The sequence below is a fragment of the Pseudoliparis swirei genome, chromosome 4 (genome assembly GCF_029220125.1).
Source record: "Pseudoliparis swirei isolate HS2019 ecotype Mariana Trench chromosome 4, NWPU_hadal_v1, whole genome shotgun sequence".
NCBI lineage: Eukaryota > Metazoa > Chordata > Actinopteri > Perciformes > Liparidae > Pseudoliparis > Pseudoliparis swirei.
The window spans coordinates 17,468,871-17,757,228 of record NC_079391.1 but is presented as its reverse complement, the minus strand read 5'-3'; the positions used below and the strand labels follow the sequence as shown (position 1 = coordinate 17,757,228).

The following is a 288,358-nucleotide window of genomic DNA, read 5'->3' as shown; positions in this document are numbered from 1 at the left end:
AGAGAAAAATAATGATTGGAGAGAGCTGTTGGAAAATGAATGTAGGAGAGCTGTTAACTGTTTGCAAAAAAAAAAAAAAAAACTAGGTAAAAAAAAAAAAAAAAAAAGGGCAAGGGCAAAAAGACAACAGGTAGATTTCTCCTTAGTAGAGTTGGTTTTTGTTTTAGTTTGTGTCATGTTTATAAACTACTTTGTGTGTTATTAAACTGGTGATATTTTTTTTTTTTGTATTTGAAATATTTATGTTTAATTTGATGTTTATGTTTTGTTTTAAGAATTTTAATTTTATCCCAAAAATAAAAGTTATACATGGTTCAGGGGTATGGGGGTAGGGGTTACAGTCAGCCTATCCAGTGCCAAATAGTCACAAGTGCATTATTAATGTTTTTATGTTAATTGTGGAGAAAATGGATGTCTGTAATTTTTTCTAGATTGATTGTAGAGATTAATCTAGATTAAGTCTGTTGTCATGGTGAATCTGTTAAGTTTTTTTCATTTTTTCATTCTTTTTTTTTTTCTTTTCCGCTTTTTTTTCTGGATTTTTACAGATGCAGTTTTTCTCCGGGTGCTTTTTTATTAGAAATTAATTAAAGGTATGGGTATCTATATATCTAAATCTTTCTAAATGAATCAATTATCTAGAAAACCAAACAGAGGTTGAGGTGAGGTGGTGAGAGAGAGATAGTTAGAGATAGTGACAAGTATATTCATATGATATATCGTTTTTTTTCGATTTATCTACTATGAATGTCAGGAAAAAAATGGACATTTAAAGAAGAGAAAGAGATCGGACAAAGCAACATCATAGCAGTAAGAAATGATGACACAATAAACCCTTGTGAAATAAGTCATAGTGTGCCCCCATTGTTGTGTGGGTGGGAGACATGTTGATACAGTCCAAAGGTGTCAAGTAAGTGATAAGTTCTTTTGGTTTGTTGTCAGAGTTATCCATATGATGATTAAAAAATCTCCTGATATAGACAGACAGTCATATTCCATGGATACTATGGACAGTAGTTCAGCAAAATCAAAGAAACTTCCAGGGGTCTTTGGGGTCTGTAAATAATAAGTAGTAAACACATAGGGGAACATTCAGAACAGCAGCAATGAAAAAAAATGAAAAAAAATATATCTGCCTACATTGAAACAACATGAATCTGAAAAAAAAAAAAATATAATCTCCCCCTCCCTTCTTTTCTCGGGGCATCTGGGAAGTAAAATTTGGGGGGGTTGATTTCAAGAGAACAGTCAAGCCAGGTTCATATCAAGCCAGGTCTCAGTAAAAAGGAAATTCAAATCAGGTCATTGAAATCAGGATTAGAAAATTAAAAGACTTATTCGACAGTACGATTTTTTTTTGCAGCAGCTTTTTTGGTTTTAGTTATACAGAGAGAGAATATTGTTGGGGAACAGCAGCTAGGTTAGCTGCTGTGTCAGCTGTATTTCTTTATGATTGATTTTTTCTAGCGGTAATCCTGACTGACACCAGGATGGCGCTGGGGTGGGTTGAGGGGACAGAGAGAGGGGGGGAGGGGGGTGAGGGGGGGTGAGGGGGTGGGGGGGTGGGGGTGGGGGTTTTAGGGGTGGTCTGGGGAGGGATGGATGAGGTGGGGGGGGGGGATGGGGGGTGATAGCCAAGGGCTGGCTAGGATGGAATGGGGGAAGGATCGGGGGGTCAGTTTGAGGCCAGCATTCACCAGTTGTTCTTTTTTTCTGCCTGCACATCTCACCAGTCAAGATTTGATGGCCTATTGCAGCAAGGTGATCAACTTCACACTCATATAAGAGCAACATTTAGCATCTTCCAAAATAACTGCAATTTAAAAAAATGCTTTGAATAAAGTGGTATAGAATTAGTCAAACTTGTATAGCTTGCGAGATTGTGTGCGGTGATTGCAGGAGCTATTATTTCTTTATGTCAGTGGGGACAGAGCCATCAGAGGAACAGTGAGAAGAAAGGCATTAAGATAGGTTGTCTAGGAAACAAGACTGTCAAATTCAAAAGTCATGGGGATGTCATGGCAATCCGTCCAGTAGTTGCTCAGACATTTCAGTCTGTGATGCTGCGATCCACAGATCTGTCTCTGGAAAGTTTTCTTTGTTACAAAGTAGTTACTATAAAACATTGTTCTAGCAGATACATATTACTGCTGTTGATGAATGTCTCAAACCTGGGGGTACAAATAAAGAGGTAAATAAGAAAATGTGCTTTTGTAAATTGGATGAACAAAGATTTTCCCCCTGTATTACTTGTAGTATTTCCAAATATCAGTGTAACTGATCTAAAAACAATCTATAGGACAGGCAAGTCTTTAAAAGAGTAAAAATAAGAAGTTTTGAGCGATCCAGCCTTGGTCTAAGGGACTCCAGTTACATTTAAGCATCCAAATCAAAGCATAATCATTTGTAAAAGAGATCAAGTATATCTCTGCATTACAATTTAATTCAAACTTAGTACAGGAAATGATGGGACCCTTTTTTATTCTAAAGGTTTGTTTAATCTTCACACACATGCTAACATACATTTCTATGATCCCCTTCTCGCCTTTAATCAGGGAACATGCTCTCCTCCCTCCCTCCCATTTCCTCTGTCTCTTATTCAGACTTGTTCCTCCTCAAAACTTCTGGCTCCTTGTTCTGGTTTCATTTCTGTTGACAAAGCATTATAGAGCTCCCTTGTCTTGTCTTGCCTAATTGGTCCTTGTGGACTAATTTAGCACCTAATTACCAAGCTAGTTTTCAAGCTTCTGAATTTTCAGGGTCTTGTTTTGCCTTTCGTTAACTTTCCTACCACTCAAGGCTATAGTTGCTCACATTTCAATCAACCATATGAATAATTATGTGGCCTATTGTAATGGTTTTAAATAATAGCTATACACAACAATGACCATGATTTGGAAGCAAGACCTAAATACACCCAAAAGTAGCAACATGGGGAGAGCTTGGGCTTCGATAAAAATCTTTAAAAGTGTGTGAGGATGTCAAAAATGATAGATGGTGATTGAGTTGTGGCCATTAATGTGACCACATGTCGGTTGACAACAAAAACGGCCCAGAGCTTAGACAGATTTATAGCTGACTTAGTGACAGCAGTAATGTACATATAGAACAAAATATATAGTATGGTTGACATGGTTGGAATGAGAAATAAAAAACAGACCAACAAATTGTAATTTCTCCCATCAACACTGTGGTTGAAATGAATTATCTTAGCATTAAGATTTTCCACAGACCTGAAAGCTGTAAGCTGAAGCTTCCATATAGTCGTACTCTGTTTCCATCCTGCTTTACTTTGGTTGTTTAGTTTCTGTATATTGCCTACTGATCACATCTTTGTGTCATCTTGGAATAAAAATGTACAGCAGTGCTCAATTCTATTTCCAGCCTATTAATGATGGCCATTATTATAAAGGCTTATATTTTAAGTGGGTTTTAAAATGTTCCGCACAGTAGTTACTTCACAATTACCTTAATTACGCCTACAGTCGATTGGTCCGAGAGGGCGAACACATCAAGACTTCCGGGGAGATGTGAGTGCTGGTGGCAGTGCTGTAGTGTTTTTTTTTTTGAGAAGTGGGAGTTTCTCAGAGGGTCTGACAACACCAGCATTTTCAGAAGTATCCACTCTGGGGAGCATTCTTGAAAAAGTAACAGCAATGTGTGAGTAAAACACTGGCCCTGTGTGGACGTGGCCCGAGGCTGGAGTGTTTATTGCTAACTACAGCTAGATCAAGAAAAGCAATATCTACTGTTGTTATTGGTTCTTGTCCTCATTACTCGTGCTCATGTTTTTCTGTGAAGAAAAGCCAAATGTCTTCCCAGAAAATGATGCAATAGTAGACCAACGCTGCGATGATCGCAGTCTTTGGCCTGTGTACTCTATTTTTCGTGGAGCTTAGAGTTCTATGTAAAGCCCCATGGGATGTGATATTTGGAAAGATGCAGAAGTTCAGTAAGTGGGCGGTGGAAGCAAAAAGCAAAGGTGTTTTTGTGGTGAAGTTTGAACTATCAAAAGCCGTCTTAAAATTACATTTTTTTCCTCAAAAGATAGCAGTGTATATGATCTGCAATGGCTTGAAGTATGCAGTAGCATTTCTCTAATGTTTCCCAACATTTTGTATGATTATTTATTTATTTATTTAAATTGAATTTACCTTGGCAAATCCTCTCTAGACAGATTGGACAGAGTGGGATCTTTCCTGTAAGAATCTGCAGATATAAAATTCAACGAAACCCATCTGTGTTTGTACAAGCTTGAAGTATGTTAATGGTACACAGAAATACATTACATCCAGTGTCTTGATAAATGGCTGGAAATACTAAATGTGTATATGTGTTGCTTTGGTAACTGTAGAGTACCAACATGTTGGAGGAACTTCTGTACTGTTCTGAACTCACCAGTTACACTGTGGGAATGTTAGCTGCTGAGTAAGTTGACAGATTGAGATAAGAAAGGTGCACTCTGTAGACTGCAGATCTCGGGCCAGGTGCGTCTGCAACGACGATGTGCTATATTGTGTGATCAAAGAAATACAACGTACAACATGGTTAACCCACCGTCTGGACACCAATGAGCTGTGCGGCGTCGTAAAACACACTTCATTCACACTTCATTCATACTGAAAAATCAAGCGGCAATGAATGCAGGATAACAGCCAGAAAGAAGTCTTTGTGTAGGATATTACATACAATCTTTCCAAACGCACTATTAAGCGCACACAGCTGTCTCCCTGTGTAGAAGCACTCAGCTGTGTGTGCACTGGTTGGTCCATTGGTTGTTACATGTTGGCTTGCGAAACACACCGTCTAAAACACTAAAAGTGAGCAACCTGTTATCCCCCACTGTATTTTGCAACAGAGTAGCTGCTGGGGATTAAGCGATCCACTTAGCTTTGACATCTCTTGTGGCCCCTACCAGCTGGGGGCCAGTTAAGTGTGAGTGAGGGTTAGCAGGCAATGGCAGTACAAAGCAGGTAAAAAAAAGTTTTGGGAGAAAGTGTAAGTCACCGCCACCAAGAGAGGTCCTTGAGCATGCAGCCATGACTCGGCACCCAGACTTTTGTGCAATTTCTTGAAGCAGGATAAAATTCTGGGTGTGGAAAGAGACAGAGGTGGACACTCACTTACAGGCGAATGCCAGCGATATGACCAGAAAGTACACCGTTTTTCCTGAGTGTACCAGACAGCATATGCAGTTTCTAAGATTATAAAAATGTAATAGCAAGGTTCACACTCACCTGAAGTTGCATACTGGACGACGATTGAGTTCCATATAGGTTGTGATGTCACAAATTCCTACTAAAAGGCATTTGTCCTGAACTCATATTTGAGGCATCGATACATTTTCCCCTTTCCAGCAGGTGAAGCGAGGATATTTTTTCACAAGGCAATTCAAAGTGCTTTACATAAGACATAAAAAAGCATAATGAAAAGTTACAAAGAAATAATAGGCAATATAAAAAAGACTTTAAAAAAACGCATCGGCTACATGTGATATTATAGAGCAAAATATAATAGAAGATAAAGAATAAGCTAAAATTTAATAAACATTACAGTGCAACTACATTACAGGATAATACTCTCTAGTTTAACTTAATAATTTTTTTTAGCGCCTGTCTCTTTAAGCCAGGCCACCCCTCTCTGTGTCAAGTTGAAGACGATCTAAGGCAGGGGTCCCCAGCGGGGGGGGTGCTAGTGAGAGTGTGCAGACTGCATTTAACGGAGCGGAACGGTGCGCTCTGATCGCTCTTTTAATGAAGTATCGATACTAAAAATATGCTAAATCACATCTGAACGCTGATTGGCCGAGACGCGACACGTCCCATCAAAGATGTTTTATTGCGAAGAGCACCACTTCACATTTTCTCCGCGTCTCACTGCAATCTCAACGGCAGCGGGCCGGGTGAAAAAAATAATAAATCGGAACGCGTCTCTGGTATTGTTCAGGGGGCCGGTCCAAATGTGGAGGCGGGCCGGATGCGGCCCGCGGGCCGTAGTTTGGGGACCACTGATCTAAGGGGTTTCTGTGGTTCATAACAGTGCAGAAGATAAGAAATGTATTTTGGTCCTAAATTACTCAAAACAATCTATGTGAACCCCCCACGTCCTCAACACCTATATAGACTTGCACTTCATATCACTGTCCTATTTTCAGCCTCACTGCGCTTGAAAAAACAATTCCCCCTCATCTCCTCTCATGCTCCAATGATAAGGTCCTTTCAGTAGTTAACAATTTTCTTTTTCCGGTTAAAACGTAGATGGGCAGGCTACTGTTGTGCTTCTGTAGAAAATAGCCTGATTGAGCTCAAAGCTTAAGTTTAGGTGTAGTATATTCTCGATCCCGGTCGTGATACCAAATATGTAGTATCTTCTTGTCGACCGTGGAAGATTGAAGAAATGATGATGGAGAAGGAAAGTTCGAGCGACTCAGCACTTGAGAGGAACACAAAGTTTATTCTACAAGATACAGGTCAATAACAGACGCCTAGAACGACTGGGGACTTTCAGGAGCCAGATTGCGAAAGTCCAAAGATGTGACATCCTGCTACACGTTATATAGGGAGAAGGCAGGCCGTTTAAGGTCACAATCTATAGCCGGCCAAGTCAGTTGGGGCTAAAAGTGTGCTTCTGACCCCCACCCTACATGATCATCTTCTGCACCAAGGCCTTCACCCCAGTGGGCTTCTATTCTCAGATCTTCCCCCGACCTACAGCATTGATACTTGATACTGTTGTACACCACAAATTCCCCACATATTCCCCCCTTCGAGATTTAACAAACTCTCGAAAATAAACAAACATCTAATGCAAACATACAGGTGTATAATCATGACAAAAATACCACCCCGTTCTACAGTAGAGTTCAACAATACTGGGCCTGTATGAAGTGTAACAATGGTATCAAAAATTGAGTAGTTATATGTGAAATTGAAAAACCTGTCTGGCAGTTATCTTTTCTTGAAATTTCAATTAAACAATGTAGACAGGAAAATTCTTTCACGGTCCCTCTGCCAAGGCGACCCTGTATCGAACTCCATACCACTGAAATGAGGAATGTTTAGCAAATTGGATAGGGAAATGATTCAATTGAATACATCTGGAATTTCTCAGCAAATAATAACAAAATAATAATGTCGAGAGTCAAGTTGGTCAACCCATCGCCTTACCTCTCGACCTCCTCCTGCCTAAATCACCTCTGTCCCTAAACGTCACGAAAAGAAAACATCTGAGATTCCATTATATTCACCAAACAACAGAAAATATCGTTTCCCCAACAATTAATACCTAAACAAGAAAATTCATTTTTAATATTACTAATGTAGAATATTCGAGAAGACATAGCACTGCAGTTCTTCAGCAGCCTTGACACTCGGTGTAGTGTCGATGACGTCTTGTTCTCGTTCAAAGTTTTTCAGGCCACTCGTCATGTCACCCGAATGCTCTAGAATGACAGAAGACAACCAGTATCTTCTTGCATACAGAACAGATGCAAATCAAAACATCAAACATGAATTATCACTTCTATGAGTAAATGTGAAATTATAAAATTTTTGTCCCTTTAATATATTGTCCTTTATTTCACCTCCCCCTCGGGACTCTTCAGAGTTCCGAAAGAGCAAAAAATCAAATCAAAAATGTTTTAGGATTCTAAGAATCATAAGATATCAAAAATGTGTATTCTTTTCGCACCAAGATGCTGTTTAACTCCTAGTTTTTCTAAATCATTTTCATCGTCTTATCCACAAACTTTTTGAGCATTTTACTTGGCAACTGTTGAGCACTGTTTTATTTTCAGCTAGACACGCTTCGGGCCATCGTGGGAATCTGTCTACACCTGTTTAATAATTACAGGAACAGCTTTCTTCATTACAGTCACATCCTTGAGTGTAATATTGACCTTCAAGTTCACTCCCTCTCCAATATTGTTCATAATCAAAGACTGGCTGTTGGTAGAAGGCAACTGGAGCCACTGGAGGTGGCTCGAACGACTGGAACTCAGGTGGTGTTACAGGTTGATTTGGTGGGGCCTGATTCTGCATCAGGGCCTGCTTCTTCTCCACCTTATCACTCACCAGTTGTATTTGATTGAGTTTCCTGAGGGTCTCTCGATCTTGTTCTTTCAAATCGTCTTCCTTCTTCCGATACAGCTCTACCTGGTGGGCTATATGATCGGTGTACACACTCTTTTTCATGTTTCCCATGCCGATTACTTCTGATAATTTGTTTCTAACTGCAATGGGCAACCCCATCAGAATTTTGTTCCTCAAAATCGACTGGTCCATAAGATGCAAATCTGGATCGTTTCCTGTGATATTCATCCACACTTGATGAGACCTCGAAACAAAAGCTCTTGGATTTTCATTCGATCCTAGTGGCTCAATCAAGATACTGTCGGGATGGACATTTGTGGGAAATGTTTCCCTTAACGCTTTGCAGAAGCGACCTCTGAGAGCTCTCTCTCTCTTGAAATCAGAAGGATTTTCTGCTTCGAATTACGAAAAAGGATCGCTGCGGGTAAAGCGGTAGTAGGGTTGGGTGGCGTGGGAAGCTGACCACGGGGAACGGACTGCGGTGGCTGAGCCAAGCTCTTGCTGAGCTACAGGACATGATGAGTATCCAGTGATGAGCAGTGATCCAGTGGAGTTCAGTAAGCTAGAGCATAGCGACCGCGGACACCACGGTAAGCGGACACAAGTTAGGGTCTTTCCTAATCAAAGATAGATCCATCTGAAGATCTTCCTAGCAGAAGCTGCTGTTGACTGGAACATCCGTGAAACGCTTGTATCGTACCAGGCAACGGTACAAGTTGTGGACGATCTATGGACTGAAAAGGCAAAGGAAGGCAGTGAAGAGAGAGAGGACAGAGAGGAGCAGAGTGGGGCAGGGCGACACCAATCGCCTATGCATGGCAGGGGACAGGGCTCTGCGGGCAAGCTGATGGAGCTGGGGGCTCAACACCCCTGTGCTGGGGATCCTCCCCCCTCCTGACCGACTGGCCACAGGTGGTGCCAGGTCACAACACCACCAAATCCACCCCCACAACAGATCCCAATCCCCCTGCCTCAGCCCCCCCTCCCCCTGCGTCCCACCTGTGACTGTGACTGTGGGTTCTTCAACTCAATATCATCATCAAGTTTATTTGGGTGTGGTGGGGTGGATGGTGGGACTGATCTCGGACCGAGAAGAAGGCCTACCTGGAGACCTGGATCTGTGGTCTGGTGCCAGGACAATCAGCCTCTCTGGTGCCAGGACAAAAAAAGGAAATGTGGAGTGGACTTTAAGGAGCTGAAGGAAACAGAGGGCGTACACACCACTGGGACGTTACTGTGGAGAGGAGAGGAGAGGGGGTATAAATGGGTGACTGGGAGTCCACATCACCATCTGTCCTGACATGGCACACAGACACACAAAGGCAGTGGCTCAGGCAGCCAGGCAGGCCACCTACCACAGCTGAGAGCAGCTGAGGAAATCCTTCAGTTTCTCTCCTCTCCTTCTCCTCTGCTGGAGAGAAGGCGTCATGACAGCCCTGACAGGGCCTGGTTTGGCCTGGCTCAGGAAGGGGAGCAGGAGGCAGAGAGTAGTGGCAGAGTTAGTGGCATTCGCACCCACCAACACCACTCCCCCACCACCCAGGACTTGTGCACCCAGAGCAGCAGCAGCAGGGCAGGATCCTCACCACCCTCACCACAACAACAACCAGCTGCAGCTGCTGCGGTCTGCGGCAGGCGCCTCCGTAGTCACGCTGCAGACAGAGAGAGAGAGAGTTTTTTTCAGGCCATCAGCCATCAGGATTGAACCCTCACCAGGACCCCCCCCCACCACACCCCACACAACCCTGCCCACACACACAACACACACACACACACACACACACACACAACTGTAAATGTTTTGTTGTTTTTATTTGTAAATAGTGTGTTGTTGTTGCTTTCTGCACATTCCTGCTGAGCATTGCCACTTTCATTTCACTGCACACCCTGTGTGTGTATGTGACAAATAAAACATCTTGAATCTTGAATCTTGAATCTTGAATCGCAGCAAACAAGTCTGAATCATTCACACTAGTTCCTACGTATTGATTAAGTCCAGCTTTCTGTAAAATCTCTTCCAAAACGTAAATGCCTACGATATTAGCCAAGAGTTTCTTAATATCCCCCATCGCAGGATGCTCTCCGACAAAAATCTGTTCCAGTTTTGCAATCCAAGGATGCGCTCTGTCTTGGATAATGGGAAGCTTTTCAAGTATGGCTGACATATCGGTGCTCTGCAATGGTCTATATTCGAAACCTTGTTCTCTGATGACCACTGGGAACATGCTTCCTGGTGCTGGCACTTTATTAGATTGCAGTAACTCTCTCTTCCTTATCTGCAACTGTCTGACCTCACTCAAAGTCATCTGGGAGTCTTCTTCATCGCTGTCTTCCTTCTCGCTGTCGTCTGCCTCTTTTGCTCTGCTCCACTTGGCTTTGGGGTCGCAACCCCCCTTGACCTCTTCCTGATCACTCTCGTCACTGATCTGAGGTCGCCCCTTTTGACTGGATACTGGGACCTGAGGACAGACTAACTTGGGATGCATTACCGACGCAGCTGCAATCCGTTTCTGTCCCTCATCTGCAAATAGCTGGAGAACTCCAAGCTTGACTCGTCTTTTTTCTTTGCGTTTCTCTCCCTTGTTTCCCTTCTTTTGTTCTGCCTTGTATGTAGATACAAGTACATGCATTATTTTAATTACATCTGGATTAAGCGTCCCCTCCATGGGCCATGGTCGGTCAATTTGCGGCCATCGCTTGCACCATTTCTCGGAGATCTTTGCAACGTTTGTGATGGTGCTGACTAAAGGATTATTCCTCTGCACTACATCAACAGGAGTAATCATTTTGGATTGTTAGTGCCCTTTTTTTTCCCATTATCCTGTTTTTATTTGTATTTATTCTGTATTTTTTATTAATTAACCAATTAAATTAATTAACCAATTAACCAATGATCAAACGATAAATCAGCTGCCAAGCCTTCTATTTATTTATTCTTCTTTTAAAACTGACTTCAGCATTTATTCTTCATGTGTATGCAAACAGATCGATATTCTCATACGCTTATAAATGAAAGCAGGTTCAAATGTATACCATCAATAATCACTATTACTAAGAACACACAAAAGTATGGAAAATTCAGGCTTTTTGTTAAAGTGACTGTGGATGGATCGTACAGGCCTTTTTCGTCACAGCAGGTGATGCCGAACGTCAGTCAGGACGTCAGTCAGTCAGCGGCCACGTTCTGGACTTGGCACCGAGTCAACTGCCTTCTTGTGTTCATCTCATTCATCGTGCATGAATAAAAGGAAAGAAATATGCAATGATTATTCTCTTTTATCACATCGTAAATTTCATTCTCCAAATAAAAAACCCCTCATTTTGGATTTTACTAAGAGTAGTCTTCCACAGAAAGTTCACTCTCAACATAAGGGTGTATGCTTTCCCCCCAGAATGCATGGAGATGCGTAACAGAAATAGCCCTCTGTGTAACGGGCACCTAACCTCTATCTCTCCCAGACATGTTTACATGCATACCAGCACAGAAGGTCACGGCCTGTCTGCTACTCTTTACTATTTACGTTCAACCTAGACGCATAAATCCGTGTGGATGTTATCCGTCACTTCTAAGCTTTCGTGCTTATTTACCCCATCTAGCAATGGTCAGTTCCATATTAGTCCGACTCTCCCCCAAAATAGCCCACGACTATGCGCGCTCCCACGGAAGCCACTCGCACCTTCTTTTTTTTCCCTTTCTCTCTTCTCTTGTGATCAGGCCCCTGCCTACACATCGCACAAATGTCTGTTTTCTTCCTAAAATCAGTCATTTATACCATCCATACGTATTAGCATGCTCTTTGCCGCTGTTTTTCCTCTTCTTAAGGTTTAATTTCTGCTACCGTCTGAGATTTCATTTCCGATGAGAGGCTGCTTCATGCATTTATTCGTCAATACCTGCCGAGTGGAAGCATTCAATCGTACTTTATTTCTTAATCTCTTAAGCCCTTATTTATAATTTCTTTTTGACTATGTTCTATCCGATTGAGCGACTTCCTATGATCATTTTCCTTTAAGCTTCTCTTATCTGTTTTACTTCTTTATTCTGTTCCTTTTATTTATTTCAAATAACCTAGGCCTAGGTTTCCCCAATTTGTCTTTGTTACCTTAATTCCTGACTATTTCTAGCGAAATGTTAGTTAGCAGCTAATTTTCACGTGTCTTAATGTTAAAACAAATCAAAGGCCTTATTTTTGGATAATCTGCACCTACTAATTAACACACTTATTCTAACATTTGCTATTCTACACCTCTTCCTTTTGAGTCACACTATTCCCCTTGTCTGCGCATTCATTGCGCAGATCAACTTAAAATTTAACCCGAAATGACCTTTCACCATCAAATCTCAACAATATCACTTCCCACACTAAAAAGTTATTTCACGGTGAACGAATTTACAGCCACACCCTCCACAGCACGCAACAGCTCCAATTAACGCGTTTAAATGAAGCCAAGATGCTCACCGTAAGAGAGAATGTCGTTGATGCTGCAGGTCTGCACATCCGTGTCTGTTCTTGACGCCAAATATGTAGTATATTCTTGTCGACCGTGGAAGATTGAAGAAATGATGATGGAGAAGGAAAGTTCGAGCGACTCAGCACTTGAGAGGAACACAAAGTTTATTCTACAAGATACAGGTCAATAACAGACGCCTAGAACGACTGGGGACTTTCAGGAGCCAGATTGCGAAAGTCCAAAGATGTGACATCCTGCTACACGTTATATAGGGAGAAGGCAGGCCGTTTAAGGTCACAATCTATAGCCGGCCAAGTCAGTTGGGGCTAAAAGTGTGCTTCTGACCCCCACCCTACATGGTCATCTTCTGCACCAAGGCCTTCACCCCAGTGGGCTTCTATTCTCAGATCTTCCCCCAACCTACAGCATTGATACTTGATACTGTTGTACACCACAAATTCCCCACGTAGGCTAAATGTAGTTAGAAAATCACTGGAATATGGTAGCCTATACCAACTGTGATGGTTGAGCTGCTCGGAAGTTTTTCAAGTTTTTAATCAAAAGGAGAAAACTACAATAGGCAATTTTAGCCAGGGCTTTCTTTTATCTGTCGATTGTTGAGGGGGGGAAAAACCCAAGGACATGGTATTTCCTGCACTGTATGTGGTCTTCTGTTGATGCGCTACAGCTCTTCCTCTTGGTGCTCAGGGTGTCACATGACACTTGCCTTTTCTTTTTATTTTTTATTAATGTGACATTTCTTTCTTACCAGGTCCTACCTTTACTGTCGTGGGGGCAAGGACATCAATAACGTTCGTAATGTTTGAACTGAAATTATCTAAAGGATCATTGAGAGCGAGTTTGGGTGTGGAATAGGGAGCCTGAATAAATAATTCACTGATGTTTTCAGTGAAACACCGTTATCTGCTTAGCTCTTATGTGAACATTTGTGTGAAGAGTGATAAGACATCTACAAAATAAATAAATAACGTAATGAAAGAGTATCATCAGTCACCACAACCTGAGAAATGTTAAGATCCTTGGAGTACATAGTGTACGCCTAATTGTGTGAGAGCTCCGTCACATGCTGAATATCCATATTATTAATACAACATCATTTGCTTGCCAAATACCTGATAAGTTAAGTTTGTTAAAAAATAGTCTAGGCCAATTAAAAGAAGTTTTTCTGTGGCTGACAAGGATCACATTTGCTAAATTATTTGAGAACATCTCATTCAAGCTACTACTTATTTTAAGAGGAAAGGAAACGTGAAGTCCAGAAAAAGACTCTTCAAAGAGCATTTGATTAATTTTGAGGTGTTTACTTTTCTCTTCATTTTCTCTGCAAGATTTGGGAAGCAATATATTTTAATTGGGCAGTTAAACCCTGATCCGAACAAATACAGGCAGATTTATATGCCGGCTGACTAAGATGCTGAATTCAATATTCAATGCGGTAATGTAGTCGCAAACTCATATTTTCTATGTAAAGATATAGTGGAGTTATGTCTACCTGGAGAATGACGCCGCTTCCGGTTAATGTGCCCCACTGGGCGCTCGCGGCTGGCGCTCATACCACTTTTGCCGTGGTTCACACTGAAATAAATAAATAACTAATAGGATAAAATCATATTTGTCAGAATTAATTAAACTGCAACTCTACTGGGGGGGGGGGGGGGGGGGGGTTATAACACCACAAGTCAGTAATTATATAGTTACAGCTGTAGGTTGTTACAGGCCCTCTCTGTTGTCGTTGTCATCATTGGAACTTTTTATTTTATGTTTATGTTGTATCTTTACTTGAGTACAAATAGATTGTTTTCGATAGAGACCCTAATTGGTACTTGGTAACTCAAGTCCGATCATTAAAAAAAACCTTTGTGTCCGACTGCTTATCAGATTGTGAATAGTACCACTCGGCCTAATATTTATCATGATTTTCTGAAATTATAGATAGACATGCACCTCTGGGTAATACGTATAGATGGAAGGGCTGAGTAATTCAGATTTGTATTTTATTTTGAAATCTACCTTAATACATAAGAAAAGACAGGCCTGTGTTGTGTAATTTAGTTAAATAATAATAAGCCAATCTCTAAGTCTAAGTTGTCAGTTCAGGCTATGATCATTAAACAGCTAGAAAGTGAACAGTTGAGTATTTATGTAAAATGCCATTCTATCCAAACATCAGTCTGGTTTCAGAAAGCAACATAGCACTATTAGCGTGGCCATGAATAGGATGAACGATGGCATTTGCATATTGTATAGGAATCAGAGCTGTGTAATTCTTTTTATTGAACTGTTAAAATCATTTGATACGAAGGCCAATAGAAGAGGGGTCTCTGCTACATTTCTTCCTGGTTTCTGTTGTACATTGTCTAGATAAAGTAAGAACGAATTAATTATACTATTAAAAAAGATGTGACAATAAAAACTTGAAACTTGAAACTTGAAAAGTAAAAACTAGATTTGTAACAATTGTAAAGCCCTCAACTCATCGTTGTTTTATTTACCCAAGGGATAGTTGGTCATCTCTGACCATTTGTAAACTCATTCATTGATTCATTTGTAAAGCCCTTCTGGATAAACTCCCATCATAGATTTGCACTTTGATTGTATATAAATCAGACTGCTGTCATAGTCTGAGATCACAAGATATGGTCTAGTTTTCTCTCTTGTGTACAGATTGAGCCTTCAAAAGAGTAAAGGGAAGAGGAATTGACCCTTTGCTAAATTGCACAACTCATACACCGACTGGTCAACCGCTGTGACCAGGGTCATCTGTGCCCCATAGGAACATCCAATTGTTCCTGATTTTCAGGCTGCAGTAGTAATACTTGAGCACTTCTGTGAAAGTAAGTTTATAAATTGTAACAGTGCATAAAGTAGGGATGCACCCATCCACCCTGAAATAGACATTTATTTCCAGTAGATTTTAGCTTTCAATGGAGTTGATCCCTTTTCCAACCAGAGGTTTTGTTGAGCCAAGTGTTGAGTCCTAAGAGGTCTGCTGGACATGTTGATCCCTCTGTTGACTGCTGCCACTGATGCACTATAAACAAAGTGAGGCTTCCACTTTATCCAGACAATTAAACAGTTCAATGAAATCCTGCTTGAGCACTTCTGATTGTTGTCTGCACACATCATTGGTGCCCACATGTAGAATAATTGGATTTAGTTTGAGGTATTTATCCGTCACTTCATTTCCTCTTACATCACGGACCATAGCATCCGGGAAGCAGTGCGTTTGAATCGTCTTACTGCATATGCTTCTGATAATGGTGTCTCCCTCAGTAGTAAGAGGTCGAATTTCTCTGTTGAGCTATTTCCATCTCCCTTGTCTCGCAATACTATTGACTTTTTTTGTCTTTTTTCTTTCGGTTGGCATATTTAGATTAATTAATTGTTTAAACATGTTTTGAAGTTGTGTTGTCTTTATGTTTAAGGCAGTTAAAAGTAGATAATTGGAACAAAGAATTGTCAGAAATGATCGTCCCAATGATTTTGTTGTAATAGTATACCTCCTTTAAATGTGTTGTAGTTGTAGACAAGTAGCAGGGAGCGAAAAGTGAGTGTAGCGGGCGCAATATGTAGAGCTGATACTTAGCTATGACTGCTGTTTTCTGAATATATATGCTGAGTATCGAGTAATTAGCATATCAAAATGTTTAAAAAAACCCCACATATACACACAAATGAATAGCATGGCTCTAAGACTAACCCCTCTCTGCACCCCCTGCCTGGCACAGAGTCAATAGCTCCACTAATAGTCGTGACTCGTAGCACTTCACAGCCAACAGGACCCTTGTATCAGATGTGTGTATGAACAATATATTCACATCGTTGAAACTTCATTTTTGCTGTAATAAATACAAAATAAAGTCGAATAATTCAAATTTCTTCTTAGCTTCTAAAAAATGGCCAAAAGAAATCTCAAACCATACTGAATAAACCAGCATTGGGAGATGTGTATATCTCTCAATACATCATTAGAAGGAATCTGAGGTACCTTTTTTAAAGACTAAAATGTCATAGCATAATGACCTTTTATTAAGTTCCATTGATTAGAGCGGCTTTCAATTTCACTCTTTTGGCAAAAATGGAATAAGAATATTCAATCCCCAGTAAAATGTTAATACAGTCTGAAGGTACACAGGCATGATTATGCTTTCTAACATAATTAATGTGTACACTCTCCTTCCGCATGGACTTGGGGAACAATAGCGGTGGGTAAATGTAAAATTGGAAGTTTGCTGCACACACTTTCTGATATGGCTTCAGCCAGTGTCTGCTGCAATATTAGTTTAACTGTTCTCCACATACAATTAGTTAATAAGAGTATTAAATGCAACCATGGGTGCGCTCAGTCAATATGGTAATCTACTCAACTTTCTTTTCTCATATGGATTCAGGAGGGAGGAGGAAGAAAGGATTGTCTGTTTATCTGAAGCCAACCTAAAAATTTACACCCTAGAGTTAAATTATATAAAGTGTCCGTAACACACTGTTTGAATACAACTGTGGTGCACTGATGCCTATGCACAGAATGAAGTAGTGTTGGGGACACTGACAATATGCTACAGTAGTTGTGCTTTTATCAAATGAAATATCCTTCCCACTATTAAATAACACACAAAATAAACAAAATATTACTTCACTTTCAAATGTCATTCCTTATTATTATTTTGTTACTACGCACCTATACACAGGTGTATACATTGATCACAAGATCAGAATGTGTTTGTTATTTGTCCTCTCCACCAAAGATTAATTTAACATTATTAGACAACAGAAAACAAGATGTGTGAGCAGATCTTAATAAAGTTAATGTTAAAGCTAATGCAAATGAAATAAAGAATGGAACTGCAAACCTGCCTTTGAATGAGGAAATATACTGTATAGCTAGCTACACATGAAAATACAATCTTGTACAGAACAGCAGTGCATTTCATAAAAATCTAATTACAATCCTAGAATACTTACTCAAATATCCCTCTGCATAATGGCGTGAGATTAGATCAGGCACTAAACAAACATATTCACAGCTTCCCAAGGGCACTCCAGGATCTGCACCAGATCTATACAGTAATGATGAGGTGGTTGGTGGAACGCACAGAATAAAACATGATTTAAAATACTGATGAATTCAATAACCTCTCAGTGCTTGTATGGGTGGACACGGGCAGTGTGGAAAAGGAGAATGGGCAGGGGCAGTTGTGCTGCAGACCGTAATCTGTGTTTACCAGTGCAGCTCTCTGTGGCGGGGAGCAAATAAATCTGCCAAGCAGCAGCAGATTCATAAAATCCCTCAGGTGGCTGTGTTCATTTATCTACATTTGCCAGGGATTCCAGCTGCCAAAAGCAGGTGGCACACTTTGGCTTGGAAATTGGCTCTTTTTAAGATGCAGAGCTCTTTAAAGGGGCACGACAGCAGACAGGGAGCGGCTGGTGGGGCTCTAAAGGGTAGCAGTGGGGTATAGGTGACAAGGTTGTAAGGTAAAGGGTATCAACTGAGTGAGAGTCCCACATTGTAGCCTTGAAAGGACCTACATCAAAACTGTCTCATTGGAAAGATGAATTGAAATGATAATGCCCTCATTTCTAATTTCCTCTCCTTAAATTCAATTTCTAGATTGGGTTGAGGGGGAGGCAGAAGGAACCAGATAAGAAATTATAGATGGAAATAATCTGGGGATCTATTTCCTCTCCTCCCCTCCCCGGCCTGCTGTAAATATGATATGGTGAAGAGGGAAATTAAAAGTCACCATAATACACCTCATTGCACCTAGCACTTGATGGTGACCAAGGTGCTTCTTGGGATTGCACTCAGGGCCTCAAACAGCTGCTGGCCAGCGCGCACTGACTGCTTGATTCATATTAACAAACTACTAACCTGAGACGGCTTCCACAATTTACACTGTTCATTCCTGCACCCAACCACATAATTGGAATTTGTAGACAGTGTGAAGTAACACATGCATTAAGAACTCTTTCATGTAATAATCCACTATATTTGAATGCAAATATTCTATTATTTTGTGCACATAGTGGTTAACTTGTGGGGCAAATATTTTATATTTGCTCTTCTATTAAAGGTAATGGTCTTCAGCTAGGATGGCCAAACTATGGCCCTCGGGCGGACTGCGGGCTGCAGCCTGTTAGTAAAGGGCCTGTGCTGAATAAAATAAAAAACTACAATATGGCTTGAGTGTGCACAATGTGTTACATTAGACTTATAGATTTAAATCTTACATTTGCATCATAATCTTTTAAGTTGGCCTTTAGGCCATGAACTGAAACCAGTATTTGGAAACTTTTTTTGTTTTACAAATTAACATCCTAACAACCACATTTTTGAAGTGGACACTTAAGCCACGTACAGAATTGGAGTTATAAAGTAGTGAATGCATTTTAACTGTATTTAATAGCAGCAGACACAGAATATTATAATATTTTTTAGAATATGTGGGAACACCAATAACACCTGTAGTGTCAAACTATTTAGGAGTGTTAAGAAGTAATTTTTATAGAATATACATTTTTTATAACACATGGTGGTCACTGGTCTAGAAACACAGATTTCCATGTAGTGAATGCCATGCCTCCGCGGATTGGGCCATGATTCATTAATATTTTTTCTGTACCAACTTACAGATCAAATATTGAAACAACCGTCACTTAGCATGTCTTCAAAAGTCTTTGCAATGACACAGGGAAGTCTCTAATGCATACACATCCCCATGGCAATATTCTCCCTCAGTCTTTTTTGCATTTAATTGCATCTCCATCTGAATTCAACGGTGGCATTACTCTGCTTTCAGTTGCTTTCAGTACACTGCGGAATGAAATCAGCATAAGCAAACATTGATAGGAGTTTTCAAACAACGTTTCCCTAAAGAGCTTAAAGATCGACAAGAATAACTTTGTTTCCTCTCACTGCTCTCAGGAAAATGATGGAACACATGAGGAGAATCATCAATCAAAGCCATTCATGATTTTCAACATACACTATGAAATCATTAAAAAATTAGGCAAATTCATGGTCTTCTTTTTAAAATCTGAATGTACTCAATGGTCTATTTATTGAGGTGTGAAAATAAGTCTTCTCCGGCTTTCTCTGTGAAGTGAAGTAGAGTATTCTGCAAAAGGTGTCCCTGGATATCAGTGGTGCTTGATGGTCTCTCCCAACATTGAAGGCATTATGCAGGAAACCACTGTGATTACACATCATTAGAGGCGGTGCAATGCCGCTGACTGTATCTTTTTTTAGAGCAGGTCAGGGGTAAGTAAAAAGGAGAAAAGTGCATGAGTGGCAGATTTCTTCCATTCCATGTGGTCAAGTCTTGCAGCATCACATCATGCCCACTTTGACACTGCTGCATGTTTTTTTTACAGAAAAATGCTTTCAAAGCATGTATCATCACTTCAGAGGCTTTTAGGCTGGATAAAGTTTCATAAAACATCAGTTACAAATAGATGTAGCATCTGCTGTAACACATTAAAGATAGCTCATAACGGCAGTATTTTAAAAAAATGTTAATTTCTCAATAATTAGTTAACATTGCAGCACTATAACTTATACATTCAGTGTTTCTTTGGGCTCATTAGAAAGTGAGCCACTGCTCTGATTGGCTGTCTGTACATGGGGTCACTCCTTGTCTTTAGCCCCAATTAGTTGTTTTTCATATGTAGAATGCCATTGTTAATGATACAGCATGAAAGATATACTGCCATTTATAAGGGGCCCAGAGCTGGAGCATCGGATGTAATATTTTTTTAATTGTTGTTCAAATTCAGAAGTTATGATCCAGTAGAAAGTCATAGCAGGGTGTGTGTCTTTTCTGAGTGTTGCTTATACAGTCTTAAAAAAATAGAGGGAGAAAGATGTGCTCTCTTGCAGAGAGTGAGATGGGAGGAGCGATACCACTCACAAAGTTGTGTTGCCTTTTCAATGAATGACATCTGACCCTTATCGGTTGGTAAAATGCATTTGCTGCAGATTAGTGTGGACTTGAGGATGATATTGATCTCCTCATCTATTTTTTTGCAAAGAAAGCTAATTAATAAATAGTTCTGAATTTCAAACTATTCCTGTAATGGTTTTCTTGACAAAATAGTTTGGATTTTTGTTTTTGTTTTTAGAAGGTTTTGTTTCATTGGCCGTGTTACAGGAGTTATTATAACTTCTGCTACACTGACGGGAGCAGCCACCTAAATTAATAAGAATGAAAAATGTTTAAATGTTCGCTCAAATATTTTCATTGCTTGACCTTGCTCTGAGATTTGTTGCGGAACTGAAATCATTACTGCTCTCTGCAAAACTAAAAGACTCCATTGACAAAAAACTTAATTTCACCTCGTAGAACATTGGACTTGCTGGTCATATGATGCCGTCATCGTTTTTGTTATTGTGTTGATTTGGTGTTTTTAAAGGGTTCGAAATGTAAGTTTAGAAAACCAACAAACTCACTGATTAAGGCATTGGTAGACCAGCAACCCCAAAGTTCTGCAAAGTGAAGTCACTGCTTTGAAAACAGCACAGATGGATGTAACTGTCTTTCTTTTCATCGAATTCGAAGACTCGTAATAATTCAGTTTTTGACATGGCTGATCCACTCGGGGCCTCTCGAATAACTACCTGATTTTGTGTAAAACATTTTTGATATGATCTGTTTGTGTCCATGTTGTGTGGCAGACTCAGATCATCACTTTCATATTTGCCCTGGGCATCAATTTCTGTGTCTTGGGTGGGTTGCTGTTGGCAGGGCCTATCAATTAACCCTAAAACCCAGGAGTAAAGCAGCTAGCTGAGACGCCGTTTGTTGAGCTGCTGTTGGACTTGGGGAGAGCCTGCACCACTCGGCCCACTGGTCTTTTGTTAAGAACTGCTGAGCCCACAACCTCGAGTTCTGATAGTTTTCTTTTGGATAAAGCCACTCCAGAAACTAATAAAGAGTAATTCTCATAACAGTCTAATCATGTGTTGAAGTCACAGATTGACACTGACAAATATCCCTAAAAGCCAATACTTTTTTAGTTGTTTATATGATGCACAGTGTCGGCTGATTACATTCTATATAAAGGTTTCCTGCAAAACTTATGTCTTCATATTTCATACCTCTCAGCCTTGCAAACTACATGCTGAGTTATTGTTCTGCATAATGTACAAAGCACACTCGGCTCCTTTTGTCACCATGACTACATCCAGATCTTTCATTTTTTCTTCTTCAGTTAATAATTGTGGACACACAGTGAGTGAGACTGGTCAGTAGCCTTGCAGGATACGTCAAGTTTGTATTAAATCTTAGGCTCAAAGTTTAGACTTTGACTACAGCGTAGCTGTAGCAGCTCTACTGCCGCTACCCGTGGGTTTCCCCCAAAAGCTCCAAGGATCAGCCAGGCACCAAGAGGTTTCGTTGAACGACATTTTATTCACACACACAGCAGACCGCAAAACCTGCGCCTCTGCTCACTTCTCCCTCCCCCACCCTCAACTGGGAGCTTTTATGAGGGCGGCCTCGGCTGCTGACTGATTGCCAATCACCAGCAGCCGAGGCCAAATTAGAGACAGCTGCCACAGTAGCATATGATACCAGTCCTTTTGTCAACATTTGTTTTACATGTTGGCTTCATGAACTAGAAAATAACTTCATGAAGTCTCACACAATTGCATTTGTAATATCTTCTCCAAACTGTTTAACTGCTGGGCTTTTGACTGCTGACCCGTCAAAAGCCCTTTTAGTTCTCTACATGCTGCCTCCTGTTGCTGCAAACGACTTTGATCCTGACCTTCTGCCAGACACAGGGAAGGCTTGCTTTGGGCATTAAGGTCCAACCAAGACACTAAACCATGTGTTGCAAATTGGGAATAACAAATTATCTTAAAATCAAGCCATGTCTATGTTAATGACCCTGCGGCTGCACGGCTCAAAAGAGAAATGATTCACTCAAGTCTATTTTTAGACTCCTGTCTTCAAGTCCTTTTTGTCTATAAGACATTTTTTATTATTTGTGGAAACGATCAGAGATCGATCCCTGAATTTGAGCAATCTTATTCTGACAAGATTGGTCTGATTAGTCAAGTTTATTATTTGTTTTAATCTCCAAAATACTGTATTTATCTATTAGTTTGGGGTTAACCCTCTGCAGTGGCGAGTAGCATTATGATTACAAGGTGTCTATCCGTCCCTCATGTATGTCAGGGCCATCCGGTACATTCTTGTGAACGCCGGTGGGGAATTTATTTATTTGTGTTGCTAAAATGTCCACTTTTGGTGTTCAAGCTCAAGGTCGCTTTGACGTCATGTCGGCCCCATTTCCATTGTTTCTAAGAACTTCAGCTCATTTCCTTATTAAATTATGCACAAACTACTAGTTTGAACTAATTAAAATTTGGTGGTCAAACTTTGACCTCACAATACATGTTTTGGCCATAACTCAATAATGAATTAATAACTAATTATGACAATTGCAAAAAGCAATATTGATTGGCTAAAATAATTTATTGTCACATTTTGGCCAGACATGGATGTAAACTGCGTTACAGTAACTGTAGTTTACAATTTATTTGAATATGTTTACAATATGTACAGTATGAATAATCATCACCATAATTGTTATTAAGAGAAGCACAATTAAAAAAAAAGAAATTCTCCGTCCCCGCCCCCTCGCTCCCTGGAGAGCCAGCAGAGAAGAAAAACGGCTTCATGCAGAGTGTCAGAATTTCCACGGGAAACCGCTTAATGACTGCCTGGATGTCCAATTATAATTGTTTTCAAGTCCAAAATCTCAAGGAGAAATGTGCAATATCATGCCTAGCTGGTACAATATCTTGAAGTTAGTTTGAATTTATGAAAATGTGATCTGACCTGAAGATTATTGCATCGCTTCCTGTGAGAAAATTAAATTGCTGCCATGGAAGTAATCTGTTGAACACTCAATCTGCATATTTAAAAATGCCTCCCTTGATATGTGAGGATGTGATTACAGTGTTCACTTCACTGATCTTTCCTTTTCCATAGGACAGTGTTATCTTTTTTATGGAAAAATAAATCTGCATGTCAGATTCAAACAAAAGGATCAGTTTTCCCCTCAAAAGAGAAATGTTCTTTTAAAATAGATACATGCATGATGTTTGTTGGCGACAAAATATTTGACCACGGTTACTAATTTTCTAATTAATTCTCCCCAAATGTTCCGATCCATCATCATCAATCATAATGAGTTTTATAGTGTCTCCCATTGACCCAGTCATCTGGTCTACCTGCTGCCGCCCTTTCATATTCTTTTCATCTCATTAATTTAACAAATTTCACTTGTGTACACTTTTGACAGGTTTCATTTTCTGTCTGCCATTTTAAATGTTTTTATCACTGTGGAATTAAGGACTGCCAACTCATGCAACAATGTAAGGCTCAGTAAATAATAAAGGTTAATAACACTCACTCAGACCTCTCCCTCATTCGCTCGCTCACAGATGTGCCCGCACACGTTCACACACATCAGGAAAGGCGAGGGTATTTAAAGAGGAATTAAGAGAAGAATAATGGAATCAAAAGGAAGGTGACATAAAATGGCGTTCACAAAGCAAACAAGTCAGAGCTACCGAGGTTTTGAACTATGCAAAGACGGATTAATCACCTGAGAATGAGCAATACAATATGCCAGCAATCAATCAAGCCATGAAATTACCAACTGTGACAGCAATCTATTCTCCTATTTAGCCCCCTCTGTATATATTAAATCTTGCGGTCAAACCACCTCCACTTCAATCTGCCCCACCACAGGAATCCATTTGAGCATTAAAATGGCCTCTGGCAGATATTCTTTTACTGAAATGCCTTTTGAATTCCATCTGATTATTACTTAGCTTTACATAGAACAGACATACAGGCTGTCATCGCTGAATGCTCTGCAGAATACAATTTAAAATGTCCAACCCATTCTCTAAACATAATGCCAATACACATTGTTTATTACCTTGCAAAACTACTTTAGTAGTAGATTTAGTTATAGAAAAGCTGCAACATTTGGGTGGATGGATGGGTCAAGAAAATGTGAGAGAATGTCTTAGAACATGTTGAGTGAAAAACAGGCTCCTGAGTCCTGAGTGATTTAAGATTGCCCCCTTTAGAAATATTGCTGTGGTAAAAGAAAACTAAAATTAAACAATTACTGGTGACATTTGTTACTATGGCAAAACAAAGGGAAACTCATCTCAGTCATGCCTTTTGAATTAGTTTTTGGGGAAATAGTCTATAGCTTCAACAAAAGTATATAAATATTCTACATAAACTATGAATAGATTATATCTTATATATTATAAGGATGCATATATTATTTTCTGTGCCATTTTGTCATACACAGATATGCCACGATGCTTGCTGGGTAAAATGTATGTTCCTATTGTCCAATATGACATCTCTATTAAATCAATGTGATGGGCCAATCTAATTGTATGTGTGTGCTTATAGACAGCATATAAGTGAACGTAGTCATTGGGACGTCACCCATCGGTTTGTGGGATGACATTTTAAAGCCTCAAGTTTGGCGATTTTTGCATCCCACACACGGAAGTTACTGTGATTGGAAAGCAGAGGAGTGACGCAGACGCTGAATACAGCTTTGGTAGCGCAGTGACCTGTAACTTACAAGCCCACCCTAAAGCATATTCCACTTTTTGGTCCATTTTACTCTTAATGGGACCATCATTTACTAAATGAACATCATGTTGTATTAAGGAAGACTTGAGACGAACGATTGCGAGCATAAACTCATGTTCTCACTTGATTTATTACCACAGGAAACACTGTGAAGTCATTTTCTCATACAAACTACAGTGCGCCGCTGCATGTAGAAGCTAAGACTCAGGCTACTTGTGTCTTGCAAAACAACCACGTTGTGGCCTAGAGACAGACACAAATATCTTCTCCTTTACATAATAAAACATAACACTTGTCTAACATTACTGCAAATATTACTCAGTCTCAATTGGATTAGGTGCACGTCAACTTGAGCCGAAGCAGCCCTGACACACAAGAGAGTCATGGTTTAGTGCAGGTCAGTGTCATAGGGATATGTTTCACGACAGAACTCACAAAGATCATCTTGTTATTTCAGAACTCATTTGACACAATCTGAGGATTGATATTAAGAATATACAGTATCGCAACATGGTATGAAATGTTGTAGTTTAAATAATGTATGACTCTTTTCTCCTGTATATCTCAGATGGGAAACAAATCAAATAGAGAATTTCTGACTGACGCAAATAGCAGATTTCTTATATTCATCAGTAAACAAGTTGAACGCATTGATTTTCAAAGCAAGTTACTTAATTATGATTTCAGTTTTTAAGCATGGTTGATTTTTAAATGAGGTAAGGGAATTTGAAATACAACAGGGAGTCTTAGGTTTGTCAAGGTTGCTTGCATGTACATATATTTGCAGGCTGCGCTTAATGTGGCAAATGGCTTTTGATGCACATTTTGATTTACATAGCGTCGGAGGAGGGATGCGGTAAAGGATTCCCTCAGCACCAAAGGACATGGAAGATACTGCGGTGTATTAATGACTGACTCTTCTCCCCAGCGAAGAATCAAACAGAAATTTCAAGCAGGATAGTGAGGCCGGGCAGGGAGATCTGACAGATTCCTGCATCACACACAGTCTGCCGTATTCTATTACTGATTGAGGATGTGTAATTCCATGACCTTCTTTTCTTCGGCTATGTGCTCCGGTTCCCCTCACACACATTCCAAAACCTCCAACTACTGTATGTGGACACACACACACACACACACAGACAAACACGCACACAAACACACACACATACACACACCACAGCTAGTTTTTTGTCAAAGAACATGTCTGTCGTATTTGAGCAACGGCTTCTTGAGAAAAGCCTGAACATACATCGTGTCTATCAGGGTTTGACTGGGACCGCTTCTGTCATCGCACGGTCGCCTCGGAACCACTCTGTGGATCAATAAGAGATGTTTGCGTATTCACTCTACCAGGTTCTAGCCACACAAAGCCCCATCATTTACCTAGACTGCATTTGCAGCCTGATAAAGGGGCTGTGTGTTGTCTTGCTTAGCCTTTTAAACACAGGGGGAATGTATTTATATTGCCTCCATTAATATCAAACATAACTAATGAGGTGTGATTATCCTGTGTGCTTATTGTGATAATGATGCGAATCACACACTAATGGAGAGCCAGCTCTCTGAGCGAGGAGGGCTTGGCTTGCTGCTCGGCTATCGTGGAATTCGAGCTTGATTCTATTTCAATACCTGTGAGCATGTGTTACTACCATGAAGCAGTAAATCAACTGTAGCACAGAGGAACATCGAACAACAAAATAGCTCCCACTGGAGAAAGTGCAGCACAGGCTTTGCAATGCTTTATGAAAATGATGAGGCTTATCAATACACCTAACATAAATATGACACAATGCACTATTATCAGTCATAATGATCATGCAGTACAAACGGTTGCATGTAAGTGTGATTAATGACTAATCATTTAGACAACACCTCTCCACAAGCAATTGTATATCATTACATTACATTACATGTCATTTAGCAGACGCTTTTATCCAAAGCGACTTACAATAAGTGCATTTCAACCTAGAGTACAAACTAAGAACAACAAGAATACAGGAAGTAACATTTCCTCAACATAGTCGAACTACAAAAGTACCATAAGTAAGTGCTATCTAAGTGCCACTGAAGTGCTAATCTGTGTTTTAATCCAGATATAGTCGGAAAAGGTGTGTTTTCAGTCTCCGACGGAAGATGTAGAGACTTTCTGCTGTCCTGATGTCAGTGGGGAGCTCGTTCCACCACTGAGGAGCCAGGACAGCAAACAGTCTGGATTTCGAGTGATTAGCTCGAGGTGCAGTAGTCACAAGTCGATTGGCTGTTGCCGAGCGGAGCGAACGTGCGGGTGTACGGTGTGACCATATCCCGGATGTAGACGGGGCCCGATCCGTTCAGAGCACGGTACGCCAGAACCAGTGTTTTGAAGCGGATGCGAGCAGCCACCGTAACCAGTGGAGAGGCGGAGGAGCGGAGTGGTGTGGGTGAATTTCGGGAGGCTGAAGACCAGTCGAGCTGCTGCATTCTGGATGAGCTGCAGGGGTCGGATGGCCTTAGCAGGTAGACCAGCCAGGAGGGAGTTGCAGTAGTCAAGGCGTGAAATGACCAGAGCCTGGATCAGAACCTGCGCCGCCTTCTGAGTAAGAAGAGGACGTATTCTCCTGATGTTGTGCAGCATGTACCTACAGGAACGCGTTGTCGCAGTGATGTTGGCTGTCAGGGAGAGTTGACTGTCGAGTGTCACCCCGAGGTTCCTGGCAGTCAGGGTAGGGGCCAACACAGAGCTGTTGAAGGTGATAGTCAGGTCGTGGTTGGGGGAGCCTTTCCCTGGAAGGAATAGTAGCTCAGTCTTGTCAGGGTTGATCTTCAGGTGGTGAGCAGACATCCACTGAGAGATGTCAGTCAGACAGGCAGAGATTCGTGCCGCCACTTGTGTTTCGGACGGTGGAAACGAGAAGATCAGTTGGGTGTCGTCAGCATAGCTATGGTAGGAGAAGCCATGCGAACGAATGACAGAGCCGAGAGAATTTGTGTACAGAGAGAAGAGGAGCGGACCCAGGACGGAGCCTTGAGGAACCCCAGTAGTGAGAGGACAAGGATCAGACACAGATCCTCTCCACGTTACCCGGTAGGTGCGGTCTTATCAAACATCCTTTTTGTTTCTCTGTCTCTATCGCTACCTTTGTCACTATATATTATCAGGTATTTGGACTCTTTTCTTCCTGTCATAGCTGGGAACCACATTTAATGTGAATGGGTCACCATGGGTTTTTCTGACCTCGCTTAGCAAGATAATTATAGGACCCCCACAGGGGAACCAGAAGAAAACCCTGCTGGAAGACATGCTCAGATGTTTTATTTAAATAATTTTACCAACATATCAATGTAGAAATGGCGTGCTTTCTAATTTAAAATGTAAATTGTAAAACTAAACTTAAAAAGTTAAAAATCGGAGATTTAGCAGGTAAATTAGGTACCGTACTTGATCGAGAAAAGAAGAAATATGATACTGTTGTAATTTTAACCTCTAAATACATATAATGTTATAGTTTAGTCCTGTTGTGGCCAATTTAGAATTTGGCCCCCCTCCAAATAGATAAATCTAAGGCTCATGAGATGATTAATTGTAAAAGAAAGAAAAAGCTACATTCTTCCACACACATTTCTATGATTGGTTTCTTTTACATTTTTGTAATTTTCTATTTTATGGGGAATACAATAGTATTGGATACTTTCACTTCTTTCTGCCTCAAATGAGAGGAAATCACCATAATTCCTAAGTATCTCAAACTTGGCAGAGGGCCTCATACACAGTGTTTTAGGTAGGAAGTGACAAGCCAAAAAGGTTGTGTGCCTCTGGCTAGATAACTTAGAAATGTATTTCATTTTATAAAGTAATCACAGAATGTGGTTTTTTTCATCATGGTCAGACACATTAATATAAGTACCTTCTATATGTTTCACAACCTGAGCCGTTGCATTACAGTAACTTAGGGATGATGGTTCTACGTCTGTGAACCTAGGTCATGGAAAAAAGAGTATTTACCAAGCAATTAAGATGGATACTGCAGTTTCTCCAAAGGCCCCTTGAGGCTGGCTCCAAAAGCGAGTCAATCTCCCTAGACCCCAATGTTAAATCCTCTAGCTTAACAGCAGAATCATGTTTACAGCCCAAGACACGGTTTTGGTCCCTGTTGCTAATTTCTCCATTCATGACAGATGTACCTGGGGTGACGTTTATACAACGCCCTAGTATTAATTATATTATCCCCTAATGTTATGCCTAATTGAGGGCAAGGCCATGTTGAGTGACAGGCGGGTACCATCTCAGGTCGTTAGTTGCTAACTGTTTCCTTTGCTGTGTCACCCTGTCCCGCCTCAGCTCCCCCGGCGATCATCTTTTGGCCCATTTTTGTATTAGCCATGAGTTAGGCTGCGTGGTCACCGCCAAGATGGCGACAGGAAGGAAGAGCCGCCCACTTTGACCTTTACAACGACTCCTCAGAAACCTACGGATGACATCACAGGGACACATATTTCATACAGTCTAAAGCAGTGTTACCCATAACCAACAGTCTGGTATGACAATTCAAACATGGTTTGAACATGTTAACAACTCATTGAAAAATTACAAAATAACAGAATTAGTCATTTGTTCAAATGCTTAAGACACCTATGTTTCCTTTTGTGTAGTTGTTCACAATCCCAGACATATACTTTATTATACCTCAAACTTTCTAAGGCAGGAGGTCAGGATGGATTGGACAAGGTACCGAAAGTTACCTTCAATGTGAACGATCCAATCTCCTACCAAGAGTGCAACGCTTTCTTTTGGGTCATTGTATAATGTGTGTTCTCTGGCGGTGAAACAGCTTTTGTTAGACCTGTCTTAGTTACTGTACTTGTCCACTTCAATGGCCATTCTATGCTCCTCTCTACCAGTCAAGTGGTTCGATGCTTTATTCTGCTTTTTGGCCTGCCATTCTTTTTGCGACTGATGAGGCCTTGACACCGGTCACAGCTCTGGAGTCGGCCTCTCTGCACTCCGCTGTCAAATTCAAGTATTTCAATCTTTTGTTTGCCTCACTCTCCCAGCTTCTGTGGCAGGGCTAATTTGACGGTGCTCCTTTTCTCTTCATAATATTTGCTAATGGTGAGATGTCTTTGTTAGCCTTTTATTTGATGAACCATTAACAATGTCTTTCATTGTTTTTGCAATGATAGTATGAGACAGACTAATTGCTGTGCAGTCACACTGGGTTGCTTCACATTTATCATCATTTTTATTGTGACCTTAATAATATATCTCTGATTGTGTGGCGTGTAATGCACGTGGTGATTAATAGTGTGTGATTATCCGCTTTTCCTCGTCACAGTGCTGAAGAGATTTGTTTAGATAGGGGTTGACTCATTCTAGATATTTCAACACAATCCGTTCACCAGGTTATTTCCGAGGCAGGACTTGATACAACGGGAAGCTTGTAGGGCTGCTGTAGTGGCCTGTTGTTTATCCACCCCCCACACACCCACCCCCCACCCCACAAACCATATTGGCTTCACATTATTGCTTCACATTATTCCTTTAACTCAAGCATTTCTTTGGTCTGTTATGGCCAATTGTCCTCTGGCACGGTTTGAAATTCTCTTTGAATATTAAATAATCAATGTCGAATTTTTTAAAGGATGTGAATTACTTCGATTGATGAAGTATCTAACACAATCAACCACTTTCTTTCCTTATCTTGTCAATCAATAGAAGTCTGTGGTGCTTTTCAGCGCCTTCTTTCCTCAGGATGCCATTTCATTGACTTGTTTTTTGTCTGTGTACTTCTGTCAGCTAAATGGTATTGTGGCATGAGCAATCGCTCACGAGGAGGCTTACCAAACAGCAGGCACCAAACGCATGCTGGAAAAAAAAAAGTTTCTATTAATTAATGGTGTAATTAAGGTTTTGTCATTGACATGCCACCAGCTGACAGGGATGGATTGGGTACTTGGTCCTGCACCAGGCAGTCGCACATTCGATAATGAATGGCAGCTATTACCAGCACGTTTCGGTAGTGATGGGGCCACCTGCAAAGGCTTGTCTTTCCCACCTCCCTTTACTCCCTTTCCTTCCCAAGATCTGTATCTGTTCCCAACCCTTTGGTTTCCCATTTCTGACCTTATCCTTTATTTAGCTTCCTCCTAATTCAACACAGTCTTGTTTCCTGTTGCGGTCACACAGAGCTTACTAGACCTGCTGCTCAAACTGCCGGAAATGAATGTGAGGTAAATTCCACATTTATTTTTGTTGGCAATTATTTCTCACCTTTGCCGAATTTTTACTGAATTCAAGCTGGGAAAAATATTCATGTTGTGTTAATGTGCAGTCCATCTGGGTAGTCGCTGTTTGTCACTGAAATGTCCCCCTACGAAACGTAATTCCATTTTAGTTTTAGTTTAAACGTCTACACTTAGTCCAGCTGCACCTGCTGAGGAATATTACCATTACCCTCGATCGTTGTATGATACATTATTGGAATTCAGGTTCCTATTGTACAAAGAACACATGCTTTACAAAGTTACCATGGCTACCAAAAGCAACATTATAGCAAATCACAGAGTTTTAAGCTGTCAGTCTGTAGCCCAGAAGACCAGGACAACTTATTTCCACCCTCTTTGAAAGTGTACATGAATAGCTTGCTTCAGTACACTCTGGTAACTCAAAAGGATGCTCAGTGCTGAAGTGCATTACAAATATGTCTTAGATTAAATCCCATTTAAAGTCATGAAAAAGTGGTGCTTTTTACATGCAGCTGTTTTCCCTTTAAAACCAACTGAAAGCTTCTAATCAACATCAATGTCTTTAATTATTAAAACCAAAAGGATGGCATATAATATTAAAACATCTTCAGGCACTCCACAATTCGAAGGGTGATGGTGATGAGGTAGTGAATCTAATTCTGAGATAAGGTGTTATTTTCATTTCCTATCTTGGGTAAGATTGGACAGGTTTTGGAGCTATATGTTTGAGGTCATGTCTCAAAAATTTGCTGTTTTCGTGATTTATGAGAAGGCTAATTTTCATATTTCAAGAGTGAAGTTCTAAAGAGCACACAGTTTGAATGCTCATCATCCAAAAAGGGTTATATTAGTCAACACAGATGTTCACATTCACTCGCCCAGTCACAGTTGTGGGATCTTTTTTTACTTAACTAGAGCATCATGTTTGTGTAACGGGAAAACCAGAGCACTTGAAGGAAGCCCGTTCAAACATGGGGCGGGTATGCAAACGCCACACTATAAGAACACGGGCTGAAATCTAAACCTATATTGTCAAGTGTCTTCATGCTAGATGTAAAAAACAGAGCCGCCAAGCTGCCAAATATGGCATCAAGTGCAAAAAAGAACATTATAAAAGAAAAGGAAGGCAGCTTTGTCTTAGAAAAAGGGTGTGTGGTAGAGTCAGTGCATCCTGATGAAGGCTGCTATGCTTCAACACCCTGCTGCAATAACCTTGCAAGATTCAATAACCAAATAAAAAAACGATTTCAAAGGCATCTTGGGTAGTTTTGACTTGATTTTTGTAGATGAAGTACATATTTCATTAGAGATATGCACACACAACAGTTTTAGTCTTCTTTTTTTTCTGGCAAAAACTTCTGATCTGAAAAATGGGAAGTAAATGCTTGGACATATTGCATTAATTACTAGACTGTGGCGGCTCTCCAAAGTCTATGTTGCTCCATAATGAAGTGAAAATATGTCTACACTTGTCAACTGGTGGGCTGACTGGCTCTCTCGATGTGCATTTCCTCTCCAGCGGTGTTCAGCAACTGGCGCTTTAGTGGGAAGTGAAAGGTTCTGCTTTTGTCAGCTTTGCAGCACCCCTCGGCCCGGAATGTGCCGCTTCCCCGGGGCACAAACTTATTGCTTGCTGTGCCCTCTTTCCTTGCGGGGAATGACTGAGCCCCCTGCAAGTGACTTTAATCTGTGGCGGACTGTGCTCAGTGTGCGGTCTGCAGTGATATCTGCAACCAACCTGTCCCGTCTTGAAACACAAAACCAGTCTTGTTTAACAACCTTTCTTTTACTTTGTGAGTGTCACTTTTTTGCCATTTCACCATTCATATTCACACAACACAGTGGCTTTATGATTGAATTATTTACAAGAGCACGGTGCAAAAAATACTCTGTGATAAGTTAAAGTCATGCATTCAAAATGTTATTTCAGTAACAGTACCAAAAATAAAATCATTCTCATTCCATTCGTCTGCCTTCATCCTGATGCAACCATGTCCATGGTATTAAATTACCTGAAAACCTGTTTTTTTGGAGCAATAATGAAAAAAAATTCCTTCAAGAGAGTCAGAGAGACACTTTAGTATAATAATTTAAGTTCTTGTTGCATGGCCTTGGTGATGGTTTATCAGTTATAAAAATGAATAATTTCATGTCTGTGCCATCAGCAGTGTAGCGGTTATTCAGCTGATTAGATCAATCACATACATGGCACGGTGATGTTTATCCCCCCCTTGATCAGGCAGGGTTTTGTATCAACATATATCCTAATGTTTTATGATCATTCAGTCAAGGTTACCCCCTGCTTTGGATTCTTGGCAAGTTAACCCGCCGTATGACCTTTCCCTGCATCTTATTCTCCTCAAGTTCCCAAATTCTCTTCGATGTAATATCAACTCCTTTGAAGAAATCAATCATCCTCATTTAAATTCCTTTCTCAAGTTGACCTGTTTCCAGATTAAATATTATAGTGAAGTGATGGGATTTTTGATTCAAGGGCATCAAGGGCTTCTCTTTCCCTTTGTTTTAAGGTTGAACACATTTGGAAATATTTAGTTGGTTAGTTTGTTCAACATTCACATGTTGTGTTGAATTGGATTTTGTTGGAGATGGCGGATCATCATAACATCATAAACATGCATTAATATAGAGGGAATTTAATCCTCCGAAAAGTAAGACCACAGTTTTATTAAATGTATTTGCTTGCTGTGAGTGGCTTTACCAAGCGAGGTAGACATGCATGCACACAATATGGAGGTACCATCTTAAAATGAGTCAAACATAGGGTTAAAGGTTTTCAAATTTCAATTACCCTTTAGGAGGTAAGAAAAGGAGAGGAAAGAAGGATGAAGAGGAATGAGAAAATAGAAGGAGGGTGGGGGTTGTCACTGAAATGCGAGAGAAGCTATATCCGTCTGATCAGTCAACCGTCCTCCTCCAATCTCCTGATAACGCAGGTACTGCAGGAGGTGAAACGATGTGTATCAAAAACCTCATGAAGATCGATGGCATCCTTCTCTCTTTGAGAGAGACAAAAGAGAATGAGCGCAAGAAATCAAAAAGAGCGGAAGGCTATCTAAATTGGTCCACACAAAAGCGACAACAACCGGGAGACAGAGGAGATTGTGGGGCTATTAAAAAAAAGTAGCAGGGAGAACATTTTATTTCACGGCGGTCTGTTAACACAATGTCATGAGATGCGGCAAATAAGTCCCCGAGAAATGATAGAAGGCTGCATTCGGAATCCAGTGGGATCTTGAGCCCCGACGTGTTTATGTACACGGTGCAAACAGGCAAACAGTGCGGCGACATGTGATATCAGCCGCGAGAGCTTAACAGGCCTTCAGACATAGAGGTCATGTCTTGGTTTCACAAACACAGGTGGGCATTTAGAGAGCCACAATCAGCTTCTCAATAGAATAAACATGAGAGAAAGGTTTGTCAAGCTACTGTGAATGCATGCTCGGTTTCTTTATTAGAGATGTTGAGGACATCTTTATTAAAATCAGATATAGTTATTTTAAAGCCAGCAGAGGATTAATTACGTTTCAAAATGCGATGATAAAAAACACGAAAGAACAGCATGCAAATCATGTGCCTGGAAATATATTTTTAAAAATGCTAATTTGTTTATCAGCCATGAGAGCATAACATGCCTACAGACATAGAGGTCATGTCTTGGTTTCACAAAGACACGTGGGCATTTAGAGAGCCACGGTTTCCCATTTCTGTCCATACATGCATTAGCTTCTCGATAGAATAAACATCAGAGGAAGGTGTGTCGGGCTACTGTAAATGCATGCTTGATTTCTTTATTAGAGATGTTGAGGACATCTCTATTAAAATCAGATATAGTTCTTTTATAGCCAGCAGAGGATTAATTACATTACGAAATGCGATGATGAAAATCACGAAAGAACAGCATGCAAATCGTGTCCCTGGAAATATTTCTCAAAAAATGCTAATTTATTTACAGCGACTCGTATCCCACAATACTGTAATCACAAGAACAAAGAAGACATGTAAAAACCAGCATGTTATATGGTATATTATGTTTCACATGTGTTATGCTATTCATCACAACTGTCTATTTCTACCATCATATCATTTACATTGTATATGAACACACAGAGATTATTTATTTTCCCTTAGGAGCTAAAGAATCCTTAATTATTCCACAGGGAAAAACATATCGCACGCGGTGTCCAAACAAATGCCGTTCTCTTCAACACACAGACTGATATCTGGCAAACTGAGACTATGCAAGTTAACTGAGAAACCAAAACACAAGAACATCCTTACCTTCTGTAAGATGCTAAATACTTGCAGATATAAATTCAGCTTTCTTTTACTGGGACATTTGAATGGAAAAGAGGCGTCGTTAATGGTATTACTGACACCAAGTCAAAATGTCCGATGTGAAAAAGGTCAAGTGTTAATATGAGTTCTCTCATTTGAACAGAAAAACTATCAGTAGCTGTAAGTGGACCATCATTTTTACACAAAATGGGTCTGCACACTACGCCTCAGAGTCTGTGGCCAGCTTTACCAGTGCTCAGTCCAAAACTATTGCTGGGCAAAGATGAACTATTTTTTATCGATTAATCGCATGGTTTTTCTGTGATTAATCGCGATTAATTGCATTATTCGCACCATTTTATAATGAATTAAAAACTAGTCTATTGTACATATTTATTTTAAAGTAATATTATTGGAACAATATAGCAGGCTCTCTCAGAGCAACAGCATGTTAACACACAGTATATACATCAGTTTTCTTTTCTGAACTGTCTTCTTTTTTCATGACAGTGAAAGCATGTGAATGCAGGACCCACAGTTCATCCATATAAGGAACTGTAACCCCGAGATAACTGTGGGTATCCAGCGATGTCCTCTATAGTCTCCAGTGAGAGCAACAGTTAGTGCACGTTGTAACGCAGCCATTTTTGTAGTCCGCTCTGTTTCATACGACGTCTGTATTCTTCTTACTATCATGTGTCTTGAGGGCGGATCATACGCACCGTCATTGGTCGCGATTCTCAGGACGCTCTTCAGACATCTTCCACCACAGTGGTCGGACTGCAGTCCGTCGTAGTATCCACTTGGCCAAGGTGTTAATTTGACTTCCGTTGATTTGTCGACAGTTCTTTCCGCACGCCGCATCCAAAGTAGTCGACAAAGGTTTCGCTCCACTGGTAGTTTTGGGAGCTAGGCTGAATCAATGTGGTGCACCGCCTTCAGTGATAAGCTCATTCCAGTTTGCAGTGGTTAGAAATTACTTTAATTTGATCAACTATGCCGTCTGGTAGAGATTTTAAATTAAAATCTCCATTTAAAAGTGAAACGTTACCTTTCTCCATTTTCTCGGTTAATGTGTGCATCAGTGATAAGCCCCTCCAAATGCAAAAACAAAAAGGCGTTAACGCAATATAAAATCATTAACGGCGTGAAAGGATGCTGCGTTAACGCATTTATAACGCGTTAACGTGCTCACCCCTATCCAAAACATTTTGAAACAGGTCAGACTGTTATGATGTGCAAGTTTGCTGTGTGAATACTCACAAATGGCACAAGGATGGTTGGAGAACTCTTTGGCGAATAATTCTTGGCAGGAAATAACTAAACATTGGCAATATAAATACACAAATATGTATGTAACATACTGTATATGCAACATTGTACTTCTGTTTATTTGTCTCATTCATAAAAAGAACTGAAAGCAGTAGCCGTATAGTAAGAGCCTCTCAATTCTAAGGCAACAAGCGATGCTTTGTCACAATTAAGTTTGACCTTGATGCCCAGTAAACTTCGGAAGCGTTTCATTAAATATATTTTTCCATTACTTGCAGTGACAATGGATACCACAGGGACTCAGACAATCATACTTTCTTTTGTCGAAAGAAATCACTTCTTACTTTTTTTTGTGAGCTGTTGGATTCAAAGCCTTAAGAATAGTCCTGTAAGATATTTAATATAATATGCATGCAGTGAACACACATAAGAATAGTCAAATATTAAGACTCAGTCAACATTACATTCACTTTTTCCAGTTCAATGCTGTGGCATGTGTCACGCACCTGCTCTCCGGAGGTGGGAGGGACAACAGCTGGAGGGGAGGGGCCTGTTAACACTCCATGAATTACACACTGAGCTGGATACAAAGGGACAGAAAACCGAAACGAGGACAAAGAGACTGCACAGTTACAACAAACATTTTAAGATTTTATGCTGTAAGTTGATGCACACAGTGTGTACCACGGTCTGCAAACTTGTTAATATTGTTCTGCTGTTTAGAAGTACATTCTAAATGTGTCACACCTATTTTGCCAACCTGTGAAAATATTTGCGAACAAACGCATTTAAAGGGAGCAGTAACAGTTGTTAATTATTTCGCTATATTACTGAAAACGCTGCTGTCATTTTGGCAGAATCCTCCCACAGAATAAGGTTGGAACATTGAATGTGTGTGTGTTTTAAGTAAAAGAGACCTTTGTTGGCCGATTGACGACTGGAGGACTGCCAAAACATGGGGCCTGCCCACTCTTCACGTAGCCAGCCACAAATGACGTGCACATTTCTCTCAAGCTTCAATACAACTACTTTAATAGTTGCTGAATTTTTTTTCATGGTGAATTAGGTGATCCAATAAACTGAAGTACAGCCTAAATGTCTTTTCTCAAACTCTCCAGGCATGACTGACTGCAGACAATGAAAGTAGACACAGAGATGATGGTCGTCCACAGCACGAGCTCCACATTAGAGGTTTATAATGGTGAATTACCAGTTGCCCTGTCCAATATCCAATAGTAATTATATGTGTGTGTGTGTGTGTGTTTGTGTGTGACTTCAAGTACTTCTCTGGTGATGTGGAGTGAACAAATGTACGACTGAGAGAACAACAATCAGTTGAAAACATCACAAGCAATTTTAAGTGATTGTATGGCTCAAACAACATCACACAATCCAATTAAACAGGGAAACAATTATGTTTTTTTATCTTGATGCACGTTTGAGAAATTACCTTCTAAAATGTAAACGTCTAAAAAATCTCATGGTGTCCTTGGAAGATTCCGCACACAAGCATTGATGATGGTTCATGAGGCCAGCTACATGTGCAGTGATTTCTGTCGACATGTCAGAAGCAGTAACTGTAAAGCAAGGAATCTTTCTATTTGTGTGTGTGGCCCTTTCCATATTTATAGAGAACCGTTAATCCGGTCACACTTGGTGGGGGTGTTGCTATAGGTAGCCTATCCAAGGAAGGTATAGGAAGTGCAGTGTCGAAGTTGGTGCAATTTGACCACCCGGCAGTCATTATTAATACACTTCAAATCAACAAGCGATAGCACTCTGTGCAGCAGAGGGGAGCGAGTTGTCCGCAGGGGATAATTGACTGCAGTTCCCTTTTACTTCTGGATGCTGCTGGAGTCCGGGGGACCAATCGGCCTGCACCACATGCTCCGGACGACCATGCGCTCCAAATGGGCATGCCAACCTAGCAACGTCGCAGGCAGCGCTCCCGGGAGTAAAGCAATCGGTCTGTTCCCAAAGGGCAGGTGCTCCAAGCGGCCATGCCCTGAGTGTGCACCCCACTAGTGCAAGTAAAGATGGCATGTTTCCCAGTTATGACTTGAAAGGAGCTGGGAGTTAAACAACTCTGATATACGGTAGAGATAAAGGCCACAAGTATGTAGTAATGATTTAATGGATAAGACTTTAATATATCATGCCCTCTCATGAATTTTGAAGTAATTACTTGCCCTTGGCTAAGTGATTGGAGTCCAGTTGTGAACTGAGACAATATGCACTCTATGGGTGCTTTTCATTACCCTTAAGGCTCTCCTTGCTTCCTTCACTTGCGTCTGTTTCTCGCCTCTTAGATACTCACAGTGAGGATGTGAGAAAGACACACAGGGATGGGAGAACCCAAGCTGCCACATGCGAGTGCCCATAGTGTCGGTCTGAAGCATCCGTTACCCATGAGGTGCTGTTCAGCTGTATCAACGGTCAAACCGTCTCGTACGAATGTCCACAGAACCCCTTACATAAGAACTATTTCAAAACCTTACAGATGAACGGATAGATGAGTAACGATTCTACAGTGTAGAAGGGTATCCACAAGTAAAAGCCAGGCATTCAAAATTTTGAACTAAGTGAAAATATACGTAGGCAGCAAAATCAACCCTTAAAGTTCCAAAAGTAAACATAGTTTTCTTTTCAGAATAATGTTTATTAAAATGTTGAATTAATCAAGTAAATAGTACAATATCTGATAGGAGTGGAAATATAAAGTAGCAGAACATGGAAATACTCCAGTAAGTGTATGAATCCCATAAATGTGCTGTGCTTGAGTAAACATACTTAGTTACTATCCACCACTACTATTATGAGATGTCAATTAGAATTTTAATTGAAAAGTCTCTTCCGGGGTACGGACAAGTTTGCCTTGGCTGGTTGCCCAGGTAAGGCCTATGTATCGGAAACACTGATCTGGCATACACAAGCAGTTTGGACAGTTTCCAAGGCACCTCTCAAAACTCACTCTTCACGCCTTCCCTCTGCTGCTGCGAAAGCCTCATCCAAAATGTTCTCCAAACACAACAAGAGAGTCGGGGCCGTGATGTTAGTCGTGTAGAACGACTGATTAGGCTTTGTTGGTCTTTTGTTGCTGTTTCAACATATAGAGCCACATTTTCGAGTTGTACTGCTCTTCTCCTATTAATGTCACTGCAACAGCAAAAAGGGAGCATTTTTAAATTTCAAGTGAGATATATGTAATCAACCAGGTCTCATAAAAGTGTTTTTATATATTACAGCAAGTTTGTATTGAAAGACATTTATGCTAACAGAATTATACGTGCAACGTTTTTTGAGAGCACACACAATGCAAGTCCATCAAAATAGTACGCCATGATTTTATTTTCAACCCCTTCATCAGGGGTTGATTCGGTTGTTTCCATTGTAACTAAAGAATGAGGATACATGTATAAACATATGTATGTATTGCCATTTAGATCATCTTGCACATGTCTGTATTTACTCATGTAAATATGGTGGATTCTAAAATGTATAGTGTTTTAGAAAAACGTTGACAACATTGTTTTGTACACTTGCTGTCTATAGGTCACATGACTGATCAATGGACTGTCTCTAACGGAACCAGACCACTAACCTGATGAAGCTAAGAGAGGAAAACATTTGGTGAATAAAACATGCTATCCTGGGAAATATGCATATCTGCAAAGCATCCACTCATAGTGTATTTCATTTGTTTCTGCTCTCAGCAACTAAAGCTATTCATGTTTTTATGTTTTATGTTAATGCTAAAACCACTCTAACCACTTGGTTATGGTGAGGAAGAGATGCATGCCTCGGTCATCTACCAAGGCTGCAGGTTAACATAACATTCATAAATGATGTTTACTGTAAAACGTATAAGACTAAACCGTTTAGAACTAAAATATATTAAATTTTTTAGGGGACGGGATTGGTTTGAATAATTTATTTTCCTCATTTGAAATGGAAATCTCACTCTTAAAAGTGCCATTATGGTTGAAAGTCAAACGGTCATTGGTATGTTTGTGATGAGCATTAAATCAAACACATCACATGGCAACATTCCCTTCTCAACACAAATAAACCTAAATCTACCAATGTAAGGCTGGATATCACTGCAGTATTAAACCTGCTGTGTACCAAGGAGATGAGGGGAGAGCTGTGGGGGGCTGACGGGGGGGATGGGATGTTTGTGTGCTCAATTTTGCAGCAGTCCAGCCAGCCACAACACGGATCTGTGTGTGCAAACACTTCAGTGATAAGAAATCTGTATCTAAGTATACCTCTGCCTTTTCCAACAACAGTCTAATTTCATGGTGTGTCGTGTTTATTCTCTCAAGATGTTTGACTCCTTATGGAACAATTCAGATTTAATTTGTGGCAGAAAGATGCAAAATACCGCAGACACAGAGTCATAGAGTTAAGCTTTCCCTACTTGGGAAATTGCTGTGGGGGCACAGGGGTGTGATTTAGTCGAAAAGTAGTTTATTTATAAGGGGATTTGTGCTGATCTGCCGTAAACACAAACAATGGAAAGGCTATTATCCTATCACAAACCATAGTCCAATAATATGTTTTTAATTACAGTATTTGGTCCCTCAGTTGTACACTATTTAATGGGAATTCAGAAGAATCATTTGGCTTTTACAGCAGCGGAACATTTGTTGTATTTTATACTAATCTTCCTATATTTCTACTCAGACCAGGTCTCGGTGGTATTATACACCATGCTGGTTTACAGTGGTTTAGTATCATGTATTTCATTATTTTAGTGCACAATAAAACACACCGAAAGTGTACAAAATATCCTATTCTTACAATCACACATTTTTATCTTCGTTTGACTGCCACAAATAAACCAAACACAGTTCACGTGTCTCTGCAGTCTGTTGGAAGATCTTGGGGATGCTTGCCTCCTCAATGTTGTCAGCGATCAGGGTTATCTCTCTGACCTCTTTATGTTGTATAGCTACTGTCATTAACATGTCCTCAGTGATTACATTGTGATTGGAAAGTGCAAACGCATAAAAGCCTGAAGGAAACGCTTGCAGAAGGCTTTAAGACCTGATCACCTCAGCAAATTCTGGTGGTTCGTTATAATACAATCTTATATAGGAAACAGCATGAAGAGTGGGCAGAGAACTAAATCAACACTCGACCCGCAAGCACAACAATTAAGATCGTTAGCTTCACAAAGGTTGAGGGAAACAATAAGAGTGTCATTTGACTCAAGTGTCCAGAAAAGCATTTATTTCATCACATGTTCGCCATATTGTAGGGGAATAAGTTCCTGTCTATTTTGATATTTGATTAATTTGGGGTGGGGTTTGCAGATCATTCGCTGGTTTCTGCTTCCTAAATATGCTGCTTTTCTTTGTCATATATGTTATTCACGACAGAGTATGTTTGGGTTTTGGAATGACAAATCAAGGAATTTAAGGAAACCCCCTTGTGTTTGGGAAATGATAGATATATATTGCCACATTTTATTTAACTTTATAGACAAAAACAATGAAAAAATTAACTTCACACATTAATTGAAAATATAAATAATTGACAGTTGCCAAAGAAGTGAATTGTTACCTTCTACTGTGACTGCATCTCCTCCCGGTATTGCACGTCCTGCATGGCAGGCATCATATGTATTAAATATTCAACAGCTATGGTCTATGTTCCATGTGTAGAGGAATATGTGGGATTAGGCTTGAGTAAACGACAACTGAGCTCTGAGGAGAACACACTGAGGTGGAAGGCATTGTCATCTGTCACGTTTTACGCACACCCGCTGAGCACCAGAAATTCCGCATAATTAAAGGGATCTACTGAACTCCCATTCTTCTTTCTTCAGAGGAAGAGGCCCCGTGCTGTCTTGACACTCAGTGCGTTTACATGCAATCGAATTATTGGCTTAGTCGGACTGAAATCGAATTATCCGTTTCATGTAAACACCTTAGTCGGACTATGTGCGGTCCGACTTCGGTCCGATTAACACCCCTGGATAGCTCGGTCCGATCCAGTTGATAATTCGACTCGCGGCATGTAACTCTGAATTCGATTCGGAACTGGACTTTGCGTCTTTGCGCATGCTCGAGATCCCGCCGCCCGCCCTCCTCCTCCCTCCCTCCCATGTCGTGACCCGGAAGTCGAAAGAGACGATAAATTGTTTCTGCCGGCCAGGTTGCAACAAATAACCAGTCCCGCTGCTAACCATGTTGGTGCCCTAAGCATAACTCCTCATGATGCCCCCCTGAGATCGGGTCTGTGTGCGCGGATGTGTCGGCGCGCATCACGGCAGAGCGATGCGACCCGAGAAGTGTTAACGGGGGGGGGGGGGAGTTGCTGTGAGCGATTAAACATCTCTCTTGTTCTGCCTGTTTTGTGATATACATGCCTAAAAGGCGCCTAATATTTCTAGACTGAAATAATATCGGCATTATAATTATTATAACTATGAGGATTTTATTAGTTGCCTATTTTGTGGAGCCCCCTCAGGACTTGGTGCCCTACGCGCAGCGCGTCGTGCAGCGTTATGGGAGCGGCGCTGCAAACAACGCTATGGAGAACACAAGAGCCACCACACATTTCTGGACCGAAGAGCAGACAGAATTTATGCTTAATGTATTGAAGGAGTTGAACATATTAAAGTTCATGGTTCTTTCTCGAAATGTTGATGTTGTTGTTGGTGGTGGTGAAGAGGTCAAGCGGAAATGGCTGTATCACCACGAGTTGTAATGAAAACAGCGCCACCTATCGTATCAGATATGACATGCTTTCGGCCAATGATTCGAATTACTCACTGCCACACACTAGTATCGGTTTTAAAGCTCATGCCCCGAAAATAAAGGGTCCCTGGAACCACATGCATCATTGAGAATATCTTCAGCTGTCACATCTGCCTTCTGATCTCAAGTCGTGAATGGCTGATTATACTTTGGGTGAATGGGACTGACAAAAAAAAAGTAAATTATATCCACCAATTACCCATTATTTCAACCAAGGACATTGTTGCATTTCTATTCCAACTATATTCTAGCTTTGAATGTGATACATAGGGCTCAGGGCATCACAGTTGGTTTCCAGTCGATAATCAGAAACTTTTCTTCAAATTAAAAAAGTACCTACCCAGAGCTAATTGAGGATGCATGGATTACCAACAATAATTGACTATCCGACGAGTGACAATGCAAGACGGCTGAACAGGCCACAGTTCTGTCAGAAACACTTGTGTCATTTTCTATTTTTCTTTTGCTGATCATTTAGCCGTGACAAAGTTGGCACCGGAGACACAAACAGGAAGTGAGCCATATCGATGCTGCGATGCTCCAATCATAATCACAATTGCTCAGTAGACAAGCAGACAGGTTCTCATTGTACCTGTTTGCAATGCACTCTGCTTGATTGGCTTCTGCCCGGCCCTGCTATTGCTGCTTGCACCAGTAGCTCCTGTTTATTAGGCTACTCCGTAAAACAAAAGGAACAGAGTCAAGTGTTTCAAGGCTGTAATATCACTTGTTTTAGAGGAGCAGCTGGAATATGTTCCAGATGAGTTCTAAAACCATTCCTTGCCTGATGGAATGGCATCATACATACAGATGAGGGACACATGTTGGATTATGCACAGAGTGGCTGAAACAACCACTTATCCTTACTTAGTGTGGTTAAGTCCTTATGTGCTGTCGAAATCAGTGCAAACTGAGATAGCTACTGATTAAACCTACAGAACACAATAATTACCAATACAATTATGCAGAGCATCTTAAGTGGAGTGGGATGGAAACGAACACCCTGTGAGACACATTTATCCACAATAAGTGCTACACACTACAGCAGGGAAAGGGAAAACGTGCACATCCAACAGCTCCTTCTTTCATCTCTGCTTCACTTTATCACTTTAAATTGACCGTGTATTTTTATTTCATCATGGTGTTACTATTATAGCATGATTACATTAACTGCAACACTCATTTGTACTTCGCTAAGAATACTCCCCTTTATCTCTTTGCGCCAATTGAAATGGGAATGTATTGTTTTCCTCTGCCGCAATGTTTCGGGCACATGCTGTACATCTTCATTGACCTTATATTAGCTGTGTTCTTGTGTGTGACAGGACTGAGCTTTCTAAAGCCATCTGACTTCTTTCAACTATCAGCATTGAACATGACAAGTGGTCATGTATAGTCCGGATACTTGACTCTGTGAACCATGCAATGAAGAATGTCATGGCACAGATATGACATCCTCACTGCTCGCCTGATGGCTACATTGTTCTCGCATACATTGCTCCAAACTGTTTTTATTGTAATTTGAAGTGCACACTTGGCAAAGAGAATACTTTGCACATTACAGTAGACAAGAACAGTAATTCCCCAGCTTTGCAAATTGAAACAAACACATTTTTAAAAAAAGGGAGCGGAGAAAGGAGATAATACAATGGTTCATATAACCGAAGCCAAATCAATTACGTACGTGTCAGAGGGAGGGGAGAGACACACGTGTGGTTTGAAACTTGTATTTATCCCATGATCACTTGTTCAGGTTGTAGTGTTATAACATTTTTATGATAACAGAATGTGGCTTTATTGTACACATTGTTACAAAATGTATAAATCAACAAGTGAAAAATATATTTAAAAACAAAAGGTTAAGATAAAGACATTTGATCCAGTAAAATCAAGATTATTTTTGACGATTCTGAATCGATTCACAACTTTCAAAAAAACAACTTTAGTGACTGCTAATGATGGAAAGTAATCCCACCAACCATATCTAGCATTTTTTGTGATTTGTTAAAAATCAAACAAGAAGCCAGTTTTTCAATGTTGAATTTTTGTAATTGACACATTTGTTTTGTGTAGCTTGTTGTTCTTGAAAACACTTAGAATTGAGAAACACTAACACTTTCTTGTAAAATGTATTTATTTTGTGCCAGTTAAGCATCAATACATGTAACCAGTTGTCTTTTTTTGTCTTTACAGTATTGAAAAAAGTATTGGCTTTTACCAATATACAAACTCTATAATCTTATACTCTGCTTTTATGCCATAGTTTGCCACACCGCCTTGATGCACCTGTAGGCAACGAGATCGAGGCGACTGCAGTTTATTGATCTTGGAGCCACAGTTCCACCAACTGCAAGACTCTGCATGATGGGAAACGCCGGGCTGTCGCCTGATCGAAAAGCTGCGTTGTTTTTAGTTTTGAGAACAAAAAACACGTTTTGTAGAAAATATACATTTTCTGGAAATTGTCAAATCTAATGCCAGATTGTGGATTATGGGATGCAGGAATGAGTCACAAAACCCATAAATGACTTGCGCTTAAGGTTTGGTTAGATGCTTGAAATTAGGTCTGCGGTTAACACGATTAATAAAATTGAATATGATGCTTTTTAGTTCTGGCAAACAGTTGTGTACATTTGTGAAGATCATCTTGCTGAACAAACTAGTAAGTATCATTAAATTGTGTTTGCAGCAGAGTTTATATTCTGCAATAATAAAAAATCCAATGTAAAAAAAAACTTAGACTTTTTCTTGAGTAAACCAGTGCCATTGACTTGAGGGGTTGGCTGGGGTATTTTAAACAGCACTTATGAAAACGAGCAGCAATTACAAAGTGCTTTACAAGGCAGACATGAAAAGAATAAAGGATATAATACAATGCCAGAACATTACATGTCATTTAGCTGACGCTTTTATCCAAAGCGACTTACAATCCTGTTACATTCATACACCATAGACACGGCTACAGGAGCAATTCAGGTTAAGTGTCTTTTTCAAGGACACGTCGACTAGGGCGGGGATTGAACCTCCAACCCCCTGAATGAAAGACGGACCTGCTACCCACTGACCTATAGTCGCTCAGAACCACACAAATTTACATAATTAAAGACAATATAAATGTATCTGCAACTCAATCACATATTTTTGTCAAGTCGAGATCTATTGTTAACTAGAGGTTTATGGAAATATTGGACACGGTGTTTTTTTTAATGAATTGAGTAAGTTATTTTATTTTTATAGTGGTTGTTTGCACTTGCTTACCTAGAAATAGACATACCTTATACCTCATCTGCCACAGACTTGCAGAAAACAGCAGACTGACATCCAATTGAAGGAATGGGTCATGTAATTATCTGCTTATAAGTTTATCATGCATGTTTTATGGGAAGAACACAATTCATTAGTCAACAGTTGTGGTTACATTTTGCTGAGACTGGTATGTGTGTACCATAGATCGGAATAAGCAATGTGATCCTCAATTAGCGAGGAGAAGAAACTCATTAGGAAACAATTACAGTCACATATTCCTGTGAATCCCCACAGAGTACTCTCACTGGCTGTCCCGGGCTGCAGAATAAAAACCTGGAAGCAAAGAAAGTGGAATGCATCCTCTCTGCACCTGCGATTCCTCTTCCAGAAGTCTCCACCAGCTGCAGCCCCTTAAAGGCCGGAGGTAGCAGTTAAATTTAAGTATTATGGATAAAATAGCAAATGGTTTTCAGTGAAAGGTACCCTGTTTAGCCAGTTGCCACCGCAACCCCGACATGGATGAGAGGCGGAAAATGGATGGATGGATGGACGGATGGTTGGGCTATCCAGTTGTCTTTGTTTGTGTGGTGGAATAAATGTTCCGATGCCTTGTGAGAAAATCAAGAGTATTCTAAGCACGATGGTCTTATCACACTTTATTATATAGTAACAAGTTCACAAATGATCAGAATGTGAGCCAGGTACAAACAAGTGGACAAGTGATTCAACTGGACAAATAAGTCATGGAACAAATAAGTATATCACATCAAACAAGTCATGGAAACACCCAGCTGAGCGGAGCAAAGTCTGTCACTCTCCTTTGTAGGAGACTCGGACTTAATGCTGCCCTTCTCATCGGCTCGTCTCGTTCTTATACACATCGCCGAGACGTACACATTCCAGAGTCCATCTGTTGCCACTAAAGAGGAAGTGGAGATCCCTGACGGCTCTGTTTATTCTGCAACCCCCCAACATTTGAGTGACCTTTCCGGTTGGTCCATCACCTCAAGTCATCGGTTTGTGACCTTTTCACATGACCCCACACAGGATTAGATTATCCCCCATAGACAGATGGGAGAGACAACTGTTGACACATTTTCTCCTCCAACAATCCTCTCTTTTTGTCATTTTTGACAATTTAACAACTGAAAAATAGTAACAAAATGTTAAACATTCTTCGAGCATACATCCGTGGTGTAGATTCACAAAGATTTCAAAACATCACATCATCAACCTCAAAGAAGTACATACAAAATTGAATATAGTTTGCTAAATCTACTGTGTAAATACATTGCTTGCTTAAACCTTGTCCTCAAGCTCATTATCACTATCAGAGCTGTCAAGATACTGTGGAATTCTTTTTCGGACTGGGAGTTCTACCGGTGTGGTCATGTGCTGACCTGATGCGTGAGTTGTAACTATCTTCCGAACACAAATCTTAGAAGCGGTTGTGATTAGGGTGATAGTAATTATAACAAGAATGATGACTGCTATTATCCATACCAATCCCTTGAGAAGAGAAGCTCCCCATGATCCTAACCATGCCTGCATCCCCCCAAAGGGATTCCAGCCATGGTCTTTATGCAACTCCTCAATTCCTCGTTCCGTGTCTGTTATCACATCGTGAACCGCAGAACTTGCATCTGAAATGTAAGTGCAACATTCAGTATTAATGACTTTACATACTCCTCCCTGTGCGTCAGAACAAGATCTAGAGCCATTCTATTTTGGAGTGCCATGTGTTTGATCTCGTCTATTTCTTTTTGCATGGCAGTGAGTGCTATTGACGTTTTGTTCATGTGCCTCTCTAATATTGTTGAGAGTGTTGCAATCTCCTCTTGACTCCTATAGGTGCCATATGCTGGTAATATCACGCTTAATATCCTTGAACCTAAGGAAATTGCTCGTTTCTGACGTACGTGAGAAGGAGCGAGTTCCTTGGAGTCAGCTCGTCTAATCAAAGGTATAAGATAGGCTAAGTAGCATTTCCCCTCCAGCGACCTCTTATGGACGTCTCCTATTACTGGGACACAGCTATAGGCGATGTTTCCACACACTAGATAAGCTTGTTCAGGTAATGACAACTCTTTATTCTCACTAACGTATCTAACCGAATCGTTAGTGCAGTCACTTGCTCCCAAGAAATAGCCCCCAAATGCATAGAAATTAATGCAGCGGTTGACCTTGGTCAGGGGATGTACTGGAATGGGTGGTTGTAGGTTAGTGCAATTTCTATTCCTAGGTCTAATCGGAATTAGAGGTTGAGTACAATTATGTCTTGTCCAAGACATATGTGTGACTTTTAGTGTATTAGCCCAAGGTATGCTCTGTACACCTATTTCTAATCGAATAGATGCTGTGTTTGGCTGAAGAGTACACATTGAACTTATCTCCTTACTCCCTACTGTGCAATTAGTTTCAGCAAGAGTCATTTGCATTTGATATCTTAGCCCTTGTTGGGCGTATCTTTTGTAATAGCTTAGTCTAAACAATGCTACTTGATTGGTACCTTCAGTTCTATTTTTATCATTAAATGTTTTCACTGCAAATTGTATAACTTTTCCTTTTTCACCATTATTTCTAACAATGTTCTCTGTGTTGGTGGAAGTGTCTATTGTCGGAGTGTAACAGTGTTCATCATTGCTCACGAATTGACGAGCTATATCAGGCCATCCCATCCTCGTCGCCAATTTGTGGTGGAATAAATGTTCCGATGCCTTGTGAGAAAATCAAGAGTATTCTAAGCACGATGGTCTTATCACACTTTATTATATAGTAACAAGTTCACAAATGATCAGAATGTGAGCCAGGTACAAACAAGTGGACAAGTGATTCAACTGGACAAATAAGTCATGGAACAAATAAGTATATCACATCAAACAAGTCATGGAAACACCCAGCTGAGCGGAGCAAAGTCTGTCACTCTCCTTTGTAGGAGACTCGGACTTAATGCTGCCCTTCTCATCGGCTCGTCTCGTTCTTATACACATCGCCGAGACGTACACATTCCAGAGTCCATCTGTTGCCACTAAAGAGGAAGTGGAGATCCCTGACGGCTCTGTTTATTCTGCAACCCCCCAACATTTGAGTGACCTTTCCGGTTGGTCCATCACCTCAAGTCATCGGTTTGTGACCTTTTCACATGACCCCACACAGGATTAGATTATCCCCCATAGACAGATGGGAGAGACAACTGTTGACACATTTTCTCCTCCAACAGTTTGTCTTTACAGTATTGAAAAAAGTATTGGCTTTTACCAATATACAAACTCTATAATCTTATACTCTGCTTTTATGCCATAGTTTGCCACACCGCCTTGATGCACCTGTAGGCAACGAGATCGAGGCGACTGCAGTTTATTGATCTTGGAGCCACAGTTCCACCAACTGCAAAACTCGGCATGATGGGAAACGCCGGGCTGTCGCCTGATCGAAAAGCTGCGTTGTTTTTAGTTTTGAGAACAAAAAACACGTTTTGTAGAAAATATACATTTTCTGGAAATTGTCAAATCTAATGCCAGATTGTGGATTATGGGATGCAGGAATGAGTCACAAAACCCATAAATGACTTGCGCTTAAGGTTTGGTTAGATGCTTGAAATAAGGTCTGCGGTTAACACGATTAATAAAATAGAATATGATGCTTTTTAGTTCTGGCAAATAGTTGTGTACATTTGTGAAGATCATCTTGCTGAACAAACTAGTAAGTATCATTAAATTGTGTTTGCAGCAGAGTTTATATTCTGCAATAATAAAAAATCCAATGTAAAAAAAAACTTAGACTTTTTCTTGAGTAAACCAGTGCCATTGACTTGAGGGGTTGGCTGGGGTATTTTAAACAGCACTTATGAAAACGAGCAGCAATTACAAAGTGCTTTACAAGGCAGACATGAAAAGAATAAAGGATATAATACAATGCCAGAACATTACATGTCATTTAGCTGACGCTTTTATCCAAAGCGACTTACAATCCTGTTACATTCATACACCATAGACACGGCTACAGGGAGCAATTCAGGGTTAAGTGTCTTTTTCAAGGACACGTCGACTAGGGCGGGGATTGAACCTCCAACCCCCTGAATGAAAGACGGACCTGCTACCCACTGACCTATAGTCGCTCAGAACCACACAAATTTACATAATTAAAGACAATATAAATGTATCTGCAACTCAATCACATATTTTTGTCAAGTCGAGATCTATTGTTAACTAGAGGTTTATGGAAATATTGGACACGGTGTTTTTTTTAATGAATTGAGTAAGTTATTTTATTTTTATAGTGGTTGTTTGCACTTGCTTACCTAGAAATAGACATACCTTATACCTCATCTGCCACAGACTTGCAGAAAACAGCAGACTGACATCCAATTGAAGGAACGGGTCATGTAATTATCTGCTTATAAGTTTATCATGCATGTTTTATGGGAAGAACACAATTCATTAGTCAACAGTTGTGGTTACATTTTGCTGAGACTGGTATGTGTGTACCATAGATCGGAATAAGCAATGTGATCCTCAATTAGCGAGGAGAAGAAACTCATTAGGAAACAATTACAGTCACATATTCCTGTGAATCCCCACAGAGTACTCTCACTGGCTGTCCCGGGCTGCAGAATAAAAACCTGGAAGCAATGAAAGTGGAATGCATCCTCTCTGCACCTGCGATTCCTCTTCCAGAAGTCTCCACCAGCTGCAGCCCCTTAAAGGCCGGAGGTAGCAGTTAAATTTAAGTATTATGGATAAAATAGCAAATGGTTTTCAGTGAAAGGTACCCTGTTTAGCCAGTTGCCACCGCAACCCCGACATGGATGAGAGGCGGAAAATGGATGGATGGATGGACGGATGGTTGGGCTATCCAAGTGCTCTTTTCTGGAAACAGGGAAGAGCCGTGCTCAGACCTAATAGGGTGACCAAGACTGAAAATATGATCCTTGTTGCTGCTCACCTCCAAACGTGGTTTTCAGCTGTTGGAGACACAACAGAGTATGGTGCACAGTGCATGTCGAAGGTAGATTATTTAATACAATACACATAATCAACCTAAAAGACTGCCTGCTAAGGTATGGCCACACCCTATTCTCAATATAACTCAAACAACTTAATTTTAGCGCTGCTTATAAAAATCTACCATGTGCTTTTCTTGCAGATTGTGGGTCCTTAAAACAGCCTAATATTAACGGCTAAAAGGGGTGTGTGCATGTGCGCCTGTGTAAAAAGATCATGAATTAGCCTTTCCGTGCCCTTGAAGTGCTCCATCCTGTGGCATTGTTTGCTGTGTTCACCATGCACACAAGGTGATTGGCAATCCATGCATCAGACATCACACCCGACAAAATGGATGACAACAACACATCACACTATTTTCTCAGCTGAATCTGTGCTTTTGGAAACGTGGCCACTGGGAGAGTGACATTTTCTATTCAGCGGCTCATTTACCAAACATAAATTGTATGTTGTCATCTGATAAAACCTTCTGACTTTGGACAGTGATTTGATTGCACTGTACAGTCCATTTGCTATTATATTAGGTCATAGTTGTTGCGCACATGTTGTTTTAGCACCAACATCGGATGTTTCAAAATAGTCTGCTTTAATTACCACTTTAAGAGTATTTACCAGAAACTGGCAAATAACTATAACAAGATGTGAATGCAGTATTAAGGAAACAAGGACACTCATGTACTTTAGTTAAAGAAACACTCTCTTTTTCTCGTCCTCGTCCTCGTCCCCCAACCCCCACCAGCGCACGTATCCAGCATCAGAATTACTTTTTGTAATTACAGGACACATCTATGGCACCTCATTTCGAGGGAGTGAGTCGCTGCTGTAGACCAAATGATTACAACTGATAAGTGGGTGTATTTTTATGTAAAAGGGTAAGCTGCGACAAAGATTGCACACCTACAGGGTGATCTTAGTATTTTGACAGTGTAGATCAATTTCATTCAGCAGAGCGGGGCTTTGTTTTCTTTCTCTGTGTCTGTGTTGGATGCAATGAAAGACATTTGGTAGGAGACTCGGTTCATTCCACTCTGTTGATGTTACCCAGACTGCACAAGAGGCTTGAGCTCTTTACTGTAGCGCCCATCTTTTCCGATAACAGCTTTATTAGCAGAATGTGTTGATGTATCTGGTAGACAATTTGTGATTTGTGTGATGTAGAATTTCTCTCAATACTTTATCACCAATTATTAAGCCACAATTGAGATGAAGGATGGGCGGAACAATATTGAAAACATTTTTAATTCCTCAATCAATTTAATCAAAATGTAATATAAAAATGTTCCATTGCTACTCTGCCATTGTTGAACCGACATAATATAAAAGCTGGTAGCATTTTGATTGTCTCTCGGCTCTCGACATGACGAGACCTCAGCTGGCGGCCTGCAGCTAACGATGCTAAGAGCGGCAACAGCGCAAAAGTGCTGACAGAACTTACCGGAAGTAGGGTGCTATGCTTCTGCAACAACGCTGTCGTGGTTATCACCTGGAACCGCCACATTAGAGCGGTTCAGAGTGGCAATAGCATTGCGCAAGGATCTTTTGTCATATCGTCAGCCTCCCAGTCAAAGTAGTATTTGAACACATTTTCCACAAGCTACTTTAACTTAACTCATTTTGTACCGTGCGCTGATTTAATCAGCTCTTGTGCAAAAAAGTATATGATCTGTGAAAACTAGTAAGACGGGTAGTTCGATCTGCATTATACCTGAATGACAAATTAGCCACATCCTCTAAGTAAATGTGACTCCGCTTGGCTAATGCATGAAAAAAACTCCCATGTAACAGTTTGACCTTTTAGGATGTCACATTAGAGTCTCAGTGTACATGCAGCCGATTCCTTGACACATCTCCCCTCTTGTCGTGAGCTATCTTCACTGTGACAGTCATAATTACTACTAGAAATAAACGAGTTAAATATGCATTGCGTTCACAGGTTCATGCAGACATTAAGACAGATATTGTCACCATACGTCTGTAGTAACACATCCAGCACTGTATGGAGTCGTTACACATTTCGCACTTGACTGGACCTCGTTTTAGAAATATTAGAGACTGATAAAGTACGTGTTGTGGAACACCTCTGAGGAAATGGTGTCTTGTTACTTGTCAGTTAAAATGTCAATCTTATGCACAGTAGCCTACAACACTCTTCAAAGCTGTGACTTGTGGGGTCTTGCATTAATATAAGTCAACCTTGGAACAGAAGACAGAAGAGGCAACGAGGAGAGAGATGCCCGAAAAAGGACTAAAGATTAAATCAATCTAGAGACATATATGCATTTAACAAGTTTGTGTGGAGCTGTTATAGAGACAACTTTTTAACAACCCTGTGTGCGTATGAGAGTGTGTGTCTGTGTGTGTGAGTATGTGTGTGTCTCTGCCTGCGTGTGTGTACGTATATGAGTGTCTATGTGTTTCTGTCAGTGTGTGTGTGTGTGTGTGTGTGTGTGTGTGTGTGTGTGTGTGTGTGTGTGTGAAACGATGTCTTAGTTTGCATGCATATCAGTGGAAGTTGAAGGGTAAATCATGTTTTATTAACAATTCCCAAATTATTTCCCAGATTTTTCCGGGTCCCTGCTCTTTTTGTTTGATGAGAAGTAAAAACGCCTGTAAATAACGCCATGAAGGGTTTATTGTTTTGAGTTGTTTGACTGTTTAGCATTTTCCTTATTGATTTTGATGTGTATGCCTTTTATATTGCATTGTTTGAATAAATATAGACGTTTTATACTACTTCCGCTGAACAGATAAATCGGACTTTTATTTTGAAAGGTTAAAAGGAAGCGCACTTTTTTTTAGGTTAAAATGCGAACTTTATGGTCTAGATTACGGACAGATGCGCATTTTATAACAAGTTTAATAGTTGATTTTACCCGTATGGGACTAACTCTGTTAAGGTGGTGATGAGGTGGTGATAGTGTACGAGTTTTAATTAATGTATTGTCACCTAAAAAAAGAAAATAAAGGAGAGTCACCAGCAGTAAATCTTCACGCCAATTATGATCCGTTACAACGCCTATTGCTGTCAGAATACGCAGGCGAAACAACAGATACAATAATAATAAATAAGACTAGAGGACTCTTTTTACAATTCATAACAGCATTGTAGAAAAGAGAGATAGGCCTAACAAACGGCAAAGATACGTTGATCAGAGACGTATTTGTAATTATAATACGTCAAATGCAAACGTAATCTGGAGAGAAATACGTTTCAGTCAAACGTAACTGCAAATTGCATTTTAGGTCTGGGGGAACGTAATTTTTGTGATACAGGGTTGCTTTTTAAATACATGTCATCCCTTTCAAAATTAGACAGCTCAGTTTGACGGGATCTGAACAAAAAAAAGAGTGTTGGTGTTGGAGTGCATGTCAAGTACCTCAGAACTTGCTTGCTCTTCATTCATTCTGCACAAGGTCAAATCAGCCTATACACTGGGCAGAGAAGGATCTTGCTCAACTTTCTTTCCCTGGTTCGCAGCGGTCTTTGACCAGGATCCATTTCAGAGACAGGCAGGCTTCTGGCTTTCACATCAGTGAGAAAAGAAAATGGGAGAGTGTTTGACCTTTTTGGGTGCACAGTGTGGAAAGGGATATGTGACTCAAATGTGTGAGGGAGCATAAAAAAATGAGGAGAGACGGAATGCAAAGCAAGAGAGCAAATTATAGTGAGACTCAGTGGGGAGGTATGAAGACAGAAGAAGCATATCTTATGAGAGATATCTAAACTCTAATCCTCCCAGGATCTCTCCTTTGATCAAACAGTGCGTCAATCAATGTTCAAGGGATTATTATGAATGGCATTATACCTCTCAAATGCCAACTATCAGGCAGAAAAGGATGTGCTGGGTGCACAAAAATATCTTTGAAAAAGATTCTACAATAATTAAGGAGGCTCAGCAGCCACCATGTGATGTCTATGCGGTTGCCATATAACGAATAAAAACATAACCTTGAGCAAACATTTCCATTTGAGCTCCTAACCCCGCTGCTGTATAATATCACAGTATCGTATAACTATCTTGTTAAGTAACACCACTACCTCAAAGGAATTCAAAGTTTTGATTTTACCCGAATCCCTCGGAGAGAAAATGTGAAAAACATTTCCTATCTCAACTTTTTCAGTTGGAGATGTCTGATTAGAAGCTCCGATTAGTATTCAGCGTCCACAGCATGTGTGATGCCAATTATCCACTGGGTCATTACCACTCTTGAGAGAAGTAGCTCTGCCAAAATGGTTTTAAGGGAAAGGGTCTAAACTTTCATCTGCAGTGGAGTTGACGAGGAACAAATGAAACCAGTGCATTCATGGGATTAAATAAAGAGGACGCTAAACCATTGGAATATAACCTGTTAACTTTCTATTTAGACATTGGAAAACATTAAAGGTATAGGTGATGGAAAAAAGAGTCTCTCTGTTCGTATCTTACACATCTCACTGGAAATGTAACTTTAACTCTAACTTTATAAAAGCAGCAGATTTGCGCACAAATAAAACAACTCATTATAGTTTATTAACAACCAATAACAATAATTGGCGGGTGGTGGTACAGTATCGAGAGCAGCAGGATTCAGTTCATGTGATTATAGCCCCACTGATGTTTTTTCTCTGCGAGTCAGCTGATTACAGGAGCCGAGGTGGGAAGGAGATAGTAAAAATAACTGTTTATTACACTATGAGGATGTACAGTGTGTTGTTAAATTACTTTATTTTGACGTTTCTAATAGATTTGGATCATTTGGGATCTTCTGGCTGAATTACATTGCGTTATTTTGAACACCGACAGGTGTTTTATTATCTTGTTATCTCACACACTCATCACTGGCTTCAGCTCACTGCTCCTTCTTCACTTTTCCTGGCACCGGTTCCTCAGAGCTTATTTAAGTTAGAAAATGCATGAATTACTAGTATGACCTTGTACTTCATCCGACACTGAAAATAAACATATCTGTTACTTGTTTTATTCATGAGGCCAATTCAACAAGTCAATAAGTCCGAGTGAGAATCAAGGTGAAAAGAGTGATTGATTGCATCTGTATTTGGGGAATCAGAAGGCCTTAGGTTTGGACCCTTCCCTTAGGCTCTCTCTTCAGTCGGAGGAACACCAGAATACCCAGAGCATATTTTAGCGTACTACATTATTTATCACTTGTCAGGAACTTGACTGGCAGAAACATTAGCTGCAGCCAGTTCAAAACACACAAAGTATAAACTTGAGAGACCGGGCAAATTTAGAATTGGGAGTTGTGCAGTTGCTGCGTTTGCTGCTTTTTGGCCCCCTCGAGTCAACGTCATGTGACACATAATCAGTGGGAACCAATAAAAATAAAAGTGTGTTTACAGTTTTAATATTATTGGTTTGCACAGTGATTATGATCACGTGACCTTGACCCCAGACTTATCTTTTGATTAGATTTTAACACAAAATGACCATAATACGTCTGTTTTATTGGTAGATTTAGCGATTAAATACCAGTGTCTTCAACAATTACTTCACACGATGTTTGGGGGGTTTGTGGCTTTTCAAAGTGTACCATCTGTCCAGTAAAAATCCCAGTTACTGTGTAATGGGGCCCAGTGCTCACACACTGAACTTTTCATGCTAGCGATGGGTTCCTAATGACTCCAGCGTGCCAGCCGAGCAAGACAGCGTTCCACCACTGTAGACGGTCAGGTTGTCATTTTTCCCTCTGCGTCAGGGTGGCAAACTTTAAACTGAAGTGACAGATCACTCCTTTAGCTGCTCTCTCCCAGCAAGGAACACTGACGGCTGCATCCAGAGGCAGAAAGGTCAGGTTGGTCGTGCTAATGGACTGCTGACCAGGCAGTAAGCCAGCCTCTCAGGAGACACTGGTAGCCTAGTTCTCACCTCAACAGTGTGGCTCCTGTGTCCTTTTGCTTCACTCTCATTGCCGTTCGCCACCACCGGGCAGAATTCTCACTCCTTCCGCTGACTCTTCATTCACACGTTTGCTTCCTGACCCAGTCATTCACTGCGCCCTTTATTCTGTTGTCACGTTTTTTCGAAGAAGAGCATGTGCGCTAAGTGTTGGTGCATCGATGTTTATTTAGTCGGTTGATTTCTGAAGCCTCAAAGCTCACAGGACAGTTCAGGCATGTGTGTCAGAGCACCTCTAGATGGCAGTGTTCACCATGGCAGGCTAAGCAGCCTTTTGGGCTCAACAGCTCGTCTTTCTCAGCAGCAGCACAGGCACAGAGCCGTGGATGAAATTGAGGGTTATCTGCTGCATTGAAATTAAAGAATGATTGGATGGCAGTGTGCATTAAATGATGGTTGAATGTGGACGGCTGACTCTGATTTCCATGTTATTAAATCTGCTGTTTTCCAGTCCTACAGTGACACTTCTGACATGTGTTTTGTTGGTGAGCGCGGGTGTTAGTCGGCTCTGTCACACAGTTCAGCCACCTCTTGTTGCTCTGCAACTTGCCGAGTAAGATCGTCTGCGGTGACGTGCAATTCCAAATTCTCATCGCAGATTACTCAGATCATCCTGGCAAGAGGCAGCAAACTTTAAAAAATGGGACCAAAAAAATAAAAGAGATGCGATTCACTTGTTTGCGCGAAGAGCTCGCACCACCCGCCGCGGTGTGGCTGTGATGAATGGGCAACAGTCAAGGTTATTATGTTTTTTTCCGGTAACAGACTAATGCTGACGTGAATACGCACCTTGCGCAAACACAAGAGCGTCTTTGTCTGGAGTGCAATTATCAGTCTCACACAAGGCTTGAATTGTATCCCATGTGCCTGTGTTTGTTCTTAGCAAGTTACCGTTGCAGTTCATCCGTGTTCTTTGTCATGTGGCTTTTCTGTTTGTTTGTGTGTGCGTGTGTGTGCGCGCGTGTGTGTGTCCACCCCAATTAGTGCAGCCTACCAGACATCAGCCTCACAGGTCGGCTTAGTCTTCTGCTGCGTCCCTTAAGAGCCAATGACTGTTATATGCCTTTTATATAAACATCAAAAGCGTCAAAGCTAGAGGAAAATCACTCTTTTTTTAAACTACATTATCATCAGCAGCACAAGCAGCTTCATCATCCTGAACAGCGTCATCATCCTCGCCCCCAATCCCCCCCACCCATGATTTTTATTTGTATTTATTAATTTGTTTGGATTAAGCGTCTCTGCAGCCTGCAGCATCTCCACGGAGCATCTCACCGCGGACAACACTCCGGTCCGCACATTGAGTGACGTGACTCCGGGCCAATCCCGTGGCCGCTCGGTTTGTCGACGCCACATAAAGAGAGAGGCGGTGTCCAATGACCAGAGTCGGCGGGGTGGAGGCGTCGTTGTGGTGTACTTCACCACCCTTCCTATGGGTTTACACAGAGTTAGTGCAAGATATCCTGCTCCGGGAGTGAGAGTGCACGGATAAACGGCACATACATGCTGCGTATCGGTGTCACACTGAACAGCCTTTATATTGAGGCTGGCACTTCCAAGTGGGATCGACTCTGATATTTATCTCTCTCTCTTTTTCCCTTCTTTTTTTCCTTTCTACTGCTCGCACGCCTTCGCGATCTCTTTTTAACCTTGTGTCTTTGCCGACTGATGAACTTGAAACATGACCGGACACCGGTGTCTCCTCTTGCATTCACCTGGTCGGCGCCTTCACCTTAACAGGTAGCTGAGAGGGTAACACACAACAACAAAAAAGAAAAGAAAAGAGAAGACACCCACCGGTTTTCCTTGGGATGTGATCGGGAGATGAGAACTGATTTTTTTTTCCTCCGGGGGGAGGGAGGTGGTGCACCGGTTCTAATGGAAGGCACCACGAGCCACTGATCACCTGGCTGTGACTGCTGGAGAGCGACGCAATCACTGCAGGTCGTACAAGTAGATCCTGTCCGTTCCTGAAGTTAAATGGGGGAAACGGAACTGCGACATTTGCAGCTTCTTATTTATCCCAGTTTGTGCGACCAGCTGCTTTTACCCCAAACCTGCTCTCGAGTCTGATTACTCCTGCGGGCCGAATATATATCTATATATTTTTTTCTCTCCTCTTTCCTGGACCCCCAGCCTGAGCTGACAGAGGAGGATATCTTTACCTGAATATAAGCTTGCAGCCACACTGGAGGAGAAGAACATATGAGCTGATTCACTCCAGCTTTTATCCCGCGCTGTAACGGATTTGGGTATGTACTAAGAGAATAAGGTCTCAGTTGCCAACTAAGTATTCACATTCTGTCTGAGCTCATTTTGTCGGCTTCATTCATGCGCATTCATACGAGTAGGAGCCCCCACGCACAGCTACAGCGCTTTAATTTCGTCAATCAAAGTGTAACATTAATACCAGAGTGTAATGTGTTGTGAAGTTTTAAAAAATCATATTTTTTGGGCTATGTGGGTTTGAGATGCTGAAGATTCTTAGCGACTATAACATGTGGAGGATTTATTAAGGGAGCAACAGACATGAATGGCTGCCTAAATGGGTGCTGCAGTATTATTATTGTTTTTTTTCCTCTTTCTTCTCTCTTATAAATTGTTTATAAAGGCCTATCGGCATATCTAAAAGAGAGTCATGTAACTAAAATCAAAGCTAAAGTGGACAATAACAGCTGACTGTGAGATGTGTGGGCTGTTGGGTAATTAAATGTAACTGCACGGCAAAGTTATTTTACTGAAATTCTGTCATGTATTTATTTGTAGGTTTGTCCGTGGAAGATTCCTGCCATCACATTCAAGGAGTCGCTGCCTGTAACGACGTTGCATAGAAAGACACCTTTTGAGTTGTAAAGACTGGAAAGACATTTACGTTGTCATGGATCTAAAAGACTATTACCTGTTGGGCACCCTATTTGCCTGCTTATGGCTGGATCCTTCAATAGCCCAAGAGCTGATCTACCCCATCAGAGAGGAGTTGCAAGAAAATGTCCTGATTGGAAATATACCAAAGGACCTAAACATTTCCCACATGAATGCTGCCACTGGAGCAAGTGCTAATCTTGTGTACCGGCTCGTCTCCAAAGCGGGAGATAACCCACTGGTGCGCGTTCTGAGCAGTACGGGCGAGATATTCACAACATCAAACCGGATGGACAGGGAGAAGTTGTGCCCCGGCCCCTCGTTTGAGGACAGCGAGTGCTCCTTTGAAATCGAAGTGGTCATCCTCCCTAATGACTATTTCAGGCTGATTAAGATCAAAATAATTGTGAAAGACACAAACGATAATGCCCCCATGTTCCCGTCCCCTGTGATCAACATCTCCATCCCCGAGAACACGCTCATTACCAGCCGATTTGCTATTCCTTCTGCCACTGACCCAGACACTGGCCCCAACAGTGTCCACAAATACGAGCTGATCAACGGGCAAAGTGCCTTCGGCTTAGACATAGTCGAAACGCCTGAGGGGGAGAAGTGGCCCCAGCTCATTGTGCAGCAGAATCTGGACAGAGAGCAGAGGGATACATATGTGATGAAGATCAAAGTGGAGGATGGGGGCAGTCCACAGAAATCCAGCACCGCCATTCTGCAAGTTACGGTGACGGATGTCAATGATAACAGGCCGGTGTTTAAAGAGGTTCAGATAGATGTGCATATACCAGAGAACTCCCAGATTGGCACGTCTGTTGTGCAGCTTCTGGCCACAGATGCAGACATAGGGGGGAATGCAGAGATACGTTATGTGTTTGGGACTCAGGTGTCTCCTGCTACGAAAAGACTCTTTGCATTAAACACAACATCTGGCCTAATTTCCGTGCAGAGGCTCCTGGACAGAGAGGAGACTGCCATTCATAAGCTCTCTGTTTTAGCCAGTGATGGCAGCTCCACTCCTGCCAGAGCTACTGTTACCATAAATGTGACTGATGTTAATGACAATCCGCCTAATATAGACCTGCGATACATAATCAGCCCCATTAATGGCACTGTTTTCCTCTCGGAGAAGGATCCCATCAATACTAAGATAGCTCTCATCACGGTGTCGGATAAAGACACAGACATCAACGGCAAGGTCATATGCTTCATAGAGAAGGATGTGCCCTTCCATCTCAAGGCCGTGTACGACAACCAATATCTGCTGGAGACCTCTGCTCTGCTCGACTACGAAGGGACAAAGGAATACAACTTTAAAATTGTGGCTTCTGACTCCGGGAAACCAAGCTTGAATCAGACTGCTTTGGTAAGAGTGAGGCTGGAGGATGAGAATGACAACCCGCCCATTTTCACTCAGCCAGTCATTGAGCTGGCCATCATGGAAAACAACAAACGTGACCTGTTCCTCACTACCCTGAGCGCCACAGACGAGGACAGCGGGAAAAACGCAGAGATAGTTTATCAGCTGGGCCCGAATGCGTCCTTCTTCGATCTCGACCGTAAAACGGGGGTCCTGACTGCATCCAGGGTTTTTGACCGGGAGGATCAGGACCGGTTTCTCTTCACTATCACGGCGAGAGACAACGGGACGCCCCCTCTGCAAACGCAGGCGGCCATCATTGTAACCGTGCTGGATGAAAATGATAACAACCCAAAGTTCACACACAACCACTTTCAGTTCTTTGTGTCTGAGAATCTTCCTAAATACAGCACAGTGGGCGTGATAACTGTGACAGATTCAGATGCCGGAGAAAATGCTGCTGTTTCTCTATCCATACTGAATGACAACGAGAACTTTATACTGGATCCCTACTCTGGAGTGATAAAATCCAACGTGTCATTTGACAGGGAGCAGCAGAGCTCCTACACTTTCGATGTCAGGGCCGTGGACAGTGGCAGGCCCCCTTGTTCCTCGGCCGCCAAGGTGACCATCAATGTCATTGACGTTAACGACAACACCCCCATAGTCATCTATCCCCCCTCCAACACGTCATTCAAGCTCGTCCCTCTCTCCTCCATCCCGGGATCCGTAGTCGCAGAGGTGTTTGCCGTAGACGGTGACACAGGCATGAATGCTGAACTCAAATACACGATTGTGAGTGGAAACAACAAAGGTTTGTTCAGAATTGACCCTGTCACTGGCAATATTACTCTGGAGGAAAAACCAGCTGTGACTGATATAGGCTTGCACAGATTAGTGGTCAATATTAGTGACCTGGGATATCCCAGATCCCTCCATACTCTGGTGCTGGTATTCCTGTATGTCAATGACACCGTGGGCAACTCAACGCTCATCTACGACCTCATCCGTCGCACTATGGAGACCCCGATTGACCGAAACATTGGTGAAAGCAGCGAAACCTATCAAAGCGGCGACTATTTAACCATAATGATAGCCTTTGTTACAGGCGCCTTGGTGGTGATTATTGTCATATTTGTCACTGTGCTGCTGCGCTGCCGCCACGCCTCCAGGTTCAAGGCTGCACAGAGGAAAAAGCAGGGGGCTGAGTGGATGTCACCCAACACCGAGAACAAGCAGAACAAGAAGAAGAAGCGCAAGAAAAGGAAGTCCCCAAAAAGCTCCCTGCTCAACTTTGTCACCATCGAGGGGAACAAACCCGACGACCCTGCGCACGAGCCGATCAACGGAACCATTAGCCTGCCCACCGAGCTGGAGGAGCAAGGGATTGGACGCTTCGATTGGAATGCCACGCCTACCACGACCTTCAAACCCAGCAGCCCTGACCTGGCCCGGCACTACAAGTCCGCCTCGCCGCAGTCGGCCTTCCACCTCAAGGCCGACACGCCGGTCTCCGTGAAGAAGCATCACGTGATTCAGGAGCTCCCATTGGATAACACATTTGTCGGAGGCTGTGACACCCTTTCCAAGAGGTCCTCCACGAGCTCCGACCACTTCAGTGCCTCAGAATGCAGCTCCCAAGGAGGGTTCAAGACAAAGGGGCCAATGCACACCAGACAGCAGGTAAAAGAGCACTTTTACTGGTCTATAAGTACTGCCTATAACTGCCCTGTTCCACAGTGCTAAAGTGCCAGTCTAGATTAGAGTCACTCTAAGTTACTGTGAAGCAACAGAAAAGAGTGAAGGAGACATACAGTTTCAGCAAGTTCCACTATTTATCAAAAAATAAATAAAAAGAGAAAATAAAAAGAGAAAAAGTAAGTCAAACTGCTATTTAATGAAGTTGATTATGGACTCAACAATCACATGCAGAATTTTGGGGGAATCATTATAGACTGATGTTTTGTTATTCATACATATTTAATTCATATTTAACAAAAATGCAAGTGGGTGAGGAATTGCTTTGCCTTATTACGCCTATTCAGAACCCAGGTTAGATCACTGGTAAAATGTACCAAAATAACATTAATTGTGACTCAATGTTCTTTGTGAAAGAAACATTTTTTTCTTGCCTATATCTACTCAGATTCCTGTTTTCATCAGAGATAACTGCTGCACACACTCTTCCAAAAACGTAGCTGACTTTTCACCTCCTCATACAACTCTGAGTGTATTCATGTTTGTTTATTATTAATTTATTATTATTTTCTTATTTGTTTTGATATGTATTATTATTATACCACAAGAGACTGTGTAACCTTTTCCACACCTGCAACAATAATAACAGTCAATAATTAGACTGGTGCGGTGCTATTGTGAATGTCACTGAAGGCTTTGCCACATCATCTAAACTCAAATTAAATGCCTGCTCTCAAAGCACACTAGCGGACTGACTGAAGCTTGTCTGGAACTTGATGCACATCCAATTCAAAAAGGATTCGCCAATAATGAGCCTCAAATTTCGACGTAATCCATGCTGCTTTTTTTATAAAAGACGTATTAATTTTTTCCGATAATAAAACACTACTTCACACAACACACAGTTGGAACACATGTGCACAAATACAGAGAAGAGGGGGGGAGAAATAGAGAGAGAAAAGGGAGGCAGAGTGAGAGTGTTTGTCAGTGGGTTATATTTGACGGGTGGTGGTACTGAACCTTTAGGTGGCAGTGTTGAGCTGCATGGCTCAGCCTGGCAACCCGCCAAACTGCAGTGGATTTATAAATGCAAGGGAGGAGAAGAAAGGAGTGAAACCTATGTTGGTGTTCTTGGTGAAATACTCTCACTTAATGATGCAGAAGGGTGAAGAGGGAAGATTGATAATGGCAGTTAGAGATGTGAGGGATAAGATGTATCCAGAATGAGAGAGAGAAATTACAGGGTCGACACTGTGCGGCTGCCATCGCTGCATTCCTCCGGGTCACTGCATCTGGGGTTGCATCTAATGCGTTTCTGTGCGATAGGTAGCAGTCAAAAGAGGCATTCAGTGTGGCGTCATTGGCCAAGCGATGCTTGTGTGTATGTGTGTGTGTGGTTAGTGTGATGTGTGAGAAAGACAGAGACGAGACAAGGCGATGAAACGGGTGTCGGCGGCGGTGGGGAAGCCTAGAGGGGAACACATGAGAAATGACACTATACTGTAAGCACAACTTCATTGATTTGCTAAGTCATCCCACAATAGCACACAAGATTTATTGGAATCAATAATTCTGACAAATGCTGCAAAGAAGCATTCAAACCGAGCCGGCGTGCTCCATATAGCGATTACTGTTGATATAAATGATTGACCATCTCAGATACTTTGGCTCATGCACACGTTTGTCTGAAATGCACACTTTAAATCACACTTCTCTCATAGAGCACAGATGTAATCGTTCTCGAAGCCGAGGGTGGAAATCAGTCTCAAGTTGTGCCTCGGTCATTCCTTTTCATTCCTTAATGACCCAAACCAGTTCAGTTGAGTCTCGCCAATCCCCATTGTGACATATTTCAAAAAAAAAAAAAAATCTGGAACATGAAGCATGAGCATCAAATCTTAGAACCATTCATTCACAAATCAAATCAGTATTTATTTAGTGATTCAACTATTTTTTTCCAGATCCAGACAAAACCCACTCGCAAAAACAGTCCAGAGGAAGTGAGATGGCCCTCCCTTTCGCAGTACCCATGGATCACTCAAATGAATATGCACTAATATAGTTGACGGCACACAAGGGTACACTTTCTTATCTTCATTTCCTTATTACTAGAAGGAAAGTCACTGTCTCCCTTTCCACTATTTCATAATATTGTTCTTTGGAGAATTGTAATGAAGACTATCTGCTTGGTTCTCAATCATAATTATTTCAAAGGATCTCTCTTTAAAGGAGCCCACTTCAGATTTGTGGTTAAATGGCAGTTATTGATTGTGGTAAAATGATTGCATGGACACATCTGAATGGATAAAGCCGGGTATGTTATCAATGTCATTGCTACATCCATATTTTGATTATTTTGCATGATGAAACTGTTTGTATTGGCATGCACATGTCACCTCTCATTCACGAATATTGATAAGTAGACGTATGTTAATTTTTTTATTTTTATTCTGCCTGAGTATTAAATAAAAACAGAGAGGAGATAAGCTGTAACTTAAAAAGAAAAAGTAAGTAAAAGCCCCAAAAATACCAATTACTTTTGAGTGAATCTTTAAACAGACACTATATCCAAAAGGTAATATCATAGGCTTATCATATCATATCCCCCACAGAGTAAAAGCGCTTTGGCAAAAGATAATAACTGTATTATTAAAAGATTTATTATACATACAGGATAAAAAAAATGTAGAACCATTTATTTTTCAGACTTAAAATGTGGTGTGATGCCCTGCATTTCAAAATGAGTCCAGTAAGATCCTACATTTAAATATAGTATTACAAAGGTATATATATATATATATATATATGTGATAGGATGATGAAATATATCATTAGATTTTTCCTTACGAGTGAATAACCGCCATCAATCACCCTGAAGTTGACACAAAATGAGCGATTAAGTAAATGTGGATTCGGGAGAAAAAGATGTGGGAAGCTGAGGGGAATTTCTTTTAAAACTGAACATCTGTCTTCAGATTTTTAAAAGGCATTTTTGCTCCAGTTTCTCGAGAGTCACTTCTATGCAATATCGGCACCAATCAATAAATAGAGAAAATAAAAGGAAATTGATGATCAAGGAGGCGGGGGTGGGGGTTATAAAGAGGTGGAGAATAATGGCAAAGAATGCAGGTTACAGTGGCGTCTCCCTCTCAGAGAATAAAGAAAACAGTGTATGGAAATAGCAGACATCTTTAACAGCGTCACCACAGATGAATGCCTAGTGGAATCAGCCTCATACACACCCCAAACTTGCTCATTATCTTTACTTTTTTTCCTTTCGCCCTCACTTATTACTTACCCTCCAGGGACCTGCATTAGTGTAAACAACATTGAGGGAAAAAAAGAAGCATGAAAACGCTGTCCTAGTTTTACGAGCATCTTAGAAAGCAAGTATAATCATAGACGTTGCACCATAAGTCTTACTCTCTACCTTTTAGTCGCCTTATGGGGGAGACGGAGATGTGGTGCGCTAACGGAGCACAAGCCCAGTGGCTACGCACTCAGCATGTACTGAGCATCAGATCCCCAAAAGCCCATGCTGCGAGCGCATTAACATGGTTGCAATGGGGATGCAGGATTTGTCACGGAGATGGTGGTGTGTGACAAGCGCTGAATCGATTCAAATAAAAAATGTAGGTTCGACACAAGTCACCACTCGCCTTAAATAAATCCCACGGTGAATGTGAATTTAAGGCTGTTTAGTGTCTTGTTGAGTGTGCGAGCAGATAGGTGCTACTCTCATGTACATTTTTGCAGATCCACAAGATGCGTCCTTTTTCCATTCGCTTTGTTATGGTAATATACATCATAAGCTAGACTACCCAATTATGGCCATTACATCGGGCTTTCAGTTGTGCGACCGTGTGGCCTGAACAACTCTGTGCAAAAAAGGCTTAATTGCTGTGAATTATTTGTGTGTTTTTCTGGCATGGCGGGAAAAAATGCGAGCTCTAAAAGGAAGTCTGTACCTCCAGTTCAGTTAGGCTACACTGCTCTGATGTGCTCTTCTGCAGCAGAAGCCTCAGCTCTGAGGACGCAAGATAGCCGCTCCCTCTCCACTGGCTTTGCTGTAGACACGGCACATATCGAACATCAGCCAGCATTTCAGGTTGGCTTAATCAAAATAATTTGGATTCTTTGGAATTTAGTTAATTTTTGTTCGATTGCGTCCAACACGCATATCATTGAGTTATCCTTACAATCAAAATAGATTTGTACTGGACAGTCAAAATAAGTAGATATCAGCAGGGAGTTTGATAATATAGTAGATGAAGTATTCAGTCCCAAGAGCAGGGCAAGAGAGCGACCAATGCGAGGAAAAGCGGGGAATCTTTCCCAGGGTATTCCTGAAGCAGTCTTGTCAGGACATTTAATGAATGGCCATTCTTTGCAAACAGGAGTTTGTACAGACCATTGTAATTATGGAGCCTTGGGGGAGTCGTCCTTCTTGTGCAGGTTCATTTGCCACATTAATAAGGGGATTAGTAGTACGTACGGGGGCTGATGGCAGCAGGAGAAGTTTGAGAAGATTAATGAACTATGACAATGTGGCACCTGAGGGGAAAAGTCTGTTGCAATATCTTCTGGGTTGTGCTGACACAGAGTTTGGCGGTATGAAAGAGGAAGATGGAGAGAGGCTAGTGATTGTTGCCGACTGTGATCATACATCCTTCTCCTCAGCTATTCTGTCACTCCTCCAGGATGCTGCGTTTGTAATATTACATACTGTACACGTCCATGACACTTTTGACGGAGGATGTTCTGTCGGATTTGAAGTTTTCTTTAAGGACGCCAACTTGTAAAGTCTCACACGTCCTGTGAATATGAGTAAATGTTTCACACTGGATAACTACCAAGGAAGACTTTAATGAACCAAATATATTTGAGCAAACGTGTTGTCTTCAATTGGGTCTGTCGCCAACACGCGCGTAATTATTAAGCGAGCTACTGGTGCATGACAAGTAGCCCATTCTGAAATCTCTTACTGAATAAAATGTTGCCGATCCTCAAAACAAATGTAGCTATCAGGAGATCGTAAGCCAATAAGTCTGTGAGTGAAGTTCCTATCAAAGTGTCACATCATCAGTGGAGGATTTGCAGGGTTCTTTACTGCAGAGAACATTGTGTTTCTTTAAAAAACGTGTCATGTCTTCTATGTCTAGATGGGTAAAAGGAAATGAAATGGATTGCGGGCTATACTAAGGTAGTGGGTGTGAGTGCTACCAGAGTAGATTATTGCCCCAAGGGGATCTAGTTTTGTCTGTACAAAACAACAAAATAAATCAAAGCTCCCTGTTGGTGCTCTGGCTGTACTACGGAGTTCATTTATGTGTTGTTATTTCCCTCTGTTGAGAAAAATGAAGTGCCACTGATTTTAATATATTTATTTATTTATAGCCTTTTGTTATTCAGTGCTTTATATTACTGCCGGGGACCGTATTGACAAAACACAGATGATGGCAAGTTACCAGGAATGACATTTTTGTATAATATTTTTTTGTGAGCATTTTTATTATTTTTTTATTTCTGTCATCACCATTTTCATACATGTGTTGAGATACCTCTCTTCATCATTGTATTGTTGAAAGTAATACAATACAATTTTGATAGTGACAAATACAGTCATGTATCAAAAGGCCATTGGTGTGCGTGCATAGGCGACCGTCTGTGATTCTTTTCTTTCTTGTTTGGTTGTTTGTCCATCACTTTCAGCTGGTAACACATGTATTTCAAATTCATCATCCATGTCCACAACTGCTCAAATCAAATTGATTGATCATCAATCTTCAGGGGGTTTGCTTTCTGAAATGAATTTTTTGCATGCACAAAAACCAAAGTAATCGCGGCTTTCATTCCTTAATTCATCTCCATGTTTTCGCTAATCCACAAAACACATTTCCCATTTTTCTGAAGCAATCAGTCAAGTGCACATACTAGCTTCGTACTATTTCCCCCCAAACACTGCATGATGAGAAAAGAGACAAACTGCAGCTCTAAACACTTACAGTATCAACACCTCATCGGAATTCTCTCCGATTTACCTTAAATACGGTCCAAGAGTAGAAGGTGGAAGAAAATGTTTCTTGACTACTTGTTGTCTCCAAAAAAAGAAGAAAAAAAGATGATCTAAAAAGATGAAGTTATGATGCTACTTCATTGTTTGAATGCCCCCCACAACCCATCTCTCCTCTCCACCCCTGACTTAGTCCCTCCACCCACTTCCTTATCTTCCCCCGTCTCCAGCCCACACCTCTCATCCATGCTTTATCGGGGTCAATGCAGTTACATGCAATGCTAAATCACTGAGGGGTGTGTTCACCTTTTGTGTCCAGATTACTTGTGACAGATGAGGGGGCTTTGTGTTCGTAGACCCAATTTCTCCCTGATACCGTCCCCTCTCCCCTTACCATTAGAGAGATGGGTGTGTGTGTGTGTGTGTGTGTGTGTGTGTAACAGACGGGCAAAGTGGTGCTGTACGTCCTGGCTTGACAAAACCCAGAGGGAGACGCGTCCTTGTCACCGAGTTTTGTTTTGTCAAGTGACACACACAGGCCGCCGCTCAGTCACTACCATGTGCCAGTGTCTGGACTAATAGTTGTGTTAATAGCATTGCCAGCCAACCCCCCCCCCCCCCCCCCCAAGAAAAGAGCCACACTTGATTTGAAATGTGACTACCATTGACTGCTTTGCCACTGGGCCCCATAGCTCACAAAGACTCTGTAACCCTCTTCGATGTAAATCTTTCTTGTATATATGAGATGTTTCATGTCAATTGAACTCCTGGTAATCTTGCCTAATGTGCTGTGTTAAACATAATGGACTTGTTTTATTTTTCTTTTGTTTTATTTATTAATTTGCCGTGCTTTCTCCTTTTTCTTTTTTGCATTGCTGGCTATACTTTAATTACATCTGAAATAAACTCTGCCAGTTATTCAGGACACTGCAACTCATATTCTGTTAAAAAAAAGAAGCTTAATTTGAACAGTGCTGTTCTACCTTTATAATTTCATAATAAATGTTTCAAAGAGATCATTTCTTTCTTGTTTTTAATTCGTCCGTTTGTTCTCCATGTTGTGATGTTGTGATAAGACGGTATGTATAAAACTGGGACAATTATCAATCAAGCCAGTACGTGTGAACCAGCTCCAATCAGCTTTTGCCTGCAAACAAGCGCTTCGGCAGATAATAATGCCAAGTTGTGTATTTTAAGAAGGAAACTTATTTTTCCATTTGACTGAATCCAATATTTTAAATGAAGCACACAACGTCCCTGACACAACGCCAATGCAATAATTCACTTTCAGTGGAATTTAATTTCAAAGTGCATCGAAAGAGGTAGCCTGGTTTGGGGGATTTTAGACTCCTCACGAGTCACAAGAGCACATCGATGTCTTTGTGTCTCTGAATGTTGAGTATAGCACGTCTGACCTAAAAACTGCATGTCAATGGGATCAAGTGAGCAGCTGCTCTCAAACATCTGATGCTCAGGCTCTAATTATTTGCACCGGCTAGTCTATGCTCACATTAAATGATTACTTGATATTCGGTTTGTCTTTAAACAAAACTCACAGCTGATATGTACTTTTCCAGACTCATAGGTCACTAATTTTTAAAGCTGCTGGTTTTGAAGACATCTCTCCCTCACACAACTTGGGTCAAAATCCACAAGCCCAGGCTTCACTCAGAGATGCATGCTTATTATATTGGTAACTTCCAAAGTTACAGTCCTTTCAGCACTATTTATCCTCCATCTCTTGCACGATGAAATTTTTTCACCCTCATAATCCTTCTACTGCATTAGTTCAGAACAACTTTTAACACATCATGTGCTTGTGTTGACGCTCGTCTGACGTGGCTGTGAGCTAAATGAGGATAATATCAGAAGGAGACTGTCTGGGTAAATAGGATGAACAGAAAAAAGACTTCCCAAAATTATCTTCACGGGAGAATCTTAGTCCTAAAGTCCTCCTTTCCTGCACGTTTTTGTCATGTCTTTCTCTTGCACACCTAATTCAATTAAGATTACATTCTAATTGGTATAGCAGCAGAGGCAAGTGTAACTGAACAGCTCTTAATTACATCTGGTGTACAAAGAAAGAAATAATAAATTTCATTTTTGTGTCTCCAGTAGCAACTGGAATATCCTAACCCACACCACCACCATCACCATCATCTTGATCATCATCATTCTCATCATCATCATCATCATCATCATCATCATCATCATCATCATCATCGTCATCACCACAACAACAAAAACAGTTACACATTCAAAATGTGTTGTGTGTCCCAAGAGATATTAAGGGAAATAAATTCAACGATGTTGCTTCTTTTTTCTTCTTCTTGCAAAAGCGGACTTTTCTTATTTGTTAATCTCCGGCTACCGTCCAGTTTGAGAAATAAAGATGTGTCACCTCCTAACCGTTTCTTGCAGAAAGAGGAGGGTGCTTGTAAATGGAAGTGCCACGCCAACAAATCGTTGGAAAGAGGGCCCAACTCAGCTTAATCTGTCTACTCCATTTGAAAGCCAGAAGTCTTCATTTGAGTGAGGACGAGGAACAAAAAGAGGATAGATAAATAAATATAGGCTTTCAAGTTTGACCTTATCCAAACGGTCACTTTCAGAAAGCTGTGTGCACTTACTGACTGGAATTTAAAACCTGATGTCTGACCTAAAATATAATAATATTGCATGTCCTTTCCAAAGAAAAGGGGGGAATTGATCTCATGTGGCCAGATTTCTAAATTCCTTGGACTTAATGTGGGATGGTATAAGACTAGATAACATGGATATTTGAAAATGCTGCGCTTTCATTGGATTTGCTGAATTTCCTGTGGCAGTTTTTTTTTCTTTCTTCTCTGGCACAGACTATATTTACAAACTTTGAGATGGAGTCAAATGTGACCTCTACATGCATTGTATGCTAAGTGAAAGAAGAATATTAATAGTCAGTCCTTTCAACCTGTGCAGAGCTTTTGTTCGATCAACACGCCTGCGACAAAAGGTAGCATACGTTTTGCCAACGAGGAGGCAAATAGAAGATGTAGAACACATAGAAGACTTAAAGGCAACCAGATGCATTTACGTCTCTCTGTGTTACGCAGAAAGCTTATGTCTGTGCCGATGTGCGCACACAGTCTTTTCAGCAGATTTATAAACCACCCGTGTTCACATTGTTCTGCTGCACAACTCTGTCATCCTGAAATTGAGTGCACATGACGGAGCATAACATCCACTCTGACAATTATCCACACAGGGATGATGTCACATGCCTTTTTAACCTTGTTTGGACAGAAAACAGATTAATTCTGTCCTTGGTCTTCCCCCAGCGACGTCCTCAGAGGGAGCCCTTGTTTCATTATGCACAGCCATCACGTGTCGGTATGTATCGTAAGCCAATAAAGGGCACTGATTGATGACCCACAGGTGGATAAACATACGACTCAGCTGCAGTGGTTGAGCAATTATTTAGGTCCTTCATTCGAGTAAATGCAGAAATACAACACGGTAGAAACACTCTTTTGCAAGTAAAAGTCATTTATTCATAATGTTAACAAAATAAAAGTATGACAAGTAATAATGTTTTTTGCAGAAAGTGACTCATGAGATCAATATATGATTGCATTTCATATTATGTGACTACTACAGATGGATTCATGTGTGATTGACATTTTACTTTGGAGGTGATGGCGGTAACGCTAATTTGAACTGTTTTATTTACTTTAATGTTTAATCTTAAGTAACTGGTTGTCAAAAAAACCCTAAAATGTTAGCTTTTAAAATGTAGTCAAGTAAAATAGAAGTACAAGTACCTCAACATTGTACCCAAGTCCAGGAGTTGAGTACATGCACCTGGTTGCTTTCACTTCGTTTGACTTGGAAGTCTACTTATGTTAGTGTACAGTTTGGGGGACAGGATGTGGGCTACATCTATTTGCACCAGAATAAAGTCTGTAAGGCTCCAAATAAAAAAGTCCCTCTGAGAGGTTTCTTTTCTCTTTTCCACATTGTAGCATCACACCCTACCCTTCATAAAGATCTGTGTATACACAGTGTAGCAATGTTAGAAATATATATGTTTTATCCGTACGCACGAATGACTGAATTATGATTAGAAATATTTGTATGCCCTTCCAATATGTGCAAAGCAATATGTACGACTGTAAAGTTACATTTTGGAATAAATGTTCTAGATATTTTGACAAATGTGGAATTTATAGTCGTTACCGTGTCAGAGTATTGCTAAGAGATAGAAAACAGAATGTATGTTAAGACGCCTCCAAGCCTTAATTTTGAGAATATGAAAATAGAGCAATAGTTATAGTGATTTGATAACTGTGAGGCCAGGTTGACAAAAAGCTGAAAGATAAATGCAGAAATAATCAGAACAACCAGATGTAAGGACTCTCTAATGTGCCACTTCTGTTAAAGCAGGCTGAATAGCCGACTTCAGGTTTATAAAAAAAAAAAAATGTTTTAGAAATTTTTGACTTCACTGAATATGCTTATATATGCTCCGTTCTCATATCTCACAATGATTTGACAGATGCTTTTTGAACATAGAGTGTGAGTTGGGAACTTCACTGAATTAGTCATTCGCCCGACTCTATTGCACTGGATTAGAATCTGCATCTGTAAAATGAGGCCCTGAGAGCTTCAGCCACGTCATTTTGTCTTTCTTTCTTTTCATTTCTGCTGCTGATGCACACGCTGTCATATGTCCCTCTAGTGACAGCGTGGTCTCGTCCCTTTTGTAATCGTTCCATAACCACTATCTACACTCAAAAAAATGATTCAAGCCCTTCTTAGAGGTGACACATTTAAATATTGTTTGATACATTTAAATAAATCAATGACAAAACGAAGATATTTATATTGAATGGGTGTAACACAAAATGTATGAATACTTTAATTTATTAGATTTATTTAGGTTACACTCACAAAAACGATTCAAGCCCTTCTTTGAGGTGACACATTTAAATATTGTTTGATACATTTAAATAAATCAATTACAAAAATAGATATTTATATTTCATGGGTGTAACACAAAATGTATGAATACTTTCATTTATTAGATTTATTTAGGTTAGATGGTGTGCATATCAACTCAAAATAAATGTGTTTCATTGAGGACTACCCTTTGCGCATGCGCCAGCTGAAAATCAGTTGTTTGCATGAGGTGAAGACACTTTCTTGGCTGTACGGTGGTGTAGTGGCTAGCACTGTTGCCTCACAGCCAGAGGTTGGTGGGTTCAATTCCCAGTCAGGGTGTTCCTTCTGTGTGGAGTTTGCATATTTTGTTAGTTAGTTAGTTTATATTTTGAGTTGGACAAACACAAATTAATTTAATTTAATGAATATCGTTATTTTATTTTAGATGTATTTGATACAAATGAGTTGGACTAACTTAATTACATTTTATTGCACTGATGTGCTAAATTTGAGTTGGAGTTGCATATAATTATTGGATGGAAAACCTGCCAACAATTTAATTGAGTTCATCCAATGAGTCATTTCTTTGAGTGTAGTCATTCCCTTTTTGGGAAGAAAAAAAGAAAACAAAGGTGAACGTCTTCCTCAGATTTAATTCCCACATGTATTTGACTCTAGACAAAGTGAGAAACTATTTTCATTTTCACCCATAACCGTCCAGACTCCTACAGGGCAGTACTAAGTTATTCAGTAGTGTTGCAGGGGGGGAGCCTATAGCCACTCTAATGTAAGATCTTTATTAAAGGTTGGTGCAGTGGTCACACCACTGGGTGCCTGAGGCAAATGTTATTATTCTGTTTTCCCTTTGTTTCAAGAGACAGGCTGACATATTCAAACTACACACATACGAGAAGAAAAGGAAAGTGGCTTAAAGGTTGCAAGAAGGGAACTTTTGACCAGGGGGTTGTGGGGTCAATCCTTGGACAGGCTTGAGAAATTAGACTTGGGAAGAGAAACGCCACTCGGATGCCCTTTAGCAAGGCACTTAACCCCCCCTTGCTCTGGTGGGGTCGCTCAGAGGATAAGACTAAGTTGTACTGGGCAACTTCCAGGTGTTGATGTGTGAACTAAAAAAGTGTGCAGCAGGATACTCCTAGAAACCAGCAGAGAGAGATGTGTATGCTTCTCTTCTATATATTCTCTTTTGACGGATGATTGAAATGTAACTTTCAAGCAGACACTATGATATTTACACACAGCCCTCTTAAGACTTGGCAGTTGGTTCCACATGGGTTCTTACACACTCTAAAAAACAATACAAGGTCTTCATAGAGGGGACACATTTAAATATTGTTTGATACATTTAAATAAATCAATTACAAAAATAGATATTTATATTTAATGGGTGTAACACAACATTTAGGAATACTTTCATTTATTAGGTTTATTTAGGTTAGATGGTGTGCATATCAAATCAAAATAAATGTGTTTAATTGGGGACTACCCTTTGCGCATGCGCCAGCTGAAAATCAGTTGTTTGCATGAGTTGAAGATGCTTTCAGGGCTGGTGTAGTGGCTATCACTGTCGCCTCACAGCTACAGGGCCGTGGGTTCAATTCCCGGTCGGGGCGGTCCTTCTGTGTGGAGTTTGCATGTTCTCCCTGTGGCAGCATGGGTTCCCTCCGGGTTCTCCGGCTTCCTCCCAAAGACATGCAGTCAGGTTAATCAATGTCTAAATTGCCCATAGTTGTGAATGGTTGTCTGTCTCTATGTCTCCTGGATGGACTGGCGGCCTGTCCAGGTGACCCGGCCCAATGTCAGCTGGGGTCGGCTCCAGCGCCCCGTGACCCTAATGAGGATAAGCAGTATGGAATAGAATATTTAATTTCCAATTTATATTTTGAGTTGGACAATTTAATGAATATCGTTATTTTATTTTAGATGTATTTGATACAAATGAGTTGGACTAACTTAATTACATTTTATTGCACTGATGTGCTAAATTTGAGTTGGAGTTGCATATAATTATTGGATGGAAAACCTGCCAACACTTTAACTGAGTTCATCCAATGAGTCATTTCTTTGAGTGCAGGAATCACACAGACTAAGAATAAAAGCATGAATCTGATTCCATGGGGATCCATTTAAGCACAAAGTAATGATTAACATGGAGATAAAAAGGGACCTTTCAACAACATCTTGGTCTTTATGAGCCGCTTGCTTCCAAAAATGTATTCTTAAATCCTAAACTAAGGTTTGTGTCGCTAAATGATATCATACGTGGGTTTTCCCTGATTCGTTCCATGGCAGTTAATGACAGACTTAGAAACCTCAACATGAAACCAATTCTGTACAGAAACTGTTCAACATTTACTGTTAACAGAGCAACTCCAGGACTGGAGGTATCGTACTCTAGATGTGAAGCTTTACCTGACTGGTCCTAACACAGGGAGAGGTTTTGATATTTCTGATTGAACTGTAGCAGATCATAGCATTAAGTATATTTGATTTCCTGTGGTGAATTGGATGAAGAACCTTGATTGATTGGTGTTAAGACAAATGATATACTTCTTTAAATCTGTACTACATCATTAATAGATTCCCTTCATCATGACAACAAAAATCACGATACTTAGCTTGGATGGCATATGATTTTCTCTCTAGCGGAAAGTGCAATGAGGGATATAGCAATGCTCTTCAGGGAGCTAATTCGATAAGAAGTTAAGATGTATGGCTGCTGGAAGGATGTGTGTCAATCCACTCCTGTTCAATGTATGGACTGCAGATTTGTATTGATTGTATGCTTTGTCCTGTGCCTCAGGCATCAGCACGCTACAGAGCAAGCTGTGAGCCTTGCCTTTGTCTCGTGAGTTGAGCAGATAAGGGTTGTGATAAATCTGCCCGAGAATAAGCTGTCATAGAGGTGCCGCACATGGGAATATTTAACGCAAACATAAAATATAGCTTGTCTGTTGTTTTATCGTCGAGGGTATAACATATGGCAGGGTTTTAAAATACTCTCACTTCCTTATTTTTGCCCGTTTCTATCTCTGCAGCCATGGCATGCACAGGAGCTTACACAGTCCTGCTCATCTTTGTTAAAGGCCATGAGGCGGACACAAATACAAAATTAAAACAGGAAAAGAAGCGATGCTTTGCAGGGAACGGTGAACCAGCATCTTATCTCGACTCAGTAATATGCAGAGGTGTAAAACATTTGGCGAGTTAGATGAAATGATTTAGTCCTGGCTGTGCAGAGTTAGCGAGGGCTGTAACAAGTCGTGCGTTGGGGATGAGAACTGGGGAGGTGAAAATTGGTTTCCCCTATCTCACGGCGCACATAGGGACCCAGCATGGTTCCCTCTCTCTCCACAGACTCCCCTCTGACGATAGCCTGCCCTGATAATGGATATATGGACCCAGATTTATTTTCTATTTCCTGCAGGTAACTTCTTCGTCTTTCTTTCCCTTCTTCATGTAAAAGCTTTGTGGCTGCTTTCAGCTCTGACGTTCAGAGTGCAGAGCACCAGTGCCAGAGCGAGGAGGGGAACATTCGCCATGCAAAAAAAATAGAGGAGGATGCTCTTCAAAGGGCTGCAACTTTGTCTGCCCACTTTTTGAGCGTTCATCCCCTTCAGGAAACATTGCGGGAAGCTTCCTTAAATATACTCTATCCACTGCGATCTTCAGAAATCTATGGCTCCCTCTGTCATGTGACATGTGACCCTGCTACATGCTTGGTAGGGCGTCTCAGTGTCCAAGAAACCAGCCCAGTCCAGCCTCTGTCCCGGGAACAATGAGGTCCCTTCATCACCACAGACTTAGGACTGTAGTTGCCGCAGGCCACACATCACATGGAATCCCTTATGAATGGTGCACGTGTGTATGTGTGTGTGTGTGTGTGTGTGTGTGTGTGCGTGTGTGGTTGTGTACGTGTGTGTGTGTGTGTGTGTTTTTGTGTGGTAAGGATGGGACTTTACTCCCTCAACACTTATTCAACACTGTTTTAAGCTGTTAACCCATGGAGATCAGTGGCTGCCTTGTTCTGGTCTGTATCTTCACAGTAGGAAGTGTGTGTGTGTCTGTGTGTGTGTGTGTGTGTATGTGTGTCCACTTATTAATAGCCCAGCTTCTGGAATGATATTCATAACCAGAGCAGGGTAGAGGGGATTTCAAAGCAACATACTGGGCAGATTGGACTGATTAATATCTTAGAGGAGCATGTTCTTTGATCTTTTCTTTACTTTGTGATTCGGGACACAGTTTGGAGCCATGTCTGTCCCGTAGACATAGAAAGACAACATTGATTTAGTATTGGTCATGTGGTCTTTGATGCGTCTGTTATTCTGCCATGGTGCTAGATATATTTTATTAGGATCATACTCTATGCGCTGTATTTTCTTAAAAGAAGCCAAATCAATAATTTTAAAATGTGCATATATAAATGTTCTTTCCTTATTTGGAATAAAAATGAATAAAAAAATCTTGCCTTGAAACAAAAGGGAGCTTTATCTGTTATTAACTCACCTTATTGACAAAAACTGTTTATTTATGTTATGAAACTCATACAAATGCAAATCAAATGTTGACGACTTCTGTTATTTATTTTATTTGACGTGTTTGGCTTAAATGTCAGCCGTCCACCACTTTGTTCCAGACCATGAGATGTTTTGCTAGTAAATTGTATACAGACATTCAAGTTCCCCAGAGGATGAATCCTGCTGACATTAGTGATCTCCTGATTTTACAACCAGTAGGTTGCCATTTGTGGTTTTGAAGATAAAAGTGTTACATTAATTGCCATCAAATGTTCGCACAGCCATTCATATTCCCCGCAGGATGAATTTGAATCACTTTGGTGATCCCTGATGCTTCTTCAAACAGGTCAAAATAATAATTTCTTCTTTGGTTTGTGACTACATATCTTAGTGCATACATTAGCATGCTGAGGACGTCAAACACATCGGGGGCTTGACAAATTAACAATACAAAAATGCATTTTACTCGACTGTGAATATTATATGTATTGGGCAAAGGTAAGGGTGGAAGAAAATGATCTGGTATGTGCTGCTTTTAAAAACTTAAGGGAGTATTACAACTTGCAGTCCTGCTTCTTACTATGGAGCCTCCGCACAAGGTGATTGATTGATGCAATCAACATCGTTGCGAAAAAACACGACTGTGTTAAAGTATTCGTAACAAAAACAACAGTTTGAAACAAACCATATATATGTATGATTTAATCATGTAAAATAGTTATCATCTGATTGTAATGCAAGTCTGATTGACCAATTTGTTACTGATTGTCACAGAGGACTTCCTTATCAATGTAACGCTTGTCATCCTTTCTAAAACAACAAATAGCAGGCACACTTTCCACCTACTATGACATCTACGTTTTTTTCCTTAATAATTCATATTTGAATATTTTTGACTTTGTCAACTTAAAATGAAAAAAATATTTATACATAAAGCATCATTTGATGTCATAGCTTCCTATTCTGCACATGGCTGCCTCCATCAGGGCTTCACAAGAAGGAACGTTTTCTTCTCTTTGTGTGGGGGGTGTGTGTGGGGGTGTGTGTGAGCGCAAGGGCTGTGGAGAGGTCACTGCCTGAATTGAATGATTGACTAGAAGAACACTATCTTGCCAGAAAACATAGACATAAAGAAAAAAATTGGAAGTCACTGACTTGGAAAAACAGTCAAATTGACAATGAACCCTAAAGCTAAACAGAAATGGCAAGTATTTGCTAATTAGATGAAGGCTTCCTCCATCATTTCTCATTGCCGGATGATAACACACAGGTCTGTGTTTAGTTTTTCTATCCCCTAGGGTTTACCAAATGCCATCTCTAATTTTTGACGAGGATCTGGCCTTGAAGGCCACGGTAATATCAAGCACAAACAATCAATCTCGACCAATCTCTTGAGGCCTTTATGGACTTGGAAAGAATATGAAGAGGTTTTGTCTGCAGAGAAGCTTTCTGCCACAGCAGTCGTCCCTCAGCTAATTTGTGTTTGTGTGCCAAGGGAGGCCACACACTGGGACTGCTGTAACAGGCTCTCAGTCCTACTTTCAGAGGAGCTGCTGCCAGGCCAACAAGCACAAGCACACACACACACACACACACACACACACATGCAAATATGTGCGCCCACATAGACAGAGAAAGACTGAACAGGCTTCATTTTGCAGTTTTCAGTCGATCCCAACAATACAATTGTGACTGTTGACTGTTGTCTTTCGGTATTAATGTTGGGCATCTGTGACAAATGCGGCTTGTCCATAATGCTTATTTTTATATTATGTTTGAGGTTGCATGTGTTTGTACAAGTGAGACAGCGAGAAAGAAAGACAAAATCAGAGGTGGCATTTTAGGATGGCAGACTGAATGTGGGGTAACCATGAGGATGTGGGACCAGTGCCCAATCCCTGTGTGTGGCGGTCCAGTTGTAATTCTGCCTGTTGTCGCCACACATTGCTAATGAAACTAAACACCGGCCCAGAAGTGTCACCGTGTGTTAGCCTTACCTCGCTGGTTATCATAAGAAAAATCAGCTCTAAAAATCTAATTCAAACGGGCTACTGTTGACACCCTATCCTAGTTATTAGCTTTTCTGGAGAGCGCCTGCCTGTGTGGTGTGAGATGAGAGGCTTGGCTTAAGATGCTGGCATAATACTAGCCTGACATTTGTTTAGTTTGTTATTCTTATTTCACTGATCTTCTCCCTCTGTCAGTATTCATTTTTCTTCTCAGCTGGAGTGCAGGGACCAGACCACAGGCTCACTCGCAGACTAGCTCTTCTCTCCACACATGTATTTATTTGCCATTCGCTGGAGAAGAATAAACCCACCCGCTCCAAACGTTATCAACCAATTGAATTGAATGGGCGGTTAACGGCACCATTGATATGTTTGATAATGGGCTAACTACACCTACCAGCAGGTTCAGAAGGCCAAATACAAGAGGAGTCATGATGGGAGCAAAGAAAGAAGGCGAGTGATGAAATAAAATCAGCGACAAAGTCTGTACGTAGGAGGTGGATGTGTTGGGTTGAATCCACACAAGACTTTCCCCCAGCAGACTGCTATTAACAGCCTTTAAAACCAAAAGACAACACTGACTTCTGTTATGTAAGTATCGCCACATAGTGTAGTTAGCATAAGCTTCTTATTTAAAGCCAAACCACATTTTTTCTTGTAACCTAACCACAAATGTTGTTGCCTAAACCTAACAAAAAGTTGGATTGTTTCAGTTCACAACTTTAACTTTCACAACGTGGCAGGTAAAGTTCGGCCCTTTTCAGAATTAGAACCATTTATTGCCAAGTATGTTGGACATACACCACATTTGTCTTGGCGGTTGGTGCATACATAACATTGGACAATAAGATAATATAAACAAAGTTCAAGAAATAGTATGTTTAATTTACAGAATATTAAAAGAATTAGAATATAGAATATTAAATTAAAATAGAGTGTGCAGGTAATGATAAACAATACTCTACACAAGTGTACTGAAGCGTTAAAATAGATAACCTGTGATAACCAGTGAAGATAACCAGTCACGAGCCAGCCAGTCAGGTGATAGCATACACAAGACAATAAGTTCCTCCATTATTATAATTTTAAACTTTTCTCCTTGCCCCTGTATCCAGTGCCCCCCTTTGTCTTCGTCTTCTTCTTTTTTGATTTCCAATTTTCATGGCTGCATTTTCTTCTCCATTGCTTCCCTGCTGCTCCACTCGTTCCATTCTCCGGCGACATTCTTCAGTCTTCCGTCTTTTACATTTGCATCTCATTCCTTCCTTTTTTTTTCTCATCTTGTTCTCTAATTTATTTCTCAATTTTCATCATTCGCCAACTGCCTGTCAATGTGATTTCACCTCAGCCCTCACTCCATCCCTTTGTTGGACGGCAACGCCTCAGCATTCCACATTTTCTTCGCTTCTTGTTTTCAATATGCACTCACCCACAGTGCACAACGCAGTATATAACTATTTGATTTTACCCACCTAAACCTCCCTCTCTAAGTGGCTGCTTAGCTGACTGCCAATTTAGAGTTTAACCTCAGGAGAGGAGGGATTGTGCCAGAGAGGCAGATGGTCAGAGGCATAAAGATGCTGGGAAATTCATCCCTTAACCTCTGTTGCCCACTCTTTCATGCTGTCTGTCCTCTCTCTTTATTTCTCTGAATCAGAAATTTGAGAGCAAGAGGCAAAGAGAAATAAAGAGAGGTAGAAAAACAAGAGGGAGAGGAGGATATGCGGGTGTGTTTGCAGGGTGGCAGCAGCACTTCACAACCAATACCTGCATATTTCAAAACCCTTGTGCAATATTGCCTCTCAGTCTTCAGCTGTTGTCGGCTGTCGCTCTCACCAATTTTCTGCCTCATTGTCATTCATGCGCTATCTGTTTGTTTGGCAAACCTCCTCATATTCAGACCGTCTCAGCCGAGCAACTTCATGTCCATGTGTCACCGGGTGTATTTTTTGCTATCTTTTGTATGGTCCGCTTTGCCTTGGTGATTCATTCCTCAATCAGAAATGCTGCAGGACCTCTTTACAAGCTCAAGGCTTTCACAGCGCCTTGATGTGTAAAACTGGAACAATAAAACCTTCCATGAGGTCTTACAATTGCATGATTGCTTTCTTTGCTTTGCCTCTTCAGGAGGGTGCCTTTATAAAAATGTTATACAAACAGAGAACCTGTACTCTTGCATTATACAATGATTTAGTGAGGTGACTGCCACCGGTAGTTTTGTACTAATTAAAAATGATTTATATCTGCTATTTCAATTGCATATGACCCAGTCGAACACACAGCTATACTCTCTCCAACACTCATTAGCATATGCAATGTGAATTCATCAGCTTACTGCACTGTTTTGGTGCTTGAACATCAGCAAGTCGTATATATGAACCTGAAAAGTTCAGTGTTAAAAAGTTGTTTGATATATCACACTTTAAGCTGGCACTGAGCAAATATTTTGCTAATGTACAGTAACAGAACAAACTGGTTTGCATACAACCCTGATACTCTTAATATAGCTGATGTGTACCATTCCACTTTCATCAGGAAAATCCTGCACAGCATAAAGTCAGAAACACATGTTGTTCTTATTTATAGTCTGAGTGCAAGATGACTAATTTGTAGATACTATTTAGCTTTTTCAGGGACATGAAATAGACCGCAGCATGTTTGAAGGTCTAGAAATGATTTCTCATTATTGCATTTCCGATGAGGAAATGGAGAAATATCCGGATCTTCAAACTACATTATTTTCTGCCTTATTATGAATGCTACAATAATTCTGCTGTGCTTTGCTGCTCATGTCAGAGCTTTTATGGTTTTCAATGGTAACCCAGCAGAATAAGAGGATGAAAGGCTCATTATGACCCCACTGAATGAAGATTCGCCCCTCTCTCTCTCTCTCTCAAAAGTGCACTAGCTTCTTCTTCACCGGACAGTCATACATATCTGTTGCCATGATAATCGACTTCTTCTCTGAGAGTGGGGAAGCCATTTTCAGCTCCGTGGGGCTTTTTAAATTTTTGTATCCAGGCTGAGAATGCTCCGTGTTCAAGAGTGTTCACAGCATGCATGTACGTGTGTTTATTTCATTGCATGTTTATTCATCTTTGTGAGTGACTGCTTCTTTAATGATAAAGCATGAATTACTCTGCAACATAGACTTGTATAGTTAAAAAGCAAAGCTATCTGTGAATGGGAAATTATGGGATGATTCCCCCGCCGTTGGTGCGTGAGACATCAGGAGATGTCCTTTTTGCATTATGGCCTTGACATTCTAAAACAGAAGATCTATTCCGTTGCTTTGGATGTGTGAGATGATGGTTACATTGTGTGCATCTATAGAGTGTGTGTTCTGCTCTGGGAAACAGACATGTGTACATTTGTATATGTCCGGTGGCTCACAAATGGGTCAGAAGAAATGCTTCCAGCTCCATGTTGATATTTTTTCTAACCTAATGTAACTAACCTTATACTATTTTTGTATGGACAGGAGCAAACATATATACTTATAATGTTCATTAACCATCCAGTCACACTTACCCTTAATCACTCTGATTACTATGACTAATTGTTATGTGAACACTGAATACATTTTTGTCCAGATTATTTCTCAGTGTTTAATTATTTTCATTATCAGAATGTTGAAATCCTGTAAAATAATGCTATGCAAATCCCAGAAAATAAGCTCCTGCTAAATAATACCTACAATAATAATTTATGTTGTTCATATATACATGTTTATACGCATGGTAAAAAGGATTCAGGCCTGCTCATTACGGAGTCACTTATCAGCCATGGCCTGGAACAAGTTCACTTTCAGTTTTGTTCCTTTATCAAATAGGTTGAGAGTTGCAAAACTCTCTTTAAAGATCCTGCAGTTTAATTGTGCCTCGCTATACTCCACATTCTGGAATTTTTGTCTTTTGGTAAAGTTGATGTTAAGATTTAAATATAACGGTAACTCCATGTTGGATGAATGTAATGAAGTGCACACAGCAACAGCCCCTATATCATTTGCTCCATATAACCGACCTCCGACAACTGTCGTGAATTAGCCCCTCACTGCATACAGCAGGTGTGCATTGTGAAGCTAACTCCCTACTGTTAATTGTACCTTTCCATTGGATGTGGTTAACCAGTGCTGTGAAAAAGTAGCTCACATGGTAAAATCGGCAGACCTTGCAGTAGTTTTTGGATTATTAGTCTTTAGAAAATGCCCAAATGTTCCAAAATAGCAGAACCACATTCTAGTCAATGATCTATGTACACAGAGTTTAGGGAATACACACTTGAATGTACATCCATCATTTTAAGAAACAGGTGTTTCAAAACACTGCACACAGGCTCTGCAGACTCATCCATTTAGATCAGGGGTGTCACACTCATTTTCAGCGAGGGCCACACCAGCATCATGCCTGCCCTCAAAGGGACAGTTGTAACGTATAAACTACACAAACATATTGTTAAATAACTCTCTTTGCATTTGATTATTTTTTATTTGAGTGTGGAAATATGGTACATAAGAACATTTCTCTAATCTTATAACATAAATCCATTTAATTTGAAACCTTCAAAATAAAAGCACAGGGTATTTGTCTTAAGTTTTTTTAAGTAAAGGTGATCATGTGTCTTTCAAGCTGTCAGGGGCCACATAAAATGATGTGGCGGGCCGGATTTGGCCCGCGGGCCTTGTGTTTAACACCTGTGATTTAGATGATCACGATCCAATTGGGAGTTTCAAAAAAATAAGCTCTGGATCTTTTGAGCTTTTCAAAAAAGTCTAAATTGTATTAATTTTATTAATTTGAGAAAGAACCACACTTGATCAATAAAGCAATACAAATCCCATTGCTGTGACCATTTAATTTACTTTAGTAAAAAAATATATGCTACGGTGCTGCTAGTTACTTGACAGTACACACGCATTCTTGCACATCCAATCTCCAAACAATCCGACATCTCATCGGGTCCAACACTGTGTCTCCCTCTTTTAATGGTGCAGCCACTAAAACCAGTGCAAAGTGCAAGGGCATGTGCGCAAGGTCAATGAGGCTGGCTATTTTCGCTCCAAGAGGCCCGCCGCACAACATGGTGGGGTTGTGGAGCGCATGACGGGAGGGTGAGGTTATTAATCACTTTGTCCTCACCCATTTACATGACTGGTAGTGGCACTGTTTTTATTTGTAGAGATTCGTTTTTGTGCTACATCTAAAAAACACAAAATGCCAACATGTGCAATGGGCACAAAAATACCGAATAGTCAGACAATGTGTGTGTGTGTATTTCAAGGTCAGGAACACAACACTTACTTGGCCTATTGTGTTTCTGTGCCTGTGCTTCGTTGTGTGCCGTTTCCATATCCGTAAATAAGCTGCACTCACTGTACATCTCCCTTGCTACGTAGCTTATGCTGCAGTCACATACGTGCAGAACAAAGTGTGCTTATTAGACAGTTGTTGACAGATAGTTACAATTAGGATTCCTCTTTCCCTGTTACACAAATCCAGAGAAGAACCATCGGTTCCTTCGGGATTGCGGCCACGGAAGCAGCTGAACAGAGGAAATTAGCGGATGTTTGTATTGTTATGCTGCAACTGATCTATAGGATCCGGTGAATGCTTTTTTTGTGCTTGTTTGTTGCTCTTTACAGACACATGCTACTTTTGGGCGAGGACATTTGGATTTGGCTTTATTATTGTGGCATAAACAGACAAGTAAATAGATAGACCGTGAGATAAACAATACAACCATCAACTCTTCTCAAGAAACACCACATCCTCCCATCACCATCCTGCTGTCTACTTTGCAGTAAAATACAAAACACTTTCCGAAAAAACTTTTCTCTAAATCGTTGTCTACCTTGCTTTTTTAAAATTTATTTGTTTTGTGTTTGACCGGCTGCGACAGAAACACTGCTCCGTCTGAGCTCTTATTTTTAAGCTATTTAAAACTTGCAGGTTGCTAGGAATATATATTCATATCACAGTCAGTCCAAATGAGTTGACTTCAGAAAATCCCACTGCAATTAAATTTAATTCATAATTAATGCGGAGCAGACTGGGGACCTAATTTACACTTGCACATTGTCAGTTTCCCTGCATGTGCTTGTCATTCTGCATAAGAGTAAACATGGTTTGCTTTGGAAAGAGGGTAGTGTTACCGAGGCTCTGGGGAGCGCTGCACTGTGGCACACAATTGTGCCATGAGATGCTAAAAACAAAGGAAATGATCTGACTTTCCAGTTGCTCCAAACAGGAGCAGGTGTGCACAGCTGTGTTAACAACAGGGAGTAACCTCTTATTGTGTTGTCAGCAGCATTGTTTATTATTGAACACCTTCAGACTTTGACTTGATGCAGGAGAAAACAAAGTCTGTGTTCATCCGCAAATCACATCCTCGCAGAGCTTGTGATTATAACAAGACCTGAATGCATGTGTATACATGTGTACTGTATGTGAGTGGGTGTTCATGCATGAGTTTGATCAGATTTTGCGTGTGTGCGTGGTTAAGATAGAAAGAGAGAGAGAGAGAGTAAAAGAGAATGGGCGTCTTCGGCAGTCTTTAGAAGTGTCATTTTGAGATGGTGTGGCTCTTGATCTTTGTTGTTTGTGCTGTATTGTGCTCTTCTGATGCGCTGCAGCCGATGTGCACAGACAGAGGCTGCTTCGGATAACCACAGAGTATTAGTGCAATCACAGCACTGGCAGTCAAGCTGACATCCAACAATTGTTTATTCTCCTTTATTCAAGCTCCAACATTCACTCATATCCGGTCTGTTGGATCGGACTGATCTGCGTGCTCGGTGTCGGTTATGGACAGTATTTGTCTGTGTCATAAGGTTTGGGAACTAGTTATAAATTGGAATAAGTGGAGATTCAGAAAAAAATTTGCTTTTTAAATCCAGTTACTATTTTCCCAAAGCAAAGTTGACCTAATCTATCTCAAATATGGCACACTGGAAAGTGGGACCAAGCTTCACTGAAACAGTACAACACACTACGAGAAGATACTTTATTAAATTACATTTACTGAAGCATGGTATACAAGTGTTGTTGTTGTCCCTAGAAATGACAAGTATAGCAATATATAGATTTATGTTCTTTATTTGGCATTATAAGCCAAAACAATTACACTATAGATTGTTATAAGAAAGTATACTTCTTACAGAAGCTTAGACCTGCTACAAGTAAAGCTGGCTTTTAATTTCAGCACATTGTGGGTTTATTTACTCAAATGATACTAATATTAACTACTGATTTGCAATAGTCAATAGGTATACAGAATATACTAGGACAACTTTCACTGGCAATATTTTTTTACATTATTATATCTTGCAATATCCACTTGTAGCTGATATAACATTTTAGCAATGATGTTAAAGGACACTTCCAGGTAATTTCAACCTAAATGTGGCTGTAGTAGGTCAATGGGTAATGCTTACTTTGTACTCTGAAGACAAGTGTTTGATATTATTTCTGTAATAGTTTGTTTGGAAAGCTGTATGAGGTCCGGTGCTGTTTGGCGAAAGAAAGGAAACCGAATTTTCCTTTAAAGAATTCCTGTTCTTCGTTGAAAATTGAAAAAGTCAACAGGGACTTAACTCAGATGGCAGTGGGAGCTCCACAATAGCAGAAACAATACATCATTCCTGCCAACTGCAATTACACTTTATCATAAATCACCTCTGGCCAAATCCTCTTCAAATTGAAATTTAACAACATCAATAAACCCTGCACCGCTTTCACTGTACATACCTTATATACATTGTATACACCTTAGATCTTTTTTTTAGCATTTTTGTATTTTATATATTTAATTTTCTTACATTTTATTTTATTGTATTGTATATATTTCATAATTAATATTATTATTTTATGTTTATTCTGTAACCTTGCTTGCTCCTGCTACAACCAAATTTCCCCCTGGGGATGAATAAAGTATATATCTATCTCTATCCATATTACCAAAACCGTGATCTTTCCCAAACGCGGGTACTGGGATCTGAACCCCGGTTTCTAGTGCAAAAGTTCTGCACATTTAAATGACAGAAAAGAAAAGAAAACACTTCCACCTACCAAACGCTACTCGAACCGCAATATTTTTTTTAAGTGGGAAGTCTTAAATTGCTCTTTGTCTGTTTGGTTCTAATCATAGGGTAGACGCAGAGTTGTCTTGAATTCATTACGACTTCTGTGGTTATTTTTAACTCAGTACGCTTGTGATCTTTCTTTTGCATTGTAAGGGTTTGACAAGTCCTGTTATTCACACAGCCGCTCATCCTCTGAGACTCTACTTTTCAAAGCAACCTTTCCTGTTACTTATCACACACATTTTAAAGTTATCTAGTTGTTGTTGATTTCATAAGCAAGTCTGCGTGCTTCGGTTTTATGGAGAATGAAACCCAGAATCAAATTAGATGTGTAAGGAAGGGCAGGACATTTTGAATATTTGTTTTACTCTATTTTAACTTCTACTAGTAGATTGGACAGTTATTAAATACAACATAGAACAAAATAAGATAGTTATCATCAAATGGCAATTTGAAAACTGAAAAAGTTAAAATTAAACAATAATAAACTTTGTATTTATTTTTTTGTTCAAAGTTATGTTTTACTTTAACATTACATTTTTCATTCATCGGTGAACCAGTCACTGTGTCTCACCCCATAAGCCCACTATCTCAAACTGTTCCTTTGAATGTATTTAATTAAAGCAGTTTCATTAAATCTCACTGCCCATATGTATTTACATTAAATGATCTCAATTTCACATTTCTATAATACAGTCATTTGTATTCATTAATTCATTTTGGCCAAATTATACATATACTTTTTATAGATGAAATGATTTTCCATACTGTGAAGAACATGAATGCCTGAATAGAACTTTGTTCTTGGACTTAATTCATCAATAAAAAAAAATAAAAAAATCACAATTAAATATTTTTGACTACTAGTTTATTGTAGATGGATATTAAGCACCAACACGATTATCACTGTATTTCTCAGAGGTCTTGCCAAAGTGTCTCTTTAGAAATGTTGGCGTAGAACTTGTTAGAATAGGATAATTGAACATCAACACAAATGCGAGTTCTCTGTAAACATTCAAATGTGTCCTGGCGCTTTCAGTTGATGTGGCAAGCACCAATGTAAATATTAAAACCCAGGAGGCTTTCAAGTGTATTAGATTCCCGAGCAAACGTTTAATTTACTTTCATTGATCAGCGCGTGTGCGCGTCCCTCTGCGTGACTCCATGTTTGCACTTAAGTTGATTCTTTTCGTCTCTGTAAATGAACCGCAGAGCAGAGACACGAGTGAGTCACACGTTGGAACACATGCAAAGGGAACACATGTTAGCGGAAGAGATCACTGAGGAGGAGAGGGAGCCGGGACAAGAGGTTACCAAGGTGTCATCGATTGCTAGAAGGCTGCAGAGACATGTCCCTCGTTGTGAGGCGAGTCAAGACGAGGCAAAGCTGCGTGCCGCAAGCCCTTTTGGTGCCTGATGACTTGCAGCTGATGTCTTATCTTGGCCAGCCAACACTGGGGATTGAGTATGTGCACAGGGGGGCAAAAAAGGAAAAGGGAGTGGTGACAGAGAATATCTAAAAATAATTTATCTTGCTTTGTGATACAACAGATGCTACAGATTTGTACCGTGGCTTCAGGACTCTGCCATTGGTATCTACAAACATTAAAGTTTAAGTTGAGGAAGGACAGGATGGAGAGAAATATAGTCGAGCACTCGAATGCTTTTAACCCTTGTGTTGCCTTAGGGTCATTTTGACCCGAATCAATATTACACCCTCCCCCCGCTTTAGGATTAATTTGACCCCATTCAATGTTTAATGTCGGTGTTCTTTCGGTAGTCAACAAACAAACATAAAGTGCCTCACACTTAAACTTGGAAAACAATATTAATTCTAATAATTTTCTGGAGGTTTTAATTGCTGGCGTCAAATTGAACCCAAAGGGTAAAATATGTTAGTAAATATAAAGGTAACAGGAGGGTGAAACATTGAATCGGGTCAAAATGACCCAAAGGCGGGGGGAGGGTGTAATATTGATTCGGGTCAAAATGACCCTAAGGCAACACAAGGGTTAAGTTATCACTGCACCAGCTAGTCAAAGCTCAGTTTGTTGTTCTGTACAAACAAATTACTGGTTGAATCTTAGTTTATGTTTTTTTTGTGTAGCAACAAACTAGTAACTAGGCCAAGTGGATCATTTCCTGACAGTCCAATCTGCTTCCTGCTAGTGCTGCTGTTCAGAGAAGATATTTTTTAGAGCAGTCCTATTATTTCTCAGCTGCAGGTTTTGAATTTACACAATCCATCCACTCGATTTACATTTTTTACTCTGGGCAAGCGTGGCTCGTGCATGCAGGGGACCTTCCTGTGGCTAATTTGCGCCACGGCACCAGCTGTGGCATCTCAGAGCTTTGAGAACCATAATATTTTTGCCTTTGCCCTGTATTCCAGAAAGTCAAACCCCGTGGGAACATAAGCTTGTCTTGCATTATCTGAGTCAGATTCATCAAGTTAATTGGCGAATGTCTTCTTATGATCATGATCATGGTATTTTATTTAAACGTTAAAGTAGAAGAAAATATAAAATCACATTCCAGTTTCTCACCATGGATAAAAGTTGATGAGAGAGATATAGTCCCTAACCAGTCAAAAGCAACAGCCATTAGTAGTAACTGCCTTGACAGTTATTAAAAAGTGATATTAAAAAGTTGCCTCGGGATCTCAATAATGAGTGAACATTCATTTCCATTCTGACATAGTTATTTTCATGTCAGAGTAATGTTTTTGCATTATTTTTAATGCCAACGGTTTTAATGTCAAACCCTCAATCTGAGGAGCGTGCTAAAGAATGTGTTCTTGGCATCGCTGTATTTGTTTTGATGACTTCTTAAACAATTGTAATGATCCTAAAATAGGAACTAGACTATATGTGGTATTTTCATACAATAGCTAAAATCTTTTGTTTTGTACGAAATATAAAAAAGATACAGTGGATTTGTGTCTGTTCTACAGAAAGGTTTTGCAGTTAATGTGTTCTCATTGAGAGAATCGCAGTCTTGTGAATGTAGCATTCTGGGAAACTGGCCATCCCTATGACTTAAGAAGCATCTTTTATCTCGGTAAACTGTCAACCTTTAAGATCGATATGAGCCACTCACTGTCTCCACTTACAGTGCTTTGTGGTAGAAGATAAGGCAGTAGGAAGCACAGCAGTCCTCAAAGTTTAGATCTTCTTGAAAGAGCTGATCTGCGGATGACGGATGATGACCGCTTGACCCTAACAATTGAGAAATGATCATACACTTCTTTGCAGTCATCTAATGTTTTAGTTTTATTTCTAGCAGAGGTGGCGGATGTTTGTGGTATCAGTCTCTGGGTTTAATGATAATCTACTCTGCTTCACAACCCATTATGCTTATTGAAAAGGAAATCAGGGCCAACATGAGGGCCGGAGAAACTTCTAAGATGGTTCAGGTCACATTATCAAGACAACTCCTTCCCCCAAAAGAACATCTGACCTGCATTATCAACTGACCTTGTTGACTCTGCACTTGCATATGCATGTGACAACACAATAAACATAATTGGCACCTCTTCAACTCTTCTGCTATGTCCTCATTTTTTTTTAAAGGCCTCATAAAAAACAGGATCCAATTACTAAGCCAAGAAATGCAGACATCAAGTACTATGTGTAAAAGCAAGGCCATGATCAGGTTTTTCATTGTCCATACAGCATATCCAGATGCACATTAGACTTTTATTGGATGTGTAAATAATAGTCATAGTCTAGTCAGCCTCTGAGTCAGGTATACAGTCAGTCAACGTTCACGCGCATGGTGAGTGTAAGCATCAGCAACGAAGCAAACAATGCCAGGGACACATGGGTAATTTTTATTTTGTCATCATGTAACAGTAGGTTGACCTCGAGCTAATCTCGCCTAAACTCAGTGTAGTCCATTGGGCAAAGCCTCTTTATCCATGACTGGCAAGGCCCAGCAAATAAAAACAAAAACACAGACATACATACACAGATAGTACACAGACCGGTTTGTTGTTATTTGGCTGGTTTCATAAGAGACATGGATACAATGAAGGAAAATAAGCAGTGACACAATTTGCTGGAGTGCATAATGAATAATAATCATAGCACTGGTTATCACTCGTGACAGCATGTGGCTGGTATTGTTTTCAGCTTGTGAGTCTGTGTGTGTGTGTGTGTAAGTGAGTGTGTGTGTGTGTCGTCATGGCAGAATGCAGTCCTGGAAACACCTACTGTAGCGGGAATTTCAACAGAAGCGAACATGGGTACTTTGCCAGGTGCATACATTTCTGTCCGTGGACATATTTTGTGAGCATCACAGTTGTGCAAGATGAAGTCGTGAAACTTTATAGGTATGCAGATTAAAATGAAGGTTGAGTTCAAATATGTCTGCGGTTTGAGCATAGGCGGCAGAAGTAAGGGGGTAAGGCAAGACAAGTTTATTTGTATAGCACATTCTAACAACAATGCAATTCAAAGTGATTCACATGAATTCATTAAAAGCATCACAGCATAATACAAAGGAAAACTAAATTTAAAAACAATTAAGAACATTCATTAAAACATTAAAAACAGTCAAAAAGCAAATAGAAAACAAGTTGCAGTGCAGTTAGAGAAATAACATTCAGTAGTGTGATGCAGACATTGATTGATATCCAATGCAACAGCAAACCAAAAACTTTAATCTGGATTTAAAGGAGCTGAGGAGCTTTGAGGGTCTCTGAGGGACTCTGAGGGTCTCAGCAGACCGGCAGCTTTCAGCGACCTTGTTCCAGATATGTGGAGCAGAAAAACTGAACGTTGCTTCTCCATGTTTAGTTCTGACTCTTGGAACAGAAAGTAGATCAGTCCCAGATGACCTGAGGGGTCGGGATGGTTCATAAGGTAGCAGCATATCCATTTCCCCTCCACACACACACACACACACACACACACACACACACACACACACACACACAAACACACACACACACACACACACAAGATGGTTTCTCGTTGAGACGTACCATATAACCTTGTCCGGTATTATCTACAACAGTGATTCATGTACAACAAATATGGTGGTCAATACAGAAGAAATATATATATAAATAAATAAATATATATATATATATATATATATCTTTATTCCAGACTCATGGGTCCATCAAACAACAAACACAAATACAACAACAATATATAAAATACAATACGAGGACACCGGTCCAGCCATTGCAGCCAAAAAGTCACTCGGGATTAAAAAACATGAAAACATTTGTTCCATTGCTTCCAGAAACAAGACGAATACCTGGTATCACTCAGTGCTGGGTCAGCCAAGGCTTTTATAACTACATTCTCGGAGACACTTAGTCAACATTTAAATGTATACATAAAATTCCTCAAAACAGCATGAAAAGTGGGAACATTCCGGCTCACAAACATCTGACATCTCGGAAGCTTGAGCAGGATTCTGAAGGCATCATTGAAAGCCACCTGAATCTTTTTCATTTTCCCTTTACTATAACTGCACCACAGGTGGGCTGTAAACAGAGGAGTACAGTAGACTCTAAACAGAGCAGTTTTAACATCTTTTGTACACATGTGAAATGTACGTGCCAGCATGTTGGCTTGTGCATACAGTTTGCAACACTGCCGCTGCACATCGTCATCATCACTGAGGTCGTTCCTGATGATGTGACCCAAAAACCTGTATTTCTGAACCACATTTAGCTCCTGGTCTCCCAAAAAGAATGAAGGAAAATGTAGCTTCTGATCCTCCCTGGTTTTTGCTATCATGATAACACTTTTTTTGGAGTTGAACTCGATATCATAGTGCACCCCATACCTTGAGCATGCTCTAAGCAATTGCTGTAAACCAGCACTATAAGGAGACAGGACCACTAAGTCGTCAGCGTCGATGAGATGATGAATGAGACTTTCTCCCACCATACATCCTGTCTTACACTCTTTTAACTCCTTAGAGAGGTCATCCATATAGAGATTAAACAGTGCAGGGGACAGTATTCCACCTTGTCGGACACCATTTGTCACTAGGAAGGGTGCAGATACACTCTTACCCCATCTAACTCGCATGGTTTGACGTGCATACCAAAAGTGCAAAATCTAAATCAAATATGGTGGCACCCCTCGCTCTTGTAATTTGACGAACAATTTGGAATGATTAATTCGATCAAAAGCTTTAGATGCATCCAGGAAACACATACATATTGTGTTGTTATGTCTCCTGTACTTACTAACAACTTCCTTCAGTGCATATATACATAAGTCTGTGCTATGTTTACTTTTAAAACCAAATTGATTATCAGTGGTTAAGATGTAATCTTGAAGCCTATCTAAGAGGATTTGTTCTAATACTTTAGAAAGTATCCTGGCCAGAGCAATTGGTCGATAATTGTCAATGCTGGATATTTTACCGGTTTTATTTTTGATTACTGGCACTAACAACACAATGAGCATAGAATCAGGAAGTACACCGTGCATTAAAAATCCAGAAAAACATACAGCAAGTAACACTGACAATCTGTTCCTAGCATGCCTCAGATGTTCTGCTGTTATTTGGTCAAGGCCACATGCTTTGTTCAATGACAATTTTTCAATAGCATACAACACTTCATCAGGTCTAATACACACACCAGCATCATTAGGAACATTACCAATATTAAATGTGTCACTCTTAACACTATTGAAAATGTCCCTATAGTGTTTAGTCCACAGATCTGCAATACTGTCTGAACCAACTGCCCCATCAATACTGGATGGCAGGGGCGTCTTCATGTGATTGGCAACTTTAACTTCTTTCCAGAAGTCAAAGACATTATTCTGCTGAAAATGTTTAGCCATGGAGTTTGCCCTCATGGCCTGTTCATTTCTTTTAATGAAGCGCACAGCATATTTAAATCGAGCATTTGTGTGTTTCTTGTGTTCGCACTCTGAACCATGTGTTGCTTTTCCTGATAAAACCCAGTTTTCAAAAGATTCTCTAGCTTCTCTCTGGAGTTCAGACACATATTCATTCAATCCTGGCCTAAGATTATGTTGTTTAGCCTTTTTTTGCAAAATGATTTGCTTATATTATTTAGACAATTCACAATGTTATCATACATTACACACAGATTATTATTGTGGTTTTGATTTTTACAGTTGATGTTGCCACATAGAATCGCATCAAGCGGTATATCAATATTTCTGAGGCTCTTATCAGTTTGTGAATTGTAATGCAATAGATCATCTTCTGTGAGCTTTGACCAATCTACTTTAAAGTGGTGTTCATGGTTATCATCATTACTGGTCAACTCAGGTAGACTCTCAACATAGTTGGATATCAAGTCATTATTGTCGGTTTCTTTTGTGTTTTTAACAGTTGTTATTACATTCAAACTGTAACAACAACTCCCAAGGAATGCATGCATGAATGGATCCAATATCATACGGCATGCATGTGCACAGATAGACCCCTAGTGGTGTTCAAGCACCTGCCCTTCTGCCTTGGATAAGAAAAGTGCCCTTTGTTAACTCTATCACAAAACATTTCTTTGCAATAGGTGCCCTTTTTTGGGGGTTTGAGCACCTGCCCCCCCCAAATGTCTGTGCACGTGCCTGTCATACGGCATGCAGTTATTGATTAAATGGGACCCAAAAAAAGGAATTTAGGAAATGTGTTTATGTATTCCTTGAGCGCATTATTTGTTTTTGTTGATGCATCATCTGCATGTGTTATTGACAGTTCTCGGAACAATTGACTATAGAATAAGGACAACCAGTTATTTCAGAACATTAGGTGGTACATTGACCCAGGCCAATTGGAATGATCTTTCATATGACACATTTATGCCTGTGTAACGGAGAGGGTAAATATATAAATATATGGCAATATTCAAAACTACAAAACTGATAGGATCAATAATTTGAGATTGTAGGTTGTAATGCTGACAAAGAAATTCCATCTGTTGCTCCTATTGGCAGGAGCATCAGCACAGTAGCTCTTTGGCTTACATATTGTGGTGTTTCCATTTGATTGACAGGTGTTTCATAGCCAGAGAAGCACTGGGCAGACCCCCAACTGCCGTTGCCTCTCCTGTCAGTGCAGTTGGTTTAAAGCTGTATCCATGGATGCTCTGGCCAACATGGAGAACATGGTGAATTAGAGAAGATGACATGGTAAATCAGTTGATTTGGCACTACAGTGCACTTCGGTGAGTCATGCTTTTAATCACCACAGAGGCTGGATTTCAGGCTATGAGTCGTACTTATCCACCAGCAGACGCCAGTGGAGGTATTTGTATGTCTGCATTTTCACTTTTTTTTGTCTGATAAAAGTATTGTTCTAAGTGTTTTTAGGTTTCAAAAATCAATTCATGGGTCAAAGGATCGACCGCCAAAACAAAGTTTGTTGTTGGTATGACGCATGAGAGTCAGCTTGAATTTAGTTGTTTTATCTCTTAGTACAAGCTTTGTCATTTACATTGTCATAAAAAAAAATAGAATCTCATATCTGATGCATATTAACAACATACATTTTCAACCATAATCATTGCTTCATTGTAAAATGGTATGAAGAAAAATTGGATCTTTGACTAGGTAACTAGGAATTTGTTGATTTATATTACCTTCACCACAAGTAAAAGTCTGGCATTACAAAATCTCTACTACTCTATCAAGTTTCAGAAGTAGAAGTACTCATTAGGCAGCAACACGACGCCTGTCAGTGTGATATTATATTGTTATCCCGGATGGTCGTAGTTGATAGTTTCATTTATAACAGAGCATCGCAATGTATGGCCAATAGGATGCAAAATACAATATTTCCTTCTGAAATGAGATACATGGGCGTATAAATTAGAATAACTTGGAAATAGTCAAATCTGTTGAAGTACCCCAACATTGTACTTAAACAAAGTACTTTAGTAAATGTACATTTAGGCAGTGAAAGAATGTTATGAAATTCTTCTGGCTACAATTATGCTAGAAATTGAGGTCCCATTTAGCTGGCGTACATAGTTCCCCGAGGATATGACTGACATAGACAACATTATGATATGCACATCATGGCAAAGATGAAAGTACATTGGTGAAATTCCACCTTAGTAAAATTAGCTGCAAGGGATTGAGTTCTTAAAATGCATGTTTACTGCAGAATGTCAAATGGTTAAAATAACACATGTATGGTTGAATTAAAAAAAGATTTTTGGGTCTTTTTTTTGACATTTATATCAACTGTTGCAAAAGATAAGCTGTGAAAGAAGGCAGAAGGGAGTTAGCGTAATTGGAAATTGCTTCAGTCACCTGTAGTTCAGTCCCCTCGGGTTAGGTTTTGGGTACCATGGATACTGTGTGTGGAGGCTAATAGCATTATGGCAAGGAGGAAATAGAGATATACTGTACCTGAGGGTCTGTGTTGGTGTGTGTGCAGACAGGGAGAAAAGATAGTGATGCACATTCTCACAGAGAGATAACGCGCGGTGCAGTGACACAGCAGACAGAGAGTTTCTTTCAGGGAGGGAGAAAACTGCAGCGTTTTGATTAATCCCGTCGAACTGGGCTCAGACCACGCAGACTACAGATGCTAAGCTTTGGAGGTCTGTCGGTGGTCAGATTCGCTCGCTCCCTCCCTGACTTCCCTACAGCCAGGATCTCTAATCACTGTAAAACCGATTCATTAAAATCTGCTGTTAGTGAGAGGACACACACGCGGCTGAGCAAATGGACCACAGCCAATTATGTGATTCCCTGCCAGTTAGAAAAAGATTTAGGCATTAAGTATCTCTGAGGAGGAAGACAGTGATCACAACAGCAGATCTGCACGCTGTTATAGGGTTTGGAAGAATGTGTGTATGTGTGTGTGTGTGTCAGTGTGATGTGTAGAGTATGCTGAAGGTCCACTCTCTATAGTCTATGGCTTGCATAGCCGGAGTGATGAAACCTAATAATAAACACTGCCCGAGAAATCGCAGAAAAATGTAAAATAAGTATAACGACTCGAATTATCGACAGCATGACATTTTAATGCTGAAACAAATGTGAGCAGGAATTTTACGCAGAGTTAATACATGAGTGGACATCGTTTTTAAACGTTTTAAAATGTGTTTTGAGGCAACAGCAAGTGGTTTCTGTTCCTATCGCTGCTAAAGTAACATCCCCGTGGAAAAAACCTTCTATTTGCTTTGTTGGCTTCTTCAAAATGATAGGACAGGCAAAGGACTAAATTAAAGTCCTGTGGGCAGACCAAAACCCAACTAAGGAGCTAATCTAATCAGGACTTTCAGGTTGGGCCCAGCTCAAAGAGTTTTAATGTGAGAAACAGTGTAAAGTGCACTGTTTTTAAAGTTCAGCTTACTTTTCATAAGGAGAACTACTCTTCACACTGTGTCAAAAGAGACTTATGATATACTCTGTGGCTCTGAGAGAAGCTTGCACAAGTCTGTGAGTATAACCCTAATGCCATCATCAGGTTTATTCTAAAAAAACACTGTGTTAAAATGCTTACGATGTGAAGTTTTGAGAGTCTACCAGGCGGGGACAGTCGAAAAATCCAGTTGCATTTGGGGATATCAAGTATCCATTGTTATTGTAACTTGGCCCATTCGTGGGACGAAGCGTCAGCCCATTGCCAGCTCTATAGAGTAAATTATGACCATTCTTTTAAAAATCTTTCTCTTGTTTGTCCCCACATTTACAGGGACTTTGTGGGTTTTTTTGTTTGTACATTCAAAATCCATTGTGGCCATCCTTGAGGTCTATCAATCATGTCCAGTGTATTTCCCTCCTTATAAAACATTTGCAAAGCTGATTTGAAAAAGCCCCAGGGAATATCACTACAGGGTCTTTTATGAATCATTGTGCTTTCTTTTCTGTACACTTTCATACTCTGTAACAAACTGTAACAAGATCAAAATAGTATTATTGCCTGGGGTGAAAGCTACAATGGATTTTTTGAAGTGTACCTGATGAATTTACTGTGGGAAATGCTCCAGTTGTAGTAGTGACAACCAGGTTTCTTTGTTTGTTTCTTATGTTAGGTTTTTAGGACTGTATGGGTCTTATGCATGGTTCTATCTTGCCTGTTATCTTCCACTGCATTATTATTAACAATTTCTAAAGGTGCTTCATGTTCCACCTCACTTTTTTGACATGTTCCGAATAATTGTGAGATAGTACAATTAGAAGATTGGCAGTCTCTACAACTTTCTCCACCTCCTTTTCCCATCCCCGCGCTCCTGGGTTGGATGTCATGGATAATATGCCGGATCGCATTCATTGCAATGAAACTGCTTCACGCTACAGAACCGAGGGTGAGTCAGAGACCTGCAGCTTTTAGAATTTATTGCAAAAGCAGATTGTGGAACAAGTGAAAGGTTCATGGCAAAAATCATATCCAGCCTTCCATCTAACAGCCCTTTTAAAGTAAAACGGATCTTAGTTTCTTCCCAAAGGCCTTGAGTACTTGGATCTGTGGTTACTTCCACTATTTTCTCTTGTTACATTTAGGGCATAGGAAATTTGTCTAAAGTACGAAGCCAAATCTATACTGCAATACCAAGAGAACCTCTGTTAAACATCCACGTGTATTTTCCCTTGCCAGCAATCTAAATGTGTGGAGCTGAAAAGAGATCAAGCTTTTAAAAGATGAAGTGAAAATGTAATAGTTGTCAAAAACGATAAGTACATACAAAAAAGTTAAGAGGTATGCTTTTCAAAATGTCAGTTTTTTACCTCTTGTTGTAATTAGTAGCGCTGTCGCTCCTTCCCAAACCTAATTCAGAAATATCAACTTAATCAAAAACATATTTGCGTCTCTCTTTTCAACGCAAATTAGAAGTGAAACCCTCACAGTGATGATAGTAGTAGTGACCGACTAAATCATTTTTTCTGTCACTTCAATTTCTCCCTATAAACCCCTAAATCAGAGGTCACTAAGACGCCGTTTTCGCTGGACCTCTAACCGCTAGATTTAATTGAGAATTATGACATTTTCACAGAGCAATTCTTTTTTAACTGCTTTTCTAGCCACTCGGTCAGGAAACACCCCAACCATCTCATGTGATGCTCCTCGGCCAATCATATGCGTGTATTCCGATAAGCGATATTTTCGATTCGAGTACGATATTTACACACATGGATGGAGACTGGAAGAGAGAGACGAAAGTCGTAAGAGTATGTGAGTCAGAGAAGTTATTTCATATCCATGCTCTAAATGTGGACAGCTTAACCAGAGCCTTGACCAAGAACGGGCAGACTATGGTCTGTTTATTATTGACATGGACAGTTCAAAACCAGTGTGTCTCATGATTAGAGGCCCCGATTAATAAAAGGTGCAATGTGAAGAGCCACTATGAGACAAAACACTAATCCTTTGAGCAAAATATGATCAGAATCCTATAACTTTCATTTACTGTACAACAATGCTTTAACAGAGAAGTGACTCGAGCTGAAACAAGTGTTTCCATAACCGCACACAAAGTGCTCGCACACAAATGTCTCTTTTTAGAAGAATATGGATGTCTTTGATGAAATACATTGTTCTAAAATGATGTACTTTATTCTAACATGTACATTTTACAAATGCTTTCTGTTATGTATGCAATTGTTTAAATGCAGCCCTTAATTTACTTGAAATTAGAGAAGAACATGTAATTATTATTATTAGACTAAGCATTAGTTATAATTCATCCAGTTCAATTTGAAATCTGACAGTCAATAATGTTTGGATATTATTCAATTGAACTTTGATTTTTTTATTTGACAGATTTGTCAGTTGTTGACGACATACAGATGTCAATACTTCAGTACATATGGCACTAAATCAAAAACATTATTGTGATATTCCGAACCTCAGCATGAGGAAATTCTCTCTCACTGGACCTTGCATGAATTTTAATTGAATCCCTCTGCCCTAGATCTTCAAAATGCTGCAAGTTTCCGCGAGTTGTAAACCTTTGTGACACTGACGGGAACCACTGAGTTCGCCAATGCTACCCTGGAGATAATCTTTCTGCAACATTAGCTTGACTATCACACTTGACTTCATCTCATTCCCCGACATTAGAGATTGACCAGAGCAGATAACATCTGACATCTCCGTGGTGATAATTGTGGATGACCTCATGTGCCGCTGCTGTTGACTCATTTGAAACTAATATTACTTCTTATCGCTTTGAGATTTATTACCTGCTGGTTTTGGCCCTTTTTCCAGGTTCATTTTTGATTTACATATTCATGAGGAGAAGGTTCACTGCAACCCACAGATGAAGTGGGCAGATGCTTCTCTGATATAATAAAGTGTTTAATTACAGTAAATTGAGTATATTTTACATTAAAACCCTGGAGAATGGTTAAAAAGATCTGTATGTGAAATATAAAACTCTTCAATATCTTAAAGTAGTTTCAAAGATTAGAACAGGACTTGCCATTGTGTGCTAGTTCCCCCTTATCTCATCTTCTGCTTAGTAACTATTTGATTCCAGCTGTAGCATTTCTGGTATGACAAGATGTGTTAATGCAACTGTATTCTGCAGCAAAGGAGAAATGGGGGAGACAGAATTAAGTGCATATACTTAAAGGATCCAAATGGAATTGTGTGAGGATTATGGACCTGCCATAACATGACTAAAGCTAACATACAGGACTGTCTCAGAAAATTAGAATATTGTGATAAAGTTCTTTATTTTCTGTAATGCAATTAAAAAATATTAAATATTAAAAGAATAAAAGGCTTGCAATATTTCAGTTGATTTGTAATGAATCCAGAATGCATGACATTTTTGTTTTTTTAATTGCATTACAGAAAATAAAGAACTTTATCACAATATTCTAATTTTCTGAGACAGTCCTGTATAAGCATTTATTTCAAGTATACATCAACAAATACAGTTTTTTCAGTGCAGTGCTACATTCAGTACATAAACATGCAGACAATAATCTGACTGAAACCAAATCACACACTATGCAGTGACTGTAATTACTCTGTAATGTTTCACCTCACTATGATATTTTAGATATAAGATAAGCTTAGTGATTTATGGAACAATGGAATTAATATACCTAAACATCGCTGATTGTCAGACATTGACAGTTTTTTAATATATAATTTTTAGGATGATGCAGGTTGGATCTAATTGAATCTCAGCCCGCTGAATAAAGCAACGTGGCTATCAAATGATGCGTGCAAACTGGGTTACTGGGTGAAATAATGTCACTTCAGCGTGACTAATAAGGATTGTTTGCATGCAAAAGTGTCCTCCGTCTAGTTCGCTCTCCCATGTTTCCCCTGCACGCTCTGGATTCACTGTGCTTGATTTCACATTTAGAGACAGAAACACTGTGTGTAAGGGAATACGACGGACGATAAAGATGCACGAGAACGACCGCAAACCATCTTTAGAAATTGATCCTGAGGGTCTTTCACAACGTGCATTCCACATTAATGGTGCAACATATCTAACAAAGAAAATAAAGTTCATCCTCACCAACTTGAGATGGCGTGGTTGTTGACGCAGCTAAATAAAAAAGGGAAGGCTTTCCTCCCAAATGATTTACGGTAACTCCAACACCTTATGTTCAAATACACGTGCAGTCGTGAGAGAGATGTTTACATCAGCAAAGATAATGAACCCCTCAGTGTCTCATTTGAAAGAAAAACAGCGAGCACACGGCCCACCTCAAACTGTAAAAGTGTTTTTCTCTTTTTTCTTTTGCTGATCAGAAGCTCGCTGTTTTCAAAACATCTCAGGGAGACCATTGAGAGCGATGTAAATCAGTTCAGTCGGCACATTCAACATCGCTGCTTGGAAAAATACCGGTACCTTCAAATCATCATAACTTTACCTTGATGTCGTCACAGAAAACAAACTGCACACTGCGTGCACAATGCAGTCATGTTTTCTATCTGGATGCTTTTACTTTTGCCAAATTTTTTGAAGGCATACAATTGTTTGCTTCTCACAAGTACACTTTGTTAGAAATAAGACTTCCAACTTAAGTGTAGATTAATTAGAAAACTACAGACGCTGTTGTCCATGAGGACCAACACACATATAAATAAAGCTATAAACAGTTCATTCATTTCCCCCAAAGCTGTGGGTCTCTTTCAATCCAAGATGTGAAGGACAAATGATTCCAATCCACTGGACAGATAAACATCCTTTTACCTGACCGTAGGCAGGAACAACCTGTGTGCATGAGATTTTTTTTATAGTTGTGGTTTTCGAAAACTGAAAAGGGCTTGGACAGCTTGATAACAGAACATATGGCTGACAGACATTGTACGACAGGTGAACATCTCTGGGCCAATGACAACTTATGACAGCTCCGGTTCATTTAATATACTTATACATTTTCGCTTTTGCACTGCTTCTGAAGAAGATGTTTATTCTGTTGGTATAAGTCTACAGAAATGTCATGTTTTGATCAGTGAGTGTGAAATGGAACCGCTTCCCTCTGCTCCCCACCAGACCCACTGCGACTCACGGACTCAATAATAGAAAAAATTATATTCTGTAACCACACAGTGTACAATGTTCAGCGTCCACATTATACCGTAGGGTTTTTAATTTTTGACACAATACATCAGACATCACACATCATGACTTCTAGGTTGTTCTTGTATTAAATCCACTGAAAAAGTGAAACTGAAAATAAAGAAAAGAAGGTCTCCTACAGCCGTTATACGAGTCGCACATTTTTTAAAGTGCTGTCAATTACGATTATTTTCTCACTCCGTCAGCTGTATCCCTCTCGAGCGCTCTCTCAAACATAAACATTCTCAGGTAGCATTGCTGACAAGCTGACACACATCTATGAATCGTTTCAACCAATTGATGAATATTTAATTGACTATCAGTGTCTTATCGTGAGGCTTTTGTTGGAGCCGTGTGGGTACCCGCTTACATTCAGCACCAAACTGTGACGACTAGTGTTTGATAAGAAAGAAAGAAAAAAAACAGAGAACAAAACAACTGCTTCTACTTGCAAATTTCACAGCGATATTTTTACCGTTTCATGATTTGATACAGTTGTTCTTTGAGAGGGAGAACGAGGTGAACGTTAACTGGGACAAGAACGTTAACAGGGTTTATCTTCTCTTTTTTTTAAAGTAGAACACAAGAAGTAGAGAATTCAACAAAGTTAAGTGTCTGTGATCATGTTTATTATGTCTGTTCATGGACGATAGAGGATTGTTTTGGACATGTGTGACATCTTATACATCCATTAATACTCATACTCCATGATGTCACCAGGAGCTGGCCACTGATAAGTACACAGACTTCAGCTGTTAACTCGACACAACACCCTGCAGAATGTTGTGGAACCTTTTAGCCTCTTGGCAGTTGACAGTTTGCTGATTGGTTCCGAGTATCATGTTCTCCTGTGCCTCTCATTACATCATGGATAATGAGTGAGTAGCACAGGCGATAAACATTAAGATGGTGCATGCAATTAACAATGAAGTAAAAAAAAAAGAGAAAAAATATCAGTTTAGTAAGCTTATCTGTTTAGCGCTAAATGGACGTTTTAAAAGCCTGTCGGCTTACTTCCAACCGGATTAAAGAGGCTTGAACCGACAGTTCCGTCCTTGGAGAGTTTTAATTCTTGCTAAAAATCTCCAAAAGTTTTCCCATAGATAAAGAAAAGTTTCTATTTGGTTTGTAAATTGTTTCCCACCTGACGGCGGAACAGGACATGATCTTGTTTGTCAGTGTTTTTCACTGACAGAATAATGCTCCACTATGTAGCTCACATCTTATGACAGACAACAGCCGTTTGCATTGTCACCTACACTCATGCACAAAGTGAATACCATGGATTTAGGCTACTTTTAATTCTGACAACTATCCTTCACTGTCCCATACTAAATTGAATAGGGCAGCGTGGAGTGGGTCTGCCGGCCTTGTAAATTGGACCTGTGCGGTTCAAAGTACTGCTCAGCCTCGAGGGGGGACGCTCAGTTGACTTAAACACAGCCCTCTTACTGCAACTGCTTCTTAAATTCACTGAGCTCTTTTGTAGCGGAGCAGCACTTCCAGAATAAACAAAGAGCTTTTACTATATGGAGAAACAAAGATTGAAGAAGACAGATAAAGACGTACAGGAGACAGACAGACAATGTCTGTGTAGGTTGTGGAGCTGTAACAGCTGTCACTTGCTTCTCTGACTATAAAACAGAGTGCTATGTTTCTATTAATCCTTCTCATTCTCTCACTGGAATCTATCAGATCACCCGTCTTCCTTTCTTGATTATGTTGAACTTTAACGACTTTAATTTTGGAGGATGTAGTAGTTTTAGTTTTACAGTAAATTAATATTAGATAATAATAGATTAACATATTCTTTGCTTTTCTTTCAACTCTCACACTGACCCAGTGCCCCAAAAGAGAGCAGATCGTTTTCAAAATGTTTATTTGAATTAAAAATAAATATTTACCACGGCCAGAGACGCAGATAACTTAAGATAATCTAAGGACATGGTGGATTCAATGTTATTTTGCACTTAAAACTTGTCTCAGCTTGCGATATATAATACAAGTCAAAAGTGGAAGAACTTGGAAAAGCATAAGCCACAAAAGGCCATAGATCAGTTTAAATTATGCCTGGTGTTTAACTATGAATAAAATACTATTTTATCAAGAGGAAGGAGCAAAAACGCCTGAATGAAGGTCAGAAAAAGGCTCAACGGACTGACCACTAGAAACCCAACTGATCTTTGGGAAAATAGCTGCTCTGCAACAACTTTCTTCTCTTTTTGCACACGGGTCCTTCGGGGAGAACTCCCTGGGTAACTATTCTGAGGCTAGAAGCTCAGACAAGACCCCAGTGAGATGAAGTTCTTAACTTAGATGTTTAAAGGCGCTCTTACAGAATATTTGAAGTGTGAAGGGGAGAAATAAAAAAGAAAGAAAAAAGGTTCTCTCTGAATTTGAATGAGACATATTAGTCTGGGTTGTTGAGAGGATTTTTAACCAGATTAAATGTTTGTTAATTCAGATTACAAATATTACTATTGCACCTGTTTCATCAGAAAAAAAACTGGCATCTTTATAACCTCAATCTCATTTTAGCCTCTTAGTTCCAACTGTGCAGTAACGGCAGCCACAACAGAGTATGGAGCATTGTTTCCACCGTGTGTGTCTGCATGGCAGAATGTGGTCCTGGAGACACTTTGTCACAGCAATAGGGCCAGATGCAGTCATGAAACTTTACAGGTGCTTGAAACGAAGGCCGAGTTCGTCGGTCGGTGTGTGTTCCTATGGGGCGCTATAAGTAGCTGGGTAGAAAGTGGGGACTAGGGATGGGAATCGAGAACCGGTTCTGTTTTAGAACCGGTTCCCAGTGAACCGATTGTTTGGGATCGTCAGCCAAATTCTTTAACGGTTCTGCTAACGGTTCTCTGTGGCGTTGCGCATGCGCAAACTTTTTTAGTTTCTTCTTCAGACTGCAGCAAACATGGCAACTAGACAGAAGCGTTCTAAAGTGTGGCTCTATTTCACACGACAAAATGACAACTACGCCACTTGTAACGTGTGTAAAAAGTCTATTTCGTCGAAGGGAGGAAATACAACAAATATGAATAAGCATTTGAACACAGCGTGGAATTAAATGACAGGAATGTCATGTGTTCGATGCAGCAGCTCAAGTAACGTCGGCGCTTCATCTCTTTCTGTCCAAGGTAAACTCCTCAAAAGTGATCACAACCACTCACTGTGTGAAGCAATTTGCCTTTATTGTGTGTAGTCGATCAAGTTATCTTCTGTCCTTCGTTTGAAGCATACATTTTAGCTCCGGCATTGGTCTCCCGTTATTGATCACTTCACGTTTGGATTGAAAGTCCAGTTTTGAGAAATGTTTGATCGTTACGGTGTTAATTATCGGAGGGCGTGTGTTATCAGCAAACGTTCGCGTTATCGTGTTAACCCATTATTAAACTGAGCATATCAATTTTTAATCCATGATTAAACTTAGCATATCGCTACGCTAGTTTAGCTATAGAATCTTCAATTTTCAGCCCCCTACATTGAGGCAGAGGTATACGTTTGCCTCCCCTCTTAATGTGGCTTTATGTCATTGTCAGCTCAGTAAATTCAGCGATTTTGTTTGTGCCATTTGTTTCATTGTGTAAACCAGCTTTCACTTTATAAATAATCTCCATTGCCATCCAATTTAGCTGATGACGTTCAGAGTCAGACCGGTTCAGAGGCTGGTCGTCTGTCTGGGTCACAGGCTACAGCACGTCTTGTACACCTCCTCATATCTTTGTGTTCAGGCATCGTCCACCCCATCTGAGAGAGTGTTCTCCACGGCTGGAGACACAATAAGTCCTGAGAGATCGCGTATCCTCCTGGAGAAAGCAGACATGCTTATTTTTCTGCACAAGAATTGTTGATGATCCATACAATTGATGGTTGCACACTTGGTATTTGCCACTGCTAGTTTCATTTTTGGCAGCTCAGTTCATATACCCTTTAAAAAAAAGGAAGGAGCACTGTAATTTCTAGGAACATGTTTAAATTAAACAGAATACATTTTATTTAAGTGATGTAAGTTTTATTTTAAGTTCAAGAGGAATATCTATAAATGTTTTTGGTTATTTAAAAAAATGTAAATGTGTATGTATACATACTGTATATGGTGTGTGCAGCATTATAGAAAATTATATAAAAGAAAATTAATATAAATAAACCCGTTTGTGCTCTTTTTATCACCCCTTGCCCAATAAGAATCGATAAAAGAATCGATAAGGAATCGAATCGATAAGCAGGAATCGATAAGGCATCGGAATCGTTAAAATCGTATCAATTCTCATCCCTAGTGGGGACACAACGCCCCTGGCCCCAATTGCCCTCCAGCTGGTATGATCTCATCGCAAGATTGTCTCTACTTGTGCTAATACGTTCACTGTGTTCTCCGAAACAACTTGCAGCGGTCTGCCTTCTCGACCACGCAAACCAAATTCATACAATGTGCTTATTAGAATTCTGCTACAAGCCAGACTCAATTCTTTGAAGCCATTAGCGGTTGTTGAGAATGGTTTGGGCTGGCCTCAGCATCGACAGTAATGACCAGGACAGGGTGCCAGGGAGAATCGATGCCTCTCTGTGGCACAAGAATGAAACTGAAACAGCAAGACTGCTCCCATCGAGTGGTGGACGGTCATCTTTTTCAACCACTTAATTGATCAAGGCTTTATTTATCTTGTCACAAGACTTTAACCTAATTTGTTATCCATTCGCTCACAAAGCACCTCCATTGTATAACCATGTTAACAATCCACAGATTCACATTTATTTTTTTACCCCTCGCCGAACACATTTAAAATGTTGTGTCTGCGTTAATTTCCTTGTCGCAGGGGCACTTTCAAACATGTGTAATTAATTATCACATCAAACATGAGCTCTATATACATGTCTGAGGGCTGCACACACAACACAGACTAGGCTTTCCATTAGAGAATACTCTCATTACCTTCGCATTAAAAATGCCGGAAGGTTATGTTTTGATCGCCGTGTATTTATTTATTTATTTATTTGTATGCGTGTTATTCGCAAAACTCAAAAAGTATTGAACCGAATCGCATGCAATTTGGTGGGATGATTGTTTATTATCCGGGGACCAGTTGATTAGATTTTGGGATCGATCGGGTCAAAGGTCAAGGTCAAAGGTCATGAACAGGTCAAAATCTTTCGCAGAACTCAGAAAGTATTGAACCGAATCGCATGAAATTTGGTGGGATGATTGTTTATTATCCGGGGACCAGTTGATTAGATTTTGGGATCGATCGGGTCAAAGGTCAAGGTCAAAGGTCATGAACAGGTCAAATCTTCTTGAATCACATGGAATTTGGTGGGATGATTGGTTATTATCCGGGGACCATTTGATTAGATTTTGGGATCAATCGGGTCAAAGGTCAAGGTCAAGGTCATGGAAAGGTCAAACTCTTTTTTTTACCATAGCACGATACATTTTTGTCCAATTGGCATGCAACTAATGCCAAAATGTTCATAATTCAATGCCCAATCTTGTGATATGCGAAGGTATGCGCTCTACCGAGTGCCCGTTCTAGTTGTATGTGTTTTAATGCAGCAGAGGGAGTTGAGGGCTGAGATGAATTCCTCTGCCTGTGTTCTTTGTATACAAAGCAGAGGTGCATCATGCACACCCTCTTAACACTGCAGCTATGCAAAGATGTCCCTGTAATTGGGTGATATTTTTTAACAGCAATATCCGCTGCATGTATTCTCATTACATTTCTGTCATAAAATACCCTCCTCGCTGTCGTCAACTTAAATGGAATGTCAATACTTAGTGTGTGGAATGGGGAGCGTGGAAATGGGCTTAACACTGGGACCCATAAACATAAAGTTTAATGCGGCTACCAAAAGAAGGGCCAATCGCAGCATAGCTTTGCGAATAAAAGAATAATAATCACAGATTTTCTCGCCCAGCCATCTCAACAGCTTAATATGAATACCCTCTTGTGCGCTCTCATTTTTTAATCATCCCCAATTTCCTTCCCTTCATTTCATTTTTACTTTGCATTGAGAACTTTGCCTTTCCTTGCATGTAAACTACACAATCTTTAACACCTACCTCAGTTGTCCATAGGGCAAAATGTAAAAATAAAAAATAAAAACCAAACAACAAAATGTTTTGGTTTAGCGGTTTCTGCTCAGCTGATCTCCGTCTAGTGTCAAGAGGAAGATTCCCCATGCAGAAACCCTTTATGGGCTCATTTTAGCTTTAGGAGACAACCGTGCCAGCACAAGGCGATTAAGCCTTAATATATTAACCCGTATTGGCCAATTTCCAGAGACAAGTCAGATAATGCTGTGATTGATTTTGCAGTGATATAAGTGTTATGTATTAACACCACTATAAGTGGAATGTGGTCTTTGTTGTATATTATCTGTTCAGACGACTCTACTCACATCCATTTAATAAAAAAACGTTTGGAACGTTTTGAATTGTAACATACTGATGTGATTTTTAAATAAATGAATGGCTCAGTAAATGAGTAATGATCGAAGAGCTGAGAGAAGTCATCCACACAACATGCTATGTATCGTTTCTTTCTCCTCTTGAGCCACTAGTCACAAGATAAACATCATGCTCTATTCTTAGCAGTACACACACTCGCACAGCACTTGTTGAGAAATTAATGTTGTCCTGTGATGTCAAGGAAGAGTGCATACAGTGGTATCTCTAAGGTAATTGAATAGAACTAAAGGACTGCTGTGACTGGGAGGGCTTGGTAGAGGTAGACTAATGGTGAAGCTGATTAAAGTGTATTTCATCCCCCTCATGAAAGTCATCTTCTCAGCTCACAGTGTACACACATGTTCATAAAGAAGCTTCTCAGGCCCTCTGCGACTTTCAGTTACGCTCACCTTTACATGTTGGTCGTAAAGGTTCATCTTGAACAGGGTCACCAATATGCTCCAAAGTTACACTAATTGCTTGCGATACTGATGAACCTTTACAGCTACTGATTTGGAAGACTTATTTCACATATACTTTTATTTGCAATATTCCTTTTGTTTGAAGCAACTTACAGTGAGCACATTTGTCTTCCATACTAGCACCAGTTAAAGCTCATCAAAATGGACTTTAACCGATGATTTCCCGAACAAACAGCTATCAACATGTCCTACATCTCCTGCAGTACAAATGCTTTGAGCTTTGAGAAGACACTCGTTTACGGGAAACATTTTTGGGACACAGAGGTAATAGAACTAGTCTCAATTTGGCATAAACACCCAAAACTCTAATTTCATGATGGCACACGGCTGAGCTTTGTGATGACAAAAGCCACATGGTCAGAGAGTGTCTTCCTACTCATGCCCGTTTTGGTAATTTGGTGACTCCTATCAACTTGACTGTGCTCAGTCTGAATGGGAGGTGCAGCATGTAGGACGGTGGCTCGCTGGTTTAAACTGTCATTTCACAGCAAAGGGTTTCTGTGTTTGAATCAATTTGCGTTGCAAGTGCTCTACTTTCCTACCACAATTCAATGACAAGCAGTTTAACACAACTGAAAAGTGTAAATTGCCCATAGAGATGCAAAACATTGTCTATGGATGTGTGCTAGACCTTTAACATAATTCCAAAATCTCAGTGTTTACCCTGTCTGTTGTCCAGTGCCTGCTGGAACATGCTCCAGTAACCCAGCAGGTGTAGCAGGTAGAAATATGAAGGTGGAAAGGTTTTCATGTGGATGTTTGAGCATGTATCACTTAGCTAATCACACCTATACATGCATTACATCTTATGACCCAAAAATATTTTTCGACAGTATTTATTCGTGTATAAATGTGTTTGTGGTGCGAATGACTCTCTCATCCACCAAATTGTGCACTGGGATGTGTGAAATGAGATCTGTGAAAGTGTCAGCACCCTCTGAAGATGTCAGGAAATGGCTGGTGGATGCCCTCCTCCTATCCCTGCTGTCCACCACCGGTCCTGAGTGGCTCTTTTTCTAATATAACTTAACCTGTTCTTGAATTGAGCAATGGTTTCTCAGGGACATGAACAACACAGCAAGCAAACGTGTTACTGTATTTCCTCCCACACAAATATAAGGTGGCACATATTCACTTGTCATGAAACAAGTGTGCATCATCTCCCACAGAGGACAAATATTTTAAATTTTGGGAGGGGGCTTTTTTTCCTCAAGACTTTTGTCTTTGTAGCTCGTCGTGACGAAAGCCAGTCCCACTCAAAACAAATTATTCCTCAACCCCTACTCTGTAGCAGAGATGCAACATGGCTCTAGCCACACAGATACCAAAAGTCAGTAGCCACAGGCTGTTAGGGTTGCAATATGATGCGCTGCTGGGTACATTTCACTCTCATTTTGTTCTCCATTTGTAATGCACCTGTCCCCTTAACGGCCCCATACATTTCTGGAGTATTTTCAATGTGCGACTCTCCATCAGTCATGCCACCCTCAGCAGTCCCTTCAGCCTCTGTAGCGCTTCAATTTAATTGGAAACCAAATCAATTTTCAGCCCGAAGAGACCAAATTAACTACACCACTATTTACCATTCAGCAGTTTGATTTGGGCCACACTTCTATATGTTTGAATACATTTAGATGCCTGAAAGTTAATATTAAGTCCAAGTAGCAATTTAATTCAGGTAAATAAAGACGAAATATCGGCACACGGCAGAACATGTCAAAAGAACACCGTAACTTTAATCATTCGTTTTTCTTTCACTGCAACATTTTTATCCCAAAAAACTTTCTACTTTTGCCATTTCAGCTAAAGGAAAGTTACTGGAACCTCATGTAACTGCCAGCACTCAATCAATCTCACACATCTGTTTTATTCACGTACCTTATTTTTGTTGTCATCTTTGACAGTATTACATGGATCACTCTGACATTGTGCAGGAAAAAATGATTAATTCTAATGTTGCCAACTCCCACTTCTCCTCTCTCTGTCACTTGTCCCACTGGTGATAAACGGCTTGGTACTAATAACTAATCTCACATTCGGAGCGTTTATAGAGATAGACTGACATTAATTAGAGTAACAGACAAGTGGAATATATTAAGACTATGCATAATGAGATAATGGCTTTAAGTACTGCTTTACCCCCCTTTCACCTATTTCCCTCAAGTTCTTCCAATCATTTGAATAATTTCTGAGGGTAAGTGTTGGGAAAAATGATGTCTAAGCACATTTTAGGCATAGAAAGTTAGATTTTTAACACTTAAAGTTTAAGTAATACCAGCAATGAGTCAATACAACTCACATTTTTCCCCAGTTCGATTCACAGCCACCTGATTATGACACAAGGCCTTGAAAAGCATTCACCACATTTGGCATAGTGATAATGTCCAATTGTATCTTAAAAATCCAAATGTCAATTAGCCGTTGCACTGGCCACCGTAAGAAAACAAAAATCCTCCTCCCTTTTTTCCTACCAAGGTCTTGATTATTTATTACATTATTATGTACGGGTACAAGAGATTATACTATTGTATCTGGTTGAATTGAAGGGCATGTTGCCATCAACCCAAATCTTTATAAGGTCCAGTAATACTCCTATCTTGTAGTAGGGTTGGTAGTTTTGTATTTGTTTGTGTTTGTGTTTGTGAGTCAGACCATGGAAACACTTTCATGCCAGTGACAGCAGAGAGGCTGACAGATTGACTGGCATGGTGCCTTTCAACAGAGCTGAGCCGAAGACATCATCAGTAAAAAGTCTCCACCTGTGTCGCAGAGTTAAATAAAGCTGCAAGCAGTTAATATCTCGGTAGACACGTTGTAAACAGATACATGACTGGGAATAAATACACTATTTTTAGGGGACCGAAAATTGTCTGAAGTAAGCAAGTTCGGCGTACAATATGGCCTTTGCTGACAAGAAACACAAGTCGGATGTTACAGTTTACAGTGCTGCCGCCCAGATAACTTGCTCCCTCCTTTCTCTCTGCTTCTGCTCTGTGTTGTTGTTGGTCATCTGGAAGTCAGTTAAAGACAGTGATTTATGCCTGGGGCTTCATGCAGCATAGCCTCATTACACACAGCCATTCTGAAAATCAGCAGATAATTACAGTATACATCATAGACCTCATGGGGCCCAGCAAATTCAGTCTATTCCACTGGCCAACCTCATTTGGAATATACGTTGCTCTTCAATTTGCAGGGATTTTTTGAAGGAAATTTGTTGTAAAATGTTGATTTGGCATGTTTTAATCGCTCTCCTGCGAATGGTCATTATGGATAATGATTTTGTTGCTAATGGTTTCAATGAAAAGACAGTAAAGACGGTACATGCTCATTTGATTTCTTTTGGCACCAGAGTGATGATACACATTGTGTTTGTGAGCTGTTGAAAATCACAAGTCTTTATCCACAAATGACAAACAAACAAAAGCTAAGGAAGCACTAACAGACTTTTTCTTCCAATCTTGAAGGGAACATTAACGCGCGCCCGAACTGAACTGAACCCTGAATACCTGGACCTCCGTCCGCGAGCTGAGCTGAACCCTGAATATTGGACCCCTTGCACCCCTTTAGTGAGTACTAATGGTCCCATTTCTTACTAAATGATCACCACAGCTTCACTTAACACAGGGCATTACTTTTAATAAACTCACATTATTTTGTAAAGCAATTTACTTCACCATCCCATGCACTGGCTCATAACTTGTTAGATTCATTATCATATTCTCATTAATGGCTTCTGCACTAGACACTGCACCAAAATGACACTCTGCTTTATTCATATCTTCTCCATCTTTCCTATATAATGTATATTATGCCTCTTAGTTACTGTGACACATTGTACTCACAACATCATTAAATTCAGTGCCTAATGTGGTGCTAATATTTATGCCATTTTTACTTGAGTAATACGGATTTGTCTCATTACCGCCATGCTTAGAAAACACAGTGCTTGAAAGTCATCTGGGGGTTGGAGGAGGTTTGATTGCACACTGGTGAATCTTAATGATGTCAGTTTCTCTTACTGTTATCAACTACAGTATATCAACATGGGGAGGGTTTCTTGTAAACTAGCAGTCCCACTATATTTATTAGACAACATTTGTAGGCATATTTTATGTTGCTGCTGCCCTGATGTTATTGATGTGTGAACTATAGCTATATGTATATTACTATTGTAATATACATAACTTATAAGGGCACATATTCTGACCTGCTCAAATCAATTCTCATTTACAAATGTGAAACTATATAAATACATGTCCAAATATGCAAGCATAGCTTGCAAAGTATTGATTAGGGAATGTTACATTGCTTGAGGGCACTGTGGACTGTATATATATATCTTTTTTATTTGTAGTATTTTAGAGAAAAACCAATGAAGAAAACTGTTTCAGAACATTTTGTTTAACAAGTCATTGTCTTGTGGTTATATTTTCATTCGTTGTAGTCGCAGGTTTATCTAGATTAAACATTCATAACCTTATACTCCGATGAGGTATAGACCCAATGTACACACAGGGGAGGGAAGTCCCTCCAACCCAAACTCCCCTGGTCTGGGCTTATATCAACTTATTTGTCTGTATGTGCTTGGTGAGCAGCTTTCTTTAATATTAATGGACTGCTACTTTTATTATCTCTATAAACAGATTCCACATTCATTATTTTCTGTGGAATCTAAAGGCAATGGGACAGGATGTTGGTATCGGAAGCAATTATTGTTTATGTTGGTAGTCTGAGTAGTATTGACTAATCACGTTGAACACGGCCACACAACAACTTCATCCTACATTTTTGACTGCAGGCACAATATCCCTTTTAACCTCTGTTGCCATATTTCCCTGCCCCTCTACATTGTCACACATACTTTGCTCAGGCCATGTTTGACGATGTTAAATGGAAAGTCTGGTCACAACCTGAAAGCAAGCATTGAACAATTGGCCTGTAATGTTCCACGACCCGCCTGATCTACAATGTGAATGCTAAGGAACTCACTTACCTCTTTTCTCTCTCTTTTTTCCTCTCTCTCTCCATCCATACAATACATCAGAAAGTGTATTAAAGAACTACAGATGCACTAGTTCAACATGTAAATATCTCACAGTGTATCCCTCAAGACCCCCTTTAATGTTCATGAAGCGGCGTGGAGACATTGTTCCAGAATTTATGCATTTTCATCAAATGGAAATCCCATTGCTCATTTGAATGAAGAGAAACAGAATTGCCTTTGTCACAAGTCCGCTGGAAGCAAAGCCCCTTGTCACTTGTGCCACACCGTCATTGTGGCTTCTCTTATTCGTTCACATTTCATGTTAAGATCCATTAACAAATGTGACTTTCATCTTTGCTGTGAGAGATCTTTCTTTCCCACTCCCCAAACATATAAATGGCTGAGGGAGCTGTAACACTATATATGGGACAGTCTATGTGTTTGGTCTCCCCACAGTCAATATTTGGACTTTACCCTGATTTAATGAATATCATTTCTCAGAGATCTCTCCCAAGCCGTATTCAACGGGAGCTCTCTATGGCTTCATTAAAGCACTGCACTGTTTGCCTAGTGGGCCTCACTGGAGTAAAAAAGCTCAAAGAGAAACACATGCATGTGGGCACACACACACACACACACACACATGCACTGACACACACACACACACACACGAAAAAAAGCACATACACTTGCACCACATACCATCACCATAGAGGAGGCCCCTTTTCTTCCAGCCCAATAGGGAATGATGACTCTCATTATCGCCTCAAAGGAAGATGGCCACAGTGCTCCTACTCAGCGGCCCTATTAAGTTACCAGACAGCTTCATTGTATTGGTGTTCGATAATTTCCTTTCCTCTGTCATTCGGATTGCATGAGGGAGTTGCACGGTGAGGAAGGGGTTGGGAAAGTGGCAAGCGCTAACGTGAAAAGGCGTAGCTGGCTGAAATAATCGTCTCCCATGGTCGGTGAATCTCTGGGCTCACTGCTGAGCAGTCCAGGCAAACACCTTCCCCTCATTAACTCTTGAATTCCATGCAAAAATCATGTGGATTGGAATGGATGTTTGAGTTTATCATGTAATCTTGTCACAACACACAACAAATTGTATTCTCTACACCAGTTTTTTTGCGTGCAGGATAAGTAGCCTCTGGATCTGGGAAAAGTCACCTTGTAGACTGCATATGACCCTGTGATTTATTGGGAGTTTTTCTGTGGTCCCCAGACTCAAAGAGATCAATATATGTACTGCCATGTTTAATTATTACCAGTGTCTGGAACACATGAGTTTCCAAATGGAATACAATATGGGCATGCAGGGAATCTAAAGCAATGAAAGCTGTGTGCTCATGAGGATTTTCTCTTATGCCACTAAAAAGTAAACTTTGAAAACATGGACTTCCCTTCTTTAAATTCACGAAATAAAAGATTTCCAAAACAATTTAGAATGATATTCATTTAGCTTAAGCTGCTTCTTTTTAGCATGTCGTGAGCAACAATTTGACCATCTTTTGGTCTCACAATCCACATCTAATCTAGCTTTGAGAGCAGGTATTTGAGCTGACGAGAGAAGGCAGAAAAGTTTTCTGAGGTGCAATATTTTTCACAGGGGTTGTAGGTTATATCAGCTTTGATTATTAACTTTTAAATGGCAATTTGAATTGTATGTTACGTAATGTCACTGAAAACTAAATATGGGTGATAAAAATGAAGGGGAGGGAAAGTATGCTCACCACCTCTTGACACATGTTTTTCATACGGTGAGAGTGTGACACTTATCGTTGCTCTGTGCTGCATTTGGTTTTACTCTCCTTTGTGAATATGAGTAGGTTTTGGAAAACTGTGACCTTGAAAGGTGACACATCCATTCACAATTACTATTCATACAATAACTGTTCAGTTTGATGATCTTATACCACACTCAAAAAAACAATTCAAGCCCTTCTTAGAGGCGACACATTTAAATATTGTTTGATACATTTAAATAAATCAATTACAAAACGAAGATATTTATTTTGAATGGGTGTAACACAAAATGTATGAATACTTTCATTTATTAGATTTATTTAGGTTACACTCACAAAAACGATTCAAGCTCTTCTTCGAGGTGACACATTTAAATATTGTTTGATACATTTAAATAAATCAATTACAAAAATAGATATTTATATTTAATGGGTGGAACACAAAATGTATGAATTCTTTCATTTATTAGATTTATTTAGGTTAGATGGTGTGCATATCAACTCAAAATAAATGTGTTTCATTGAGGACTACCCTTTGCGCATGCGCCAGCTGAAAATCAGTTGTTTACATGAGGTGAAGACACTTTCAGGGCTGTACGGTGGTGTAGTGGCTAGCACTGTCGCCTCAAAGCCAAAGGTCCGTGGGTTCAATTCCCAGTTGGGGCTTTCCTTCTGTGTGGAGTTTGCATATTTTCTTAGTTAGTTAGTTTATATTTTGAGTTGGACAAACACAAATTAATTTAATTTAATGAATATCGTTATTTTATTTTAGATGTATTTGATACAAATGAGTTGGACTAACTTAATTACATTGTATTGCACTGATGTGCTAAATTTGAGTTGGAGTTGCATATAATTATTGGATGGAAAACCTGCCAACAATTTAATTGAGTTCATCCAATGAGTCATTTCTTTGAGTGCAGTCCAAGGTGATATCAGGTACATTGTGATGAACAATAACAATACAGTACATTACTATGCTTTAGTCAGCCTTTCTGCTACTTGAACACCAATATTCTATTCATGATGAGAAACACTACACTGTTATGTCTTACTGTGGTAAGGCACCAGCTTGCTAAAAGTATTATTATATATTATGTTGGGAAATAATATATTTGTTCTCTTTTTTTATTATTTCCAGCACTGCCTACAAAGCACCCACAAAGCACCCGCACGCACGCACACACACATACGCACGCACACACACACACACACACTCACAAAAACACTTTGCATCGGTTATAATGCTCCTCTTATCCAATGCTTAGTCATCTATGTTGCGTCCTTTATGACATGGGTGATTCCAGATGTCCAACACACACAGGACAATCAATGAAAGCCATGAGGGTGGAGACATATACACTCTTACGTGTGACAGATTAATGTTTTGTGGTGGTTACTGTAGACACATCGTGTTCGACCCACGATTGCTTGCACTGTGCCTCATCATCCGCTGTGTCAGTTAGAAAAACATGTGACAACTTTTCATAAACTACTGCTTTATTGTATCTTTCCATGTGTTTGGACTGTTTCGCGGCAATGATGAAATATTTCACGAGGAGCCAATAAGACCGCAGATAATGTGGAGAATGAAATGGGCCTTCCTACCCCCTCCATGCAGAGGCATGTCTTGGACCATAACCACCTTTATATTAAAATCTCAAGAACGCATCTTTTGTGTTTTTTTATTTAATTGTGCACGGTTGCGAAGATAGCGCAGTCACAGACTGTTGTGGCTGATGGTGAACCTAGTCAGACTAACTCGTCAAAGAATTAATATATCTTTCATATGGTTTATTTTAAATGCATGGTAATTCAAAAACTACAATTATAGATACTCATCCTTAAGTATATATTGACTTCACAGAGCGGAAAATGGTTAACTGCTTCAAATCATAGCAGGGAGTAATGGTAACGACCTAGATTAAGCTGCAGTGGCTTTGTATGACACACTACTCTTCTCACTGTCTGACTTTCTCTGAAGGTCAGTTTGGCCATTAGCCTCACACTGCGTGCCCCACCTCTCCACTCCAATTCTCCTCTTTTCCCCTCTCCTCACTGAAGAAGGGAGGAGAACTCCCTTCTTCATAGTCTGAAAAGGGATGTGAGAGGGCAAAATGTATCTTCACACAAACCAAGGCTAAGATGTTAAAAGAGAACTCCCGCCAGCTCGGTAACCGACTGCTGACCACGATCAACTTCACCTTCGCAAGATGCCTGTCAAAATAACATTCGGCCATTTCTCCTCTACCTTTCCCTCCGTCCTTCTTTCTTTTCATCCTCCTCAACTCAAACCTCCCTTCCCCTGTTTTATTAACAGCGGAGCTGGTGGCTTGTGATAACTGGTCACTCCTCCAGGCGTTGAAAGGCAAGGACACTCTATTATCCTAGGTAGATGGATGGGTTGAAATATTGCCTGCAACTGGTAGTGCCTGCCAAATCCTCCAGTCTTAAAACCTCTTTGTCTCTGACAAGGAGGAACATTAGTGAGAGGGCCAGGATCGTGGATGGGGATACGCTTCTCTGAATACAACATGGAGAGAGTAAGGCGGACACAGGAGTGTATATGTGTGCAACGTCATCCAGACCTCGCATGATGTCTTTGTTTGCTCTCTATCTAAGACAAATGTAAAAAAAAACTACCATTGCGGGGAGTACCTTGTGTATTCTAACCTCTAACTCTCGCTGTCCTACCAACTGTGCCCTGTATGACAAAGAGAGAGAGAGAGAATAAGAAAGAATATATTGTATAAATTCAAATGATTAACATGTTACAGGTTGACAGCCGGTTCACGATTAATTAGTCTCCTAATTATCACTGACCTTTACCTCACAACAGTTGCAGACTTGTTTCACCCTCGGTTTCTCTCCCAATACATTTAGGAACATTTAATATAGCCTATTTGCAACTGGCAAGTGTTAGTAGTTCTCACATCTTAGAAAAAGCTTTGAGAAACAGCTAGTGTCTTTCAGGATATCTGTGCTGCTATCAACTTAATGCTTTGTCAGCGTGGCTGTTAGTCTTTAAAGAAATAAAGAGAGATAGCAAACATTTTACCTTCTTTGCCTTATAGATCTTGCCTTCCCTTTGGATCATTATGTGTGGTTTTGAAAAGACAGTGGTTTTTACAGACCATGGGGTCGGCAACCCCTGGGTCTGTAAAGTGAAGCCAATGCCTAAGTGCCTTAAACCTGCATTCTTTCTTATAGCCATCAGGGACGACTTGTCCGGTTGCAAAAAGAAGCCTGATTGTATAGAAGTCTATGAGAAAGTGACCCCACTTCTCACTCGATATATCACCTCAGTAAACTTTGTAAAGAAGAGTTCATGGTCTCAGTTGCTAGTTTCAAGTCTTCCTCAATACAGCATGATGTCCATTTAGTAAATTATGGTCCTATTTATGTCATGATAAGTCACGGTTGTCGCAGCGAGAGAGGACCCAAATGCCGACATTACTGCAAAAACGAATCTTTAATCCAACAAACCAGAACAGATGACAAAAACGCGGACCAAACAGTACGAAGCCACCATGGGAATGAGACGAACAGGGTTTACATACACAGGCAGGCGGAGGTGATTGGACAACGGGGAACGAGACACAGGTGAACACAATGAGGGCGGGGCCAGCAATCACACAGAAGGAAACAATCAGCGCCAGGGCAGACAATCACAGGGAGACAGACGACACAAGGACTTCAAAACAAGACACAAAATGAGACACAAACTCCAGATCATGACAATTTAGAGTCAAATAGACAATAAAGCAGGGTATGCTTTACGATGTAGTTACCAAAGTGAATGACAGGTCGATACCACAGCGTTGTCCGGTCTCTGAGCTGTTTGTGTTTTGATCTTTGAACTTTAACCCTTTCACAGTGGGTTTCAGTTCATTAAAGTAAAATGTAACATTTTGGTCGCTTAACATGTCCATCCACTCGTGTCACTTCTGGTTCCAAAAAACAAGATTACAATCACCACAAATGTCGTATTTGAGGTTTCAAAATTTAATTTCTCAAAACAATGGGTGATGTGACGGTGACCACAAAGTAGATGCAGACGCAGGAACCAAACCATTCAAGTGTACTAAACAACTTGCGCAGCATAAGACATGTCCTTTGTCGCTGCCAATTCTGATGAATATTACATTACTATATTTAACTTACTTCTTATTTCCTGTAGTTACATCAGCAACACTTTGTTGTCGTTGAAAATGGGATGTCAGGCTCTTTGTCGCCCCCCTCACCACAGCTCGTTTCCAGAAGGCTCTTCTCATTGGAATCAATTTTTTCAAAAGCAATTCACATCATCTTGGGGGAAAATCTATGTTTATGGGCTGTTTATTTGGAATATAGCAGCACGGGTCAATTGTTCAAACAGCTTAAAAAAGCTTCTTTGTTTTTCTTCAGTAGCAAAGAAGAGTAACTTGATAATGTTACACAGAACGCGGGGAGTGGATGAATGGATGTATATTGATGGATATACAAAGCATTTGACTGAGCTGAGGTGCAGTCACCCTAACGTGTAATGTCCCTGAGCTATTCAACCGGGCAGTCCCACCTTGTAACATTCTTATATTAGTTAACCTATTGTATGAGGCAGGAGATGTTTTTGAAAGGTTTATATTCCATAATCCTGTAGGCGTGCGTAAAGAAACGAGGAGTCCGGTATTCCCTTTGGCCGTCACCTGTGGCCGTTTATTTACCTTCCAAACACCTGTCCCAACATTCACTTCCTGGTGCCCTTTAACCCCCCATGTCCCCAGGCTTACGCCCCTTCTCTTAAAGGGGCCCTGTGGATTTGATGCTTAGTACCCTATAGTCCATTCTTTTAATAGACCTGTTTAGTGTCTTTATAAAGCCAGGGGATTCGATAAACTTGACACATTCTTGTTCACTTCACATCGTCTATTTATGAACAAAAAAAGCTAACATTTGGATGTATCAGTCCGTGAAAAAACACTATTACACAACCACGTTTTCAAATATTTTTGAGGTCCTTGATCGACGAATAACAGTGCTATTTATCTTATTATTATTTAGAAAAGTAATAGGTTATCAAATACCTCCAAGTAGATGAGCAATTCAAAGAAAGATTGATTCAACTGTACACACCAGGGAGAAAAAAGCCTCTCGGTTACACATTGTATACACACTTTGCACATTAACTGTTAATGCGCATAATTAAGAACTGTCCGAAAATTATTTAAAAATAAGTAATCTTGTGGAAGAAAAGTACAAATTTACTGAAGTGAGACATCACTGGTTCTGAATCAGCCTCTCATGATTCACAGAGAATGTCCATTTTCTATCTCTCTCAGAAATATTCAGCTCGAAATTTATCACTGCCTCAAGGACTTCTTTTTACACGGAATGCTCATCGTCTATGCTTTTTTAATTGAATTAAGGAGCACTCACTGAGTCATCGCTGTTATTGTTATCTTGTAGGTGTACAGGGTTATTAAAGCAGGAAGCATGTTAAGTCATTTGTTATCCCTGGCATTCTAATAAACATGTTGGCTTTGAGCAAGGCCTGCAGGTTGTCTGTGCAGTTCAGATTGATACTCCTGCCACATCTAGAACTATGCACCTCATTATACTAAGAGGATGCTTAAGAGGAGATGAATATGGGAGAGAGTGTGGAAGACAAAGCAGGATAGATGAAAACTTCTCCACATTTGTTTTCCTTTATAGGGAAGGGTCAGGAATGCATTTCAAACCATGCATACTCATAGGAGACGTATCAAGAAAGCATTGACATAAATGTGTTTGCAAATTATGTATTTTTGCCATTGAGTATTTAGAATGGGATGTGTAAAATAACAGTCAAAAGGGAATAAAAAACACATACAACAACAATCCAACCTCTTCGCCCCAATTATTCCCAACTGAGATCCACGATTAGTTTGCTAACTTATTTTTTTCAACTCAAGCACTGGTTTTTGACAGAAATAACCCCATGGGTTTTGTGTCAGAGAAGGCTTGATTTTACTAATTGGTGCCAAAGCTGTTAATTGGAGCTGTGGAAACACAAAATGGAGAATCAGAGAGTTCTCTCTTGGGAAATATGTGTGTTCAACCTCATTTTCCACCTTAACTCATTGTTTTTCTCTCTATCTAACTGCATAGAGGACATAACTTTGTTGTCACAACAAAACGCCCAGTAGAGAATTACAATATGATAGACAAACACGTTGCACTGAGCACTGTATATATTAAGAGTAAGATGTAAAGGCTTCAACTGTGTATACATGTGACATCATGGTTATTTCTAATATGATTTTTTAAAAACAGTTTGCAAAGCAGATGAAACAATTCCACGAAAATATATTAACCTCACTATGAGGATATGATCACGAAATGTGTAAGCTCATGTGAGGTAATGATTATATTCATTGTCAACACTTCCTCAGTCAAACCCTACCAATGCTTTCACGTTAAAATGCAGTCATTGTGGAGCACATGCAAGTGGCAAAGTATCAGCAGCACACTATATTAATATGGATTGTGATTCTGATGCCACTTAAAATGACCACTATCAAGGAATCACTGTGTCCAGTGCCCTGCTGGCTCTTTTCTCAGATGTTTTGTTGCACTATTAATGGTTGTGGTATCTAGTGAGCTCTCCTGGTATTGGTACTTCATCTGATCTGACGTGCTTATGAAGCAGAAAGAAAAGAAACATAGAGGGAATGTTCTCTCCAACTGTGATCAGTTAATCTCTTCCAGCCATGTTACATCCTCTATGGGGTCATCCCCTCAAATGCTCAAGTGATTTTCCATTGACAGCCACAATAGCAGCTTTTAACTCCCTGTCACCCTGCAACAGCCTCATGCTGTGCACCTTGGGAAACACAGTACAATATATCATGGGAAATCATCATCAAAAGCAAACAAAGTAAGCAGAGTAAGTAAACAAACATCAACTGAGAAATAACAGCTTTGCAGGAACATCTCTTTCTGACTGCAGCAACAGTTCTTTTTTTATTCGGTGTTTGAGTTGTTCGAGCAAACCCAACATGTTGCAACACTGAAAACCAAACAGCATTTTTATTTATGCATCTATTAATTTTCATGATGTGGTTTTAGAGAGACACATTGTCAACGTGCACATATCCCTGCTTTGTTAAACACATGTATTTCCGAAATGTCAGCTTTTCAGGAACTAAAACTAGTTATTATCTTGGTCATAATGTCCTTTGAAAAAGTTCCATGTGATTTTGAAAGGGCTTCATGAGCCTTTGCAGTGAAATAATGTTCTAAAACCTTAACTTAAAGAAGCATATAATCTCTCTGTTTCTCTGAAAAGTTAAACAAGTTATACCACTCTGGTATCAAAGACTGTAGCCATATGTTAAAAAGTTTACATATAGTAGCCTAGATAATCTCTAAAACAATATATAATATTACTATTGTCTAAAGGACACCTTCCATATTTTAGAATGAAACATACCACAATCATGTATTACATGTAAGTAAACACTTTGCAGTTGTTTCTCTTTTTCGATATCGTCGGACATTTTTACTTTGGCAGCGACAAGTCATCTTATATATTTATTAATCGGGTCCATGTGACCAAGTGTCATCATCAAAAACTTGTCAGTGACACAATTCTGCCCCACAGGCAGCAGATGCTGCGGCAGCTATTGATGTATTGCCAAGTACTGAGATCCCATGCAGTTCAAGTGAGGGTGCTAACAAAGTGTGTTGATATGTATAACATACCCACATAAAGTCAGCAGTGCAGGCGATATGTTCGGAGTATTTTTAGATGCTTTATGTGTTCAAATGGCCCCGCACCATATGTGATATCTATCTGAAACCTCTATCTGACACCGCAACATCAATTATTGTGCTTTAAGAATCAATCTTGAAATATTTGATGACGTTGTTCAGCGGGTATTGAGGTAACAATTCAACCTTAGAAGCATATATGTTTCTTTACTAGTTTGTCATCATCTTTATATATTTACTTTTGTTACTCCTTTTTGTCCAGGGAGCAGTGACAGCAGAGCCAGTGTTCATGTCTTATTCATTAAGCACAAGTGATGAAGAGCCATCATAAAGCATCAGGTGCAATCATCAATTACTCTGTTCTACCTTACAAATCAGTATATCCCATAACTATGGAATAGTTGTATGAGGGTGCAAAGGTTGTTTACATGTTTTGATCATTTGTTATATGGATAGTGTTGTCACAAGTTGACAACAAATTGCCCGCCTACACATCAGCACTGGAAATATATGAGTTATAAAACACTTTCTGAAAGAGGTGTACATACGTTGTTGCGCAACCGCATTATTTTAGCGCATTCCTCACCTGGAGGTAAAACATTCTAAGCCAAGAACTGCACCAAATGAGTAAAATAATTGGTAATTAAATGTGGCCTTGTATTGTAGCTATCAGCTATTATGCAGCACAATCAGACTTGTCCTTGAACACATGTGTGCCCCAAGCTGCGGAGTATTTACTTTATTCATTTGAATTGTGGACCAGAGAAATGTTACTTAATTTCTCAGTTAAACACTGAAGTGCACTCTTCAGTTGTTGGCTTTTATAATATAGCAAGAAGTGGTGGTTATTGTGAGCCTATAGATACAGCATCCATTTCACCACTTTCACATGATGCCTGGGTGTAGTTCCAGTCACTCTTTGCTCAGTGCACCTTTGAGCCCATGTACGTCCTCCTGAAACATAGAAATGCAGTTAAACATGTAATAGGTCTGTGCAAGGAAATTGAAAAATATAATAATAGTGGAAAAACATTGTGGTCTTTTTAAAATCTTTAAATATGCTTCTTCCAAATATATTTAAAGTTAATGAGTGTATTTGATTCAGTGGGATTTCACACCAGTTCGAATTTTAAGTTTCTTACTCAAAGCCATTTTAATCTCAACTAAATATTGCACATAGAAGCACGCAAATTTAACCGAAGAATGTTGGCAAACCATAATCTTGGCGTGCTAATGAACTAGAGGATTTAGGTCATTCCTGTGCTTAAAAGATATTGAGGGTGGAGCCCAAAGTGTGGCAGAACACATTTGACTTAGAATTCCTATTCTAGTCATGTAGTTGCCAAATACCATATCGTAATGCAGCACTATTTGCGCAACGGAGTGGGTGATGTCGACATTTGATGAATCAACAACAAATAGGTCAAGGGGAAAAAATTTACATTATACTCCAACTGTCACTGCATTGTGGGGTTAACCTCCCTTCCATTATTGTCACTCGTCATTTAGTTGGTCAAATAAATTCATTAAATATGTCCATGAACAACATCAGAGGCTGATATTATGATATATGCATTAATAGTAAACGTTCGGAATTCCCTGGATCTGCTTGTGGTATTTTAAGTGTATATCACAGGATTAGGCAGCATGTTTAACATAGTCAGCGTCTAACAAATGGAGTCACAAAGCAGTTGTGATTTTGATCGGTGGTTTACTTGAGAGGCCAGAATCTATTTAAGAATATAGATTAAGAGTTACATTCATTTTGCGTTTTCATGTTTTTTTGGGGGGTTGTTGCACAGAATGCCATTTTCATACCCCTAATCACATGTAATAAACCAGAGTCCTTTCCCATAAACACATTCACATTGATACAAGCCCCCACATGTATCAATAAGCTCACAAACATTAGTCATGGTAAAGGTAACACATGAAGCTATAGTATTGAACGTAAAAGTAATAAATAAATGGGTTCATATTAGGCCTGCTACTCACGATTATTTTAATAATCGATTAATCTGTTGATTATTTGTTCGATTAATTGATTAATCGGAAAAAAAACCTCAAACATTTGTAACCCTTTATTCACAATGGGGTTCATACGGTCATGGAAAACCTGGACAAGTCATGGAACTTTAAAATGACTATTTCCAGGCCAGAAAAGGTCATTGAAAAAAATTAAATCCCAAAAGTTGTGGAAAAGTAATGCAAATGTGTTCATTCACGCGGTATATACTGCATGCTTTGGAATTCTCATTGTTAGTTTAAATACTTCATCTTCTCACTTGTTCATGTATACATCCAGTTTTCACAAAGTGTTTGGTCATGGACATTTGGTTTAAAGTCATGGAAAGGTCATGGAAATCCATTGGCCAACATGTGTATGAACCCTGTAAAAAACAGAACTGACAACGCTTTACTTGCGTGAGTTTCGCTGATTGGCTACCTCCGCTCTGCTCTTTTTTCTGTTGCGCTGCTCTGCGCTCAACTCAACTTTTTGTATACACAAACATCTCAACGACTTGTCGAGTGCCTTAATATCACGTGACACAACGATTCGATAATGAAATTCATTGCCAACTTTTAATAATTGATTTGTATCGATTTTATCGATTCGTTTTTGCAGTCCTAGTTCATATATATTTCTAAATAAGAAATATAAAAGTTGAATCTCCTGTGGTCAAACTCCAAAGACCAAGTGGTCTTTGAAGGCATCATTAGCTAGTTTTATCAGCACATTGACCCTAAAACGAGTACCTGAGGGGCCTGACTGTAGTGGTGCAGGCGTCTTGGATGGATGAAAAAAGACTTTGAAGTGGATTTTCTATTTGAAGGATTATTCATCAGGGGTTTTGATTCATGCCCATTTTTTTGTCCTCGAAGCTATGTACTTGTGTGGGTGGAAAGAGTTATCATTTGCAAAACTATTAATGTATTTATTTCTTCACCTCAAACAATGCCATTTAGTTAATGAGCAATCAGCTTGGCAGTTTTCGCATTCTAATTGTTTTTCTCCTTTAATAACAAATAATAAAATGTAACTGTTCTTGAGAGGGAATTTCCAAGATTCAAACCTCACAAGACTCATATTCATTATTTCGATTTCTTACATTTTTTATCCAAATATACCACAGATTTTAGGTCACAAGATGAGGATGCCTGAAACGCCAAGCAATTATGTTTTATAACAGTCTCCAAAGCCTATAAACCAAACCAATTGTCTCTTACCCACAGTTTTTTTTCAATCTTTGTTTTTATTGTACCGTAAATTGGAAGTATAAATACCTTATAATAAAGATGATTATTTCCGTACAGATGAAAATCTCATAACATAATCATTTGATATGGATTTTACAAATCCTAGTGTATGTTGCAATGACCTAGTTTTGTATTGAATTTACTGAATACCCTTTACTTGGTAATCCTATTTCAAGAAATAAAATGTTTAGTCCATCAGGACTAGGGTGTATGTTAAGGAGAATCTCCTGCAATTTTTCAGGTTTCATTATAACATAGAAATTGCAGTATGCAGACCCCTGCAAAGAACCCCCAATATCACGAAAAAGAAAATGTATACTCGATCAGATATATTGACAGACTGTGTAAATAGACCGCCGTGCTTGACTTTGACTTTCTCAAACAGCTACACCTTAATTTCCCTGAATAATTTCCATTACAATGGGTCTTTGTATGGTTGCGCATTGTTTTGGTTTACTCAAATAGTGGAGGGGTTATTGTTTCCAATATGTTAATGGAGTTTACTCCTGCAGGAATACTGTCTTTGAAGTAATCTCTTTGAGTGTGTTTGCTTCAAGTATTATTCACAGGGGGAGGGGGTTGAACTCCGAAAATGTAATTTTATTTTACCACCCTTGAATCATCTTAGTCTGTGAGTTCCAGCCTTGAGCCGTCAAAATAAATAAATCCTGGCAGATTGTATTCTGATTAGATTATCTGCTTAATCTGTAACACATTCATGGAACTACAAGCAGTAGAAATGCCACTTACAAGGCAGAGCAAATGCTGTGTTCTAATATTTGTTTGCAGATAGGGATGACAGAAGGGGCAACGAATATTAATGGTTCACTGAAAGAACAAATACCCCAATTTATTTAGCTGACTTTCCTGCATGAGTTCCTCAATGGCCCTTTTCACTGTGGCAACTTTTCCAGGGAGCAGGGAACTGTTTCAGCTACTCAGGAACATTTATACCTCCGGATTAATTGGGGACAGAGTCCTCAATGTCTATGTACATCTCAGATTTGTGAAAGACTACATGTACAACGCTCATTGGACTACAGGCAACACTAGTAGTCACAAAATAGACATTAGGACATGGGAATAGGAATTATATTTAATATTGATGAGTTTTCAATTACAGTTATAAAGCAAACCTCTCTACAAAAGGCAACATATGGAAACACAAGGAAGTGGGACACAGTGAAGGATAACATGTTAAGTGTTTCCTTAAGTTGACACTTTACAGCATAAATATATGAATCAGTATTTAATGTGAGCAATCTTGCAAAAATCTTCACCTTTTTATACATTGCAGTTGTGCAGTAATTAAAAAAAAAAAAGAAACATGATTTTTCTGTGTTGTCATAGTGGCTTTAGTGTACAATCAATTGCCAATATCATTTATACCAGAGCTGCCAACTTTTCAAAAAACCTTGGAGTGAGATTTGGTCGGGGGAGACCAAAATGTTGCCGCGCACGCAGCCACACACGTTGGTGGCTCAAATATCAGGAAATTTGAATTAATGTGGCGTTGTACCCATGTTGTACCCATGTTGTACCCATGTTGTACCCATGTTGTACCCTGCATTCTGGCCTGGCAAAGGTCTTTTACGAGGCATCTTTGCTACCTTAAATAATTAAAATGTTTTTAATAACTCTACTCTCATTTACAAAAACATGCTTAATTCTATTGCACAAATGTCCTGTCTTTATGTTAAATTCTTTATAATTCATCTTACTTGTTCAAAGAGCTGTTTGGAAAAATTTTGAGAGGGTCCTTTTCCTAGGCCTGCAAATAAAAAGATAAATGCTACGTGGGCAGCCTTAATAAACAATGCTCTGATGTTTTGAGCATGCAGGATACCAAGAGGTTAACAAGGTGCTCTCCTGCTGCTTGTTATGACAGCTGAGTTTACATCACCACACAAAATCACACGCACAAACACAACAAATTATTTCAAGATTTAAAGTTTAAGAGAGTGAGAACTTAATTGAACCACATGTCATTAACAGGGCTCTCAAGTTTTGAAGACAGGCAAGAGTGACATATCTATCCAGGATGCTTTATTTTCATTGGTTGCTGGATTAAATCTTACCCAGATACAACAGATACGTTTTTTTCTGATTGGCTATTGTGTAGCCCATTTCTTTTTTTTGATTGGCTGATAAGTGGCACCTCACAGCAGAACTCCAGGGGAGCGCTTGATTCCTCCACGGTGAGGGCAGCGCGGCCAGCTCATGTTGGCGTGCTGCGGCACATTAAAACATTAAATAGCCAAGAGTTTTTTCAGCGTGAGAAATACGATGTGTGGCGGGAGTGCGTGACGTAAGACCAAAATGCGTCACTGTCACGCTCAATGCGTGACACTTGAGAGCCCTGCATTAACACACCGTAGTCTCTGCTCGTTGTGTCTGTTTGAAAATCTTCTTCTGTTGCTAACTTTGGGACTCTTTGGGGTAAATAGGATGTCTATGCAGCGAATAGGTTTATAGATGCGCTCCTTAGCGCCATCTATCGTCGCAGAGTTTGAAAAGAAACCAACGCGCCTCGGCCCAAAATCAGAATTTCTTTTGCCGTGAGAAATTGGTTGTGTGGCGTGAGAGCGTGTGAAAACATGCAAAAGCGTGTGTCACACGGCGAAACCGTGAGAGTTGGTAGCTCTGTTTATACATAGAGATAGACACATACACACATCTACAGGACCAACATATGTTCCCATAAACTCATGTTTGGGTGAGTATGAGCATAGTGTGCATTATGCACAGAACTTTTTTGGCAGTCGTTTGTAAGTTTGAGTCTGTGTTGTCAATGACTGATAGATGTGCTTCTCTAACCATTCTGCAGGCTCCGACAGATAATCTTTCCTTTCTTACCTTTGATTAAGGTTCTCTGCAGTATCATTTTGACACCTGCCGCTGTTCTGCACCACTCAACTCCGAAAAGTTCACTAAAATAAGTGTTTTCATCCTAGATATGCCAGCTATTATGGCTTGAAATCCTTGTCTCTGGCAGTAATCCATAGCTTTGCTTTTGATGGATTTGAATAGAAGTAATGAAAAAAGTTTAATTTGCCATATTTAGCTATTTCTTAACTGAATTCAAAATAATATATCCGATGGTTTCTTCTCCCTATATAAATCCAAAATACCTGTTTACCATATTTTGCTCAGACCATTAGTGGGGTCTGATACATATGCTTGATGGATTGATGGGTTGCATTTGAAAGATAGCAATTTGACTATAATCCGCCTTGAGTGGATTTAGGAACAACCAATTGTAAGACCAACACTACTTTGAAATCTTGAAAAGATTGTCCTGCTACTGTTGTTCAAAACACTGAAATACAATTACACTGCCATTTCATTTTATCGTCCACTCTCTGCCGCCCGAGCGGAAAAAGAAACAAAAAACACTGTTTTTTTATTGCGCTGCTTGAATAACTATGAGAGGGATGTAAATACCTTTGTTGTCAATGCCAACTTTGATATTCGCAAGTGGAACATTGTAGGACTAAAGTCTATAAATTCAGATTTTCATTGTTTAAACAAAGCTCTTGAACTCAACATGTATTGGTAAACTTTTTGGGATAAGATGTCTTCCACATGTTGTAAAGTGTCCAACTGTAGCTCATTCAATCGTTCATCCGAGGCAAAGTTGTGCCGTACAACTTCACAGAGCTTTTCCTTTATTGATCAGATGAGTGCCTTTGTGTTGAATGCAGTTAGTGACAAAAAAGCTTTCCCAAGATGCCGCTTCGAATGACTTCGTCTGAAGCTGTTCTGCTAAGTGAAGTCAATCAAGCTTCATCATGATGGTCCATCCTTTAAAACACTTTACACCATTAAAAGAAAAACAGAAGCTACTAGTGTGCTCTTCTTACCTGAATATAGAAAAGCCATTTGAGAGCTGATGTAGTATCTCTCACCGTGTGATGAGGCCCTGAGTCAACCTAAGAGACTTTATGCTTCTACTCCATTTTTTAAGGTGGCTCTATTCACATCTCTTTACGTATTCGTCACAGATTTACCATCATTATCACGTAGCTTAGAGAGACCCAAGATACATTTCTGAAGGCTCATCCTGGTCAGAAAGACACATTTAAGAGAGTGGTATTGTTTTAATATTTGCCTTTTCTCTATTTGTTGTGACACAGTAGTTGTGCTTGTTATTTTTGAACAGCTTAGTTTTGCTTTGATAGGTCACAAGATCTCTTCGTAATGCGCTGAGGCAACGAAACGAAACACGTGAAAACATACATAACATACATTAAATGTATTCATTTTCACAAAAAGGCTTGCTGTGTTGAAGTCGTTTGAGAGAAATATTTTTCAAAATGATTTTTTGAAAATAGTGATACAAATAATACCTAATGTAGTGAGTGTAAATCAGAGCAACCCACAAATCCTTGATGTTGAAATATTATATCATAAAATGTTCACATTAAAAAGTCCCGTTTTTTGTTCAAACAGAACACTGAGATGTTAATTGAGCATCTTAATATCCCTTCACCTTTTAACCACACAGAATGGAAAGTGTATTCAAAGACAAAAATGATTACAGTTGTTAAGTACTTATACTGCTACAGTGTTTATACAGGACAACAATATGGATGATCAAACTAGTGACATTGAAAGGGAACATTATGGTAGAGTAATGTGAGCAGCTCGAGGTCTGCTGCTTATTTTAATCAAAGAATAACCTCTCTGCTAAACACCAGAGCTACATATACTGTACACAGAATGGAGTTCAAGGGCACACTTGATGTGCGATAATTAACGATGATATTTATACATATATTACCTAACTTAATCAAAATCACCTTTTATTGGACGAGTAGGCTATGTTCGCACACACAACATATTTGAAAAAAATTGAAATAAAAGCTAAAGGTCAAGAATATTACAAAATTATTTTACAAATGTATATAAAAAGCACTCAGAGATAAAACATTTATGTACAAGTCAAGTACACAATGCAGAGAGTGCAGAGAAATAAAGGCTGAATTGTGATACATGGACTGGATGATTATCTACAGTATGTACAGCATGTAGGATTACTATTGACAGTTAAAGATTACATGTAATTATTAAGAAACACATTTTGCAATAGAAACCCTAACATGTTAACGGCAGTGGTGAATATTTCAGGGTTAGAGGTTATTGGCAGTGTATGACTTATATTAAGTGGGAAGAAAGGAATGTAGACTGTTGTCAGTATAGGATTAAGGACATCTGGCACATTGTTTTTTTTAACTAGTCATTACATACTTGCAGGTGAACACACAAAAAATGTCTGCACACCATGGATATGGTCCAAGCGTTATAATATTTTAAGTTTGATAATGAATAGACTGAATAGAAAACAATCAATATATTGTTGGCTTGTTACATGAAGAGCTTAATGCCTTTTAATGTGACCTTCAGTGAAAGGTGCAGAGAGCTCCAAAGTAAGTGTGTGTAGGTGTGTGTGTTTGTATTTATGTGTGTGTGTGTGTGTGTGTGTGTGTGAACATGATGAGCGTAATATGAATCAACTTGAACCACTCTGCCCCTTGTTTAGTTTAACCATGTTTAATTAAGTGCATTATGGGCACACACATCTTTATCCCTACAGACAAAAGCATTCCTTTGTGCACAATGAGGGAAACACTATGGCCATTCGTTTCTGCTCATGATATATTGCATATTATACACATTTACTTTCAATTATATAGTTTTTATTATTGTCATTTTATATATACACACACATACCGTAATATATTTTTGAATACCAAGTGCGGAGGAAGGTCTAAAGCTGCGGTATTGATGAGTTTAAGGCCAAAGGAACAGAGGTTTCGCCTTGATAAACAATGTATTTACAGTAGGTACCAATGAGACTGGCAGCTTTCTGAAAAGTTTCGGGGAACTCTATGGAGTTCAGCATTTTATCATGTCTTTCATTCAGTGGTTTTCTGATCCCCACAACATCTTTCCATGGTCTGTGTGTAGTCCCTGTGGAACAAAAACATTAAACAAACATCAAAAAGTACAAGTATACTGCAACATGAGTGAAGGAGTTTTTTCGATTCTTGTGGCTGTCTCTATATTCCTACCTAGCTGCAGTGAATGTGCAAGTTATTCTGTTCTTCTGCTTCTAACATTGTGTTTGAGTTTCGTGCTAGTAGAAACTTGGGTATAACCACCTTGAGTATGACAGTATAAAGTGTTTATAAGATTATCTGATAATTAATTAAAGGATAAAGCCAGATGAAGTGTCCATTATCAGGAATTAATGGACACCGAGGAAAGCAGTCTTCTGCAAAGTCCATTAATTACTTATTATGGACACCCCGAAGGGCCTTATCTCGCTTGGACCATGGTCACTTGCCATAGATACAAACAAATGATGACCATTTATTCTATGTTGCCTTTTTTTGGGAAACCACTGAGAAAGTGTACAGAGTTAGCAGGATGGCTTTAATAACTTCGAAGGCTTGCCCTTTTTTGTTTGGTGGAGATGTATTGCTTTACATGCCAAGGATATTGTTCATAAAAAAGAAACCGTCATCTTAATCCCAGTGATCCGTTTTCTTTTTTGAGTGCAGATATGGATGGATTTGCAGGGCATGCTCATAATCGACCAAATTTACTGATCTGCATTGATGGCACACATCTACTAATGCAGCCGAGAAAGCCCACACTTTCCCGTAATAAGATGTTTAAACAATCAGATAACTCTCATTCATCTCAGACCAATGACATAACTCCCTCCACCATTTAATGTCTTACTAGCTCTGGCAGTGTCTTGCCAACATTTGTCTCATTTAAGGACCAACTGAACTATATTTCATTCATTCAGGCATATTGTTCATTGGATATGTATAGTTAAGAAATCAATTTGATTGTTTCTGTGGCACTGCAGGCATTAATACTTTTCAGTGTTTCAATTATTTCAGTTAAATGGTGCACATGTTGGATTAAATGTAGACAAAATGCTTTCTGATTAAACATAATATACTCTCTCCATTTTAACATTTGAGGGACACAGACCTACTCTCCCGGTACTTCCTCTCTTTTTCTTTTCACAAGCTGTGAAAAGCTATCTTCATACACACATAACTCAAATTATGTCAGGAATCAACTGCATAATGTCCTTATGATCACTTTACAAGTGATTGAAATAACACAATTAGGGAGGACAGCACGTACTGCTGGCCCAGACAACTGAGATTTAAAATATGTTTTCTGAGGGAGTCCTGGCCAAGTTGGCTGCATAACAGTTTCATATATAAAAAAATATTTAATACACCAAGGGAAAAAAAGTTTATAACAGATATTTCAACAGAAAAGTGCATCAAGTAGTGTAATTCAGTAACAGCACATGGAGGTTCAGTGTGCAAATAGTCCTTAATTTAGTTCTTAAAGTCTAACTTACTTTTAAAATGATATATTATAACAATTTTATGTAGTCTAAAGATACTAAAACGCTCTGTAAAGCTGACATTGACTTTCTCTGTTCCATTTTTCACAAAAAGCAGCCACTTTCACATGACATATAGTAATTTGATCAATACATTCTATAATATTGAATAGCTTATCTATAAAGGACCTGAACAGATTTATTTGGACCACAAGTAGCGTGGTAGAGCTATGTTTCGATGTTTCAATATTAATTTACATGTTTTACCAGCGCATGAACAAGGATAAACATCATGCACGTGCACAGATAGACCCGGTTACTTACAATGAGATTGAAGTCTTTCAAGTTAGTGTTGCATCGCAACAACTTTGAAATTCTGAGTCAGATCACCTCCGTGTTGGACATCTGGTTTGTTCATAAAATATTGTATTAATCATATTTGAAACATGATTGGATGTGGCCTCAGGCTACAACATATAAAATACTTTGTTTAGCCTCCAGACACACAGGATATGATGAAAACACCCCCAGGCAAGGTCCTTGCTATTCCAAAGACCTATATGATATCCCCCCTCCCACCGATGAGACCACAAGATCTTACATCTCCTTCCATTGGCATCGTCTTGTATCCAGTCAGAACCAGAATGTTCACGGCAAAAGTTATCTCATTTCCTATTATAGTGACTGAATGGGGTTTTGGCTTACTTTCATCTGTTCATCTGTTTCAACAGTAAAAAACTACAAATAGCGCTTAAGTTCTTTTGTGTAATATAGCTGTAACAGTCCTTCAGGAGAGCTGGTTTGGAAGCACTAGCTTGCTATCACCCTCCACCAGCGTAACACAGCAATGTATCTCCGCCCTCGTGGGTTGTGTGTTTGTCTCGAGTCACAAGTGACAACAGAAAGTGATCCTAAGTGTGCTTTGCTGAGCGTGTAACCGCACCCAACAGTGATGTCAAAGTGTACCGAAACATCCTGGTGTACACCTCTACATAACTGTAGCAAGTTTAGGAGTCAAACCTCCTGGGATCGGTACAAATAAGGATTACAGCGGATGTTAAGTTTCACAGGAAAGTAGGTGATTGCATAACCGATGATCTTCAAGAAATTTGGAAAATGCTGCCCGGTATTGTTGCATATGCGCAGGCATGAGTTGGTGTTGGCATAGTGGCAGAGACATGTGTAATGTCCCTGAGTCCTGATTTCTTTCCATCAGAAAAGCTATGCTGTTGTGTGGATGATGATACCCCCTGCAGTACTTTGGCAACTTCTCCCTGGTGTTGTTTTTGGCTTCTAGGTAGTTCCAGGCTGACTATTGTATGCTGTGCCTGTTACATTCACTCCATTAGAGATGTATTCTCATATCATTACATTCTTCTGCTGCAAAAATGCTTTTTTTAATAACGATATTATATCTACCAGCCCTCACCACTTATAATAAGCATTTAGTTTAATTTGCCAACTCCTGGCAACTTCTCAAATCATTAGAGGCTTGAAGTTCAGAAGACGTATTGCCGCAAACTACATGTTCTTTTCCCCCAGTAAAGACCTAAATAGCCTGTTGTGCTGTTACTTATTGAATAGCAAAATTGCTTTGCAGAATAATCTCTCCTCTCAATCCCTTTTTGTTTCAGGAATACATTTTCCTGAAATAATTGTTTCAGGATTACATATTGTTTCAGGAATACATATTCCTGAAATAATTGTTTCAGGAATACATATTCCTGAAACAAAAAGTGATTGAGAGGAGAGTTTATGCTGCAAAGCAATTGTGCTATTTGAGAAACCTTTGTTTTTAGGTAGTGTGCACCAAATCCAAAAGGTGGTCATTATAACATGTTCTAACAGAGTGGCATGAAGACGATGCTTGTATTAAAGGTTTTATGATTAAAACTCAGACGCTACTTCATAAGTATCTTGAAAAAATAAATTTTAACAGGTCTGGCGGTTATCAATAATTCTGTCAACAAAGGCTTGATTTCTGTGTATTTGCAGAAACTACCAACTCTTTGAACCTTGATGAAAATAGATTCAGAGTTTGGGGAAAAGAAAAAACAAAGAAGATTACTTACCTCACGTAACTTTTTTTAAGTACTGAAAGATTGCTTTTCTTTCATGCCTAGTAACTCTCATTTCATACCACCCAGGGCTCAATTTGTGAAGCTTAAACACAAATGCAGGTTTTTTTGTGGTCACTATTGAATGAAAAATACTAGAAATCATCTAAATCACTCTATTTGTCAAGTGGACATTAAATCAATCTATTAATCTATGTTTTTAGTGATTACTTAATAATAATACCTTTAAACCTTTCTTCTCACATTTTTCCCACTACTTATTTTAACAGTGCCTTTTGTAGTCTTTTACCTTCCCAGTTATACAATAAATATACAAACTGATTTGGGCATACAATCTAAAATCATGGATCAAACAAGGTTTCTCAGTGTTGTCATATCTGAAGTGCAGAGTTGAACATGTAGTCCTAATTTCAAAAATATGCAATATATGCAATATATTAGCTATGACAATTGTATGACCTTATGATGAAAAAGTAGCTAAAACTTAAACTATTCTCCACACCTCATGCATTGGATGTTCAGCTCCCTGTTTGATACTTTCCCACCAATAAAGGCATGCAATGTTTTTGTTTTTTCACAGCAAGGGCACAACTATTTTTGTTTTAATTGTCTCTTATCAGGCGAGAAATTAGACCGTTTGTAGAAATACTATACCATTAGTCCCAATCACTCTTCATTCACCATATTTTTTAACCCGTTAAGACCCCTTTTCTGTTGAGAAACCAGTTGACACATTTTTGTGGGTGAAGGCAGAATAATTGTATAAATGTTTTAGTTCACGAACAAGCAAGTTGTGCTGCCTTGTTTGGGTCAAGAAAATATGAATTTCTCTCAACATGTAGGCCTACATTTGAAAGTTGAACCAGCCGCCAGCTAGTTAGCATACTATGCTTTGGTTCTACACTGGTTACAGAAAATAAGACCTACACTGCACCATCTCTTCATCTCTAATTGTTTAGCCAATGAGCAACAATTATCTCTATCTCTTCATTATCTTAACCGCTGCGATCCATCAGCTTTAACCGCTGTATTGTGTACGTATGTATTCTGTACATATATATATATATATATATATATATATATTTATAGTATTTTGCAGATCACTAGAGTTGCAGGTTATTGCAACACAGAAAGATGACATTTTGAGGTGGTTCGTGTCAGCCTCCAGTCTTTACTTTGCCTCTAGCAAACACTTTGACGTAATCAGGAAATTGGCTGTAAAGGGGCCTATGGTCCTGATGATTATACATTGTTACAAACCAAGTATGTTTTTTCTTCTGCTAGTGATCTGCTGTTCCAGCATAGTACACAGATGTTTCCACTGAGCGTTGGTGATGGCTCTGTAGATCATGCTCCTGCTGTTGAGAATGTGTGGTCTACAGTGGTGTGCCGTGGGCCTGGGGCCTGGGCCTTCAGTGAGGTCCTACACAGTCCCACCCGAATTAATCCACCTCTTATTACTATCATTATGATGCCATGGCTCAAGACCAGTGGTCCCCAAACTACGGCCTGCGGGCCGGATCCGGCCCGTCTCCACATTTGGACCGGCCCCCTGAACAATACCAGAGACGCGTTCCGATTTATTATTTTTTTCACCTGGCCCGTTGAGATTGCAGTGAGACGCGGAGAAAATGTGAAGTGGTGCTCTTCGCAATAGAACATCTTTGATGGGATGTGTCGCGTCTCGGCCAATCAGCGTTCAGATGTCCACAGCGTTTGGGAAGTTAGGTTAGCTTGAATGTTAGTCTGCTACATCTGCTGCTGTCACGCTGCACGGTGTAGCGATGCTAACAAAGTACCCGTACGTTAAAAACGATGTGATTTAGCATATTTTTAGTATCGATACTTCATTAAAAGAGCGATCAGAGCGCACGCGCTGCTCCGTTAAATGCTGTCTGCACGCGCAGCGCTCACAGCGAGTGATGCGCGCGCACCACTCAGCCGTGATGCGCGCACAGGTGAGCACACTCTCACTTCTCACCCAGTTTCACCATGATGATGAAGATGAAATTCCTGTTTACCCAAACACATAACACAATTAATGAGTCTTTTCAATATTTCCCTATTTTTCTTCACCTTTTCATTGTACAGCTCCGTTGCCCTGCGAGCTTGTTCGTTGATCTGTAGATCCACTCGGGTGTCCCCAAAAGTTTTCAAAGCACCAATGCTTGTAAGTGCCGAGCCGTACTTTGGTGTCTCGTTGCTGTCTTGGTTAGAAAACTCAAGTTTGCAAAGCCAGTGTGGCTCTAAACATCAAATCGATCACTTGCAAATAACAGGCATTCCCAGCAGTCCGGTGTGCAGAGCTTCTCGGAGCCTGAGCGATTGATAGCGCTCGTAGTTGGAACTTTGAAAGTGGCGAACGAACCTCTTTCCCGCCTGTGACGGGCTTTGTAGCGTCGGCGTCGGTCTTAAAGTTCGTCTTGAGAATGGCGTTATAATTATATCCTCGACCAAATCAATATCTTCTCCTCCTTCCTCCATTGTGGGTGGAAAAAATAGCTTAGTAGTACGCAAATTAATTTGTTTATCAAATTCAGTTTCCTAGTTCTGAGGTTCTGCATCTACCTGCCCATAGGCCCCGCCTCTCAATATTGGTAATCCAATCAAAAGACGTGCACGCACAACGCCTGCTAGCTGCTCCTGTGCTGCTTCCGGGGCCTTCTAGAAGGCCTAGAGGAGCCAACTCTAAAGCTGATTGGTTGACACTAAATTTTCATTTCCATTCACTTTAAGATACCAGCGCCCGCAATGTTGATTCTGAAGGCCTGAGGGCAGATTTTAGACCCCTGGGAACACACGATGGCTGAATATGATTGGATAAAAGATCTAACATAAAGACCAGCCCTCCAAACCTCAACCTGGGGCTGGAAGCAATGCAACCAAGAGGAAAGCTATGAAATTAAGAAAATAACTCTTACTCTGGGGAATAATTGAATACATATTTGTGGGAAAATATATTTAGAAAAAATTATATTCTGATGATGTTTAAGCCAGCAGAGAAGGCCTTGCTGGCCCTGACGGCCCACCACTGGTGGTCTAGCTTTTAATAATCCCTGAGTTTGGTTTTGTTTTGTTTATTGAATACCATGACTTGTGTTGTGCACTATCATCTATCAAAACAACAAATGCACAAAGATTGTATTTGTTCTCTATACTCTGTTAGTATATGTTTGCATTAATGTCTTGATTCTTAATTTAAGTATATTTATTTTTCAAGAACAAATATACACTAACCAGAAACAGTTTCTCTCAGATGCTTAAAATGTAACATAATTTCTTTCTGATTCTGATGATTATTTCTCCTCCACAGACACACACATCACAACCAAACTCCAGCGCTTACTCTATCTCAACACATCTATCCTTCTTTCTCTTTGTATGCCATTCACATTCTAGTCCTCTTTCATACTTTGTTTATTGTCTTCATCTCTCTCATGTTCCCTCTCTACCCCCAACCTACTAACCCGTCTCTTCCCTTTGTTCCTCTCCCTTATTCTCCCTGCCTTGTGCTGTATACCTGCCTCATTCAAACTGACGGCTGCATCTCTAATAACTATTGAAGGATGGTCACAGTTTTCTCTTTTCTTCTTGACTCGTATCTACCTCTGGGAGCTGGTTATGCCCACCACACGAGAGATGAATGGAGGATCAAATGCAATAAAGTATTCTCACATTTTTTATTTCCCAACATCCTCTCAGGAAAGGAGCAGGTATGGAGGGAATCAATGTCACTTAGAATTGCCCTTGTATGACTCGAGAACATCGGGAGAATTTAGGGTTTCTGTCGTTTACCATCAAACAGCAGCGTGCATAGATTAAAATAATGTAAAAAATTTTAAAAACGTTAAATAAATGAAAACTTGGGAATAAGATATTTGAGAGTTATTGGAATACAGTACATTGTTTGAACACTGGCCATTTGAGAATATATACTGTAGATATTTCCCTCTTCTGATGTGGGGTTTCATGTGATCGCTTACAAGTCTGTGTGATGTTCAGTCACAAGGAAGGTTTGTACGTTTTTTGTTTTTATTTAACAGTTTCAACAGCTGCAACAATGCTTGTGGCTATACAAGCTTAACACCAATTGGGTGGTGTGTTTTCCTGTAACATTTATAGAAAATCTGTCTTTCCGTGTGTGCTGATCTATAGGTCAACCATCAAAATAGGGCTGAGTCGGCGAATGCCAAGCATATGACACACAAACAGTTTTCAATTGTCCACAGTTCTCATAGCTCAGAAAGTTACTCCTTGTAGGCTATGTGAGAAAACTCAAAACTCTCTCATAGAGATACATCTGTTTGTTTTGCTTTGATGGAGCAATGGCGTAAGAACTAAACACTTCCAACAGCTTTGAATTACCCCGTTTAACAATCTGAGGATAAGATCATCTTTTTGGCTTTCCTTGTTTCTAAATTTAGTTGATTTTCTTAGAATACAGCTGGAATTATAACATATAACCCTTATGCTATTGAAGTAAGATAGATTTTTAAGTATTTATCTGTTTGCGGCCATCATTCTTTTCTACCGGCTTAGTCAGAAGGGTAGTTCTTGTTCTATAATTCTTGCATTTCTATGAATAATGGAGGAGAATTTCGGAGTGAAGGTGCATCCTGCACTCCTGAAGCCCAAGGTTCCCAATTAGAAGCAGGGATTGGTGCCAGAGCACATGTTTCTCTATTGTATTTGTTGGCACTTTTGAGATATACCCTCCTGAAGAATTAATGAAACCAACAAACAAAGCAGCGCTTGCCACAGATATTTCATGCTGCCTTCACAAATTTGCCACTGTGCAGCAAGAGATTGTCACATAGGACGGCCTGTGTGCTGCTGTTTTTCTAAATGGCTGAGGGAGCAGAAATACATTGCCTTTGTAAATGTTTTGTTATGCGATAGTGTTAAGTGAATTATTTCATACTGTATGTAATCAACTGAGAGGATAATGGTACTGTGAGTCACAGGGAAAAGGCCAGTTACGACAAGCACATGTCAGCAAATCAGAGCATCTTTTTTTCAGAGCAGCCAAAATTATTTATAATTTTACTCCAGGAATATGTCAAGACCAAATGTGTTTGGTGTATTTTTTTCTTCTTTTAAAGGGAGCTATATGGAAGGCAGATTATTCCCTATCATATTAGTTTCTGAGCATCACAATGGGAACAGCGATCCGAAGTTTACTTGGGATCCCTCAGAAATGTGCCATGGATTTAAACAACATGAGAGTTCAGTGAGGTCTTGTTTATTGTATATATATAAAGGAAACATTGCTCGTTCTTGACAGAAATAAAGCATGCCTTCGTTTGAATTGCTAGTGAGTATGTCCGTTTTCTTGTTTTCCTAGAATATAGCCTCCCACGGAACACAGCAGCTTTCTCTAAAACACACTGTGACAAAACTTTTGAGAAGAAATTGTTTTTTGGGCATGTGTTCTTGTACCAGCTTCCAGAAAGTATCCTCCGTTTGCTGGGATGACATCCTTACGGCATTATTTGAGATTTGTATTGTGCATTAAATGTTTCCTTTATTTAGTTTTTGCATATTACATGATGTGTCTTGTTGTTCGGCTCAATAAAACATCACCAGCATAAAAGCATTTGTGTGTTTATATGCCTGAAGGAGATTAATTATTAATATCTACACATCATTCATAAACAATTGAAAAAATAAAACAAAATTAGTTGCAAAACAACTTAGTTGCTGGAAACAGGTAAGCAATAATACATTTCAATTCTTTTGAATTTTCAGTATGGTTTAATTTTGTAAAATTTTAATATTATAAGCGGAGTGGCTTTTGCATTTTTAGCATATATATTGTGTTACATTATACTTCACCGGATTTTGTTTTAGAAAAATTCATTTTTTCCAACAATACTCTTGCATCGCAACTAAAGTATGGTTATGGTTTTCCTGCTAATACCACCGGGTTAAAGTCAGAAAGGATTGTGGCCATGGTCAGACAATAGATATGGCGAGCATGCTTGTGCACTCTCGTCCTGTGAGGATTCTAACAAACCACCTGTGAGTCATCACCGCTCCTCTTGACACTTTGTTACCGCTTGTGGGATTTATGTGATTTTGCTATTTTTTCTCGGCGGACTTTGGATTAATAGAGCCTACCTGCTCTACTGAAGTCCTTATTATTTGATGACTATTGGTGTTTTTTTTTAACTGTTGGCATCTGGGAGCGGAGGTGTTGCACCGGCTGGAGCTGGGGCTCGCCAGCCTGTGGTCGTTGCAAGACGGCGCGGCTTGTTCTGTGTTCTGTTTTTGAAATCGGTGCTGGCAATGATTTCATACACCGCCCTGCAGCTATGGCGTTGGCGAAGCTTCATAGTTCCACCGACAAAGGGTTTATAGCCCACTGTCAAGAGTGTGGGATTTTAAAAAAGACCTTGCTACATCCATAGAGGTTCGCGCCGCGGCTTCAACATGGAATCAGGAAACAAAACAAACCTAGGAGTCATCATCAGAAATATTGCAAGACTATCCAATACTAGGCACAATGGCAAATATGGAGTGGATCACAGTGTATTATGGAGCTTTCGGGATTTCCAACCCGAGCTCTGTCTCCTACCACCATGGAGCTGCTAGACATACAATCCCTCACTAATAAATCACTCCTCATATACGACCATATTCTGGACAAAGGGCTTGACTTCATGTGCCTAACTGAAACCTGGCATAAACCAGGGTCTACTCGGTGCTTAATGAAGCATGGCCCCCGGCTATAACTACATGGTCGTGGTGGTGGATTAGCCACAATGCACCGGGCTGAACTAAAACTGTCTCCTCTGCCAATGTCTGATCTTTCCTCTATGGAATGCCTGGCCTTCAATTGCAAATCTCCATACTTCATGACAGTGCTTCTCATAGACCGTCCTCCAAAACCAAACCCATCTTTTCTATCTGAGATAAGTGATCTCTTTGCCTCTTTCTGCACTATGTCAACTAAGGTTGTCATTGTTGGTGATTTAAATATCCATGTTGACACCCCCTCCTGTCAGTTTTCTGCAGATTTCCTGAGTGTGCTTGAGTGACTAGGGCTGCAGCAACATGTTGAGGTTCCTACTCACACCAAAGGGCACACTCTGGATCTGGTTATCACTGACTCTGCTTCCATAAGTAACCTAGAGGTCTATGATCTCGGTGTGTCCACAAAATGTACTCAAGGTCCTTGATTTTTATGCTGCCTACTATTAGACCTAATCGTCAAGTCTTTCCAGAACTGGAAGAGCATTGACTCAGCCACTATGACCATGGATCTCCAGCTCATCACCTGCCCAGCCTCTGCATCAATGGATAAATTAGTATAACTATATAGTGCATCCCTAAAAAATGTTTTTGATCTCTATGCCCCTGCCAAGTCACGTGAGGTACATTTCTCATGCTCCTCTCCCTGGTTTACAGATGAGCTAAGGAAAATAAAAACAGCTGGGCGTGTCCTGGAACGACGCTGCAGACACTCTAGGCTCACTGTCCATAAACTGGCCTACCTTGATACCTTGAGCATCAAAGGATCTACTCCAACTTCCTTTATCACTCACAGTTCTATTCAGGGTTAATGAATAAAAACCCTGTCAACTCCAAACACCTTTTTTTCCACTATAAACCATCTCCTGAAGCCACAACCATCTTCTTCAACTGAGGCTACAGAGGAGCAATGCAACAGCTTCATTACATTTTTCAGCTCAAAGGTCAACAACTTTCGCTCTCTGATTCCCAGCTCTCTATCTCTGCTTCCCTCTGACACCAACACATTATATACAAGTGTGCTGTCTCCTCTACAACTCACTGAGGTTCAGGAGAACCATATTGAGGAAATCCTCAACAAAATTACATCCTGTACCTGTACCCTGGACCCCATTCCCACTGCTCTGCTCAAGTCACATATCCCCACTCTCAGTCCTTTCATCACCAAGGTTGTTAACCTTTCCCATCAGTCTGTTCCACCTACTCTCAAGGTTGCTGTCATCCGTCCCCTTCTCAAGAAGCCCACCCTGGACCTGGAGGTTCTAGCCAATTACAGACATATCTCCAATCTTGCCTTAAGGTAGTCGCTTCTCAACTTCAGAACCACCTCAAACACAACAACTTTTTATAAAAGTTTCAGTCAGGATTTCCTCCAGCCCACAGCACTGAAAGGGCTTTCCTCAGGGTTACGAATGACCTGCTGATGACAGCCGATGCAGGATCACCCTCACTCCTCATCCTCCTGGACCTGACTGCTGCATTTGGTGCTAGTGAGAGTGTGTGCTCACCTGTGTGCGCGCATCACGGCTGAGCCGAGAATAGTTGGGGGTGCAAGTGACTTTTTTTCTTCCCGATGTGCGCGCACACGCCGGCATCGGAGCTCTGCGGAGCGCGAGACGGAGAGCCGAGAAGTGTTAACGCGACTCGTAGAGACAGAAATGACATGCTGTTGGTTAGAGACGATCAACATCAGATCGGTCAGGTACGCAAGGGCGCGAAGTAACACAAGTGGCATTACGCATTGTTGATTATTTTCGCGCATGCGTACCTGCGTACCAGTTATGTGCACCCCTGCATATGATGTCCTTCCACTGTTATGCTGAGGACACACAGCTGAAAGATTACAGCATAACATGAGGGGAGAGAGCACATAAGCGCATACATTTTAAACATGACTTGCAACATGGGGGGTGGGGGGGTAGGTAAGCCAAAGACTGGGTGATCAGCACAGACAAGCAGCCAGCCGGTCCAGCAGCCATTACGGCGCCAGTCACAGACCCCGTCCTGTCACACTGGGGGTACGAAGCAGGCGAAGGCGTGGGATGAGGGTAGTGAATGCATATCAGTGCGTAGCAAGTTTGTGTATGAGTGGCCTGATTTGTCGTCCTCCCCCAGGCCACAACAGACAGAGTTCTCAGTCCGCAAGATGGTCGTTGCCATGGAGAAAGCCTTGAAAGGTCCTGGGGCGACAACAACCACAGGTGTTTGTGGATAGGGGGAAAGGAATGAGAGAGATTCTAACTACAGCAGTCTTCAGGGGAGTTGTTGTTGCAGTAACGGCCTTGGCCAAGGCCCGTTCTGGTTGGGAGAGCCGAAAGCAGATAAGATTGGGATGGTTTGGTCTTCCAGTAGCTGCATTCAATTTGCGCAACTACTATCCCTCCATTTTCCTGCCATTTTCCAATAGGTTTTCAAATCGATCCAATTCATTTGCAGAGCCGTCAGCTTCTCCACGATGTTATCAATCTGGCGGTTTAATGCCACAGTCTGAGTGTCAACAACTCTACCCAGCGCATTCGGGCAGCATTAGGGGACTTTTAACAGCTGTCACCGTTTCCTTAATTTTCCGATAAGCCAGGGCAGCGCCAAATCCAAACAGCAGAAATCCTGTAATAATAGTTCCGAAAAGGTAGATGTCTTCTACGTCCTCCACGGAAAGGGCCGCTAGGAACACGACACGCCGACGCTCCCACGCGTCCATCGTGTGACCAGCTGCCAATATCCCGGCAGGACGGGCAGGTTCCCCGAACCCGAGCTTCTCGTCGAGAAGATGGTGTCAATTGCGTTGAGAGACCAGTTGATCAAATCCATGGTTTTTAGTTCGAAGAGCGATGCGGAGAGAGTCTCTCAAGTATAAGACAAGACACGTCATGATGATAGGAGCCAAGCAGGGAAGGTCAGGGGGAGGAGAGGGAGAGAAAAATGCGACCGTTCGGAGAGAGCCAAACGAGAAGCTCTCTCCGAAGGCGATCCTCACCTGACCTTTAATGACCATATAAAAGACCTGTGCAAAACCTCCTTTTAACATCTCAAAAACAGCTCCAAACTACAAAGTCCTACTACTCACCCATGAATGCATAAATGGACATGCACCTCCTACCTACAAGATCTCATTACTCCCAAAACCTCCACCTGCACCAACAGATCTACAAACAGCTCCCTCCTTTCGGTCCCCAACGCCAAGCTCCACACCATGGGCGACCGGGCCTTTTGCTCAGCAGCGCCCCCTTTTGGAACAGTCTCCCTATAATGCATTATTATTATTATTATCATTATTATTATTAGATATTTCAGTGAGAAAGCATTACCCCAGTGTTGGAGACCATCACTTCTCTGTCCATCCACTATCCCAACAGAGCATCATGACCTCAACACTTTTGGCAGAATTAAATAAATACTTTTTTAGTGCTACAATGGCACTAAACCAAGTTGGTTAAAGTTATTGCTGTTTGCAAATTAGCTTTAAATTCATTTATTTGACCTGCATTGCATTCCGTCCCATCGTAATTGCTCCTTCAGAAATAGTTGCATGACTGTAATTGGTAAGAGGCCGGGAATGTCAGACATTTAGTCAAACACAAACACACATATATGCACATACACTCACATAGTTTCCCCAAAGTCTATAGGACAATTAATATGCCCTTTCAGACACACAAATGTGAGGGCGAGAAAATGCTGACAAAAAATGTTCTATACAATGCTCTTCCAATCTAATTAGAATGTAAAAAGTCAGTGCACTCATTGTAAAACTTCTGTCAGTTGTTTACTATAAAAAGTGTTGTGTAATCAGGCCCAAGATGGCCATCAGCATCTGCTTCATAGTTGTTATTGTTTCAATGACGTTGTCATTACAATTGAAGGGAAATAGACTGCGGACAATCAAATGCTCAACGTGTTGCGGTTGTTTGATTGTTTCCCCTGAGGATTCTTATTGATGTGCTTGTTTGGATTGATACGCTATGCTTTGCGCAATAGCAATATACAAATTGTGTTTTTTGTCTCAACAAATAATATAAACTGGTGAATAGCTAAAACGCCAGGAAGCTTGGCTGTGCAATGCATCGTGTTACTGGCTGTGCTATGTTCAATAATGTGCTTCTATTCATGTGAAGGCTGTCCAGTATCCTTGGACCTTCAGCAGAGGTCTTGGATCTTTCTCAGCCTCGTTTTCCCTCCTTCACCTCCTCTCTGAGGTAGTCTCATGCACAGGCCTGCGCTCACCCCTGCAACCATGGCGAATAACTGCCGTCGCCTTTGTAGGTCGGGGGAATTACACAACGTGTCATGTTGGTCGTGTAGCAGGACCCATGGGAGATTTAGTGGCTTTAATTACATTTCTCTTGCTGGCCGTTGAGGAGAAAGGAATTAAATGGGACTCTTTTCTTAATAAGCTCTTGCTCGGTGGGTAACCACCCTAGCTTTCCAAATGAAAAAATGCATTGAAGCGTAAACTCTTTGCTGCATCCAGTCATGCTTACGTGGTAAACAATGGTGTGTGTGTGTGTGTGTGTGCATGTGTGTTTTGAGGATGGACATTTATTGCCATTTCCGCAGTCTGCTCAGTGTAGGCTGTACTTTATTTGTAGAGTTGGATGAAAATACGTTTTCCATTGATTGCCATCCATGCCGGAAAGTGAACATCCCCCTTAGCTCTTTTCTGTGTTTTTCTCAATATCTTGTATGTTGCCAATGGTCACAAGCTTTTTTGTATTCCTTTTTTCCCCTTTTGATTCCATTTACACTTTCCATTTGATTCTTTCCTTGGCTTCGGCATACATTTTTCTCTGGATGCACTTCGAGATGGTCGAGCTGAAGCTGTGAATTTACTGCCCCATCAGGTGCTTCTAATGTATAAAGTAGAGCATATAATGGTTATTGAACAGGAGAGAGTTATGGTGCGTGGTATTTATATCCTTGGCCCCTGAGTCCGATAACATGATTTTGAGATTGAGCTGCCTGCCAAGTGCAAGGTGATTTGAGGAATGCAGGACAATCCACATACACAGTGAAGAGCAGAATAGGGAGTGGGGCTCCTATAAATGAAAAATGGCCAGTGTGGTAAAAGATAAGAAGGTCCAGAAGTAAGGCAGTAATCCTGATGTATTATGACAAGGTAATATCAGAGGTCAAGAAAGATGTGAAGGGTGAAGTTGTGACCTTTAATCTGGGGCTGGTGTTGAGGTTAGATTTGATGAGGCCCGACCTTGTCCTGACCTATGCAGTAGAAATGGCAAAGAAGCCAATACAAGTTAAACCTCTTGTGGGACTAAGCCAGAAATGGACATTTTGTGTGTGCACATGTGTACATTGTGCGTGCGCGTGTGTCCAATGGCAGCGGAGGTGTGTTTGTAAACACAAGAGGAACCTGAGAGGCTGTTGATTTCGAATGCAGCGCTGACACTAAGAGGGGTGCCACAGTTTGGATCAATAGCACAAAGTGTTGGGTAAGAGACACAAACAGAGCAATATATGAAGAGCAACAGAGGGCAGGAAGTTAAAAAACAGCAGTAGGATGAATGATTGCAGAAGGTGATTGGGTCACAAAAGAGGAAACAACAAAGACCCATTCTCTTTACCAACTCCTCACATGCTTGTTGAGGACCCTTAAGTTGACTTTAGGTTTCACACGGGACACAAACAGCAGCCTCCTGGGTGAAAGTCCTGTTTTTATTTGATCCATTCATCCACACCATTCATGCCTACTCTGTCACTCTTCATTCAACGTCAACTTACTTCCGGAGCTGTTGCCCTCAGCGTCTAATATTTCCACCGATGTGTTTACATTGTATTGACTTGAAGGCCTGTGCATCTCATACAGACACTAAATGTCGCTGCGACTCAGGCTGTGACAAAATGTTTGTATTTGACGCCCCGGGACTGAGATTGGACTGCAGACTAAGTCTGACTGCTCTTGCAGGAATGTCCGGCAATGTGCTGCCATTTGTATCAAAGCTGTTGCTAATGCACAGTGTGCAAAATACAGAGACAAAGATTAACCTTGCTTGAAAACTGGACTTGTAGACAACATCAGTCTTAGTACAGGAAAAATGGGATTGACTGTGACACCCTGAGGGTTATGAATATTGTGTTTTGCTACCTGTAGAAAATTGCTCTAAAAATAAGGAAAAATATAAAACACAAAATGACAAATGAAAAGGGAACTTTGTTAGTTGATGGAGAAACCAAGAATAAAGGATGTAACCAAAGTGAAATACTGGGACAAAAGGAGCCATTCTCCCTTTTTTTTCGAGCAAAATTAGAGTGGGTTGACTTGATTCTGGGCAGTAATTCTTGGGATGCTCACAAACCAATATTTTTTGATTGCCAAGCTCACAAAGCGATGTGTCAGTAGTGTTTATCACTGGACAGAGGAATATTTGCTTCACAATACCTTCAGAAAATAAATCCCGTCAGTCACTCTTCCAGAAGAAAAATATGTCTGCAGAAGATGCCAAAGTGTATTAAGTTATGCGGAAATAAATAATACAGCTATTATGGGAGCTTGTAGCCGAACAGGGATGTATTGGATGTATTGGGAGTCACAAGTGGACGAAACATCTGGAAGACATTATTGGGATACATAGTCTGTCTTTGCCTTTCTATTAACCTTGTGCATTTTCTTTTTGAATGGATGTAATGTGTGGCCGTTTTGGCATGTGTGCATGGATGGTAGTTTCATCAACGCTAATGGATTCAGGATCGCCCAAGCAGTGCCCGATTTCAATAATCACTTGGTCAGTTATAGCCTCTAAAAAAAATGAAAAGAGATTTTCCCGGTATTTTGTTGTTGTTTCTGCACAGCTCCTGGATTAGGCAGCATGGGTCTGTATGCGCGCTTGTTTCACAATGTGTTTTGTGTTATCCTCCTTACAACGACCTCCTGCCTTTACTGCCTCTCTTCCGTATTGCCATGCTCAATCCTCTCATCCATGCAAGAATATCATCAAATTTGATTCTGTTTTGAAACACCAGCAAACCACTTTTAGTAATACTTTTGCCTACTATTCCCCATGTTTCTGTTGGCTTCTAGCATTGAGCAAATACTGATATTTTTCACCATGCTGATGTGTATCTAGGGATTGTTGTGCTGTTACCCTATTTTTTGCCTCCAAGTAAAAGATGAAATTCATTATAGCTACAGTATGAAACAATTTTCTTTTGCTTTGTAAACTAACACTTTCACTTATTTTAAGTCGTGCTAAAGTAGTCCATATTGAAAGCACCAATATATCACATTGCCACCTGAATGCAAAGCTCTAAATCGAGTAGCTGCGGATGTTATAATATGGTTCACAGATGGCCCCTATGCTTTTCTGTTATACTGCCATTGTCATCTCAATCTCATGAATTTGTATGACACAAGATGTATCATTACATTGTGTGCAATTAGCTCATCAGAGTGTGAGCATGCATCAAATAAAACGGAGTCCAGTTGGTGTAAGAACTCCGAGTTAGTTGTCTGAGCTAGTCGGGTCATGTCAAACGATGATGTCAGTTATCTCTGAATTGTAAGAGATACCTCAAATCAAACTTGAGAGCAGAGTAGGATGAGTTGGATCTGCATTAATCTGTGTTTACATCGCTGTGTGGCTCCGTTAAATTCACAATTCCCTGATCACGACCAGTCTGCACTATTTTTCATCTCCACTCGAAAAAGCACTCGTTAAAAAGTTTCGGCGCTCTGCGTAATGTGCTAAAGTTCTTGGCTTCTCTGATACATTTGGCTTCCACTTGTGTTTCGTCCCACTTGTTCTTCTCCCGTCCGAGTGAATACAGTATGTGTTCATGTGTGCGGAATTGAAGCGCTAGGTCGACCACGGAGGCCACTTTCGAGATGCGAGGCAGTGGACAATTATCACCACTTTTGAAACAACAAACAACTTCAGCCTGTCAGCACACTGACCTGTGTGTGTGTCTGGGATGCAGCGCCGCAGCATTACGAGAAAAGATCCTCCTACGGCTTCCACGCTCAGTCAGTACTCTGTATCATACTTTTGCTTAACAATGAGATATTTTCCATCGCTATTCATCCTTAAAACCCTGCTGCTGGTTTATAAAGCACTGAATAGTTTAGGGCCTAAATACATTTGTGATCTGCTGCTACCGTATGAACCATCCCGACCCCTCAGGTCATCTGGGACTGGTCTACTTTCTGTTCCAAGAGTCAGAACTTAACATGGAGAAGCAGTGTTCAGTATTTCTGCTCCACATATATGGGACAAGGTCCCTGAAAGCTGCAGGTCTGCTGAGACCCTTAAAGTCCCTCAGAGACCCTCAAAGCTCCTTTGAATCCAGATTGAAGACTTTTCTGTTTGCCGTTGCTTTTAATTGAAAAAGATTCAAGGATATCAATCAATGTCTGCATCTCACTACTGCATTTTTTCTCTCTAACTGCACTGAAACTTTTATTATATTTCTTGCTTTTTGACTGTTTTTAATGTCTTAACGAATGTTCTTAATTGTTTTTTAATCTTGTTTTCTTTTGCATTATGTTTTGATGCTTTTAATGGTTTTATGTGAAGCACTTTGAATTGCCTTGTTGCAACGTATATAAAAATACACTTGCCTTGCCTATAGAAAAGTGTGTGCATGCCAACCTGCACTAAGGTGGGAGGCATTAGGAGATTTTGAGGTTAGTCTGGTTTGACACTAAATTTGCACTGAGGTTTAAGGCCATATTCTGTGCTGTGTCACAACCTGCTGTGAAGCCTCAAGGAGACAAGCTTGTCCTGGTTCCCGTAAGCCCCTTTAGACATAAATCAATACTCTGTCTTCCTTTACAATGCTGACCCAAATTAAATACAAAATCCATACAGATGTAAAACAGAGGAAAACAAAAACAAGCAAATGAATGAATTGATCCCAGACTATATACGAGTCAACATATGATGGCACAAACATCATTATGGCCATCGATGTATAAACAAGTTAAATTACTCTGAGGTCACCCCAATGATTATAGACAGACATTATTATGATTTGTGACCATAGTGTTGAGTAGTGAGGGCAGTGAAGTTACAGAGAATCAAAGCAAATGCAGGTTAAAAACCTATAGTGTAGTATAACAAGCATAAGGGGAGTTCAGCAGCATATTTAGTTCAGTGTTCTAGATATGAAGCAGTTTTGTTTTCATGTCATTATATTTGTTGTACCAGACAGACAGAAAAAAAAGCATTCGATTGTGTCTCTTTGTCCAGTCTCGGTTCCTGACCAAAGGCCAGAGTGTGTTCAAGCCGTGTTAACACTGCAACTGTCTCTGTTTTCTGTCCAACACATTTGTTATTTCTCAAAGGTGTTAGTAGGCCAGAGTAACAATGTGACGAAGATCAACAGGAGCAATAATTACTTACTCACTGTATGTCACTCCCAGAGCAGAAAAGCCTCCAACAGATGAAGAACTTTGATGAGCTTGGTTGATATTTCTTTATAATGGTCTCAAACTTACCAAGATGATTATAGGTTTTAAGGTTTGAGAAAATGTGGTTTCTTTGAACAGAATATCCTACATTATGACCCTCATGAGGCAATACCTAAAAAAAAAAAATCATTAATTGATAGTAAAATGCCATAGAGAATGACTTTGAATGATTCGTCAGTAGCATTGCTGAAATATTGAGATATAATTTGCACAATTGGACCAATTGAAGGAAAATGAAAGTATGAAAAATGATTTAATATTGTTATTTCTTGTTTGGGGAGTGCGTTGAAGAAAGCTTAACATTATAATCAGGCACATCTAACTAGACGTCCTTGTTTCGGAAATTGTAAACACTATTGAAAAATCAGGGACTCCAGGTATTAAAAGGAAACTCCCTGAATTACCATGAGATCAGACTTTTAATTAACATGCGGATGTAGGCAAGATTTACATCTACTCCATCTTGAGGGAACTACAGATACAGGCGACTCCTGTGCCACATGCTTTGGAACACATTTTTCCTTTTTCTTCCAGTTATCTTGGTCGAAAAAATATAAGAAAAGGACTTTCCAAGTGTGAGAATACAATTCTCTCAGAAGTATACTCCCACCATAACAGTAGATTTAAGACTGTTTCAGTCTGAGACTCAAGACTCACGTCTAGGCTGTACCTTATTCAGGATGAAGCACTCGTTTGAATTATGGCACCTATTTAAAGTAAAAAGTCACACGTGCGGGAAAGATAGAGAGTGCTTTTGATGTCACAAAGCATGCATTAAGTCACTACCACGCTAAAAAAGAGGCTATTCATGGAAATAAATTGGTGGTTTAGGCAGGCATGGCTCAACCCATTCCTGGCATGTCATGGAAATCAGACATCTTCATGAGACACTCAAAACCATCCTTGATTCGCTGACAGAATGAGGACCCAGTATAAATAATTAGTACAATCTTCAACATGTTTGTCATTAGAAGTGGAGAAAGCCTTTCCTACAAGGCTACAGATTAGTAGACATAAAGATGATTCCACTTGAAAAAATGGACTGAACTGGAGCAGACATGACAGTGCTTCAGAGAGAAAGCTGTTGAAAATAGAAGACATTCAGTTTCTCCACAGCTGTGTGTCACTGGATCTTTGAGTGGCACTGGCACATTACTGTGGTGTCAGAACAGAAAACCGTCCTCCCCCTTTTCTCTCCCTCTAAAACTAGCACAGGTCCCTCGGGGGCAGAAGGGAGATGGCTTCAAATTGATAATCACCAGTGTTCATTATCGTGGTTCCTGGATTTACTCTTGATTTCATTTCCTAATTACTTGATTATGTATCGAAAATTATTCATTAATGTTTTCCACTTGCAACAGTTTGCACAAGTCATTAATTACTTTAAGTGTCTCTCGATAAGTAATGATTGGTTCCCCCCCTGATATACCCCCTGCTGCTGATTCCTTGTCACATGCAGGCACGTTGTTGTACGTCAAGTGTTGACGCACTTCCCATGATATATTTGCAATAAATTAATTTTATATAATAAATACCAACCACATGAAAATCTCTCTCACAATTTGACATTTAACACACTTCGGCTACAAAGTGTTCTCACAGCAGGCCGTTTTGAGGTTTCGGTTATTCGCTTTTTTCTTTGTATCAAGTCAGATTTGACTCTGTGACTTTTTTTGGTGATATCATCTCAAAGGTGCTAAATAATAGATTGGAAGACTTTTGATTGCCTCTCAACGGCTCTAAACATGGTGACGGCTGATCCCGCGGCTTGCAGGCAACAGTGCTAACAGCACTAACAGCGCAAACAACAGCGAAAGGAATTGACAGAGTGAACATTGCTCACCTGAGGGGGAACTGAAGGGTGGGTGTGTGCTCCACTGGCGCGATAAAAGTGTTATTAGCTTTAAACACCGTATGAGAGCAGTACAGAGAGGCCTTGAGCTAGCGAGTAAGACACGCTCACATGCACAAACTTGCACTAAAAGCATGCGCGGCTGGCATGCTAACTAACCTATGAGGAGCTTGGACAACATACACAGGGAGAGCAATTTTTTTCTCGGTTCTGGTCGACAATAATTCTGTTATATTAAAGCTCTGAATATTGAATTTAGCACCTCTTTAAAGCAAGTTTCTATTTAATGTTAAATAAGTAATGTTAAAGGCAAAATGGCACATATATGGCTTCTACAGCTTACCACCACTCTGTCGGGGACCAATAAAATATGGATTATGTCCAGAGAAAATGAATTCACTCAGCAACATCTTTCACAATCCAGGCAAAACTCTTAACATACTTAGAATAAAAGTAGTATTTTATAAAAATATACATCTAGATGATATCACACTATAGGCTTGCTCACTTATCTCAGGGATACTATATAGTATTTTGTTAATGTTAGCAGGGTGGCTGTTGATGAGGCTTTTTTAAATTTAAAGTTTGATATTACAAATATGTACAGCTTGGGCTTTGCTGTAAAGACATCAAACACAGCCGCCCTTTGTTTTGAACATTTCGTGTTCAAAGGCTGAATTGTACTGTTTTGGGGCTCAGTATTTTCTACCTCCTTTATGCTCTGCCACTATATCCAAGCACAAAACTATCGGATAAACTAGAATTGATGAACCTATAGAGCCTAATTGCCCAAACTTAATTTCTGTGGCGCCATCCAATAACAAAATCTGTCCACAGAACTGAAACAAAATTAGCATCTAAAAATGTCCGAAAGCATGTTGATCAATGAGGATGACAGAGAGACATAGAAAGAGAGAGAGGGAGAGAGCTGTTTTAAGTGAACTGCTTATTCTTTAGAAAATCATGTCTTTGCTCCAGTTTTGCACAGTTCCGATAACATTAAAACGTAGTAACAAAATACTTTCATAAAATAGCATGAAGGAAATAGTCATTTCTCAAACTACCTGATCTACTTTAAGTTAAACCATTGCAAATGTCATCACATAACACCCTGTGCTTCGGAATTGAATTATAGTAAATATTCTGAATGTATAAATTATCCATTAGTACTTTTGTCATTTTCAGCCCTATAGGGTCACTTTTCAACCCTCTTTTTTATATTGTTTTTTTTTGTCTTTCTCCAGCCAAAAAAGCAAAGCTGCAATGCCATTAGATTGCTTTTAGATTGATATTATATTGCTTTACTTCCTCTTTAAGTGCTTTTCAAAGTATGGCAGCCATCCTTTGGGAAAACACAGATGGACTGTTTACCATCGAAGTGTCATTTCATATTTTCCTCATTTCACATGTTTAGTTTTGAATCCTCTCAATTGGACATCTTATCCTGTGTTCCTTATTTCATTATTTAAAAATGGTTCACCTCAGACATACTGCATGTGACATTTTAGGGCATTGACTAAGAGAGACATCCAGGCCTTGCACAAAATGTTGACAGCTCTTTAAAAGCTTTTATACAGCTGAAAAAAGTGACTTTGCGTGTGGCCATCTTGTGGTATTTTTAGATCTGATGATAAAACAAATCCTGAAAACTGTTTATGGTGCTGATAACACATATATGTATTTGTTTCTCAGTTAATTATTTCAAGTTTCTTCGGTATTAGTTTAAAATGCAAACAACAATGAATTATTGGAGAGCATATATCCAAGAACACAGAATAAATAAGTCAGTTGGTACTCCGTACTGTATGAAAGCGGATCACAATATTAAACTGGGGTGAGAGTTTGCCGGTGTACTTGGCATTCATCACAATGTGAGGAGGTGAAATGTAACTTTTTATCTAGGTTATGGTTTAAGGCTAGAGACTAGAATAAGACCCGGATAAGGTTAGAATAGTAGTTATGCCCAAGGCTTAGTATTAACTCATGTAGGTTGGTACAAGTTCAGTGTAGTAATGCCATGTGTGTGTGTGCCTCATACTGAAATATTTATAGTTTATAGTGTATCTGTGCCCATGGACAAACCTGTGTTGTGTCTTTGGCTTTGTGTCTCTAAGGGCCAGCGAGTCTTTTGTGTACTTACAGCATGCTGGTGCATTTTTGCATTACTATCACTTTTTGGGAGAGAAGGCAGTTTGAGAAAAACCTAGTGAGGCAGGCGGAGAGAGGGGGGGGGGGGGCTCGCTGCATCTTGAGCAGATTTAAATAGGCAGAGAACAAAAGGCCTGTGGAAGGAAAAGTATGAGGGAGGCGTCGAGTGAATCATCTGTCATACACTGTGACTCGTCTTACACCTATTTCATGTTAAAGATACACGCTTCAGTTTTTGTAGCTGTTCTTGTAAATTGGTGCTCTCACCCTCCAGAAATCACGGGAGATTGCTGTAATAGTCATTTTGAATAATTTGTAATTCAGAACACTTCAGAGGCCCAGGACTGTGCAGCCAAATCCTGAACTGAAATTAGACTCTGTGAGACAGCAAGAAGGGGAACTCTACCTCCTTGAAAGTAAGAGTACACATATTATTTCTGCTCCATTTGGCCAAGCTTCTTAGCGTGCACACATTCATATCTGCTGAGTAAACATGTCTGTCTGATGGTGGAGTTAGTTTGTGCCCTTAATTGTATGAAATAATCACCGCATATATCAGCTAAATGTCATGTCTTTTTTTATGTTTATCTCCACAGCACTGCTTTTACTGGCACTTTCTAAAAAAAATATCTCATAAAAGGTCTTGGAATTGACCAACTAAAGATGATCGTTTTCAAGCAGTCTAAATATATTCCCAGTGACATTTTGAACTTGATGATGTCTCTGACCTCTTCAGTCCCATCGTGGAAACATTTTTTGATCACTGTCACAAAGATGACTGCCAAAACAGAAGACAAATGTCTGCTCAGAGGAACAGAATGAGGAGAAAATACAAATTGATTGATACAGACCTGGGAAAAAAAAGAAAAGGTCTGCAATAAATGTTTGGGTTTTTTTTCATTTCACAATACGTATTCATCAGAAGCCAAATTCAGATCAGCAGTCTGTTCTGTCACCTTGTGTTCAGTCAGTTAAAATGATGGTGTGTGTATGGCCACATACTGAAACACACAGCAATAAAGCTCTACCAGCCTGCTCCAGGCGTGGGTGGGAGCTGGTCTTGGGTCTTGGACATCAAAGAAGGGCAACAAATGAACAGAGAATTCTTACAATATTATTACCACTATATGATCATATTTCTAGCAAAATGTAACTATAAAGTGATTTGCACACAAGTGCATGTTAACACGACCTGTGTGTGTAATTTACTGTATAAACTTCTGTTTAATCTTATGAAAATTATTGACAATGACGGTGTTAATTATGCAGGTTTACAGAAAGGTGGTTTTCTCTCTTCAGGCATGCCGGCTAGATTGTTGCATGTAGCATGAGTGAGAATCCTCCATTGCCCATTGGTAATCATTGACATGCAGGACCGTGCCTCAGTGAGAGAAATGTTGTTTTCTACAAGGCTCCGTGTGCACCTGAGTCACTCGTCGAGCAGTTCCTTTATCAGAGCAACACAGCAGGATGGAAGAGCACATCTTGGGCTGATAGTGGGGCTGCCACTCCTGACGAATCCTGCCCACCGCTGGAGAAATACAAAAATAAATAACCAAGGACTTGAGAAAGGAGGGGAGAGAAAAATGTAGTTGTATGGAGAGCAGTTCAAAGGCTTTCAGTCATATAGAGGAGATCTCCTTCTGATCTCTAGATAAAGAGGAGAGTGTAGAGACAGTACATTGGCTTGGAAAGACAGACTGATAGAATGTGAGGTAGTGGAAAGGCCTGTCTGAGTGTGTGTGTGTGTGTGTGTGTGTGTGTGTAGGTGTGCGTGCGAGCACACATCGTACATTTTAAAACATCCTATTGATTTTCACACATCCGGTTTTCAGATTGGCGCTGTAAGTAAATTAAATATGAGACGGCTTTGTGTGTATTAAAAGAAGTACATTCAATTGTAATCGCTTCTACATAACCTTCTGGTGTAGCTTTTATGGTGTCTGAGTTCAAAATCTGTTATTGCATTACACCCGAGACACACATTAGTGAAGGAGCAGGAGAGGAAGAAGAATGAATGCAGTGAGTTCGGTCATTTTCTTTTTCACACAGGAGACAGGCAGGCTTTTCTTTCAGTTAAAGTACAATGTTGTTGACTTGGCTTTCATAGTTCGTTTCCATAGTGTGCACATGTGCACCTGCAGTATGTTAGACAACATTGTGTCTTCCTCTGTGATGTGCTAAACAGGACGAGAAATCAAATTAGATAAATCCTTATAATAGTGTGAAAGATAAGTTATAATACAAAGAAAACAGTAGGCCTAATGCCGCATTCCACCCAAAAAAGACAAGCCACAGACATTGTCAAAAAATAATAATATACAGTCAGTGTTTAACTGTACCTTTTCATGAGGATTAAACCCTTGGAGTCTCTGTAAATGATGTGAAGTGGGCTATTGCTCCAATGATGTCAGACACAAAGAAAACCTGGATTCAAAGTCATTAAAATGGTTCATTGCTCTATTTTCAAATTTACTGAGATTAATAACAGGCGATTAAAAACATACAGTATACTCCAAGGAGTTCTTTAATTTGCAGAAATTTACCACAATACATTCCTCAAGGAGACTCCCCAGTTACTGAATAAAGCAAAGAAGAAAGATGAACAAAACTCAACAGAAATTACAGCTGATGACTACACAGGAACTGTTATGTATGAGCAGATTCATACATGATTTTAAAACTGAAACAACAAAAAAGGGACTAAAGTCTGTCTCGGTCAATTCCTAACCCCCCACACAAATGGTAATAAAAGCATTTCCGAGCAAAGCGCTGTGATTTATCTGCCAAAGACACACCGATGTGCAACATTGACAATCCCAGTGGAGTGACTGGAGCTTTGGGAACTATTGTACTCCTTTGTACTGTCTTGTCTTGTGTGTTTTCAATGCTAAATAGATAATGTAGCAGTCTGGATCCCCGGAAGTACGCCTCCCTCAGCCTGTGCAGAGCATGCTGAATGAGGCGATGTTCTGCTCCGAGGCAAACTGTGGCAATAAAGAGCCTTTCAGGCGGACAGGTTGTCAGCACGCGGCTCAGTCACTGATGGTGCGATGGCTGCTCGTGTTGGATCCTTGAAGACCGTCTTTGACAGTGACGGCTGCGTCTACAGCATCCAGAGAAGATCTCACTCAAAAGCTTTGCACTGACCATATTTCCTATCCTTATCAAACCTAAAAGTGCCAAAGGCTTTGTGCTCAACAAGGGAACCCAACTCTACTCTTTTTCTTTCCTGAATGTCTTTAAATGACACATGCCAGCAGTTATCTACATTGCATTGTTTCCTTCTCACAGATGTATTCACAAAGTGGGAAGCATTGATAACTTTGTCGTGACGTTTCATGTTATCACATTTCAATCACAACTGTTCAAGACAATCAACCAGGGACACCGCAACAAATATCAGATTTCTTTCGGCAACAAATATCAGATTTCTTTCGGCTTGTGTGACTGCCATGACAACTGCAAAATCAGTCTTTTGACATCTTGATAACCATCACTCTTCTTTTTACATTATGTGGGATTTTGTTTTTCTCTCCCTTCAAAGATGCAATCTCCAACTAAATATCAACATATCCCCACTCAAACTACACTGAGAAGAAAAGCTTCAGGAATGACATGTTGATTTAAGGCACAGCTCAGCATTATTTCCATGCAGATTGAAAAAGAAGTTCTGCATCTTCCTCTGGACTTTAGAAAAGCTCAGTGAAAGACATGGTACATGCACCCATTCCCCCTTGCTATCCACTTCCTTTGAAAGAATGACAGCTACATCACAGCGAGTCTAAAATTTGAAGCCAATACTTGGCAGCCCAACGGTATTTTTTTTCTTCTTTTTCTTTTCACTGAGCAGCGGAAATCAGGGATCCTACAGACATCACAGCGTACACTTTATTTCCCTTGGTGCTTGTGCTTCCTCTGTTGTTATCCTCTGAGGGCTCAGTATGACCCCCAAACACACCAGGCACACTTTGTTGTTATTTTCAATATAAAATATCCATTCATGGATTACTTGATGCTTCTCAGTGTTTATTCTCTACTCCGCCTACACGGTTCTTGCTAAATGCAAGACAAATTGAGCATTTTTGGAACTGGCACTTCAGTCAAAGTGTTTGTCAGTGTCATGCCCCGTATTAAAGCGGTTCAAAGTTAATACAGCAAGTGTGCATGACCATTGCGATTAGTGTAGGACACATTTTAGGAAGAGCATCAACACTTACTGCCCTTATGGTTGTTAACCGTTCCAAATTCAGTAGTCAGGGAGGAAAGGGTGAAGACAAAAAGTGTTAGAGGGACGAGGAGACGGAGAGGAGAGACTTGAAATGTAAGACGTGTAAGAGTGATGGACTTGGCTGCCCAGTTAGTCGATGAGATGGAGATCCATGCTTCAGTGTTGTGTTATGCAACACTGATCTCCTCCTGCATACTCACCCACTAAGCTGTGGTCATGGCCACCATCCTACCACATTTCACCCTAGCTCTCCTTATGGCTTTAGTCCCCTGTGTTTCCTGGAAACCAATCCAGTAATAGCCCACCCAAACTATACCCATTCCAAACACACACACAGACACCTACACACACACACACACACAAAGGAAATCCCTTCTATAATCTCCACATAGGATTCATGTTTTTACGCTGCCATATCACTTGAAAGCAATGAACGAGTAAAATCATTTGACACAAGGCATAGCTGTTGTCTTCCGTCTTCGGTGCTTTCGCGACACCAGTGTGAGCAGCACTGCTGTTTCTAATCAGACAGAATGCTTTACAGGACACTCACAAGGGTAGGGCCAGGGTTCTCAGAGGTGAGCACTGTTCCAGTGTTAGCCATTTATCACCACTGCAGTGGGGATGGGGGAAACACGCTGTGAATGCAGAGTGGTATTATGGGATCCTGGTCTCTTGATGTTGCCAGTGATAAACATTGTGCTTGAGGCCAAGTGTGTCTTCCGCCATTATTTAGAGGACTCTGAATTGGAATTCCTTCCCTGCAGGCAGACCAGGATTACTTAGAAGATGGGATGTTTACAAACACACATTCATGTTTTTATGGGACAGATAAAGGTTATGATGAATATTGTTTCCTTTAAACTTCAAAAAAACATTTATACTGTACCAGGTTATTGGTTAGTTCGTAAAACAAGTACATCGTACAAAATATGAAATGAATAGTATTATGTTTAAATGTTATATTGGTCAATTTAACCCTTGTGTTGCCTTAGGGTAATTTTGACCCAAATCAATATTACACCCTCCCCCCGCCTTTGGGTCATTTTGACCCGATTCAATGTTTCACCCTCCTGTTACCTTTATATTTACTAACATATTTTACCCTTTGGGTTCAATTTGACGCCAGCAATTAAAACCTCCAGAAAATTATTAGAATTAATATTGTTTTCCAAGTTTAAGTGTGAGGCACTTTATGTTTGTTTGTTGACTACCGAAAGAACACCGACATTAAACATTGAATGGGGTCAAATTAATCCTAAGGCGGGGGGAGGGTGTAATATTGATTCGGGTCAAAATGACCCTAAGGCAACACAAGGGTTAAGTGAAACAATGTTTTTGCCAATATTCATGAACACATCTGTGTCATTGTTCCACCTTCCTTACATAACTGTACAACTCTCAGTTTTGTCTATTTCAACACAAAAAAATCATATTCATTGTAAATCTGTTCAAACTGCGGTTCAGGTTTAAAACCAACATTCCACAGTTTCTACCAGTCGGAGTCGCTTTATTTGAGCATATACAAAAATGGATGCATTAACAGGGAATTTTTCCAAAAAGGCCAAAACAAAGAGAGACAAACTGTTCTCATGTATAGCATTGCAGATTGCAACGAGTTTAAAAGAGCATCTGTTGCCACACTCTGAAGATGGAGAGGAGGCTGCAGTGAATGAGAGCTGTTATGGCAAATGTGTCCCCTTCAGAGAATAGATATCACATTCTGTTGTCTGTTAGTGGCTCACAACGACGAACAACAATCATTTAAACGGCTGAAATAGGAACACAATATGCTCATGGAAGATCTAGTTTACGTATATAGAAGCATTAATATATAAATGTATAGTTGCTGGCTGTTGCAGCTTTATCAAGAAGAGTGGTCTGAACTTCTGAAAGGATTAATTAGTGATTCCTCTTTGAACTAAACCCACAATATACACTGTCAGTTTCTGCTGATTGCAGACCTTTGGTCTCTTTCTTCAGTTCTTGTCACTTAAATCAAAAGCACACATTTGACTGACTTGTAAACATCCCATTTCAAAGGCCCATTCATGTTTGGAGTGATAGGGCAAAGCAAAAACAATATATTCTTCAAATTCTGACAATGTCTGTATTGAAAAAAAGAAAAAGGAGAAAAAAAGGGTCAGTTTCATGATCATACCTTACAAAATGACATACTTTCATCCTTACCACATCCTCCCTTGGTATGTCACTGTATCTATCCTAGCCTTCTTTTGCCCTCCTTTTTTTTGCTTTTGCTTTTGGCAGGAAAAGACAGCAGACATGAAACATTTCCCCTATTTTTTGTTGTTATCTTTGACAAGGTTTGTGAAGACAAGTTGGAAAGAGGAGGTGTGCCAACCAACAAAATGTAACAGCTTCCCTGCACTGGTGAGATCACCTTTTCCTCAAAGGGCCAAACCGCAGCAGCACCTTCTTTGAAAGTTCTGAAATGAAAGTTGTGAAGGAACATCAAGAGCATATCCTGTACTGCATACTCATACTGCAGCAGCTTGCAGGCAGCATCTTATTTTTCATGTCCAATGTACACATTTGTCCCCATTTTTTTTCTCTCTCTTGTAGTTATTAAGCTCTTAAGGGAGTGTGCGTGTGACATTTTATTGTAATTATTCACATCGAAGTTCTGATAATATCAAACTGCTGCCTTCTACCCACTTAACCATTGTGTTGCCTTCGGGTCATTTTGACCCGATTCAATATTTAACCCTCCTGTCGCCTTCGGGTCAATTTGACCCGATTCAATGTTTAATGTCGGTGTTCTTTCGGGAGTCAACAAACAAACATAAAGTACCTCACACTTAAACTTGGAAAACAATATTAATTCTAATAATTTTCTGGAGATTTTAATAGCTGGGGTCATATTGACCTCAAGGGTAAAATATGTTAGTAAATATAAAGGTAACAGGAGGGTTAAACATTGAATCGGGTCATATTGACCCGAAGGCGACAGGAGGGTGAAACATTGAATCGGGTCAAATTGACCCGAAGGCAACACAAGGGTTAAAAGCTCAAACTGCAGGTAATAGGCTTGTCTCAGACAGAATAGCCAGAACTTGACATGTACCTTGTGATGTCCGTAGTTGTTGGCAGGTTGACGGACAGCCCAGAACGGCAGGGTTGCCCCCATCTGGCTAATTAGATCATAGGAGGAGATGAATGCAATTCCAACAGGGCTAGCGCTTATAAAAAATTCCAATCCTCCCCGTAAAAACAATAATAGGCTTGTCTACACCACGGCTAGCTTTCTAGACAGGGCTATTATCAGGAATTGGAGCCGTTTGAATGGGCACGGTGAACACAGATGGTATCAGGAGGTCAGGCAACTGAAGCTAAAAGATGTATGAGATGGTAATGGAATGCGAGATATTCTGGGGAAAAAACTAAATAAAATTACAAATGCTCATGCTTGGAAAAGCTGGATGTAAGTGTGCAACGTGTCCAGTGGAAAGATTAAAAGGGCAAAAAAAATTGTATCAGCTCAGCTTGCCACAGAAGTGGAAGCCAGACCACCCTGAAAAAGCTGCCAGCGTAGCACAGGGCAGAGCAGAAAGTCTGTTTTGTAATGGATGGAGGATTTTTTCTTTATATATTCAGTACACATAAACACATCAGAGCACACCTCGCTTGGGGGAGGCGACAGGGGCTGCAGAGAGAGTGTGTAGTGGCATAGAATTACCATGAATAATTAAAAGACTGGTGTGAGCATTCTGGTAGCTCTTTGATTGACTATGAAAGCCCCAGGAAGAAATTGGCAGATGAGTGTAAACTGCAAAATGGCCAGCTCTTTGCTCTCAGCTCCCGCCTTAGATTTGCTCAACTAAAACCTTGACCCTGTCTGGCCCTCAAATTCTGCTCATCAAAAAAGAAAAAAAGGGAGGAAAAGAGAATAAGAACATAGGTTGCCACATGGACCCTGCAACATGCTTTCTGTGTATCGATCTACCCATCGGGGAAATTAGATGGCTGGCAAACTGTTGAAGATATCTCCTTCTTTGATTCTAGTCTCATATTCACAGCGTGCGGCCACGTAACAGAATTACAAAATAACAAAAATGGCTGACATATGTCATTGCCGGGGAGAGTGGCCCATGGAGTGTCATCGACACATTTGCTGAGTGCACGGGAAGAATAGGTCAACAGGGACTTGGGCTTGGCAGCAGCCCCTCACCTTCCCAGAGTGTCCGGATGTGGGCGGCATCCCATTACTCATCCATATCATTTTGCCAAGCCAGCACCAATGTCCTTAGATATGTGACATGAAGGCCATTCAGCTCAATGAAACCTGCAGGTGACTCATGTTGTTCGGTTACAGGACAGTGACAATCACCAAGATGCTCAAGTAAAACCAGTGGTATGTTGGTTAGATTTTTCAATCCGCATTTGAACTGTTAGGAAGTTACGCTTTGCCCGATGCTGCTATGCAACAGGTTCAGTTAGCCAATGAGGATGTTTTTCTTAATTTTACCTCAAATTGTTCAGGAATATCGTTGTTTGCTCTGCTGTCATCGTCATGCGTATTTCATTAAGTCTGCTCTTCTACATTCCCTCTTTCTGTTCTCACCAATGTCAGCATGAGAACAAGACTGAACATTTCACTCTCTGACCATGGTTTAAAGATCCACTAACCACCTTCAGGATCACCTGATAGAAAACGTCATCTCGACAAACAATATTCAGAGAATTTTAATTAAAATTATAGTTAATCTGTTAGTTGTATTATATGTAGGAAGGCAGTGATTTATCTGGGTTTTGTTTGATAATTTAGCAAGACTTTGAAATTCTGACCTATTATTGGATTGCATTAAATATCAGAGTGTTAGGAAATGATGGCTCTTGCCCTATAAAATATGCATATTATACAATATCCTCTGCAATCTCCATGACCATATTTGGCATAATGCTGAAGGAGATTTCATTTAAAAAAAGTATTATATGTTACCAGCTACCAGCAGATATAACATCTTGCCACTCAACACAAAAGCTCCATTCATTAACAATCACCTTTAATGAAATGTCAGATGACTGCCTACCTACCTCACTGCCTGACCTCATTTTGCCGTTTGATGCCCCTTTGTGCGCTGAGAGAAAAATAGCTGGTTGCCGGGGAAGATTCTTCACACAAAGAAGACACATTTTAGAAACATTTTAGCCTTCTGAAATCATATATTGACTTCATTTAGCCGCACATGGTGGACTCTCTAATTGGGATGTTTGCACACACATAGTTCAGTCGGTTTCTACCAAGTTCCATTTGAATAGTTACATAATTTAGGACTGTATATAAAGGTTTACCTCCGTAGAATACATGGTCTTCTGGGCAAGACTTCTCTTTTTGTCTTGATTCAGAGTATTAACATTTGTTTGGAAACCTTGTGGCAGACAAGTCCATTTTCCAATGCGTATTATTTGATTCTATTCTGCTGGTGCAGTGGTGTGTGCACGGCTTCAATTTATTCCGCTGGGAATGTAGACAGTTTCTAAGTTGTTGATAAAGAGTAAACATACAGCATGCGTAAGTCACCACTGTCCCTTCCTTCTCCTCCAATCAAACATTTAACCGTTGAGCTATCATCAAGCATCCATATGCAAGACGGCTTCAGCCAAAATGATGTAAAAGCAGTTTTTGGCAGTGTGAACAGTAACAATTCTGTTATTTGGGGAACTAATAAGTCCTCTAAAACCCCAAATTAGTGTAGTATTTAGAGCAACTGGGGAAAGTATGCACTATACATTGAATAGAAAAAGGTTAATATTGAACGTTGTCCCTATGTGTAACCAATGTATTATACAAAGAGACGAATGGAAGGAATGTACCATTCATCTGCCATGTTTGGCTGTTTGGGCATAACTTTATCTCTCCACTGCTTTATACTGAGGCGTGAAAGGTTTGACAGAATGACAACAAAGAGAAGTATGCCGATGCAAGAAAGGAGGTGTGAATTGCTATATATCACTGTCAGTCATCTGACGAGCATCAAGATGTACAGACGACCGACAATTTTCTACTCTCTTCTATATTACACATGACCACGTACAAAAGGCCTCTGGCAAAATATACCTTGATAGGAAGAAAAGTGTGTGTGTGTGTGTGTGGGGGGGGGGGGGGGGGTGATTGAGAGAGGGGAAAGAGGGATGGGGACAGAAAGAGAGAGAACACTGTAGGTAGGCAGTGAAAGTAATGGTGCTGTTTATGGATTGGGGCTATTTTGTGCATCAAAGTACACAGAAAAGGAGAGAGAGACAGTGAGGGAGAAAGAGGGAGGAAGAAAGTCTGCTGCAGGCCATTTGATTGTCATTGTTTCTCCGAGGTCACGTGGGAGTGCATACGCCTTGCTTTTATTCTTTTTGTTTTTCCTCTTCTGTTCCTTCCTTTCTCCCCAGTAATATCAAGCAACGCTGTTGAAAATGCAATTGACATAAGACTATAACAAGCACAGCGCGCTCTTCTTTGTTGTTTCCACAGATCAAAAACTCCAGATTGCTCTGTGTCCTGCCTCTCTTGGTGTCTCTCTAATGTGCTGTATGCGACCTACCCTCCTAAGCCTTTCATAATCATTTTAAAGTAGTCAGTCTTAATCGCTTCATCCCTTTCTTTAATCTGATCATACATTTTCTCCTCATAGGAATACTGTCAGCATACACAGTTATTCTCAATGTAATCATTGTGGATATATGGTCTAAATGCTCACGTTTCATGTGTCTTTTGGGCCCGCCATTTGATTTCATTATTGCTCACTAATCTGGCTAACTACTGAACATACGCACACACACACACACACACACACAAACTCAAATGTCCAACTGACATCTCAAAATGCACGTGATGTGCAGCTGACTGTCTGACTAAAAGATCCATTTAAGTTTAATAAATGACGTTTTCTAAACCGAGTCCTAAGTGCAGAAATTCATTGGAATCTACCCAGAGAAGGTTCGTCATGCTTTGACGTACATTTACACCCATGTTAATCACAAAGCCGCAAAATGGAGCCTCTTCCTCTTTCTCGACACTCCGCCGAGTGTCCTTCAGCTCTCCTTCCAGCGTCATGTGTGAGAGCCTGTCCAAAGAGATTTGACAAGGGCCCTGCAAGGAGAAGGAAATATAACCCAGAGAGATGAGGCAAACATATTAATCTTGTTAAGTTAAACGACGACCCCCCCACCCTCTCTCTCAGTGCTCCCCTGCTCTACTCTTCTCCCCATTCCACACCCAGATAATGTGCAGTGCTTGCAGTGAAAAATCAGCTAATTTCAGACCACGTCTCAGTCTGACTTACAGAGGCTCTTAGGGTGGTGCTGAGCTCTGTGCTACTTCTCCATTAGTCGCCCCCCCACCACTGTCTCTGCCTTTGTCTCTGTCGCTGATTCTGCGACTGACCGTGTCTCTCTCCAACACACGGGCACACTCGTTCAATCATCAGTGGCCGTCTCTCTCCACACGCACACACTTACAGGAAGAACACTCGGGCACATTTATCTCGGCCCTTCATCCTTGGCCCATCTGTGACCTTGAGATATATGATGGATGCGGGTCTCTGATGTAATTGAGTTTTAAGTTTTTAGATTGACAGTGTTGGAACATATTGATTGTATTACTGAGAGAGATAGATAGAGAGAGTGAGAGAGAGAGAGAAAGAGAAAGAGAGAGAGAAAGGAGTGGGTTGAGAGACAAACATAAAATCACCCAAATTTGCAGGGTAAAAAAAAAAAATGCTTCCATAGAGCACGCAGAGTTGATGGACAATGTTTCCCCCTTGTGGTGCTGGCAAGCAGGTAGGATGTATTTGTTGTGTGTCTTTAAAACCCGTGTGGAGCAATTGAGGAAATGGGAGTTGGAGTTCTCTGTATGCGGTGACTGTGTTCTCCCTGGGGAATAGAAAAGGCATGGAAATTAAGCTCTGTTTTAAACTCTGATATCCGTCTCTGTCTGTCCCCACGACTAACCTACTCTCGCTCCCTACCCACCGCCTCCCTCTCTCTCTCTTTTACTTCCTCCTCGTGCAGAAACAACTCAATTATCACCAAAAGAAACATTGTGTGTGTTGTGTTTCACACTGTTGGTGTAAGCCTCATCCCTGAACACAGAGCTTTATCTGACTGAACCTTTTCAAGTGTTCTAGAAGGCAAGTATGGTGTGCATGTTAGGTAAACAATAAATACATTCTTGAAATATGTTTGAGAGGTGGTACTTTTTCCACAAAAGAAAAGGAAAACTAAGTTCCAACTTAAAAGTATTTGACCTTTTCATCTTCCAAGAAAGAAACAAACTGAAACTGCCGGATATTTAATTTTCTCCTCATCTGTCAGTACAGCAAATTGTGAAATCTTATCAGTCATTTCTGGCAGATGTTGTACAGCATAAGGGAAAATGGCTTTTTAAATTTCACTTGAGTGACTGTCTCTGCCATTCCATGCTTTCTACTGGTGCAGTATGATGTCTCCTCGCTGAGTAATACGATTATTCAATCGCTTAAGTGACCATTGAAAAAGCCCACATCTCTGTCATATCCGGACAGATTTCCTTTTTACATCCTCTGGATCTTCTTGCTTCTGCAGGACAATGGAGGTCAGCCCACTAATGCTGACCACGGCTTTTCAGAGGGCACAAGAGAAAGACAGAAACTGAGAGTGAAGCAACTACAGGAGATGGTATAGAGCACTGCGTATAGAACCGTTGAGTCTCTGCACTTGTTGCAGCACTATGTCATGAAAGCATACATACTGTTCATATATATTTACATGTATGTTGAGACAAAAATACATGGAAAACATTGTACTGTCATAGAAGTTAAATACTACGTTGCGTCTATAATACTAACACAAGGTGCAGCTCCTTTTTCTGGCTTTATGAATTACGTTGGGAACTGACCGGCAGATGGAAGGGAGACACGTCCGAGCTGAACCTTGTGTCACTTGGCTGGTAATACTTGCTGGTGCACTGTGTGTGTGCGTGAGTGCGTGTGTACGTGCATGTGTCCTCACCAAATGCACAAGCATATGGTCAACCTGTGACTGGTGATATGCCATTAATGGCGCACGGCCTTGAGAGTTTACACAGTGTGTGTCTTTCATTCTGTGATCCCTGTTTGCACCATTATGCTGCTGGTTTTAAGCTCTTGATGACACTCTACCATGAAAGATGAAGATTATTCATCAAATGTGCAACAGAGATGGGGCAGATTATCTCTGCGCAGATACCGCTACACTGCTGCAATTTAGTAGCGATGCTCTCGGTTTCCCCGACAGCCGAAAGCTTTAGTTTATTCATGATATCAGAACGTGGCACTTTTCTGCAAGCTTTCTAAAGGGAGTTACATAACTGCAGTGCTAATGCCTCCAACATCAAATCAAATGGCATCCAGTCAGACATCAATGATGGAGTCTGTAGTTGTATGAATGTATGCTTTTCTTTGGTGACCTCATATGAGGATTAACTCTATTTTAGGATAGAACATATGTTTATTATAGATGGCAGAAAAGTGTGTGTTCCCCTTAAAACTACTGTAACATAAACATGGAGACTGACCACTGACACCAACTGTCAGAGACCTAGAGCTGTGATATGTGACTGTGTGTTTATAGTGTAGGTATAGGCCATAACATTTGTCTGAGGATTATAGATTATAAACTAAAAGGCTGTGTGATGAAGATCAAACTCACAGCTTTACTCGTTGATGAAATGCATTCTCCCACCAGCTTTGCTTCATGGCTCTCTGTTGTATGCGCAGGTCATCAACAGTGACTCTGTGACTGATTAGGACTCACACATCTGGATCTCTGGGTCAAATAGCCTTGAAATGTGCATTTGGATATGGATGAGTTTGAAAAGATCAACACTAGGAGTCCTGTGAGAGTCAAGCAGAAATCACAAGAGGTATGACATTCTTTCGCTGACAGAGAGGCAAGAACCCTTTCAAGAACAAGTACAGGAGAATAATTGGAGTACAAGTGCTAGACTTGCATTACCAGATCATGAGGGTAAGTGCTTGGGAGTTTGCGTGTGGTTGTGTGTGTATGTATGTGTGTGTGTGTGTGTGTGTCTGTGTGGACAGAGAGAGGAAGGCGAGAATAGAGACATAGAGACACAGAAAGACGAACAAATACACAAATAGATAGCACAAACTTTTAGTGGACACTTTGGGAGGTCAAAGTAAAGGCAGTAACTTGACCTGAAACAATGTGTCACAGCTGTTGAGAGAGAGAGAGAGAGAGAGAGAGAGAGAGAACCTCATAGAATATGTCCTGGGTTAACAGCCAGCTAAATGCCTAGTCTGTGAGTGTCATTGACTGCATTTACCCTCTCATACCTTCCAGAGATGAATGGAAATGTTTTCGCTGTGCCACTCATTGCATTGGTGAGTGCAGCCATACATTTGTTTTATTTAACAAACAGATTGATTCTTCTCTGAGAGGTTACTTGCATTTTTTCATTTCATCCTTTTCAACCCAAGAAGCCAATATGAGTCAAAATAGTGCAAATGCACATTATTTATTTTTATTCTCATTCAGCTCTGATGCAGTGAAAGGAATTTGTGAATTTCCAAGTAGGGAACATGACATTTATTCTCTGGTGACATTGAGAGTTTTGGTTGTTGATTAAAGCACAAAGGAAAACATGAGAGCGGGAAACGGAGGAACTATAGGAAATAAAAGAAAGTCTGTTTCGCAGGTATGTTTTTGTTTTGTTTCCAAAAAGATATATTATCTAAAAGAAAAAGTAGAAGTTGAATTAACAGAGTTAGAATACATGACATGAATCCTCTGTAGATAAACATCAAGGCTGAAACCAAGAATACCAAGAAAAGCCAGGATTTCACTGGGAACATTAACTTTATTTCAGGAAAAGGTATTACTTTTGTTTGTGGACGAAGGATTGTCAATATGATTCCATTTCTAAGCAAGGATATGAGAATAAATGGCGTGGGACAAAAATTATATTTGGTGAGCTTGTTTTCAAGATTATGGACTATATGTGCCCAATGGCTTTATAACAAATATATTATATTTATTATTTATATTTATCACCAAATACATTTGCAGGAAACTTCACACTTTACACATTGTCACATATATATGATGTCTATGTGTGTGCCTGTATGTGTGTATTTCATTTAATCTTCATCAAACTTGGTACGTTTTAAATTAACATGAATCAAGCTGTTACGCTATCAGTTACCATTTGTCTGTAAATGGTTTCAAGGCGTATCTAAATGCACTAAACGTAACTTTTATATGCTAAAAGGGATTGGAACCCCATTTGGGTATGTTGTAAATTGAGCCACATTGCAAGATGTCAGATGTCAGATGCCAGATGTCTTTAACATAATATTCCATGGTAACCATATTGAGCAAAGTTATACCTATGTCTCTTGTACTTTCTGGGGAAATGCAAAATGTCTTTTGACAATTTACAGAACTATAATTATCGCACACGTCACTCACCGTAAGTAACAACAGCAGATGCAGCAGTCACTCGGAATTTCTTCAAGAATTTCCAAATAGTATAGCTCTAAAAAAAATATCCATTATATCCTTAAGTAGTAACATTATGTGTGCGGTATAAAACTGCCATTCCCCCCAACAATGGTAAAATAAATATAGGCTGCCAGTGAACATATATCCAGCCAGTAATTACATTTCCTTAAACAAAGAACTGTATATGAACACATTTTGAAGGAGATACAGAAGGTTGACATGTTGTATTGTTGGTGGGTTTGGATGCCAAGGAAAACACAGAACCTTTATGATTTGCCAGTCTGGTGGAGCATGGCCTTTGAAAAAATTACAAACCTCAGTTCTCTGAATGGATAGAAACTGTCAAGTTCCTGCTCATCTCAATCTCTAACAAGGACACTAATTTGTTGTAAAAGGCCACACGGCTTGTTGAGTTGTAAATGAGGAAGACGGATAAAGTTGGAGAGACGAGAGATGGAGTTGCCATCGCAAGGTGAAGGGCGGCACAGAAATACATTACACACCAGGAACAATACATGCCGCTCCTTTTGCCGCGGAGAAAAGACACACTCACGTCTACCTTGTGAAAAAAACAGAAGGCTTGTACTGCACGTCGGAGGTGTGTGTACCTGTGAGTAATTATGGCTAACAACTCCACATTTCACCTGCTGACTGAGAGCTGATGTGTAATTTTAGCTCACAGGTGAAAAAACAATAGGAATCCAAAGTTTGTTCCGAAATCGTACTAAATACAGGATAGCATTGTAATGTTAAATATTGTCTTGCATTCCTACTAGTGTTCTGTGTTGTTAGGCACTGACTTGAATTCTTCTAACTAAACATACTTGAGTTATATATATATATGCATTCATATGATATGATTTATATTGACAGAATACATTTAATTATTTACGAGGATCCATTATTTACGAATGTCTTGTTACATTATTTCTCTTGATCCTTTGAATGCGCCTTGGCAGTATAGCGTTGATGCTCTCCCTATCATGCCAAAGAGGCAGATTCAAACTGAACTGAATTGAGAGAGACAGATAGAAAGAGACAGAGACGGGGAGATGGGGAGACAGGGAGATATTGATGGACTGATAGAGTCAGTGTCTCTCTCTCCCTCTCTCTCTGCATGCTGAACTTCATAAGCTGACAGCTGCAGTGAAGGGTTATCGTAATAGCCGCCCAATCCGCACCTTGGAAAATAAAGGAGTTTACTCTCATACAACTTACCTGTCTCAGTACATGCTCTCGATACACATGTGGAATCTCAGTTCTCCTTTATTGTCGGTTTGTCGCATTTTTCTCTCTCTCACTCTCTCTCACTTTTTCCCCTCCTTTTTTCCCTTTTCTCTCATTGAAAACCGGTCTTTGTTTTGCTTAATGCGCGAAGTGATTATACCATTGGATATCGAATACAAAAACAGAGCCCATCAAACTAATGTTTGAGAGATCACTGTTCACAGCTGAACCTTTTGACTTCAGTACAACAGTATTTCCCAAGACAAATGAGTACAAATTTAAAAAAAATGCTATATGACAAATATCATTTTAGGACCCTCACTATTTTACTCCCTCTGTGATTTGTTAAAAGAGAGCGCATACTTGAGATGATTAAAGACTGAGACCTCTCTTGATGCGCATTAATTAGCCGTATCAATTTTGCCTCGGATTGTGATCACCTTGGGTAAGTGTTCAATGTGCTCCTCTCATAATAAGGTGGAATATAAATCCATTTGTATCTTCAGTGATAATACAGTTTGAGACAGCAGTGGCTGGAAGACTCTCTTTGATGTGGTTGCACTATTTTATGATTGGGATGAATTTTTGGAAAGGCTGGAGCGCTGAGATGATTCGTAACAATAAAGTGAACCTTAAGATGAAAGCCGCTGATTAGTGAAGAATAAAAACCCACCAAGCTGTCCTCTACTCCTCAAAGGAATGACTTTGTCCTCATCTTTTTTATGGTTGTCAAGTCTGACCACCATAAAATTGTTGGTTTTAATATTTAAAAAATGTCTTGTCTGTCAGAATTTTTTTTTCAAACCTTTTAAAAGTGCGCACTCATCGTGGTAATTCATACATTTAGATTTCAAAGCACATTCAATGTTTTCTCACTTGGGCTGATATACAAATATAATTAACAGTAGAAAGGAAAATAGCACCGCGATGTTAACATTACAGAGGTGTCATCACCGTGTACAGCTACAGTATTCTGCTAGCAACAAAACACATTTCACATAAACACAAAGGCAGTGAAGCCCCTTTTTGCAATATATAGTGTTGTGGCTCAGGTGGATTGCCTTTTTGTGAGCGCAATCATATTGCAGAAGAAGTGGGTTTTCACTGTGCCGTTTTCACAATAAACAAACCATATTACATATTGTGAAGAGTAGGTGTTGATAAGTGTGTAGCATTAGTTGTTTCTCTGATTAACATTCAGCAATGAGTAGGTGCAGAGACTGTGATGTTGTTGTTTTCGCCACATCCTCAAAGAGTACCTAAACTATAATGCATATCTGGAGGATGATATGTTCAGATCTTCGTAGGTTGCTAAGACTTGCTAACTCTCTATTTTTAAAATGTCTTACTATATGTGCGTACGGAGAGATAGACAGACAGACTTGATCGAAAAGAGTAATTTGATTATGAATTGTGTTTAGCTGTCATTAGATTTGATACTTTGATTTGAAAGAAATAGAATAATCTCTCTTATAAATTTATGTTTAAACCATAATAGAATGACTTGCAGGTCAATGAATCTGACTACCTTTTTAGGAAATTCTGATTAAAAATGTCCGGCTGCTGAAGACAAAGACGTGATTCGGTCATGTATCTGCTCCAGTGAAATGTCCTTTTGAACCATAGTCAACTCTTCATTAGAGTCTGTGGGAAAAGAAAAGGTTCTATGCTGAGATCAGAGTTGGATAGGAGTCTCATAGATGTGTGTTCTCACATTAAGCCTGTTGGAGGATGTGGCTACCTGTCAGATCAGGTCACTTTAATTGATTTATCTGCTTGGCACAGCTGGGTGCGCACTTCAATCTATCTTGTTTTAGAATGCAATTTGACTGGCTGCGTTACAACAGCTCCATGACAGAAAATCAATATACAACATATACTGTATACCCATGCATATATATATAGATACAGATAGGAAGGTAGAAAGAGGCATGGATGGATATATATCTTTACCTTGACTCATTTGATGATCATAAACTGTCACTCTAGGATGGTATAACCAGTCATTTGAGTGGGCTCCTGACCTGCACATACTGAGCCTCTCTGCATATATTGCTTGTCAAGGTCAGACCATCTTTCTAACGTGATCCATCCCCCCTACTGCTACCATGCACTTTTACTTTTTATTTTCCTTTACCTCAGTCATTTCCATCTTCCACTGAACCTGCCAGGGTGAGAGGCATTATACACATCACTACCCTTCAAATAGAGACAGGAGCAGGGAAATGGCTTTGAGCTGTAGATGTCACGCCGACATCACAGGTAGCGAGGTGCAGGAGCTCATGTGCAGAGGAATCGAGGAGTCAGTGTAGATAAACAAAAAGGGGCTCTTTAATGAGGCAAACGTTTCCACACACAAAACAACAAAGTCCAAAAAGGGGCAGGCAGAGAATCAGGGTTCAGGGCAGGCAGGCAGGGTCGAAACAAGCAGGATCAGGTAAACACACAAAACACAGGACAACAGAAAAAAGACAACAATCCAGCAACAGACAAGGGAAAGAGTGGCACAAATATATAGGAGGGAAAACAGGTGTACGACATGAGACGGTAATGAGACGAGTGTGGCTGAGGACAGGTGCAGCGAATGACACAATCAAGGAGACAGAGGAGACACAGAGAAGACACAGTAGACACAGAGGAGACACAGAGTACACACAGAACAGAACCTTACAGTAGATAGAAGGAGCTCCACTATTATATCTCAGGAAAAGTCATCTGAATTCATCTGAACATGAATTTCTCTCTTTTTTGGTTCTTTTCTTACCGCAGCGATTCTTAACCTGGAGATTGAGGTCGCTTGATCATTTTCAAGGGTCGCCAGATAGTTGAGGAGATAAAAAGTGAAATAGCATCTAAAACATCCAACATGCTATTTTAGACCTAGGGGATGTATTTTTTTTTTTTTACATTGCATTACTTGTAGCAATTATATAGTTTGCCTAATAATATATTTAATTGAGTGTGTTTGTGAGAGTCAAAGTGTGAATGCGCATGACTTTCAAACCTGGATAGTATATCGCCACGGAATAAGGTTAAGTCTGTCAGTCAAAATTACCTGGTTCAAAAATGTCTGCTGTAATACCTCCGGTGCTAAAGAGATCTGCCAATCATCTTTGGCTTTGTATCGACCAGAAATATTTCTTCGGAAAAAATATTTAGAAACTGAAACTAGATGGCATGCTTGATAAGCATTTACTGATGCCTCACTCATATCATGGCAGTTACTGGATTTTTTTTAGATACTAATGTATGGTGATGATTTATTCCCCAAATGCAATAAACAGGTTATGAAAACAAACACTCTTTATTTGTGTAACTGTGTTTAAGATACATACTGAGTGGAACTGTGTTCAGTTGAATAATTCACTTGATTATCGATGATCATAATCATATGATAATGGTCACACAATGTTTTTAAATAACCTCAAACATAGTTGGACATTGCTGTATTGCGATCTCTTGTAATTATTGGCTGATTCATACAAGACATTGTTGTACTGTATCTGCAACAATCTATTCTCTGCCCATAAGTCGGTATAGCTCTACTCACTAAAAGCTAAATATGAGATTTATTCCTGATTACTGATGCATCCCTCTCAATTATTGTCATCACAAGTCATAGTTGTGAAATATTCGCAATCAAGATTTTTGAATGTACGCTGGATGTTTTTAAATGCTCCTGGAAGTTTGATGCATGTGCAGTGTGACCAACTTTACTTAACAATTTGATTTGTCGTGGTTGAGTACAATGGTAAAGGCACTAGGGCAACAGACATTTGTCAATACATATAGCTTAATAAATCGATTACCAGATAAAATAACCAGGATTAAATTATGTATTTGATAAGTTAGAATTGATATGATATGTTCATGCATTTCCTTTCCAATTCACTTAAACAATGTAAAAAAAACAAAAGATAAGCTGTACTGCAAGCAATCATCATTCACTTATGAGGTTTATTTGTGTTTATAAAATATATCCTTTTTGTAATTCAACACATATATTTATTTTGAAGATGTCATTGTTCTTAATAGTTTGATATGATTGATGCAATGCAACATATTTTAAGTTTGATGTATTCATAGTAGTATTTGTCCAGGCTATCATAAGTCAGACATTAATATTTGGATTGTCTAAATAGTTTCATAAAAAGGTAATAATGGAGCATTATTAGGAAATAGGAAATCACCCTTATCCCCTCCATAATCTCAGGGTCCCAGAAAGAACAAAATCATCAGTATCTTCCCGTGCTGATGATTGGATCGAATAGATAATCGGATTTATTTAGCAATTTGGAAAAGATGGATATGGGTAAGCAAAGGACAGAAGATGTGTCTATATTTCAATGCAATTTTATTGCATGTATCTGTATAATTTCCTTGGAGCTTAGCGGACCCGTCAGTGTCCAGCTTGCCCCCTCCCTTCATTGCACTCACAGGGTGCTTTCTCCCTTGTTTCCCGTACACAATGGATAAGCTTCTGGCTTTGTCCCTCTGAGGCTCTTTGATTCACTTGAAGAAAGCCAGAACAGACACCGCGATCCATGTCAGGGCATACCTTGTCTTTGCAGACTAAACAGACTCTGCAGGAGTCATCTTTGCTGATCAAACAGCTGAAAGAATGTGAGGCTGGTTATGAATAGAATATTAGTTAAATGTAAGGAGCAGTTATAGTGTGCAGATGAGGGAAAAATGCTACATGTGGATGTTTGAGTCAGTATTTTAGTATATTTACTCTGTTATTATTACATTTAATTCTGATTTGATGATACAAAAACACCAGAGCTACATTTTGTTTTCCATTGTTTGAGTCCACAAGTACAACAATAATGCATTTGTTTGATAAATATTCTATAAATGATGGGAAAATGAGAGATCTATGAGAGATCATAGAGCAGGATTGGCAACCTCTTGGATGTTCCGTGCCAATTTAAAATGTATATATTTTCTTTATAATGCGCCTTGATTTATTTATTGGTGCTGCATGTCTCCAGTCCAAATGGACCAATTTGAATTCTAAATTTACCAAAATATGACTTTTAGCCTACTATATTGTTGGCTTCAGGTCAGAGTCATATTATCTGCATTTTCACGTTGAACACAGTTTTTTTGTGTGTGTTAGTCCGCCACTAGCAATCTCTGTTGCCACGGGTTTAGTCTGTCGGACAATCAGAGGCTATATTCCAGACCTGGAACAATCGGAGGCTGTGTCTTTGTGGCAGCTGATCTCCAATGGACTGCCTGGTGGCTTATCATGAGGTCAACAATGAACCGTGTATGGTGATATTGTATGTCATGGTAACTTCGGTAATTGAGTGTTTTCTTTTAATACCATCTACTGAAGGCTTTTGACAACATTAACAAGACACTTTTAGGAAAAGTCATGCTCTGAAAGCATTTCATTTTTTATTGGAATAACAGAGTCATTGCATTATAGAAATGCAAATGATCTGTTCAAGCATCTTGATGGTACACGTGTTAAGAGTTACCATAGTGGACTCTACAGAAAGTACCAAGTACATTTATATGAGTGCAGTAATAATTGTTTTTACTTTGGTGCCTTTGAAAAGAAATGACAATCTAAGATGAAAGAAGGGGAAACAACATGAAAAACAGCTTTAAGAAATCTGTCTTAATATAGCAATACATTGCACTGGTTCACAAGGCTAAATAAAAAAACTGAAAAACAAAAGAGGTCTGAAATTCCCCCATCTTATTTGCCTGGCTGAGCGGCCTTAATTTCGTTGTATCACATCTATGCCTCATGGTTGATACTGAGCGAGATGAATCATTGTAAAATATGAGCCAGATCAGGCGCTTGTTTCCTGGAGGTAAAAGCTTGTAAGACCGCTGGTAAATACACCCAGAAGAGATCATATCCTCTCTGAGACAAATAGGAGTAGAAGCAAGAGAAAATTATAGAGGTTGGGGTGGGAGCATGATGCACACTCCTCTCAGCTTTTTCTCATTCCTGAAAGAATATCATCTGTGTTTATGAGGGTTATTTTAGGATTAAAAGGATCTTAGAGTGCTTTTATGAGAGGGTGAAAAGAAGGACATTTTAAAGCAATATAACATTTTAGGCTATGTTCTTCGTACACTGGACAGTATGTGATGAATCTGATTTTGGACCTCACATTCTGCCGGTCCTTAATCTCCTGCCTATCATCTAGGTCATTTGAAAGTGCTGAGAGGCCTGACCCCCCCCACATGCACACACACACACACACACAGTATCTGAAATCAGAGAAAGATCTTTGCAGTGGTAGCACATTTCTCCGGCCAGCTAATACCCTCAGTACAATCTGCGGGTTTATGATAATGGCTTGTAAAATCTTTCATCTTGACATAAGCTGGCATATGCTGAGTGGCGCATGTTTATCTTGAGGCAACAAAAGCAAGGCCAAAACATGTACGGTAATCACTTCAAAGACCTTTATGCTCGACTCAAGCGTTGGATCCTGTTTTCTTTCTAATCCGCCGTTGACCGTGTGGGCATTATGTGTATCTGGAATTAGTTTACAAGATGTTGCAACAGTATGATGGAAGAAGCAAATTGGGTCTTTGCTCCTGAGAAATGTTGTGGATGGAAATAAACTTTGTAAAGCGGGCCCTAAATTAGTTCAACCTTTTATGACCTTCTCTTGATCAGCCAGCTGAATACTGGCAGGAGGAAGCACACTGAGATGGCTGTAACATATCTGTCCACCACAGACTCCCAGTTACTCTGCACGACACACCCACATTAAGGCAGGCAGCATGTTTGTGTGGACATAGTCTGCAGATTAGGTTTTTGCTTTCATCCCTCAAAAAAAAGGTCTAATTTAATTGAGCCACTTCTATCCCTCATCTGGATGGTAAAATAGCTTCAGGCTACTAAGTAGTTAACGCGTCTTGGTTTGGATGTCGCCGGGCAGAAACTACAAATGATAAAACAAGTAGTGTCTTAAAAAACAAGCCTTTTCCTTCCTGTATCTCTCAGTAGGGGTCACGTGAACAAAGCGAGGGACAGAAGACAGACAAATGTGGCAGGGCATGAACCTCCCCTGTTGAGTAATGAAATTAAATGACAGCTCTTGAGCGAGGAAGGGATGCTGAGAGAGCTAGAGCAAGGGAGAGGAGTGGGGGGATTGTGTCCAGCCAGGAAATTGAAGCCATCACAAGCAAATTGAGTTCAGGTCCTTTTGGTGGGCAAGAGCAGACCAATCAATTTGGCCGACTACTCAGTGCCTGTCAGCATCACAGAAGGACACCTTGGCATTCAATAATAAGAACACAGTAAACAACTGAAGCCCTGGCTCAGTTAGTCTCAGCTAACAGATAGATATCCATAGTAATTCATCCTCAGGGGAAACAAATACATGACAGTAGTGAGCATTGTTCTCATATAAAGTGAATAAAGTGTTGCACTGCAGTGTGTTTGTTTGAAAACTGGTTAATGGCTGCCAATTTAAAAGCTCGACCAATTCCTCTCACTGTAGGGTCTGTTCGTGGTACAATTGAAGAGAACAATGCATGTCATGAGATGAACAAATTAAATAACTTGTCTTTGTGTCCATCACTTCAAGGACACAAACAAGGTAAATACATTCCATCAAGCCTCTCTAGAATGGAACCACTTTAATGAGGGTTGTTTGGCCTTTCCCTTTGCTAATCTTTGGACAGTGACACAACATTCTGGCTAATTATCTCGATTACACAGCAGGAACGCACTACATCACAGTTCTGAGGCAACAGTCGACGTTGGGTGGGATCATATAACCCCAAAGGCCTAATTAGCTCAGTTGGTTCCCAATTAATCCATTAAGTTCGTTTGGCTCAGCTGCAAGACCTGAGGCACAATTTGATATACCAATACATTGCACCATCACACAGCCATGTTACGTGAGTTTTTGTTTTGAAGCAATTCACCGCTGATACTGGAGCGCTCTGCCCTTTCTTTTACCTTCAAAGTGTCTGAAAGGACATATCCGGCAGTCCACGGTGAGTTCAATACATACCCTTTCCCCAGAATTTTCTCAGTCAAATAATTAACATTTAGACTAATCCCCAGTAACCCACAATCAGATTTAAGGACTCCACAGTTCTGCAGAGAAGGCCACTTCAGACTCTTTTAATCTCACTGTAGATCCTGGTGTAGCTTCCTAGCCTTACGGCTTCCTGCCTCCACTGGCTTACTATGATGAAGTTGCTCGGCTTACCATATGTAAAACTGCACTGATGGTATTGACGGCTTGCAAAGCAGTCGATAATCGTTTATGTGATAAGCCACTGGACTTGTGGGGGAGGCTGAGAAAATGCTTCAGGGCCAAGATGGGTTATGAGATTCATGGTGATACAGGCGGCAGCTATTAAGTTTGTTTACATGCTGGCAGTGAGCCATTGGAGTCAGCTCTCGTAAAAGATTGTTTGAATATTGCAGCTGTCTCTTTAAACCAATATTGTGACTTTCATCTTGCGTTTTTCTCTCTCTCTCTCTCTCTTGGTCTGTCATTCCTATTTTTCTCGCTCTGATATTGTGTTTTTTCTCCCTTTGCTGATCTGTCATAAATTGGTAACAAGGGATGGGGAGGGGGGAAAAAACAATATACATTACTTGTTTCTATGATAGCAGTGCTGTGTCCCAGTTGGAATATTATTTAGCAGGTTGTAAGAGAGTCCCAAGTGAGCACATGCTAATTTACAAAGACTTATATACCAGTTGTTCTGAGTCCGTGCCATTTAGTTTGTATTTTATATGGAATCTGGAATGGAGGTACCTATCTTTACAAATACAGCTGAGCTTGTGTTACAGCTTAAGTAACTGGCACACATCCTTATTTCTCACACTCTCAAGGGATTTTATTACTAGATGTGTAATAAGTTATTGCTTCAGGATATTCTTTTTGATGCAGCCATGACTTGGTGAACACATATTTGTGCCAAACTGAAAATATTACTGAAAATGAATGACACCTACATATTATGGGAGAGCATGACGAACCTACAGCCTTAACCAGGAATGTTGCATCTGAATTGATCTAATTGTGGGATTTCTTAGCATTAAGTGACTTGTTAAATGGCTCGTGTAATGTTGTACTGCATTGAAATATATGAATATCAGATATCTAATATCTGTTTAAACCGTCACGCTAAATATGCCTTCTTTAGCAATCAGACTTCTGACTTTAACTGAGGGATAAGTGCTTATAACTGCTTTTCCATAGATGTGCTATTATTCTTTTTCCATTACACTTTACAAAATAATAATAAACCAGAACAAAACATTTTATATTACAATGTTAAATAGTCATTAAGACTAGCATGCATCATAATATAGAAAACTAGAATGGGCACTCGGTAGAGCGCATACCTTCACATATCACAAGATTGGGCATTGAATTATGAACATTTTGGCATTAGTTGCATGCCAATTGGATAAAAATTGACCCCGTGCTATGGCATAAAGAAGATGTTGACCTTTCCATGACCTTGACCTTGACCTTTGACCCAATTGATCCCAAAATCTAATCAAATGGTGCCCGGATAATAACCAATCATCCCACCAAATTTCATGTGATTCAAGAATAGTTTGACCTTTTCATGACCTTGACCTTGAACTTTGACCCGATCGATCCCAAATGTAATCAAATGGTCCCCGGATAATAAACAATCATCCCACCAAATGTCATGCGATTCGGATTAAAACTTTTTGTGTTATGCGAGGAACACGCATACAAATAAATAAATAAATAAATACATGGCGATCAAAACATATCCATCCGCATTTTCAATGCGAAGGTAATAAAAAAATAACATTTAGTAAAGCATTTATTTTTATTTTTTATATGGGCAGAGATCAAACGTATTTAACCCTTGTGTTGCCTTAGGGTCATTTTGACCCGAATCAATATTACACCCTCCCCCCGCCTTAGGATTAATTTGACCCCATTCAATGTTTAATGTCGGTGTTCTTTCGGTAGTCAACAAACAAACATAAAGTGCCTCACACTTAAACTTGGAAAACAATATAAATTCTAATAATTTTCTGGAGGTTTTAATTGCTGGCGTCAAATTGAACCCAAAGGGTAAAATATATTAGTAAATATAAAGGTAACCGGAGGATGAAACATTGAATCGGGTCAAAATGACCCAAAGGCGGGGGGAGGGTGTAATATTGATTCGGGTCAAAATGAGCCTAAGGCAACACAAGGGTTAAAATTCTCTTCTAATGGGGGTTGTTTGGGCATTTATTGAATAATTCAGGTATCATCTGTAATTCATGACCTTCCACTGCTAGTTATGCTGACATGTTGACCACTGTGGAAAAAGTGGTCTGTTTAGTTGAAGGCTTCGGAGATGGAGCAAAGCTGCACACCGATGATCTGTCATCTACACAAAGCTTCACTGACAGTGCCTATTAATGCATTTCTGTGTTTGTCCCTGTTGGCTTGTCTCACCCTTACTGTAACTATCACATATCAATTCACCCATTAAAGCCAAACGATCAAGTAAGCTTCCTCCCTTAACTCGATTTAAAAGATTTAAATTAAATCAATGAAAGGTGATTTATAACTGAAGATAACCTAAAACTCAAAAAGCCGATAGAGATTAGTCTGACAATGGGTTTGATGGCAAGAGAAGATTAGCAGTTGAGTACATCAATCTATCTGCACAACCTGACCACCAGTATAAAAGGCATGGTTGTCACAAGTAAGCCTTCCTCCCGCTGTGGGAAATCAGCGCTTCCTGCCTCGGGCTGTTGGTGTAAGTACTTAGACCACAGAAGCTGTGGCTGAGCGGTCACAAAAGAAGTGCAGAGGGAAAGAGAAAAGTAACCATAGCCGAGAGAATATGGAAAGATGGATAATGGTCTGAAAGATCAAACTGAGTCTGATGCCTTATCCATTTCACACAGTTATAACTGGCATTTATTTAGTGATGTTAGTGAGACACTATTTTGTCGAGGCATATTATTGAAAGCCAACTGTCAAACCAGGACGCAACATCACAGATACTCGTGACATCCATCCAAGAGGCCTGTCCAGATGAAAAAAAATGGAGCACCAAGAGAATAGACGTGATCGAGAAGTGTGTGATGACGGCAACATTCGTAGGATTACTTTAGTAAAATTGAGAAGAAAGAAACCGGCAGTGTTATCTTGGCTTTTGATAGCTTTGTTTCTGAGTCGGAAATGGATAAGAACATGTGTGTGCAGCTATTTTAGCATAATGGCCAACATTGTAACTGTGGGTCAGGGGATGCTTGTGCGCTCAGACGGTTATTCTAAAAACAGCTGCATAACAGAAACAGCTTTATGATCAGAGTTACGATCATAAAGGAAAACAGAACCTTTTATCAGTTTATATGCAATAAATGGGCCCCAAATATGTGAATATTCTATTTGTTTTATATATATATATATCCATGGGATAAGTGGTGAAACATTTTTATCTTACACTGTCCATTGTAAATGCTCCTATCCTGCATCCATTCAGACCCACTGAGATACTCTTTGATGTGTAGCCTATTATTTCACAAATCTAAAAAGAAAGGACAATGAAAGATAGCGATCAACCTCACACATCCGATACCGTAAATGGTTAAAAATGTCTTCTGGTCCATTCAGATTCATTCCTTGTTTTTCTCCTGTTTCTTCTTTCTCTGTTGATCATGTGCAAATGTAGTCACCATCCCTGTGGCAGCTAGGGGGGTGGCGTCTCTCATTGGCCTCGGCTGCTGGCTGGTTGGTAATCAGCCAGCTGCTCTGGCTAATGACAGACCCCACACCCCTAGCTGCCACAATCCTGCTGCGCAATAAAGGTGAAAATAAAAGACATTCCTAGAAATTCAACAATGCTGAAAATTGGTATATTGCTACTGTACATAAACATATACTGTAATGCTGCTTTGGTCGACATTTTGGCTGAATAGTTTTCCATCAGTGAAAAAAACAAAAATATACACACACGAAAGTGTTCCTATTCCATGACAGTCTCCCGAAATGCAAACAGGCAGACGATCACATACAAACAAAAACAAATTATGCCCTGCGACACACTATCCACCACTATGCATTACGCTGGCGCCTTGCCTTCACTAGAAACTGTTGGAGGGGAATTGCTGGCTGCTTGGCAACAAAACAAATGGAAAAAGGTCCGGGTGATTCTTATTTTCCAGATGATTAGTTGCATCAGAAATAATTGTTGGTAAGATCGTAGAGCATAAAATGCTTGAGCTTTCCCTCGTTGTGACTGTCAGGAAAAACAGCAGGTGTGTGTATGCTGGATGTTTTACAAATCCCATGTAGTGTGCTATAATGAAGCAGTTTTGATTGTGTACATCAATCGATGCACGGAAGTGCTCCTGTACCATACAGCATAAGTTCTGGATTGATTTATACACAGTAAATATATACGTGCAGATATATTTTAAACGGGTTCCTTTGAGTCTATGGGTAATATGCAAATGTTTTTGGGGAAAACTTGTTTGTGTGCATGCAAACAAATGTAAATGCAGTTTGTTGATTGGGCTTAGAAAAGAATAATAATGCACCAAACAGTTGTCCACCTATATGTTGTTAGGAACAAGTCATGTACAAAGAGTACATGTGCACACGTGTACTATATGGAGATCCAGAATCCTAATAGCCCGACTGTATATTAACTGTATACTATATTTTGCCAAGTCATTATACGCTAACTCTGAATGCAATTATTTGATCCATCTATGCACATCAAGATGTAAAGTATGTCCACAACATTTTAAAACCTAGAGAAAAAATATGATATTTAGGGATTTTGCAACTTTCTTCAGTATACATTTCACATCTTTGTAAAGGCATAAGTATGTGTTGTGTGCATGCTCATGTAACACCATGACGCCTGGCACGTACAGTAAGTGCGGGGTGTCGATGATGATGTTTGGTGGCACTGTCAACGCCTTGCCATGGTGCATCAGACATCACTTCCGTTATCACTTTCTTCACAATACAAAATGGCATAAAAAATCTGCTGCTTTTGGAAGAGGTTACAAGTGGCCATTACAAGTACCGATTGCAAAATGTCCTCCTCAGACTATTTGACTGATAATTACATTCCTATACTGGAAAGTGGTTAGCGTGGTCTACAATTTAACAAAGCCTTTTCAATTATTTTCAGGCCATAACTTTGGAATGCTGGTTAAAGTGGTAAGAGATACTGCTGTGTATTGCCTTTTATTGTTTCATTGTCTTTAAACAGCAGCTACTGTGCATACCGATTCTCTTTAAGCTGCAGTATCACACTAATCAGTTGTTGCCCGTTAAGTTTTAGCACTTTATAGCACTTCGCTAATTTTCCAGTCAGTTGGATTCAGCTTTTAACAAGAGATTGCGATAATGTAGAAGCTTGTGAATTTAACGTGTGGATTTGTTTCATATTTCCGAACTGAATTTATTAGATTAACACCCTCATGATACATTATTTGCATGAACAGGACAGATAAATTAAATACAATTTATTCTTAATAGGGATACGCAAAGAGAAAGGTAAGTGTTATGAGATATAATAAGAAGAAACAAGTTGTTCAGTCAACAACTATGAATTGGTCAGATTTGGGTACCATTCACATTGCGCTGTGCCTATGCCGGTGTGACAATCCAGGCACAATCAGTCAAGTAATGTCTGTATTATGTAGGTATTATTAAGAATACAAATCTAAGTAACTACAGCTCCTTGTGACAGGGAGCTGTCTTATCTTGTGCAAATTATACATTAAAACTAAACGATCGCTCAGTTTTATGAACATTTCATTCGTTAAATAGATTCTCATCAATATAAACAAGGAAAAAAAAGAAAGAAAAAAGGAAAGAAAGAAAGAAATTTAGATCATGCCAAAGTCAACCAAACCGCCCTGCTGCATCGATTTACATTTGATCTCTGAGAGCTGAATAATCATGGGCTGTGTAAATAGCTATCATTTCCACAGTATAAACAGGGATCCAACTAAACAAATGTGTGCCTCTGTACCAGTTTGGTGTAATGGATTCACAAATAGGATTTAATGACAGCTAATAGGGTGGTAGGTTTTTATGAATCATAGGGTACACTGTGATTATGATCTGGTGTCTGTGTGTGTGTTTTTTAACAGTGCAATGTTACAGAGGTAAGTCTCAGACGCATTTGTGGTGAGTAAATAAAGAGGAAACACCCTCCAAAACCACGGAGCAGTGACTTCCTTGCGAGCGCAGCACCGAGATCACATGGACTGTAACTCATAAACACATCAAGCTTCCCCATTCAGTGCTCAGGGCCTCGCCCGCTCCGCTCTGTCGTTAACTGTCTCTGAGTGTCAAATCCTTCATCCTGATGCAGGAGACACACATGGAGGAGAATTCCTTTGTCTCATTTTATGGCAGTGGATGTCTGCGGAGGGAAAAACCGATGAGTGAGTCAGTAGTAGTTAACTTTGTAGCTAATGCTCTGTGGCAGATGCACAGGTTTCTTCAGCGCTGCTTACGGCACAGAGGGAAGCTCGTTGAACTACTCCTGTCTCACAGTTCTCACTCAGCCAGGTCGAGTTATTCAACAGCACGCCAAAGAGAGAGAGAGAGAGAGAGAGAGAGAGAGAGAGAGAGGTCACTGCATGGTGGGAGAGGGGGGGGGGGGGTGTAGATGAGCCTGTGATGTCCAGATGTAGCTTTGTTGGTGTTAGATTACATCAATTATGAATGACATTTTCATCCCTCCGAAGAAGTCCGTTCAGGTAACTTCTGTTCAGTTTAGGGGTGTACGTCAGACATGCATATCGAAGACAATATATTCATTTCATGTGGGCGTGTGGAGTCTGGCTAAGTGGGCTCAAACATCACGTGTCTGTCGGTTGTATCTTAAGGCTAACTTCAGATACAAGATACAAGATTGCAGCATACAAAGAGAGTATATTTGTCTGCACTTGCCGATGCTTAGTTCACATTCACTGAGTGTAGGCTTTTTGATAACAGCATTTAACCTCTTCCCAGCATCTATTTTGCCAGAATCAACCTCGTCACAAAAATCTTGGATTTTTTGCAATCGTCTAGATAGTCAGATAACTTTAGCATAAATTCGCATTTTGCTTTGGTTTTACTCCTGCAACTTTACTGTTTCAATTCTGTCTCACTCCTCTTATAATCTTTTGATGTATCCCACGGCAGGCAGCTGCATTTGGCGATGATAAACTCCCTGTATGCTACCTGTGCTTAGAGCATTCAGAGGCAAAAGAGGCTGATATTTCTCACAGGACTTGGTGGAGAACAAAACAGAGCTGAAAGGAGAGGAAAGATGCAACTTAACATTTACTGGGTGGTCAGAAACACAACAAATATTTTTTTTACATTGCTGCAAGTCTACTGTCACGTTCACGTAAATTTTATACCGACAGGAGATCTGCCGGAAAATAATATACATTATAATAGACATTGTGGTTCTTAATGTTTTAACAAACTGATATTACTAAATTGTCACATTACAATGTGTTATTCAGTGTGTTACAGTGTCTTTGTCTTTTCAATGTTGTGCATAATAGGCACAAAAAAACAATATACATTAACGTAACCAAGAAAAACAACCGCAAAGAAGAGTGCTCATGCTCAAATGTGGAAGTAGGAGGACATGGACTTAATTAGGGGGGTGTAGACAGATACAAATACAACAAATTGGACTTAGAGGACATTAGCGAGAGGGAACATGTCGCAGCGCCTGCCGCTCCTGTCATGTGTGAAAGATGACAGGTGAGTGGTGAAGAGCACGCCCACGACTATACATGCTTTTTCATGAGGATAAATCACTTCTATGTGGGTTAGACAATAAATGGTTGAAGGATAAATAAATAAACGTGTATGCTGTATGTTGCATCCATAAATCTGCACAAGATCATTTAGCCCAGAAAGAGTCAACATGATGGACTGTGTTGATAATCACATGCTAAGCAAGTGTTATGGAAATGACAAACGCAAAGCACACTGCGGTTGGACATTACACACACACCCACGCACACGCTACAGCATATGTCCACTCTTCCAAGCTTGCAATTTGGGAAGTGGGTCAGATGTGACTTAGATTTATGAATGTTTGTGTTTGTCTTTGTGTTTGCGTTTTTGTGTATATTTGTGCTGAACCAAAGAGCGAGGCAGTGACTGATCGAGCTTCATTGTGGATGTGGTGGCAGAATGCAGATGTTTCTCTGAACTGCCTCGCTATGATTTAATGATGAAACGCAGAAGGCAACTGACTTAGACTCTGGAGAGGCAGCAGGAGCAGACTGCGTCAATATTAGAGGCAGAATCAAAGACGGCGGAGATTGTGATATATTTGTCACTTTTTATTTGAGCAATGCTCACAGAAACAAGTTTGGGAACTCTTTTTATCTCTGCGTCTTTCATCTTTTGTAAGCAGCCTGAAAAGCTTGTTTTTGACTGTGTTTATGTCGTGAAAATAGAGCCCTGGCTGACTGAGATTGTGATGCACTTTATCCCAAAGGAAATCCGGATGTTATGTTGACAGGAGGCAGTGTCTATCATCTGCTAATGTTTCACTTGATTTGATGTTTTTTGGAATGTTACAGCTTGTCAGGGTTGTGGAGGAAGACTGCGGGGAATAGAGTATGACACCAAAAACATGACAAAAGATCAAGAACATGGTATAGATTATTTTATTTACGGGTTAAAAGCATAAATCAAGATGCATTGTCAATTTTTTGTTTCACCAAGTGTTGAAGTAAAGTAATAGTAGTGAAAAGGTTTAAGATGGAGAGGGGATGGCAAAGAAAAAAAGAAAAAAATCAATCAGCATTCATGTTTGTGGCCTTTTATGGATTGAAAAAGAAATGGAAATAAAATGTATTTTCCAAAGTGGCCAGCAGATGGCACAGCACCTTTGGTCTCCAAGGGGAAGAGAACGAGTGAAAGAGAGGAGGGCATAGAGAGAAAAGGGTAGAGATATTTTTTGTGAGTTTGGTTTTCCTGGTTGACTGATCTCCCTCAGTGGTCTGATTGTGAGAGCGGACTCGTGGGAAGTGTTCTCTCACCGCAGGTGTCAGACTGCTGTTAGATAAGATTATTTGTGGGAGTGACAGGGTTGCATTATTGTGTGTGTGTGTGTGTGTGTGTGTGTGTGTGTGTGTGCGTGTGTGTGTACGCGTGCATGTCTGCTCAGCGCGTGCTTCTGCTCATTAAATGTCTGCCTGATAGAAATGTAGTGTTGTATTGACTTCATGTGGAAAACAATAGACCACAGAAGTTGTTTTTGACTTGCACACTGTGCTCCATATGGCCACACTCAGGAGGAGAAAGAGAAGGAGAGAGAGAGGAAGCGAGTGCTCGTGAGCCCTTTTCCTATTTGTTTTCTGTCACACAAATATAAAGTTCTCTCGGTTTTGTCTTCTGTGGGATTGAGTCTTTCCTGCGCAGTGATTCAGTATAGTTCACCCACTGATTGTGATTTTCAGCAGAGGTGTTGACATGAAAGCGCATCAGTAACACTGAAGTCGAAAGTGACTGATGTAAAAAAAAAGATTATATCTTGCCTGGTATATATTATATGTCACTTACTGCTTGATGTAAATATTAGTTTTACCATTTGGTAAAGGTATGTTCTCTGTTGGAACCAAATTGCCATTCTCTCCTGTCCCTCCTTTTATTTAGGTTGCTTCATACTGTATCCTAAAGACCCGAGGGCAGACGTCATTCTTCATAATTTGCAAACTTGCTGGAATTTAAAACGTACTGTCATTTTGCTTAGTGTTTGTTTAAAACATACTGTCATTTTGCTTAGTGTGTGTTTAAGTGTGTTTGGTCAGGCAAATTATAAAAACAAGCGGATAATAAGGGTTAGCAGGCGTGATAAGCCATAATATCTTGTAAACTGGCAGCAGGGATAGTTTAAGCCGGTGTTATGCTCATGTTACTAGTGGCTGTCAGCAAGAGAGGAATTCAAATGTCTTCAAACATGCTTGAACCCACAAATAACCTCATGTGCAAACACAAACAGACAACCCAGTGAGAAGGACCACCTTTTTACAGAATGTTGGCTTGTACACAATATGCATACAGTATATTCTTACGTTAAAGTCTCCTGCTTTGCTCAAACAATAAATAAAACCTGACAGGGCATTGAACAAGATTGCATTTAAAAGGTCCCACCAGTCCAGCAGTGTGTGACCGCAGACTACGAAACCATTAACCCAATCGATAAAAGGCCATTTTTCCCCCTGTGCTAAAAATCTAAATCAAAGGAAATTACTTACAATGTTATTACTGCTTCAATTATTGCCTGCACATGTCACGTATATGAGATATTTTGTAAAATTGTATTTGTCATTGTGATGAATTGAGAATTAACATTGCTGTTCCTTCCACGTGGCTTTAATCAACAGCACTCATTTCCCCACCGTCACACCGTCTTCTGCATTTCCTTTTGTGTTCACTCACTCCATGTATAAATCAGAGTCTCCCCATACATTGTCTTCATACTGATGGGCATGTACTACAGATACTGTCATGTACTGATCATGAACCTTTTTAGGAAAGCTTTAGAAAAGCCCGTAAATTGTACATCACCCCCATTCCAACACCTCACCCAGTTTTAAGACATGTCTATACTGTAATACTCTTTGATCTGCAGTTTTAGCACATTTCTTTAATGATTTAATCCATTAATCCAGGTTTGCTGTTTAGATATACACTATGAATAGTACTTTCATGGAAACATATATAGTTGCCTCCTTAAATCTGGAAAGCGGTGGTCAAAATGATGCCAGTATGAGTATAGCTAGCTTGACACTTCCAGGGCAGCCAACAAATAGATGGCTCCCTTGCCCAAGGCCAACTTCTTTGGCATCAGCAGGAAGAAAAACACATGAAGCCACTGTTACTTAACTACAGATACACCAATCATGTCAAATCTTTAAGGCGTGCTTTACCCTCCGGCTTTCCAGGGTTCATTGTATGGATGCAATGTTTTGAAACTCCACACCCATAGCATGACTCACCTTATGTGAAAATGAGAACTCTATCTCCTAATCAGTATACTGTAGCTGCCACGGAAACAAACAACAGAGAGAGGCCCTGTTAGAGAGTTCTCCCCATTATGTCATCTTCATTTCGAAATGCCACATCTGATCACCTGCCTCTTTATAATCGCTACGGGTGACATTTATCCAGAATCCTACTGTTTTACAAGACCTTTACATTTAATTGCACTTGATTCTGCAATTTCAGTTGTCCTTACAAACCGCAAATGTGAAGCATTGCTCAAATCCTGATTTAGATTTTTGAGAATATATACTTGATTTTGGATGGTGTTATTTCTGATAGTACTTTCCTGGATGTACATATTCAACTGTCCAATAGTTTGTATCTATAAATCTTATTTTTACTGTTGATGACAACCATTTTTTGTTTAAAAATGCATCGAAATAGCGAAATATATAATTAAATACACGTGGCCTGTCATAAGCGACACCCATGCAGTACACATAGCTGTCATAGCCCCAGATTTCATAAACCATTATTTCTTGTCATCTCAATTGATTGTCCCTTTTGTCATCTGAGTATCATCAATGTCATTGCAACACCCCTGGGCATAAGGCTTGACACCGTTGTTATAGCAGACAGATTTAGGAGAGTTTGAGTTGCAGATTAAGAGCTCTTTCTGTCGATCTGTCGATTACCCGTCTATCCATCCCTCTATCTGTCTTTGTCCATATTATTTTTCTACCCACAGACTCCTAGGTCTGCCTGCAAGACCCCAACCCCCGTCTCCCTCACCACCACATTTATTTTTCATTCTTCTTTCCCTCTTTTTGGTTAATTGAATGTTCCATTTTTTTGGAGCAGTTCTAAAATATATAATGAGGTCATTTGCATTAGACTGCAGATTGGGTGACCTTTGCTTTTGCCAATAATTACTGTAAAACCCGTCTCTGTCTGTCATCACCAAGGATGTGGCAGGGACCTCTCTGTGCTCACGAAAGGTTAGCTGGAGGCTTGTGTCTGGACTTGTGAAAAAGCCTGAGGAAAATTTCATTAGAGCAATGGGAAAAGACACTCGGAATTAACAATTGGAAATTCAATCAGAATGGCTTTAAGGAGGGTGTTTGCGCATATAAGTGTATGTGTGTCAATGCGTGTGCGTGTTAGCATGCGTATCTCCAACAGGAGAGCTACACGACTTGTATCAGGAACACGTTTGGGTTGAGAAATGCCTCTCGTCAGTGAGAACGCGGAATGTGGGAAGAAGGACACCCTGGGGGCGACTTCTGTGAACCCTACAGGCCACTTTGACTCTGCCAACACGCAGACAAACTGACAACTCAAATTAAACCTTCGGGCCGTAGATGCCCCTGAAGCAGTCCTCACGAACATGATAATATGCTTCCACCTATATCTAGAAATTTCCCAGCCTTGATTAATTATCCCTGACATTAATTACACTATGCATTACCCATGCATTAATAAAAAAGGCTCACCAATTTGTACTTTCCACCGTGCTCAATTTCTTAAGCAGTGCATGATGTTAAATGTGCATGCTGTTATTGGTTGTCATTGTGCAGTGAAACGTGACTGTTTTAACATGTGCCTCCCCTTCCCATCAATAACGCGGCCCACGTCAAAATAGACATTTTATTTCGCAATTATTCTCGATCTTCTGAAATGGGAAATTAACCCTTCGATTCATCAGTGCCTTCCTGACTTGTAAATGTTTAATACATTTTACATCGCTCAGACAATCCCTTACGGCTGCTTATTTCACACTGCAGTACTGATCAGTGTGTCAAGCATGAGCTTGCTCAGCTCAGTGTCAAATCATAGTGTTAGAGGGATAAAATTGAGGGGGCAGAGCAGAGCACTAACGTCAGAGGCTCTGTTTTGTGCTCTTGGTTCTAGTCGCAGCGGCGCGTCACGTTTCACCTGCCGGATGGCTCTCAGGAGAGCTGCAGTGACAGCGGTCTGGGGGACCACGAGCCTGTAGGCAGTGGCTCCCTCCTCACACAACCTCTCCCTCTGGTGCAGGCGCAGGACGACTTCCACGAGCAGGCCTCCCCCGATAAGAGGACCGAAGCTGACGGCAACTCCGATCCCAACTCTGGTGAGTTGTAATGACGTCCAATGGCAGACTACCGTTGCTTTTAAATATGAACGCATGGTCGGATTCTAAGTGTTTTTATCTCTGTCGCTCTTATTCTCTCTTTTGCAACATGTGTGAGATTAAAGCGCCATTGTAGGCATTTTCAAAAGCTGCAACAATGTTCAGTGAGTGGACATTGTAAGCATCGTGATGGTGTCTTTTCTTTCAAATACAATGACTTTGACTCAATTTTCGGCTTATTGTACGAAGGCGAAATCTGAAAATCATTTGTCTTGATGCGTGGGGGTTGAAACAAAGACACTGTGATTGAGGCCACATTTACACATAGCCGGATATTTACAGAAACGAATATTTCTGCCCCTCCATTTTCAAAAATAACGTTGTACACACAAGGTCGTTTTCAAAAAAGTTTCTGTTTATATGAACCCGCATAAATACGCCCCCGGGCGCCATCATAACTATGCCAAACCTGTAGTCGGCAGTGTAACGAGAAGGACAAAGACATGCAAACCAATCAGAATTCTCAAAACCAACAGCAACTACGAAAAACACGATCAACTTCCTTTTCCTTTAGAGAGTAAATATGGCGCGAGGTTCTTTTGTATGGACAGACAGCGAAGTGGAGCTGCTGCTTCGAGTCGCCTTCGATTATAAGGCAAATAAAGCACTCGATAATGTGGATTGGGAATCATGCCAAACTAAATATAGGGATATGTTGGCATTGTTCTTAGAACAGTACCCGTCCGAGACCTCCGAGGAGTATCCTCCTGTCAAGGAGGAAATAACTCGGGTGCACCGAAGCAAACTAACTGTAAACAGGACGCTCACATGACGTGAAGCATTTTTAGTCGCATACTGTGACGTTTGACAACCTAAAACTCCGTTTGACCTAGTTCACACGCAAACACAAAAACGGAGTTTTCAGAAATCTCCACTTTGGCCGGAGTTTTTAGAAATGATCGTTTTCCGTGATAAAACCTCCGTTTTTGTGTAAATGAAAGGCCAAAACGCATGAAAATATATGCGTTTTCCCATCGTGTAAACAGGGTCTTAGTCATTCCCAGAAGAAAAATCTGAAACTCCTTGAGCTGAGATGATAAATAGTCATGAAAAACAACATCGGTCTCAATAAAGAACTTATCGTACCAAAAATCATTTAATTTGAAGTCATTTGATTGCCCAAGTAGCTTTCTAGTGGTTACACGAGCAGGTCATTCATTTCTGAGTTAATCATCTAGACTTGTTCATTCCTCCCAGGAGCAAACCTGGGTCTCCCATAGGCTCCTTACCTATTTGTGAAACTCATTTGATTTATTTAGAGATGATTTCCCAGTTGGAAGTTTCGGTGCTCAGCTGAAGATGTTAACTTTCCACTATTTCTAGGGAATGTACATCTCCGACCCAGTTTTCTCATTTTATCATTAAGAGGTGAAGCGTGCGCAAAGATGAAGCGCATTGCCCCAAGGTCGATGCCAGCTTGCTTGGTGAGGGTGGAGCAGCCAGCAACACATATATACAAGTGCTGTGAGTGAACTGTGCGTTCGTATGATTTCATACATATTCTAAGTTAACAGATGTACTCGCAGTTGGCAGGCAGATGTACTTTGTGAAGCCCACTGACTCCCTGTCTTCACAAATGAATGGAGCTGCACATGGCCCGACCATGTGCACTTGCAGTACAGCTAACTGACAAACAATGCATAGGCTGCCTCATCTGCATGCTCTTCTGTATATATTTGTAAATGTGTCACACAAAAAATTAGAATAGGTAATATGTCAAAAAAGGAAACTTAACAATATTTGCTATCCGCAACATCAATATCTGCTATCTTGCAATTTTTTTTTTCATAAAGTAGTAAATTACTATTGAATCCCAGTAAAAAAAATGACAGGAACAAGGTGATAGTGAAAGTCTGTGAGGACTTTTTCGTTAGCTCAGGCTTTTGTTTCTTGAAGTCCTGTTGGGTCTCACACGGACACTAAACGGGGCCTTGTATCAGACGCATGAGGCGTAACACAGCGTCAGTATTTGAAGTACCGGGAATGAGCTGGCCGTCTTGGTGGTGTTACATGATGTTTCCATTAAAATCAGCCACTAAGTATGATTTGTAGATGAACATAATTTTCAGGAGACATACAGTAGTTCATAATGTAATACAATTTCAAGTGAACAGACAGGCGAATGAAGCCAACAATAATTAATATTGTTATAATGTATGAAAGCCATAATTAAAGTATCTGCACTCATCATCCAGTGATCTTGATGTGAGCACTGCATGTTATGGTATGTCAGACATTTCTGCAATGTTTTTAATTGAGGGAAATTAAAAACACAAAGACCGATACTGTAAATGTGATTGGTGATACATTGCACGCACAAATGTATCAGAGTCACTACAAACACCAGATTACTGAAATGATATACTATATATTGTACACATAGACATAGATTTGTACAGACATTCAATGGCAGTTCTCTAAAGCTGCGACCAGTGTACAGCACTATCAAGTGTGGAGCAATTTTTAAAAAACACAAAAAAAACATAACGACTGATTCACATCACTGTTTCAACATGAGGCATCTTTTGGGTTTCCTGATGCAATAGCATTCTATTGTGTTGATGTTGTTGATCTGTCCATAAACTATTAACGATGACAACAGTGGTCTTTGATCATTGACCTGCTGCTTGGCATTATACTGACGTTGTTTGTATGAGGGATGTCTTACCTGCTCTCAAATATGTGTACTTAGTGGTCCCAGGTTAACTAGTTCTGAGTAAGTCTCTGTCAGACTTGAAAAGCCCCTCTGACTGCACGGTTTGACTCTGAGTGTGTTGACAGAAGCAAACAGTATCTGGAAGATATTTGACACTGTTATGTTCCAAGTTGACGTGTAAAGTATCTTCTAACACAGGGTAGTGTTCTGGGTTTCAACAAATAATGTCAGTATTGCTGACATATTTAAACTGTTCAAAAGACCCTTTTAAATGAATCAAAATAGTTTTGATTCATTAAATTATTCTACTTCTGTAGTCCTCAATTTTTGTGCAAAATATTGAAAAAAGAGGGAGCCAGTTTAAAGTAACTTGCTGTAACGTGAGATGGGGACGATCATTAGATAGCAAATGTTGTAAATGTATATAATATCTTCACAATTGTAATTAAGAGACAACCAAACATGATTTCTTATCTAAAATAAATGAATAAATACTTGTATTTATTTTAGATTTTATTAAATAAACTATTTGTGTACAGTATAGACCCATGTTTTTGGTAATGTCAATTAAGTGATGATTATGACAACTGCATTAATCTTTAACAATGTGTGCTTCACAACAATTAATACATTATTAATGAGTCAAATTAATGTTAACTCTTAGTTTTCTGCACAGCATCTGCACACTAAAACTGATTAGATTACAAAGTAACACACCGACAAGTCAAACAGTCTCCCTGGGTTTACAGTCTGCATGTTGTGGTGGAATTATTGTCCCCTTTACCTTGTGAGAAATCAAAAGTACTTTAAGCACAATTCCTGAGCCTTCTCTCAAGACCGTCAGAAGTTACTGCTGCCGTTCTTGTTCAAACCTCCATTCTTATACACGTTTCAGAGACGCCCAGAGTTACAAGAAACATCTGTGTTACATCTTCAGGAGCAGAGAGAGATCAAAGACACCAAGACTCATCTTAGTCTTCACCCCTCCTCACATTATGATATTTCTTTGTGAAAAGAGAAACCAAGTTGAAAGTAATATATAAGCGAGTAGTATGTGTGTAACTGTGTTGAGAGAGGAAAGAACTCACAGAGCCCTGTTTTCCAAAAAATATTGATTTCAAAGTGTTTTAAGAGCATTTTACAAAAAAGCTCTTAAAGTTGAACACACAATTCCCAAAACATCACTTAGAAGCAAGTGCACATGCGAAACTGTCAAGAGCTTCTTAACATTCACTTTCCAAGGTTCTGAAGAGGAAGATGGGTTAATTTAAAGTAACTTGCTGTACTAAATTCCAGATGAACCATGTTAGATTTACAAAAAAATGGCATACAATACAAACCACAAATTAAACCAAAGGAGTTGATATTATGTATTTGTAATAGCATCAGGAAAAATCGGGCTACACTTACAGTCAGCAGTGACAGAGTCAATGTGGTCTATCTTCAGAGATTTAGCTGCTGCTTTTGCCGTGAAAAGGTGCAACATTTGAAATTCGGAGCAAAAAACGGCATCTTCAGCAGAGAATGCTCTCCCTCTGTGTGTGTTGTAATCCAAGCTTATTCTTTTTGTTACTAACTGGTTTGGTTGCACATGCATTTTCGCGTATGCAAAGGGGAAAAAAGGTGTTGAGTCACTGGAAACCCTTTTGTTTTGTCAATAATATAATCCATGTATTAATCTTGTCAGAGAAAAATTCTAAACAAAAGCCTTATATGTTCACTACTACAGGAACATAACATAATCAAATGTCAATTTCTGGAGTTAACACTGTTAGATCTGTCTGTACTGTTGTCATTGTTCACCAAACCGGCACTATCCAGGAAATGACCTCAGACATTCCCAGGAAGATCCCAGTTCGCCACTGGGTTCGGCACCCTGCATTGACACAAGAAAAGATGATCAAAGTCTCAGAAGATGTGTTGCAGTTTTTGGTCGTGTTACAGTTGTTCCTGTAAGTTGATAACAAAGAGTCTTTACTTCCTTTACTTTTTGGAAATATCCTGCAAAGGTATATAGATCTGCAAGACAGTTTAGGATCAATTCCGTCTTAAAGTCTTTTCAGATAACAGACCAACGGAGCATCTCTAAAATTTATATTTCATCTGTACGTTTGCTCGTACTTCTGCTTCTGTCTGTCTGAGTTTGTACACAAACATATTGACTTGAAATTGAATTTTCTATTCGTATTTAGTTGCCTTATTAAAAGTAAAATCAAAAACTGTAAGGAGGAAAGTAATTGTCATTTGCTGAATATTGTTGACAGCTTTTCACAGAAATAACTAAATCAAATAAACAACTGAGTCACGTAGTCACCAAATGAATGCATGTTCTGGATGAAATATAATTCTGTCATCAGTAACATTTCAGATTAAATAATATATTACAATTGATGACTGGGCTGTTGAGGTCTGTCACATTGGTTGTGCATGGATAGAAGTCCCTAGACTACAAATAAGCTGCAATAATACATGACAACAGAGTGCCCAGAATAAACGAAGAGGAGAGTGGGGTGAGACAGGGAAGTCATGCTTATTTATAAAACATTTAAAACCACCATTATTGACTAAAGTGTTATATGAATGATTTAAAAAGCATGGCAGACAAGAAACACAGGGCAGTTAGATAAAAAGCTCACTTGCACAATGACGCATACGCAAACACACATACACAAGGAAAGGCAAGGGCAAATATAAATGGACTGTGGGATTAAAGTTGAATGAGTCGTTGGAGTGTGTGAATCTGTTGTAATGAGAGAGGTTGTTCTTCTTATCAAGCAACATCCTGTAAGCTTCAAATCTAGATGATGAAACAACTAAGAGCCCCATGTCTGATGACCTGAGAGTTATACAGGTAAAATGGGATGAAAAGAAACTAAATACTATCACATATCAGACTCATAAACAACATAGTCATAAAATCATTTCTGAATTTTACCAGGAGAATTTTCCCCGGAGACAAAATAAGTGAAGAGGTCACACTGTAATGCCAATTAGGCTGCATATAAATTATTTTAAATCAGGAGTATTTTTCTCAACAAAAAATTAATAAATGATGCATTCTTTTCTAAGTGAGCATGATTTTACTCTTACTGTTTACAGCAAAAACTTGCAATGAGAAAAACCAAGAAAGCTAGAAAGCAATAATAAAAGTAAACCATAATTACCTAAATAGTTTCCAGGCTTTGCATTTGAAAGTTACATTTTGTAAAAGTTTATAATTATTGTAGAAAAACGGTTCATGACTCCTTATCCAAAGAATTATATTTGCGCTCCTTCCTAACATAAAGTCATTAATTTGGTAGAATGCTCTTTATGTATACAAACAAGGTCAATAAGTCCAACAGTTGTAGTTGCTGACTTCATAACTTTTAAAGTATACCATCAAATATTGTGCGGGCAGTTCATAAAACCTTTGTGCACAACACATTTGTTAAAGATTGTTGTGCTATAATTGAATGGGTCTTTGAGCAGTGTGGTGAAAGTTCAGCCTTTTTATTGTATACACACAGCAAAGTCTCTGCTTTCCACCATCTAAACAGTGAGTGTTCCATGCCGAGGGCTGTGATGGACAACTACCAATCAGCCAGATCACACCGCGCAAATATGTTGCATTGCAGAGGATTTTTAAATTAAAAGGTCCACTATGAACATTTCTTTTAATATTTCCCCCCAAAATGTTAGATATACAGTATGTTTTACTATCCAACCTGACAAAGATTTAATAAGTAAAACATTTGAACATAACTGAATATTCTGACTTCTTGCCCATAATAATCCTTGTAGCTACATGTTTAAATAATAGTTCTGATGGCATACTATCCTACTCCTATCACCCCTCACTAAACTGATCAGTTCACAATTATAGTTTATTTTCCAATTACTTTAAATATAAATATTTAAATCAAATGTCAGTGAAAAACAAATGATTTAGTCTGAGAAAATACCAAAGACAATTGGATCATGAATAGCAGCAATATAATTGGTTATGTATCAGGAGAAGTGGTGTGATTAACAGACATATTCACAATCCAATAAAAACACAGTGTAGAATAATAAATGCCTTTATGATAAACTCTCGGAAGCGGAGAAGCCAATGTCAGCAATTATTGTATATCTTACATGGAAATAATGCTAGCTGTTTTACCTACCAGGGAAAATGATCCTCCTACCTATTCATAAGTAAATCATATTTAAGGTGATTCAGAGGTGACTTAGCACACTGCACATGTGCACCTCATGTTGTTTGCATATACACAAGGGAAATTGCTATTTTTTCTTTTCTTTTCAGTTTCTGTGTTTTATTATAATGTTCTACCCAAACACAGAAGGTTATTATGGCTTACCATAAAGTATTTGCATGTATCGTATGCATTATATATAATATATTACTGTAGCTACTGTAAATGCACCCGTAGCTCCTTTTTGCATGCCTGCGTCTTTCTGCATTTATTCTACGAGTTGGCACATTTGTATGTACTCTGCTTCATCCCCCAGTATGTACCGCTTTTTTTCTTGCAACATTTTTCATCATCCTGACATATCAGAATGACTGTCTTCTAATTTTTTCTTTAAATTACATCTGTATTTCAGGCAACCTCATCTTGTCATCCATATTACATTACATTACATGTTATTTAGCTGACTGTTTTATCCAAAGCAAACTACATTCCTGTTACATTCATACACTGTAGACGCAGCTACAGGGAGCAATTCAGGGTTAAGTCTCTTGCTCAAGGACACATCGACGAGGCCACCTCCAGCCCCCTGATTGAAAGACGGACCTGCTAACCACTGACCCATAGTCGCCCATATGAGAACTGTTCTCTCCAGAAAACTGAATTGGTCACATGCTAAAATAGCACATGTCAACATTAGTTCACACTCTTATTACTGCCGGTTTGGAATTTAACATTTTGTGCAAAATTGCAGTCGATAAATTCCACAGCTCCTCTCGAGTGGTTCCATCCAGTTCTCTGTTGCAGGGTTCGGGCAGGTAGTCAAGCACTAGTTGAACTGTATCTGTTTGAAGATGAGTGATGTTAACAGGAACACGGTTCACCAAAATGGTTGGGTGCACTATTTATGCTTAGGAACATGACCAACTGACAGGAACAGAGGAGGAGGCACATTGGGAGAAGGGGTGAGTGGACAAGGTGCTTGTTGAAATAGCTCAATGTGACTGTGTGAGGGTTGCTTAAGGGCCTCGGAAGAGAGGGCCCAAATGCTCAAATGCAAGACAGCAATGTTCTCTACCATAAAAATGGAACCACTTAATCCATTAATCATTGATGGACAAGAGATGATGGAGAACAGTGTTGTTGAGATACTCTGCTGCATTCCAGTCTGCATTGGTTGGTCTTAAACATCTTTCCAATATATTCAATATGTTCTTTTATTATATCTATTTATATTCCACTCTTTTTACTTAATATGGAAATACTGTGAAATGTAACTGTTACACTGGTATAATCACTAACATATGTGTCCATTGGGACTAGTTCATATAATGCGTTCATGATGTTGATGACATATGATGTCTCCATATTTTATCAGAATGCTGGCTATTCATTTCATCAGCAAGCAAGATGGTCACCGTGCCATATTTTTATGATTGTTAGCGCCAAGTTGCGAGTGCTAAATTTTCCTGGCGTCACAATTGTCTCTCTGTGGCAGAGGAGATTGGCATCTTCTTCAATGTATTTTACCGTGGTGCCACCAGGCTTGTTGTCATGGGAAAGGCTGGATTACTGTGCCACACAAAACAGGGACTGATTCCTTAGAAGTTCCACTATTTATTGAAGAAATGAATGTACTGAGTAGTTTACTGCAGACAGTGACGAGACAAGCATTGATGCCCAATTTATAAAGGTACTTTTACTATTTATTTATGTTTAGCACTACCATACTCCACCAGAGTCAAGTTGTCACTGAACAGGTTATGGCTGATGAACACAACTTGTTCTATTTGTTTTCATAACTTCTGCTAAATATATGTTTTACAATAAACAGAAAGTAGCAAAGCTTCCATTATATTTGTGGCAGTGGAAATATTGCTAAAATTAATGTACACAAATCATGAATGGTCACAGTAAGGCTTATAAGAGCCGTTGTGGCACTAACAGGAGGAGGATTGATTCACTGGTAGGAAAACATTGCACTACAGAAAGAATAGGACATAACACATTTGACCAGTGGTGGGCCGTCAGGGCCTTATAAGCCTTCTCTGATGGCCTAAACATATTTACAAAGTTAAAGCTATTTTATAATTTAAAAAAAGATAAAATAAAAAGATATATATATTTTCTTAATTTTTATTTTCTTAATGCACTATTGTTTTCCTCTGTTGCTGTGCTTCCATCCGGCAGCGCTGCTTCCAGTCCAATTTATTTTAATGGGAGCTTTTATCTAATCAGATTTCACCTCCACAGTCTCTATGGAAGAAGAGCAGCTCATCTCAGGCCTTCACACAGGCCAAGACAAGTCCAGCCTGCTTGAAGTACATGGGGACCTTATCGGTGATTGACTTGAACCTCAACCAATCATATCGCTAGTTTGACATACTGGGTGTATTTTTTGAGGTCTTTGGCCTTCTAGAAGCTCATGAATGTACGTTAGATTAACCTGCGATGTGATTGCTTAGTGGGCCCGCATGCAGTTCAACTGAGAGGAGATAGATTAGCGGTGGTCAAGAAGTCAAGAAGTTTAAGTTTTTTGCTTTTAACTTTGAATGGCGGATGGAGGAGAAGCAGATTTGGTGGCGGATTTAGTCTCGAAGCCTTTCTCAAGGAGGACGTTTCAGGAAAAGACGGACATTATAACCTATGGCCGCACCACAGCTAGCTAGCTTCATTGAGTTGCGTGTTGGCAAAGAGAGGAGATTGGACTTTAACTTGAAGTGAATGGAGTTGGTGAGTGAGCTGCTTGTTGTGTTCTGCAGTAGCGTTGTGTTCATTTGTCTCTGTTTTTATTATATGGTTGTTTCTGGTTGTCATGAGTGTGAGGCGTTTTAGTGCCACAGTTCTGTCTAATTGTTTTGTTATATATAAATGTGACTGGTTCTTGTAAATGTGTTCTTGTCATTGTGTTTGTTACGGTGGTGTGGACTACAAGCAATGTCCGTTAATGACGCAGCATCCCGCCATGCGCGTGTTTATGTATCTGCAATCTTCGGGTATGTATTTGTAGGTGTTGCGCTTCATGTGCTCCTTCACAATGAAACACTGGTGGACTAATATCTTACATTAGGTTGTTCAGCTGTAGTAAGATGGCATTGAAGGCCTAAGTAGAAAATGCACAGCCCGCCACTATGTATTTGATGATGTTATTTTAAATGATCTCCAATGAATGGCAGGAGAGATGTCCTTTCAGATTTCCGTGAGGTTCCATCAAAGCTAAAGATATAAAACGTTGTATAGGGCTCAGCACGGAAACATGTTGTTCTGTGCTTTTTCTGTCCCAATTATTTTATTTTATCAGGGTTGGAAGATGTATGCAGATTCTTTACTTCAAGGTCATAGGCAGCATTATATGACAATATATGCTCCTATTTGACAGCAACTGCAAGCTAGTTTCCTAATGCTTACATCAAAACGGGCTTTGCTAATGTTTTCTGGGGAAGGAGATGTATTTAATGTTCTTGTAAGACCTCAAGGTGATACTCATAATTGTCTGCTCGGTTAGGTCCCCTTAAAACTTTTGCAAATTTTGGCTAAATACCCCAACTAAGTTATTAATTTACACAATGACATACTGTCATTGAGCAGTTTAATGTAATTTTTGGGGCAAAAACGGCAGCAAAATCTGAACAGAAGTTAGAATGGGCATTCTGTTTTCACTGAAGTTGTGCAAATGATTTAACATTGGGCAACAAGGAGAGAGAGTAAAAAATAAAAATGGTTTGAGATATGACCATTTTTCAGTAGAAAAGAGAGAATAAAGAGTACAGAGCACAGAGTGCAGAAGACAGAGTGCGGAGCGGGCTTGGATTATGTGCTGAACGTACAGTCACTCTTCGGCACAACCCTTCCAGTTCTGAATTCTGTACCAGCTCTTATCCCGTATATGACCAGCTGTTGGAATGTCGGCAGTGACTTAGGATGTTTTTGACTCTAATTGGACGAAAAAACTAACTGCAGAACTCTGGATGAGCTGTGGGGGTAGAAGAAAGCACTTTGGTGTCATAGCCAAGAGCATGTTGCAGTAATCCAAACATGAGGTTATGGCCCTACAGCAAACAGTGGCTAATTTAGATGCTCAGCCACCTCTGGATGGTATGACGCAGATAGAAAATATAGAGCCCTTTACTGTTACTTAAGTGTTTAAAGATCAAAACATTATTCATACTTCCTGTATGCTGTGCCATCCTGACATCTGTATGAACATATTTATGTTCACTGTCGTACACATAGTTAAAAAAAATTACCAGAAACAAAATGCACATAAGCAACATTCAAATTCAGCTCATCAGTTACAATTTGGCTAATACATGTTCTATACTGTGTATATTAAACCAAGTTAAATTATATTTTGTCTGAGAAACACTCATAGTAGACAATAAGAGAACAATGCGGGAGAACACACCAAAAAATAAGTAGGACCTGCTATTGTGAAGCAGCTAATTAGGGGGCTGGCAGTCAATTAGGCACATTGCATAATGGGATAGGGTAAGACAATAGCAGTCCCATTAACAGAAGATGCTTAATCCTGTGTCATAAAATGAGGAAAAAAGTAATGAAATACAAAAAAGGTCACACGAAAAAAACTAAACATCTTCACCATGTGTTCAGCACCATGCCACAGGTTGTGCTGCTGCGGAGACCCGTCCTCGCAGACACAACTTTACATATCCTGAGGCCACCCCGCATGTGCTTTGATTGCAACCATAAAGCATATGTTGCAAAGATGTTGCCCACACTATAACTGTCTGTTTTTCTATTGTTGAGTATTTATCCACAACAATAAATGACATGATGCCTTTTATGAATGCGTTATTGCCTAAATTAGGACAATTGATAAGCATTCTCTCAATTGAATAAGAGTAACAGACACACCCGCTGAAAAACTGAACTCTGTGCCAGCAGCTTTGTTGTTTCTCGAGTACAGATGACCAGCATTTGACTATTCAGGATAAACAAATACCAGGCTGTCACTCAGTCTGGCAGCCATCCGACCACCACCAGTGATGCCAGTGAGATGGTGGGATGCCAAAACAGTAGATGAATGTCACAGGTATTTTGACTAGAGCTGCATTCTGCAGTGACAGATCTAGAGTGCCTGTTTGCATTTGCTTTAACTGTTTATCAAAGTGATGCATCAGTTTGATGTTTCTAACTATACATTGTCAAGTCTTTTTCTGTCCAGGAGATATCTTCTATCATAAAGTTTAGTCTTGAGTAATTTCCACTTGTCAGGGGTAGCATGAGACAGCCTGTTTTACCCCTTGGCAATCTGTGTGCTCTTTTCTGAAGGAGAATTCTGAGGGATGATCTATGCATATTTGCAATTCAGACTTCCCTTGGCTGTATCTGAGTAAGTGTGTGTTTGTGTGTTCCTACTGATACCAAAATCCCATTGTGTGAAGAGGAAGTAGCAGGGTAAAGTAGCTAGGGCCCCTGACCAAGCCTGTGGGCGGGTGGCATGGATTCATAAATCAGGGAGCAGTGTTAATCTCTCTCAGGTATTGGAAAGCCAGCCCTCAGTAAATATGTTGCCCCAGGATAGAATGGGGTTTAAAGGATTTCTGTCTCCAAAGAGAAATTAGGCAGGAGCTTCAGAAGTGAGCTCAATGGAAAGCTTGCTGGAGCATAGAGAGAGAGCAGGGTGCTGCTGTCAGCTAGTAAACATCGTCTCAGAGTAGCCTCAGTCATTATCTTGGCAGTCGGTGCCAACAGCCAGCGTGAGCAGACGGGTGGGCTGATGAAGAGCATCTTCTATGCTGATGATTAGTCACAATAGGGAGGAGAAAGATCTGAGAACTGTTGGATTACACTGTTGGGAATGAGAATTATTTGTGCAATAAGTTAATTGGCTAATTACAGTGGCTCACACATCCCACCCACTTTGTGCTATGGGACTTTTGGTTAGAAAAGACTAACAAATGAACTCAATTTAGGCCCTTTTTTGGTCACAATTGCTCCACGTCAAGTGTGCAGCAATTGGTCTAACACACATTATTGCAAATTTAAGTATATTGTAATGATCACAATACTATTTTGAGAGACCCTCTCTGAGTCATCGTCAATATGAAATATTGACATGTTTATTTAGCAGCATTTAATAGGATTACATAATCCCTCATTATCAGACCTTGATTTAGGTACAATATAATGGCATACATTGGGTCAAATATGTAAAATGTAGGGTATAACAAATGTACATCGTGTTATTCTTTTTCTATTAAAGGATACATTATCTGCAGAACAATAACATGTATATATTTTTTGTACTGACATTATCTTCCTGTAACTATGACAAATAAAGAATATAAATTAACTTTACAGTTATTAGGAACATCAGATATGATATTAGCCATATCCCAGGTAGATATTAAAAAGTAATATACAACTAATTTAAACATTCAAAGGAATTACACAATGTTAATGAAATATGAAAATAATATGACAGGTTTGAATGCACAATTGGAATTATTCTACATATAAACAATAAGTATCTAAAAATCTTTCTTTATCATTTAAAACAAAAAAAAAATACTAGTAGGGTTCACATTCATTCACTTCAAATTGTTCAAAAAACCCTTGCAAGTTGCTTCTCCTTTATTGCTGACTTACAAGCAGCTGTAAAAAATTATATATTATCTCTAAATATTAGAATATAAAAAGTATACTAGTTTTTGGTATTAACAAATTGTCAAAAAAAATTAAATTAAAAAAATGTCATGCATTCTTTCAGTTGATTTGTAAAAAATCCAAGCTGTTATAAATTTTTTTTTTAATATGTTCATTAAGTTCCTTATGAAACAGTTTGTCTCGGTTTTTAATTGTACAAGAAATGTTCAATAATGTGCTTTCTGTAAAGATAAGGGAGATAAAAGTTGCTAAAAAATTAAATTCTATATGAAGAAAGGGTGATACATTATTTGCATAGTATGATTTGCTATAATACTACTGTGATAAAGTAATAGTAGAAAACGAAAATGCAATACAGTATCTAGCATTCCACCCTGATGGAGAAACCTTGACTACCCTTTATTTATTAATTCATTCTTTAAAAAAACGATTAAAGATTCATAAGGAATTCAAAGCTTCATGAATAAACCTGAAGCCAGTGTAGTGTTGTTTTTAGTTTGGGGCAACATGCTAACTTGTCTTAGTTCATGTCAGAAGTATTGGCTACAACAACTTTAGTTTTAATAGTGTATGATGGGAAACAAAAGCATACAGGCAGCTACAATAGTCAGGGTATGATCAAGATGTTGAAAATATTTTCATGTTACATTCAATTTGGGCAATTATGGATTTGGTTTTGAGTATTAAAGAAATACTTCAACATCTTAAGAAACCATTATATTTGTTGTCTCAGAGAGATGGATGAATAGTGTATGTGTATTGAACACAGATAACACTTACATTTAGCCTATATTATATTTAGCTAGAGTACAAGAAGCAGTTCCAGTTCATTCTTTTAACACATTTAGACCTGGTAAATAATATTTAACAAATGTCTGCTGGGCGACAGCACAACACTGGAATCTAATATCCATTGTATGACTTTTATGAAGACTCTGAACTACGGATAGCAACTGCAGTTATTCATTTTTCTAAAGTGGCCATTCAATGACAGAAGAAATATCATACGGGGGCAATGTATTGTAATAATTTAGATTGTAGACTGTTGTCTGGCATTATGCTAGAAATGTATTATCTTATATAAAGCCTTGTCCAAATAGTATACCAAACAAAGGTTTCATTGTTAATCCCATTTTATCTGTGAACAATGAACTGTCCCATCTGCTATCGGTCTATTTCACCAACATCTTGCATCCTACTTCTGGCATATCTGATGGCCATTGGAAACAAGATCCATTGTCTGAGAAACAGGCACATAATCTAAAGCATTTGTTTATCTTCTAGTACCCACTGCCTTCATTCCATACACAGAAAACCCAGAAGTGTACCCAAATGTTAAATATTTGAGACAGGGTCCCATCCTGCAGACATCGAGGTGGACCTTCACAGCTCCTTGGATCGATTCTCACATGAGCAAAATTCCAACTCTTTAAATCTACTTTCAAGCACAGACTAAAAAATGGAAATCAATATATTCATCTTCCAAAATGTGTAATCATCCCCTTATCAAAAATGTGTTGTCCATATATAAACTGTTGCACACATGGATTATCCCTGTGTCTTTACCCTTCTCATTAGTTATTAGCTTTACTACTCCATCTCCCAGAGTGTTTTGGCAAATGACAAACATCAACATCCTCTGTTGCAATGTGAAGCAGGAGTACAAACCTGCAGGCTCTGATACTCAAAGGAACAGAGGTAGTATTTATACTGACACAGCAACTTAAATGGGTTATCATAGCATTAAAGTTGCACTCTGACTGGGCTCCTTCAATATGTCACTGTGAGAATTATCACAAAGAAAATGGTATCCTCAGAGAAAGCTGCACCTTAACCCTGGTGAACTGATCTGGGGGTAGTGAGCGCTGTGATCGGGACTAATCCCCTGCTGTGTGCTTTGAGCGGGACTCTGAGCAATACACCGCAGGAAACCCAGGAGAAGCGAGGAACAACCGCTACGAAAGAGACTTCTGACAAACTGAAAAATATGCTCTATTAGTGCTGTCACCGTGATTAATCCTTTCAGAGGCCGTCCTAAAATGAGTTGGAAATTTAATGCGCAAGCTTGCATGAGTGTAAGGGGAGATTGTGTGTCTGTGTGTGTGTGTGTGTGTGTGTGTGTGGATTTCTGAGGGAAGCATATGGCGTTTAGCTCATGGAAAAATCCACCAGGAACCAAGCTGATGCCTTCTGGTTAATTGCAGAAATGTAACAATTTAGAACTGAGAATGTGACACTCAGTGCGTTTACATGCAATCGAATTATTGGCTTAGTCGGACAGAAATCAAATTATCCGTTTCATGTAAACACCTTTGTCGGACTATGTGCGGTCCGACTACGATCCGATTAACACCCCTGGATAACTCGATCCGATCCGGTTGATAATTCGACTCTCGCGGCATGTAACGGTGAATTCGATTAGGAACTGGACTTTGTGTCTTTGCGCATGCTCGAGATCCCGCCGCCCTCCTCCCTCCCTCCCATGTCGTGACCCGGAAGTCGAAAGAGACGATAAGTTGTCACTGCCGGCAGCCTGGCCGGCAGAAAACAAACAAACAACCAGTCCCGCTGCTAACCATGTTGGTGCCCTAAGCATAACTCCTCATGATGCCCCCTGAGATAGGGTCTGTGTGCGCGGATGTGTCGGCGCGCATCACGGCAGAGCGATGCGACCCGAGAAGTGTTAACGGGGGTGCTGAGCGATTAAATATATCTCTTGTTCTGCCTGTTTTGTGATATACATGCCTAAAAGGCGCCTAATAATTCTAGATTGAAATAATATCGGCATTATAATTATTATAACGATGAGGATTTTTTTTTGTGCCTATTTTGTGGAGCCCCCTCAGGACTTGGTGCCCTACGCACAGCGCGTAGTGCGCGTTATGGGAGCGGCGGCGCTGCAAACAACGCTGTGGAGAACACAAGAGCCACCACACATCTCTGGACCGAAGAGCAGACAGAATTTATGCTTAATGTATTGAAGGAGTTGAACATACTAAAGTTCATGGTCCTTTCTCGAAATGTTGTTGTTGTTGTTGTTGGTTGTTGTTGGTGGTGGTGAAGAGGTCAAGCGGAAATGGCTGGATCACCACGAGTTGTAATGAAAACAGCGCCACCTATCGTATCGGATATGACATGCTTTCGGCCAATGATTCGAATTACTCACTGCCATGTATATTGGGATAACAGCAGATCCCCCAAAAGATAGCATAGTCCGACTAAAGCAAGATTCGAATTATACCATCATGTAAACGCACTGACAGAGAACTCAAGCAGATGTTTGGAAGGTCCCAGTTAAATACAAAATGAGTGCTTCCTGGTTGCACATTAGACTACTGAGTGTTGACATGGGAATCAAACAGTGGTTTGATTCCCAAAATATAGACTGAATAATTGTATTTAGAGACTGATCTATTCTGATTAGTTGATATGTGTTATATTTAACCTTGTGTTTTGTTTTTATGAACATATCTGAGTTGGCCCACATCATACTTCTGCACAGGCCAATATGTTATTTAAACAAAAGGTCATAATGTCAGTAATATTTTTTCGGGAGGTTTCATGGTTATATCTATTTTTTAAAATTATTTAGCTCATTCACATCTTCCAGAACATCTGGCATTTTACAATACATAGCTTTAAAAGAGCTATTTTCTCAAAATAGTATTATACTTATGCTCCGATTCAGAAATCTCCTTTTCAGTATCAGTTACATACACCAAACTGTCGAGCTTCATTCCTATCCATATTCTGCAAGGTGTCAAAGAAGGGTTTCTTCGTATATCATTCATAGCCTTATTTATAAAACATTTTGTTATTAAGAACATTAAAATGTTGTTTATCTGTTTTGTCAGTCAACTGAATTCTCTGGTTCATGCAGCAATACAAAAAGCGTCCTTCTGATAAAACCTCTTTATATATATACAGTATAGTTAATACTTCGCCCCTATTCATCTGAAGTATAGAAAACTGTAGATACAAAGTATTGAAACTATTATGGTCAAACTTTAATCAAATATGAAGCCCAATCAGGACCGTATCGGGACCACAGTCGGGCTATTGAACGGTCATTGAGCATTTGTTCACATACACACATGCTCATGGCTATAAGAACCACAGTGAGACCTAATATATGATGACTCCCAAAACACAATCTAGCCTCACTACTGATAAGCCAATGCCGTTCCACATGGAGAGCAAAAGACTTGCTAACATAAGAAAATCACGGGCACTACATTATTTATTTGATCATCAATGTGTCATGCACAATATCTCAGCGAGTGTTGATTTGCTTTTGACACAGCTCGGTGGAACGATGCATCTCACTGCTGCTTTCAAGAATTTAATATGACACAGAATCGCTGAAGGGGATCAACAATTAAGGGTCAACAAAGGTGACATTTTTGTTAGTGACAGGCTGACGGGGACTTCAACAATGGTAGAGGACAACATGTTTACTGTTGTTGTTTAGTGGATAGTACTGCCGTAACATTTATTTTTTCATATCTCAGAAACTGGCTGGGATATTTTTCTTCTCACAAATAATGAATGAAAAAGTGACAGAAAAATAAATAAAAAAAGAAGTAAAGTTGTCTGCTGCTTCTTGTTGTACTCCACCAGGTATGGACCAAATCAGTTTTTGGAGCCGTATTTTTGATAACACGCTTTTTTAAATCATTAACTGCATTGAGAGAATACATTGTGTTATAGCTGCTTCACAATAAAAGCCGTTCTCTTTCGCCATTTGAATGCTAATGTGGTATTATGTCTGCATTAGTGGTTACTTAATGTAGCTCTGATATGCTGTAAAGAGATTGAACATTAACAATGGGACTGCATTACAGAACACATTCTTTTCCTCTGAATGTGTCATGCTCAGGAAAGCGATTCTGCCACCACCAATAAAACTACCATAGACAAAGAGATACTGAATGCATTTGATTTTGCAGAAACAGATCACAGACTTTGAATAGTATCAGCAATGTAATCTTATTCAATGCCATTATTGAGGATAATTTCATAACTTGACATTCATTTACTTGAATTTAAAATAATAGGGAACTGTGAACATCCACTGTCGAAGTGTATGTCTGTGTGTGTGAAAGAGATAGAGAGAGAGATAGATGGGCACAACTAATAAGAGGTGAGAAAGAAAATATCACATTGAAAATAGATGGAGGGATGACAAGTGAAGTCAAGGTGAGCTGACAGGGTGAGAAGTAATCACTCCGAGAGTAGAATGCATACCGAACCTGTAAGTGATAGAAGGGAAAAGGTCATAGATAAAATAAAGCAAGTTTGAGAAGAAAAAAGGGTGGCCAACACCCAGAGCTCCTCCGGGAGAGGAATGAGAAGGACAGAGTTTCCCACAGGCTGACAGTTTGGTGTGGTTGGTCATGGCCTAAGGGTGAGGGCTGGCGGTTTCAATATATCATGGCCTGTTGAGAATTATGGATTAATTGCTTGTCCTTTCCCTCCATATACACTGAATACAAATCCAGTGGTGAATAGAGAGCTGTGAAAAACCTGCATATTTTCTATGATGAGTGTGGTTGGCTTCACTGCATCAAAATATGATCTCATTGTATCGCGCAAAATTTCTCTTTGCCCTTGACTGCAGGGTGCATTGTAAAACATTACATTTCATTGTACACAGAAAAGAATAGAAATGTACCTCATGGAACCCTACAAATAGAAAGCTCAACCGCGCTCTAAGTGACTTCAGTGACTTTAAACTAGGGCTGTCAGCGTTAACGCGTTAATCTATGCGATTAATTTGGCCGCGTTAACGCATTAAATATTTTAACGCAATTAACGCAACTTTGTTTACTTCCGGTGTTCGTTGAAGTTTTGTCACTCCTCTGAGTGTCAAGCCGCGGCAGTGCGGTTTGACACTGTTTCCGTTTTTAGAAGAAAAAAAATCTCCGCGAAAATACAGAGCAGAAATCAGTTTAAACTCCTGGATGAATCAGTCGGGTTTCCTCCTCCGCTCCTTCCTCCGCCCCACAGAGACAGGGGGGGGGGCGACGTGTCGGGTGACGCGGCGCGGAAAGAACTCGTCACACGAAATCCTTTACCATGATTTGTCAATCCGTTTGTCTGTCAACATTTTGCGAAAAAAAACAACCAATGAACACTCAGTAAATCACAAAGGACCTCCCACCTCACAGGTAAGACTCATTAGCAACCTGTCAGTCAGAGAAGACAGAGAACACGGCACGAGGACAATGTGCCTCATTGTATAGTGAGCTGAGATTGTTCTGGAATGTTTGATGTATAACACATGTCACATGAAAACGCCTTTAAAAGGTGAATTTACATTTTTTTGTAAAATGGAGAACATGCCCCCAGCCTCCAGAGGGTGAACGTGACATATTTGAATGTCAGTCAGTTACCAAGGCCACTGGTTCTGCTGTTGTTCAATGTTAAAGATGACAGGACCAATGGTGTCTCAATATACTTCTTTTTTTTTACTAATCTGGATGTTTCACTGAAGAAACAATTTATCATCCACAATATTAAATACCTCGCTGGCACTTTATAGGTAGGAGCAGGGGCGGCCCTAGCACATTTGGCGCCCTAGACGAGCTTCACTCGTGGCGCCCCCCCCAAAAACGATTTTGTACGAAAACGGAATTTCAACTTTCAAACGCTATTTTGCCCTGCAAGACTGAATTTCTTTCAAATAAACAGAACAACGATCCCAACAATGAACAAACATTTAATAAAGAACAAAATCCCTGAGAAAATGTCACGTCTGTGCTGAACTACGCTCCGGCTACGCCCCCCTGATCAACGGTGCACATTCACTCCCTCGTCGTGCCCAAAATAATGTGACCGCCTACGGCTGCCTGTAATCCAGCTAGATCTATAGCTCAGCATGATGAGTGTTTGACTGGACACCTGGAGATGCGTGATCGATTCCAAGACAAGATGGCTTTTTTTCATCACTTTTTTTTTTTACATTGAATTTACATGACGTGGTCTGCACTTCATGTAGGGACACACGATGCATGAATATGTTCACAGACTCAAAGCGCCACCTACTGGCTCAACTGGACTTTGTCGAATCTGCCCCAAACTTCTCGTGCTCGTTTCAAGTCACGGCCCGAGTCAAGTCCGACCGGCGTGCCTGCGTCCTCGGTCCTCGCTCATCTGCGCCGGTCGGGGGCGCCGGCGTCTCCCCGACCGGCGCAGATGAGTGAGGACCCCGTTCGACGCTACTTGCAGCTTTAATGTTTTTTTTGTTTTCTGTTCTGTTAATGGCTGGCATTGCCGTCAAAATATTGGTTGGAGATATAGATGGGGGTGCCCCCCTCTGAATGGCGCCCTAGGCGGCCGCCTATACCGCCTGTAGGAAAAACCGCCCCTGGGTAGGAGCCTCTTTGAAAACACAGCTCTGTGTGAAGTTTTGTCTTTAAAAAGAAGAAAGAAAAAAACCTTTTAATCGCGATTAATGAATTTCAAAATGTGCGATTAATTAGTTAATTTTTTTTAATCGATTGACAGCCCTACTTTAAACACATTGCACTCAGAAGGCCAGGAGATCATGTTGTGCGGCTGGATGAAGGTGCACACATACAACGCAAATACTCTGGTGTTTAACTTAAATAAAGTAGAATAATATCCCGTTGGTTATAAACCCAGTCGAGTTAAATATCTGTGAGGATGAAAGCAGATGAGTTGGGCTCGTACACATTAGACGTGTAAAAAAAGGAACTGGCAGGTCACAAGCTGAACATTTAAATGCCATTCATTGTCAATCAGTTCCAGCGAGAGGAAAAGTTGATTGACAGTATTCTGACTCAGCTGGTGTCATGGCCGTTACGCCAATGCTCCATCTGAAGCATTCAGCAGATGAGCTGCAACATCCCCTCTATACGTCTTCTTCTCTGTTCCATCCACACATCCACTGATCCTTTCATTTTCTCCTGCCACCTCCCTCCACTCTCTCACTTACCCGTCCAGCTTTGTGCTTCATATAACCTTGCAGTGCACTCCATGCATCACCCCTCAGACCACATCTCCATCAGCAGCTGTTGGCTCCCCCACTAGATTTGATGCTGTATCCGAACTTGTGGCTTTGCATCATTTTCATTTTTCTTCCACTGTCACTTCACTCTGCTGAACTTGAGGCAAGACATCACAATCAGAAAGAAGATGAATTCGATTCCAATCAAGTGCAAGTCAGATCTTGATTGAAGGACAAAGAATTGAAAGTCGAAAGCTAAAACAAAGACATGCAAAAGTCATATCTGCATTTAATTCCCGGACAAAACAGGGCAGAAAATAAATGAGGCAGGTCGGGGGATGTATAATGTAGGCAAACTCACACATATACATGGGGGTTATTGACAATAAATATAGTCAGCATACAGATACACAGCCTCTCAAAGTAATTTTAGGTTGCATGCTCATCGAGAAAAGCAAGGTTATAACATTCCCATCTGTTCATTTTTGCATCTGGAAGGGGCGTTACGACAAAGCCAACCGTATACCAGATTCAAAAGACGTGTGTGCATGTGGTGATAGGTGGCTCTCACTTAAAATCTGCTTTTTACAAGTGCAGTGTTTTTCTGTTTTGTTGTTAAATTGTTATGATTACCTTCGCATTGAAAATGCGGGAAGGTAATGTTTTGATCGCCGTGTATTTATTTATTTATTTATTTGTATGCGTGTTACTCGCATATCTAAAAAAGTATGAAACCGAATCGCATTAAATTTGGTGGGATGATTGGTTATTATCCGGAGACCATTTGATTAGATTTTAGGATCGATCGGGTCAAAGGTCAAGGTCATGAAAAGGTCAAAATCTTCTTTTTACCATAGCGCGGTCAATTTTTATCCAATTGGCATGCAACTAATGCCAAAATGTTCATAATTCAATGCCCAATCTTGTGATATGCGAAGGTATGCGCTCTACCGAGTGCCCGTTCTAGTTATATATGTTTCTTTTCTGAGTTTCTATTAGACCTCTGCTTATTTTTCTTAGTACAAAGCAAGCAGTTCATGGCTGCTATGTACATACATAAACAGCTTTGCATCTGTGTGTGCGGGGGGGGGGGGGGGGGGTGTAAGTCTGAGAGGGTAGAGGGTGTTATGATGCTCAGCAACTGTCCCTCCTACTGGGACCTGCTTCAACCTTAACACCATGAGCTAATCCCTAGAAATGTCACTGAGAGCTTGGCAAGTCATTTGTTGCTTACTGGTGGGGAATTTGCCACTAGGTGAGAGTGATTCCATTTAATCTGTCCCCCATTACAAGCTGCAATTTTGCATGGTAGACAGTATTACCCAGATAAAGCGTTTATAAGAGTTACACTATGATTTACGAAGGGCAATCATGAAGGGGCTGAACTCAAACTTTTTACTTTAAAAAGTCAGCGTTTCACTTCGAAATGCTATAAAACAGTAGTAAGAATATTGTACAGTGAATACATGTTTTGTCATTTCTTACCACGGTAGGGTTCTTATAACATCTCAAGGTGCAATGTGTAGGATTCGGTGGCGTTTAGCGGTAACTAAAATTTCTCCCATTTACAAAACATGCAGAAGAACTCTAGGACCTATGCGATAAATGTTAATGTCTCTCTCTTGAGCCAATGTTTTATTTTGTACATTCTGCGCAACAGTATTTAAATGTTTTTGGCTGCCGTACAGACTTTCAAATATGGACTGCTTGATTTTATTATAATCTAACAAAAATACTTGTCCCCTATCCATGTAGGATAGAAAATTGACATTAATGGATAATTTAAACAATATTAACTAGATTGCAAAACCATCCCTAACTGACTGTTAGCTTGAATTAAGAGGACTAAAAGAAAGAAAGATGATCTATTCAGTTAATGATTAATTTGTATGCAACATATATAAGTTTTACCAAGGGGGAACCAGTGCAGCAATGTAACAGTAATGTGTACATGGTCTCTAAATAGCTAAAGAAGCTAATTTGAAATTATATTGAACTCAATCTTTCACATAATTACATATATATATATTGTGTCTATATTCTTTATCTGTATCCAGGACAGTCAGCAGGTCTCTTCTCAGTCTCTTTGTATTTTTTATTTTATTTGAAAATAATTCATCAATATTTCATTGCCCTATCAACATATTCTATTCTGTGTCATGCTTTACTGTCGTGTGCAGCACACTTATTAATCAATTACAACTGTTCTGATGTAAAGCCATTTTGTCCTGACTACTTGCTGACACAACTGTGGCCTTCCCTCCGTAGAGTTCATCCCCCGTCCATAATATATTGACTACCATGAAAACTATTTGTAATCATAGACCCATCATTCAGTCACTACTGCACGGTTGATTGGCTAGGGTTAAGCTGCTGACTGGACGATTTATACCAAGAGTGCTCTGTGCCAACCTGTTCCCATAACTTTCATTGTATGAGACTTTCCTTAAAAAACATGAACCTTCCACTCCCTCTGTGCCAAACCGTGATGGTACAGAGCAAATCAGTACAGACATCTGTCTTCCTTTTACCTCGCACTAGAGCCCTCTCCTTACCAAGGATCAGAGAGCGTCTTTCTAATTCTCACGTGGAAGCGCTAAGCTGAACATGTACGCTGGCACACCTGTTCAGCCGCGGCTCTATCAATGCAGGAATTTAATGTAAGGTATGTCTAAGCCTTTCCACTGACAACACTTTATCGCGTTGTAATACGGCATCGAAAACTTTGATCCCCATGAGTAGTTAAGTTGAGGCTTAGAGTATGTTGCTGCTGCCTGTGCGTATTAGTATGTGTGCTTGAGGAGATTGACAGCAAGACTTTTATTTTGAAATATAGAGTTGATAATCTCCATGCCATGTCAGCAAAACTGTGTCCAGTTAGTGTGTTTCAATATTCAATATTGACAGATCCAACTGAATGTAATACGACATAGTAAGCATCATGCCGTGAAACTAACTCCACCTTGGTGAGCAATAACAATGAGGGAGTGACACTTTCTTTACACTGCCCACTCTCTAGGGAGTGTGGGAGTGCAGAACACCAAAGGGTACTCAAGCCTGTCACATAACCACACTATTGATGCTCAGTATCCCATCACTGAGAGTCTTTAGTTAGAAGAAGTGTGTGTGGCTAAGGAGAGAATAGTAGATCTGGTGATCAGTTAACATAATGTCTTTAACATTTCAATTGATACTCTTGAAATGAACACATGATTCTGTTTTCATCGATCAAACACATTAATTAAAGATCTCTGTCTTTAACAAGTAACCCTGTTCAGATGTTATATAATTAAATCAGTCTGGGAAGTACTTTTTTACGAAATTGCCAAGGAGTCATACCATATGGTCCATCGGAAAGCTTCTTGCTTTCTCAAATGGAATCATCATATCTCTAGTTTGGTGCACTAGCAGCAAGTTACATTAATTTCCGACTTAAACCCTCAATATCAGTGAAAAGATGTTAACTTTAGAAGTTAATGTTTGAAGTTCTTATGCATATTCCGAACCATATTAAAAGCCTGACCCATGTTTCCTTTAATATGGCAGCAGCCAATAGGCAGAGAAGTTTTCACACATTCATTGGGTCCCTAGTGTGTTAATTAATATTTATATTTGTCCACTGCCTCAAACTTTGCCTTCAGGCATTTATTAATTTATCATGAGTTTGGGCAGAGGCATTGCTGTGTGTGTTACTGAGAGCGCCACAATGCTGTGTGAGTATGCGCACGATCTATGACATGGCCGCTCCCTGATCCAAAAAAATTCCACACAAATTATAAAGAGGAATATTAATGACAAACAATATCAACAGCAGCAGCAAAGTGGGGGTGGGGCGTTAAACACTTGTTTGTTTACCCATATATTTACATAAGTCAGTGATGCGGAGAGTTGCCTTTGGCAGCCTGAACCTAAATACCCATAACTTTACAATCTCCACAATTAGAGCCAGTCCTGTGAGGTATCTGACAGCGTGACCAGGAGGTGCGCGCTACCTAGTGCTGAACACGGTACTACCAAATGCAAGCCATGATAATTAGTGTTTATAGCCAGGAGCTGCTCATTGGCGTCTCACCCCCGAACTGACCCAGGGAGATTGGAAAGAAGCCCAGCGGTTCCCAAGAGACTGAGCCTGTCAGGTCCGTCACTTCTCTCACGACATGGGAGTGAGCGGAGGTGTTTTAAATGCCAAACAGAACACACTTGCCAGACCTATTGGCTCTGCCTGAATACAAGGCCTGCCTTTCTGGTGTCCCTACTCCGTAGACCCTGAAGCATAGCTGCGGCTCATTGTCTGGGGACAGTTAACCTGCTGGTAGGGAGGGAACAAATCCAAAAATGTTCAAGTAATACTGTGTCTGGTTGGTATATTGCATAGTCTTCACACAATCAATTGTGCTACAGAATCACGCAGAAATATATTTAGTTTTTTTTTTATGGCGACACGCTGTGCATGTGGATTTCCTTTTCTTTTTTTGGTTAGTTTAATGTTAGCAGAATGTATTTTTTCTTTGTTTGCACTTATTTATATGCTTTTTCTAAATCAAAGTAAGTCTCAAAGATGTACCAGTAAGGGGATAACACTGTGCATGCATGAAGCCTGACAATAGTGGCTGCACTGAAACGTGTGCTAGGCTGCATACTGATATTTGTTTGCACTGTGTTTGTTCTCACTTAGACACAAAGCTCAAAGTGATTAGATGCAATTGTAATGGTTGTACAAATGAAGGGGGCTTATGCTTCAGGTTTGTCTCAAGTGAATAAACAGTAAATGTGCTCAGCTAAATAAAGAAAAGCACAAATAACTGACCTGTTGTATACTCACAATAATAAATTAACAGGCTTTACGGCTATGGGAACACTAAAGTTGTCCTAAAATACTTCACTCTTTTTCCTTTTTTTTCCTCAGTGTTTCTGTCTCCTGAGCAGAGAGATGCTGGTTGTGTTGTTGAAGTAAAGTCAAACATGTAAACTAGTGTAGAAATGTGTCAATGTATGTATGAAGCACACAGACTAATGCAAATGAGTATCTGTTATGTACCGAAACACACCAGCTAGTCTGTGCTGAAGAGGTTTAGACAGAGGTTACGCCGCTCTAATAAGGGCATGACCCTAGTATTAATTGCCAGATCGTAAGCAGCGGTGTTTTACTATAAGGAGGGCTGACACCTTAAGCAGCTTAACTTATCTCAAGCAATGCATTGACAATCAGCTTAAAATGGTTTCACAAAGATATTCAAAAAATGTACAGTATATCTATATTTTTTTTCACAAGTTAAATACATTCACTGTGTTGTATTTAGAAGTGTTGTAGTAAGACATGCTTATTGAGAATTATATTGTATGACATTATAAAAGGTATTAGCAGTAAAGAGGTCATCGCACATTCGGAGGTGCTGGACTTATCTTTGACAGAAAGTATACAACTTTGCTTTTTGTTTGCATTAAAAAAAACTATCCAATATTTCTGAACAATAGTTTTGGTGTGTAGTGTATAGCCAAATAGCAATATTTATGATATTGTTTTTTAAAGATATCGAGCCAGACTTCTCTGGAATTATTGGTAAAAATATCTATCCATCTCTTGTCGCTTTCTTAACACAATAATGACTTGATCAAATAACTAAAAAAACAACTTTACATTGGTATGCATTATGTAAATAGTCTTAAGACCAAAATCAATGCAAAGTGTGGACTGCGCAAAATAAATCACAAACCAATCAAAAACTCCTTTGTGCAGCATCCGTGGTCCCTCTGAGGCATGAGTGAGTTGCAGGATGTGCTGCTGAAAGAAGACTTCACCGGAAGCCAATGTAGAGAGAGAACGGCCGACTGCAGCTGGTTTAATGGTGCGATCAGAATTGGCCTGGCAAGAGTCAACCCTATGCCTCTGGACACTGGAGAGTCTCTGGATCTCGCAGGTCGAAGTTCAATCAAATTGAATTTGTTTTGATCAATATGTGACCCGGAGGATAATACAAAAAGTATCTTTGTCTTCCTCACTGAACTAAATGGGTAGCAAATGTATGTTTGACCACACCTTTAGTCGTAAAGCTAAACATAACTATTTTCATGACCCAACTCCGTCTTCCAAAAACACATCAGCAAATGCAGGCTGCCGAGAGAGCATACAACAGTAAAGCCACTGAATAACAGCCAAGCACTCAATGTTTACTCGGAACAACTTCCTATGTCACTCACTGACTGCCGTACACCCACACACCCATAGAAAGTACTGGGTTTATTTGGATAGTAGGGCTACACAAACATGCTGGGCTCAAGGGGCCTCACACTGCTTCCATTATGAAAACAATCAATGGAGCACATTAAAAATGAAATGTTAATAACACAATTGAAAATAAACAGAATGGGAGCACTTGGGGTAAACACTGAGACCAGGCTCAGGGCATCAAGGCCAACTTTGTCGTTATCATCATCGTCCCATTACAAATACATTCACAAGGGTGTCCACGTCTGCCATTCTTAATAAAGGCTGAATTTGAGAGGTGATGTTACTGTAATGGATTGCACAGCCGTCAAAACAGCATGCAAGCCATCAAACAACCTTAACCAACAGGGTCATGCAGCCTGAAAAACTAGTCTCACGTCCATCCCCAGGATTATTTTAGTATTACCAGGACACGGTGCAACTGGTACACCTTCTACACTGCAGACAAATGAAGGCGTCAGTTACAGATGTGTAAGCAAGCCGGCTGGAAATATTTAGCGCCAACTGGCATTTTCTTTTTTCTTTTCTTTTCATGGATCACATCGGCTAAATAAATGCTGAGGCATTTCCAATCCCTTGTTTGTTTGCTCTGCCGTCCTGCAGCTGTTCAACCTTGGGTTGAGCTCGGTTAAAACATTTGAGCGTCTTCTAACACACAGCATTGAGCACAAGTTAACCGCGGAGCACATAGCAGCTTCAGTTAAAACTGGTTAGTTTGCCTCTATTTCATAGCTCTAAAGTCTAAACTTGCCAATTGCATTTCAACTTGTCTATTGTCTTTTTCAACCTTGCCACAACAGATTCACAGTGACAAGACTCTTTTTCCTTTTTATAAGTCAATATGCACATTTTCTTTTCTTTTTAGGTAGGAAGTCCCGAGCTGTTTGTGTATTTTTTCCGTCAACTGAGTGAACACAGTATTGTGTCATCAAACTAAACTGCATCATTGAATCATGTCAATCAAACACTGTAAGAGCTGTCTTCAATTAATACATCTTGTGAATTACAATGCATCAACTGTCCAGCTATTTGGCCCAATTGTGCCATAGCCGTGTATTGCTAAAACATTCCTGTCTTTATTATCTATAACGCTGCATATTTGCTCTAACATAATGGCTGCTTGGAGAGGAAATGAAGTTGAAGTGTACAGAAAGACATGATGTCACAACAACAGCAGCAGATGGGTTTACAGAAGAGACAAAGAGTAAACCTACCCTATCAGGGGGACCATATGTAGCATTCCAACTCTTGGTGCGTGAATGTGGCAGATGCTTGCTTAAGATTGCCACACTTAAAAAACAGCAACAAAGTGGAAGAAGTAATACAGTATGTTCCAAAGCAGATAACATATTGTGTCGTAAAAACTATTTGTTTTTGTGTTACAAATTTCATTCTCTAAAAAAATGGAAATGTTGAGCATATTGCCAAATGACCGGAACGAAAAGGTTGTCCTCCTCAACACTACATCAGCACTTCACTTTGAGAGAAACAATAGTTTATCTGATAAGTTTGTATGGTCAGGACTTGAATTAGCACTTAAGATATATTCTTAACATATTTAAATAATTAATGTGACTGCGCTTTTTACTGTGCTGAGATGACGGTGATTGATTGAAGCCGTTTGAGCATAAAAGCTCTAGCTATCACATGAGGACATTTTGTTGATCCAGGCTAAGAGGACAGAGATAGGACAGGCTTGAAATTGACAGACTAAATGACAGGCACTCACTAATGTTGACAACTGTCAGTTGCCTGGGGTGTCACATGATCAGTGACGATCGGTCCTGATATGACTCACTTGGAGCTGAGGCCCTTAAAATTGGGCCTCTGTGACCTTTCCCTTGGGTACAAGAGCTGTCTGGGAGAGAACAGCTGATGCAGCTGTTTGTACTGTATCACTTTTCCATTTGCACATGTCTTCAACATTCATAACCTCTTCTGCCAAAAGCTTTGTTATTCACAGTCTTCATGATAAGGGCTGATAGGCTACGAGAAGTAGTTATCCAGTTCAAATAACCTCTCGTGTCAACGGTTCCACTTACAGAATTTGGCCTCAATCACACTGTGTACAAGAGGAAATTCTGTTTTGTCTTGGATACAAAATATATCACAAATCGGTTTATTTGTTTACACAAATGGGGTCTAGGTGGTGTTAAACTGATGCAGCATCTTACAGTTCCTTATAAATTATTCACACTCTTCAAAGCCCCACCGTGCAACCTATGTGTGTGTACGTGTCATGAATTCTTTCCCCATCACTCGGTATGCTGTTACTTAGTGCATACATATGGTCTGCTTCATTCAGGTTACTATTGTGTGAGTGTGTGTGTGTGTGTGAGTGAGAGAGAGAGAAAATGAGAGAAAAAGCTAAATCTGATACCTGTGTCACTTCCACTTGCCCAAGAATGGAAATGGTATTGATATTTCACAATGTAGATGTAGATATATGTACGATTACCCTTTGGGGACTTTTGCTCTCCTTTCAATTACGACTCGGAATAATCAAATACTATGAATTTTTATTCTTCTTAATCATGAAAAGGCTATGTGGAAACAGCCAGAGTTGATTAAAGTGCAGCGGAGATTCATTGAATCTGGCTCAGAGCTCGAAGGAGTGTTTTAAATAGGAGTCCATTTAACAAAATGTTATGTTCCTAATGGGAAGGTAATACGATGGTCTTTATCATTTATTGAAAAAAAAGAAGAGCCGTTTCCCAGTATGATGTATGCTGTTCAGGAAAAGTACTTTGACCAAAGAAGGTAGAGATAAGAGCTATAAGATATCAAGAAAGGAAGTGACTTTTGATGATGCATTTAGTGGAGGGCAAGCAGTGGTTACCTCCAGGGTTATGATTAAAGGAAATAGGGAAATAGGCAAAGAGCAAAGTTGATGTTAGCTTGATTTAACGTGACTACATGAGTAACATAGTGACGTGGCATGTCGAAATTTACTTTTAGGGTGATTTTACTCCTGTAGTTCAGTTAAATTGGTTTTGGGAGGAAAGAAATGACACATTGTTGCAATTTTGATTTGTTCCTGTTCATACCGGCTTTTTTCTTCTTCTACAAAATAATTAGAGGAGTAAACATGAAGTTATACAGACTGACAGGTAACACGTAAATTTGACAGTTTGGCCTATTGTCATTCAAATCAAATTAAGGTGGCTGATAGAAATGTAGTCAGCACTTTATTGCTTCTAATGTGTACATTTATGTTCTTTGATAAATAACTGATGTTATGGTGAATAATAGTTGCAACAGGACTGCCAGATGACTGCTACGAATGGATGGTGCTTGCTCATGCTAACATGGGCATTAATAAGCAGCCATAGTGCAGCTACAGTAGCCATCTCTATAGAATCTTGGATATCCGCAACCACAGGCTCAGCCACCACAGCCAAGCAAAGCAACAGCTGTTCTCCCCGCCAGTGGCTATGGAGCTCGGCCTTTCGAAAGGAGTAATGAGCAATAAATGCACAATGTAAAGTGACATCATCTCTTCTTATTGTTCTAACTGCAAAACGTTTTCTTATACTGGCCGTATATTAATGCATTAATGGGATGAACCAACACATTGAGAAATGCGGGGGGAAATAAAAACTGTAATACAACTTTTATAACAATAGCCATACACTAACGGGTGCATACAATAAATCAGCCATCTGCATTTAACCCATCATAAGCATTTTTAGAGAATCTTGATGTTTAGTGTCTTGCTCAAAGACAGTTTGACGTGCAGACAAAAAGAGCTGGGGGTCGAACTGCCACGGTTATGGTTAAAGCAAGACCTCCTTTACTGACCTCTATAGTCACTGAATGCAAGGGAACACCAAAGTAGTTGGGTGGCTCTGCGGCTTAAAAGTAGTAGTACTCCTGCTTCATTTGAAGTTTAATTGTATGTGAATGAAAAGTACAAACAGCTAAAATGAAATGTATCCCCCAAAGCTAACATCGTAAAATAGCGCAATTTAATTGGAAGGATTTCTGATAATTATCACATTTGGATAATTTGTCATGCTTCTAAATTATAGAGGAGTTAATTACATGTATCTCACACTTTGGACATGTCATGGGATCCAATGAAATTGTATCAGTCATGATGTCCAGGAGAGTTAAACATAATATTAAATTTTTTCTTTTTGTATTGTTTGTAGAATATATTTCAGATATTATGAGACATTATGTTGAGTTGAGCACTAATCATATTTTCTAGTGATGAAATATGTATTTCAATAAACATTTTGTCTGAAAGCAAAGATGGGTAACTTTTACTGTGAGTACTGTAAATGTGGTAAAATAAATGATAAATCAAATCACACTTTATTTTTATTTTCGTGTTGCCATTTCAAAATGAAACGGTTTTAAACAACACAACAATTGTAGAACATTGGCATGATTTTTAAAATGAAAAAAAATGTAAAGATGAAAGCAGGTTAATATTGCATTGTGGCAAAAAAACATATATGTCTTGGAGCTGAGTTTAAGGGCTTCAAATGGCAGCTGTGTTTGGATGCATAGCTCTTCATGAAGTACAAGAGAAAGAGCCTTGGGTCAAAATAGAATGAAGGAAAAAGATGGAGGGTGTAAAAAAGCAATGAATTCAGCTCATGCATAAATCTTATATTGTCTGTCCTCTTTACATCCCTAGAGACCTTTGAGCAATGCTAGGAAAAGGCTGCGGTTTATTTGAAAGATTAAAAGACGAGAAAAATAACTAGTATGGATTTGTCAAATCACCGCTTGTAATATCACTAGAATTATCGGAAACATTGGATATCAAGCGCCCTTCATGTTGTTTGAAGCTAATAAGCCTGCTTTAAATGTGTATTCTCCTGTTTTAATAGAATTTGTCCTGTACAATGGCCCCATTGGCTGAAATTAAGATACGGGCAGGTTAATCCAGCAGGCCTTGCTGTGGTGGCATGAGATGAAGGGGAGGATTTAGACAGGGCTCTCCAGATGCCCCCTCGTGTGTGCTAATTAACTGGTACAGATTGTTCCCCCCACTCCACTGCTTCCACACACACACAGTCCACTCCAGCCCCTCCACCTCTTACAAACAGACATAATATTGTGTTATTTACAAACTCTTGACACTCATTGTTAGATATTAAGGCTGTTTCACCTTCGAATGTATTTTCTTTGGACCGCGAGGTCAACTGTTTAAATGAAGGCAATAAGACGTGTCCAAGGTCTTGACACAACCTCATGTTCTTAAATTGTATCTATATTACTTCTGCTTTTAGCTAGTCAGGACATTCTTCTAGTGACACTCTTTAGAATATACACAAATAGAATATACACTTTTATTAATCCCCAAGGGGAAATTAGTTCTCTGCATTTAACCCATCCTTAGTTATTAAGGAGCAGTTCAGTGCCTTGCCCCTCTTACCCCACTGAGCTAAAGCCTGTATCAAACAAGTTTACCTTTGACCCGCCGTTCACACATTTCAGACTGAATTTAAATACTTCACCTGACAAACATTTTTGCACTTGACTCAAAACCATCTCAAGCTCCCATCAATCCATTCTCAATTCAGCGTAATAATGCCATGGCAATAATTTAAATTGAAATATTCACTTGCCACACTGTAGAGTGATTATTTCTTCGAAGAGAAAGCCTTTTTCTTTTTGCTTAAAGGTTTTGAGATCACCTGCAGGCAGGTTGAGGAGGAGGACATCATTCCGTCATGTGTCATCTAGGGGACAAAAGCTGGGTGCAAATTATCTTTTGAACAGATAAGTTTTTGCTCTTGAAAAGTAACTATTTCTGTCCTGACTTGAGTGGGAAGTCCATTCCACTCGAGAGGCAGAAGAGGAAGAATCAAGGCCAGTTGATAAAGTAATCACAACGGGCACCACCAAGGATGGAGAGTGCTTGGTAGAGGTCGAGTGCTGAGCTTATGCTTTTTTTTCTGTTATTCTTTTGATTATAATATTAATGTGCAAGATTCATGAGCATGCACAGCTATTTCGCAAGGCATACATGCAACCAGAGTACTCCTGCAGCTACAGTGTGCTGTTGTTAAAGGAGAGCATCATCTTCCTTCCCAACACAATTGCTCTTCCTGTTTGTGATGTGTGTGTGTCCCCCCCCTCCCCCAAATTCATGTGTATCTGTGAAAGATGAAGTCTTTAAGACATACACTAATCCTGTAATTATGCTGTCATCTTCGCTGGCATACGTTATCTTCTCACTTTCTTGGCTATCCTGTGGCATAAAGCAATTATTGCGCTACAATTGAAACGTCAAGTAATTAATTCATTTTCCGTGTTGAGTATTCTTGGTTGGATGCCATGCTTCAAGTGTGAGATGAGTGTGTTTATGGGTCAGCTGTAGTGAAGGGTAAGAATTGCAGTCAGGATTTTCTGCCTCTCTTGGCACATGGGACATCCACCCAAGGCCATGAAGTATATAACATGCAGAGTAATGTCATTTAGACCTTGGCAGGCTTCTTGTGGCCCACTCAGGGGACTATCTTGCCTCCGCAGTGGTATCTCTCTCATCCTCTCTATTCCCTCTACGTCTCCTCTGCCTCCCCTTTTCATCTGCTCCATTGCTGCACGCCATATTCTCTCTTTCTACATTCCCCTCCTATTCTCCATTTCCCCCTCTCTCCTCTCATCAGTCTGACTGTATATCTTCCTTGCTTTCATCCTAATTTTCTCCTCCTCTCTCCATATATCCGCTGTCTCCTAGTGCATGCTCGTCCTCTGCGACCAGCCTACCACAGATCGCCGCAGCACACTGCAGTGCCATGATCCAGAAACCCCACATTAACCCTGGGATTCCACCCAGAGATTATTTAAGTGTGGCATGCCTGCCAGGCAGGGTTCTTCTCTGTAATCTCTATAGCCCCATGAATAGAGTAGGACTGGGAAAGAGGGGATTTGGAGGAGTTTGAGGACTGATTGGTTTCTTGATGAGTACAGTATGGGCTTTTAGGCATTTTCAATATTTCGGTTCCATATGGAGTTGGATTTAGGGGGTGGGGGTGATAGCTCAATGTGTCACAGAGAAACTGAGGTTAAATCCCTGGCAGAATGATCCTCTTCTTCTCAGTTAGCTATGTATCCTTCAGAGGTTTGCAAAGTAATTTAATTTGAGGTAATTGTAGCGCATATCCATAATTAAAAGGATTAAAATGCATGCCATTTATAGATGGGCAAAAGGAACTGAAATGATGAGGCCGCTGGCAACGTTTTCACTCGTGCCCCATACATGTCTTTCCTTTCATATCCACTCCTTTGTCAGTGAATTCTGATTTGCATTATTTAATCAGTCACAGGATCCACATGTATAATAAAAATAGGAACTGCAGACAAACACAGCAATGACAACTCATATCTGGCTTCTATTTTGATATATCACGATCGTGTGTATATATATTTAAATGTATTTTATTCAGTAATGTGCTTAACACTGGTTCATACTGTTTCACTTGAGTCTCAGGAAATGTGTGTCTGTGTTTCCACATGTGATGACAAGGCGTGTCCTCTACTCAACATGGTCACCCTCTCACAGTGGCAGGGGTCTTTGACCCCATCATAGAGTCAGAGTGCCTGCTGATTTTTTGACATTGAGAGGGGAACAGACAAAGCTACTCATCAAATGTCCAATGACAGAGGACTGCAGGAGGAATGGGTTTTGACAGTGCCCTTTACAATTCACTAGCTATTCCTTGGTACTTCAATGGCTGAATGCTTTCTCGCTGTCACTTGTTTTGCCAAAATAACAGTGTTGACAGTATATCTTTTTTTTAAATAGTTTTACGAAGTACACCTTAAATAATATCTTTATTTATTTTTAATCAAAAAAGCTTACAAAGAGAATACAGAAGATAGATTTAAGGAATGGTGCAGAAAGTAAACACAATTATATAGTGTAAATATATGTTCTACCTTACTCCCATCAATGTATTACCAGTCATTCAAGCTATTAGTTGTGTATCCTCTCAGATAGATCACTGAAAGTATGTAAATTATGTAATGTCCACTGTATAGGAGCACTAAATGTTAATACGTAAAACCATACTAACACATTATGTCTGAGAAACTGACAAATGCATACATTTAATATTACATACTCTGATAATGCAACAACCAAACAAAAGTGTCCAGTAACAGATTTAAACTAAGTACATATTTAGTGTTAGAACAGCTCATATGTGAACTCATGTTTTGGGCCAGCAATGTCAATAACAATCAGTGGCGAGGTCAGAGATTTTATTGGGTTATAGGGTTGCTCGACTTTTCAGTCAGAGTGCTCTGAAATGTACAGTCTCCTTTTATTATGCCGGTCGCTACAGCACACGTACACATGGCACACATACATACACAGTACGAGCTTCACGACAGTTACAATGTCAGTTATTTTTAACACATGCTATTCAACTAAAGGCTGCCCATGTAAACAAATCTTAACATAGTGTTTCACAAACTAATGCCACAGATGTGGCTCGCACGTAATTCAATTGAGTTTAATTAGTATAGACCAAAATCACAAATTACAAATTTGCCTCAGAGGGCTTTACAATCTGTACACAAACAACATCCCTGTCCCAGGACCTCACATCAGATGAGGAAAGACGCCCCAGAAAAACTGAAAAAACCCTTTCACAGAGAAAAAAGGGAAGAAACCTTCAGGAGTGCAACAGAGGAGGATCCCTCTATGCGGAGGGACAAAAGCAATAGATGTAATGTGTACAGAATGAACAGCATTACACAGTTCAACACATTCAATGAATGTGACAGAAAATATGAATAATGAGTAGTAGGCATGGGCCACAATCCATGAAACAGAAGGAGGAATAGAGGAGGGGGCATCAGAAGGGCCACGAAAGCAGGAGGACGCCACACCAGGAAGGAGGCTTTGCAAAAGAGGCCGGACCATTGAGGTCAGGCCCTTGAGGCAGGGCCATTGTGAAGGAGGCTAGGTCCAGGCCAGGGCTGGATGCAGGAAGCAGGGGCAAGGGGTCAGGACCCAGCACCAGACTCAGACAGAAAAAAAACCCACCGGTGTTAGCATTTCATTCTCAGGTCCTGAGATCAAACTCACAAATTGCTGCCTGTTACCAACATTACAACTAACGAATCAACAGCTTTCCATTGCATATACCTGATGTTAGACAATGCATCACACCGATGGGGGTGTTCCACAATAGAGGATTTTCAAAAGTCAACTGAAAAGACATAGATGTCTAACATATTTATATTTCACAGAATATTCTGCTTGTTGGCGTTCTCACACTTTATGTTGAATGTGGCCATATAACTGTTTGCTCTTCCTTTAAACAGGGCGGTCTAGCAGAAATACAATTAAATGCGCTACATCCATTAAAAAAAGTTGATTTAATAAAAAATATACATCCCTCATTTCATACGATGAATCACTTATTTCAAATTTAGACTTTTATTCTTGTTATTTTGTTCGGGTCATTTCTTAATCAAATAGGCCTACTGTATGACGACAGACATTTTAAGCTACGTTTGAAAAAGCAAATTAAAATACGCATTCTATGCAGCTTGTTTATTTTGACTGTGAGCGCTGAGTTATTTTAGCGGAGTGGGGTGAAGAAGCAAAGAGCGTACGATATTCAGAGGAAGGACCTGGAGCAGCTTTGAGCGAGGGGATGCAGGTAACAGACAGCCCCATCAACGAGGGGAGCAAATTCTCCCCGCTTCACTGCTCACATGGTCGGGTCCAATATGCTGCAGGCACTGTGGATTTCTGCTACGTTCTGGGACTTTTTGACTCTAAATAAACAGCAGACATTTCTTGGGGGTACTAGGTGGATGCTGTGGCTAGTCTTGGGGGAGCTACAACAACCGAACCACCCTTTCCTGGCGCCGCCTAAGATATCAACCCGAAAGCTAACATCAGCGTAAACACCACTTCCTTCCATTGTTACCACATTGTCAAAAAAGCATCTCAAGTGCGAGAAGTCAGCCTTCAGGATGTTGTGGGGATTTGATACAGAAGCAAAAGTGTTATAATTACCAACCTGATGCTGCTGAACGGGTTGAAAACAGCTGTCTTCGTTATACTGTCTGTTAGGTAGAAAGCCAGTAAGATGAAATCGCATAAAAATGCAATATTTAAGATGTGCTGTTCTGGCCACCAGCTGGTTTGGATAATAATATAAAAGAGCAAAAATGTGTAATGCTGATGATCCCTTTCATGTTATCAGTATACCGATCATTGTAACCCCTTCTCAGCTCTGTATTAAGGTCCTCATTACTAATGAAACCCCATGTTCATCTGCCTTGTACTTTCATGTTTTGGTGACATATGGTGGGGCTGAGACATGTGCTCCAAATGCACCTGAGTGGTGTGCTACTCGACTTTCGTACTCATGTTCCATGTTCTGCAGTTGCATGCACAGGAGTAGCAGGGGACAGTCATGGTGGTATAGGCACAGATGTAAGGATTTATGAGCACCTCCATGCTCAGCATTTACACAAGGCAGCATCATAACAATGTTATTTCATCATCGCTCCCTCAGAGAGCCAATGAGGAAACATCATCCTTGAGATTAGTTTGATTGATTTGTTTCTTCCAAACATGATTCAAAATAGAAAGGTTGTTATGATCTCTATTCTATATCGGAACAAGTGAAAAGGGAAAGAGAGCATACACTGAAAGCACAATGAATTCTACTGTTATTGTGCCTTAATAACAGAAATGACAAAAAAAGGCGTACATATACAAATGGGCTGACACTTTTCTGGGTTACAAAAGCAGTTTGACAAATATGAGGTTGTTATAGTGAAATTTAAAAACTAAAAAAGAATTACTGTAATTTGTCACACTTTAATGTCAAGGCCTTATATATAAAATAATTGCATTCAACTATCTGTTGGTATTTGTGACATTGTTCTTTTTGGCTGGCATTTAACAAATACATTTGCATAATTTAGTTTAAGGAGCATTAAACCAAGACTTCTGAGAAATTAGTTCTGATGAATATTTCATTTTTCTTTTCCTTTTAATGCTTTTTTTGGTGAAAATATGAAAATTGGTGGAAAATGCTATCCAGTTCATTTTGCTGGCTGTGCTTACTCAGGTTAATCATTCCAAAACATGCATTGGACGTCAGGTGTATTAACCACTCACAATTATTTAAGGGATAACCACCTTTCTAGCACCTATGAAATCTAAGTCCTTCTGCTCTACTGCTTTTTAGGCATTTGGTATTCATGTATTGCGAGTTGTTCTTATTATTTTGTCCAGCCCTGTATAGGCCCTATCACTCTTAAAGCTGAGTGATTTGCCAAGGGATGAGGGATGACTGCAGAGGAACCTTCCTTTGTATCTAACAGTTCAAATGTCCTTGACAAGTGCACAGTTTGCAAAGGAGGAAATTTAATTTCCATGGTTTGAAATTTCAAAGGTATCACTTGCTGTAATTGCTTGACGAGGGAATCCATAAATCATTGTTCAGTAAGGTCATCTTGTAATTTCTTCCTTAATGCTGGCATTTATTTTCCTAGCATCCACTCTTTCTTCTCATTTAATCTAATCAGGTAATTTGAGAGATTAATTGCTGCCATCTTCAAAAACAACAAATTAGTTTCACACATGTTGCGACGTTAATACTGAGGAACCAAACATATCAACACCTCAAAACAAGGTTGTACTACAGCCGGATGTCACGTGAGTGTGTCACTGCTTGGCCTTTTACGAAGCAATCATAACAAACAGGGTTTAAGGCAAGACTGAGACATGCTTTCCATGCAATAGAATACGGCCTGTATCTAGTTAGGGTTATAGCCACTGTGTGAATTGTAATAGATCACCATCACATAGCAATTGTTTTTCTTTTTTATTCAACACATTACCCACAGTAACTTCATCAAAGGTCAGAAACCATATCAATTCAATCCATGTTTTTGTGATAAGTGATCATTTTTTATTCGTTCCTCTATTACTGAAGGTGGGAATGTGAAGGTTGATTATGGCAATTGACAAAATCTCATGGAGCGTCCTAAAGTTTCTGTGTCTAAGAAAGGGCTCTGTCGGAGTCATGCAGTCTCATCAAAGTAATAGTCTGAAATATAGCCAAAATAATGGTGTTGTGACATTGATCAAGCACTAGTGCATATTGTTGCTCACTATTGTACAATTACTGACTAATTACAGTCATAAGCCGAAAGAAAGCATGTGATGTTTTTTAGACTGATATCCGCCTGCTTGCCTTGATTTGATTTCTAATGGCTATGATCTAATAAAGAAATAATTTGTTTTAATTATTATTAGTCTTTCTCTTCATATTTTCCTTCAATCATTCACATGATAATTCTAAATGATTTAAATATGCTACATCAAGACATTTTTATTTATATCTGTGTGGATTAGTTGATATTTTCCACGAGTTGGTATAGATGCACTAGCCATGTGTAGGGCCATAATGTAGCTCCAGTCTGCCTCACAGATGGACACTGGAAGGCTTTTGGGTTGCAGAGCCCTCCTGCAAGGATGTGATGGACACTTAATTACTTGGCTGACAGAAGTTATTTGCCACCTGCACCCAACAGGGGTCTCTGCCAGGCCCTGACCTCCACTTCCTCCCAGTGCACCCATGCACCATCTCACAAAACAGATTGATGCATATGGCTCACATTTTACATTGTCATTATCGGGTATTGAATTTATTAATTTCTTTCATGTTGGTCGTTTTTCATATTATTGTTTTTAAAGCCAAAACATGCACTGAAAGTAAAATATATCCATATTCCCTAGTGTGTATGTGTGTGTGTGTGTGTGTGTGTGTGTGTGTGTGTGTGTGTGTGAATGACGCTTTGAAGAAGGTGGATATGTGTGGATATACCTGGATAGTGCAAGAGAAGTGGCATACTTTGCACATTCTTTCTCAATAATTCATGGGACCCTATATTTGTAATTGACATTTTCTGTCAACAGCTTAACTTCACTGCAGCCAAGGCAGACGGTTGCTCGTGTTGAAGAGGAAGTGCTAACTGTTTTCATCACAACCACATTTTGACACTTTCTCACTCAACAGGTTGACATGGTTACGAAATACATGACACCGTGAAGCTGTGCTGTGAAATGGGAGAATTTACACTTTCCCTGACCAGTATGTAAAGAGTATGGCATAGGATTGCATCAATAATCCATACAAGTTATTCATGACCCTGAAACAGAATATGCACAAAAAAAGCAGATTTATTTTTAGCAGATTAATAGTTGCTGGCTTTACTTGTTCATGCATACCTTTTAAATCAGGGGAATTTTAATAGACAGTACAGCACTATCCATTCCCTCGGGTACTTTTGAATAAATGTATATGTGTGCTAAGCATGCTCTGAAATTACAATTATAAACAGAGAGGAGATGTTCCTCAACATTGCAATTACAGAGCTCTCAGGGGATTAACAAGGCTCTATTTTATTATCGAATTCCTTCAGGCTCGAACGAATGATCAACACAAAGAATTGCATGTCTCTCTGTCACTACTTAACAAGAACTTAGCAGCCGCTCAGTTTTTTTCTCTCTTTTTCCACTCTCACCTTTGACTTTTTTTGTTGTCCTTTTCACCCTCCTTTCTGTACTTCTGCAAGTAAGCAGTCACGGGACCTGCTGTTTAGCTGTTATTGCATGTATCCCAGATGTACATTTCTCATGCAGAAAATAAAGTTTCATTCAACAATAACAAGCACAACAAAGAAAAAATAGCGCACCCATGTTACCATATCTTCGTTACATTAAGCAGTCATTTTGGAAAAGTCGTATCATAGTTTTAGATAAATGCATGGCTTTAACCGAGTAATTCAATCACTTGTGTAAATTAAGAGGTGGCATAAACTTCTTCACTGTACAATACACATCATGCTCTGCATTTAAATGTGACATTATAAGACAGAATATTTAACAAATAAGTAGTTGACAAATATCTTAGTTTACAGTTAAAGAAGAAGCTCTTCTTTTCAGTTGTAATGTTTACAATCCAACAATGAAACTCAACTCAGCTTGAAGTCTGACCGCAATAATAAGTAGTTTTAAGAAAATAAATCCATGTCCGTTCGATCTTTTGTTTATTTAATATACATTATGTTATACTGATCTGTTATGGTTTCCAGTAAACACATCTAACATTAAGTTATTTATTTTGCAGTTAAAAAAAAAGTAATAAGTCCTCATCTATGGACTTCAGTACAAGCAACCATTTCTTCTTTTGTCATTCCTTCCAGATTAAAATCAATACTCGCTTCATACCACAAGGAACCTAATCACAAACAAAAACATGAACACACAGTGTAATATGGCACATCATGAAGCAATTGGACCAGACCACTAAGCAGCATTAATGCTAGAATTCATAATTTTCTCACATTTGATGGTTGAATTACCTGGTGTCTATTGTATATAGGGCAATGTGAATTGTGGTCATGGTGTAGTGTTCCTGTATTATGAGGTCAACATGATCATTATCTGTATCTGTTAAATAACTTTCACCATAACAGCCACAGCCATCTCACAATGATGAAACGATTATAGCCTTGTATTGAATTTGAAATATATTCCTCATCTCTCAAATGTCAACAGAGAGACTGTTAGTGAATGTCATCTGGGTTTATGCTTGTGGACTTTTCATTTACTTTTTTCTCAACCACATTTATGGCATAGCCTGTCAGTGCAGCACGTTGACCAGGTCTTAACATGAAGTGTGAGCAAAACAACAATATATATAATACATAATACATAATACATGTCATTATTAAAACAAGAGAAACATATACGGGCCAATTGTAAAAACTGAATTAGTTATCACATGGAGTATCACTAAAGGTATTTGACCAGAAATGTATTGGATCCAAGATGGAGATGAGCAGGCAGAATTTAAGACAGAACTTAGATTACAAGGTCTGCGGCTGAGTCTAATGCAGTGGAAGTTAGAGAGGGAAAATAAATCATTTTTTCATGACTATTGTTGTCATGGGGACTGAGCACTCGCACTGAGCTGTGTAAAACAGCAATTAATTATTTATTTTTTAAACCTGTGTGGCCATCCCTACTTTGCTATAAAGGTGCGTTAATCGTGAACAAAAGAAAATTAAAAGTAATCTACATTTACTAATTTAAATAGTGTGATTAGTATACATTTAGTATTGTGTTGGAATTGTTTTTTGTAAATACAAGTTTTCCCACTGACTGTTTCATTGATTCCAACTGATTCCAATCAGAATAATGGAATAATAGTACTTGTGATATGCTCATCATAGCTGTAGCTCATAATGGAATGACTCATTCGTGTCAAAGATCAAAGATCGTTAAATGGATGGACAGTGACAATAAGGATTATTAGAAACATGACCAACGCAACATGGATGCCTCTCAAACTGAAGGTCTGAATGTCAGATCTGTTTCAGGTATCAGATGGCAGCGCTGTCAAAACAGTCTTTCAGACAAGTCTTCTAACACACTTCATTATTACTATTCTCGTTGTTCTTCGAGTTTGTATATCTTGTTCTGGTCTCTGCAAATTGATGTCTATGAATATCTGGTCTGTTGCATCAGAGCTTTATGAAAACAATCGAATCTGAAAACAATCGAATCTGAAAACAATCGAATCTGCCCTTATTTGTGCCACTCTGTGTTATCAGTGCAGTTCCGTTTGTTTTGCAACTGCAGCACCTCCACATTTTCACTGTGCTTACTGACACTGTCTAAGTTTCTCGTTGCTCTACAAGAAAAAATAAAATCCATCATAAGGAGGTACGTTGGGAGCCGATACCTGGGATTTGGATTGATCCAGGCATTGTTGTTGGAAAGGTATGTGCTGAGTAAAGCCCAATCCGTTTTTGGTCCTCTGTTTGCTTGTTTTAAGTACTGCCCGCTGTCAAAATCTCCCCATCAAGCCCAATTAAAACATATGACAATTTCTTAATGCACAACGTTTTTGAGTCAGCGTGTATGTGAGCATGTGTCAGCCCTTTGTTTCAGCAACATGTGTGAGGTGCACCACACTTCTAAAGTGCTGCTGTTGGTTAAATTGCATTTGAGTATTTATTTTGTTCATGTGTAAGTTTGTCCAAATATTAAATAACCTTTCTGTTAGAGAAACTTTTCTCTCTAGAGATATTTTACAAAATACTATAAAACATTATACAACATATATTTGAGATGCCTGAAAGGAAACCTGTGGTGGCTGATCTATTTGTACATGAAGAGTTACTCAGAAATTAAGTTCACTTAATATGTACCATGCAGACATATCATGTAAAAATACAAATACTAAGACACATAGATGTAATTCTATTTGAGAAAAAATGCATTATTACAGGAAGGAACTTTGCTGTCGTTTGAGGCCCACCCCAAAAAAAGTTTTTGGTACTTCTCGAACAATAAGCTTTTTTTCTCGTCAGGCTGTTACATCGATGGTTCTTCTTGCTCCAACTTACAAAACTCTCCACCGGTCTTATCCACTCCTCCTCACTGCTGCAATCTAAAAAGCAGGAGTCACATGAAATTCTGAAGGTTGGATGACCCAGAACTGCAAATGAAATGTTCGGTGTACAGAAGACGAGCAGCAAAGGTCAGAGTCTTTTGAAGTGCCACTGTGCTGTTAGTCTGCAGCATGTCGGACACTGCTCTTCACAATCTAGGACCTGAACACAATATCTGTTTCATGACAACTTTAATCTTCTTCCCAATGCATGAGAAAGGCCAGATGGGTTTGACTGCACTGGAAAACACATTGTATATGATTCATACCATAATAACTTAACATCTTAATTGAAAGTTAAGTCTAAAATTGAATATGTATTAGGCAATGCTTTTGAGAATACAGTCGTGTTGTCATTGACTTATATATCTTGAAGCTATAAAATAGCAACAACAACACTTTAAATGAATAATCATTAATATTCCATAGAGAGGAAACATCAAGTTAGCTTTAAAAAAATGAGGTCAGAAAGAAATATATCGACTCCTAAAACAACTGTTTAATTTTGTATGTTACTTTTTGCTCAAATTCAACAATTTTGATAGAATATTCCACTTAAAGAGGATGTGAAGTTAAACCCTAGAGTGGTGCAATAGAGTTTTGAGAGAAAAACTGAATGTGGAGAGCATCAGGGGTAAAGGGAAATATGTTGTTGGATTACTCTGGTTTTTATAGCTTCTCCCTACCGAAAAAACAAAAGGGAATTACTTATTAGAATGGATCCTTACTGTTACATAGTGGCTACTGACTCAAGACTATAATATAGAGGAATGATACAAGAATGAATTGAGTCTCATGTGAATACTATTCACCAAATGATCTGATGTCTATCAGAAGGTTAGACATTGTGATTGTTGATTGGTAGCCTGGGCTGTCAGACCACATCAGAATCAGAATCAGAATCAGAAACAGTTTTATTGCCAGGAATGTTTACACAAACGAGGAATTTTTTTTGGTGGAAGGTGCAACATTTGGACATGACAAACAAACAACAATCAACACGACAGAAAGACAACATATAATGTGAAAGTGTTTGGGTGTGTGCTTCAAGTGGTGTGTTTTAGTTAAAAGTGTATGTTACGCGTGGCGTGTGTTTAAGTTAAAGTGCATGCAAATAAAGTGGCATGTGTGTGGAGGAGGCCTCGAGTTAAAGTGCATGTTAAAGTGACGTGTGTGGAGGAGGGAAGAAGAAGGAGGAGGGAGGAGGAGTGGGAGGAAGAGGAAGAGGAAGGAGCGGGAAGAAGGAGAAGGAGGAGAGAGGAAGGTGGAAGAAGAGGTGGTAGTCCTAGGGGTGACAGTCAGTCAGTCCCGGGTTCCATTGATGAGCCCGACTGCCGACGGAAAAACTTTTGTGTGGCGGGTGGTCTTTGTCATGATGGACGCAGCCTCCTCCCGAGGAGGGACTCGAACAGGAGTGTCCAGGGTGGGAGGGTCAGCGACAATCTTTCTGGCCCGCTTCAGTGACCTGGAAGTGAACAGGACCTGGAGGAAGGCAGATTGCAGCCGATAACCCTCTCGGCCGAGCGGATGATGCTCTGCAGCCTGCGCTTGTCTTTGGCTGTGGCTGCAGGGTGCCAGACGGTGATGGAGGAGCAGATGATGGACTCAACGATGGCCGTGTAGAATTGTACCATCATCTTCCCTGGCAGGTTGAATTTCCTCAGCTGCCTCAGGAAGAACATCCTCTGCTGGGCCTTCTTGGTGATGGAGCCGATGTTCAGCTCTCACTTGAGGTCCTGGGTGATGATGGAGCCCAGGAAGCGGAGGGACTCCACAGCGTCGACGGGGGAGTCACACAGGATGAGAGGGGCGGGTGGGGCTGCATTCCTCCTGAAATCCACAACCATCTCCACTGTCTTTAGAGCGTTGAGCTCCAGGTTGTTCTGGCTGCACCAGGTCACCAGGTGGTCAGTCTCCCACCTGTAGGCGGTCTCGTCCCCACCAGAGATGAGCCCAATGAGGGTGGTGTCATCCGCGAACTTTAGGAGCTTGACGGACTGGTGACTGGAGGTGCAGCTGTTGGTGTACAGGGAGAACATGCAATTTTAAAGCGCTGTAGGGTATTTAGGCAACAGACCGTGAACACTTCTCAAATCATACATAATGATACCAACCCTGAGACCCATTACTGCAGGGCAAGTATTAGTGAAATGAACACAGTTGCTTCCACAAAGAACTGAATAATTGGGTGTTCAAATTCTGCTACTTTATAATGACCTTCAGTGAATAAATACAGCACACATGTAGAGTACATATATGTAAGAATATTATGTGGTATGTGCACTGTCCATTGCACATTTGTTTAAAGAAACCAATCCACTGACTTTTGACATTTCCGTAGCTTCATTTCCATCCCACTAGAATCAGTAGCCCTCTCCTACTTATTCCCTCACTCATTATGCTGGAAACAGTATATGCAATATGGAGTAACTTGGGCTGAATATTTGAATTACAAATTGATCTGAGAATATTTTTAAGTAAGGTCTAAGCCAGGGGTTCCCAAACTTTTTAGGCCACGCACCCCCTTCTACATCCCGACTGGGGTCACGCACCCCCAATCCCCCACACCTTAAAAAAAAAACGCAACGGAGTTGTTGCCGGGGGGGGGGGGGGACCACGATCGACGTATTGAGCACCCCTGCATTCAAACATTAAATAGCCGAGTTTTTTTCAGCGTAAGAAATACGATGTGTGGCGGTAGTGCGTGAGTTAAGACCGAAATGACACTTGAGAGCCCTGAGAATGTTTAATATTAATTATTACACCATTAGACCACCATTACATTTTTCCTCTCGCGCACGACCGAGAGGCAGCTCGCGCACCCCACTTTGGGAATCCCTGGTCTAAGCCAATAATATCTATCAGGGATCATGTAAATTATGTAAATTATGGAATTTTTTGACAGGCTTCGTGTTTTTTTAATTTTCTTACTGCTCCTCACCTTTACTTTGCTTTTCTTCTCTTCCGTTTTGCCTGCTCTTCTGTTCTATATACCTGCACCTACTTCCATTCTCAAGCGTTGTCTTCTTTTTCAATTTTGACTGCCTCCTGTCCTTCATCTCCTCTCATGATAAGCTGATGCCTGGCCTCAAAGGGAGCACGAGAAAGGATCCATCAGCCAGACTAGGACATCCAGCATGTTGCTCTGTTCTGCTCTGCTAACTATCATATTTATCCAACCCCAGGTAGCCTTTACTGTAGATCACAGGACCTATTTTCAAATTTGCTGCAAAGCAGTATGGAGCTGTAATTTTATGTTTTGTTGGACACCATACCACTCCCAAAGCCATTTGCAATATGTTTGCTCTTGGTATGATGCAGATATGTTTGAATACAGGCTATGTTTATAACAATGTCTGTCATTATATGCCTTGGCGTATGCGGTGATGGATCCGTGGTATGTGTCTATCTTTATGTATGTTTTGTGGTGAAGGATGAACGAGTCACAGAGAAAATAGCTTTAACGAGTGAATCTGCAAGATGCATCTTGTGTGTTTTTGAGCAGCAGCTGGAGACAGCGGTATGGCAATTTCAGCCTCCATGTTGGACCAAAACAAAGCCTCAGTCATCCTCAAATAACAACATCTGGGCATGCTTAACAGCATGGATAAATAAACAAGCCCTATGGACACTGATTCCCCCGCACTCAATCTCTCTCACTCCCTCTCGACCCGTTCCCCCTTGCCATTCAGAAGGCTGTAGGTTGTTGGTGTTGGACTGGCACATCAGCACTGATAGTGTGCATCCAATTAATTACCAAACGTTATCTCATTAGCAATAGCCGGCAGATTAAAACAAGACTACTCCATTGTAGTTGCAAACAACCTCTGGCCAAAAATGAGGATAACACTCTCCTCCTCTGTAACCTCTGTGATCTGTTGATGCTGAGTAGGACGACTGAAAGAGAGACATGTGAATACGGTTTGGTCAAAGTGTCCATCATTAAGAGGCGATTGCTCGTGGCTCACAATTATTCAACAGCTTCTGCAGAATTAAACGGACGAGCCCCCAGCACATCCTAATGACTCCTTATCAGGAGGCAATCTAATTGTTTCTTTGTCTGTAAGTTATCTGTCTTTGTGGGCATCTGCAGCATTTGCACAGAGCTGTAAGCAAAAGTAAGCACCATCTGACACGGTTCTGAATCCCTTGCATTCCTAAACACCTGTGCCTCAATTTTATTTAAAGCACTCGGGCTCTGCACCAAACATCAGCCACCGGCTATTTGCTTGCTAGTGTGTGTGTGTGTGTGTGTGTGTGTGTGTGCGCAGAGAGAAACTTGACTTCTTGAGCATAGTAACCATGAGCAACGAGCTATGCACAGACAAAGTAGCACTAAACAATGTGAAAGCCATTTTTTGTGAATGAAGGGAACTTGGTGTTACAGTTACAGCTATATATCTGTAGAAAAACTGTGAGCTTGCAAAATGTGTTTATTATGCACGTTAATGCTGTTAATGCTGTGATTCTTTGTCAGTGGACATCAATAAAAAAGAGGAGGTTATGTGTCTCACCATCACTAAAATCACAGGGATAGAAAAAAACTAGGGCTGTGAAACGATTACAATTTTTAATCAGGTTAATCACAGGTTTCTGTGGATTAATCATGATTAATCACATATATACATTTATACACAGGGGGGCACATAACTTGCTCACCAGTGCGCGCGCCGGCATCCGAGCTCTGCGGCGCGCGACACGTAGAGACAGAATGACATGCTGCTGGTTAGAGACGACCAACAACAGACGGATTGGAAGCTCATTCTGTGCATGCGTTAAATGCGTTAAAAAAAATTAACTAATTAATCGTGTAATTTAATCATAACGCGTTCTTTTTCACAGTACTAAAAAAAATATGTTCACAGCAATGCTCTGGTGCTTGTTTAAAACAGGGTTCTTCCAACAGCATGCACCTCAATCAGGTGCTTCTCTTTTGTTTAAATCCTACTATTTAAAATTCACATAAAAGCTTACAGTAGAGCTAGTGGCTTTGGGTTTTCCTTTGTGGTGAAATGGCATACAGAAACTCAAAAGCAATGTGCCAAAGTAAAGAAGGAGTTACATGACTATATTTCACTGGGCCATACGGGATCTATTTCAGACATACTCGTTTGTCGAGCTGCAGTACAACGGAGTACATACCCTCAGGCCTCTTATCTGCAGTTGTAGTGTCATGGTGCGCTTGTGCTTACCATCTGTCCACAGCTCTTCAAGGTTTCAGCAGGAGTAGCAGGATGTCACTTGACACCCTTTGGCCTTTTCCAAGTCGCACGGTTTGCATCGGAGACTGATTATTGATTACGCTATTAGCATATATATGTTAGTGTCCATGAGACGCAAAGGTACACACCATGTAGTCAGGAGATGTCACTGATTAAAAAAAGGGAAGTCAGAATACAAACAAGCATATTCTTGGACAAAATACAATAGAATAAGCTGCTTATAAACCGTGATGGGCAATATCTGTCAAGGTAAATCTGATGAAATCATAGAGGTCTATTAATAGTAAAGATTATCAGCAAGACCTATGCTGGAAAACAAGATGAAAATAAAGATTTGTCTCTGTGAGTATGTGTGTATTGATTATATGAATAGTAATGAACTGGACAATAGTAGGCCATGCCACAAGAGAATGCAAGTCAATGGCAAATTACAAAAAAGTAAACAAAGTTAAGATGATGGCTAATAAGACCGGAATTTAGGAAGGTTACAGACTGCGTAATTTAGTGAATAGTGAATCTGAATCTGGCCGAGTTTTTTTTTATAATGTCAAAAAGCCTATTCCAAAGTGAGGAGGGCTGATGGGAGAAGGTTATACCTCCTACAGTGTCATTTCAATTAAATGGACTAACATATTCCTGCTCACTGTTAAGTTTAGGACTCCCCCCTACATATGCATCAATACGTATAGAGAGATCGAGGCACCAGTAATGTGTAGTGTTAGGTTTTGGCTTTGTTTGAAATATTTGTACTGCTGAGTCAGAGTTTTGAGCAAGTGTAGGGTTTCTGGAGAGTTATATACCCCACTACGTAATTATGAAGGGAACAAAATAATTGTTGGTAGGAAAAGGAAACGATATATCCTCACCTTTACTGTGGAGCAAATGTGCTTTATTGTGCTCAAGTGAGAAATTGCAAGAGTAAGATTGTAATAGGTTATTTTGATTCGATTTGATTTGATAGAGGAAGTCTTATGCTTTAAATTAATACATATAGAAAGATATTATAACAAGGAAATATTAGGAAGAATATTATCATGACTGCATTGTCAATGCATTGTGAAGCATAAGGGAAAGGCACTGTTTTCTGTAAATAACTGTATTGACTATATGTAATGATAAATGTAAATTGCAAGAGTAATGTGTAAATGTATGCTGCATGGGAATGAATGTTAGTTTATTATTTCAGAGATGACGCATTAAATGGAAGCTGGTTGAAACCCGAGACATTGCTTTAATCTGGAGGGTAACATAATGGACTTTTATTGTGAAGGAACTTTTTAGTCAGCTGACCTGAAGTGTGACGATTGACCCGGGGTTTGAGTGTTTGACTCCACCATTTTAATACCAGTCCTTAAGCCAACGAGAGTGAAACATGCTAAGAGATAACCAATAGACTAACATTTAAGATTAGGGGTGTGGCAGTCGATACTCATAAAAGCAAGTGTTATAGGATTTGATCGCTCTGTACACATTCTGAATTTTGCAAAACAGGTCCCTATCTGCTTCTTTGATTTTAGTCTGTGGTGCAATAGTCAGTTCGGACCTACGATCGTGAGCTTTAATTGTTTGTTAAACTTTTTTGCCATTAAATATTGTTGAACTGAACCCATTGAATCCTGATCCTGATTTTCAGCGAGTACGAGACGTCCAGTATTCTGAACTTCATCACAAGAAATAGGTCGAGACCTAGATTTTGACTGCACATGCAGCATGTTTCATTTTGAAGAAACTCTGAATATATATTTGTATATAACCACTATAATTTATAATGGCAGAAGGTATAAGTTCCAGTCATTTATAAATGATTTCACTGTTTACATCCTAAAGAGTTTTACACACTCTTAGTCTTTAAGGTTGTGCACATCTGACCAGAGCCGGTGCAGACGTCAGCATAGTTTAAAACGAGAGCGTATGTTGAGTGAGATGTTTGAGTGAAAAAAACACTTGTCACTTGCAGTCCAGACGAGATGTTCACCAATGGTGGCTTATTTATATTCAATCAACAGTGAAATCTACACTCTACTGAGTGCACCTTTCCTTCTGGTTATTGTGTCACTAAACACGCCAAAGATAGACCTTAGACCCATTTGTTATGCTAGTTAGCTATTTATTTTTCTCTCACAACTTTGGGGATTTACAGTATCCATTGAAAGTAGCTCCGATACAAATGCAAAAGTACCTGAAGAGATACAAGTATCCCTTGTTGGGAAACACTGTTCAATATTATATATATTAATATAGACCAGTTTTTATAAACCTACAAGCTCTGTGCCTCAAGTGGTCTTTCAATCAGATTGTGTCTCAAACAACAGGCATGCCCAGATTACAAGAGAAAATGGCTGACTCACATTATCCTCTGCTGCCCACTGATTGTACCAATCTACATGCAAATGGCCATGTTTGTTGCACAGGGGGAATAGCAAAGCACAACGTGCTCCTTATAAATGGTGCTTTTGTTACAAAAATAGAAATAGAAATATGGACAATACAATCCCCTAATTATGCTGTAATCAATACACAATATATACACAAACTGTTGATATCACAAATAATATATTGTGATTAACAAATCAGCCAGGGTTTTTGTTTCTCCTTTTTTATAATTATTTTCAAACACCTCATGATAAAAAATTTGGAAGAAATGACATTGGTGACATTAGCCTTACGTCATTATAATAAGTTTCCGATTAATATAAACAGCAAAAAATCACATAAATGGAAGCACTGTAAATTGCTCCTCTGCTCAACACTGCATACCATCTACATGTGCACGGTTCTCTCTCTTTCTTACATCGCTCGCCCAGAACAGCTCCTCGGATATCTGCTCACTGCGCAATCTCAATTAAGGAATTTGTCTTACTGTCTCCCATGTATAAGTGCTCTCTGTGGCTCTCCTTGTAACTATGATACTGTGTGTCGTGATTAGACTCCTCATGTGCCAATTATGAGTTCCTGTTATTGTGATGGACTCCTTGAAGAAGAGTGACTGACTCTCTCTTTAGGTTCCAGGCTTTCTTCAAAATGTCCTGTCAAAGCCAAATCCCATTGTTTGAATAGCACTGCTTAGTGGAACATGAGTAATGTTAATACATATTGTCTGACAGGGTTTTTTTCTATTTCTTGGGAGTTTTTCCTGATCCGATGTGAGGTCCTGGGACAGAGATGTAATATGCGTACAGATTGTAAAGCCCTCTGAGGCAAATTTTTAATTTGTGGTAATAGGCTATACAAAATAAACTGAATTGAATTGAACACCCAAAGACCCGGTTTTAAAAACATTTATAACAAGAATGGGCACTCGGTAGAGCGCATACCTTCGCATATCACAAGATTGGGCATTGAATTATGAACATTTTGGCATTAGTTGCATGCCAATTGGACAAAAATGTATCGTGCTATGGTAAAAAAAAGATTTTGACCTTTCCATGACCTTGACCTTGACATTTGACCCGATTGATCCCAAAATCTAATCAAATGGTCCCCGGATAATAACCAATCATCCCACCAAATTTCATGCGATTCAAGAAGATTTTGACCTGTTCATGACCTTTGACCTTGACCTTTGACCCGATCGATCCCAAAATCTAATCAACTGGTCCCCGGATAATAACCAATCATCCCACCAAATTTCATGCGATTCGGTTCAATACTTTTTGAGTTCTGCGAATAACACGCATACAAATAAATAAATAAATACACGGCGATCAAAACATAACCTTCCGCATTTTCAATGCGAAGGTAATGAAACAATGAGTAATATACTATTTATATTGTTTTCTCTTGGGTCCAAAAATATGAAGAAGTACAGGAAAATATATATATAATTTCCCTCATGAACACACTTTTAATTGCATACACATACAGGACTGTCTCAGAAAAAAAAAATATGCATTTCATTCATTAAAAAAAAAATCAACATTCTGGATTCATTTTATTTTTTTATAATATTATTATGGTTTACTATTTTTTAAAAACTAAAAACCTATCTCTTATATTTAATATTTTTTTCCTTTCCTCAAAAAAAAATTAAAAAAAAACAGCTGAGTGTTGTCAGAAGCAAACCCTCAGGAAAGTTTTTGCAGGTGTTTCAAAATTAAATAGATTGTTTAGTTTTTGTTTTTTAATTTTTTTTTCATATTTTCAAATATAATATTAGAGAGAGATAGTTTTTTTTTTCTTAAAGCATATATCAGCAATAAATCAGAATAAATAAAAGCAATATTTCAATTTCAGTTGATTTGATCCAGAAATGATGACATTTTTTTTTTTTTTTTTTATTGCATTACAGAAAATAAAGAACTTCATCACAATATTCTAATTTTCTGAGACAGTCCTGTATACGTTTGCGTTAACTTTATTGCCTGCATATTTTATATGCAAGGGGCAGCCACAATTTTAAAAGAAAGAATTGTACAATGTAATTAAATCCAATACAGCATTCAATATCCCTTTTTTAAGCTTATATTATTTATCTTTTGTTGAGAATGCATGAGAAGTACTATATTAAGTGCATTAAGGCCCCAAGTTATAGTTTGAATTAATGTCAACAATTCATTGAATTTGTTTAATTAGTGAACTTTCTTTAAAATCACTGTCCCACTCAACTTATAACTGATATTTAAGCTAGAAATAGTTTTCTTCTCTTAATCAGGTAAAATGTTACTATTATGTTGATCCTTATGATGGAGTGTGACACAAATAAATAATTACAAAATAAAAACACATTCACTGTGGTTGACTGGGTTTATAACGATTACAATCGGCAAACCACATGAATTACAGTTAGGCTTTATTGTAGTTAAAGTTATGAGTGGGAGCACCATAAACAGGCCTTTTTTTTATTACAAAAATTTAATTTAATGGAGCTTAAAAACACTTTAATATGCCTATTTCCTATCATTTCTTCCAAAATGTCAATTTAACTTCATTTGCAAAACAATTTGTCAATGTAAGTACATATCTTTAGGTCTAAAGTATTACGTTTAACATACAGGCTTAATATAAACAATCATCACATGTTTCTAAAACTCACTGTTCCTCTATAAGATAACTCCAAGTAAAACATTATCTCAAATTGTCTAAGTAAGTTTAAACTAACAAGAAGAAAAACAGGTCCAGGCAGAAGTTTGAAAAAAAGCCTTTTTAAATATTACAGAATTTAGCTAACCGCAAATTAGCTTTGTGTGAAGCAAAGGGAAACTTTAGGACAAATACTTATATTATTCTTTTTTAGGACAAAAACAGATGAATTCATTACCCTTTGAAGCTTGATTTACAAACGCAGACAGAATTGGATGATTTTTTAAAAAAGAACAAGGATCCTGCAAATAGCAGAGCGCATTATAGTTCATGCATTATGCATTATTTTCTATCAAATGAGATCAAAACAAAATACAACCTGAAACACTAAGTTGTTGGTATTTTACATGTTTGAAAGCTGATAGATGTTCATCAGACGAGTAGCCAGATAGTAGCCAAGGGTAAGAGAGCAATGTCCTGCTGATGATTTATAGTGATGCAATTTTTTTTATTTTTTTCATTCTCTGGTTGACAGGAATGGGATTAGGAGCACAACTTTCCATATTAAAGGGGAATAAGGAGCATGTGCTATTGTGGCCTACAGATTTTGGAACAACATTAAATTCGTCAAAATCATAGATTCCCAAACACTGTCAATTGTTACAGACAAAGCTTGTGTTGTGTGTTTTATCCAATTTAAACACAACTTCATTCACTGACAGTGTCAAATGATCTCTTAACGTGTATAAATGTTTCAGATTAAATGATAGAAGAGGTGAAAGACATCACAAAAGGCAACTTGTTGGGGTAGCCTAACTACTGACGAAATATCAGACATCATTGTAGCGACGCACCTTAAGCTGCACAGTCTATTTGTAATGTATTGTGTAGGCGCTATAACTGTATCTTTGGATTCAATTGACATTGCTCAAAGATAACTAATTTATCCTTACATCCTTCTCAAGGACATTTTTATCCTGCTGGAAGAAGCCTTTGGCCATGAATGTTTGCAAATCATCTGCAACTATATATTTAGGGAGGCTGCGGCATTTAATGTTCAATTGGTATTAAGGGACCTCATGGCATTCCCCACATACCTAAATGCCAAACCTAAACCTTTGAAACAAGGCAGGATCAATCCCTAAATATATGTTGTTGTAGGCAAATTTAGACCATGCGATCTTAAACATCTTCGACTGAAAAATAAATAATGTTCATAATGCTTACCGGTAATACAATTTGTTCATGAAATTCAGTATGATGAATTAAGACTTGTGGGTGACAATCGGTTTCAGTCGTGTTTTTGTTTAATCATGTTTCGGACAAACAAGTAATGATGCAGGAATTGTGGTTGATCTCAATATATGTTTACCTGTTCTTTTTATTTATTTATGTTTCTCTTTTAGATGGCCCCCTGGGACCTCGTGGCTTAGTGGAAGCTACAGAGATGTGCACACAGGAATGCTTAATCCTGGGACATTCAGACAACTGCTGGATGCCCCCGACATTGGGAACATACCAGCAGCCCAAGTCACCCGTGTCTAGCTTTACGTCTCAGAGGGAGTGGGGTCCCAAGGAAAAACTTCTCAATGGACATACTCTAACCAGAACCTGGAAAAATGAGAGTGGGCGATCAGAGCATTTCGGTGACAGGAAGCAGTTTGGGAGCGGAGAGGGACACTTCACCAGCAGTGGCATGGCTGATATTCCGCTGGTGAGTCTTAAGTCCTGCCAGCCAGCCTCCTGCCCAGACATCCCGAAGGACCATCAGCTATAAGATGGACTTTGCTTCTGTGCTGTGAGATGTCCACCTGAGCTCCTCTACTGTTTTGTTATTGTCTTATTTCTTGTTTCATCTTTGCCCGCTTAAGTTGATGCTTCTACAGTGTGATAGCCACATATACAATGTCGGCAACAAAACTATTGTGCTTATGCCGTGTTCTCTACAATTCACTTTATTGTGGCTCCAGAGGAAACCTTTTTTTTAATATATACCTCCATGGATTTATTCAACTTAACATGTTCTGTCCACTTCATGTGTGATTTGGACAAGTGGAGGAAGGACATGAGGAAAAAGGAGAAAATGAAAAAAAAAGAAAAAGAAAAAAAAATACCATGGCTGACCAGTATATACAAATATTTGTGGTGTGGTTGTTATTGAGTCTTTCAGGACTATATTAATCAACACAATCAAAGAAAATGGAATTACATTTCAGAAAGTGTTCTAATAACACTGTTAGTCGACACTTGTTTATTCTGTCATTGTCTGTGAGTTTGTAAATAAGACTTATTAACCACTTTCATGTACATGTAATAACCACAGTGAATAGGACAGTTATTGGCTGTTATCATAATGGCTTGTTGTCAGGATTTGGTATTTCAACGAGACAAAGATATATAATTTTAGCACAAAGTAAACATTTGCCTATTTCTTTAAAACCCGTTGGTTGATTTTGAACCAATTTTCCTTCCCATAATATTCTCAATATGACCCATATTTCATAAAGATTTTTGTCAAGAACTACAAAACCACAGGCAAAACTTCTTTTTTTTAAACATTTTGTATGAAGGATGTCAGTGCTCAATATGTGCATTATAAAAATGAAAAGCTTTGAAAGCTCTCCTCTATAAACTGATTTTGAAAGTGTTCAGTACAATTAAATCGCAATATATTTGTAAATGGCTAAATGTTTTATCTAACGTTGATCTTATTATTGTATAGATTTTATTCAAATTGGGATTTAAATGAGTGAAATCCCTCAGTAGTAGCTGCAATTTATTGGCATATGTATATGTATATATATATATATATATATATATATTATTTCCACACAGACTATTATTTTCCATACGTAAGAAAACGCAGGTTAAGATAACAAATTAATCACTGTGCCTTCATGATGTTTCTTCAAACACTGAATTGTGCTTATTTAAAAGATGAGAACATGTCGGCTATAAAGACTATCCTGTCTGATAATCAAATGCCTTATGCATTGAATGTTTGCCAAATTTCACATCACACTTATATTACTTACTGACGGAGAACACAAAGGCATGTGCAGATAATGGGTCAACCATGAAAGATCATCTGTCATTCTACTGTCTGAAAAAGTTAGTTTTATTCCAAAGCATGGAAGGCAAATTACACAATGGAATAGCATGCTAAAAGATATAGCTTTTAAAAGTTAACTTGATCATTTTTGTGTCATTTTCTTTTCTTGGAATAGTTGATTTGTGCATTAAGGAGACATTGAGTTTGTAAAGCACTTTCATATTTATGTCACAATATAAAGACGTTAAGTGGGATGGTGATTTGCTTATCGCAGTATTTTTGTCAGTTGTGAGGGTGTTTGACATTGCAGATACTGAAACAGTTAATCCGTGTTAATACTCTACAGGTATACAGCTACTGCAATAAATGTTTTAATTATGTGTATGCTTAATTTGTGTGCAAAATGATCACCTCCAGAGCTCTGTGTCTGTTTTGTGTAAATGTTTGCCAACCAATATCTCTAAATAATTTGGTACAAAAAAAGGAAATAATTTATTTCTAGTGTACGGCACTAATTCCTAATTAGTGCTAACTGTTCCTAATCTTTTGGCTATTTTTTCATCTTCTTACAACAGCCAGATTCTTGTCATTGGCCAATAGTCATTGAATTAGACCCGTGTCCTTCATCATCACTTGAACACAGCACTACTGTGTCCCTACCAAAAGCTAATCATGGATGGTGAAATTCTGGGATGGTGAAATTCCTGGGAGGGGGTTGCCATGAAAAATGTGTGAAGCCATCCAAAGACAGCTTGCAATGAAATGCTACTTTTCTTCTTCAGAACTTAACCATATCATTATGGGTCTAACTCACACAGTATCCACGCAACATCCACCTTCTACTAGATGAGGATAGTCTCCAATCACAAGCACACAATTACCCACTGAAAATGTGCACGCGTGTAGCTGGCCAGCCAGGTGGCTCACCCAAATACATGTGGACCTTCTAGTGTATAAGACAGCTATCATCGCTGTCTACCATCCTTTTGCTCTTCAAGCGAGCAGCGATGTGCCCAGTCCCTGCTCATCTTCACTGGCCAAGATTCAACACCAGCAGTGGTGGGATCACTTCTGATGCTTCGATGTGATGCTTGGCTGCTATTCGAGCAACCTGAGCTCGAGATCGATGACGTTGAGGTCCCTCCCCGGCTGCCAACTCTCTGCTGCTGCTGAGACACTTTCTTCTTCTGCGTCCTAAAATAATGTCTTCCTTGGAAGATGTTGACCTCAGCTAAAACAGTTTGTGAACTAACTGTCCGGTCGGTTCAACTCAATTTCTCATTACTTTGTGCTGCGCATACTGGGGCTACCCTCAGACCAAGTCTCTCCTTTGTTACTAATAACTAATAAGGCTGTCTTTCAGGTCAAATGTTTTATAGCTGGATGCTTTTTGTCTGGCACCCTATGTGGAATCGGGTGGCAAAGTTGAGACAAAACATGTGCTTTCTATTTAACACATGGTCCCCATTAGACACACATGTTTTTGCGCTTTGCAGATGGTGTGTCCTCCAACTTTGTTCCACTCATAATCTACATTTAGCATGGCAGTGTCAGTGGTCTTGTTTGGTGGGGTAAGGGTCAAGGACACTTGTGGCATAGCCGTGGTCGAACCCTGTCAGTTCATAAAGTTCTACCTCTTGGACATTGACAGGCTCATGTTCAGGGACAGTTCTTGCAGGAACGACTGGTGAAAAGTGTAGTGTGTCGGTCCGTTGTGTTGCACCTGACCCTTCCTCTGTGCATGTGACACTGTACTCCTTGATTAAAAAAAGGAATGGGATCTGCTGCCTTTCTTTTAACACCTGCAGGGTTAGGCTGTGGCTTTAACCAGTTCAGTTGCATTAGTGAGCTGTGGCACCTAACCTATGGCTGGTAAGGTTCAGTGTTGTTGGGTTAATATTATGTTGAAGCAGGACGTGCATTATTTTGCTCCACCCACTCTACGCATAGAGTCCAGTAGAGAGCAGAACTTAAATGAAAGTTACAATATTGGAACCCTTAGTGGGCACATTGGTGTTAGCTGAAAAATGATAGCTTATCAGCAGGCTGTACTGCAGGGGTGCTCATACTTTTTCAGCATGCGAGCTACTTATTATGTGACCAAGTCAAGGCGACGGGCGACGGGTGCGGTAGTGGAGAGCGCGCGCGAGCGAGGATTTTTTGAGGGGTGTTAGTGTGTTTTTTTTTTTTTGCCTCCGTCGCGCACAACGTCGGTCGACCTCTGCAGCGCACGAGACGCGGGGCAGAGGACTAGAGGAACACGACGAGACAGAAATGACATGCTGCTGCTGCTGTGTATGTGGCGCTATAGAGAAGGGGGCGGGGGCAATTTGTTTATGTCATGCATATCTACCTATACAACGCCGCGCGCGACAGAGGGGTCGGTCGACCCGGGTCGATCCGTCGCGACGTATTGAGCACCCCTGCTGTACTGCCTTATATACTGTGGGGGTCCCCACGCATGTGGAAAGCAATGTCTTGAAACTTTTAGTGGGAAAATGGGTACCTAGAGATTGCAGAAGAGTATTACTCGTAGAGTACAGTGTTGTAACCTTTGTTATGAGCTTTGATTAGGTGCTGAAATAATACAAATAAAAAAGAGGGTACAGAGGTCAGTACAATGAATGTGGGCTCTAGCTGTTCCTATAAACTGGTTGAGGAGACTATATAGGTATAGGTATATCTGCTGAAGGCACAGCAAGCGTGCTGATTAAGAGGAGGCAGCAAGACCCAGAAGGGAATCTCAATAAAGCTGTAACATGTGTAGCAGAAGTAGATGTGCTTGTAACAGTAGAGCTAGGAGCTTCACTTGAAAGGCCCCTAACTGTGTGCAAAGTCACTCCATCGTTACCTCCTTCACTCCTGTCATGGTAGAGTCACTCTATAGTAAGAAGTAAATGGAGATTTGAGAATTCTAGGACTGTCAATTTATTTTCACATCACAAAATATGATGAATTGAGTGATTGTTAGCACAAAGCTGTGTACATCCCACAGACACACATTTTTTTTAAATTCCATTTCGGGGATTTCTGACGGCACTAAAGGAGAAAAATGTCACACCACAAATTTGACCAAACCATAGTTTCCATAACAAAGTGTAACTCCACAGATGTTTGGATAATACTACAACGCGGTGCTCATCAACCCACAAGCAATCAGCAATACATTTGCATGCTACTACTGGCCAGTTATGAAGGGCAAGGCACCCAGAATAACTGGTGGAGTAATTATATTTTCTTTATTCTTTCAGGTTTTCTTTCTAGCTGTAACCTCATTTGATATATTTATCAGCTGTCGCCCAATGGACCTGCTTAAATTCTTATTTGCCATGCTAGCTATCGACTTAGGCAAGAATAGTTTCTGAGAAGCTTCAAAGCTAATTGCCTTGGAAGTGTGAGGAGAAGTAATTTAGTGTCACGCCACAACCAAGAAAAAAGGTTCCCAATCGCATTTCCTTTTTATATGGCTTTGAGAATATTTTTCTCAGGAAAGCCTCTGTGCACAAAGTGGAACAGAATGAATGTTCAGCGGGGAATCAGTCACAGAGAAGGCATGCACTTCAGACAGAAGAAGAAACAACTCTCCACAAAGATATAGTCGACAGAAACAGCACCATCTACATATTTTGAAGACCATATTTGAAGATAAAAATAATTAATATTAGTCTGCTCAATGACTTCTGATAGTTTTATTTCATCTCTTGAATGTGGGAGAATTCAGTCTGGATCTCAACCAGTCTTACAGAACCTGTGGCCTTGTGAGCCTAAATATCTTCAGCCAGGAGGGATTCCTGTTTGCCTCACTGGAAACGGTGCTCTGTGGTAGGTGAAGATCTGAAACTCTTTCTGAGAAGAGTTTGAAAAAGTAAAACTGCAGTCAAAAGAAGGTAAGAGTTGTGCAACCTAAAGCTGTACAATCCACGTTGTCTTCCTCAACCAGATACAATATTAGTACTCCCCTTCAGTAACATAGTAGAGATCTGTCTCGCGTTATAGGTGGCTAAGTTAGGCATAACAATTCAGAAGGTGTTAACAATACCAATGGCAATGTACAGAGATTCAAAAATAGATTGTTGTGCAAATTCTAAGCACAAACTGCTTTTCACAAGAACAGCTAAGTTATTCTGAAACTGATTAATTCAAACCTTGATAATAAGTCTAGTTCTAAAAGTCATTGTATAAATAGTTAACAGCAATATGCACCGGAGCTTTTACAGAGCTGACAGCACAACCTTTACAGATATATGAGTGCATAAGAAGAAAGCCTCCGAGACACTCAGAGAATAATCTGAGGCTGATGCATCTTTGTCCAAAACTCTGAACTTAATGGTCTCCATTTAAATACACAGCAAAACAATCTAATAATATCACATGTCCTGAGGAAGAGGAGGATGACCAAATGAAACATGAAGGTCAACTGAGAAGATAATGAGAGAACATGAACTGTCATGCAATACCCACAGCAATAACTATGACAGATTAAGATTCTGTCAGGAGAAATTGTACCTTAGCCAGCTCCTCTTACTATGACCTACCACAAATCTGAATCATTTGAGTTATTACATTGCCAGAGGTCACTGTGAAATATTGTAGGGCAAAACAGTAAGTGAATACTGAGGCCTTCTTTTGAAGAGACTTCAAGAACCACTGTCACAAACAATAACTCTGTGAGGCTTTACTAGTGGTTTTCATTTTAAGATGTGAAATATATGAATGGCATGTGCCATAACTAAGATGGTGACCATGTTAAACAGTACAGCATATTATTATTGTGAGCATGTTGAAATTATCATTAGTATAGCATTCAACACATAGCATCGCTGTGCTAAAGTGCAGCATGGGCTGTGCCAGGAAATGGCTTGGGTTGCTGTAGCTCAGTGGTTACCGACCGTTTTAAGCCCAAGATCTGTGACCTCTGCCTTGGTGACAGGCAAGATCTCCCTATTGAGGCGTTGAGAGGAAAAGACTGGCCAGACTGCAATTACAACTTTGGGCTTTTTATTTGGCCTAATTACAATTGAATGAAATCAAACACTTTGGTCCAGCTTTCAAATTGATGTGACAAAGAACACACAGAATGAGTTACTTTCAGTGCAACATAAAAATGAAATTATTTAATAACCGCACACAATATGAAAAAGAAAAAACACATTTTCAATGAGCAGGCTGGATGAACTCCTAATATTAACTGTTGTATTTATCAACTGAAGTTACAACACAACACTGACACAATTCTTAGTTCGTGCAACAAATGTAAGTTCAGTTCAGCTGAAGTTGCTTTCGCGTTGCCTGTGCAGTCTGTCGATTGTGCACACGTCTCTTCAGTTGCAAGGAGCTGGTCGGAGCGTTTCCGTATGCAAATCCAGGTGCATGATAACCTCATTTGGGGAGCACAGCTGAGAACACTTTGGCTTTGTAAGAATCCAGTTGCAGGCGTCCATGAATCAGAAGGAGATCATTTTTGACATTTTCTTCTGAAGTCCGTAAGAAAACATTTCACAAAATGTTCAAGAATGAGGCCCAATGTGTTTCGGAATTTATTATAAATTTATTTTGGAGAGCGACAGGGAACGCCTCAGAGATCGATCGGTCTATTGAGATCAATGGGTTGGCGACCACTTCTGTAGCTCATCCTTGGATAGTCATAATCCTCTAGCAACCACAATTTCCAGCAATTCAGTGAGAGAAAAAATTTTAATGAAATCATCACAAATCCATGGTGTCTGGTACACAATGGACATGTCAATGTTAACAATAATGTATTCCTTCTTGATGATGGAGCTGGTCATTCTAAGCCAAACAGGCTTAGCCCTCTCCAGGCCTCGATGGGTACTCAAATCACAGTCATCCCTGCTGAGAAAGAGGCTCGGTCAGCAGATGCTTATTGCAACATCATATCCCTGTCCAGTACACCAGCTTCACATGGAAGTCAACCGTCGACATGGCTGTAATACCTGGGGGGGAATACACCTCAGACAAGTTAACCTTGGAGGAAGGGGAATACACAGATGTTTAACCCAGAAAGAACCTACATAGTAATGTATCCAGCTCTACAGCAGCCCTGGGCAGTGCGAAACTAGAGAGGGTGAAGCTGCGGAAAAGGGTAAATGGAAGGAAAATTAAAAATCTAATATTATAACATTAATCAGGGCTCTCAAGTGTCATCTTAACCAGCTAAGTGGTGGCTCTAAAAATAAAACTTTCAATTAAACCCTTAAAAAAAGCCAGATTTAAAACACAAAAAATTAAACACAAAAGACAGAACACACAACACACATACGCCACCCACCCGCACCCAAGCAGAGTCAGCCGGCAGCGGCGGGCAGCAGCAGCACAGCGCTAGCAAGCTGCTGTCTGTGAGTGTTTCTGCTTCTTGCTTCTTTCTTGTTTCACTCTTTCCGCAACTCTGTCAACAACTCTTCTTCTTGGCTCGATGTCGCATGCTGCGTGCGGCCGCACACCAGGCACTAACACACCCCCCCCTCCCCCGTCCAACACTCCTTGCTCTGTTTTTTTTTTTTTGGTGTGGGGGGTTGGGTGGGGGGGTGGGTGCGATGTGTGTAGGAAGGCGTGGTCTAAAAAGTTTGGGAACCCCTGCTCTACAGCATATCCTCCTCCGTTCATGGGCATCAAGAGGGTGAATCTATCCTATCAGAATGAGGTGGATTAACTCACAGTGGAGATCTCCGACCTGTTTCAGAAACAAGCTATGTCGTTCGTACCAATTTACGACAGAGAGAAATCTAGTTTTATTCTGTGTACTTCCTGGGCCCCAAGAAATCAGGAAATTTCAGACTCTGGTTGACCATTGAGGGGTTACTGGAAGTGATTCAGCAGGGTGATTGGTTCCTTCTGGCCTCTTTATACTGAATACTAAATCATTCATCACCTTTGAAGTTCCTTAAATGATGCTTGTTATGATCCCGACTGAACTGTATATACTGTGTAACTGAATTTTTGTTTCCATTAAAAACTTGTAGGACTTTAAACACCAGAAAGTGTATTATTTTGGTCATTACGACCAAAGATAGGCTCGAGGGTAAATCATTATTACTGATGTTGAGTTGAATTGAAAAAATGTTAAATGAAAAACGACCATTGTAATATACTTTTCCTTGTCTGATTGTGTTTTATTCTTGTTCTTTGGTTGTTATTGTATTATATTTCACTGCTCTTGGGGCCCTTTTCTCTCACATTTGACTGTTTTCGTTATAACTCAACTGGCACATGGTACACAAGTTGTATGTAGTATTATTAGTATTTTACCACTACTGATCTTAGAGAGATACAGTATATTTAAATTAATTCTTAATTCGTGGAGAGAAATAACTATCACTGTGCAGTTTTATGTAATGTTCAACTGCAAGGTATTTATGTTTTTTGTTTATTTGGCCAACAGTTAACACAGTGTGATTAATTTTCTGTTCCAGCATCTATTGCTGTTAAGATTGATACCTCTGTTAATATATTAAGAGAAATACAAATATTAATACCAGATAGTTTATGAAACCATTGAAAGAAAGCCCCGTCTGTTTCATCAAGAATGAATGCCTTGGTGAGGATCAATGACTGACCACTCTACTATTTGTGAAACCCATTCCATGGACCCAAAGGCCATTTAGAGAAAGATCTGATGGCTTCAGTCTTTCTTGGCCCTTCAAGAAATCTGATCCACATCGGTACAACAGACACATCTGTACGGATGGCTCCCTCAAAGCCAATCAAGGAACAAACACTGTCAATATTCCCTCCAGATGAGACCAGAGCTCTGACCAGAGCGCTCTCTGGTCTTATCTGGAAAGATGAAAGAGAGAGCAAAGAGGGATTGTTGATTAACCTCTGTAGTCTGTAGTGAATCTGTACACACAAAAAGAGAATCAATGGGCAAGCACAGGACTCATACCTGTCGACCAAGGCAATCTCAAAAGGATTCTTGTCAACCCCAGCTGTCTTTAAAATACAGTCTTTTGGAACAGGGTGTAAACAAGTTTGTTTCATACCTGGGATTGCCTTCTCCGTGGCACCAAGAGTCTGCTCTCTGTATTTTCAATATGTTTTTGTATGTTTATTATATCACCACATTTCTAAATGGTAAAGAGTAACTTAGTAGTTATTTTAACTATCTCCACATTTCTTGCAATAATTTAAAAACTCAACCAGATCAAATATATATATACGGTTTGGTTTTAGATAGCCACATCAAGTTAACTGTGAACATCTTACCACAAGTGTGTAAACTATAGAAGTATAATTTAATTATTAGTTTGCTTATATTTTGGCTCATAAGAAAATGTTCTAAATGTTGTAATTATTTTAACAAATTTCCATTTTTTTGACGGACACAACATTTACATGTTACGTTTGTTCATTCTATTAATTAATATCTTTAGACCCTTATTATACGGTCAAAAACTATTGTTTTCATTTTTAGAGTTAGCTAAGAAAGCTTATTGTCACCTGGTATCACTGGCCAGATATTAAACTTTTTATTTGATGTCATTCTTACTAAAAAGAGTATGGAAGAGCCTCAGAGCAATGCTTTACGTGTGTGGTGGATCTTTAGAGATCCTGTTGAATTGCAATACGTCACAGTGACCGATCCTTAAAGATTGTCTTTTAAAAAATGTATCTTTTATTAATAAGAAAGTATATTTGTATCCTTGTAGCAGAGATTCTTCCATCAACCTTGGAGTGAAAAAGCTTTAAGTGCACAATGTTGGACCATAATCTTACATAGCAGATTATACTTATTATTCTTAAACTATTAACATAAATGTAGGTGCTTTCATCCAGCAGTTCCAACATAACATTGGCAAATTATGTCCAAGAAAGAAAGTAGGAAATGTAATCAGAATAGCTTTAGGGAATGACCCATGAGTTTGAAGAAATAGCAAGTGTATAAAGGCAGTCATTATATATAATCAAAGTAGATTTTGCATATTGCTTGCTAATCAAAATCAATTGTTAAACTTGAAATGATAACAGTACACTCATCATTTTTGATACACATACAGAAAGCTACCTGTTGAAACAGCCCTACTGAATTTGAAAACATATATGTTGATACTGTGAGTATTCTGAAGGTACACAGATAGTACTTTAATTAAAAGCCATGGCGCTTAAATCAAGATCAAATCCTTCAGACTCAGTCCCCATAATTGAAAACAAAATTTAATGTTGTGCTACCTGCTCAACATTTGAAATGTGCCCTTTCACATCACCTTTTGACTGAATTAAAATGGAATTAGCTGTAATTGGGCAGGTTTTGGGGATTATTTTACCTTAAGGTCTTTTGAACACCCGAAAGACAGGACTGAGATAAGGGACTTCCATTTAAATGAAAAGACTGCAGAAATAAGAGCTTTAGTCATTCACATGCTTATAATTGGACAAGGATTGTTCAGTGACTTCCTCAGTGGCATTTGATTTGGAGAAGATTGATAAATTAAGACGCAACACTGTGGAAGCCACAGCATTTAAGAACAGGATGATTATTGTACATTTTTCTATTCATTGTCATGATTGTGTCTGAATGTGCACATCCTTGCATTACAAGTGGATCATATACAACAATCGTCTTACAATGCAGTTTGATTGGCACTTACTGTTTTACTGTCGCTAAATATAACTCAAGGGCACAGTATCAACAAATCCATTCATGTCTACACAAGCTAAATGAATGAGCAAATGTGTCTTCCTTTTCAGATGGCAGGAAGTAATGTGATTTTTTATAACATATTGATTTATTTCTAATATAATTTCTTCAATGAGGAGTGTTTCTCTCAGAGGTTTTACAATGTTGAATTGATCCTCCCAAAAATAGCTTTTGTTGTATACAAAAGACAGGAAAACTAGTTTGAATGTTAAAAATGTTCAGATCCAATGATAAAAACCTAAAAATAAATAAGATTGCTCAAATATTTGAGACAATTAGTATGTGAAGAGAAAGTTCAGAGTGTGATTGTAAAGCTCATATTGCACTCATTGCTATCCATCACACATGCATGCACAAACATTTGTGCATAAATACGGAGAAATATATCCAAACAGAGCTATTTACTGTAAATGGTTAAATATATGACATTATTAACTTGAAATGAATCGCATGACAATATAACATTTTCACAAAACGTATTAATTTTTATAATTGAAAATCAAGCTATTTGTTTGGTGCATTTATTTATTAACACTATTCTCTTGTGGACCAAGTCTAAATTAATATTTATTCTGTGTGGTTAGAGCTTGAATAGAACTATGATGAATCATGTTATCTTAACCCTCCTGTTATGTTCGTTTCATACATACAACCATGATGTTCTTGGGTCAATTTGACCCGGTTAATGTTGAATCATCCAAAAGTGGTCAGAAACGTACTCGTTTTAATGAAAAATACATGTTCAAACATATTTCTAGGTACATTGAAAAAGTTTAAATCTAAATTGCATTTGTCTACCATAACATGTATTTTGTAATTTTTTTTTTAAATGGGGTGATGTAGATAAATAGAGATGAGACACCTGTACTGTTCAGGTTCATATTGACCCGCCCACAACAAATCAAGGCAAATGAGTCAAAAGGATTTGTATTGAAAGTAAACTTTACTTGTGTTTATTTATAGTGTTAAGATACATACATTATATTTAAAAAGATGAACAAAGGCCAGCACACAGTCATCCTCTTGGTGCAGTCGTACGTATCGGCAGAGTGTAATGTTGTAGGACTTCTCAGCAACCATTTTGTATGTTTGGTCCCTCCCCTGATAAGTGTGGGTGGAGTTTTCCCGCAGGCAAAAATAAAGGTTCCCGTCAAAATAGTATATTTATGTCTCTCACAGGTGGGGTCATTAGAAAGAGCGTGTGTGTGCGTCTGAGCTTCGGATGAAACAGGGTGTTGTCACTCTCAGTCAGACAGACAGACAGTCTATTAGAAATCCAATAGTACCATATTTATGAGGAGAGACATGAAAGAAAACCCTACTTTAGTGTCCCATGTCCAATAAAGGTGTATTTAGGGGGAAAGTTAGAAGATGAGAAACGATGTTTAGTCTGGAAAGTGTGCTTCTCATGGAGGGTGATGGGCACACAGCAGGCTAGAGATGGTTACCATAACAACCACCTGGTTCTTTTGTTTGAAGTTTCAAATGTGTACAACTTTATGTATGGGGCTGTGAACAGGGGTGTGTGTGCGTGTGTGTGTGTGTGTGTGGGGGGTGTTTGTGTGTGTGTGTGTTGAAACTTGGTGGGAGGGAGTAAGTACGACTGTCCCACGTTTACAAAGAAAGAAATAGTCTAAACTTGACTCTTCTGACCACTTGTAGCCTCCAATTTCACTGCCGGGTCAAATTGACCCGAATATCATCTCTGTTATATAAACCTGCAGGGGGGTTTGCAAATTAATGAAATTGTTTTGCTTTTTTTTTATAACGTTGATTACACTAAATAAGGTAAGCAGAATAAGTTTTATACAGCAAAAGTACTTAGAAATATTTTTCCTAAATCTTACAAATTTGAAACGGGTCAATTTGACCCGAAACATAACAGGAGGGTTAACACACATCTGTAACCACTGGCGTAGTTCTATAAATGCTCAAAGGACAGTTCAATTGAGATTTCTTTTTAGACCACTGCAAAAAGAATAAACTAAATAAGTCTGATTGCTTATCAATTATAGATATTGTCTTATAAAAAACGACTGGGAGATTTAGAACTATCAAAACTGAGGATTTTTCTCAGTTTGAGATCATTTGAATTCAAATAAGTCATGTCCAGCAGTCACTCGCTTCTCATCCAGGGAAACAGTTTACAGAGACCTAATGAACTATGTCCCTTTTTTCATATTTTCATTAACAGTATTAAGGTACAACTCATTAATACTAACTTCTCCACCTTTTATCCTATCTTCATACGTAGTCTGAAAAAAGCATAATCTCTGAGAAGGACCAATAAGCGTGAGTAATTTTCTGTCTAGCATGAGCGTCATCACTTTGCCATTGTCTGCTGGGGGAGCAGCATCGGAGCCGGTGACACCAGCCGTCTTAACAAACTGGTTAGGAAGGCTGGCTCCATCATCGGCTGCCAGCTGGAGCACCTGGAACAGGTGGTGGAGAGGAGGACGTTGAAGAAACTGCTGTCCATATTGGACAACCCGGACCACCCTCTCCACCACCTCCTACAGGGACAGAGGAGTACTTTCTCCAGACGTCTCCTCACGCTCCGCTGCCACAAGGACAGATACTGGAGAACATTCCTGCCGGCGGCTATGAGGCTCTACAACAGATCACCTCTTGCCAGATCATAGTGCAATAACTGCAATAATAACTTCAGATCCACACTATGTTGATATGCACTTCACACATTTCATTTACTTACACTACACACATACACACACACTTCATTTTCATTTACACTACACACATACACACACTTTGCATTTTGCACACTGTCTATATTTAATCTTTTTATATTTAATTTAATTTGTCATTAGTATTGTATTGTGTATGCATATATGTTGTATAGATACATATATATTTTATTTTATATTTTACTTTGTATACTTCTTGTATACAGCTTTATCTTTCATCCCTGTTTTTTATATTTTATTTTTTATTCTTGTGTGTTTAGTTTATTGGTGCTGCTACTGTTACGACAAATTTCCCCTTGGGGATTAATAAAGTACATATCTATCTATCTATCTATCTATGTACATCAACTACAGCACTTTAAAGGTTATGATACTGGGCACTTCACAGATGATGGAAATAAGGATCCGAAGTTAACAATATTTAATCGCAAGAAGTTCATCAAACAAACAAGGTTCACGATCGCGACTCCGCTCTGACCTGTGGCCCACAGTCTCCTCCCCCTGAAAACACCGGAGAGCAGGTCTGCGCAACAGAGGGACCAGAACACTTACCTGGACCGCGATATATCAGATTCCAACAGCCATGCTCAAAAGATTAGTTCTTTCATATTCAGATCGGGATCGCTTTCCAGTTGGCTAGGCTAATACAACAACAGTATCGAGAGGTTAAACATCACGTCGCTTCCGGTCAGCTGACTAAAAAGGTTCCTTCACAAAAAAAGTCTTGTATGTTACTCTCCGGATTAAAGTAATGTCACAGGCTTCAACCGGCTTCGATATTTCTGAAATACTAGACTAACATTCATTCTCATGCGACACATACATATAAACATTAACTCTATCTTTCTAGATGTATTAATTTAAAGCATGAAATTACAGAATAAAAATAAACTATTACAACCTAATAGCACTGTGTGAAATATTAGAAATTAATAATGATAATGAATAAATTAAAATAGATTCTGACACAGAACCCCCCCCCCCCCCCCCACACACACACATACAATTATGGAGAATTGATTTAACTAAATTGTCCTCCAGCTTTAAATGTATCCAATTCATGTGTGAAAAGTATGGAAGCCCATTTCCGCCACACAAAAAAAGAAAAATACTTTTTTATCTGATAATTTCGACTTTCTATCTCATAATTTCGAAGTGGCGGAAATGGGCTTCCAAGAAAAGATGTTGTGGCAACCCGGGGGACTTGGAGGTGAGATTCTGAATTAAATCAGGAGATTCAGAGACGTAGAGCAAAATAAAGTGTCTTTGAATAAAACGTATAGGAAAAGTGGGGATGGACGTATAACGGCAAGACAGGATTCTTTGTGAGAGGGTTCAGTTACCTCCGGTCTGATGCGGCTCCTCTCCTGAGGTCCCAACGCTCCTTCTCGTGTCCTGTTCAGGCAGCTCTTTTCCCTGATGCCTTCCAGTGCAGGGAAGATTCAAGCCGTTTCTCAATCCCAAGTACAGACTTTTGTATATACTGTGTATATATATATATATATATATATATATATATATATATACACACACGATTCAAAATGAAATAGTCATACACATATAATTGTATATATATTGTGTAAAAAATAAACATGTATATATTGTTTATAAATATTTAGATTATATATAAATATGTATATATATATATATTTTATACACATACATATATATGAATATATATACAGTATATATATTTGTGTATATATTTGTATCTATACATAGTTATATTACACATGTAAAAGTAAAAAGATACCACTTTAGTTCAACGTTAAAGTTTAATTAAATATATTAAGTTATGAATCTTATCCCTCAGTCAAACTGCTTTAATGTTTTCTGTGAATAAATAATAAACTCTTTGTTCTCGTTAGATCCTCCAAAACCTAATTATATCTCATGTTTAACCGCTTTGGAGACATGAGATCCAGCGGAGCATTTAAAAAAGTCCGGCGGCCACACAGCGCGGACCGTCCGGCGCTGAGCGAGCAGAACCTCAAATCTCCTGCGCATATCTTTATTAGGATGAATCATAACAAACCGACCACAGATATGATTTTTAAACTACTAACTTCTCGCCTGAAAACATCCTAAAATTATATTCCGTGACTCAACAACAGTAGTATTTATAAAGTCAACTCAGTTGTTTATTTTCTCCTCCGCTATTGCTTCCGGTTGCTGGTGAAATGCATTCTGGGATATCGGCTGGCCAGAGTATGCACAAGTCTCCTCTGACGCATCCTCCGGAAAGTGGGAGGATCAAGTCACATCCGGGCAAAGTCTGCTTTCCAGCTCTATGTTTTCACATATATTTATGAGTGACTGTGTCTGAATATCTGTTGAATATGGATTAGTCCCACTATGGTTGAATTTGGCTTGAGCACTCTCTTGGTGCACCAAAACATGTGTATTTATGTGCGGTTAATCAAATGTCCTGATCAGTTTAGGCAAATCATAAGGACTAAAATCCTGCAATGTCAAAATGTTACTGCACCTTTCAAAAATTTAAAATAGTCTAAATATGTTGAGTTATGTATTGTAATGCCATATTCTATCAGTATAAACATATCCCTCTAAGAGCTGTTGCTATTGGGTTTATGCTTTTGCACATGAGCAGTCAAAGATTTGTTTTGCATCCATGTGATCGGGAAGGGGTTCCCCATGAGTTCACATTTACGTATACAGTCATATTTATGCACCCAGGTATTTCTTCAGCTTGCGTAGGTGGAGCCAGATGGCCTCACAGCTTGGAGGGCTGAGCATATACTCATAGATTCTGGAGTTACTCCCAGGTGGAGTGTCCGAATGGATCCGTCACATGATCCCATTGTTTATTCAATAATAATACATTAATACACTATAATTATGCCAGGTATTTGTGTTGTTCAATTGAGCAGAGGTTAAACTGTATTTTAAACTAGCAGAAAGGCCTCAAACACCTCACCTGACATTTAAAACAAATTCTGAATGCAGAAGTCACGCTGGAGTTACTGCATTTAGCATTTAGCAAGTTAGCCGAACTTCAAAACTGTTTAGTTTGTTTGATTTTGATCACTTTATGCATCAAACTGATTCATTAAAGTAGATTGTGCTTTACTTCTGGCAGAAAACATTAATGCTAACTGCTAGCCTTGGCCTAAGAAAGGGTGCACCAGCAGCTTCATCTTTGATTTGGCTCCTTTCTTCTTTTCTATTCTAACATGATGTTTTAATTGTTTTGTTTTTTCTCTGTAAATTATAGAACTTATAATACAGCAAAGTGCAATACTTAAGCTATGTAAAACTTAAGTTAAAGTAAAATTATTAATTTTAAAAAAGTGCAACTTTGTTAGTTACAAGAGTGATTGTAATGTGTTACCTCAACCCCCTGAAATAGGGTGGAAGGAACACAATAACTTTCCACATATATTTTATCTCAAACTGACATAAATATTTACCAGCATCAGCTGCAAAAATAACACAAAAGAGTGTTATATTTTGTTTAACATGGGTGAATGTTTTATATATTTAAATACCCTTTTTTCCCCATGTTTCATGACAGTAAATAGGCAATGCAGAAATACATATATGAATAGATTAAAGGTAGAAATTCAAAAGAATCTTTGAGATATTCCCAGAAACTCTGACCAATAGGGCTGAATTGCGGTTCAGATTGAATACTTGAGCGTGTTTTGTAGATAACAATGAGTTCTCAAACAGCTCCTATTCAATGTAGATAAATGCCTATCACTTCATTCCTCCATAATGTTCATCCCCTCTGCATCCTGATGATTGAAGACGATGCAAGAAACAATTTCCTGGAAACAGTCAAGGGAGATGATTTCACTTGTAGATGGCTGTTGTCTTGTTAGGCCCTTCAGCTTTGCATTATTGAATCTTTTATTGGGATGTTTGTCATGAAATTAGGCTGATTGTTAAGTTTTCTCACTATTGTAACACCGGGACTCTTTCTTGGAAATAATCCCATGGAAAACCAAACTCTTTTGTGTTGTTGAGCGTACAATTACAGCTATGATTACACTCATTTGTGTATTATATATCACATTAGATTTGGCTTTTTTCTTGTACTCTTTTCTTCATGTCATCGGAATCGTTTCAATAACAATATAAAAGTTATTATTTTTGGCATAGTAGCAAGCTGCACCACACAAAGCTGTGCACATACATTCAAACTAAAGCCTAATGATTAAATGGTTGATTTTATTATGAACCGCAATAACTGAAATTAAAGTTGTGTATGCAATTTTCTGAGTATTATTACAGACAGCCATGCTTACAAAATGTTCAGAAAATGTATGATGCCCCTTACTGTGTTGGATTTAAATGAAATACAAATATCCAAAAGCAGATGGTGTGACACAAATCTGGATTTCATGTAAATGCCATAAAACACGAAGCAATCTATACAACAGTGAGTTTCATGACAAGTTACAGAAAAGCTGCTGTTCTCTCCATCTTACTCTTCATCTCCATCATTCGCTTTTTTTTCTCTCTAAATCAACTTCCACTGTCCTGAAATATGAGTTACCCTAAGGAGAAGGATAATTATTAACAATTAATATTCATAATGAGATGGCTCCGTCCCTGGACAGCCTTCACAGAGTCTCAGTCAAACGGATTTAGAATTCAATTTTTATTTTACATAATCCAATCAAAAATGTGGATGCATCCTCCAACAGATCAGTCCCCTGGTCTTTGAAAGCCAAGACTGGTATTCTTAAAGTTTGACATCCATTGGGTCCATTATCTGATATCCTGCCTTTAATATTTGAAGAGAAGCAAGATAGTTCTGTTTGCATGTATTTAAAGTATATCATAATGATTTTAATTTACCTTTCAGGAAAGGTGCTCACCTTCGGAGGATTTATTGTCTTCGCTTCAGCACAAGAGGTGAAAGTTCAAGGTGTAGTGTATCCAAAGCACTGCCATCATTAAGGAGGCATTACTCTCAGAAAGGCATTGCCACAATTGCCCCGCAGCACCTGAAAGGTGTTTACACTGTATGTGTCAGGATGTTTGCGTTGGAAATCTGCAAACAAATTAACATCCTAGGCTAATGCTAGGCTAAGTTAACTGTACTTACTTATCACACTGAGAGAGTCTAAAATAAATGCATTTCAGCAGCAGAAATTCTAAAGCGTGGACCCATTAAAGGGAAAAGTAAATAGTGTGATGCCAAAAATGTAGTGACTGATTAATGAGGTACCAGCACACAGACGATGTGGAGGGATGCAATGCAAGTTGAATTATGAAATGACCAATTCCAACTGAAAAGTGTCATGGCCGCATGCAAATGCAAAGCACTGGTGGACTGCTGCACAACATGTAGTTGGCAGCTGAATAAAATCCTAACATAAAGTGTTCGTTCAAAAGATTGTAATAAATGTCCCCCCTTGATTTATGCTGTAGGTCTGATCATTTGTTCAGTAATTTTTGGCTCCATCATACTTTATTTTGAAGTGATTCACCGAGGTTTCCTCGCATACTTACAGGCACTCTCTGTCTGAGACTTTAGCAATCAGAAACATTTTCTCTTCAGGCCATTTCAAACGGCTTTTACAGCCTGTTTAATAAATAACATGCATTGCTCATGCTGAAATAGGGCACAGACATCTTAGTAAACCTGACTCTTGTATTTAATTACTCCTCCTAAGTTGTCAAATTTGTGTCAGGATCTTTAATTCACTGTCAGATTGGAACCTTTTCCCGGGATTCCTAGTGAACCAATGACATAAAGTGAACACATACTCATACCCATCTGAGTAGTGGAGAGACATCCGCAGTAACATATTTTACTTTAAATTCAAACCTGAGATTTTGAGGAAACTACAAGTATTAACTAAGTGAAGTCAATGTTATTACAACCATTTCATGCATAGTGTTTGGGCCACGATACCAATTGGTAGAAACTTATTTTTAATGTTAAACAATAACTCCTATTTCAGCAGCAGTAACTAATCTATAATAATCTATCTAGTGAGCTTCATTAAGATTCTTTGTTTGTACCTTATGACTTTCATTTTCAGTGTATACTTGCTGTACTTTGAAAAATGAAATATGATCATTTTCTCAAAGTGTTATACGCTGCTTTTAAATTCACTCTTTCTGCCTCTCTCTTTCATTTCCCTCTCTCCGCTCGTTGGGCTTGATTAGACAGGAGAGGGCAAAGTTTGAATATTCAGCATGCCTCCGTTGTGTTTTGCATCAAACTTTTATCAAGACATAATTGTGATAAATGATGCATGTAATCAAGCATTAAATAATGCGAGAATATGCAACCTCCAAAGTTAAACTGTGACCAGCATGTCTGTGTCCTTCGTCCCCAGTGGATAGGTACCATCTGGCTGTAGCCATTACCGCTGACCTGAGTGCCAGACTCCTTAGTGTGCAAGGAAGCTCAACATCGACCGGTCAAGCCCCTGCACACCTGACCACATGGATGCAACCTTGCCAGAAGTGTTGGGGGACAAATTACATATTCAGTATGGCCATATCCTAAAGGTTACACTCAAGCGTGTGTAAGGCCTCTTCCATATGTACAGTATTGTGCCCCATGACAACACTGTCACTTTGTATTTAGTTTCTTTAAAGCTGGCGATCTACGGGATTGAAAACTTTGTTGTCAATCAGAGTTCACAGTTTGACGTCATGATTTAACTTTAACTTGCAACATAATAATGATGATGATAGAAATTGTTATTATTATTAATGCCGTTGTTTTTATTTAAATTATTGTTATTATAATTATTACATACATAAACACTATTTGGTCATTCTGAATATGTCTACAATAATGCTTTTGTGTTATAATATCTGTATTACATGTCGTGATGACAATTTTAGTGTCCATAGCATAGCAGTTAAACATTCTTAGGTTAAAGGTCACACAATTAGGCTTTAGAATATATTTCCAAACTTTGGCAGTTTTAAGAAAACACATCAGTTTTAAGGAGGATGTTTAGAGTGATTCAATGTCAAGAGAGGACTTTCGACGACTAAGCATTTAACCGTTTGAACCCCACCCGATTTTCAACCTCTCTGCAAAGTATGACTCAGAAAAAATAAAGCTGAACAATAGTTGGAGAGTTTTTAGTAAAGAGAATTTAGGCGAGGTCTCTAAAATTTGCATTTGGGCACATTAGAGCACCATCTGTGCCATTTGACTTTTCTCATGTACCAAACCATTTATTTCACTTTCACTTTTACTTTTGGTGTTCAATACATCCAAATACATCATTCTGTGGCTTTAAAACAGTAAACCAAAGATCAAACAAAGTGGTGCTGCGCGCGCGCGTGCTGCGCGTAAAGCCGTTTTTGGATCTCAGCAGATATCTCCGCCGGGGAAGGGCGGATTTTAAAGAACGACACGTCATTGGAATCCTTAGAACCAATAGAATCCATTGGTACCAATACAGATAAGATTGGCAGCACTGTGAGCCAATAGGAGGCAGAAAGGGGTCGCCATATTTGAAATGTGAAATCCGTTTCCTTGAAATTTAACTTCCTGACAGCTGACTACTGACAGCTTCCCTACTATGATGCCTGAGTTTTAAAGTGAAGCCATGCCAGCTGGAAATCACGGGAGCAAATCGTTTTTTCTTCTTTTCAAAAACAAAAGTAAGTTGAATTTGCTGGCTGTAAAGCTATGAAGCGATTAATATTTCTATGTCCTTTGGCTCATATCTCTGTGATACTCTTGCTTTCTAACATCTCGTCTTTAATGATAGCACGAAGCTACATGTCGCTAGCTCCGGAAACGTTCTGAGTGGGCCGACACCTGACAAAATTATGATTACGATATTAAATTTTTTATTTCAGTTGGTGTTGTGTTGAAATGGCTCATTGATACTTGTAGCCCAAGTTGTCTTCTTTAATTTGATGTACAACATCAATATATTCGCTCATGTTTATGATAATGTTATAGACAGTTTATAACACAAAATCAACAATGGACCCAATTGGGTGCGTTGGGGCTTGGTCAATATCTCTAAACATATCTGACAAGCCTCATTGTGAAACATCAGTTATTACTTACTTTAAATGTAACCAATACTGGCTTTTAAAATATAATTTACCTGTGTTTTTTTTTCAGAGAAAAGCCTGACAATTGTAGAAATGGTCAATACATAATTTCCTCCCTGGACTCCCCTGGTCTTTGCAATATGACTTCCGTGTCTGTCTTGCAGACCCTTTTCAATCCTTCCACGAGCCTCAAAGTGAGATTTTCTGACTACTCGCCATGTGTGAAGCTGAACTGATAGCAGATGTGCAAGGGATTCTTTATGATTTTGTTATTTTTCTTTCACTTTTTTCTTCTTTCTGTTCTCTATTCTTGCAGCCTTTATGTCCCCCACGGGCATCACTGTCTGCATGTTATAGTAAAAAACAACAGTATCTGGTTGATCCATAGGTTTAATTCCCTCTTGTTTTTTAGATGATCGTGTGCTCGATCAAACATAAAGGAAACATGCAATTTGTTTGCATTCTTGAATAGGTTATCAGCAATGATAAATATATTCCTGCTTTCCTTTCCTTTCCTCCTACAGGTTCACTCACGGCGACCTGCTATCAAGGGAAATTTAAATGTAAAAGCCACAGAAGAGACTGTGCTGTTGTCAAAAAAAAAGAGGTGACCCTAGTCAGGTCAATAAATGCACGTCTGTGGTTCCAGAGTGATATGTTGCACATATACATGTGTGCCATGTGACTTTTCTAATGGATCTGCTCAATGGCTGAAAGTAATGAAGCTCTATAGAAAAAGTTATTTTTTACGACAGTCCGTGACACCGGTGCTGGTTGCGTTCACTGAAAGAGAGAAAGTGTAGGTACCGTATGATGTCATGTTCTTAGCAGGCTGGATTTCTGTGGATTACAAACAAGAAGAAGATTTGCATAGTTTAATCAAACCAAATTAAATCAGTTGTGAACTGGTTAATGGTCAGATTATACATATATGTGTTGCTGCTTAATACTAAATATATGTATTGTTCTGAGTTTGTACTCTTGGTTGAATGCGCTAAATGACATGTAATGTAATGTATTGTAATGTATCTGTTATGATTAAAAAATAGATAAATTGGCACAGAGATTTAATTGAATTGTTTTTAATTAATTTCAATTATAATATAAATTATTACTTTACTTCATAACCATATAATAACTCTTGTGTAAATATGCCCATTTACCCATTTGTTATTTAAAGGTCTTAAAACTAAACCGATAAGCTTGGATTTAGTTGTGAAATCTGCTTGGGGTTAACAGTGAGTTACTTTCTCTTTACTAGTGCCAAAAGTGAGTGAACTGAAAGATACTTCATCCAGGTCAGTCAGCATGCAACACATTTCCACTTATCGTATGCTGAGAAAACTACACCAAGACACCCTTAACAGCAGTTAACACGGGATGTTATGTGACTGTGACATGAGTCTGGTAAGCCAGTGCTCTTCCCTAACACAACCATTATGTTAATTGTATTCAAAAGAATATGGTGTGAAAGATTGCTTTTGACAGGAAAGAGATCTCCATTTCTACAATTTGTTGCAGAGTGTGTGAGTGCTTAGACAATTTTCAAATACTGGAAAGTGCAACATGGAGAACAATAAGACAAAGCTGCACAATGTGATGCAGAGAAAATGTGACTCAAAATGAGAAGCAATCCAAGCACTGTTCTGTGAATGTCTTTTGAGGAAAAAGTTGACTGTTATAGGTTCCCTTGCTTTTAATTAAATTGAGTACCCTGGACAAGGGCAGATAGACCGTATTTATTTTGCTTCTGAGGTCAGCGTGTCTTGCACATCTGTTCTTGCTCCCAAAAAACTAAAAAGGAGAGATCGACATGAATTATCAAGGAGAAGATTGAACATAGAGGTATTTAAATGACCTCAAAGCTAGAATATTCTAGGAGTTAAAATGCACAATACTATCTGAAAATAGTATTGCAAACAAAAGGAGAGACTATTCCATGTCCTACCTCCTGCCACATATGATAACTTTTGTAAGTAAAAAAAAACACATCACAAACATCACAAATGTAACTTAAAAATAACTTCATATATTGAGACATACGGACTGGTCTCCTCGTGGAAGGTCCATGTTTGCTTGAGCTGCTCTGTATGTTATCTTTTTTTCTGCCTTCATACGACGTCATCTCAATCCCACACATTCGTTGACATTGTTCTTAATTGAAAGCCTTTATATGCATCTTAGAAAGAGAACAAGTTCATTTGTGTGTAATGAGAAGCCAATGGAATGAGAACAGGTTGTAAATGGAAAAGGGACTGCTCTTTCCTACCTTAGCGGACCAAGCACATAACAATCTTTCCCTCTTATTCAGCCATGCACACAGTTCGTATTGGAAAAAAACAAACATTTATTTTTACAATCAAACACTTGAAATGATGAAGGCACTTGAAAATGACACGGTATAGTACAACATGTAAACCATACTTTGGTGTTTAATTGTTCCCTCTTTACTTAAGATTTAATTAAACATCTTTTTTTCTTTACAAAATGTACCAAAACACTGGCGGGGACCAATTATTGAGTGTTGACTAAAAGTCGGAGAAGTGCCCGTTTGCCTCCTGGGCCTTGCAGAGGCCTGTATGTTGTTGTTTCGGTTAATGGACTTGCGGTTCTTAGTGTGTGTTCTTGGAACAAGTTATATAACTCAACTATGCACGCTGTATCTCTCCAAAGAGACTGAGTTATGTGGTCTGCAAACCGTCTTTCTTATTAAAGCATCTTTGGCACATGCAGCACAGATCTTTGAAGGTGCTGGCTTACATTCATCACCAATTCAATTAGTTACTGCAAGTAGTATATGGATTAAAATGCATGTCAAATTATTCAATGTTTGAGGAGTACGGTAGCTAAAAATCAAGCTAAATGTTGTCCTTTGTTGATACTGTATATGGCAACTAATGTATGATGCAACAAGGATCCTCAGTGCAGTCCTGCATTACAGTCATTTGGACTTGGCATATGTGTTAAAGACTAATTAGTGAGGAAAACACTGTCAAGATGCCATATGGTGGGAAAGACAAAGCAGCTTGCAAAAGTCTGCTGCCACCCAATGCTGTGAAGAAAGTCTGTGTCTAGCACCATATGTAAATGAGGTCAAATATTTGCACATTTTTGACATTTTTGTTTCACAATCACAGAGAGAGAGAGAGAGATGTGTAAATGTCTCCATTATTTTTCAGCTATGAAACAAATGTATTTTAAGCCCTATTTACCCTACATTCAGGGGGGGGGGGGAATACCAATTGAAATGCTCAATAATCTGAACCATCAAAGCAAACAGTCATATTTCAGAACTGTATTATACATAACAGGGCAATGCATTGGGTCAGATGGATCTCAGGAGATTATGCTATTGTTGAAAAGAACAGCGAGTCTCGTCTTCAGTCAGCTGAGACAAATACTTGTGCGATGCCACATTATAATACTGTTCTTACCTCTTTGACTTTTTCTATGATTGTCTTGTAAAAGGAATAGAAGTAAGAAGACAATGTTGGGATGTGAAAGACATGTAAGCATAACGGTGTTTACATCATTGCCTCAAAGGGGACTGTGATTGGGAAAATGCAAAATTGACATGAGCGAAGACCATTACAGATATACACCCTGGTTGTAATATCAATGGCTTTTTGGAAATACTCACTGTTTATCGTCAGTGGGTTCATTTGGATGTACTGGAATACCGAAACCTCAAATACCAAAAATAGTGCCACTGGTGAGGTCTCTAGCTCAGACGAGTTTTTTATGATTTGACATAGAGTAAAACCAACGCTTAATTTAAATGAAAGTTTATTTCGTGTCCCTTTCTGCTATAATGTTAATAATTAATTTGAATTGGTTAAATAGTTTAGTCATTACGCTTATGCTAAATATGGAGTTCACTCTTTTTTGAGTGCAGGCTTAATTAAAAGTGTAATTTTAGTAAAGGTCATTAATGTTAGGAAATTATTGTAATTTATTGTTAAAAAAAAATAGAAAAGTAAAATCAATCCATTTAGAACCAAAAGATGAGAGGTGAAATTAGAGGAATGAGCTTCATTTCGTGCAAAAATAGGTCAATCAGTCTGATCTTACAGAAATGTGTCACTAGCCTACTAGTTAAGTACAGACTTATACATATTTAGCTCCCAATTGTGTGTAGTTTATATTATTGCATTACAAATATTGTGTGTCAAGTACAATCATATTTTAGAACGAATAATAAATAGATTTCATATTTAACTGGTTGACCTTTCAAAGTTAAACTAAATCCAAGCTATGGGAGTAGTCACTTACATTTGAGCCTCCCTCGTTTCTGTCTCCATGTACTGCTGGTGAGACAGAAAGGAAAGAGTAGAACCATCATGCTGAGCTAATGACATGGATGTAGAGAGGACCCTGCCAGTGTGGATTCCAGAGATGAGAGCGTGAGATGAGAGTGGACCAGGACGCCTTTCAAGTGTTCAAGGAAGAGTTGATGCAGCTACTTGCTGAGGGCAATTGCACCATCTTCGAATCTGAGCTGTGCTGCACTCGCTCTTTCACATTCAGAGGACAGGGTGCACTCATATATACGAGAACTGCTGTGTTGCCTTCAGAAATGTTCTATGCCATTTTATTTCTCGTCTCAACCTCTAGCTCAAGTTTTCCTACCCTTGGGTTCAAGATCCCACCGGGTGTTATTTGATATGAGGGCCCTTGATAAACAACTACCAAAATGTTTTTACTAAGCAAAGTATTTCCTTTTCGAGGCCACTGGAAGTTTTGGGTATGTACATCATAAGACATGTAAAATATCCAATATATATATATATATTTATATATATTGGATCAACCATATATATATATATATATATATATATATGGTTGATTCCATGATAATGTCTTTCTTATTGTGTAGTTTGGTGCTTGATGAAAGTACTTCGAAAATAACAACTTGTGTAACTTTAAAAAATGAAAGACATTTCTGCAGCACTTTCTCATCCCACAGAGTATCAGCACTGTTATGAAGGTAGATGTGTGTCTTTATTACGAAAACAACAACAAAGTTTTGAGAGCAAACTTCTTCTCTCAAATTAAAAACCTTTGCTCTCAGAATAAAAACATTTGTTTTTTTAATAAAAAAACCTCGGAAAAAACAAAACTGTGCTCTCAAAGATTTTGGAGATTTGGATTTCGAAAGCAACGTTTTTTAGAGACGCATGTTTTTTATTCAAAAACAAATGTTTTTATTTTTTACTTTGAGAGCAAAGTATTTTAATTTGAGAGGAGAAATTTTCTCTCAAAACCTTTTTTGTTTGTTTGTGAAATAAATACAGAAATCTACCTTTATACACTTTGACGTAATGGCCATAAATTGGAGGGAAATAATTATTTTTTGGGCTTGGCTTTTACTTGTAACTCATTCATAACAATCTGGAGTTCAATAAGGAGAGATGAAGCAGAAAATGATAATTGTTTATTAATAACAGATGATATGTGATTATAAAGTCTTGACACAGTCTTTGGAGCTTAGCTCTACAGGGAGATTTGTAATCTCAGGGCGTCTGCCCCGATCAGCAGCAAGATAAATCCCCCTGTGGAGTCCAGACACCGTTGGCAGCAGCTGATAGAATGATGAGTTGATGAAGCTGATGAACCTAACGACTGGGAAAAGATGGGGAGGTGGAAGGCAGCAACATGAACATACTAAAGTTAGAGAGACAATCATATTTAAAAGGAGACGGCAGCAAGATGATTGGCTAACAAAGTAATTGGGTCACTTTACAAAAAAAGCTGATATCATGATTGACAACCCCATAAAGTGTAAGGCAGGATACATGAGAAGTAAACTACAGGCCTAGGGATGCACAATTATGCCAAACCTATGCCAGAACTTCATTTCAAAATGAACATATGCTTCCTCTTGAAAATAATCACATTTACGGAACAGTGTATTATTTTTTTCATCTAAATGTGTCACTTTCTCATAAATTAAATCGTTGTTTCATCAGAATATTTTTCCTTGACTCCTTAATTGTTATTAGCCTTAATACACTTTTGATTGATTCGTTTTTTGTATCAACAAAATAGATCGAATGGATGTTTTCTGTGCCCTCTTAAGTTATTTCCGTGCATGAGTACGAACAGTTTCATCGAAGGTCCCTATTTTAGGTATAAAATATGTATAAATCCAACTATGTAGGACCCTTCTTCCATCTTAAGGCATGTGAATAGGGTATTTTGAAAATATGATTAGTGTCCAACAGCTGTCAATAGTGTAGCACACTTAAGTCTTGATGCGTCTATTCAGAAAAGAAAATGCAGTGGATCTTACAATCCAACATGCACACAAAAGCTCCATCAGCTATATTTTGATTGTTTTTGCCTTAATTGTGCATTGTTATTAACAATTGCATGATCAAGTCAAATTTAATTCTTGCGAAAACTTTCAAGTTATGTGTATATTTAATCAGTACGAGCTGCCGCTAGCTAAGAGGTTGGACACGTCTGTTCAAAAGGTACCAACAATAGCCTGTCTCCGTTATGCATTGTCGTAGCGAGAGCGAGAAAGAGGACCCAAATGCCGACACTTCTTCCAAACCAATATTTAATTCTGGATTACAGGTAAGACAAGACGACAAACACAAACCAAACGGTACGAAGCCACACTGGAGAATGATAGGAACAGGGTTTAAATACACAGGCAGGCGGAGGAGACTGGACAACGGGGAACGAGACACAGGTGGACACAATGAGGGCGGGGCCAGCAATCAGGACCAGGGCAGACAATCACAGGGAGACAGATGACACGGACTTCAAATGGAGGCGGGATGGGGAGAACCGGGGCCGGGCGGGACAGAGGGAATAAGAGCCGGCGACGGGACACCGGGGACAGAAGCCGGCAACAGAACACTGGAATCGGGGGTCGGCGACAGGACACGGGGAGCCAGAACCGATGTTGACTGAAGCACAGAGGTAACAACGGGAACCCTCAAGATCTGTGGCTCAAGGGCCCGGAGGGACTCCCACATGTTCTGGAGAAGAACGTCACAGTAAGCTGGCCAGACAGGAACTTTGCTGCAGATACTGGAGCAACTGGAGCCTGCTGAGTCCATGTTCAGATGTTTGAAGGCTGGGTCCATTTCTGGTGGATTCGTTCTGTTATGTGTTGTCGCAGCGAGAGCGAGGACCCAAATGCCGACACTAATTCCAAACCCATATTTAATTCTGAATTACAGGTAACACAGGACGACAAACACAAAGCCACACAGGGGAATGATACGAACAGGGTTTAAATACACAGGCAGGCGGAGGTGATTGGACAACGGGGAACGAGACACAGGTGTACACAATTAGGGCGGGGCCAGCAATCAGGCCCAGGGCAGACAATCACAGAGAGACAGATGACACAAGGACTTCAAAATAAGACACAAAACAAGACCGAAACTCCGGGTCATGACAGTCAAACAAACTCAAATATTTATTGTACAATGTGAGCTTGCAAGTGTAAGGGGTTAATTTGTGTTTTACATTCAAACAGATACCAACAATTAAATGTAGAGCTCTGCAAATACTGTGCCTGTCAATATGCATGCAACTTCATTTAAACATTCTATGATGACATATTTCTTGTAACCAGAAGATTTAAAAAAAATTGTGGATATTCAGTGTTTACATTAGCCCTAAATATGAATGTGAAAACTGTTCAATGAAGTTCATACATTTGTATTTTAATTGGGAAAAGGACAAACTCATATTCATTCTGCAGGTGCATGCTGGAAAAGCAGCTCTCTATTTTACAGAAATAAATACCGAATAAACAAGCTTTTGTGCAATATTTACAGCATGCTGTTTGTCCTGCCATTCTTGTTTCTAAAAAACATTCCTTTCTAAATTTGTAACACCATGTAATACATTATGCCTGCAGACAAAGAATTTGTAGATAGTAGTTAGTTTTGAAGTACCTCTACCTTTTCTTTCTGGGGAATGTTGATTTCAGTGAAAAAGGAGAAAAGGGACACGATGCTGCCAGTGTTCACCGGTGGGAAAGAGAACATTCTCCAACATTGGCTGTATTATGAACAGTGATTTGATATTAATACTGCATTCAACACAGTCGTTCATTAGTGTGCAGATTAATGATGCAAACTATGACCTAAACTAGACTGCATAACCACTAGTAAAGTCACATGATATTTGTTGTCGTAACTGATTTATGTCCTCTGGGTGTGGGAGAAGATCCTGTTCTTTACGCGCTTTTAACAAGAGATTCCAGGCCGTTCGTGTCTTTGGGTGAGTTCCCCTTATTAATTACATTTCACCACTGACAATAAAACTGTGTCTGTGTTGCTTACGTTAAAAAACGTAACAAATCTCCCTGTCACCCATTCATGTGTGTCAGTTGCACCTGTGCCCCATATATAAACTGCCTGCCAAACTTTTCCACACTGCCACCTATGGTCAACCTGAGATAGACTCCCCAATCAAACATATAATACACAGACTTGACTAATGGCTCCTACATTTGTATATTTGGATACAGATCAGAGTCCAAGCCATTGTCTCCACTTCTAAATGCTAAGCTAAGCAAATATCTTCCTGGCATTTGCGCCATATAGTATATAGTATATAGTATAGTACTAGCTATGGTGACAAGACGTCCCGGTTTGTCAAGTTTTAGGGATGCGTGTCCATAGTACCTGAAAATACCTTGAACTCTTCTTCTAAATTGTTCCGGGTTTCCACCAAAATGTTAAAATACAAATTAGCTTATTTTTTTCAGTATTTACAGACGTTTATCATATTCTGGACCACTAATTATTACAGCAGCACACACCTAAATGCAATGCTGATTTGTCCGCTGTCCAACATTGCATTTACTTCAACAAGACAAAAGCAGCATTTAGAAAATATGGTCACCCGTGTACAGTCATGAGAGTATTTTCAATCCTATCTAAGTCATGGCAAGACAGTGAAGAAGTGTATTTCTCAAAAGGTAGGACAAAGCTGCCCCTTTAATCCTCCCCCAGCTGTCATCCATGTAAGTTAACATTAACACAATAGAGTGTATCAGCTAGCTTTAGGTTAATGTGAGCTTCAAGTTTTGTGATATTCAATTCAAATTGCTAGAAACTACCATTACATTTGTGTTGTTGCTGTGGATACTGCTATGGCTTCATTAGTTTTTTTTATCAAAAGACATTTATCCTGTTCATTTCCCCCTGACCTAACCATCAGATAAAAAAAGAAATAAAAAACCTCAAATGTTAGCTGATAATAGAAACAGTCTTCTCCTGTATATGCATCCACATCAGGTCCTGTGTGTGAACACGTCCTTTTCTTTCATTCATGTGGATGCTTCCTGCTTGGTAAATGGCATTAGGACACACACACACACAAATATATATCTAACATATATAAATATATATTTATATATATATATAAATAAATAATATCAATGTTATAATTTTCAGTAGTTAGAGAAAATACCATTTACTTTATAACATAATATAATGTAATCAGGAAATACACATCACTTAGCATTGTTCGTTAACTCTAGGAAAAACAATTAAAAAATACAAACTGCTTAAGTGTAATTTAATGAATTAATATATTACAATCATGTGTTCCAAAATGTATTGCAATGAGCAAGGAGTGGTTCTTACTTCAGGGAAGCGTTTCTATTTGTTTTACTAGTGCAGCATTTACAGCCATTACATGCATTATCAAGTGATGCTACTCAGCCAATCAAATACAACTTTTGAGCAAAAATTCCCACTCACATCCGAAATAAAGACACAGAAAGTAAACAATGTCAAAGCCCAAAATTATCAGAATCCTAACACATTCATTACCTATCTGACAATGATATTAGCAGAGAAACTAATAGAGCTGAAACAAGTGATTTAAATAACTACGGATGAAGTCCCTGCACACAAATGTCTCTTTTTAGAAGATAACATTAATATAATATCATAGCTTTTTCGGGTGACATCAGTTGTTATTCTAATCTAATTAATTGGGCAGCACGGTGGCTCAGTGGTTAGCACTGTCGCCTCACAGCAAGAAGGCCCTGGGTTCGAATCCCGGTCGTCCCAGTCGTCCCAGGTCCTTTCTGTGTGGAGTTTGCATGTTCTCCTCGTGCCTGCGTGGGTTTACTCCGGGTACTCCGGTTTCCCCCACCATCATAAAGACACGCACCGCAGCCTCACCCCGGTTCCTATGGATGTGAATGAATGTTGGTGGTGGTCGGAGGGGCCGTAGGCGCTGATTGGCTGCCACGCTTCCGTCAGTCTGCCCCAGGGCAGCTGTGGCTACTGATGTAGCTTACCACCACCGGGATGACTGTGTGTGTGTGACTACTGGACTCTGGACTGTAAAGCGACTTCGAGTGTCTAGAGAAGCGCTATATAAAATAAATGATTATTATTATTATTATTATTATTAAACCTTGATTTAAGGGAAAGGAAGAACATTTATTTATTTTTTAAATAAGTATTATTTTTAATTCATCCACTTAAATTTGAAAACTGATGATCAATATTGTTGTCAAACAAACTTAAATTGACTTAAATTACGTCTCTCCAACATAGCAAGATCATGATAAGCTATGAAAAGGTTGCCTTGTTTTTCATGGTTAGGACTGCATTACAGGTGTTTGTGATTAGCATGCTCTTACAATATATACACTGCACATTTAATTAGCACTAAATTTGTGATATGAAATAATTTTATGTCTTGCATGCAAGCTCAACTTTGTCATTTCAGTAATTCAGCCATATGTCTTGAGTTGCTCTTTATTTTTCTTTTATATTTTAAACACAAACTATAAGAAGAATAGGTTACAGTGTTAGTTGTAGCTGGTTTTTAAAAAGTCCGTTTTGTGGATTTTTGTTTTGTTTTTGCAAGCATCAGTTCATGTTATGAGCTGTGCAGGTAGGTAAACATGTAACTCCTGTAATATATATATATATATATATTAGGGCTGTCAATCGATTAAAAAAATTTAACTAATTAATCGCACATTTTGAAATTCATCGCACTAAAAATTTCCAGAAAGCTTGAAAAAAAGAGGACCTATAAAGTGCCAGTGAGGCATGTAATATTTAAGATTAACTAACCCCTTGGTCCTGTCCATTTTAAAATTGAAAACAGAACCAGTGGCCTTTAACTGCTGATGACAGTTAACCCCAGGCGTGTTATCCATTACATTACAAAAAATTTAATTCACCTTTTAAAGAGGCTCTTTTGTCGTTTGCATATTACCCGTGTTTTCCATCAGCATTCAAAACAATCTCATCTCTAGTGAGTGTGGTTCATTGGTTGTTTTTGGCAAAATGTTGACAGACAAACAAATTGACAAATCATAGAAGGTTTACGAGATCTTTCCGCGCCTTTTATTTAAAGGAGAAAAATGATTAATCACAGTTTAAAATTTTTGTTCCTATTTTTAAATCAAAAAAGTTTAAAAGGAAACAGTAAAACCAAATAAACAATGTTCGTTAAAAAAAGTCGCGGAAAAATACAAAATATTAGGCCCTAAAGCAGTAAACAAGTTACGTTTTGGGTTAATTTGTGGATTAATCATGATTAATCACATATTACCGATATTCTCGGTATATTTTGTGAAACCAAATTTATGACAAAAGGCGGATAGAAAAATACGCAGTTTATTTACTTCTTCAAGGGCTGGAATACATAAGGTCAATTTTTTTAATGTTTTCTTTGTCAATGTTTTCTTTAGGGTGTAATTTGCTGTAAATTTCAGGCTGTCACTGTGTCAAACTTATAAAAAATCAACTTTTTATATATTTGGGGGCTATTTAGTAGTCAACAAACAAACATAAAATTACTCACTTAAACTTGGGAAGCAATATATTAATTCTAATAATTTTCTCAGGTTTTAATTGCTGGGGAATCCAAAGGGTAAAATCCGATGTTAAAAAAAGTAGTAACAGGAGGGTTAACTCTTCCACTCCACTGAGGACGGGCGGCCTCGTCCCCCCCTCCCTCCCTTTAAACGGCTCACGCACGCAGACCACGTCACATGGGCATGTTTGTTTTGGTATCCCAGCATTCAATATCCTCATAAGGAGGGTTAACCTCTCTTCCTCCACTGAGGAGGCGCCCGGCGTCCCCTCCTCTCCCCTTCCTTTACGCTTGCTCACGCAGACACGTCAAATAAACATGGCATGTTTGGTATCCCAGCATTCAACATATCCTCATCTTTGCAAAGAACAAACATTTTCTTTTTTTTTCGTAAATAATTTTTCCAAGAGGAGCCCTAACACACTAGATGTATTAGCAGGTATTAGCGGAAGTTAGCGGAAGTTAGCAAGAGCTAGCGGAATCAGAAAAGGTAAAGTTTAGTTTTACAAAAACTTTGCTTTTTTTGGCGCTTCTTCCCTGTCTTTGAAGCCAGGAGACCCGGGTCATGAACACGGTGATTTGCTCCGTTTTGTTTGACTACATTTTATGAGTAACAGTTAGGGGTGCTAGTGACTTTTCATGCGCGAAGACGGCATCTGAACTCTGCGGCAACCGCGATCGACATATTGAGCACCCCTGCATTAAAACATTGGTGCAAGTGACTTTTTTCGTCCCGATGTGCACACACGCGGCATCCGGCGAGACGGGATCGAGTCGTGTTAACGTGACACGTAGAGGCAGAATGACATGCTGCTGGTTGAGGGCGACCAACAACAGACGGATTGGAAGCTCATTCTGCGCATGCGTTAAATGCGTTAAAAAAAATAACGAAGTTAAACCTGTAATTTAATTAACTGAGTTAACGCGTTATTTTTCACAGCACTAAAAAATATATATATAAATAATGTGTTTCAGCTGTTATGTTTCAAAATAAAATTGTTGAAAATAATCTCATTATCATTTTTTGAGACAGAACATATGGTCTTGTTCATTAAAACATATTTATCAGTTATTCACTTGGTACAGTAAGCTTATATTATTCTTGATTCATAACCAGGCCAACGGTATGCCTTAGGACCATCATGATGCAGAACAAGGAACATAGAAACATGGTTATTGTCTTGATTATTAGACGGTAGGGTCATGTCTACTGTAGATCTTTAGATGATTATGCAGGTAAAATATTTATACTGGGGCCATATACAACGTAATGTTGTATATGTATCTATGACAGATGTACTTTGAATATAAATACAAGTTATTTCAACATGAATAATAATAATAATCATGAACATCATAGGGTGAAAAAGTAAATAACTTTAGGCATGACAATATACATAGCCAAGCACTCAGACAGTTCTCTGATATAAGTTTCTGATAATGATTTTGACCTGTTATGAT

The 288,358-nt window shown here is 39.6% G+C and overlaps 1 protein-coding gene across 3 annotated transcripts; it reads left to right on the top strand.

Moving 5' to 3' along the window:
* The first annotated feature begins 60,788 nt into the window (after positions 1–60,788).
* LOC130192874 (protocadherin-9) lies at positions 60,789–255,075 on the top strand. 3 transcript variants are annotated; one of them, XM_056413052.1, is made up of 4 exons: positions 60,789–63,824; positions 115,293–115,394; positions 197,016–197,217; positions 253,050–255,075. In XM_056413052.1, the coding sequence occupies exons 1-4, from the start codon at positions 60,789–60,791 to the stop codon at positions 253,418–253,420; spliced, it is 3,711 nt and encodes a 1,236-aa protein (XP_056269027.1). In that variant the 3' UTR covers positions 253,421–255,075. The 3 variants fall into 3 exon arrangements, with proteins under 3 accessions (XP_056269027.1, XP_056269029.1, XP_056269028.1); XM_056413054.1 differs by lacking the exon at positions 115,293–115,394 and having other exon boundaries at positions 197,148–197,217; XM_056413053.1 differs by lacking the exon at positions 115,293–115,394.
* Positions 255,076–288,358: the final 33,283 nt, after the last annotated feature.

Bases quoted from the DNA above. Each gene is read 5' to 3' on its own strand.
- LOC130192874 (XM_056413052.1), top strand. From the start codon at position 60,789: ATGGATCTAAAAGACTATTACCTGTTGGGCACCCTATTTGCCTGCTTA. The intron at 63,825-115,292 runs GTAAAAGAGCAC...CCAATCTTGAAG, and splicing joins CAATGCACACCAGACAGCAG to GGAACATTAACGCGCGCCCG. The intron at 115,395-197,015 runs GTGAGTACTAAT...TCTTGGTTCTAG, and splicing joins GGACCCCTTGCACCCCTTTA to TCGCAGCGGCGCGTCACGTT.